Source organism: Pelobates fuscus, chromosome 11, assembly GCF_036172605.1.
Source record: "Pelobates fuscus isolate aPelFus1 chromosome 11, aPelFus1.pri, whole genome shotgun sequence".
NCBI classification, from domain to species: domain Eukaryota; kingdom Metazoa; phylum Chordata; class Amphibia; order Anura; family Pelobatidae; genus Pelobates; species Pelobates fuscus.
The window spans coordinates 4,193,948-4,482,305 of record NC_086327.1 but is presented as its reverse complement, the minus strand read 5'-3'; the positions used below and the strand labels follow the sequence as shown (position 1 = coordinate 4,482,305).

Below are 288,358 nucleotides of genomic sequence, written 5' to 3'. Positions count from 1 at the left end.
ACATATTTCTCCTGCCCTCTTCACCAGCTGTAGAGATTGAGTGCTAAATAGCCCAACATCCAGGGTTTCAGCCCCCCAAAGCCTACCTATGATAGCATTCTTCCTTTCCATTCAGATTTAGCCCCTCCCCTTAAATGAAAATATTAATCAGTTTATTGATTTTTTTTCAAACAGATTGATTCACACATTTTGATGGATTTTCAGAGGACATTCTAATACAAACTACCAAACTATGCAAGCCCCTCCCATTAGCAACTTACCAGAAAAATGCCATTAAAGGTAGCCCAGGATGCTGACAATGTGCCACACAAGGTCCACAAGCAGTTCCATGATTATTATTAGACCTGTTCAGGCACAGAACTGTTATTAGTTTTTCCTCTACCGAAGCTTAAGGTGTACTAGGTCCCTCCATCATTCAGGGAATTACAAGCTCCTACATCAGCAGGGAATGATTCTGATTCAAAAGGTGTTATTCTCTATGAGAAGGACCAATACTTTAAGCCTCTGCATGTTCTGAAAATGGCAGCCCATCTCCTGCTTCCAAACAGTAAAATAGGTTTCAATGGACCCTATTATACCTACAGTCATGGAGGCGGAGGAATTAATGGACTCTACCATTCCACTGCCAGCTTTGCATTAGCATTCCAGAGATTGATAAAGATTGCTATAGCTGTTTTAAATATATTTATTTTAGACATAATTTTTTAATTGTTTTATAAAAAACAAAATATTTTTGCATTCGGTTACCATTGTCAATAAGGTATACAGCTAGTAATATCTTTGGGTCCGTATTTGTATTTGACCGTTTTGATTTATCTATTGTTGTCACACCTACTGCAGGTGAGAAAAAAAAAATATTTCTGGTTTCATACTAACATATCTGGTGTACATATAGGGGTCGCAGGGGTCACAGCTGCGACCCTGTACCAGCCGCCATGTTTGCGGCCCCAGACCGCGCGGAAAATCTCTGGGGCCGCATTTCAAGGGGTCCATCGGGTGGCCCATGCTGTTAGGGCCAACCGATGGAGATGGATTTTAAGGGGACCCGGTTTAGCGCTGCGGTGCTTTAACAGCAGACAGAGCTGGGAGGAAGTGACTGCCCTGGTCACTTCTCCCAGCAATCACACAGAGCCCGCGTGGGAGGAAGGACAGGGAGTCAGAGTGGGAACATGGATCAGTTTCGCACCAGGGACCCATGGATTGTGTATACGCCACTGAAGATAAATGACAGTGAGTTATGTGTAAAGCTTTTAATTCCCCAAATATTTTTATAAAGGCTAAACGAATAAGTGAAAAATAAAAATTGTGTTAATGTACAAGTTTGTCAGCTTAGCACTGTAGACACAAATTCCCAGATTTTACTAGTAACATGACGTAAAGTCATGATTTTATTAAAGACACGGAGGCGAGTATTATGCATAACTCTTTCTTTATTTCCTCAGCAGCAAAGATAGAGGAATATAAATATTGTCAAAAATGAAAGAAAAACTGTATAGGCATAACGGGTAGCCGATCACATGGTAGAGGAAGTGGCTATATAAGTCCTGTGTCTCCCACAATCCCCCTCTTTCTTGCGAAAAACGAAGACCAGGTAAGAAGAACGATGTCCTACTTGATCAGCACAGGAAACAGGAACAATGCGACAACATCAAGCTAAAAAAGACAGAGAAATATGGTAATTTCCAGACTCAAAACTGTAGACTTACCAAACAACATTGTAAGGAGTCACAAACAATAAACTGGATTCTGAAATACAAAAGATAAATAATTAGTAAACATAATAAGACGTACCAAACCATCCAATCATATAAATAAACATATATAATCAATACATACCTAATTGAACAGTAAAAACCCGTAGAGTCTCAAGCATCTCGTATCCCCATTCCACACCGGGAGGGCGGGAGGGAATAATACTCGCCTCCGTGTCTTTAATAAAATCATGACTTTACGTCATGTTACTAGTAAAATCTGGGAATTTTATTAAAGACACGGAGGCTCATATTATGCAAGTTCAAAGCTGTGCAACTACTCGAGATGCGATGTGTTCAATAGGTCTGAAATAGAAGTCTCTAAAAGTCGATTCTCTGGACCAATCTGCCGCCCGCATGATATCCTCCAGACGACACCCGACTGAGGAGGCTTTAGAAGCCATCGCTCCTCGTACAGAATGGGGCGTAAACACAGAGGTGTCTATACCCGCAGAGGATAACAGTTCACGTATCCAACGTGCCAGGGTAGGTGTAGAAACCTGTCGATGAGGCGACTTGAAAGATATGAACAAATCGTGTAGATCGGCAGAGCGAAGGGAACTCGTGACATCCAGATAAACTCTGAGGCAATCCACCGGACAGAGCGCCGGACAGCCAGAAAACCTAGGATACGAAAAAGACTTGGATGCAGATTTAGTCCTCCTGGATATATCAAAAGTAACACCCTCTGGGGTGAATGCAACGGCGTCCCAATCCATGGCCCTGACGTCAGAGACCCTCTTGCAAGAGATCAAACAGAGTAACATTACCAACTTGGATGACAGTCGTTTCAAAGTCAGCTCCTGATTAGGGTACCATGAGGAGAGGAACTGCAACATCATGTTAACGTCCCAAAAGGCAGAGAAGCGAGGCCGAGGAGGACGAGCAAGGCGGATACCCTTGAGGAGACGACATACAAAAGGATGCCTGCCGACAGGGGAACCATCCAAACCCCTGTGTCCGGCCGAGATAGCCGATCGGGAGAGGTTAATCGTGCGGTATGCCTTGCCTGAGTCAAACAGGGACGTGAGGAATTCCAGGATTAAAGGTAGAGGGGCAGATACGGGATCCACTGCCCGTTCCATGCACCAACCAGACCACGATCTCCATGAAGTTCGATAGGCAGTTCGTGTGCCTGGGGCCCAGGCGTTATCGAGGAGTAGGAGAGTTGTCTGCGGAACGTCTGGGACAATCCAAGGTCCCCTGAAAGGAACCACGCAATCAGGGGTAGCTGGTGTTGTAATACTAGCCCGTGTGGGTTCCCATCCGGGTCTAGAAGGAGGTCCTGGAAGATTGGAATCAACCGAGGATAATCGAAAGACAACTCCATCAAGCGGGGAAACCATGGTCGAGATCTCCAAAGCGGGGTGATTAGCGCTACACGACAGTCGTGGCGAACCAGTTTCGAGATCGTGCGCGCTATCATGTGGAATGGAAGAAATGCGTATAGCAGACCCCGCGGCCATTCTTGAAGGAAGGCATCGGTCGCCACCGCTGCCGGATCCGGCCTCCAACTGAAGAACTTCGGCAGTTGAGTGTTCAGTCGAGATGCGAACAGATCCATCTGGAATTTCCCCCACAACATGTCCAGGCTCTGGAACACCGAAGTGTGTAGACGCCAATCTCCAGAGTCTCTTAAGTGTCTGGAATTCCAATCCGCTCCCGAATTGTCTAGTCCCGGAATGTGTTCCGCTGTTACCGAAACGTTGTTGAAGAGGCAGAATTGCCAGAAATCTTTCGCCAGAATTGCCAACATCTTGGATTTTGTACCCCCCAGGTGGTTTATGTAGCGGACCGCTGATACGTTGTCCATCTTGAGGAGAACGCAGCAATTCGCCCTTCCTGGGGTAAGGCTGCGGATCGCGAAAGCCCCAGCCAGGAGTTCCAGGCAGTTGATGTGCAACGATTTCTCCACGTCGGACCATCTGCCTCCTGTGGAAACGTCGCCACAACGAGCACCCCAGCCGTGCAAGCTGGCATCGGATTCGATCACTACGTCCGGGATGGAGCCGAAGATGGCTCTCCCATTCCACGCCTCCATGTGTGCTAACCACCACACCAACTCGTCTCTGGACTCTGCGTCCAAGCGTATCCGAGACTCGTAGGAGTGACCTGACCGAAGGTGTGACCCTTTGAGTCGTTGGAGAGCCCGGTAAAGTAGTGGGCCCGGGAAGATCGCCTGAATAGAGGCCGCGAGAAGGCCAATTATTCTCGCCAGCTGTCTGATGGACAAGTCTGCGACACACAGAGCTCTTCGAATCTCCTTCTGAATGGCCTTCACCTTGGAACTCGGTAGAAACAGGAACTGTTGGACGGAGTCCACTCTGAACCCCAGGAACTCTATGGACTGGGCGGGATCCAGGACCGATTTGTCCCAGTTGATCAGAAAACCCAACTTCTGTAGCAGGGCGGTAGTCCATTCCAGGTGTAGAAGGAGATCCTCCTTCGATTGGGACAAAATCAGAATGTCGTCCAGGTAAACAATGAGGCGAACCCCTCGGGTACGGAGGAACGCCACCACAGGCTTCATAAGCTTGGTGAAGCACCAGGGAGCCGAAGAGAGACCGAAAGGCAGGCAGGTGAAGCGCCAACGCCGCCCGTGCCATGTGAAATGGAGATAATCTCTGAATTCCAGAGCAATGGGGACCGTGAAGTAAGCGTCCTTCAGGTCTAGTTTGGCCAGCCAGTCCGACTGGCGCAGAAGGTCCCTGAGGCAGTGTATACCTTCCATCTGGAAGTGTTGGTAACGTAGGAAGGCGTTGAGGGGACGAAGATTTATTACAGGGCGAACTCCGCCTCCTTTCTTGGGCACCAGGAACAGATTGCTCGTAAAGCCCTTGGCGGCGAATGGCAGTTCCTCTATAGCGCCCTTGGAGAGCATCTCTCCGACCTCCGCGGAGATCATCTCGTCTTGTTCCCGTGGAAGGGACAGTTCTCTGGGGGAATAAAACTGGACAGGCACTGAAACAAAATCTAGGCGATACCCCTTTACACACTGCAGAACCCAAGCATCCGAGGTGAGCTTCGTCCACTCTCGGTAAAATAAGGCCAGCCTCCCTGCTACCTGAACGGGAGGGAAAGAAAGGGTACTCACCGTAAGGACGTCTGCTGGTGGAACCACTGCGGGGATATCTGGAGCCCCAAGCCCGACCTCTGGCTGGGAAGAAGGGAGGGGTCCTTTGGTCTTGAAATCCCCGGGAGGGAAAAAAGGAACCTCTGGTAGCGCGGAATGCGCCTCGGAAACCCTGGCCGGGTGGACGGTTCCTGCTACGCCCGGCCCCTCCGAAAACCTTAGGCGCGAACACGCGTTTCATGCTCGCCTGCGCCTTGTCAATCGCCGTGAAGGTCTTGACATACGACCCCATGTCTTTCACGAAGGAGGTACCAAACAGTAAACCCTCTTCTGTCGGGTCAGGTTCCCCCCACAGTCATAGTGGCCAGCTTAGGGTCTATTTTTAATAATATCGCCTTACGCCTTTCCGTAGACATCGCCGTATTGGCGTTCCCCAGCAAGCATATGGCCCGTTGGACCCAACCTATGGCCACGTCTACGTCCAAAACTGAATCCCCAGCTTTAGCAGCATCTAGAAGCTCATAGAGCTTCGAGAGGGGTCCCAGTGTATCCAGGATCTTGTCCTGGCATCCCTTCAGGGAATTGTCAAGACCCTTTTTGGGCTTCCAGCCCGACTTACCCAGGAACTGGGCAATCTGTGGGTCAATATTTGGGGTTTTGCCCGCAGCGCCCGGGAGAGAAGGGCGTGGGCATTCGGCCCGTAGTTTATTGCGGCCTTCTCTGGAAAGGGGTGTGCGGATACGTTTGGCCACATACTGGGCAATATGATCCGGGGGGACCCATTCAGCGGACCGGGGGTGACGCAGGTCGTCTGGGTCGAACAGGGGGTTACCCTGAGGATCAAGGATCGTTTTGTCATCCCCAGAGGGGCCTAATACTGGACCCCGGGCCTTGGCGGAGGACTCTGATGGGTTAACGCCCGTAAGGGGCAAATCCTCTCCAGATACATCATCATCATCAAAGGAGTCATACTCCATACAGTCGGATTCCTCCTCCACACTCCGGTCGGTATCCGACCCATCATCAAGGGCTCTAGCCCGTTTCCATAATCTAGCCTTTTTAGCCCGGCCAGGGGCTCTTTTGCGCGTGGGGTGCGCGCCATCTGTGACCGCCTCAAGCATGTCAGTCATGGCAGGTAGAACCTGCATCGAGGAGTGGGAGCCGACATGTTTGGACTTGGCCTTTGCCTTACGGGCTCCAGGCACAGTCTGAGCAGGGGAGGGGCACCCCACACCCGTAGGGGCGGGGGAGGCCAGAGCAGGCAAAACCAGGGAGTGCATGGATTGCGAAAAAGAAGTAGTAACAGCCCCCATGGCCGAGGCAATAGCCTTCTGAATGGAGGAGGCCATAGTGGCTTCCAGCATGGCCTGAAACTCTTGGGAGGCCATAGCACCCTCAGCACTGTCTGAGTGAAAATCCCCAGGGGGACCTGTAGGCCCATCCTCCCTATCCTGCATGATGAAAAGCTGTAGTGGGCAATTAAAGAAAATAAACCGCTAAATGACACTAAGGTGAATAAAGGAGAGCAAAGGGTTGAGTAACCCACAGAAATCGATACACACAGACCGTCTAGCGTTCCCAGGGGACCCGGCAAAGCAAAGGTGACCGCACGCAGCACAGGGGAAGGATCGAGGTCCGCCCAAGATGGCCGCCGCACGTGAGGGAAGGCGCACGCGACCGGGCACCCGGCGGGGGAAGGGGCTCGTGCACCCGACCCGCCGAGCCCGCCCGCGAGCGGGGAAGAATGCGTGCGCAGCCGCCGAAAACAGAGCGGTCGCGGCAAAAGCACAGAGCCGGGAGCCGTGCGGAAGCACGAGGAGGAGGGAAGGGCAGGCTACAGGAATCCCCGGGTAGGGAGAAGAGCACTAAGGGGTCCCAGGGGGAACGCTAGCGGCAACAGGAAAAACTGTACAAGCCATAAATCAGTATACAACGAAAAATCAATACAAGTAAACGATTATCAAAATTGAGTCAGAGAGAAGCAAAAACACTTATCTGTCTGAGGAAGCAGCAAAGAAAGAGGGGGATTGTGGGAGACACAGGACTTATATAGCCACTTCCTCTACCATGTGATCGGCTACCCGTTATGCCTATACAGTTTTTCTTTCATTTTTGACAATATTTATATTCCTCTATCTTTGCTGCTGAGGAAATAAAGAAAGAGTTATGCATAATATGAGCCTCCGTGTCTTTAACCCCTTAAGGACCAAACTTCTGGAATAAAAGGGAATCATGACATGTCACACATGTCATGTGTCCTTAAGGGGTTAATAAAATTGATGTTTTATTATATATTTATAAGCTAGCAAGGCATCACATATTTCAAATAATTTAGAAATGTGAATTGTTGCACTCATTCTTAAATAAATCGATTTTTCTTCCATAAAAACTCATTAGATTTGTTTTTAACGAAATGACCGTTCTAAAATCAAATCTAAAAGGTTGCTATGGCGAATGAGTGAACTCATTTAAGGAAGGATGGAAATGTTCCTAGTTTTGTTTTTTAATTATTTTTGTCATTGTTTTTTTGTTATTCTCTTTTCCCCTAAACAGTATGGTTTCCACAGGTGGCCGCACCAATCCTGGCCTCATGTGACATGCCACAACCTTGCATCCCTTACATTAATAGCCATCGTATCATAGTATAAGCAAGCTACCGCTAAGTATATCTTTACATTTGTATGTGGATCTCCAGGTCACTTTAAACGAGTATTTCTTCTCACAGTGCATATTTTCAGCAACTAACTTACCTTCACTTTCCATGTTATTTCTCTATCTATAGTCACAGAATATCCGTACACAGAGATTACCAACATTCTTGTCACTGTCACTTGTTCAGAACGTTCATTCTCCACCATAACAGAAAACACTGGCATTGGGAAGGCAGAGAGCATTGTCTTTAAAAGAGTGTATGCACACGTGCCTTGAAAATCAAAGGCAAGGCCATCAAATGAAACATAGTGAGAACTTCCATAAGTCACACATGTGCCACGTCCCACTCCATAACAGCGACGGACTCCTTTGACCACACTGCATTCTGTGTTATCTTTGCATTGTACTTCCTCACATTTCACAACCCCATTCTTGCCACATGTGCATATTCTATTGCATTTGTCTTCTGGGTAGAAAACTTTATTCTGCTGGTAATATTTTTCCTGGTAGATGCAGCCACAATCGGCAATGGAAACACAGGTCTGGCCACTCAGGATGAAGCAATTGTTGCAGTAACAGCCTTCTTTACATTGAAAGGTACAACTAACAGGGGCTGATAGGTCATAACATGTAGCAGGGCAGCCATTTCCACATAATTCATAGTGGCTGTTCCTAGGGCATGATCGAGCTATCAAGATAAGAAAGACAGAGAAGCTGATAAGTGGTGACAAAATAATAATAATGAGCATAATATTAGGGTAGATCTGTCAACTATAATAACTTGATTCTGATCACTGGAATTTTGAAATATGTCCCATTCCTGCTACAAGCAACTGGACCCTCAGAATAGTCAGAATACCTGTGGTGATGAGATACATGCCTTAGAAGGGAACAGTGCTACGTTCTATCAGTAATATTATAAAAAAAAGGAAAGAATCTCAAAGGAACTTACGACAGAAAGTAGATGATCTCCATTCTTGGACTTTGCCCCCAGCAGCCTGACAGACAGACACATAGAGGGTGATGGCTGTACAGTATGAGGATGGGTGACCCATGTATATGCAAGTATCGAACACACAGTCATCAAAATAAGGTTTTGGGTCAATGACAGAAAAACAGTCACTTAGCGGCCCCGTGGTATTGGTAATAATTCCACAGTATCTTTCAGTCCTGTAATTTTCTTTCTGAGACTCTGAACACTGTGGGCAGTTTTGAGTACATTCTGAGGTGCACCCACTGACACGACCTACCTTCCAGCTATTACTTAACTGCACGACATTGGTTGTAACAGTCCCATTTTTCATGGTGAAATCATCACTGGGATTCTGGTTAAAATTACCACACAAACCCACAACAGCATTGGAGTAAGAGCTTGGTACAGTGACTGACACATAGCTATTCCAATCATAGGTTACAGTGACATCAAAATCTGTTTTTATGACACATTGGCTCCCAATCATATATGCAGCCAATTTGTTGGTTTGATAGTAGAAGGGAATTGCAGTGAGCACCCCATCAATCTAGATAAGAAACACAAACAGCTGGGTTTACAATAGGCAGACGTTCACCCAGTATTATCAGTTGCACTGAGCTAATTTTATATCTTAATTTTAAGATAATTATGGAAAGTGCTTACATCAGGATAATCCGCCTGCATTGCATTTTTATGGATTTTGTGCTTGTAAAGGGGTGGATAATTCTCTATAAAATATCTGAAATTCCATACAAAGGATATTTAAAAACCAAAAAAATAAAAAAACAAAGCATACTAAGCATTATGTACTTTATAGACACACTTAATATCCTACAACGTTATGCTTGCTAATAGTGATGTCGCGAACATAACATTTTTGGTTCGCGAATGGCGAACGCGAATTTCCGCAAATGTTCGCAAACGGGCGAACCGGGCGAACCGCCATAGACTTCAATGGGCAGGCAAATTTTAAAACCCACAGGGACTCTTTCTGGCCACAATAGTGATGGAAAAGTTGTTTCAAGGGGACTAACACCTGGGCTGTGGCATGCCGGAGGGGGATCCATGGCAAAACTCCCATGGAAAATTACATAGTTAATGCAGAGTCTGGTTTTAATCCATAAAGGGCATAAATCACCTAACATTCCTAAATTGTTTGGAATAACGTGCTTGAAAACATCAGGTATGATGTTGTATCGATGAGGTAGTGTAAGGGTTACGCCCGCTTCATAGTGACAGACCAAACTCCCCGTTTAACGCACCGCAAACAACCGCAAACAGTCCATTTGCACAACCGCAAACTCCCCATTTGCACAAGGTTGGATACCAAACTAGCCATGTCCCGTTCCTTGTCCTCACTGATGTCATTGAAGGTCTCTCTTCCTCCACCCAGGAAGCGGGAGATGGAAAAAGATGCTTGGTCGGTCCTCCTACTACAAATTTGGGGCACTGCGCGTGCAATCTAATGTGCCACCAGATAGGAGTGGTGTGTTAAGTAGTACTATTCCTATCAGTTTAATCCCTGTTACGTCCCCTATCAGGGGACGTGTATGTAAGGCATCGATTTTAGGAAGCGGGAGATGGAAAAAGATGCTTGGTCGGTCCTCCTTCTTCAAATTTGGGGCACTGCGCGTGCAATCTAATGTGTCACCAGATAGGAGTAGTGTGTTAAGTAGTACTATTCTTATCAGTTTAATCCCTGTTACGTCCCCTATCAGGGGACGTGTATATAAGGCATCGATTTCAGGAAGCGGGAGATGGAAAAAGATGCTTGGTTAGTCCTCCTACTTCAAATTTGGGGCACTGCGCGTGCAATCTAATGTGCCACCAGATAGGAGTGGTGTGTTAAGTAGTACTATTCCTATCAGTTTAATCCCTGTTACGTCCCCTATCAGGGAACGTGTATATAAGGCATCGATTTTAGGAAGCCGGAGATGGAAAAAGATGCTTGGTCGGTCCTCCTACTTCAAATTTCGGGCACTGCGCGTGCAATCTAATGTGCCACCAGATAGGAGTGGTGTGTTAAGTAGTACTATTCCTATCAGTTTAATCCCTGTTACATCCCCTATCAGGGGACGTGTATATAAGGCATCTATTTTAGGAAGCGGGAGATGGAAAAAGATGCTTGGTCGGTCCTCCTACTTCAAATTTGGGGCACTGCGCGTGCAATCTAATGTGCCACTAGATAGGAGTGGTGTGTTAAGTAGTACTATTCCTATCAGTTTAATCCCTGTTACGTCCCCTATCAGGGGACGTGTATGTAAGGCATCGATTTTAGGAAGCGGGAGATGGAAAAAGATGCTTGGTCGGTCCTCCTACTTCAAATTTGGGGCACTGCACGTGCCATCTAATGTGCCACCAGATAGGAGTGGTGTGTTAAGTAGTCCCCCTCATCAGGCCTTTTTTAGTCGAATGTATCGCCCACTGTCAGTCCCTTCGGGATCCATCCCTCATTCATCTTTATAAAGGTGAGGTAATCTAGACTTTTTTGACCTAGGCGACTTCTCTTCTCAGTGACAATACCTCCTGCTGCTGTGGCGGCAGGCGGGCGAGTGGTAACTTGAGAGGTGCCTGAAGCTAAGCTGGAGGAGGATGGTGCGTCAAGGTTCCGAGTGGAAGCTGTAGAAGATTGGGTGTCCTGTGTTAGCCAGTCAACTATGTCCTCAGAACTTTTCAAGTTCAGGGTACGTGGCCTCTGAACACTGGGCATTATTCTAGGGACCAAGGGAATCACAGCACCACGACTACGACGGCCCCTGTGGGGTGGCCTTCCTCTGCCTGTCTTTTTTTTCGATTAGTGGTACTATGCGTGCAAGCTACTGTGACAACAGATATGAGTGGCACTGGTGTGACACTGTGCCCTGGCAGGCCCTGAAACGCAAACTCGTGAAGGAAACTGACTGCTATTATATTACAGTCCAAAAAGTTTTTTTTTTTGTTTTTTTTAAATGCAAGCTATTGGGACACCAGATGTGAATGAGTGGTGGGACTGGGCAGGCCCTGAAACGCACACTCGTGAATGAAACTGACTGCTATTATATTACAGTCCAAAAAGTTAAGTTTTTTTTAAATGCAAGCTATTGGGACACCAGATATGAGTGAGTGGTGGCACTGGACAGGCTCTGAAACGCACACTAGTGAAGGAAACTGACTGCTATTATATTACAGTCCAAAAAGTTTTTTTTGTTAAATGCAAGCTATTGTGACACCAGATATGAGTGGTGGCACTGGGCAAGTGGGCACAGTATACGCTGTGAGCCTGACACACACACTGGCAGACAACTGCTATTCAATCTATTACAGTCAATTTTTGTTTTTGTTTTTTAAATGTGCACTACTGTTACACCAGATATGAGTTGCACTGGTTTGACACTGTGCCCTGGCAGGCCCTGAAACGCACACTCGTGAAGGAAACTGACTGCTATTATATTACAGTCCAAAAAGTTTAGTTTTTTTTAAATGCAAGCTATTGTGACACCAGATATGAGTGAGTGGTGGCACTGGGCAGGCCCTGGAACGCACACTAGTGAAGGAAACTGACTGCTATTATATTACAGTCCAACAAGTTTAGTTTTTTTTAAATGCAAGCTATTGGGACACCAGATATGAGTGGTGGCACTGAGCAAGTGGGCACAGTATACGCTGTGAGTCTGACACACACGCTGGCAGACAACTAACTGCTATTCAATTTATTACAGTCAATTTTTTTATTTTTTTAAAATGTACACTACTGTTACACCAGATATGAGTTGCACTGGTGTGCCACTGTGCCCTGGCAGGCCCTGAAACACACACAGCGACACTCTTACATACACAGAATCACTCCTACTGACACAGCACAAAATGACTTTTACAGACACAGAATGACTCTTACAGACACAGAATAACTCTTACTGACACAGAATGACTCTTACTGACACAGAATGACTCTTACAGACACAGAATCACTCTTACTGACACAGAATCACTATTACTGACACAGAGTTACTCTTACAGACACAGAATCATTCTTACAGACACATAATCATTCTTACAGACACAGAATGACTCTTACTGACACTCAGAATGACTCTTTCAGACACATAATCACTCTTACTGACACAGAGTTTATCTTACAGACACCCAGAATGACTCTTACAGACACAGAATCACTCTTACTGACACAGAATGACTCTTACAGACACAGAATCACTCTTACTGACACAGAATCACTCTTACTGACACAGAATGACTCTTACAGACACAGGATCATTCTTACAGACACAGAATCACTCTTACTGACACAGAATGACTCTTATAGAAACAGAATCACTCTTACTGACACAGGATCATTCTTACAGACACAGAATCACTCTTACTGACACTCAGAATGACTCTTTCAGACACAGAATCACTCTTACTGACACAGAGTTACTCTTACAGACACAGAGTTACTCTTACAGACACCCAGAATGACTCTTACAGACACAGACTCACTCTTACAGACACAGACTCACTCTTACAGACACAGAATCACTCTTACTGACACAGAATGACTCTTACAGACACAGAATCACTCTTACAGACACAGACTCACTCTTACAGACACATAATCACTCTTACTGCCACAAAATGACTCTTACAGACACAGAATGACTCTTACAGACACAGAATCACTCTTACTGACACAGAGTTACTCTTACAGACACCCAGAATGACTCTTACAGACACAGAATGACTCTTACTGACACTCAGAACGACTCTTACAGACACATAATCACTTTAACAGCCACAGAATGACTCTTACAGACACAGTATCACTCTTACAGAGACACACACAAAGCAAGGCACATCTTTCTTGTTCAGCATCTTTGGTAATGCACTTATAGTAGAATGAGTCAGAGTTCTGAATACTTTCATCATTGGTTCTCTCTGCCCATGCACTTTGTAAAGGACCCCTATGACAGCAGGAATATTTCATCATGTATTCCAGCATACAGGGTTCATATAGAGTGGGATGGGTCAGTTAATAATAGGACAGAGAAGTGCTCATTCTCAAATTCCATCAAAATATGAGACATTTTTATTTGAATTATCTAGAAACGTTTCGCTTGTCAATACTGTTGGGCACTGGTGCACTGCATGGGCTGCCTGGAAGTAATCATAAAGACTGTTCCTGAGGAGGAAGAACTATTGTCATCCTTAATCACAATAATCTTCTCTGGCTTGCAGGACACCAGCCTTCAGTAGCACAGCGACTGATAACCAATGGTGTGAAAGAATACATTGATCTAATTATTTTCCTAGTACTTGAAAAAACAGAGGCCACCAAATACCAGGAGCCTAGTTAGGTGTTATCAGAATGCTGCATTGATTTAATACCATATAATACAGACACTATGGTCTATTCTTGACCCAAACTTCTACAGTTGCCCTCAGAATTATACATACCAGAATATGATAGGGGAATTCCCTACTAAGGGTTATAATCACACCATAGACATGTAGAGTGATGACCTTGGTGTATGATATAACCCTGTTTCCACGACTCGTCTTCCTTTCAAAGACAGCAAAAGGGATAAGAGATGAATCGCTGGAGGGGACGCCTACTAGCTGGTACATGCAGGTGCCCATGAAGTCAAATCTCATGCTATCAAATGTTGTGTAATGACGATCACCGGTACTGGAACAGGTTGAAAAGCTATTGGGCTGACATTTGCGGATTCCATGTAGCACCTTACACTCCTCATCTTCTTTACAGCGGCTTCTTGCACAAACCACAAAACCAGCATTTGGGTCACATTTGCAAAGCATAGAACATTTCTGATCAGACCAGAATTGCTGGCTAGGCCTGTAATAAGCTCCATTGTAGCTGCAACCACATTTTCCAACCGGAACACACTTATCGGCACTGAGGACAAACCCATCATCACATTGGCAAGTCTCCACGCAATACTTTGTGCATCGAGCTGGGGCAGTTTGATAAAAACAGCTGGCTGTGCAGGCATTTCCACACAATTCATAGTGGCTGTTTATAGGGCAATTCAGAGCTGAAATAAAGAGTAAATATATTATATTTATTTATATACATTACATGGTACTATCACATAAATATGTTCTTCATACACGTCATGAGTAATATTTTTCGGATGTTTTGGGTTGAGGGCAAGATATGGACATTCCATTTATTATGACTGTATTGTAATGTAATATATAAAATATAACCTCGAATTTTACAAACTACATTTGGTTGAACATTGAAGAGTCTACTGTCTGAGAAATCTCTTCTTGCCTCATGACTTACAACATTCAGAAGGTGTCCTCCAGTCGTAGATTTTAGCACCATGTCTCTGGCAGACATCAGTATAAGCTCTAAGAGCCTGGCACAGAAATTGTTTTGCACCACCATGAGTACAGACATCATGGATACAGTTGTTGAAGAATTCCTCTGGATTAACTTTAGCATGGCATTCCCTAAAGGGGCCATCTTCAGTCCCACTGATGAGACCACAGAACTGGTTGCTTTCATACAGGTTCTTTTCGCTGTCATTGCACGTTGAGCAGTTTCCAGGGCAGACATCCCAGCAGAATGGATCTCTGTCATTGACTTTCCAACTCTTGGCCCAGTCTATGATTGAAGTGACTGGTATGTTATCAATGCCAATTAGCTCATCTTCGCTATTCTGATTAAAATTACCACACAGTCCACCAGTGGCTCCATAATAGCTGCTGGGCAGTGTGACCACAACATGTCCATCATATTCATACGAGACTTGCAGACTGAAGTCCGTACTCACTACAGCATTAAGGCCACTTATGCTAATGGAGATCTTCCCATCAAGTAACATCACAGGTAGATTAGTTAGTATGTCATTTATCTAGAAGGGATGAGATATTTTAGTATTTTACATCAAATGACGTATGTCAGTTGCATAACAATGAAAAACACATCGCAATGAAGAAAACTAAACATGAGGAGTATTATTCAAGAACTCCCTACCAGAGTATGTTCCAGTCTAATGACCTGTCCACCCCAGTCGCAGACTTAAACCCCACTAAGATTTGCTTCTAAATTGTTACCTAGGCAAGGTGAGTGTCCCTGAACAATTGTGAAGTGTGTTTTGATTTATTATGTCACTGAAGTATGACATATTGGCCAACTAGCCCCAGGTGGGTCACGTTCTCATAACCACGCTGATTCAATATAGTGATAGAATTAAACATATAACACTCAATAAGCTCTTTCTCAAGGCAAGATGCACAAAAAATATAATAAGAATTTCCATATAGAAATAACTAATTCAAGAGTCTCAATGTTATTGTTTTTACCCAACTAAATTAACCTCAGGCGGATGAAAGGCTGAGTTACTGCAGCTGTAATGTGTGTGTGTGCTGGCTGTATGTAATGTATGTGTGTGTGTGTGTGTGTGTGTGTGTGTTGGCTGTATCTAATGTGTGTGTGTGCTGGCTGTACATATACCTGTCCCTTGCTCTCTCCTAAAGGGAAACACTCTACTCTCTTCTCCCGCTTTGCTTCACTCTCACCTTGTTTGATTGATATCCCCTGTCCTGTTGTGATTTATACCCTCCCTCCTCTAGACTGTAAGCTCGTTTGAGCAGGCTCCTCTTCAACCTATTATTCCTGTTAGTTTTTGCAATTGTCTCATTTATTGGTAAATATCCCCCTTGTATAATATTATAAAGCACTACGGAATATGTTGGCGCTATATATATATATATGCCGATAATAATAATAATAATAATAATAATAATAATAATAATATTTAATGTGTGTACGGTGTGTGCTGGCTGTATGTAATATATGTGTGTGTAGTGAATGCTGGCTGTATGTAATGTGTGTGGGGGGTTGTCCCTGGCTATATGTAATGTGTCTGTATGTGCTGGCTGTATGTAATATGTATTGTGTGGGCTTGCTGTCTGTAATTGAGTGTTGTGGGGGGGGGGGGGTGTTGCCTGTTTGTAATTTGTGTGGGGGTTGTCCTGTCTGTATGTAATGTGTGTGTGCTGCCTGTATGCAATGTGTGTGGTGTATGCTGGCTCTATGTAATTGTGTGTGGGGGAGTGTGCTCCCTGTATGTAATGTGTGTGTGTGTGTTTGGTGAATGCTGGCTGTGTGTAAGGTGTGTGTACCTCCATGGTAGACCATTTGATTTGCTCTCTGGCTATCCAACATTGATTGTGAGTCAGAGTGCATAATGGGAATACCAACGGCTGCATTCTGACTCACTAGAGAGTGGCATATCATGAGGGAGTGATTATTGAGTCCAATATTAGACTTGTGCACAGCAAGCAAATACGTTTCAGCCTAACAATTATTTCAGAAAATAATTTGGGAAGGCTGAATTTTGCCCACATTGTCGTTTGACTCAGCAGAATTTCGGTAATGAAAAAATAATTTAGAAAACGAATCGGAGAAATCAAGAAAACGCTGAAATGGGCCACTGCAAGATATATACACTTGATCTGTTAATAAAAATAAGCATTTATTGCCTGTCCTCTAGTCATCGATCAGCATCTCTTTTTGCCATCCTAGAATTCAGAATCAGAGATTAAAGAGACCATGATCGGCAACTGAGCAAGTTATTTAGAACGTGATTCAGTTACAATTTTGCTCGGAGTTCAGGAATTTGTCCGATCACCGGATTATCCCAAATTTGGATTAACTGCAGTTCATAACTAAACTAATCTCTATGTCTATTAGATATAGACTTAATTTCAAAGCCCTGCAAATTCTGAAGAGTTCATTCTTATTATAAACTTACCCTAACCGTGCCAAATTCACCCTTGGCAATGGACAGCTTGTATCCATATGTGTAAATAGAAACCGTTCTGACAGACGATGTAGCTTGACTCCCTCTGTTTTCATTTGTCATCTCGATTGTAAATGTCACCAGAGTGGGATCATTTCCAGTGTACTTAGATAGGACGTACGTACAGGTGCCCTGGAAGTCATAGAGGTAATCATCGAATGTGTGATAGTGGGGGTCACCCCATGCCCAGCAGGTACCAGAATAGTCGGGAACACAGACTGGTTTTCCATCTTGAATTTGGCAGGTCTCTTTGGTTCTGCATTTTAAAGATTTACAAGGATCTGAAAATATATATATATTTTTAAATGTTTTTTTTTTTCCAAGTGAAATTTAGGAAATTTTTTAGTAGCTTAAGTGAAAAGAATAAATAAATGACCTCATCCTGTTTGTTATGTTACTAGATATTTAGCTTCCTCAGATATTAACTCCCTGTGGAATACCTGTAGCATGGTTAATACCAGTGGATTCTTCGAGCTCATCGTGCATACATCTAGCATTACCGCATGAACTATTCTACTGAACGGAAATCTGACAGCTGTATTGTGAAGTGGTTTCTGTATTGAATAGGCATGCACACTCTGCTTCTATTACCAAGGACTGATTGAGTTCTATCACTCCCTCCTGGGCAGGGCCGGACTGGCCCACCGGGATACCGGGAAATTTCCCGGTGGGCCGTCGGTACCTGGGGCCGGGCAGACAGCTGGCTGACCTGCGGCTGCAGGGGGAGCTCTGATGGCGTCCACAGGGGAGGCTGGCTCTTCTGGCGGCCGCAGGTGGGAGCTGGCTCTTCTGGCGGCCGCAGGGGGGAGCTGGCTCTTCTGGCGGCCGCAGTGGGAGCTGGCTCTTCTGACAGCCGCAGGGGGAGCTGGCTGTTCTGGCGGCCGCAGGGGGGAGCTGGCTCTTCTGGCTCCCCCGCCCTCGCATGCTACTTAATGAGACCAGGGCCGGAATATGACATCATAGTACTACACGCTGGGGAGCAGAGACAGAACAGCCAGCTCCCCCCTGCGGCCGCCAGAAGACCCAGCTCACCCATGCAGCTGCCAGAAGAGCCAGCTCTCCTCCTGTGGCCGCCAGAAGAGCCAGCTCCCCCCTGCTGGTGCCAGAAGAGCCAGCTCCCCCTGCGACCGCCAGCACAGACAGATGTCTGCACACAGGTAGCAATTATGTGGGTCAGTGTGAGTGTGTCACAACACTCCTTAGCTGATTTGCCCTCGTGCAGTACTCATACTCACCACTGTTTCTGTTTGGCACTGTTCCTGATTTCTTTTCATTAAGCACTTCACCTGGTCCTTGTTTAGCACCTATTTAGTTTGGGTTCTCCCCTCACTCCTTGCCAGATCATTGCCTTTTGTTTCCTGTTTCCCTGGTTTCCTGTGTTCTTGGCTCCTGTGTCCTGTGTCCTGTGTCCTGTGTCCTGTGTCCTGTGTCCTGTGTCCTGTGTCCTGTGTCCTGTGTCCTGTGTCCTGTGTCCTGTGTCCTGTGTCCTGTGTCCTGTGTCCTGTGTCCTGTGTCCTGTGTCCTGCGTCTACTGGTCTTCATCCTGTGTCCTCCTGATCCTTCGTTGCTGTGTCCTCTAACCCTGTGTTCTGGTTCTGTGGTCCCGGCTTTACTACCAGTGATCCTGTCCCTGCAGACTTGTTAATTTATTCTACTTTTGATCTTGATGTCACTATATTAGTCTTGTGACTCTGGATTTGTGCCCTACCTGATACTCGTGGTAGCTGCACAATCCTGCCCTTACCAAAGGACTTACAGTATTTGTTACCTGCACGATTCGTGCTTATTTTTGATTTACTGTATATATTTTGTGGCCTTGTGTGTGTGTGTGTGTGTGTGTGTGTGTGTTTGTATATGTGTGTATATATATATTGTTTTGCTTTCTCCTTTGGTTCCCTGTAAATATATGTGATTCTTGCTTTCCCCTATTTATTTGTGTCTTGGCATTTATTTCTCTGCTGAATGGGTTCCCACATTTAAAGTGACAGTGCTGTTCCAGGGCAGCACCCCTTCATGTCATTACAGAGTGTGTGTGTGTATCTGTATCATGGTGTGTGTGTCTGTCTGTGTCATGGTGTGTGTGTGTGTGTCTGTCTGTGTCACGGTCTGTCTGTGTCCTGGTGTGTGTCTGTCATGCTGTGTGTCTGTCATGGTCTGTGTGTGTCTGTCATGGTGTATGTGTGTGTTTTTAAAAATAGTTGTTTTACTCAACTTTTTTTTTTTTTTCCACGTCGTGCTGGTCTCCCCTCAACTGGCCCTGCCTCTATGGCTGAGATCATCAAGCTTGATGATCTCAGCCAATCTGCACTGACACAGAAAGCACCTCTAGTGACCGTATGAGTGTCTGTCACTAGGAAGCAAGGAAAACACTACCTTTTCTCTGAAAAGTCGGTGTTTACATTGAAAAGCCTGCAGGGACAGGCTATAAACACCAGAACCACTACATTAAGCTGTGTGTGTGTGCGCCTGCTAGTGAGTGAGCTTGTGTTTTTATGTCAATGAGCTGATGTATATCAGTGAGATTGTTTGTCAATGAGCCTGTGTATCAATGAGCTTGTGTGTGTCAGTGAGATTGTCTGTGTCTGCATGTGATAATGCTTACTGTATAATTAAACGTTTTACTCTGAAAGGACCAATATTTTATATTAGAAAAAGCAATATGTATGTGTATATATATATATATATATATATATATATTACTCCATCATCTGGGGTGGCAAGACATAGCCTTACATATTACATGTGACAATATATGGCGCAGTGACTTATGGGGCTGGCGCAGATTATTTTTCCAGGGCTGCTTTGTATCCCCAGTCCGGCCCTGCTCCTGGGTCTAAGAGCATCAGGATTTACTGAAGTCAGTCATAAAAACGGGGAAAATATGTTTAATGGATTTTAAATGTAATAGTTTAACTAATTATTTAGATGATGTATTAGATATATTCTATTAATCTAATTACCTAATGTATATTACTTGTTCTGTTGCAATATTATACATCCTCTGTTACAATCGTATAAAACATATACATCATTGTTTAACCCTTCTCTCCCAGCAAAGTGGGTTCCTGGACTAACGTGTTTTTTTGTGTACAGGAATGTACCCTGTTGCATCACTCTTATTGTTTCCTTTACTTAATGTTATATTTACAAAAAGGCACTCCCAACTCATAGAGACACACTCACACACAATGACATAAAACACACAGATAATGACTCATAGATATACACATATTATACATTTATACACACTCACATACAGGCACACAATAGCACACATAAAAACTCATATTGCCACACACTCATAGGAAAACATGTGTGCACATGTAGATACATACCAGCACTCTTAAAGATGCAGTCACACACATGCATGCAAATCCAAAAGGTGCAGGTGCGCAATGTTATTTGGAAAATAACACACATGCATGCACTTACAGGAACACAAACACATTCAGACATCAAACACATTCATTTAAATAATTGAATTAATTTATTTACTGATGTAAGAATTCAAAGTGAATTTCAAATTTACGTTTAAAATAGCTAAACTGGAAAAATTCTCTAAGTCTGCTACTCTGACCATAAATTTTAAATTCAATTTGAATTCTGATTTTAGTAAATAACAATGATTGTGTATCACATTAAACAATGAAATGATAAAAAAAAAGATTTTATGGGAATATTTACATTGTACTAATATTTTGTTGTACTATTTACATTGTACTAATATTTCGTTGTACTATTTACATTGTACTATTTACATTGTACTGATATTTCATTGTACTAATATTTACATTGTACTAATATTTCGTTGTACTATTTACATTGTACTAATATTTCATTGTACTAATATTTCATTGTACTAATATTTACATTGTACTATTTACATTGTACTATTTTCGTTGTACTAATATTTCGTTGTACTATTTACATTGTACTAATATTTCATTGTAATAATATTTACTTGTACTAATATTTACATTGTACTAATATTTACATTGTACTAATATTTCGTTGTACTATTTACATTGTACTAATATTTCATTGTACTATTTACATTGTACTAATATTTACTTGTACTAATATTTCGTTGTACTATTTACATTGTTCTATTTACATTGTACTACTATTTACATTGTACTAATATTTCGTTGTACTATTTTCATTGAACTAATATTTCATTGTACTAATATTTCGTTGTACTATTTACATTGTACTAATATTTCATTGTACTATTTACTTGTACTAATATTTCGTTGTACTATTTACATTGTACTATTTACATTGTACTATTTACTTGTACTAATATTTCGTTGTACTATTTACATTGTACTATTTACATTGTACTATTTACATTGTACTATTTACATTGTACTATTTACATTGTACTATTTACATTGTACTAATATTTCGTTGTACTAATATTTACATTGTACTAATATTTTGTTGTACTATTTTCATTGTACTAATATTTACATTGTACTAATATTTACATTGTACTAATATTTTGTTGTACTATTTTCATTGTACTAATATTTACATTGTACTAATATTTACATTGTACTAATATTTACATTGTACTAATATTTAGTTGTACTAATATTTCGTTGTACTAATATTTTGTTGTACTATTTTTATTGTACTAATATTTAATTGTACTAATATTTAATTGTACTATTTGCATTGTACTAATATTTCATTGTACTAATATTTCGTTGTACTAATATTTACATTGTACTAATATTTTGTTGTACTATTTTCATTGTACTAATATTTCGTTGTACTATTTACATTGTGCTATTTACGTTGTACTAATATTTCGTTGTACTATTTACATTGTACTAATATTTTGTAGTACTAATATTTACATTGTACTAATATTTTGTTGTACTCTTTACATTGTACTTATATTTCGTTGTACTATTTACATTGTACTAATATTTACATTGTACTAATATTTCGTTGTAGTATTTACATTGTACTATTTACATTGTACTAATATTTCGTTGTACTATGCTAATTCAGTACTGCCTTTAAAATAACTGAAATATATCAATGTAAAGCATTTTATATTTTTATTTTACCTTTATTGGTACATCCCACAATTCCATCCACAATCTGACATTCCTCATCAATAACGCAGTTTGTCGCATTGCAGAAAAGGTTGGCAGAGGAGCTACAGGTACAGACTGTTGAACAGTCATTGGATAAGATAGTCTCCAGGAGCTTGGGTAATTAAAACAACACCATGGGTTAATTAAATAAAAGCCAATGCTTTATTCAGTTAGTGTAATATGCACTAAGTTTCATTAGAACCACCTCATTATACCCCTGAGTGCCTGGAACTCTTGAATTAAAGAAATTTTAAAAAAAGTATAAATAATATAAAATTCTAGTAGAATTTGTGTTAGAGTATAGTAAAACAAATTTTATAACATGACAGGAGGTTTCATATTTACTTAAGTCTCTCTTTACTAGAACTCCCCAGCAGCACATTAACATAGAGAGAAAACAACAAATCAGAAAAAAGTACAATAAAAGTCCCCTCGCAACCATCTACTTCCTCTTTCTTTGCTGCTCCACATCATGCACAGGTCAGAGTACCACTGCCTCCTGCTCTTAGTGGGTGGCTGTGAGATTTATCTGTTATTTATTAATTATTTGTTATTTATTTATATTTATTGATATTTATTTGAGTTATAGTGGTGTATATGTACTCTGCTATTGGCTGTATTCTTTAGCCTTTTGCACTATTATGTATCATTGGTTTGCCTTTGTTTCCCTTGCTTTCATCCTGTTTGTTTCCACTTCTGTGTTCCCCACTTGCGTGGACATCACGGGAGGTGGACATTTTGCCACCTCCCCGAACTCCTGACGGCCGGGGCTGCCGAGTACGTCTCTGGCAGCCCTATGTGTGGAGTTCCGCTGGCCTTGTGCCATCGCACGAGACCTGTTGTTCCGCCCCCTCTCTCGCTTGTTGCCGCTCACCTCCCTTCAACGGGCTGCGAAAAATCTACCGGAATCACGACCCACAGACGGGGGCGGAGAGGGAAGTGTGGGTCTACCACGTGGTAGTGGCAGCTCCCCGTCTCTTGGTGATTTACCCCCATGACCCAGGACCTTCCCCACAGGGAGGCTTCTACTATTTCAGGTACTGGGGGGGGGGGGGGGATTTAGGTACCTACAGTCACTGCTGTTTTACGAACTACTGTACTAAAGGAGTCTATAGCTGTACCTTGTTGAACCAAACTTACACTCACGAAGGAGGCTCCATTCGGCTTTTATATCCTGCAATCCTAACACGGAGGCCTCTCCTTGCCTGCCAGCCTGCCTTTGGTTAACCTTACTGTACCTATTACTACACCGATTTGCACCTCAGGTCTGTCCATCTAAGGGGTTTGACCTGCCCTTAACTGTGTCCATGATTGGCCTGCTTTGTCTGTGCCCACTTGATTGGCTTGCTTTGTCTGTGCCCCTTGATTTGGCCTGTGCTGTCTGTGCCATTGCCACTGGGTGATGCAAGTCTTGCTATTTACATACGTACGCTTGTACTTTGCATGCGCAACCCATCTTGCCTCTGCCACAGTATTGGGATGCCGCCCCGGTTATTCTGCTTGTGACACTTGTCCTGTGTTTTACCCTAGGTGTCGCACTGCAAGTAGTCTCCCTGCTATGGAGCCATCGACCCAAGAACAACGTTTATAGGTCATGATTAATGTGGCGGTGTCCGCCTCTGTTGAAAATGCCCTGGCCAGGGCACTCCCACAAACACCACATGATTGGGGCTCTAAAGGGATCCCCCAGTCTGCAGAAGACTCGGCTGAGTCAGACTCTGCCAGGAGAGATCAGGCAAGAGTGCACAAGTGCTATTGCAAGGATGATGGCCCTGAGCCACACTCCCATGAGGGCAAAGCTCCAGCGAAGAGACAGGGACCGTTGGTCTAACACTTGCCTACCTGGTGTAGGCACCTCTCCGACGAGGGGGCGGAGGACCCCTTACCCCCCCACCCATGACCATCTTAGACGAATGGCAGGCAGCCCAGGCTCCCTCGGATAAGGAAGACAAAGACGACATGGACAAAGATGACATGGACAACCCTATGTGGTCCCATGACTCCGGTGGATCATCTAGACAAAGGACACCTGCCTCTCTACTGGACAACCCATGGGCGAACCCCTGTTCAACCTACAGTCCATCAGGCATCCCGGATCCTCTGAATGGTCGCTGCATCACCACCTGGCACAGTTCGTACACTACTGGGTCCACAGACCTCTGGACTGGGAGGTTCGGAGGAGATTACGGGCGGAATGCCCCAGGCCCGTGTTACTAGATAATGTCACCCTGACTCCAGAATTTGACCCCATGGTCTCAACCTACATGACCCATACCGGGAGTGACCCCAAGAAAGGGGTCAAGCACATCCTCAAACTGGCACAGGATAAACTGATCATCATGCTGGCCAGGATACTCATGCTCGCTGATGGGGCCTTTTCACAGGGTGCTGCCCTGGACCCAGCTTCTATACAGAACTGGGATCTACACTTTATTTGCCTGCTGGGCAATACCAACGTAGCGCTCTTCTCCACAGAGCGTAGGAAGGTAAGTCCTCTTACGCATGGACGCCAACTTGTCAGACTTGAGGTCGAAGGAACTGGGCCCCCTAGCCAAGGGTCTACTCTATGGAGAACCCTTCATCAAGGAACTTCACAAACACGTGAACCTCTTCACCACCCCAAGCAAAGCCCAATCCTCAATGAAGAGGGTCTTCCGTCCAAAGATTACAGCGGGGTTGGGTCACCAGCCGATTCTGGCTGCCTGGCCACTGAGGATCCCATGCTCCCTCCTTCTTCCCATCCTACCACTCGCAGACCTTAAGCTCCCAAAGGTCGGACCGAGGTAGAGGGAGCGGGGCTAGAGGACGAGCAAGGATGCCTACAGGTGACACCCATTTCTGCCAGTTCTCCTCCCACTCTGTTGCATGTGGGCAGGTTGTTTCACTTCTAGATGTGTGGCAGGAGGTTTCCTCAGATGCGTGGGTGCTTCAGACGGTTTGGTACTATGTCACAGATTTTCATTCCCCACCGACGCAGGTTCACCTTCCCCCGGTTCCCGTGTCTTCGAGGGAATAACAGTCCCTGAGAGATGCAGAGATTTGAGCCCTTTTCAAAAAGGGCACAGTCCAGCGGGGGTTTCTTCAACGGGGGTTTCTTCAGCTTCATATTTCTGGTAAGGAAGAAATCCAGGGACTTGCCCCCGGTGATCAACCTGAGAAGCCTGAACGCCTTTATGGTTTACCATCATTTCAAGATGGAGAGCATACATCTCCTGCGGGACCTCCTCTGCCCAGGGGATTGGCTCACTAGACTGGACCTGAAGGACGCCTATCTCTCGGTGCCGGTGGACCCCACATGGAACGGCAAGGCAATTTTAGGACCAACCCCGGATTTTGTCCTAGAGTCGGACGCCAGTCTCTGAGGTTGGGAACCCATCTGTGTGACCAGCTCCACGGGAGGCCCCTGGTCGGAGATGGAGTATCATATAAACTGCCTGGAACTTATTGGGGGATCATTTGCAATCCGGAGCTTGGCGAGTCACCTTTCTGATTGTTGCGTTCTTCTCAGGATGGACAACATCTCGTGGTACAATACATCAACTGCCTTGTGGGGGCCTGCTCCCGGATGCTTTCGGAGGTGATGAAGGAGATCTGCAGCTTCTGCTTCCAACGCAACATCACTTTCCAGGCGGAGTATGTCCCGGGGGTGTCGAACCTGACAGTGGACTAGTTCTCCAGACATTGCCAGTGATTGGAGGCTCCTTCATTCTGTTTTCCTAGAGATCATGGACCGGAGGGGCCCGTTCACAGTGGACCTCTTCGCCTCCAGGACGAATTACCAGGTCCCAACCTACTTCAGTAGGCTTCCGGACACGGCTTGCATGGCGGTGGATGCTTTTCTTTAGGTGTGGCCAAATCCTCCATTTGCTATGCTCTCCAGAGAACTGTTACTTGTGTGACGTCAATGTGTATTCTTGGTATTGCTTTCGGCAAGTCAGCCTTGGTTCCCAGAGCTTCTGGATCTGTCCCATCAAGATCCACTCCTTCTACCATCCACACAAACACTACTATCGGACTCTCGAGGCAATCGTCTCCCAGGTGGTGGGTGGCCACCTCCGCTTAGTGGCCTGGACTCTTTCAGGGGAACCTGGAATATCGAGGTACTATTGCAGTCTGCTAGAAACCTCCTCTGGGACTCCTGGGCACCTGGAACTAGGAGATGCTACTTGGCAGCATAGGTTTCGTGGCATCGTTGGTGCCTGGAACGAGATACTGATACCTTTACGGCCCCTGTAGCCAGTGTTCTGAACTTCCTCAAGCATCTATTTGACCTGGGGCACTCGTATCGTTCCGTTAACGTGGCCAGGTCGGTGATCTCAGCAGCTCATGTACCACTCAGAGGTTTCCCCATTGGTCAGGGCCTGTTGGTTGGCAGACTTCTCCAGGGCATGAGACTATAACGGCTTCCGATGCCTAAGTACTCCCTCTAGAAAGTGCATGTGGTCTTGTCGTTCCTCCAGGACTGGCCTTTTAATCAGGACCTTTCCCTCCAACAGCTTTCAGCAAAATTCGCTCTCCTACTATGCCTCATTTCCTTTTGATGGGTCTCCAACGTCCAGGCTTTCGATGTCGACGCTTTTTCCCTTTCTCTGGACGGGGTGACTTTCTCTGTGTCTAGATGGTGTGACAAGACCAATTGTGCATTGGAGGAGCCTGGTTGCCCGCCTGCTGCCTTTAGACTATGGCACCATGTTGAAACGCTTTATTTTCCCCTGAAAAGACTCGAAAGCCGGGTCATTCGTTGCTTGCCCTGTTTGAGCGGTGATACCCCAGATAGCTATGCCATGGAGCCCATTCGTATAATGAAAGACTTTGGCTCCATGGCAATTGAACTGTATGTGCGTGATCTGAGCGCCATTCAGTAATAATGTGCACTCAGATCTGAGCTATCTGGGGATATGTTGCATGTACCTGTTTTATGCAATGGCTGCACAGTTATATATTTGTATTTATGTTACTGTCTTTTGCTGCCATGTGTTCAATGGGGTTTTGCCTCTGTCCTTGGAGATAATTGGATTACTTCCCAATTATCTCCAGGATAGAAGACTCTGTGGAACTGGTTTTGGGCAGAAAAGCCATGCTTCATTTGGTCACAAAGGACTACCATCTATCTTTTGAACCACTGGACCAAATTGTATGATTTTGACGTATGTTTGGAGTATGCTGATTCTGAAAATTATGCATACTTTTAAAGTTATGAATAATGTGGAAAAACTGTACTTCTCTGCCTGGGATAATTACATTACCCATTGCCCGGGGTGCCGTTACAGATGGACTAAGTCAGACTTGACGGCTATCTTCTACCCATATTTCTGCGGGTCAGAGTTTCTAAACTTTCCAATAATCAGGGGAGATCTGGCTTATGATCACCCTTTTGCTGTATTTCATGGTGAAGGTTACAATTGATCCTGTCTGTTAGATTAAAAAATTTCTGAAAGTTGGCAATGAAACACACCTGATAGTATTTCCCATTTTCAAAGCATCCACACTTGTCCATCGGTACGCATCCATGTCCATCAAAGAAGAACTTGTCATCACACTGACAACCTTCGGCACAGGAGGCTGGGCACTGGATCTGGTCCGTAATGCCAGCACAAAGTGAGGAGCAGGCATCAACACAAATATTGTATTGACTGTTGGGTGAACAATTCAAAGCTAATATGGAAAGATTAGTATAAAAAAATGTTTTATTAAATGGAAATTATAGACCTCTTGGAAGTGTCAGCTCGCCCACTTTCCCCACTTTCTATTTATTTTTATTGGTAATTGCAAGCAAAATTACGACATTAGACAGACTATTAATAATTGAAGAGGACACCTATGATACTTCCTTAACCTTCTGCCAATACAAATACACAAAAATAAGTCCTGCGCTCAGACTCCCACTACTCCTCGGGGAGACATTATGGAGACATAATTGTGCCTTGTGACTGGCTGGGGATGTCCATTAATTGGAGTGTTTATGAGATCATTAAACTAAAAAAAAATCTCATAAATCAATTGTGTTTTTTATTTCCAAGGGTTGTTGAGCAATCAAATTCTTCTGACAATCATGATAACTACATCCAATATTGGCCCCGATTTAACATTTTTGTATAAGCTTTTAAAATATTATTATTTTTCTAAAAAAAAAAAACCTTCAAAATAGCACAAAATATATTACACCTAAAAAAATCTATATATCAAACCTTTTTAATATTTTTCAAAATATTAAATAATTTGAAAAGCTTATCCTAAAGTAATAAATCATGGCAATTATATTGTTATTTTACAGTGAATTTGGGGTAAAAGGTTATGGAAACATAACAAGTAGAGTTGAGCGAACCCGAACTGTAAAGTTCGGGTTCATACCGAACATTACGTTTTTTTTGACCCCGGACCTGAACACGGACATATCACTGTATGTTCAGGTTGGAGTTCGGTGTTCAGCGATTTAATGGCGCATTCTGAAAGGCTGCAGGGCAGCCAATTAACAAGCGTTTGACTTGTGTGCCCTTAGAAGCCATCACACAGCCATGCCTACTAATGGCATGGCTGTGATTGGCCAGTGCAGCATGTGACCCAGCTTCTATATACAAGCTGGAGTCACGTAGCGCAGCACGCACATGCAGTCTTATTAGTGTAGGGAGAGGATGCTGCCGCTGATAGGGACAGCTTAGGAAAGAATTCTGCAAACTAGTACATTAGTGGGGTGCACTTCATATCTGAGAGTCAAATAGAAGCTTCATATACCGCGGTTACATCAGAGTTTTAAAAAGTCTTTTTTTTTTTTGGTGCTAAATAGTACATTAGTGGGTTGCACTTCATATCTGAGAATCAAATAGAATCGTCAAATACTGCTGTCACATTGCAGTTTTAAAACATAAAATTTTTTGGGTGCTAAAAAGTACATTAATGGGGTGCACTTCATATCTGAGAGTCAAATAGAAGCGTCTAATAGTGTGCTTACAGTGCACTTGTAAACATTCTAATTGTTTTGCTGTTAATCTGCTAAATAGTACATTTTGGGGCCTGTGGTGCACTTCATATCTGAGAGTCAAATCGAAGCGTCAAATAGTGCGCTTACAGTGCACTTGTAAACATTCTAATTGTTTTGCTGCTAAACTGCTAAATAGTAAATTTTGGGCGTGCTCTTCACATCTGAGAGTCAAATAGAAGCGTCTAATAGTGTGCATACAGCGCAGTTGTAAAAATTCTAATTTTCTGGGTGCTAATCTGCTAAATAGTACATTTTACGGCCTGCACTTCATATCTGAGAGTCAAATAGAAGCGTCTAATAGTGTGCTTACAGCGCAGTTGTAGACATTCTAATTGTTTTGCTGCTAATCTGCTGCTAACATTGTAGTTTTAAAAAGTAATTTATTTTTTTGGTGCTAAATAGTATATTTGGGGTGTTCACTTCATATCTGAGAGTCAAATCAAAGCGTACCTTTGATTCGAATTTACTACATCGGCCACTTGTAATATTGTTTCACACCTACAACACTTGTTAACAGATCTAAGTGATAGAAAACAGATTAATATTTTCTACACTAGAAACTACCAGATAACAAGCTGCTATATTTAACCCCTTAAGGACCAAACTTCTGGAATAAAAGGGAATGATGACATGTCACACACGTCATGTTTCCTTAAGGGGTTAAACCAGTTATCAATATCTAAGAGGTACTTTAACAATATTGTAATTCTGGGGCAATACCCTCACAAGTCAAACTGAGAGGTCAGTTTATAGGGAAAACTGTTGCCTGGAGGAAATTCTAAAACAATTTCCATATGTCCTTTGCAGACTTTGCATGCTGGAAAAACACAGTTGCTTTCTGCAGTGTGCAGGGTTGAGGAGTGGGTGGAAGATGCTGTGGCTTTCTGCAAGGAGGGCAGGGTTGAGGAGTGGGTGGAAGATGATGTGGAGCATGATGAGGTCCTAGACCCCACATGGAATCAAGGTCCTACGAGTTACGTGTGCAGTTTAGAGGAAGAGGTGCTGGTCGCACAGAGGCACCAGCATAGCATAAGAGGGAGCAGGGTGCAAAAGCGGAGCTCGTCGGCATGTATTAGCTCGAGAATTACCAGTTAGCGATCAAAGTAATACATGTAGCGATCAAAGGATCCATAATGGAGTAGAGCATACCAGAACTGCAAAGTTCGGGTTCGTACAAGATTTAACGATCCATTCGTAGTTTCACAGTCAGGTGGGCAGTCATCAGTATGCCTGATGTTGAAGTTAGGAGTCACAGTGTGGAATGGATTAGCAGGGTCTGGTGCAGGGTGTTGAACACCAGCGTTTGTGCAGCCACATACCAGGACCCTGATGCCGCTTCAGTAAAAAGAGTACTGGATACCAGAAGCCATCACCAGACTGATTCGCAACTTGGAACAGGATGTGACATTCACTGTAGCGGCTGTGCGCGCTTTTGGTGTTCTCACCCTACTGCTGCTCGCCTGTCTGTGCTGCAGCGTAAATTCGGCCTTCCCACTCACCGCCTCATGAGACTGTGCGAACAGCAGCAGGCGATAGTGGAGTTTCAGCTGCAGCACGCACGGGTCAGTGGCTCTGCACCAGAATTCCCTCCAATTGATCAAAAGGATTTCTATTGGACTCATTACAATTACAGGGCCTCTAAAGAGTCCTGTTTTTTTATTTGTCGTCACTACCTTCCCACGGCGGGAGTGGGTCATTTGCGCACCTGCTGCCTTCCTTGCATGTGGTAGCCATTTCTCAGGGTCCCTGTACGGAATGGAACCCTGGTTCCCCGTTACCTGTGGTCACCATGGTAGCCGCATAAACTGGCATCGAAAGTTGATATGGATGACATCCGCATGCAAAGTCGCCGCCATGGGGATGTGCGATTTGCCCGAGGTTCTCTAGAGTCAACAAAGTTCCTGCGCAACTATAATGTCAACAGCTACTCTGCGGAACAGAGTTGTCTTTTTTTATATGTCCCAATATTTTGGGGGCTATTACAATAAAAAACCCATAAAAAACAGTTTTGGCTATCTCATCCTCCTCCTCCACCACTGCTTTCACCTACACCGCCATGGTCACCGCCTCCTCAACCTATGGGTCACTTAGTATAAACTATGAACACATTAGCAGAGGCTTGTGAAGGCCTTTTCTCCATACATCAGGAGTTGAGCATTTTTCCATGCATCAGGACTGCAAGAAATGCACCGCAGGCCGCAAATGTAACTTTTTTTATATGTCCCAATATTTTGGGGGCTACTCCAATTAAAAAAAAAAACATATATATATATATATATATATAAAAAAACAGTGTTGGCTACCTCCTCCTCCTCCACCGTCGCTTCCACCTACACCGCCACGGTCACCGCCTCCTCAACCTTTGGGTCACTTAGTATAAACTAGGTACACAATAGCAGAGGCTTGTGAAGGCCTTTTCTCCATGCATCAGGAGTTGAGCTCAGTTTGAACAATAAAAGAGAATACCCTGCACTCCAACCCTCTCTAAAATGGATAATTCTGGTGATCCTCCTGACAGCCATGCTTTAGATTTTGATTTATGTTCTTCCAAAGCTAAAATCAAAGATCCCATCTTGTTGTATTTTATGGCTCAGCTGTATTTTTCATTTTTAGTTATTTTATGTTATTTGCAGTGATTTCCATATCCCCATTTGTTTGCAGGGCACTTGTCCTACTCTTACCCCCATTTTACTTCCTTTTGCAGCTCTATAGCTCTTTCCAGGACTTTTTTAGAGGCATTTTTGTGGCCAAAAGTTCGGGTCAACATTGACTTCAATGGGGTTCGGGTTCGGGGTCAGGTTCGGGGTGAAGTTCGATCCCGAAACTGGACTTTTTTTCAAAGTTTGGCCGAACCCGCCGGACCCAAATATCCAGGTGTCCGCTCAACTCTAATTACAAGTGGTATTTTACTGAGATTATTATGTGATTTGTTCATTTTATTTGAAAAGTGCTTGCTTTCTGGAAACACTTTAACGGTTGAGGGAGGACAGTGATCTGAGTATAGGAATAGCTTGTGGTTGAATACTCACAGATTGCTGTATGCATAGGCTAAGGACTTAATGCAATAAATATTTGGACAGGTCAAAGGACAGACAGGCAGGCAGGTAGGTAGATAGATAGATAGATAGATCACTCACGGCAGAAGGTCTCGGTTCTCCATGGCAGGATTGTGGCACCAGCTGCTTGACAGGCGGCAACATAACTTTGAATATTTTTACAAAGGATATTTATGTCTCCAGGATTGGCACACAGTTCAGAGATACAGCTGCGGAAATAGTAATCATTGCTAATAGTGCCATAACAAGCACTCAGTGGACCACGGCCCTTTTTAAGGAAGCCACAATAGTTATCTGTTTCCAATATACCTCTTTTGTTGTTGCTACAAGTAGGGCATGGATTCTCAGTTCCACCACAACCATGATCGCAGTTCACATTTGGGATATGAACTATCCAGGAAGACCCAAAAGATATGGCATCGGAGGCTAATGTTTTATCAGGTTTTTGGAACTCATCATTTCTTTCACCATTGTAGTTTCCACACAGACCTCCCAGCTGGTCTTTGTAGTTTCCTGGCACAGTGACTATTACATGATAAATCAGATCATAGCTGACTTTAACGCCAATGTCTGTGCTGATGTCAACACTTAGACCATGTTGATAGACTTGGATCATCTCACCTTCCAAGCTTAATGGGAGGTTATTTACAATTCCATTTACCTAATAATGTAAAAGTGGTCAGAGTCGGACTGTTTTGTTGATGGCCTACACATACAGAAAACTTTCTACTCAAATTTATCTTTGTTTAAATGTAACCCCTTAAGGACCAAACTTCTGGAATTAAAGGGAATCATGACATGTCACACATCTCATGTGTCCTTAAGGGGTTAAACAAGTATATAATAAAATCACTAACAGATATAAAGATCTTACCAGGATTTTACCAGGTGTGTTGTACTGAAGAACAAGTTTGTATCCATAGACTTCAAAAGAAACCATTGCTGTAACTGACACTCTGCCAGCACTCCACTTCTCATTTTTCACATTAATAGCAAAGGGTACCAGTTTGGCATTGTTTGTGACAGTCTTGGCCAGTATGTAGGTGCAGGTACTTTGGAAATCAAAGTAAAGACCATCAAAAGACACATAATGAGAGTCACCAGCTGCAGAACATTGGGCATAATCAATAGGTTGGCATTTCTGGACTCCGTCAACCACTTTGCATTCCTCATCGGCACCACAAGAGAACGCCTTGCAATCTACTACACCACTTGAGGTACAGGTACACTGTTGATTGCATAGACCACTGGGGAAAAATACTTCTCCCAAAGTGAAGTACTTGTCCATGTAATTGCATCCACATTGAGAGATGGGAACACAATCTCCACCACTGAGAACATATCCATCTTTACAGGCACAACCTTCCGAACATACAGAATTACATAACGGTGGAGGAGAAAGGTTAGGACACATCGGGCTGCATGCTGATACACACACCTCATAGTGACTGTTTTTACTGCATTCAGGACCTGACATGGACAGCAAAATAAAAGGTCACACATGTTGAATCTATTTATTTTTATGAATACCTGTCCAAACTGTTTTTATTAACCATTTGTTATAATAGAAAAAATAACTAATTATATCCTTATAATGCACAGTGAATAAATATATGTTGTCATAATGTGGTAAGAAGGCATTGTAGAAAACCTGTCTAATATTAAGAAGATTGCATAAAATGCAACTAGTTTTAGATGAATAAGTTCAAGCCAAGCTGATTAAAAATAGCACAGTCAAAGAATGTTTTGATTTTGGAGTAATTTCCACATACGAACATTTACACATTATTACATTTCTGGAAAACAGTCAGCAAGAAATTTGTTCTAAAAAGCTTCACATGGACATTATGCAGAAATACAATACAGGCGTTGAAAGTCCCCAAATTGTGAATTAGACTGTATGTGACATAAAAACATTCGCTATCCACACAAGTATCGATGGACTTGGCAAGAACTGTAAATCTATAGTCAGTTGAAAACTTACTGCAAAACGTGGCAGATCTCCATGAGTGGATTGTAACTCCAGCCTCTTGACAAGCAGCTGCATAACTGGCTATCACCCTGCAGATTACTTCTTTCAGACCATTATAGAAGCAAGCATCAAGCACACAATCCTGAAAGAAATCTTCTGGGTTGATTGTGTCTTGACATTCTTGGAAAGGTCCTCCTCTATCTAAGAGTAACCTACAGCCTTCCTTGCTTGAGCGATAGCGTGTTTCAAATTCATCTATTCTGGGGCAGTTACCTTTGTCCTCTTCTGAACATTCTTGTGTATATTGAACATTCCAGCTCTTGCCAAAGAGTGTTGGGTTGGGAGCAACCTTATTGTTATTTGTCACAAATTCATTGGCTTTGTCACCATTAAAGTTACCACAAAGACCACACACAGCTCCTGAATATTTACTGGGAATAGTGACAGCTACTCGGCTTCTCCAACTGAAAACGACTCTTAAACCAAAGTTTGTTTGGATGACGACATTAAATCCATGACTGTAGATAGACATCTTCCCTTTGTCAAAAATGTATGGGAGTCTAGTCAAAATCCCATTTAGCTAGCAGATGTATGATAAAAAGAATATAATTCATATATTAAAACAGACATAGATGTGGATTGTACACTGTATATCTAAATGGTTCTTAAAGAAATCTTCATGGACTACTAACATGTGTTAGGGACTATCACTTAAGTTAGTCGAGAGAAGGTGATCGATTTGTAATGTTAAAGATATTCTCTGAATCATGCAGAAAATTATTACATCTGTAGATAAATATATTACTAATTAAGAACTCAATTTAATAAGCTTTCCAAATAATTCAATACGGGAAGAACAACTTTCCAAATTATGTATCTGCAAAAAATCCCATATAACTTAATGATGATTTATGTATCATTAAGTATTGAATCACTTGGAAAGCTTATTAAATCAAGGCTTAAATCATCTAAAGCTTTGCAGTAAGAATATATGAATATATATGAATAACAAAACAAACTCACTTTGGAATAATCCATGGTGTTCAAATTATTTAAACTAGAGTAGAAGATATTAGGTACAGATTACTTCAACATTGGAAGAAAAATCTTGCTTTGGTATGTACTGGAACATTTTTTGAGGACTTACCAAAATTTGTTGTTTATACTGTCTGCTGATGACAATGAGAAAGCCAAAGACTTTCACCTGTATGGCACTGATGTAAGATGCCACTGTTCCCCGTTTGTTGTTGATCTGAACATTGACATTGAAGTCCACCAGGTCTTCTGATTTATTGCAGACCCCAACAAACTGATAGAGGCATGTTCCTTGAAAATCATATGTCACCCCATCAAATGTAATGTAGTGGGAGTCTCCAAACACTGAGCAACTGCCATAGGTCAAGGAGTAACAGTTTCGAACGCCATTGACCACTCCACACATCTCAGAAGTTTTACACTGAGTGGATTTACAATCGACTTTTCTGCTGGTGGAGCTGCAAGCACACCACTTTTCACACTTTTCGTCCCCCCAGAACTTTTCATTAATTAAATAATGTATCCCCTCAAAAAGGCAACCACAAGTGAACTTTGGAATACATTTACCCTCATCTAGCACGTAGCCATTTGTGCACTCACAGGTTTCTACGCAAGGATCGGGGCACTTAGTGGGTGTAGCATTATCATTGCAAGTTTTAGGGCAAGCATTGCCACAGAGCTTATATTCACTATTTTCTGGGCATTTAATTGCTGGAGAAGAGAAAGATAACATTAAGGAAAATATTTTAATTCCATATTAGGAGCATGTAGTAAAAATGAATACAAGACCAAAGATCTTATACAAAATTAACAATTTAACAAAGAACAACCTGTGATAATAGTTCAATTTAATTAAAACCAAAATGATAACTTTTCATTTTAATATAAAATTCCTTGGGTCCACCCATAAAACAGCAATAAGGAACCATAATTTACCACAAAACTGAGGTTTACAAACCATGCAATAAAAGGTATCTAAGAATAGATGAATTGTGTTTGAACCAGGACTATATATAGGAACAATGTTTGCCACCTTGGGATCACTACAATTGTTATTATTGAGCAGATGTGATCTGCAGCATTGTCCAATATGTTTAAAATTACATTATAAAGGTTTGTTCCTTCATAGAATTATCTTTAATCTGTACTTACTGCATTCTGCAAATGGTCTCCATTCTCCAATCAGAATTGTATTTCTCTGACAGGCATCAGCATATGCCTTTATGCTTTGACACAAAATATGTTGAGATCCATCATTCATACATAAATCGTACACACAGTTCTCCACATAGACTTTGGGGTCTATGATTGAATGGCACGCGCTGAAGGCTCCATCCTTTACTTTAGATATTACTCCACATGCCTCTTGACTCTCATACGTTTGTTGGGCTTTCCTGGAACAGGTCCTACACTCTCCATTACAATCATCCCAACACACCCTGTTGGAATCGTCTACTTTCCAGCTTCTCCCAAAGTTAACCAAAGTAGAAGCCAGAATGCCTGTTGGCATAGCAAGATCATCAGCGGGATTTCCATTGTAGTTACCACACAATCCGCAAACATTTTCATAGTAGCTGCTGGAGAGGTACACCGTTAGCATGGCGTTCCAATCATACTGTACTTTTAGAGAAAAGTCTGTCCAAACAACCACTGACGAACCCGAATGATAAATTTTAACTTTACCATTGTTTAAAAGGAAAGGGAGGCCTTGACGTTGATCATTCACCTAAATTTAAAGAATGAAAAGTGAATGATTGTGATGAGCAAACAAAGCATGATATTTTTACAATACAACATTTTTTGTAACATGCAACAGGTGGTGAATGGTTTCATTTATCTTAGTTAACATGTTTTGGGCATGGAGATTCTTGCCTGTTGAAGAAGTTGTGAAGACAAGAAGGAGCGACAGGACCCATAAAATGTTTATCAAACTTTTATTAAATTGAAATCACATGTTTTTAAGTTGCTGTATTAGTCACTGCCCAGATTCGAATACAGGTCAGACCACCTCAACAGTAAATGTCCTTTATGTGAGCCTACCTCAAAAACTCATTTGAGCAGGACATTCTTTACCTCTAAATAGCCTCTTTCTATGACTGTAACGCCCTGCATGAAAATGTTGGTGCTGTATATATATATATAATAGTAACAAGCTAATATGAAACAGATGACTCCAACAAGTCCCATCATCAGTCCACAAGAGGACCTCACAATTTTCTGGAGATGTCAATGTATCTCTTACTTGAAATGTTGCATCTATTAAACATTTTTCTATTTTTGTTCTTTGTGTTACTGTGATACTGCTTTTCCAATTTGTGCTGAAACAAAAAGTAACCCCTATTTATTTTATAACGTTTCATCGATTACAGCAGTATTAAGTGTGGATATTAGATGGATTATGTATGTACTGTATTAACTCTCAGATACTCAGACAGCCTTTACACTTTTTGAGAATCTTGGGAAATAGACTTTTATATCTAGTTTACTCGTCACTTAAAGGGACACTGTAGGCACCCAGACCACTTCAGTCCAATGAAGTAGTCTTGGTGCAAACTCCCATCACCCTTAACCGTGAGCATGTAATTATTGCAGTTTTTATTAACTGCAATAATTACCTGCTAGGGTTAACTCCTCCTCTAGTGACTGTCTACCAGAAAGCCACTAGAGGGACTTCCGGGCTTGAAGGCGCTATGCATGAGGACTTCCAGGGTCACCGGAATCCCCATAGGAAAGCATTGAGTAATGCACATTAGGTCTCCCCCGTCGGCGGATGTTGCTGGAGGAGGAGTGTGGGCAGAGCTGAACCCAGCTAAGTGACAGACGGTGTTATTAACTCCTTCTGCATCATGGGGGGAGGAAGAAACTTGATAAAGGGGGGAGCTATAGTTCCTGGAAAATAAGTTTGTTTTCCTGGCACTATAGTTTCCCTTTAAATAGAGAGCTATAGTAAATAAATATGATAACATTATGTATTTTTTCTGGGGGTTTTGTTGCTGGTATTTATTACAATACTTCCAGTCACCCAGGTTTCTGTGTTAGGTTTATGAGCTTGCCAGAATAACTTGATTACAGTATACCTTTATAAATCACCTATCGATATCACACATATTTATATTTACACAGATACATGAGAAATAAGGATATGATCTGATTTTTATATTTTTATTGTTGACTACCCTAATTCTTTAACTTTCATGTGAGTTTAGCATACTAGCTGTGCACTTATTCAAGTGAAAGAAAAATCAATTCTACCAGAAGAGCAAAAGCAAGGGGAATATACATGAAGATACAAGTTCAACATATCAGAAAAGTAAGTTAGTTTGTATAAAAATGTCCTTGTTTATACCTCATCTGAAGAGAGTCTAGATACAGTATTTGTCTAAGAACCTACAACTTATTCTAGGTGTACCCAGGGACGTTTTAGCCGCGAGGCAAACAAGGCATTTGCCTTGGGCGACACTTTCCAGGGAGTGGCAATAAAAGCCGCCCCAAATGCCTAGGGCAAATGTCTTGTTTGCCTGGTATCTAATTGACAAGCCAGACGGGCAGGCAGGCAGGCAGGCGGGCGGTCGGGCGACATTTGCGAGGGAGCACTTTCCGTTGAGCGCTCTGCTTAGCTCCCTCTTGCGTCGCAGAGTGATGCCGGGAGCAAGAATATGACGTCATATTCCAGCTCCCGGCATCGCTCTGCGGCGTGCGAGGGAGCTGAGCAGAGCGCTTAGGGGAAAGTGCTCCCTCGCCAGCGCCACCCGCCCACCCGACCGACTAGCAGCCCCACTAGACTCCAGGGAGAGGGAGAACCCCCTTGCCCCCCAGCATTCCCAAAGGTAAGGAGGCTGTGGGGGTTAAAAAAAAAGTGAGCGTGTATGTGTGTCTGTTAGTGTGTGTGTCTGTTAGTGAGTGAGTGTGTGTCTGTTAGTGTGTGTGTGTCTGTTAGTGAGTGTGTGTTTGTCTGTTAGTGAGTGTGTGTGTGTGTGTCTGTTAGTGAGTGAGTGTGTGTCTATTAGTGAGTGAGTGTGTGTCTGTTAGTGAGTGTGATTGTGTTTGTCTGTTAGTGTGTGTGTGTCTGTTAATGTGTGTCTGTTAGTGTGTGTGTGTGTCTGTTAGTGAGTGTGTGTGTGTGTCTGTTAGTGAGTGAGTGTGTCTGTTAGTGTGTGTGTCTTAGTGTGTGTCTGTTAGTGAGTGTGTGTTTGTCAGTTAGTGAGTGTGTGTGTCTGTTAGTGAGTGAGTGTGTGTCTGCTAGTGAGTGTGAGTGTGTTTGTCTGTTAGTGTGTGTGTCTGTTAGTGTGTGTGTGTGTGTGTGTCTGTTAGTGTGTGTGCCTGTTAGTGTGTGTGTGTGTGTCTGTTAGCAAGTGTGTGTTTCTGTTAGCTAGTGTATGCGTATCTGTCAGTGAATGTGTGTGTGTGTGTGTGTGTGTATTTAGAAAGTGGGGCAGGGGGGAAGGGTTGAGTGGGGGTGGTGCGGGGGGGCTGGAGGAAGTGGGGTGCACAAAACCAGGAGATACCACTGGGTGTACCCTCACAACTGGACTGATGTATAGTTAGAGCAATATAAACACATTTTCATAAGCTTACCCTCACAAATCCATGTTCAAACCTGAATAAGGATATTGTGAAACTGTACACCTGGACTGTTACATTGCTGACATAGGAAACCCTAGAGTTTCCTCGGTTCTCGTTTGAAGTCTTGATGTTGAATGCAGTGAGGCCACTGTCACTCCCACAAGTTTTGGCAACAGTATATGTGCAGGTTCCTTGAAAGTCATAGAAGTAACCATCAAAGGTACGGTAGTGGGGATCACCTAGTGCCCAGCAATAAGACTGAGATTCAGGTACACATGCTGGTTTTCCGTTTAACATTTGGCACTTTTCCTTAACTCTGCACCTTACAGAGCTGCACGATAGCTGTGTAGCTGTGTGAGAAGCATACAAGGGCTCATTATTTATGTATGTTGTATCTAAAACATTTTGCAGAGTCAGATACATTAAGAAAAAAACATGTTAAATGTTAGAAATAATCTAGTAGAGTAGAGTTTGAGTCTCCAGTTACAAGATTGTATTCAAATAGAAATGGAACTGTTTATCCAGTAGAAGAAAGAAAAAAAATAGAAACTAAATAATACTGATGATGACAGTAGACATGTTGTAATGAAGTCGGTATGGGATTATTAGTTCTGCAAGTTTAGATAGAATGCCCATCACTGAACCCGAATTCTGCCAAATGCTGACAATATTTCTGCAATTAATGATGTCAACTAGTGAAGCACTTTATTATACTAATCAATACCTAAACTTTTCCAATCAATGAGTTTTTAATAACAAATGCAACAGGATATATTTATATTACTGAATGAATAATTATCTACAGTTTGAAGTAAAACGTGGACATCAGTTACATGTAATTGTTGTTTAAAGTTTATTTTTCTAAGTATACTTGTTGCGTGTACACAAGCTGGCCAATATCTTCTTTGGTTACTTCATTACAGGAGACTGCTATAAAGTCAACAAAATAAAGCTTTCAAGAAAACTTCTATACAACTGTTGGGAATCCTATATATAAAACAACAAAACAAAATCTCCATTGGACTCGAAAAGATTTGTGCCTGGTGGAATGTTTAGGATATATTGCACTCAACAACAAAAAACAGCACTCCAGGGTCTACACTGCTGTACAATAAACTTGGAGAAGATCACTCAGGAGAGCGAATTAGACTAGTTTTGTGTCTGTTTTTATTTTTCACGCAGCTCACATACTTGCCATAAGAGAAGGAAACACCATTTCAGTTCTCACAGTGACTTTTATCAAGATTAATGAACATTGATTCGTTGGCTTATTGCAAGCATGTGAGATGCGAGAAAAAATATAAGCAGCCATGAAAACAGCCTAATTTAGTCTCCTGTGTGCTCTCCTTTAAGTTAATTATGGGTATAATACAACTTTAAAGATACATGGAAACACTGCACCAAGAAAAATAACATCAACAGTGCAATAACTTCAACTATATACCTATTTCAATTTTCTAATTGGATAAGCTCAAAAAAAAAAAAAGAAGTAGAACCAGTAATAGTGCAATACGGGTGAAATTTATAAAACATTAGTAAGATATTTGTTTATAGAGGATTCATTCACATTTTGCAGAGCTACCAAAGAGCTCTGTTGAATTGCGCATGGACGGTATAATCCCAATCTATAGACGGGGATCTACTTTTTTCTTATTATTATGGATATATAACTGTAACGGCACCCCCAGGCATAAAAGGGGGTTAAAAGCCGTTTAGTAGATCTTCCCTTCCAGAGACACAGGCACAGCTACTGTAGTCACCAATACACCGAACCGGAGAAGCATATAAATGCTCTCAAACATATGAATGCTGTAAACAGCCGAATAGGAAAAACCATTAGAATAGGTTTACACTCCTAGCAGTCAAACTGGAACAGCATAAAATAAATCCCCCCCAAGAACAAGACAAGGCTCGGTTTTGAGGGTCAAGCAGGAACAGCCAGAGCTGTGGGTTTCTTGTTCTTATATACACATTAGTACCACCCACAGGGTTTTGGAAAACAACCAATAAACAGGTACAATACACTCAGACACTCCCACACAAAATCCTCCCCTCTGCCTGTGATACAATTACCTTACACAATGGGTAATGTAATTATCACAGGCAGAGAAATACAGTTTTCCCACATTATTCATAACGTTAAAAGTATGCATTCACATAAAACTTACATTTTTCAGAATCAGCATACTCCAAATGCAAACATACGTCGAAATCATACAAATTGGTCCAGTGGTTCAAAAGATAGATCATAGTCCTTTGTGACCAAATGAAACATGGCTTTTCTGCCCAAAACCAGTTCCACAGAGTCTTCTATCCTGGAGATAATTGGGAAGTAATCCAATTATCTCCAAGGACAGAGGCAAAACTCCATTGAACACATGGCAGCAAAAGACAATAAAATACATAAAAATATATAACTGTGCAGCCATTGCATAAAACAGGTACATTCAACATATCCCCAGATAGCTCAGATCTGAGCGCGCATTATAACTGAATGGCGCTCAGATCACACACATACAGTTCAATTGCCATGGAGCTAAAGTCTTTTCCATAGTCTTTCATTATACGAATGGGCTCTATGGCATAGCTATCTGGGGTATCACCGCTCAAACAGGGCAAGCACCGAATGACCCGGCTTTCGTGTCTTTGCAGGGGAAAATCAAGCATTTCAACATGGGGCCATAATCTAAAGGCAGCAGGCGGGCAACTAGGTTCCTCCAATGCACAGTGGTGAGATTGGTCTCATCACAATAGCAATTCAAGCTTTTCAGTCACCTCAAAAATCAGTCTGTCTGACTGTCTATCAATCCATCCATCCATCTATCTATATCTATCTATATCTATCTATAACTTGGTTTGTGTTGATATTATTAGGATTTCAGGAACGCTATTCATAGAGAAAATATTCATTATTTATTTTGACACAAACATATGTAAAATGAACAGTTAAAAGTCTAATTTATATCCTATATATGTGCAGGATACATAGTACTATGTATATGTAAACATGAACCTGCATGTACATCAACAGAGCATTTCTTCATGACTACAAACTAAATAAATGGCATACCTGTGTTTCTGCGGATACAGGTTGCTTCAGATCCATAACTATTCTTCTTGGCAATTCCATATGACAACATCAAGAAAGGTGATAAAGGATTCTCTACGACTTGGAAACTTAAACCTATCTCTAACTTTTGAGTAGTCCAGGAATAAACTGTACCCGGGATACTTTTCCAAACTAGTCCTTTAAATAATTTTTTGTTGAAAGTAATTTTAGGATAGTCTGATGTTATTGCAACTATGGAACCATAGTTGTCAAACTCTTCTTCACCAAACACATAGAATGATGAACAGAAACTGCTGATTGGGGGAACAATAACCAGAAAAGGGTTATATGGAATTCCAGACTTGTCCTGTCCACCTGTACAATAATGAAGAACTTGGATCCCACTGGTGGCTGAGATGGAAAGGGCTGTCTGGACCTCTAAGCTCAGTTCTGACACTTTTCCTTCAATTAAAGTCTTGGTTGATATCACTGAACCACTTTGATATGTGATCGTTGTGGCTTGAAAAGCCAGGACATAAACAACATCAGGAGTATTCTGGGAGTCAATAGAAGGCACAATAAAATTAAAACCCCACATAGGAACTGGATAGAGCTGTTCATAAACATGGTTACACTTAATATTCTTCATGTTGCACGTGAGGCCACTCAGAACTGCCACTGGTTGCTGAGATACAACTCTAGTTCCAGAGAGGTTGTTCTCACTAGTGAACTGGTATGCATTGTATGGTTGCAGAGTAAAAGAGAATTTCTCCCCAGGTTCAATAACCACATCATCAATTGTCATGGCACTTGTGAAGTAAATGTCAACACTTGCTGGTTCTGGACCACTTATCACTGTAAACAGCTTAGAGCCTTCGTGGGAAGGGGTCAAGATATAGTATTCCTTACCCAATTCTTGCACTGGCAGCAAAATGCTAGTATCAGCACTTTCTGGTTTGTAATTTTTAGATAACACTGAGATATCCTTATCAGACGTTATAATGAGTACTCTACTGGACTTCTTGATGCCTTGTAGTTCTACAGTGGATGGTACCTGTGTACCCATAGTAAGTCGTTCCCCTACAGTAAAAACCCTCTTAAAGGTGCCATCATTTATTGACACAGTGACAGTGGTGTATGGGTTAAAGGCACTGACAAACACCTGAAGGTTGGCATTACTTGATCCTCGTTGATAGTTTTGCATGAAGACGGTGACAAATTCTCTACCCAGTGGTCCTGCTGAGATGATTCCTGCAAAAAGAGGCATGAATCAGTGTTCGAATCTCTTCAGGCCGCAATAAGAAAAATACAAAATAATCATAACAAGAAGTGAACAGTGAGACCTATAATAACATAACTAATATTACACTGAGCATTACCAGTCAATTAAAAACACTGTGAGGTGACTAAATTATTAGTTTACATTACCATGTGTATGAAGAGGTCTACATTAATCTTTGGACTATCACCTCATCATGTGAAAATGAAAAGAGCCTCCTCTGGTACAGCAAGAGTTGTTCTGCCACACCACAGTCTGAATGGGATGAACAATGGAATCTTTTTACCTTTCTTTTTCCTAAGTCAACATGAAGCAAGTTTATCTCTAAGGAAGTTTAGTTTATTGAGACTTGAGTAAAAGACCTTTGATTGATAGAAGTGTAAATGGTTTTCAGAATGAAAACAATAAACATATGGAATGCCATGATTTTTGAGTAAATACATTTTTTCTCGACGCTCATTTAAACAATCTGCTGGATATAAAGACAGGATGATGCCACCAGTGGGAAGAGTAGAACTGCATGCTGTGCACATCTCACCCATCAATCCTCCAGGGATTTATCATGGGATATCATTCCAAATAGAGTAGTATCTTCTGAAATAACATTACCATTTACATCTATGTCTCAAAATATGAAGCCTATTAAGCGTTTGTGTCTTTGTCCATTGCCTTCACGTGTCATGTATCATCTTCTAATGTACCTTCCATTGGAGAGACGTACCCTTGGACATACCAAGTCGATATAGGGTAAACAACTCTCCAAGCTCTCTATTTTTCCCTTTCCTTTACAGGTTTCTACTCACGTGCTAGGAATTTTTTATACTGGTCTACATCTATATGAATATGTCTAAACTTTATTAAATTAAAAATTCCATCAGCCAACAAATACATTGTTTTAGAGCAATACTTCCTAAGTTCACTTTTCTTAATCTGTAACCTTACTTAGAATACATTGTTTTTGAAGGAGGTCATATTCTTTCAAGAGAAAAAAAACAAAACAAAAACGCAATTAGGATAAGTCAGGAAAAACTTAAAAATGCATTCTCCCTGGTAAAAATAGATTTATTTTTTTTTCTTTCCCACAAAAAAAAGTAGATTGACAGCCTGCCTGTTTATGGTTATATTAGTATATATTTTATGTTTAACAAACTATTATAGTAAAATTAACAAATAAATACCAGCTCACCGCAGATGACTGATAGCGATGCACACAGTGGCAGGAATGTTAATCGACTCATACCTGTGAAGAGAGATATGTAAAAGAGAGAGAACAACAAATAGATAGATAGATATATAGATAACGAGAGAGAGAGAGAGAGAGAGAGAGAGAGAGAGAGAGAGAGAGAGAGAGAGAGAGAGAGAGAGAGAGAGAGAGAGAGAGAGAGAGAGAGAGAGAGAAATAAAAAGAATGAATGACAGGGTGAGAGAAAGAGAAAGGAAGCAGGACAAGGCATTAGAACTTGCCAATATAAGTAGTTTCCTGTGTAAATCTAACTATGTTAATTCAGATTTTTGAACTGTAACTATGTTGTATATAGTGTTCACGCAAACAACAGCTGAAATGTAATGTGTTAAAAACACCAATCTATTTATTGTGCTTGATTGTATGAGACAAGACCCTTTTTGCATTATTTCAAAAATCTAAAATGTAACTACTGCTCAGTTTCTTTTCTGAATGAGATTTTGTTTTAAGAACTTCTAAACAGCCAACACATTAGCCAGCACATTAGCATTGTATTTTCTCTGTATATCACACATTCACTTAATCTCTTTTGGTAAGTAGTTATTGAATGTAAATTCATCTGAAATGGTTACATTAAAATGTGAAGTAGATCTGTTCAGAATAATCATTAACCTATCAAACATATCAGTTATTTATGGACTGAACATACTGCACCTTCTGCCTGTCCTCACGATGTCTCTGCAGCAAGCCTCAGAGAAACATGTCCCACGTCCTACTATATATTAATGACAGGCAATGAAACGCCTCCTAAGACACAGCTTTTAAAAACAAAACACACGATAGCTGCAATTAGAAAAACAGAGGCCAGTGAGGAGATGATGTATTCTGACAAAGACAGAAATAATAATAATAATAATAATAATAATAATAATAATAAAACTAACATAAATACAAAAATATAAAATATTACAAATATAATAATACAAAACGTTAAAAAATTTGAGAGAAAAATACATTTTCTCTAACATTTATTTAAAAGTACACGTTTTAGTATTCCTTCATACATCACTTTGGATTTCTCTTTTTTGTACATTTCTCACTATTTGACACCTTGCTTGCAGACCTAGTAATTATATATATTTTGGAATGTTAAGTAATGTTATTGTTCTTCCACATTTAAAAGGTTCTGGTTCAGCAAGATCTGTAAAGGAATTGTTTGTGAAAAACAATGGCTGTTCATGTCAGACTGCGGTCACCCAATAAATGGAGTTACAATAAATTTATATTTACAATAATTCATGTGTGTGTTTTGTTCTTCTGACACCACTCATTGTCAAACTGACTTCACTACGTAAGTAAATAAAGTAATATGAAAATTCTGCCCATCCAGGTGAAACCACTAATAAGCATAGTTCTCTTTCACAAAACAAAATTAAATGCAGGATTATCTTTGTTTATTAGTTATTTTATTCCTTATTGGGAACTTAAAGAAACACTATGGCACCATAACAACTTCATCAGACAGCAGCCACTGGCCCTGTCATTACAAATACTGCTTTCAAAGCACATTTTTTTCGAGTAATCGACACATTTATTGTGTTAGGCTGCTAAAATTTCAGCTGGTGTTGAATCCAGTCAAAATGTGATGAAAATATTGTCCATATTCAGTCGCTAATTGTTAGCTGGGGTTGGCAGATTATATAAAATCAATGCAAATGTCTGTAAAATGTACTTGTATTACAGGGCTGAAATGAGACTAGACGTGGAAACATTGGACCTCATGACATAACACGACGTCAATGGCGATGTTATTTTTGTATCTCTCACCATGATAAACAGTTGCAAATATCCCAATTGAATATGATATAGGACTACCCAGCCAATTGAAGGAGCTTGCAATCAAGCACTGGTACTTGAAACACATCATTTGGACATATTCTATTGTAGAAACATAGAAACATAGAATGTGACGGCAGATAAGAACCATTCGGCCCATCTAGTCTGCCCAGTTTTCTAAATACTTTCATTAGTCCCTGGCCTTATCTTATAGTTAGGATAGCCTTATGCCTATCCCACGCATGCTTAAACTCCTTTACTGTGTTAACCTCTACCACTTCAGCTGGAAGGCTATTCCATGCATCCACTACCCTCTCAGTAAAGTAATACTTCCTGGTATTATTTTTAAACCTTTGCCCCTCTAATTTAAGACTATGTCCTCTTGTTGTGGTAGTTTTTCTTCTTTTAAATATAGTCTCCTCCTTTACTGTGTTGATTCCCTTTATGTATTTAAACACTATACAGATATGGAAATCAGGGTGGAAGATGATTCATTTTTGTTACTGAGCTGTTAGGTGTTCAGCAACGATCCAGTTAAGTATCAGCTCTTCCCTGTCATGTGCTTCAACTCAAGCTCTCTAGAGTTACCTGGATGGGCAGAATTTTCTTATTTCTTTATTTAGTTACATAGTGAAGTCATTTTGACAATGGGTGGTGTCAGAAGAATGGAACACACACATGAATTATTGTAAATATAAATTTATTGTAATGCCATTTATTGGGTGACCGCAGTCTGACATGAAAAGCTATTGTTTTCCCCAAACAATTCCTTTACAGATCTTGCTGAACCAGAACCTTTTAAAGTTGTAAAATAATCACCCCAAAGCTGAATCTAGGTCATAGCATTAACAGTAAGTGGATACTTGCTCTCTTTTACCATTTCCCCCTACATAGGGTCACTTGGCAGATATGGATTGACACCTGTCCTCAGAGACCCTGATACACACTGACACAGAGCAGAATAGGGACTGTTCCCCCTACATAGGGTCACTTGGCAGATATGGATTGACACCTGTCCTCAGAGACCCTGATACACACTGACACAGAGCAGAATAGAGACTGTTACCCCTACATAGGGTCACTTGGCAGATATGGATTGACACCTGTCCTCAGGGACCCTGATACACACTGACACAGAGCAGAATAGAGACTGTTACCCCTACATAGGGTCACTTGGCAGATATGGATTGACACCTGTCCTCAGAGACCCTGATACACACTGACACAGAGCAGAATAGGGACTGTTCCCCCTACATAGGGTCACTTGGCAGATATGGATTGACACCTGTCCTCAGAGACCCTGATACACACTGACACAGAGCAGAATAGAGACTGTTACCCCTACATAGGGTCACTTGGCAGATATGGATTGACACCTGTCCTCAGGGACCCTGATACACACTGACACAGAGCAGAATAGAGACTGTTACCCCTACATAGGGTCACTTGGCAGATATGGATTGACACCTGTCCTCAGAGACCCTGATACACACTGACACAGAGCAGAATAGGGACTGTTCCCCCTACATAGGGTCACTTGGCAGATATGTATTGACACCTGTCCTCAGAGACACTGATACACACTGACAGAGCAGAATAGGGACTGTTCCCCCTACATAGGGTCACTTGGCAGATATGGATTGACACCTGTCCTCAGAGACCCTGATACACACTGACACAGAGCAGAATAGAGACTGTTACCCCTACATAGGGTCACTTGGCAGATATGGATTGACACCTGTCCTCAGGGACCCTGATACACACTGACACAGAGCAGAATAGAGACTGTTACCCCTACATAGGGTCACTTGGCAGATATGGATTGACACCTGTCCTCAGAGACCCTGATACACACTGACACAGAGCAGAATAGGGACTGTTCCCCCTACATAGGGTCACTTGGCAGATATGTATTGACACCTGTCCTCAGAGACACTGATACACACTGACAGAGCAGAATAGGGACTGTTCCCCCTACATAGGGTCACTTGGCAGATATGGATTGACACCTGTCCTCAGAGACCCTGATACACACTGACAGAGCAGATTAGGAACTGTTCCCCCTACATAGGGTCACTTGGCAGATATGTATTGACACCTGTCCTCAGAGACCCTGATACACACTGACAGAGCAGAATAGGGACTGTTCCCCCTACATAGGGTCACTTGGCAGATATGGATTGACACCTGTCCTCAGAGACCCTGATACACACTGACACAGAGCAGAATAGGGACTGTTCCTCCTACATAGGGTCACTTGGCAGGTATGGATTGACACCTGTCCTCAGAGAAACTGATACACACTGACAGAGCAGATTAGGAACTGTTCCCCCTACATAGGGTCACTTGGCAGATATGTATTGACACCTGTCCTCAGAGACCCTGATACACACTGACAGAGCAGAATAGGGACTGTTCCCCCTACATAGGGTCACTTGGCAGATATGGATTGACACCTGTCCTCAGAGACCCTGATACACACTGACACAGAGCAGAATAGAGACTGTTCCCCCTACATATGGTCACTTGGCAGATATGGATTGACACCTGTCCTCAGAGACCCTGATACACACTGACACAGAGCAGAATATGGACTGTTCCCCCTACATAGGATCACTTGGCAGATTTGGATTGACACCTGTCCTCAGGGACCCTGATACACACTGACACAGAGCAGAATAGGGGATATTCACTAAATGCCAAACATTGTTATACAGGGGAATATTCAGTATATAAGGATAAGGGGGGGGGGGGGCTACTGTCCTTCCCCCCAGCCCCCACCCCTGCGCGGTGGGTGGGGGCCATAAATCACAATGGGGTACCGTGAGCAGTGGGTGGGGGCCATAAAAATAATGAAGGGGGACCTACTGTATGATATTGTATCGATCAGGTAGTGTAAGGGTTACGCCCGCTTCACAGTGACAGACAAAATTCCCCGTTTAACGCACCGCAAACAACCGCAAACAGTCCATTTGCACAACCGCAAACTCCCCATTTGCACAAGGTTGGATACCAAGCTAGACATGTCCCGTTCCTTGTCCTCACTGATGTCATTGAAGGTCTCTTCCTCCACCCAGCCATGTACAACACCAAGGGTCCCAGCCCCCTGGGACGCCTGCTGTGTTTGGTCTTCCACCTCCTCAAAGCCACCTTCCTCCTCTGACTCCTCTTCTTCAGACTCCGCTCTCTGCATTTCCTCTCTCTGCGTTATTATAAGGTGTGTTAAGTAGTACTATTTTTATCAGTTTAATCCCTGTTGCGTCCCCTATCAGGGGACGTGTATATGGCATCGATTTTAGGAACCGTGAGATGGAAAAAGATGCTTGGTTGGTCCTCCTAACTGGAGACTGTGTTGCTGTACGGGTGGCAGGGGGAGCCATTTATAAAGTACCCACTGCCAAGGTACATTTGAATTGTGTAGCGAGGCACGGAAACGTGGAGGTGGGGATGATGCAGGCAGGACCTACCCGCTGACGTTATTTTGGGCAACGACCTGGGGGAGCTGACTTCAGCTTTTGTTCCTCAAACCGCAGTACAAGAGGCATATCCAGTTGTGACCCAGTAGCAGGCCCGCACCACAGCTCCGCCTAACCACTCTGAGGCTCAGGTAAGCAATGTACCCCCATGCCCAATGTCACGCCCTGGACATCCCCCCTAGAATTCGGTTCTGAAGTGGCCCTAGATCCCTCCCTGCAGATCTACAAAGATTGTATTAATAAAGACCAGGCAGGATTAGAAGGGGAAATGTACACCTGGGACAAGGGGCTGCTGTACCGGCACGCAGAAAAAATAGTGTCCGTATCCATTCCCTTACCCATAAAGCAATTAATACTGCAGAGAAAATACAGACTGGAGTTATTATGCATCGCCCACGACATTCCCCTTGTCTGGGCACTTAAAGATCAGCCGTACTAAGCACAGGCTGACCCAGAACTTCTTCTGGCTAGGTATCTCACAGGACGTCAGGCGATACTGCCAGACCTGTGATACCTGCCAGACGGTAGGGAAGAGGGGAGACTGATACAAAGCCCGGCTCCGTTCTCTTCCCATAATTGAGGAACCGTTCAGTAGGGTAGCGGTAGATATTATAGGACCCCTATCCAAGCCCAGCCCCTCCGGCAAGCAATATGTACTGACCATGATGGACTATGCCCCCAGGTACCCAGAATCAATAGCTTCAGACTAATGTGCATGCAGAGACGGTAGCGGATGCCCTGATGCGAATATTTTCCCGGGTGGGCTTTCCCAAGGAAATTATTTCGGATAGGGGCACTCAGTTTACCGCTGAAGTCGCACAACAACTCTGGAAGATATGTGGGGTTCAGCAAATACTGAACTCTGCTTATCACCCCCAGTCCAATGGGTTCTGTGAATGGTTTAATGGAACACTATAAACAGATGATCCGTACATTCATAGACACTCAGACTTGGAAAGGTTCCTACCCCACTTGATGTTTGCCTATAGGGAAGTACCTCAGGAATCCACCGGGTTCTCTCCTTTCGAACTATTATTTGGGAGGAGAGTGAGGGGCCCACTAGATTTAATTAGGGAACACTGGGAGGGAGACGAGACTGTTAGCAGCACCCCCATCGTACCCTATGTGCTAGAGTTTATGGACCGCATGGAGATGCTGACCCAGAACGTACGCGACAACCTCTAGGCGGCCCAACACAGGAAGCGCAGATTTTACGATAAGGGAGCCAGCTTTAAGGTGGGGCAAAAGGTGCTAGTTTTGCGACCCGTCCACAAGGACAAGCTGCAGGCTTCCTGGCAGGGCCCATACAAGGTGGTAGAGCAGGTTTGTGATACCACCTTTGTGATCGGTCCGGTCACAGGCACGGGAGGCAAGCGCATGCTCCATGTGAACATGCTCAAGCCACACCACGAGCGCACGGAAGAGGTAACTGCGATCTGTGCACCTGCCACTGAGATTATGATAATTTGCCCCTCCCAGATCTCCTAGACCAAGAGGGCCAGAGCGGAGACCTGGGAGAAGTACAGTTAGGAGAACGGTTAGACCCCCAAGAGCGAACCCAGGTCCAAAGACTAATCCAGGACAAGGGGGCCACGTGTCCCAATCTACCTGGGTACACTCCGTTAACCACTCACAAAGTTGAAACCTTAGACCAGACCCCCCTTCGCCGGACTAGACCAGAGTAGGGAGGCCGGACTGACCCTAAAGCCCAGTAAGTGCCATATAGGAATGGCAGAAGTTCAATACTTAGGGCACAGAGTCGGGAGCCTGCTACAGAAACCAGAACCCGCTAAAATAGAGGCAGTCGCCAAGTGGCCAACCCCCCGCACTAAAACCAAGGTCCTCACATTCCTGGGTACCGCAGGGTACTACAGGAAATTCGTAGCACCCTAGCTAAACCTCTCACGGATCTAACACGTAAAAACCTCCCCAAGATAGTAGTATGGGCCCCAAAGTGTGAACAGACCTTCCAACAGCTCAAGACGGCGCTCATTAAATCACCTGTACTTTCTGATCCTGATCCAACTAAACACTTTCTCGTCCATACAGACGCTTCTATGTTTGGATTTGGAGCAGTACTGAGCCAAGTCGGAGCAGATGGCGGCGAGCAACCCGGGGCTTATCTAAGCCGGAAACTTTTACTGAGGGAAGTAGATACACTGCCATTAAAAAGGAGGGCCTGGCGGTGGTGTGGGCCCTCAAAAAGCTGCAACCTTACTTGAGTAAGGACAACCTTTTACCTTACTCACAGATCACAACCCGTTGGTGTGGCTAAACAGGGTGTCAGGAGACAATGTCAGGCTGTTGCGCTGGAGTTTGGCGCAACAGCCTTTTGACTTTACAATTCACTATCGCCCTGGGAAGCAAAATGGCAATGCTGACGGGTTATCCAGACAAACAGACCTTGAACAGTGATCTGTGAGTACTCCTCCGGACATCACCAAGCCGATCCTGGCCTGCTTCAGGACGTCCTGTAAGCCTGGGTACTTATGCACAAAGCGTTGTACGATCAGATTACACACATGTGCCATGCAAGGCACATGTGTCAACTTGCCCAAATTCAATGCCCCCAACAAATTTGTTCCGTTGTCACAAACCACTTTGCCGATCTCCAGTTGGTGCGGAGTCAGCCACTTTTCCACCTGTGCGTTCAGGGCGGACAGGAGTGCTGGTCCAGTGTAACTCTCTGCTTTCAGGCAAGTCAACGCAAAGACGGCGTGACACTGCCATATCTGGGATGTGGAATAGTACCTGGGGAGCTGGGGGGGTGCCGTTGATGTGGAGAAAGATGCAGCATCAGAAGAGGACTCAGCCGAGGAGGTTATGGAAGAGGATGGAGTAGAAGGAGTAGAGGAGGTGGCAGCAGGCCTGCCTGCAAGTCGTGGCGGTGTCATCAACTCCTCTGCAGAGCCACGCATTCCATGCTTGGAAGCCGTCAGCAGGTTTACCCAATGCGCAGTGTAGGTGGTATACCTGCCCTGACCATGCTTTGCAGACCAGGTATCAGTGGTCAGATGGACCCTTGCCCCAACACTGTGTGCCAGACATGCCATTACTTCCTTTTGCACAATCGAGTACAGGTTGGGGATTGCCTTTTGAGCAAAGAAATTTCGGCTGGTTACCTTCACCTTGCGGTGTCCCAATAGCTACACATTTTTTGAACGCCTCAGACTCCACCAGCTTGTATGGTAAAAGCTGGCGGGCTAATAGTTCAGACAAGCCAGCTGTCAGACGACGGGCAAGGGGGTGACTTTCAGACAATTGCAGACAACTAACTGCTATTCAATGTATAACAGTGAAAAAAGTTTTGGGGTTTTTAAATGCACGCTATTGTGACACCAGATAAGAGTGGCAAAGTGCAGTGGCAGAGGTTGGCAGAATACACGCTGAAGGCCTGACACACCCGCTTGAAGACAACTAACTGCTATTCAATGTATAACAGTGAAAAAAGTTTTTTGGTTTTTAAATGCACGCTATTGTGACACCAGATAAGAGTGTCAAAGTGCAGTGGCAGAGGTTGGCAGAGTACACGCTGATGGCCTGACACCCGCGTGAAGGACATTGACTGCTATTAGCTTACAGTAAATAACTTTTTTTCTTTTTAAAGGCATGCTATTGTGACACCAGATATGAGTGGCAAAGTACACTGGCAGAGCTTGGCAGAGTACACGCTGAAGGCCTGACACCCGCGTGAAGGACATTGACTGCTATTAGCTTACAGTAAATAACTTGTTTTCTTTTTAAAGGCATGCTATTGTGACACCAGATATGAGTGGCAAAGTACACTGGAAGAGGTTGGCAGAGTACACGCTGAAGGCCTGACACACCCGCTTGAAGGACACTGACTGCTATTAGCTTACAGTGAAAATCTTTTTTTCTTTTTAAAGGCACGCAATTGTGACACCAGATATGAGTGGCAAAGTACACTGGCAGAGGTTGGCAGAGTACACGCTGAAGGCCTGACACCCGCTTAAAGTACACTGACTGCTGTTAGCTTACAGTGACAAACTTTTTTTCTTTTTAAAGGCACGCTATTGTGACACCAGATATGAGTGGCAAAGTACACTGGCAGAGGTTGGCAGAGTACAAGCTGAAGGCCTGACACCCAGACGCTTGAAGACAACTAACTGCTATTCAATCTATAATAGTGAAAAAAGTTTTTTGGTTTTTAAATGCACCCTATTGTGACAACAGATATGAGTGGCAAAGTGGACTGCCAGAGGTTGGCAGGGTACACGCTGAAGGCCTGACATCCGCTTGAAGGACACTGACTGCTATTAGCTTACAGTGAAACACTTTTTTTCTTTTTAAAGGCATGCTATTGTGACACCAGATATGAGTGGCAAAGTACACTGGCAGAGGTTAGCAGAGTACACGCTGAAGGCCTGACACACCCGCTTGAAGGACACTGACTGCTATTAGCTTACAGTGAAAAACCTTTTTTTCTTTTTAAAGGCACGCTATTGTGACACCAGATATGAGTGGCAAAGTGCACTGGCAGAGGTTGGCAGAGTACACGCTGAAGGCCTGACACACCCGCTTGAAGACAACTAACTGCTATTCAATCTATAATAGTGAAAAAAGTTTTTGGGCTTTTAAATGCACCCTATTGTGACAACAGATATGAGTGGCAAAGTGGACTGGCAGAGGTTGGCAGAGTACACGCTGAAGGCCTGACACACCCGCTTGAAGGACACTGACTGTTATTAGCTTACAGTGAAAAACTTTTTTTCTTTTTAAAGGCACGCTATTGTGACACCAGATGTGAGTGGCAAAGTACACTGGCAGAGGTTGGCAGAGTACACGCTGAAGGCCTGACACACCCGCTTGAAGGACACTGACTGCTATTAGCTTACAGTGAAAAACTTTTTTTCTTTTTAAAGGCACGCTATTGTGACACCAGATATGAGTGGCAAAGTACACTGGCAGAGGTTGTCAGAGTACACGCTGAAGGCCTGACACACCCGCTTGAAGGACACTGACTGCTATTAGCTTACAGTGCAAAACGTTTTTTTCTTTTTAAAGGCATGCTATTGTGACACCAGATATGAGTGGCAAAGTACACTGGCAGAGGATGGCAGAGTACACGGTGAAGGCCTGACACCCGCTTGAAGGACACTGACTGCTATTAGCTTCCAGTGAAAAACTTTTTTCTTTTTAAAGGCACGCTATTGTGACACCAGATATAAGTGGCAAAGTACACTGGCAGAAGTTGGAAGAGTTCACGCTGAAGGCCTGACACCCGCTTGAAGGACACTGACTGCTATTAGCTTACAGTGAAAAACGTTTTTTCTTTTTAAAGGCACGCAATTGTGACACCAGATATGAGTGGCAAAGTACACTGGCAGAGGTTGGCAGAGTACACACTGAAGGCCTGACACCCAGACGCTTGCAGACAACTAACTGCTATTCAATCTATTACAGTGAAAAAAAATATTTTGTTTTTAAATGCAAGCTATTGTGACACCAGATATGAGTGGTGGCACTGGGCAAGTGGGCACAGTATCCACTGGTAGCCTGACACAGAAGCTGGCAGGCAGGCAACTGCAATTAGAATACACAGGGAAAAAAGCAGACTGATGTTGTAGCCCTAAAAAGGGCTTTTTGGTGTGCTGTCCTTACAGCAGAGATCAGATGAGTCTTTCAGGACTGTAGTGGACACTGAATACCCTAGGCTAGCTATCCATTTCCCTATCAAATCAGCAGCAGCTACACTTTCCATCCTCTCACTAAGAATGCAGCTTCAGTATGAATCTAAAATGGATGCTGTACAGGAGGTGGGATGGTCTGGGAGGGAGGGTCTGCTGCTGATTGGCTGGAATGTGTCTGCTGACCGTGAGGCACAGGGTCAAAGTTTACTCAATGATGACGAATAGGGGGCGGATCGAACCGCGCATATGTTCGCCCGCCGTGGCGAACGCGAACACGCTATGTTCGCCAGGAACTATTCGCCAGCGAACCGTTTGGTACATCACATAGGTACCTTTGGAGGTAAGTGTATCGGGTAAATGGAATAGAAAGATAAGGTACGGCTGTGGTTTGGCCATTTTCGACTTTCATCACTTTCTGTCATTGTGGATAGTTATAATATAATATAACCTGCAGAACTTGGCTACGTTTGCAACACATGAAAATGGCCTTTGAGACTGTTCAGGTCTTATAGACAGTTATAGTTGACACAATGTATGCACATACATTCTAACCTGTGTTTTATTTCTGTGACATCAGGATCAAATCTTTTTTATAATCTGGACTTCAAGGTTTCTCTTGACATTATGCTCCAATTCAATAAACTGTTATTATACATTTTTTTCTGAACATAGACACTATAGCCATCAATAATTCCAAATGCCTTTATCATAATTCAGATTTGTTTTTATCAAATATATTTGTCTTATTTCCTTTCTTTCCCTTCATTCTGTTACCTCTTACTACACCCATATTACTCTTTTTATTTTTAATGTTTGATATATTTCCAGCCTGCAATACCAGCTACACTGGGACTTCTTCTACCTGCCTTCCATTGGCTGCTAACTTACACAGGGAACTATATAAAGTGCATGAGTTCTGCAGCTCATATCCTGACCAGCCTGCAGGTACGTCCAATTCTAACATCTTATCAATATCTGTCTATATATCCCTCTGATGAAAGTGTTCAGTCTGCTTTAAGTTACTAAGAGATGTCATACAATTCCATTTAAACATTCAGTATAGCTCACAAGGAATGTCTGTTTTACAGCCAATTATTTTATTCTATGAATTTATTCTTAGTCATGAGAGAAGAGTAGCCGTTATTAGTGAACCTAGTGAGATCTAACTCAGAAAGATTTGAAGAAGAGATCGACCATCTCCTGTAGGAGAATCCACCTGTCAACATAGCTGGTCAGAGGAATATTGGAAATAATCATTTTAACAAGAAAACAATGTCTTTAAGTGAAAACCATTATCTTATTGTATCCACTATTTACCATTACTGAAATGTGTAAATACCCCAATACAGTACTGTGGGGAAATGATCTAAACTCCAAATCTGAAACTCATTTATTTTATTTGAAAATAAACTTTCTAAAAAAGCTAATCCAAGACAAAAAAAATCTGTAGCTCGTCTATGATAACAGCTTGACTATTTTAATCTAAATGATCTAATCTGAATTTTCAATTCACTAATTTGCATGATTTCATTGCACACCATTAGATATTACTGTGTGTTAATCATGAGTCATACATTCATATCACTATCTAGTTGGTATTAAAACTAAGCAGTCTTCCATCATGCACTCGATCTTCTCACAGCCAGAAAAGCCAATGGATTGCAATTGGTGGGTCAAACTTGAACCATTCATAATCTAACAAAGTTAACTTGGAAAGTTTATTTTTTACAGATTACAATACAGTACAAATCGTTGTTTATTAAGTATATCAATTTGCACAGTGATCAATAACAGCACGTCTTTGCTTGCTGAGCATCGTGATAAATATAGCTCAAACACTGGCAGTAGCAAGGTTACAGCTAAGCTATGAACTCTATTACAGTCGGCAGTATTGCTTCAGACCTGAGGAAGAGAGGAAATCTCTCAGAAGCCCATATTTGGAGTATTATGCTAGTCCAATAAAAAGGTATCATCGCATACTGCAATACTCGGGTTATTTCAACTTCAAATATAAAACAATCTATGAATGTGGCTTTAAGAACTATTAGAAAAGCAAGGATCAAACTGGATGTCTCTCTCTTTCTCTCCAGACATGGATTGGGTAACGTGCCTGCAGATGTGGGTCTCCTTAGCTTTCCTATGTGGTGAGTAAAACACCCTCATATCCTTAATATCTTGTTAATTCACCATATTCAGGAATAATACAAGGACTATAATCACTGGCACACACCCCAATATAAGTAGTTAAACCCATTTTAGAATGGCTTAAGTACTAACCTCAGGTCTGCGGGGCGTCATGCCTCCACTACATTGGACAGAGAGTTGGAAGCTTTCTGTCTGAGATTGCCCAGCAGTGGGCGCTTAGCTCATAGGCTGAGAGTGATCAGCAGACAATCTCAGCCAACAAACTAGTCCTGCTCTGCTGCGCTAAGCGCAGGAGAGAAAATGGATGCTTCTAAGCAGAAACTTTCTCTAAGACGTAATGGAGACAGGGAGCTGCACCCACTGAATAACGGTTAAGAAGAAATTCAAACTATTTTAAAATGGTTTGACTACATACAATGGGGTGACCAGGATACTTCTGGCACCATAACCACTTTAGCATGCAGTAGTGATTATAATACTATGTTCCTTTAACAGCCTATAGCAACCCAAAGTCAAAAGTAATCATCGCTACCTGTAGTATGTAATGACTTTTAATATTAAGTTGTTTAGCTAGAGTCATCACCAATGTGTAGATATTATTTAATGTTTATTTATGTGTTATTTTGTTTATTTAATTCCAGTTTCACACAATTTGGACTAATATCACTTCACCATTCAATAGACTTCTGCACAAATAATTTTCAACTGGCACGAATGAATCAAATTTATTTTATTTTACGCCTGAAGGAATCAATTCAGCTGTAATTTAATTGTGGAGTCTTATTCATTGACAGGTGAATCTCAGATTGATCATTTTGTTCAGACGTACATAAAAGACGTCTATTTGTTCATACCAACCAAGTATATTTGTTCATACCAACCGAAAATAATTTGTGCAGAATTCTAACATTCAATGCGAAAAAAACTAAGATTTAAAAAGACATACAAAAGCAGCAGGTGTTAGGTGAAGTCCAAAAAATACTGGGGGAAATTTATAAAAATGTTCTGTTCTATAATATTAAATGGTGCCAACATATATAAGGGGAGGAGTCATCAGTGGAATGTGCCTCCTGGTTCCAGTGGTTTCCATGGTGACTGACACATTTTTAATACTTTATATCACTGTATAAAACAGAAAACGTTGATAAATATCTACCCCAACATGTATTTGATCTCTTGATATGTGTATTTATATTAATATGGCAGCAACATATTCTTTTCCCTCATGTGAATGGATACAAAAAAACAATTGTTGAAGCTCTGAAGGAAACTTTATTTTCTTAAATTTCTTTATCTTCTGATTGTGAGTGCACCTCTATCTTGGCGTCAGACTACGCTGGTCCTACTCGAGCCCTTTAAAGGGACACTCCACTACACAAATACAAAATAAATAAATCAATGTTTAATAGATGTTCCCCAAATGAAAATTTGCATGCATTATATTATGTATTTTTTCATTGGTTGTATATCTAAAACAGCTTGCTAAACTTGCAGTTCTCTTGTCTGCAGCCTTTGCAAGCCCTCCCCTTCTAACCCCGCCCAGACTTTCTGTGGCTGTCCAATCACAGACACACTCCCCAATGCAGCTCAATGAGAAATCTTTGCAGGGCAGCTGCTCTGGGCAATTGCTGCCTCTCGAGTTCAATGCAAATAAGATACCCAAACCAGGAAGTTTGGAACAGTTGTCTGTTTAAAAAGCCAAGTGGGTGTAACCAGTATAATTTATAAAAAAAATATACATTTCTATAAAAAATCTGCACTTTTTGCAAAATGGAAAAAAGAGTACACACTCTTCACAAATAAACCTTTTCAGCAAGCTTTATGGGTCTAGACTAGAGTCCCTTTAATCAAATGCCTCTATTGTCTCGGTAATTCCCCTGACATAAAATTCAAGCTATTGTTTACCTTTAACTTTAAGGGCGAATGACGGAGCTGGTCCGTCACGGTGGGGAAACCGTTAATGACGAATGATGGACCAGGTCCAAAATGCGGTAACGTTAGCCTCAGATCACCGCAATCGCGTGGATCGCGGGGTTAATGCTCCTCCGGTCTTCCTCTGTATTACAGGCAGACCGGGAGCACCCGATCGCGCTGACCCTGAAGCAGTGATCGCTCTGACAGGCTGTCACCATCCGCCTACCTGCGCTTCCGGGTTCTGATCTGCTTCCCCTGTAAAAAATAAATAAAGTTAGTTTAACCCCTTAAGACCGCAGCCAAATGTACAAGTTGTGATCAAAACAAAACGTAAACAAAACCTGGCATTTGCGTTATATGTCTGTCCAACCGTAATTCACCTCTTTCATATTAAATGCACCCACAGTTATTATATATCATTTTATTTAGGGGAAACAGGGCTTTAATTTAACATCAAATATTTAGGTATGGAACATAATTTAATATGAATACAATATAAAAAAAATGGGAGAAAATAAGATTTTTTAAAATTTTCTTAGTTCTACGTGACATTTTAACTGTGAATGTCATAATACTGTTTACTTTTACTGCAATAAAATACACATATTTATATTCAGCGATGTCTCACGTGTAACACAGTACCCCCTATGTACAGGTTTTATGGTGTTTTGGGAAGTTACAGGGTCAAATATAGCGTGTTACATTTTTCAGTTTTTCACATTGAAATTCGCCAGATTGATTTGGTTGCCTTTGAGACTGTATGGTAGCCCAAGAATGAGAATTACCCGCATGATGGCATACCATTTGCAAACGTAGACAACCCAAGGTATTGCAAATGTCCAGTCTTTGCTAGAAGTCACTTAGTCAGAAACACTGGCCAAATTTAGTGTTAATATTTGTTTGTGTGTGAAAAATGCAAAAAATGAATTTGAACGCCAATTTTGGCCAGTGTTTGTGACTAAGTGGCTACTAAAAAAGACTGGACATACCATATGTGCAATACCTTGGGTTGTCTTCTATTGCAAATGGTATGCCATCATGGGGTAATTTTTATTCTTGGGCTACTATACGGTCTCAAACATGGCGAATTTTAATGTGAAAAAAATGAAACGCAAGCATTATATTTGACTCTGTAACTTTTGAAAACACCACAAAACCTGTACATGAGGGGTACTGTTATACTCAGGAGACTTCGCTGAACACAAATATTTGTGTTTCAAAACAGTAAAAAGCATCACAGCAAAAATATCGTCAGTGTAAGTGCCGTTTGTGTGTGAAAAATGCAAAAAACTTCATTCTTACTCACGATATCATTGTTGTAATACATTTGACTTTTTTGAAACACTAATATTTGTGTTCAGCGAAGTCTCCCGAGTAAAACAGTACCCCCTATGTACAGGTTTTATGGTGTCTTGGAAAAATTTATAGGGTTAAATATAGTGCTAGCATATTAAATTCCCTATACTTTCGGCATGGGTTGTCAGGCAGGTCCCGCAAATTTCTGCACAAATTGGTCATAAAATGTGATCTGATCATTATCTAAGTCACAACAATAGACAATCACAGTCTGCTTAACCCCTTAACGCCGTTACGGCGTTCCATGCCGTCGCGCTTTAAATGGGCTTTAAAGCCGTTGCGGCGGCATGGAACGCCGTAACGGTTTAAGCCCCCAGGAGCCAGCAACTACTCACCTCCGCCGCGATCCTCTTCTGGGGGGCTGCCTGAGAGCCCAGGCAGCCCCCCTCCGGCAAATGAGGCCCCCGGGGGCCATGTGATCGCTCTCAAAGAGCGATCACATGGCCCCCTATAGCTGGCTATGGATCTGCCAGCAGGGGGACTGTTTGAAATATCAGACAGTCCCCCTGCTGGTAGGAGGTGTAAAAAAAATAAAATAAACATGTTTAAAAATAAATTAAATATATTTTAATATATATATAATATGTATATATATTATATATATAATATATATACATATTATATATATGTAACGTCATGCAAAGTGTATTTTAATATTAATATAAGTATATAAATTAATATTAAAATACACTTAGAATGACGTTACATATATATAATATGTATATATATTATATATATATAATAGATGTACATATATATATTATATATAAATACGTATAATTAAAATAATAAATAAATAAAATAATAAAATAAATAAATAAAATATTGAAACCAAATTTAATATAAATTATATATGCATATGTAATTTCATTCTAACTGTATTTTGTTATTAATATATATATATCGGTAACAAAATACACTTAGAATGACATTCTATATATATCTATCTATGTATAAAATACAAATAACCGCAAATATATATATATAGATAAATACATATAATTACATAAAAGATTACATTAGTATACACGTAGAATTTAAATACCTATAAATGCATATATATTAAAATTCTACGTGTATATTTAAATAATCTTTTAACATAATTATGTGATTTGATTAATTAAAATTTGATTGACATGCCTGACAACACAGGGAGAAAGTGCAGAGAATTTAATTCGCAAGCACTATATTTGACCCTGTAACTCTCCAAGACACCATAAAACCTGTACATAGGGGGTACTGTTTTACTCGGGAGACTTCACTGAACTCAAATATTAGTGTTTCAAACTGGTAAATTGTATTACAACAATGATATTTTAAGTAAAAGTGACGTTTTTTGCATTTTTTACAAGCGAACTGCACTTTTATGGTCTATATTATTGTTGTAATATGTTTTACTGTTTTAAAACACTAATATTTGTGTTTAGTGAAGTCTCCCGAGAATAACAGTACCCCCCATGTACAGGTTTTATGGTGTTTTGGAAAGTTAGAGAGTCACATATAAGGCTTGCATTTCATTTTTTTCACATTGAAATTTGCCAGATTGGTTATGTTGCCTTTGAGAGCGTATGGTAGCCCAGGAATGAGAATTACCCCCATGATGGCATACCATTTGCAAAAGTAGACAACCCGAGGTATTGCAAGTGGGGTATGTCCAGTCTTTCTTAGTAGCCACTTAGTCACAAACACTGGCCAAATATTAGTTTTTTGCTTTTTTCACACAAAAACAAATATGAACGCTAATTTTGGCCAGTGTTTGTGACTAAGTGGCTACTAAAAAAGACTAAACATACCCCACTTTCAATACCTTGGCTTGTCTAATTTTTCAAATGGTATGCCATTATGGGGGTAATTCTCTTTCCTGGGCTACCACACCGTCTCAAAGGTAACATTACTAATCTGGAAAATTTCAATTTGAAAATGGAACGTTCTATATTTGACCCTGTAACTTTCCAAAACACCATAAAACCTGTTAATGGGGGGTACTGTTGTACTCGTGAGACATCGCTGATTACAAATATGTGCATTTTTTTGCAGTAAAACCTAACAGTATTATGACATTCACAGCTAAAATGGCAGACGGAAATACAAATTTAAAAAAAAATCTTATTTTCTCACCTTTTTTTTTATTTTATTCATAATAAATTATGTTCCATATATGAATAGTTAATGATAGATTAAAGCCCTGTTTCTCCTGAACAAAATGATATATAATAAGTGTGGGTGCATATAATTTGAAAGAGGGGAACTACGGTTGAACAGACATATAGCGCAAATTCCAGTTTTTGTTTACGTTTTGTTTTGATCAGAACGTGCACTATTGACTCCGTCCTGAAGGGGTTAAACTAATAACACACAAAGAATGAAATGTTGCCATGTTTTTATTGAACACACCATGTAAACATTCACAGTGCATTCTGTTGTTGATTTACTTCTATGCTTTGGATCTTTGTCCTGTTGCAACACCCATCTTCTGTTGAGCTTCAGCTGGTAGACAGATGGCCTTAAGTTCTCCTGCAAAATGTCTTGATAAACTTGGGAATTATTTTTTCCTTCGATGATAGCAATCCGTCCAGGCCCTGACGCAGCAAAGCAGCCCCAAACCATGATGCCCCCACCACCATACGTCACAGTTGGGATGAGGTTTTGATGTTGGTGTGCTGTGCCTCTTTTTCGCCACACATAGTGTTGTGTGTTTCTTCCAAACAACTCAACTTTGGTTTCATCTGACCACAGAATATTTTGCCAGTACTGCCGTGGAACATCCAGGTGCTCTTGTGCAAACTGTAAACATGCAGCAATGTTTTGTTTGGACAGCAGTGGCTTCCTCTGTGGTATCCTCCCATGAAATCCATTCTTGTTTAGTGTTTTACGTATTGTAGATTCGCTAACAGGGATGTTAGCATTTGCCAGTGACTTTTGTAAGTCTTTAGCTGACACTATAGGATTCTTCTTCACCTCATTGAGCAGTCTGCGCTGTGCTCTTGCAGTCATCTTTACAGGACGGCCACTCCTAGGGAGAGTAGCAGCAGTGATGAACTTTCTCCATTTATAGACAATTTGTCTTACCGTGGACTGATGAACAGCAAGGCTCTTGGAGATACTTTTATAACCCTTTCCAGCTTTATGCAAGTCAACAATTCTTAATTGTAGGTCTTCTGAGAGCTCTTTTGTGCACATCAGGCAATGCTTCTTGTGAAAAGCAAACCCAGAATTGGTGTGTGGTTTTTATAGGGCAGGGCAGCTGTAACCAACACCTCCAATCTCATCTCATTGATTGGACTCCAGTTGGCTGACATCTCACTCCAATTAGCTCTTGGAGATGTCATTAGTCTAGGGGTTCACATACTTTTCCCACCTGCACTGTGAATGTTTACATGGTGTGTTCAATAAAAACATGGCAACATTTCATTCTTTGTGTGTTATTAGTTTAAGCAGACTGTGATTGTCTATTGTTGTGACTTAGATGATGATCAGATCACATTTTATGACCAATTTGTGCAGAAATCCATATCATTCCAAAGGGTTCACATACTTTTTCTTGCAACTGTATATAGTGATAGTGACCTCCATTTATTTAAATATACATAGGGATTTAGGAGAGAGCGCAGGTAACTTTTTTGTTTTTTACTGTAGTTTTGGAGCTGATGTGTACTGTGGTCGCTGCTGCCACCCAGGATTGATGGGAGTCAGCGAAGGACTTATCTTTTTTGTTTAAATATACATAGGGATTTAGGAGAGAGCGCAGGTAACTTTTTCTTTGGTTTTTACTGTAGTATTGAGGCTGATGTGTACTGTGGTCATTGCTGCCGCCCAGGAATGATGGGAGTGAGCGCAGGACTTATCTTTTTGTATGTATATATACGTATATACTTATGTATATAGATATATATATATATTATTTTGTTCTACTTGTATTTTGATATCAATATATATATTCATTTTAAAATACAGTTAGAACGAAATTACACACATATATATATATTTATATATTTATTTTAAAAATTTTATTTTTTAGCGTACTTACATATATATATATTTTATATTATATATAAATATATAAAATAATAATTATATATTTAATCATTATCATTCTACGTGTACTTTGATATTAAAATATATATATATTAATATTAAAATACACTTAGACTATGTATGTGTATGTATATATATATATATATCAAGCTATAGACAGATAGCACTCCAAGGACTTATTAATGAGATGAAAAAAGTATCAACTTAGCTTTTATTCAGCAGTATGCCATAGTGAAACAACGTTTCAGTTCCCAGTCGGAATTTTCGTCCTGACGTTGTTTCACTAAGGCATACTGCGGCATACTGCTGAATAAAAGCTAAGTTGATACGTTTTTCATCTCATTAATAAGTCCTTGGAGTGCTATCTGTCTATAGATTGCTGTAATTTTTATATTCTTAGATCATATATATAATATCTACATATTATATATATGATCTAACTATATATAAGTTAATTTTTAACTGTTTTCACTTTTTTTTTTTTTTTTTTACAGGCAGCAGGGGGAGTACCTGTCATAACAGGCACTCTCCCTGCTGGCACTGACATGGACTATGCTGTCCATGTGATCGTGAGGTCCTCGCAAGGACCTCGCAATCACATGGACAGGAGGGCCGGATAGGAAGGAGGGGGACTCCCTGGGCTGCCAGGTGAGTCCCCACACTATGATCGCCAGGGTGAGATCACCGGCAAACAGGTAAGTAGAAAGGGTGGCGAGGACGTGCCATACCGCCCCCCTGGCGTTTAGAGCCGGGTCCCCGGCATAGCACGCCCGCCATCCTTAATGGGTTAAATAAATTGCCACAGCATCCCAGGACCTTGAGCAGAAATGTTTGAGTATATTAATTACAGATTATAAAACATTACTTTTTTATCCTCATTTCAGGACTCTGCACAGCAGGACCACAGGGCACGGAATTTGTTACCGCATTTATGCAGAATTATAAGACTACTTACAGCGTGGCCAACTTTCAGCTGATAATTACTGGGTATTCTTCTTCCACCACGGTCACAATAATGATGAACAATTCATACAGAAAAGTTGTCAATGTGGAAGAACGTTCCCTTGTCACAGTTCAAATCCCTGCCAATGCAGAGCTACCAGGAACCAGTAAGACCAACAATGTGGTCTATATCCAGGCTAACAAGGAAATCTCAGTGTTGACATTAAATGATAAATATCAAAGTTCTGATACAAGCGTTATTTTTCCAGTAAGCGACCTTGGAACAGATTACTACATTGTTACTCCTCTGGGAGGTCCTCCTGATGGTTTCAAAGAATTTGCTGTAATTAGTACTGGAACTCCTACCACTGTTGACATCTTCCTCAAAGGTTCTGTGACCTATGAAAATACAGGGTATCCATCCGGAAGCAAGCTTACGGTTCCACTTGAAGCTTATAGTGTCCTTCAGCTTCTTAGCAGTGATGATCTTTCTGGAAGCAGGGTGGTATCTCAGAAACCAGTGGCTGTTCTCAGTGGTCACACATGTACATGGCAAAATACCAAGTGCAACCATGTATATGAACAGCTTCTTCCAGTTTCAAGCTGGGGAACCACTTTCATTGTACCACCAGTTTACTTTCAAACAAAGCCGGATATTGCCATTGTGATAGCTTCTAAGGTCACAAAGATTGATTACCAAATTGCTTCAGAAAAATTCTCTGCTAACCTAGGTGAAGGACAAGTTATTCGTTTAGATATCCCTCCAAAAACACCTCTCTACATAATGGCAAATGCAGGTATCCAGGTTACTTATTATCTAACAGGCTGGCAAGACCAATCTGGAATCCAGTATGATCCTACGCTGATCAGCATCCCTTCAATTGGAAATTATTGTCCTTCTTTCTACATTTTCGGTCAACAAAATTTTGATAACTATGGCACAGTGGTTACAAAAACTACAGATGTTGTTAAAGTAACTGCTAACAAAACTACACTACCTGATCTGAAATGGCAAAATATTCCTGGCACGGAATACTCATGGACAACCAAAAACTTAAGCAGAACATTTGGTTCCCTTCTTATGGAGAACCCTTCTTCACCTTTTCTACTTCTGTCATACGGTATCACCAAACTGAATACTTACGGATCACAGGCAATATGCATTGGTGGTAAGTGTAATGCTTCTTTTAAGAAATGGAGAATGTTTTGAAATGAATATTCTTTCTAAAAGTGTTGTTTGTGTACAAATCTTTCAAATGTCAAGCTACCGTGGTAACACTTTTCTTTTTATTTGAAAATCATCTTTCATTATCTTGTCTCTTGATTAACTAATTCTGTAATTTTTAATTTTTTTTTCTCTCCTCCTTGCTGTTTCTTTATTCTTTTAACTCCATCATAATATATATTTAATAAATAATTAATATTTCATTATGCCCTCTCTGTAACTGGCTCAGGTCCATCCTGCAGCACAATAAAATGCAGAGCCAAAGAGAAGTGCAAGATGGATAATGGAAAACCAGTATGCATTCCAGAATATGAAACCTACTGCCATGGAGTTGGTGACCCCCATTACCGTACCTTTGATGGCCGCTTCTATGACTTCCAAGGCACCTGCAGCTACACCATCGCCAAGAACTGTGGTAGTGACACTGGTCTTACATCCTTCAACATTGTAGCCAAAAATGAGAACAGAGGGAACACACAAGTTTCTTATGTTAGCTACGTCACAGTTAATGTGTATGGCTTCATTATATCCATAGTGAGATACGAAAATGGATTTGTGAGGGTAGGTATCCATGGTTATTTATGTTAGTGAGATAAACATGTCATTGATTTTATTTTTTCTTAAAAGTTTTCCATCATATAAAATGGGGGAAAATATAGCGTGAGTGGCATTTACACTCTCATTAAAGACTTCATGGCTTACTTCAACCTAAAGAAAACAGTGTTTTAGGTTGAAGTATGCTTTACTAGCACAGTGCCACCCAAAAAGAAGTAAAAAAAAAAAGAAAGAAATTGAAAACTTACCTGTGCTTCCGCTCTGAGGCCATGTTCTCCTTACAGCACGATCCTCCTCCATTGATGTCATCCCCCTTACCAGAGGTGAAGGTACATCCAGGAAGACATGCAGAGGAGAGGTCATGGAAGGCATAGAGAGGAGCCATAGCGTATTGGTTGTCTATCACCAGCATGCTATGTTTGTGTTCCAAACTCTTGTTCTAGTCTGCCTAAATATACTGTAAAGTAGTATACTGTGAAGTAGTATACTGTGAAGTAGTGGTGGCCTTAAGATAATATGGCAAAATGGTGTAACTGAATGTCCATATTTGTTTGCTAACATAGGTGATATTAAGCAGTCTCATAAATATTTGACAACGAGAAAAAAAAACCAAGGGAAAAAAGCTGTGTATGTACACCACAAAGTGAAAATAATAAAAAAATTATACAAACTGAATATCGTAGATATATTCTGTCTTGGATATAAATCTATATGGAGAAATATAGAAGCATATAGTGTAATACCATTAACACATATAAACTCACAGGATTTAGATGAATTCAGGCGTATCTCCCTTAATATCAGGGAATAGTGAAATGTGAGGGACCTCCAGCGATGGAATTCTGGATAGGAAGTAACAGATCTTCTTGCTCACTCAAATAGAAGGAAAGAAATACATAGTGCAGATTGTATATACAAATAACAATTTATTATATATAAACACTCACAATGTATCAGATAAAAGACAGCATGTCTCCACATCAAAGTGTAATCCATGAATTTCAGCCAATCCAGTAGCAGCAGACAATGGCAAAAAACAGCACCAGCAATAATAAAAAGGATAAAATAAAATAAAAGTTCATATGAACCAATAAGCAGCTCCAACGCGTTTTGTCCTCTTCTGGACTTCCTCAGGGATGTATGACTCCAATTCGAGTAGATCCTGCTTTTATATCATAGAAACATAGAATGTGACGGCAGATAAGAACCATTCGGCCCATCTAGTCTGCCCAGTTTTCTAAATACTTTCATTAGTCCCTGGCCTTATCTTATAGTTAGGATAGCCTTATGCCTATCCCACGCATGCTTAAACTCCTTTACTGTGTTAACCTCTACCACTTCAGCTGGAAGGCTATTCCATGCATCCACTACCCTCTCAGTAAAGTAATACTTCCTGATATTATTTTTAAACCTTTGTCCCTCTAATTTAAGACTATGTCCTCTTGTTGTGGTAGTTTTTCTTCTTTTAAATATAGTCTCCTCCTTTACTGTGTTGATTCCCTTTATGTATTTAAATGTTTCTATCATATCCCCCCTGTCTTGTCTTTCCTCCATGCTATACATGTTAAGATCCTTTAACCTTTCCTGATAAGTTTTATCCTGCAATCCATGAACCAGTTTAGTAGCCCTTCTTTGAACTCTCTCTAAGGTATCAATATCCTTCTGAAGATAGGGTCTCCAGTACTGTGTACAGTACTCCAAGTGAGGTCTCACCAGTGTTCTGTACAATGGCATGAGCACTTCCCTCTTTCTACTGCTAATACCTCTCCCTATACAACCAAGCATTCTGCTAGCATTTCCTGCTGCTCTATTACATTGTCTGCCTACCTTTAAGTCATCAGAAATAATCACCCCTAAATCCCTTTCCTCAGATGTTGAGGTTAGGACTCTATCAAATATTCTGTACTCTGCCCTTGGGTTTTTACGTCCAAGATGCATTATCTTGCACTTATCCACATTAAATGTCAGTTGCCACAACTCTGACCATTTTTCTAGTTTACCTAAATCATTTTCCATTTGGCTTATCCCTCCTGGAACATCAACCCTGTTACATATCTTAGTATCATCCACAAAAAGACACACCTTACCATCAAGACCTTCTGCAATATCACTAATAAAAATATTAAAGAGAATGGGTCCAAGTACAGATCCCTGAGGTACCCCACTGGTGACAAGCCCAAGCTTCGAATATACTCCATTGACTACAACCCTCTGTTGCCTGTCACTCAGCCACTGCCTTACCCATTCAACAATATTGGAATCCAAACTCAAAGATTGTAGTTTGTTGATAAGCCTTCTATGTGCAACAGTGTCAAAAGCCTTACTGAAATTGAGGTAAGCAATGTCTACTGCACCACCCTGATCTATAATTTTAGTTACCCAATCAAAAAAATCAATAAGATGAGTTTGGCATGATCTCCCTGAAGTAAACCCATGTTGTCTCTGATCTTGAAATCCATGTGTTTTTAGATGTTCAACAATCCTATCCTTTAACATGGTTTCCATCACTTTCCCCACTACTGAAGTTAGGCTTACTGGCCTATAGTTGCCCGACTCCTCCCTATTACCTTTCTTGTGAATGGGCACAACATTTGCTAACTTCCAATCTTCTGGGACTACTCCTGTTATCAATGATTGGTTAAATAAATCTGTTAATGGTTTTGCTAGTACACCACTAAGCTCTTTTAATAGCTTTGGGTGTATTCCATCAGGTCCCATTGACTTATTTGTCTTTACTTTTGACAGTTGAAATAGAACCTCTTCCTCTGTAAACTCACGTGTAATAAATGACTCATTTATCCTTTTTCTTAACTGAGGTCCCTTTCCTTCATTTTCATCTGTAAATACCGAACAAAAATATTCATTGAGGCAGTCAGCTAGACCTTTATCCTCATCTACATACCTTCCTTCTTTTGTTTTTAATCTAACTAATCCTTGTTTTACTTTTCTTTTCTCATTTATGTATCTAAAAAAGGTTTTGTCCCCCTTTTTTACTGACTGTGCTATTTTCTCTTCTGTGTGTGATTTGGAAGCTCTTATAACTTGCTTAGCCTCTTTCTGCCTAATCTTATAGGTCATTCTGTCTTCCTCACTCTGGGTTTTTTTATAATTACTAAATGCTAACTTTTTGTTTTTTACTATGTTGGCTACATCTGTGGAGTTCCACAGTGGTTTCTTGAATTTTTTGCTTTTACTGACAAGCCTAATGCAATTTTCTGTTGCGTTCAGTAGTGCAACTTTTAAATAATCCCATTTCGTTTGGACTCCATTTAAATTGCTCCAGTCTGATAATGACTCCTTTACACATATTCTAATTTTGAAAAAGTCTGTTTTTCTAAAGTCTAAAACTTTTGTTTTTGTGTGGTGTGACTCGGTCACTGTTCTTATATTAAACCACACTGACTGATGATCACTGGATCCTAAACTTTCACCTACAGTAATATCTGATACCAAATCTCCATTTGTTAACACTAAATCTAGTATGGCCTCTTTACGAGTTGGCTCCTCAACGACTTGTTTTAGAGACAATCCCAGTAGGGAGTTTAGAATATGTGTGCTCCTGGCACAAGTAGCTATTTTTGTTTTCCAATTTACATCAGGAAGATTAAAGTCACCCATGATGATAACTTTCCCCTTCATTGTCCTTTTAGCTATTTCTTCAACTAGTAGATTATCTAACTCTTCAATTTGTCCTGGGGGCCTATAAATCACACCTACACGAGTTACTGTGTGATTACCAAATTCTAACGTAACCCAAACTGACTCTATGTTCGCCTCACTAACCTTTATTAGGCTAGATTTTATGCTATTCTTTACATACAGGGCCACCCCTCCCCCTTTCTTGCCTTCCCTGTCTTTTCTATATAAAGAGTACCCTGGTATTGCTATGTCCCAGTCATTTTTCTCATTATACCATGTCTCAGTAACAGCGACTAAATCTACACTATCAGTTGCCATTATTGCCACAAGTTCATGGATCTTATTCCCTAAACTGCGAGCATTTGTAGACATGACTCTAAGCTTATCATTTTTTAACACACTTGCTACAGGCACCTTCTGTCCTTGTTTTGGGGGACAATTGGATTGATGTTTTATCACCCTTTTGCCCCCCTCTCCTAGTTTAAATACATCCTAGCAAAACCTCTGAACTGCTCACTGAGAACATTTGTTCCCTTTTGAGAAAGATGCAAACCATCTTTTTTGTACAGTTTATTTCCATTCCAAACAGAGCTACCATGAGCAATAAAGCCAAATCCTTGCTCCCGACACCATACACCAAGCCACAAGTTAAAGTCCCTAATACGCATCCGCCTGTCATTCTGAGTGTTATGCACAGGCAGAACTTCAGAGAATGACAATGTGGAAGCAACCTGCCGTATATCATTGGCAAAAACACTAAAAACTTCCTTAACCTCTGAAACCTCATTGCAAGCCAAGTAATTTGTCCCTAAATGGACAAGTACATCCAATTCCCCTTCCTGCTTTGCTTGCTTAACAATATTACAGATACGTCTCCTGTCTCTGTGAGCAGTAGCTCCGGGAAGACACCTCACAAGACCACCATTGTCCATCTCCACACCTCTTATGATGGAATCCCCCACCAACAACTGCTTTCTATTAGGCCTCACCATAGTCTTCAAGCCTCTCTGCACAACACCACTAGCCTCAGTGCCTCTCTGCACAACACCACTAGCCTCAGTGCCTCTCTGCACAACACCACTAGCCTCAATGCCTCTCTTCACAACACCACTAGCCTCAATGCCTCTCTTCACAACACCACTAGCCTCAGTGCCTCTCTTCACAACACCACTAGCCTCAGTGCCTCTCTGCACAACACCACTAGCCTCAGTGCCTCTCTGCACAACACCACTAGCATCAGTGCCTCTCTGCACAACACCACTAGCCTCAGTGCCTCTCTGCACAACACCACTAGCCTCAGTGCCTCTCTGCACAACACCACTAGCCTCAGTGCCTCTCTGCACAACACCACTAGCCTCAGTGCCTCTCTGCACAACACCACTAGCCTCAGTGCCTCTCTGCACAACACCACTAGCCTCAGTGCCTCTCTGCACAACACCACTAGCCTCAGTGCCTCTCTCCACGACACCACTACACTCTGAAAGTGCACCTTTAAATGCAGAGAATGCTTGCAGGTGATGGTGTGCGTTCCAGCTTGGAATGCATTCATAACTTCCGGGTGACGTCACTTCCGGTTCCACTGTCAGGGTACCTGCGGTCTCTGTCTCTGAGAGAGACAGAGACTTAGACGTTTTTCCCTGCAGACAGCATGTTCCTCCCGTTCCTCCCGGTCCCTCCGCTTGTTTACACGCCGGCCGCGAGGGGAGGACGCCGTTTTGTGACGTGACGTTCAATAATCGACATCATGACGCAAATTCAGTCCGACATGTCAATCATACTCCGGAGACGAATCAGTACTCGGCGGAGGCGTGATTACTCACCTAAACAGGGTATTTAATGGAGCTTTCAGCATTTGCTCATTGCCCTGTCGTGGTTCTAGTCAGCCTAGTCACTCAGTGCTCTGGTATTCTCTTGTCTTTTGGTTCTGACCCGGCTTTGTTATTACTTACCTGTCTTCTCTGTTATCCTTGACCCGGCTTGTCTCTCGCTTACCTGTCTTCTCGTTCCCTCGACCTCGGCTTGTCCCTGACCATTCTATACGTAGTATTACGTTAAGTCCGGCCATTCTAAGGTCCGGTATACGTATCTGCTACTCTTTGTACCCTGCGTGTTGGATCCCTGACCCGATCCTGACATCCACGGACCGAGCAGAAACTTTTTATCACTTCTGGTTTTACAAACCGGACAAAAAAGCTCGATGTCTAATACTTGTTAGCCGAATTGTCAAGCATATTTCATTGAAAGCAGGGGGCATATCAACCATATTCATCATGCATGAGTACAATACAACATCACACCATATACCGTATTTTTCGCTCCATAAGACGCACCTCACCATAAGACGCACCTAGTTTTTAGAGGAAGAAACCCAGAAAAAAAATATTCTGAACAAACTGTCCCATAGTGTTTCTTACTATGGGACAGTTTGTACAGAATATTTTTTTTCTCCCCTGTCCCATAGTGTCCCCCCCTCCCATAGTCTTCTCCTCTCTCCCATAGTCTTCACTCACCCCCTCCCCATAGTCTTCACCCACCCCCTCCCCATAGTCTTCACCCACCCCCTCCCCATAGTCTTCATCCACCCCCTCCCCATAGACTTCATCCACCCCCCTCCCCATAGACTTCATCCACCCCCCTTCCCATAGACTTCATCCCCCCCCCCATAGACTTCATCCCCCCCTCCCCATAGACTTCATCCCCCCCTCCCCATAGACTTCATCCCCCCTCCCCATAGACTTCATCCCCCCTCCCCATAGACTTCATCCCCCCCTCCCCATAGACTTCATCCCCCCTCCCCATAGACTTCATCCCCCCCCTCCCCATAGACTTCATCCCCCCCTCCCCATAGACTTCATCCCCCCCTCCCCATAGACTTCATCCCCCCCCTCCCCATAGACTTCATCCCCCCCTCCCCATAGACTTCATCCCCCCCATAGACTTCATCCCCCCCATAGACTTCATCCCCCCCCCCTCCCCATAGACTTCATCCCCCTCCCCATATTCTTCTCTCCCATACTGTCCCCCTCCCCTTGTCCCATAATTACTTACCTGTCTTGTAGCGTTGGCCGGCAGCACAGGGCGCACCGCGGTACTGGAACTTGAATTTCATGTTCCGGTTTCCGGCGGGACTGAAAGGAAGTGCGCACTCAGCTTGTGCACACTTCCTTTCAGTCCTGCCGGAAACCGGAACATGAAATTCAAGTTCCAGTACCGCGGTGCGCCCTGTGCTGCCGGCCAACACTGCAAGACAGGTAAGTAAAGCTTCATATTCGCTCCATAAGACGCACAGACATCTCCCCTCACTTTTGAGGGGAAAAAAAGTGCGTCTTATGGAGCGAAAAATACGGTAGGTGTTGAGCATTAATGCCTTCTGAAAGAGTAATACTAATGAGAGATATTGATGAAACAATTGATTAATTATCTTGTAACTGAAATAAAAATGGTAAAATAATAAGTGGAAAACATAATAATAAATAAAATAAAAAGAAATGTATTAAAATATTGATCCATCAGATTATATATATTTGTGTAAGGGGCAAATAGCCGTATATGGAGTAAGGATCCAGCATAAGCGTAGGATAGTATAAAGGGAGCAAGTCGGTTGTGGTGTGCTGAGACCGACGATACGATAGGCCTGTAAATAAAGAGGGCCCACCAAGGAGTAAGAAAGTAAAGTAAATGGAAAGAAAAGAGAAAGTGTTGAAATGAGGAGTGGGTGGGAGGGTCATTCTGATGCTGACCTCAAGCGATATGAGTCAGGTAAGGGGTGTCCCTTATATAGGGGAGTGAATTAATTTAAGCCCCTCCCACAAATACAGGCCAAACGGCCTTAATACTTGTGTAAGGGGCAAATAGCCGTATATGGAGTAAGGATCCAGCATAAGCGTAGGATAGTATAAAGGGAGCAAGTCGGTTGTGGTGTGCCGAGACCGACGATACGATAGGCCTGTAAATAAAGAGGGCAAAAATGAATAATCAAAGATTTAATACAGTCAACAAATATATACAAATTAACCAGACATTTCCTTAAATGCATTACAGTATTTAATTCCTGGAAGAATTTTGAAGGTAGGAATCTAGGACCGAAAGTGAACACCATTTGTTGTGGGTAGGATAGTATGTTATCTCTACTGTTGGTCCATGTTGACTCGTTTTGGAATGTGGTAGAGCCAATAGGTAATGAAATATGTGTTTACGTACGTGGGATCGTTGAAGACAATGATCTGTCTGAGTGGTGGTGATGGTAGTGAATTCTCTGGCCTGAGAAAGGCATAAAAGGCAATGTGCATGGCTGGTAATGGCCGACTTGGTAGTATAATTGAATGGTTGTAGATCTAATAGGTCCGATAAGGATGAAAAGTTGGATGGCTATTGGTAATCTCTGAGAGGAACGTGGGAGAATGGATTCCTGAAAACCTCTGAGTATATTCTTGTCTGGTATGATAGCATGAAGTTATGGTAGTTTTGGCCATAGGTTATCCTGTGTTGTTGAATGCCTGTAAACTATATAATTAATGGTGTGTGAGATAGTTTAAGTTTAAGGTGGCAAAAATAAGCAAAACCTAGGAGAATGTTATGACACAGGTTGAACTATGTCGTGTTCCAATAAGATTCTTTAAGCCAGGTGAAAAGCTGTGTTATGTGTTCTACAAGTATGGGACGAAAGTGCTAGGTGGGATAGTGCATGCTATGCTGCATGAGTATGTCTAATCCATGATTTTGTCTCTAGAACGAAAGCGTGGCCGTGACTGTATGGGCGGCTGTAGGAAGCGTATGATGAACATGCCTGGAATATAAATTAGACAATTATCGGCAGGGATGTATACCCCCGTCTGGTACATGAAACTGAAATGTGATAAGTGGCCAACCAAGTGAGTTCCCCAGAAATATCATGACCTTATGGATGAGTAGTGGCGATTGTGATGATATGACCTAGTTGTGCCTAGTTGTCAGAGTAACAACGGATTGATGACCCTGACCATGATTTACCCCATGCCACAGCAGCTGCTACAATGGGGTAGATCTCCCAAAGGGGCTGAGGTGGTGCAAAAATTTCCAAACCTGGATGCCATGGCCAACAGCTCCAAAGCAATCGTTCCCGGTAGATCGCTGCCAAACCCGTGGTAGACGCTGCGTCTGACCATCTGGTTGGAGAAGTGTCAGACAATCCTGGAAGGAACATGCTTTTACCATGCCAAGTGGTTAAGAAATGCCCCCCCATGTGCAGGTCTGCTGTTGCTGAGGTGTCTAGGGACATCATCTGATCATCATGTTGGAAGTGTGGAAAAAAGGGGAAAGTACTCTGGATGTGAAAGTGTGGTCTTGTGGTATGATTGGCATGGCAAAATTAAGGAACCTGGTAGGGATTGTAGTTCCTTGCAGTTGTAAGTACTAAGCAGGAGGTAGTGATTGATGTAGATGAGAATGTTCCCTATTTGTCTTGTGGTAACTTGCGTGTATGGATGCCGACTCAAGTCATATGCCCAGTAATGTGATGATAGTGTCTGGGCCTTCTGTTTCTTATGGGGTACTGGGATGCCCAAGTGGTCAACCAGACTAAGCTGCCGTGAGGCTTCTAGTGAAAAATATGTTATCTTTGATCAACAAGAAGTCTTCTAGATAGTGTATGACTGTAAGACCTCTGGATATGTTATCATAACCAGCACAGAGTATCTGCGAATATCGATAGTAGTCTAATCTGTAGCTTGAAAGTTGAGTGGGGAAAGGATTGCCCAATTTATGCCATGTAAGTGCCAGTGTGTAGGGTAGATGGTAGCCGTTTACTGCGTTGATGATATTGGTCTTACTTAACCAAGCTTCAACCCATGCTTGAGTGATAGCTGTAAAGGTAGATCAATGGTGTTGTATAGTAAGAAAACTCCTCGGAGGGTATGAGGGAGTTGAGACTTGGGGTAGCGGAGGTGTGTGGTGCCAATAAGTCTATGGTTAGTCTTTGTTTAAGGGAAGATTCCTTGTGACAATACCAATGTGTTTGTGTTTGGTGCCATGCTGTAAATGGTGGAGATTGGAAGACCCCTCTGCAAATCTTGGCTGTGAGTGTGTTTACAGCCAATGCCTTGAAGGTGTGTTTATGATACCTGTATGGGAGCCCTTTGAAGCTCCAGAGCTTTAGCAAATCTACTACAAGTCTGGAAGGGTGATGAGTCAGTAGTGTTGAAAATGCATTGGTGTGTACAGATGGTGAGTACGTTATTTGTAAGTTGTATTGGGACACATGGTTTGTCATGTGCCCTGAACCATTTGAACATATATGCAACAGTCTATATGCAATGCAACTACTCATATCAATGGTCTCTGGTAGTTCAGAGGTGCTGGTACCTGGAGCCTGAGAGCGCTCGTCCATTTGTTTGGGACAAAATCCCTTCTGTATGGGTACCTGCAAAAATAAACATCTCTACATATTCCAATTGCCAACCCAACCAAGGGATGGTCAGTTCCCGATTTACCTGGAATCCCTGGATCTGACCACCACAGATACATCATCATACATATATATGCCTTGCTTCCCCAATGTGCTGACATCATACGTGCAGGGTTAACGTCTTGTGTGTCATAAGAATTGATTGTACCAGGTAACCAAGTTTTGGTTGGTGCTGGTTGTACAGTAGCGTGAGGCCCAGCCTTGTGAGGGCTGTGGTGACCAACTCGAGATTGCCAGTCTGTCATAAATTTTTTGGCTCATGAGTTTATGAGTGAGGCTAGTATAGCCTGGGTGTCACCTGAGTTGATGTAGCTGGGCCTTCCCCTGCCTCCGTGTTGTCCGTTGATGTATGGAGGAGTTTGAATAACTGCTTTCCTTGCTGTAGCAGGGTAGGGGATTTGTCACCTCCTTAGGTCGGTGGTAATGTGTGGGATCGTCCAGGATCTGATTGCTGCTGGACTAGCAACATCTCCTCTGCTTGAAGGTGTATCAATTCTAGCCGGGGTGCTAGGAAGAGGTGATTCTTCACCATCTTTTTGAGAAATACTTAAATAACAATAAAGACTGCAATTATTATTTGTACCCAGGGTTCTTGTACTGGCTTGCTAGCTAAGCCGTAAGGCGAAACGATTAGGCTTGGTGTTTTTTGGTGACTGGTGAGGCCCTGCTAGTTGCCAAGTGGCTTGAGAGGCTCTATCTATGCTTGGCGCGAGGGGATTTTGAGTGGCCACCGAACGTTGTGGCAGGATGTTGGCCTCTCGGTGACAGTAACCAGAAAATAGGAAGGGGAGTGACAGGTGAGGCCCTCTCTATGATACAATGCGAGGCGGCTAGCTCACGAGTGGCCCGAGGGGTGTATGCCTCCGAGTGTGAGGCGGGGTGTTGGCCTCGCGGGACCACTAACCGAAGCATAATGCAGAGAAAAAAGGGGGTAATACCTATTGGGCCCTAGAACCCTAATTGCCAGTATACTATTACTATTCCAGGGAAGGTAAGAGATGAATAACTACGTGAGCAGGTGTATGTACTTGGTAGTATGGTATTGAACCTGACAATCCCTATAGGTTTTTTAGTAGTAACTGTAACCTGAATGGATAAAACTGTATGGCATAAGGAAATATGGCATAGACCAAGCTTATCTTAATACGTACAGTATATGTGAAAAGTAAAGTGCCGTGATGTGTAAATATTAAACATCGTAGCCATACTGGTTAAATATGTATCAATCTTAACCCATTAAGTGCCGTATGTACAAGTGAAAATGTGGTCTGTCTCCACCTTGTATGTTGTATGTCCCCTTGCTAGGGGAAAGTCTGTTGCGTGAGCAGCGTGCTGTGAAAAATGTATGTGAACTATATTACCAGTTACGTATATACAGATGCGTCTGCTATTGTGTAATAATATATGTATTTATACCAGATGTTGATATAGTGCTTGCTATGTGAATTGTTGGATGTCTTATTGAATGGTATGGGTCAGTGAACATGGTGTTGCAAAATGCAAGTGCACTGGAGATCTGCCGAGTGCCCTATAGGTGGCAGTGTAGTTGGATACTGATTGGTATGTGAAATGTTGTTTGTCTGTTGACCTATAGGTGTCAGTGTTTTGGTGTTTGTAAAACCCCATGAAAATTGTCAATGTACTTGACAGACCTGTAGGTGGCAGTGTTGATAGAACCACTGTTGGTCTTGATGTGAAATTTAAATTATTGTGAATTAAACCTGAAGTTGAGCCCGTGCTGGAGTTTAATTTATGGTTATGTTTAAAACTATCTTATGTGTAATTTATATTGGCTGGTAAATTGTATATGACATGTGAAGACTGTTTTGCTGTTGACCAGTAGGGGTCAGAAATGCTGATTGTATGTTAAAATACCCTTTAACCCCTTAAGGAACAAACTTCTGGAATAAAAGGGGATCATTACATGTCACACATATCATGTGTCCTTAAGGGGTTAATCCTACCGTTTGGCAGATAGGAGTCAGTATAAAAGCGAAAATGCTGTAGTTAGTTTGTTTGCTTATGAAATGAAATAAAGTCTGAGAAGCCTATAGTATACCGATTGACCGGTAGGGGTCAGCATGTAGGCGAAAATGCTGTGGTTCGTTGGTTTGTACATGAAGTGCAATAATGTCTGAGAAGCCTGTAGTACACTGAATGACCGGTAGGGGTCAGTGTGTAGGCGCAAATGCATTGGTTCGTTGATTTGTACATGAAATGCAATAATGTCTGAGAAGCCTGTAGTACACTGAATGACTGGTAGGGGTCAGTGTGTAGGTGAAAATGCAGTGGTTTATTGTTTTGTACATGAAAAGCAAAAACGTCTAAGAAGCCTGTAGTACCCAGAATGACTGATAGGGGTCAGTGTGTAGGTGAAAAATGCAGTGTTTTGATGGTTTGTACATGAAATGCAATAATGTCTGAGAAGCCTGTAGTACACTGAATGACTGGTAGGGGTCAGTGTGTAGGTGAAAATGCAGTGGTTTATTGTTTTGTACATGAAAAGCAAAAACGTCTAAGAAGCCTGTAGTACCCAGAATGACTGATAGGGGTCAGTGTGTAGGTGAAAAATGCAGTGTTTTGATGGTTTGTACATGAAATGCAATAATGTCTAAGAAGCCTGTAGTACACCAAAAACCGGTAGGGGTCAGTGTGTAGGTGAAAATGCAGTGGTTTATTGGTTTGTATATGAAAATGCAAAAAACGTCTAAGACGCCTGTAGTACATCGAATGACCGATAGGGGTCAGTGTGTAGGTGAAAAATGCGGTGGTTGGTTGGTTTTTACATGAAATGCAATAATGTCTGAGAAGCCTGTAGTACACTGAATGACCGGTAGGGGTCAGTGTGCAGACGAAAATGCAGTGGTTTGATGGTTTGTACATGAAATGCAATAATGTCTGAGAAGCCTGTAGTACACCGAATGGCCAGTAGGGGTCAGTGTGTAGGCAAAAATGCAGTGGTTCGTTGGTTTGTACATGAAATGCGATAATGTCTAAGAAGCCTGTAGTACACTGAATGACCGATAGGGGTCAGTGTGTAGGTGAAAAATGTGGTGGTTGGTTGGTTTTTACATGAAATGCAATAATGTCTGAGAAGCCTGTAGTACACTAAATGACCGGTAGGGGTCAGTGTGCAGACGAAAATGCAGTGGTTTGATGGTTTGTACATGAAATGCAATAATGTCTGAGAAGCCTGTAGTACACCGAATGGCCGGTAGGGGTCAGTGTGTAGGCGCAAATGCAGTGGTTCGTTGGTTTGTACATGAAATGTGATAATGTCTAAGAAGCCTGTAGTACACCCAAAGACTGGTAGGGGGTTTAAACAAATGATATGCATGAACATGCAATAGTTTTAGAACAGACTTGATGCAGCCGTAAAGTGAGGACCTGACCCGTGAATTGTGCCGTGGGACTGATGCCTGGCGTAACGGGTAGGTCGACTTACGGTTTGTGAGTCACTTGGGCACCATCCACGGCGATGGATTGAAGAAAGAAGGTGGTAGGCCGGAAAAGCCTGTGGCTGGATTCCTGACACAGCTCTGCTTAGAAAACCTCATGGAGTAATCAGGTAAAATGGCGTCTGGATGACCCGGAAGTGGAAATCATTCTGATGCTGACCTCAAGCGATATGAGTCAGGTAAGGGGTGTCCCTTATATAGGGGAGTGAATTAATTTAAGCCCCTCCCACAAATACAGGCCAAACGGCCTTAATACATATGAAAAAGTGATATAGAATATGTATAAAAATTGTATAGAAAATTTATATAAGAAAATATATAGAAAAAACATCTATATACATATATAAGATATATAAAATACATATCTATACATATGTATAATGAAGATGCATATGAAGATGCATATGAAGATGCATTGCTATCATCTACCGCCCCCCCAGTTATCCTAGACTATTCATTGAGCACTTTTCTTCCTGGCTTCCCCACTTCCTCTCATCTAGCACTCCTTCCCTTATACTTGGGGATTTCAATATTCCAATCAATAACCCCAATTGCACTGATGCCTATCGTCTGCTCTCTGTAACCTCCTCCTTTGGCCTTACGCAATGGTCCAATTTAGCAACCCATACAGCAGGAAAACACTCTTGATCTTGCCTTCACCAACTTCTGTACTGCCGCTAATCTCTCCAATATTCCTTTTCCTCTATTTGACCACCATCTGCTGACTTTTGACATTGGCTTACCTAAGACCCAATTGACACCACCATCTGAACATCACTCTCACAGAAACCTCCAATGTCTTGACCTAGAGCATTTCTCCACTAATCTCCAAACTCTCCTTTTACCTATCTCAAACCTCACCTGTCCTAGTTCTGCAACCTCCTTCTACAATTCCACCCTCTCCTCTCAACTAGACATCATGGCACCTTGTACATTTAAACGCCGCAGGCCCCCCCAACAACAACCCTGGCACACCAAGCTCACTCGATACCTCCAAAAAAGCTCCAGAACCGCTGAACGCTGTTGGAGAAAGTCTCACTGTGCATCTGACTTTCTCCACTATAAATTTATGCTGAGCTCATACAGCTTGGCTCTTTCCTCTGCAAAAGTTAATTACTTCAAATCCTCATAACCACACTCTCCCGCGAATCCAAACGACTATTTCACACATTTAACTCTCTTCTTCGCCCTGCTGTACCTCCTCCACCTACTAACTTGACTGCCTCAGACTTTGCAACTCACTTCACTGACAAGATCTCTACAATCAGAGAAGAGATCTCTCATCTTTCTCCTCCCCCTTGCAATACTTCCCCTAACTTCACTCCCTCTGCTGTTCTATGTTCATTTGCACCCGCTACATTGGAAGAGGTTTCTACTCTGCTCCAGTCCTCCCGCCCCACCACCTGCTCCCTAGATCCAATTCCCTCGCATCTCATCCGTACTCTGTCTTCTTCTCTTTCTCCACCTCTCACTAAAATTCTCAATCTCTCTCTCTCCTCTGGTATATTTCCATCGACCTTCAAACATGCAACTGTAACCCCAATTCTAAAGAAGCCCAATCTTGACCCTAACTCCCCATCCAACTATCGTCCTATCTCGCTACTGCCTTTTGCATCCAAGATCCTTGAAAGAGTTGTGTATGCAAGATTGACAGACTTCCTCGAATCAAACTCTCTGCTAGACCCGCTTCAGTCTGGTTTCCACGCTAAGAACTCTGTGGAAACGGCACTGACCAAAGTATCCAATAATCTACTCGCTGCAAAATCTCGTGGTCACTACTCTATCCTAATTCTCCTTGACCTGTCTGCTTCTTCTCATCCTCAGCAATATCGGTGTACAAGATCTCTCCTGGTGCTCCTCCTACCTCTCCCAGAGCTCTTTCAGTGTTTATTTCTCTGGCTCTGCTTCATCTCCCCAACTCCTCTCTGTTGGTGTCCCCCAAGGTTCAGTCCTTGGTCCCCTACTGTTCTCCATCTATACTGCCTCCCTTGGTAAACTTATTAGCTCCTTTGGCTTCCAATATCATTTCTATGCAGATGACACGCAAATCTACCTGTCCTCTCCTGATCTCTCCCCGTCCCTCTTGACTACTGTCTCTGACTGCCTCTCTGCTATTTCTAACTGGATGGCTGCCCACTTCCTTAAACTAAACTTGACCAAAACTGAAATTCTGGTCTTTCCTCCCTCAAGAGTTGTTACTCCTGTGTCTGTCTCCCTCCAAGTCAACGGTGCTACCATCAGCTCCACCATGCAGGCTTGCTGCCTAGGTTTTCTCTTTGACTCCGACCTCTCCTTCAAGCCTCATGTTCAATCAATCGCCAAACCCTGTCATTTCCATCTCAAAAACATTGCGCGCATCCGCCCCTACTTAACGCCAGATGCGACTAAGGTGTTGGTCCATTCCACTGTCCTTTCTCGCCTTGACTACTGTAATCCGCTTCTCAGTGGTCTTACGTGCTCCCAACTTGCGCCGTTACAGTCCATAATGAATGTGGCGGCGAGGCTCATCTTCCTGTCCGCCCGCACCTCCCATGCCTCACCCTTCTGTCAGTCCCTACATTGGCTTCCTATAAAATATAGAGCTCAATTTAAAATTCTGGTTCTTGTTTTCAAATATCTACATAATGCTGCTCCCACCTATCTATCCTCCCTTATAAACAAGTATGTCCTGTCTAGGCCCTTACGATCTGCTGAAGACTTACGTCTATCTTCTGTCCGTACTCCCACCTCTGATGCTCGCCTTCAAGACTTCTCGAGGGCTGCACCGTTCCTGTGGAACTCGCTTCCCTCCTCCGTTAGATGCTCACCCAATCTCTACTCCTTCAAAAAATCGTTAAAAACCCACTTCTTCATAAAAGCGTATCAATTAAACTGTTAATAGCTCCCAACTGATTCCTCTTCTGCAACTGTCACTAGTCTAATACTATCCTTACCTTTTGTGTCATTTTACCCCACTCCCTCTAGCATGTAAGCTCATTGAGCAGGGCCCTCAACCCCTCTGTTCCTGTGTGTCCAACTTGTCTGGTTACAACTACATGTCCTTTCGTCCACCCATTGTAAAGCACTGTGGAATTTGATGGCGCTATATAAATGATATAATAATAATATGTAAAATAATATACAGGCAATAAGTTGTAATAATGCTCAACATCTTTACATAAAAATGCAAGTATACACAAGTCAGATAAGATATATGTCAAAATTATATACAGAAATTATTATTATACAGAAATTCTTATACCAATCAGAAAAGTAGGGAATTCATATAATTGTGTATAGGAATGGGCTAAGTAATCTGTCTGTGATAGAGAAATGAATATTAGTTATATCCATTATAAACATCCGGAAATATTTAAAAATAACTGAAAAAATATAAAAAATAAATAAATTAATAAATAAATAAATAAATAAATAAAATAAATTACTAAATAAATAAATAAATAAATGAAAAATAGATAAGATATAAAAATATATAATGAAAATAATATAATTGAAATAAAATGAAAAGTGAAAACATATATAAAAAATATATATAAAATATATATAATATAAAAAATAAATAAAATAAAAATGAATAAGTACCGTATATACTCGAGTATAAGCCGAGTTTTTCAGCACATTTTTTGTGCTAAAAAACCCCAACTCGGCTTATACTCGAGTCAATAGTCTGTATTATGGCAATTTGCATTGCCATAATACAGACTGGGGCTGTGGGGGCTGCAGAGATCTTACTTACCTGTCCTGCAGCTCCTGTCAGCTCTCTCCTCCTCTGCGCCTTCCGTTCAGCACCTTGGTCAGCTCCCAGTGTAAGTCTCGCGAGAGGGAGCTGACAGAGGGAGCTGCACGGACGGCGCGCAGGAGGAGAGAGCTGACAGGAGCTGCAGGACAGGTAAGTTACAGCTCTGCCAGCCCCCCTCTCCCCCACTGAACTGCCAATGCTGGATAACCAGGGAAGGAGCACCCGTGCCTGCTATGTATCAAGCAGGGAGGGGGGGGGGCGAAAAAAAAAATTAATAATAAAAATAATAATTAAATAAGAAATAATAATATACAAATAATAATAATGAAATTAAATAAAAAATAATAAATAATAATAAAAAAAATGTAAAATAATAAAAAAATGTTTTAAAAAAATTGCCCACCCCCCGCCAAGGCTCTGCAACACACACACACACACACACACACACACGCTGCACTCATACACACACGCTGCACTCATACATACGCTGCACTCATACACACGCTGCACTCATACACACGCTGCACTCATACACACACGCTGCACTCATACACACACGCTGCACTCATACACACACTGTAAATAAATATTCAATTAATTTATTTTTTTTAGGATCTAATTTTATTTAGAAATTTACCAGTAGCTGCTGCATTTCTCGCCCTAGTCTTATACTCGAGTCAATAAGTTTTCCCAGTTTTTGGGGGTAAAATTAGGGGCCTCGGCTTATATTCGGGTCGGCTTATACTCGAGTATATACGGTAAATGAAATAAAATAAAATAAAATAATCAAATAAGTCCAGCTAGATCAATTTCTTGATTCAAACCATATTTTAAAGTTTTTAGATTGAATATCCACTGGGCCTCTTTGGTATTTAATAAAGTTTCAATGTTTCCTCCTCTCCAATGCTTTTCAATCCTATCTATCCCAATTGCTAAAAACGTATTCCAATTAAAATGTGGACAATAGGTACAATGCTTAGATACACTATGGTCCCATTTAGTTTTTCTTATATTTTGAAAGTGTTCTAATAGTCTGACATGGAGTTTTCGGATAGTCCGACCAATGTATTGTGCTCCGCAGCCACATTGTAATAAATAAACTACATGGGTAGTGGAACATTGAATGAATTTTTTAATATGGTATGTTTGTTGTGTATATGTACCTATAAATGTATTAGAATTCTTTTTTTGGAATGTGCACGTAAAGCACTTTCCACAACGAAAAAAACATTTTAACATTTCCTTAGAGAAAATATGTGTAGGTTGTGTCGGGATGGTTTTAGTAGTAGGGAGTATAGTGGGGGCCAATTTATTCTTTAAATTATCTGCTTATCTTGTAAAGTATAATTGGTTTCATTTATTTAAAGAATAAGTTGGCCCCCAGTAGACTCCCTACTACTAAAACCATCCCGACCGCTGTTTTCAATGAAATATGCTTGACAATACTGCTAACAAGTATTAGACATCGAGCTTTTTTGTCCGGTTTGTAAAACCGGAAGTGATACGAAGTTTCTGCTCGGTCCGTGGAACCGGAAGTGACGTCACCCGGAAGTTATGAATGCGTTCCAAGCTGGAATGCACACCATCACCTGCAAGCATTCTCTGCATTTAAAGGTGGATATAAAAGCAGGATCTACTCGAATTGGAGTCATGCATCCCTGAGGAAGTCCAGAAGAGGACGAAACGCGTTGGAGCTGCTTATTGGTTCATATGAACTTTTATTTTATTTTATCCTTTTTATTATTGCTGGTGCTGTTTTTTGCCATTGTCTGCTGCTACTGGATTGGCTGAAATTCGTGGATTCCACTTTGATGTGGAGACATGCTGTCTTTTATCTGATACATTGTGAGTGTTTATATATAATAAATTGTTATTTGTATATACAATCTGCACTATGTATTTCTTTCCTTCTATTTGAGTGAGCAAGAAGATCTGTTACTTCCTATCCAGAATTACATCGCTGGAGGTCCCTCACATTTCACTATTCCCTGATATTAAGGGAGATACGCCTGAATTCATCTAAATCCTGTGAGTTCTCTACCATCCCCACCCTTTATATGTGTTATGGTATTACACTATATGCTTCTATATTTCTCCATATAGATTTATATCTAAGACAGAATATATCTACGATATTCAGTTTGTATATATTTTTATTATTATCACTTTGTGGTGTACATACACAGTTTTTTTCCCTTGGTTTTTTTTTCTCTTTGTCTTTACTTTTGTATTTTGAGTGTTTATAAGGGAACACTTTAAAAACCTCAGGCACTCTGTGTAAGATAGCACTTTTAGTTAACTCTCCTCTTTCTTCATCAATATTTGAAACTGTATTTTTGTTTTTGTGTGTGCGCTGTTCCTTAGTTTGAATTTTGTATATATTTTGGTCTTTGCACAGCACCACTATTTAGAAATGCATGTTCCGGATGTGCCCACAATTCCCCTTTTTTTAGCTAATTATACTTGTTGTGGATCCAAATGTTGATTTTTATTATATTCAGAGGAAGCACAAATTATGATTTCAAGTGCACTTGGAGAAGCGAGAATTAGACACCAGACACCTGTTGGTATTCAAAATAAGCCTCTGACGTTTTATTCATCAGTATTTGCTTACGTGCAAATAGTCTTAGAACAGTAATAGGAAGGGAGTACAGATAAGACATAGGGGTGAACGTCATGTACACATAACAAATAAGTTCCAAGGTAAGAAAGAACAAAAAGATTAGAGAAGAGACATCTCAGGTGTGGGCTCTCTGCTCCCGGAACTTAGGCAAATATGGTCCTAAGTGTTGTGTTAAGCATCAAGCATTTCCTTTCCTGAGTCCAAGTTAGCCAATGTTAATATAGGATATCATTATATGACACCTACAAGCTTGAGCCTTGGAATCAAGATAAACACTATCACACCTCTGGAGTGGAGTTACACCTCTGGCATCTCGCTATGTACAGCATTTGAATCTGAAATGCTGCATATACAGACTGCAATTACCGTGACAATTTCAAATCAGTGACGTGATCATGGTGCTTGATGTTAAATTTTAAGTGGAATTATATACATTATATAACTTTAAACCTTAGATTGGTCTATGAATGTAAGATTTAATTATAAATATACGGTAGTGTAATAAGATCTTTACATTGGTACTGCCATAGAGAGTCACCTCACAGTCACCTCTTCTGTACCCGGAACTTATGTTCTGTGGTTACAACTGATGATTCTCGTGCACCCCGTTTTTTGCTCTCCACAAGTTTAAAGGTTAATCCAGACGTGTATCCCTTGCTCACGGTGCCTAGGGAGATACCAGCTATGCCTCACTGATGATGCCTAACAAGGCTGAAACGATCGTCTGGGGTGTCTGTATCTCTCGTGCAGAGGGAACTTGCTGACATTTCGGATCTGGATTGCCCATATGGTGGGACCAGTCTGATACGTTTCAGAGATGTTCTCTCTGTAATGGCACAAGATGAGCTAAAGCCAGCTTGAGATCTGAGCGGGGACCCACCAAAGGACAGGTTATTTCAGCTGCTGCCCGTTATCAGTATTTTCTTGCGCCCCGTTTTTTGCTCTCTACAACTGGATGATGCCTTTGTTTTCTCCTTACAGGTAAATAACCAACGTCAGCGTCTCCCAATGAAACTTAATGATGGCCAGGTCCGCCTTTATCAGTCTGGGGGATTTGTGTTGATTGAAACGGATTTCACACTGAAAGTCTACTATGATTGGAACTCCATCTTAAAAGTGTACCTCTCCAGCAGCTACTTTGGAAGTGTTTGTGGACTGTGCGGTAATTTCAATGGAAATCCTGGTGATGACTTGATAACACCTGAAGGCACTATGGTAACTAACTTAGTGGATTTTGGTAAGAGCTGGAAAGTGGAAGATGGAGACAGGTTTTGTTGGCACAATTGTAATGGAGAGTGCAAGACCTGCCCTCTAGATACCCAAAACAAATATGAGGGTGAAGGCAACTGTGGACTTATCAACAAAGCAGATGGATCTTTCCGTCAGTGTCATGCAGTCCTTGATCCCAAAAATTACCTGGATAACTGTGTATATGACTTGTGTATGAATGGAGGGTCCAAGCAGATTTTATGCCAGAGCCTAAAAACCTATGCTGAAGCTTGTCAGAAAAACAACGTTCAAATTGGAGAATGGAGATCACTGTCTGGATGCCGTATGTATTGTCTATTTTGTTGATACGACTTTGGAATTATAACCATTTTCTATTGTGTGGAATGGTTACCCTATGAACTTTTCTCGGAAATGTTTTATGTGTTTCCCATTGAATTTATGAGCATTGAAACACATTCATATCAATGGGTCAATGTTGCCCAAAGGCCTATCTTGCATTGCATCTCTCCCAATCTAGACCTCAATAACAGTAGTTCCCAACCCATTCCTCAAGGCACACAAACAGCCCAGGATTTAGGTACTTACCAGTTCTGTTCCTACAGCGATATTAACAAAACATGAATCATTGGTGCCTTGAGGACTGGATTTGGAACTACTCAATAAAGCAAAGAAAGTACTGTGCTTAAAGATTTAAGTTGATGGATGTGGCGAAACCAACCTCGCCACTGGGCCCTGGAGAAGCCTGTTTGCTAGCCTCCTACCTGCTGACTATGGCCCCTGGGTTATTTGGGGCATATTGTACTGTATATTGCTGCTACTGGCCCTTTTAACAGCATCTATGGACATATTGGGACTTTTGGGACTACTGTCCCTTTAAGACTGTGATACATATTCTAGTGTACTGCCTGTAATATTATATGTGTATTTGTGTGTTAAGTTTATCCTGGGTGATTTGTATGCAGCATTCATCTGATTGTTCAGTAGAATCACTCCATTCAGTATATTGAGTGAAACTACCGAACAACCAGACCACCCAGGAATAAGTGTGCCTCCAATTACAGTTTGCAACAATGTTGCAAACGGGTAATTGGCAATCAGTGTAATGTATGCTTTGTCCTCTGGGTGGCCGCCATTCGGGAAACAAACACGTGGCGGCGGCCATCTTAAACTACCGAACAGCGGTGTTTTGCCGTCGAGTGTCTGGAACTAAAATCGGGCACTTGACTAGGCAAACAACGCTGAGACCTCCATACTTCCAGAAATTCGTATAGAAACTACCGAATGACCCGCCGTTCGGTAGAAAGAACCCCACAAACAAGGGAATTCATTCAAACCCTGTCCAGGCTCTATAACACAGGCAATTCGCCTGTTTTCATTCCCTTGTTTGTGACCGACCGCAGGGCCAAAATGCATGGAACTGTTTTCGGATACTTTACCCATGCGGTCGGTCAAATCTTTGGAACCCCATATCTCCCGAACCATTCATCCGAATAACTTGAATTTTGGATATGTTGTCCCCCTGAATAAGGGCTATCCAGCGATGCTGGATTTAAAGGTGTACCCCCGGGTTTTGGGGTACATCCAGAACTTGGCTGGAAAAGTGTACCGGATAATTGGGTTTAATGTTATCTGAGGGGAGGGGATGTGTGGGCTGAACCATGTATGTGATTGGTTATTTTATGCCTCCCCCTGGGTGTGACCTGTAAGGGTACAAGTGTAATAAAAGCCAGGCTGGATGAGCCAGTCCAGAGTTCCTGTTTTACCCTCAAAGTGATGTGTCGTCTCATTATTGGGGGGAAGGATTTATTGCATGCTGTTCCAGTTGACTGCTAGGAGTACAAGCCTATTCGTATGGTTCCTATTCAATGGTCTACAGCATTCATGTGCTTGGGAGAATTTTTAAAGGTTTCTCGGATTCGGTGATTGTGGTGTCTGCCAGAGTGCTTGGAGTCCTCAGGAAGCACTAGGAGCATCCATTAACGGAGGTACCCAGTCGGGGTGCCAGGTGATCCGTTACATTGGTGGCAAGCGGTGGGATGGCGTCCTAGTGCGAGGTAAAGCAGCTCGGAGACACAGGTCGTTTGGATTACAAAGGGAGAACAACGCTAGTACCCGTACAGCGTCCCTATCCACAAAAGAAGCAACTGCAGCAGAGCAAGCATGGCGCCTGGCTACACTCAGGAGCTATTGGACAGAGAGATTGCCATACGGCTGGCTTTCTATGGACCCAACCCCTCTGAGAAAATTGTGCAGTTCATAAGGGAATCAACGGCAGATTTCCTGCAGCGCCTAGCAGATTTAAACAAAAAGAGAGCTGAAGGGGTTGTCCTTCCTCCCCAGCGGCAGTCTACGGTTCAGGGAGAGGAACCTGTTATCCCCTCTCCCCAGCGGCTGAAGGTGTGTAAGGGAGAGGAGTTTGTTACCCCCTCTCCCCACCGACAACCTAACCCACCAAGGGGAGACAGTAAGCCCCACACCAGTGCAGATGGGACCGTGGTCTCTGCACCCGAGTTACAGGGGGCAGAGGTAGTGGGTCCTACCCCCCAGCAGCAGCGTGATTTATTGGGAATTGGGAGCCCAGTCTCCACTCCCCAGCGGCAGTGTGAATTGCAGGGAATTGGGAGCCCAGTCTCCATTCCCCAGCGGCAGGCTGAGTTACAGGGGGCAGAGGTAGTGGGTCCTACCCCCCAGCAGCAGAGTGATATGCCGGGAAGGCAGTGTGAAGTGCAGGGAGAGGAGAGCAGCGTCCTCCCTCCCCAGCGGAAGGCTAAGTTACAGGGGGCAGAGGTAGTTGGTCCTACCCCCCAGCAGCAGCGTGATTTTTTGGGAATAGAGAGCCCAGTCTCTATTCCCCAGCAGCAGGACACTGAATTGGGAGGAGAGACAGTCGGTCTCCCTCCACAAAGACTGAAAGTAGGCATGGGAGAGGAGATTGTTACCTCCTCTCCCCAGCGGAAGATCATCAATGGGCAGAGTGTTCTAATGGGAGAGGAGATTGTTACCACCTCTCCCCAGCGGCAGATCATCAATGGGCAGAGTGTTCTAATGGGAGAGGAGCTGGTTACCACCTCTCCCCAGCGGCAGCTTAATGTACCAGGGGGAGACTGTAAGCCCCACACCTGTGCAGATGGGACCGTGGTCTCTGCACTTCCAGCACAGGGGGTAGGGATGGTCGGTCATGCCCCCCCACGACAGGGCTGTTTAGCCAAAGGGGAGACAGTCTGTCTCCAGCAGCAGAGCTGTGTAACTAAAGGGGAGACAGTCGGTCTCCAGCAGCAGAGCTGTGTAACTCAAGGGGAGACAGTCGGTCTCCAGCAGCAGAGCAGTGTATTTAAAGGGGAGACAGTCGGTCTCCAACAACCAGGCTTCAACCCGACTACTCCCGTGGTAGTGCTGGCATCCGGGCAGAGTACCGCTGGTCTCTGCCCACTCAGCAACCCACCAAGGCAGTTTACCAGCCCCCAGCACAGCCGTGGTGAGGCACCTGGGCATGGACAAAGTTCTCCTCTACTCAGGTGTAGTAACCGTTTATTGTGGGTGGGCTGTACTGCTGTTTCTGTCTTGTGGGTGGGCTGCTGGACTAACAAGGGCACTGACCGGCAGGAGGTCAGATACCCTGTTAGTCTGTTTGGAAAAGGGGAGAAATGTGGCGAAACCAACCTCGCCACTGGGCCCTGGAGAAGCCTGTTTGCTAGCCTCCTACCTGCTGACTATGGTCCCTGGGTTATTTGGGGCATATTGTACTGTATATTGCTGCTACTGGCCCTTTTAACAGCATCTATGGACATATTGGGACTTTTGGGACTACTGTCCCTTTAAGACTGTGATACATATTCTAGTGTACTGCCTGTAATATTATATGTGTATTTGTGTGTTAAGTTTATCCTGGGTGATTTGTATGCAGCATTCATCTGATTGTTCAGTAGAATCACTCCATTCAGTATATTGAGTGAAACTACCGAACAACCAGACCACCCAGGAATAAGTGTGCCTCCAATTACAGTTTGCAACAATGTTGCAAACGGGTAATTGGCAATCAGTGTAATGTATGCTTTGTCCTCTGGGTGGCCGCCATTCGGGAAACAAACACGTGGCGGCGGCCATCTTAAACTACCGAACAGCGGTGTTTTGCCGTCGAGTGTCTGGAACTAAAATCAGGCACTTGACTAGGCAAACACCGCTGAGACCTCCATACTTCCAGAAATTCATATAGAAACTACCGAATGACCCGCCGTTCGGTAGAAAGAACCCCACAAACAAGGGAATTCATTCAAACCCTGTCCAGGCTCTATAACACAGGCAATTCGCCTGTTTTCATTCCCTTGTTTGTGACCGACCGCAGGGCCAAAATGCATGGAACTGTTTTCGGATACTTTACCCATGCGGTCGGTCAAATCTTTGGAACCCCATATCTCCCGAACCATTCATCCGAATAACTTGAATTTTGGATATGTTGTCCCCCTGAATAAGGGCTATCCAGCGATGCTGGATTTAAAGGTGTACCCCCGGGTTTTGGGGTACATCCAGAACTTGGCTGGAAAAGTGTACCGGATAATTGGGTTTAATGTTATCTGAGGGGAGGGGATGTGTGGGCTGAACCATGTATGTGATTGGTTATTTTATGCCTCCCCCTGGGTGTGACCTGTAAGGGTACAAGTGTAATAAAAGCCAGGCTGGATGAGCCAGTCCAGAGTTCCTGTTTTATCCTCAAAGTGATGTGTCGTCTCATTATTGGGGGGAAGGATTTATTGCATGCTGTTCCAGTTGACTGCTAGGAGTACAAGCCTATTCGTATGGTTCCAATTCAATGGTCTACAGCATTCATGTGCTTGGGAGAATTTTTAAAGGTTTCTCGGATTCGGTGATTGTGGTGTCTGCCAGAGTGCTTGGAGTCCTCAGGAAGTACTAGGAGCATCCATTAACGGAGGTACCCAGGCGGGGTGCCAGGTGATCCATTACAATGGACTTGAGGTTTTTTCAGCCTAGATCATGTACCTTTGTAGCCATGTACAGACAAGGAGTAGATTGTAGATTTACATACACACACAGAAAGTCTGATCTTACCAATAGCCCAAACATGTTTTTGGGCACAAGAGGAAATGCTTACTTCTAGTCTTGAAAGTTGGACTATGACAGCATATTTTCATGTGCATGTTTACATAGAAACATAGAATGTGACGGCAGATAAGAACCAGTCTGCCCAAATGTTTCTTTACTCAATGGACATATTTCTGTATGTGTTCTCGGTACGCAGAATAAAAATATTCTAACATCCTACTTAGATTAATGGAAAAAACTGAGCACTGAAAAGTATTTCAGAAAATGCTTATTTGAAAATCTGTTTGATTGCACAGTCTCCATCTTAAGAGTATTATGGTATTGACTGGGAAACTTGTCTATTTTCTCTGCTCTTTTTCCAGCACTGCAATGCCCAGCAAACAGTCAGTACAAGCTCTGTGGTGGAGCTTGCCCTAAAACCTGCAATGATGATGCTACACCAACTAAATGCTCCGATTCTTGTGTAGAAACATGTGAGTGTATGGAAGGATACGTGTTGGATGAAGGTAAATGTATTCCAAGTTCCAGCTGTGGCTGCATTTTTGAGGGTAAACTTTATGCAGCCAATGAAAAGTTCTGGGGAGACACTAAGTGTGAGAAGCAATGTGTCTGTAACCCTAGCACCAGAAAAGTTGAATGCAAGGCAACAAAATGTAAGTCTTCTGAGAAGTGCGATGTAGTCAATGGCATTCAGAACTGCTACCCTTTGACCTATGGCAGTTGCTCAGCCTCAGGAGATCCCCATTATATCACGTTTGATGGAACGAGGTATGATTTCCAGGGAACATGCATCTATCAGTTTGTGGGAGTTTGCAAGAAGTCCGATGATCTGGTGGACTTCACTGTCAATGTCCAGAATGACAACAGAGGAAGCAAAGTCGTGTCTTACGTCACTGCCGTGCAGGTGAACATTTGGGACTTTGACATTGTCATCGACAGACGGTACAAGGACAAGATTCTGGTAAGTTCTCAAAATATTCACATTTGAATGGATTTTTAAGTGGTGGTTGGATTGCCAATATTATCATGGTATTATCTCCAGGTTTCATATGAAGCCATTTAGAAATGTTTTAATATAAACTAGGGTTGCATCTTGGTGACCAGGAATTGGTCATTTTGATAAATAAGGATTTAAACCTCCAACCAACACTGATCGCTGAGAGTGCTAAATGTGTGGATTACATTTAATTTAATTGTGCCATAACTTTTAAAATGTTGAATCTCTCTTTTCAGCTGAACAGAGTGTTAACCAACCTCCCATATATAGTTGACAATGGCAAACTGTCCATCTATAAAGAGGGCTTCCACTGCATTGTCCAGACACGCTTCGGGCTGAGAATCTCATTCAATTGGGAAAGTCATATTGCTGTAAAGGTTCCTAGCACATACGCTGGGGCACTCTGTGGTCTTTGTGGCAATTTTGACGGTGACACAAACAATGACTTCACAATGAAGAATAATCAAATTACTAATAAGCCTTTACTTTTTGGCAATAGCTGGAAAGTAAAACACATAACTGGGTGTTATGAAGAAGAGAACGGTGTCTGCTCCAAACTTGCAGAATTAGAACTGCGTTACACCAGTAATAAAGAAGGCTGTGGTATCCTTTTAGACAAAAGTGGACCTTTCCGTGAATGCCAAGCTAAAGTAGACCCTCAAGGCTACTTCAAGAGTTGTGTGTACGATGCTTGTTTTTATGAAGGTCGTTTAGATATTCTGTGCAAAATCATAGCCAGCTATGCTACAGCCTGTCAACAAGCCGGGGCTGTCATATACCCATGGAGATCTGCCAGGTTTTGCAGTAAGTAGATTTAAAAAACATAGCTATATGAAATAACAGACTGGATCAAAATACTATATATTGGAATACCTTATGTGAGGCTAACATTAATTTTCTATGTTTCTTTGTCATTTTGTTACCAGGTCCAGACTGTCCTAACAACAGTCACTATGACACTTGTGTATCGGGGTGCAGTCCAACCTGCCCCACCCTTGCTCCTCCATTGGGATGCAACCCTACATGCTCGGAAGGCTGCGTCTGTGATGATGGCTTTATACTGAGTGGTGGAGACTGTGTCCCGATTGCTCAGTGTGGATGCAATTATAACAACAAATACTATAAATCTGGTGAAATCTTTTACCCCAATGGATTGTGCAATCAGCAGTGTACCTGTACTGCTAGTGGCGTAGTAGATTGCAAGAGGTTCTCTTGTGGTGCCAATGAGGAATGCAAAGTGGTTGATGGTGTCCAGAAATGCCAACCTATTGGTTCTGCCCAGTGTTCTTCAGCAGGTGACCCTCATTATGTGTCTTTTGATGATCTTTACTTTGATTTCCAAGGCACCTGCACCTATACATTGTCAAAGACTGTCACAAGCAATGCCAATCTTGTTCCTTTTGCAATTAATGTGAAAAATGAGAAGTGGGGTGATGGACGTGTGGCAGTTACCAAACTGGTGGCTTTTGAAGTCTATGGATACAACCTTGTCTTACGCTATGATAACCGTGGCAGAGTGCTGGTAAGAAGATCTTAAATTCTGTTGTCTAAAATGGCAAGTCATTTCAATAAAAGCATATGAATGAGTTAAGTAGCCGGTATAAAAAAATTACAAAAACATATGCAAGTATCTCAACTTTATAAAGGTCACTGATAAATATCTTCTGTTATGTTTTAACAATCTATAATGTGTGTGTATATACTTTTTTTTTACCTAGATCGATGGAGTGCTCAATAACCTACCATTAACCTTGAAAGGTGGCAAGATCCGAGTTTTCCAACATGGTCTGAGAGCCATCATTGACACCGATATTGGTGTCCAAGTTAGCTATGATCTAGTTTATCATGTAATTGTCACTGTTCCAGGAAACTACAAAGGACAGTTGGGAGGTCTGTGCGGTAATTACAATGGTGATCGAAGAGACGAGTTCCAACAACCTGATAAGGCATTGGCTCCTGATTCCACCTCTTTTGGAGCCACCTGGAAAGTTCAGATCCCTGGCATTAATTGTGACCATGGCTGTGGAGCAGCTGGAAATCCATGCCCCGTCTGTGATAGCAGGAAAAAAGAAATCTTCCAAACCGATAACTATTGTGGCTTCCTGAAGAAACCTGATGGTCCACTGAGTGCTTGTTATGGCACTGTTAACCCTGATAACTATTTCAACAGCTGTCTCTTTGACCTGTGTGCTGACCAGGGAGATAGCAGTATTTTATGCCACAATATTCAAAGTTATGTTGCCACCTGTCAAGCAGCTGGGGTCACTGTCCAACCATGGAGAACCAATGCCTTCTGTCGTAAGTCTTTTTATTCAATATTTTTTTAATAAAAGGCTTAGGTTATGTCTCTAGGACCTAACTTATTTTAGGTCCTAGGTTAGATTTTCATCTAATCATGTGCTCAAATTACAATTTTTGGAAATGATTTTTACATTTTTAAATTTTGCTTTTTAAATTTTTTCCTTGAAGGAATTGTGTATGTGAGATTGACAGACTTCCTCGAGTCCAACTCTCTGCTAGACCCGCTTCAGTCTGGTTTCCATGCTAAGCACTCTGTGGAAACGGCACTAAAGTATCCAATGATCTACTCGCTGCAAAATCTCGTGGTCACTACTCTATCTTAATTCTCCTTGACCTGACTGCGGCGTTTGACACTGTTGATCATCAACAGCTTCTTCTCATCCTCCACAATATCGGGCTACAAGATATTGCTCTCTCCTGGTGCTCTTCCTACCTCTCCCAGAGCTCTTTCAGTGTTTATTTCTCTGGCTCTGCTGCATCTCCCCAACTCCTCTCTGTTGGTGTCCCCCAAGGTTCAGTCCTTGGTCCCCTACTGTTCTCCATCTATACTGCCTCCCTTGGTAAACTTATTAGCTCCTTTGGCTTCCAATATCATTTCTATGCAGATGACACGCAAATCTACCTGTCCTCTCCTGATCTCTCCCCGTCCCTCTTGACTACTGTCTCTGACTGCCTCTCTGCTATTTCTAACTGGATGGCTGCCTACTTCCTTAAACTAAACTTGACCAAAACTGAAATTCTGGTCTTTCCTCCCTCAAGAGTTGTTACTCCTGTGTCTGTCTCCCTCCAAGTCAACGGTGCTACCATCAGCTCCACCATGCAGGCTTGCTGGCTAGGTTTTCTCTTTGACTCCGACCTCTCCTTCAAGCCTCATGTTCAATCTATCGCCAAATCCTGTCATTTCCATCTCAAAAACATTGCGCGCATCCACCCCTACTTAACGCCAGATGCGACTAAGGTGTTGGTCCGTTCCACTGTCCTTTCTCGCCTTGACTACTGTAATCCGCTTCTCAGTGGTCTTACGTGCTCCCAACTTGCGCTGTTAGTCCATAATGAATGTGGCGGCAAGGCTCATCTTTCTGTCCGCCCGCACCTCCCATGCCTCACGCTTCTGTCAGTCCCTACATTGGCTTCCTATAAAATATAGAGCTAAATGTAAAATTCTGGTTCTTGCTTTCAAATCTATACATAATGCTGCTCCCACCTATCTATCCTCCCTTATACACAAATATGTCCCATCTAAGCCCTTACGATCTGCTGAAGACTTACGTCTATCTTCTGTCCATGCTCCCACCTCTGATGCTCACCTTCAAGATTTATCGAGGGCTGCACCGTTCCTGTGGAACTCGCTTCCCTCCTCCGTTAGATGCTCACCCAGTCTCCACTCCTTCAAAAAATCGTTAAAAACCCACTTCTTCATAAAAGCGTATCAATTAAACTGTTAATAACTCCCAACTGATTCCTCTTCTGCAACTGTCACTAGTCTAATAATATCCTTACCTTTTGGTGTCATTTTACCCCACTCCCACTAGCATGTAAGCTCATTGAGCAGGGCCCTCAACCCCTCTGTTCCTGTGTGTCCAACTTGTCTGGTTACAACTACATGTCTGTTCGTCCACCCATTGTAAAGTGCTGCGGAATTTGACGGTGCTCTATAAATATCATAATAATAATAATAATAATAATAATAATAATAAATGATTTCATATTTTTGTTTAAACTTGTAAAATTATTTAATGATACTTACATAGTTACATAGCTGAAAAGAGACTTGCGTCCATCAAGTTCAGCCTTCCTCACATTTGTTTTTTTTGCTGTTGATCCAAAAGAAGGCAAAAAAAACCCAGTTTGAAGCACAATTTAGCAACAAACTAGGAAAAAAATTCCTTCTTGACCCCAGAATGGCAGTCAGATTTATCTTTGGATCAAGCAGTTATTACCCTACATTGAAAGATTATATCCTTGAATATTCTGTTTTTGCATGTATGCATCTAGTAGCTGTTTGAACATCTGTATGGACTCTGATAAAACCCCTTCTTCAGGCAGAGAATTCCACAACCTGATTGTTCTTATAGTAAAAAAAACCTTTCCTTTGCCTTAGACAAAATCTTCTTTCTTCCAGTCTAAACGCATGGCCTCGTGTCCTATGTAGAGTCCGGTTTGTGAATAGATTTCCACACAATGGTTTGTATTGGCCCCGAATATATTTTTATAATGTTATCATATCCCCTCTCAGGCGACGTTTTTCTAAACTAAATAGGTTTAAATGTGTTAATGTTTCTTCATAGCTGATATGTCCCATTCCTTTTATTAATTTTGTAGCCCGCCTCTGCACTTTTTCTAGTGCCGTAATATCCTTCTTTAGAACAGGTGCCCAAAATTGCACAGCATATTCAATATGTGGTCTTACCAGTGATTTATAAAGAGGCAAAATGATATTCTCGTCCCGAGAAGGAATGCCCTTTTTCATGCATGACAATACCTTACTGGCCTTGGCCACTGCTGATTGACATTGCACATTGTTGCATAGTTTGTTGTCTATAACAATTCCCAAGTCCTTTTCGTGTGTTGTTATCCCTAATTCACTTCCAATAAGGGTATACGTTGCTTGTGTATTCTTTACGCCGAAGTGCATAACTTTGCATTTTTCAACATTAAATTTCATCTGCCATTTGAGTGCCCAGTCCTCCAGTCTATCTAAATCCCTCTGCAGCAAAGTAATATCTTGCTCAAATTGTATTACTTTACAGAGTTTTGTGTTATCTGCAAACACCGAAACATGACTTTCAATGCTGTCTTCAAGATAATTTATAAACATGTTAAATAGAAGGGGTCCCAGAACAGACCCCTGAGGGACACCACTTGCCACCTCTGTCCAGCTTGAAAATTTACCATTAACGACAACTCTTTGTACTCTGTTTTTAAGCCAATGTTCTACCCAAGAACAAGCATTTTCATCTAGACCGATTTCCTTGAGTTTGAACACTAATCTATTGTGTGGAACTGTATCAAATGCCTTTGCAAAATCCAAATAGATCAAATCCACTGCAACACCCTGATCTATACTTCTACTTACTTCTTCGTAGAACGCAATCAAGTTAGTTTGACATGACCTGTGCTTCATAAAACCGTGCTGATTTTTGCTGATAACCATGTTCTTCTCAAGGAATTCTTTAATATTATCCCTTAATAACCTTTCAAATATTTTACCAGCCACAGAAGTTAAGCTCACAGGTCTATAATTTCCAGGCAAGGATTTTGAACCCTTTTTGAATATAGGAACCACATCTGCCTTCCTCCAATTCTCCGGAACACTTCCTGGAAGAAAAGAATCTGGAAAGATTAAAAACAGAGGTTCACTTATTTCTACACTTAGTTCCTTAAGTACACGTGGATGGATACCGTCAGGCCCTGGAGCTTTGTTTATATTAACTTTCTTTAGTTGCTGCAGCACCTTGTCTTGAGTTAACCAATTACAATTAAACAATACTGTTTGGTATATTAATATAGTTTTATATATCATATTTTGTAAAGTAGACAATAGATTGAAAAACAGGAGGAGGCATGGAAAAAAATCTATATTTACATTTTTATGAAGGATACAATATATGAATATAGCTTTTTAAAAAATCTTTTGACTTTATTGTTCAATTCTCATTTGATCTGTAATTAATCAACATTTAATAATTGCCACGTAGCCATCAATATGTTTTTCCCACAAATCATCTCTTTTTGTATAGAGATAGGATACAAAGAGAAACAACTATAGACACAATTCTAAGTGAAATGTGTCCTAGTATTCCCAATGCTCCTAGGCACCAAAGAGAGACTCCAGGGGTCTCTCAGGCCATGACCCTAGATAATCAAAAAAGACAAAACAAAACAGAGCATGCAGATTCACCACAAGGGAACATACAATGCTTCCTGGAGATATAGATAGTAGTATAGCTACATATAAATATAAAGTAATTAACCTGTAGCAAAGTAAATGTCCTCTGAGATTCTGCAGTTCAGTATTAAAAAAATAAATAAATACAATACACTACAATAAACACCTTGTACGGTAAACCTCCTATCTCAAAATAAGTATTGTACAAAGTCTCACGAGGCTGGTACCACAATAAAAAGGAGCTTTATTAATTATGGCTCTACAAACAATCACACGTCACACCCTGTGAGAACAATTGATTGCTGCAAGGAAAGAGAGGCTATGTAGTCAATCAGTATACAGCACCAAATGGACCTAACAGTCAAAGTAATGTCCCCTGACGAAGGTGCATGTAGTTCTGCACCGAAATGTGCCTTGGGCGTTCTTGCTTTTTGTTTTATCACTGGGCACTTTATTTTTCACTAATGGTTAGCATGTTGCTTTGAGGGTTCACTTATAGTGATGTCGTGAACATAAAATTTTCCGTTCACGAGCGGCGAACGCGAATTTCCCTAAATGTTCGCAAACATGCGAACCGGGCGAACCTCCATAGACTTTAATTGGCAGGCAAATTTTAAAACCCCCAGGGACTCTTTCTGGCCACAATAGTGATGGAAAAGTTGTTTCAAGGGGACTAACATCTGGACTGTGGCATAGTGATGTACCGAACGGTTCGCATGGCGAATAGTTCCTGGCGAACATAGAATGTTCGCATTCGCCACAGCGGGCGAACATATGCGCGGTTCGATCCGCCCCCTAGTCGTCATCATTGAGTAAACTTTGACCCTGTGCCTCACAGTCAGCAGACACATTCCAGCCAATCAGCAGCAGACCCTCCCTTCAGACCCTCCCACCTCCTGTACAGCATCCATTTTAGATTCATTCTGAAGCTGCATTCTTAGTGAGAGGAGGGAAAGTGTAGCTGCTGCTGATTTGATAGGGAAATGGATAGCTAGGCTAGTGTATTCAGTGTCCAATACAGTCCTGAAGGACTCATCTGATCTCTGCTGTAAGGACAGCACCCCAAAAAGCCCTTTTTAGGGCTAGAACATCAGTCTGCTTTTTTCCCTGTGTAATCTAATTGCATTTGCCTGCCTGTCAGCTTCTGTGTCAGGCTCACAGCGGATACTGTGCCCACTTGCCCAGTGCCCCCACTCATATCTGGTGTCACAATAGCTTTCATTTAAAAACAAAAAAATGGTTTCACTGTAATAGATCGAATAGCAGTTAGTTGTCTGCAAGCGTCTGTGTGTCAGGCCTACAGCGTGTACTCAGCCAACCTCTGCCAGTGCACATTGCCACTCATATCTGGTGTCACAATAGCGTGCATTTAAAAACAAAAAAAGTTTTTGACTGTAATAAAATAGCAGTCAGTGTCCTTCATAAGTGTGTGTCAGTCCTACAGCGTGTACCCTGCCAACCTCTGCCAGTGCACAGTGCCACTCATATATGGTGTCACAATAGCGTGCATTTAAAAACAAAAACGTTTTTGACTGTAATCTTATAGCAGTCAGTGTCCTTTAAGCTGGTGTCAGGCCTACAGCGTGTACTCTGCCAACCTCTGCCAGTGCACATTGCCACTCATATCGGGTGTCACAATAGCGTGCATTTAAAAACAAAAAAATATTTTTCACTGTAATAGATTGAATAGCAGTTAGTTGTCTGCAAGCGTCTGTGTGTCAGGCCTACAGCGTATACTCTGCCAACCTCTGCCAGTGCACAGGGCCACTCATATCTGGTGTCACAATAGCGTGCATTTAAAAACAAAAACGTTTTTGACTGTAATAAAAGAGCAGTCAGTGTCCTTCATAAGTGTGTGTCAGGCCTACAGCATGTACCCTGCCAACCTCTGCCAGTGCACAGTGCCACTCTTATCTGGTGTCACAACAGATTGCATTTTATAAACCAAAAAACTTTTTTGACTGTAATCTAATAGCAGTCAGTGTCCTTCAAGCGGGTGTCAGGCCTTCAGCGTGTACTCTGCCAACCTCTGCCACTGCACATTGCCACTCATATCTGGTCCCAAATAGCGTGCATTTAAAAACCCAAAAACTGTTTTCACTGTTATCGATTGAATAGCAGTTAGTTGTCTTCAAGCGGGTGTGTCAGGCCTACAGCGTCTACTCTGCCAACCTCTGCCAGTGCACAGTGCCACTCATATCTGGTGTCACAATAGCATGCATTTAAAAATCCAAAAACTGTTTTCACTGTTATAGATTGAATAGCAGTTAGTTGTCTTCAAGCGGGTGTGTCAGGCCTACAGCGTCTACTCTGCCAACCTCAGCCAGTGCACATTGCCACTCATATCTGGTGTCACAATAGCGTGCATTTAAAAACCCCAAAACTTTTTTCACTGTTATCGATTGAATAGCAGTTAGTTGTCTTCAAGCAGGTGTGTCAGGCCTACAGCGTCTACTCTGCCAACCTCTGCCAGTGCACAGTGCCACTCATATCTGGTGTCACAATAGCATGCATTTAAAAACCCAAAAACTGTTTTCACTGTTATAGATTGAATAGCAGTTAGTTGTCTTCAAGCGGGTGTGTCAGGCCTACAGCGTCTACTCTGCCAACCTCAGCCAGTGCACATTGCCACTCATATCTGGTGTCACAATAGCGTGCATTTAAAAACCCAAAAACTTTTTTCCCTGTTCTAGATTGAATAGCAATTAGTTGTCTTCAATTGGGTGTGTCATTCCTACAGCGTGTACTCTGCCAACCTCTGCCAATGCACATTACCACTCATATCTGATCTCACAATAGCGTGCATTTAAAAACCCAAAAACTGTTTTCACTGTTATAGATTGAATTGCAGTTAGTTGTCTTCAAGCGGGTGTGTCAGGCCTATAGCGTGTACTCTGCCAACCTCTGCCACTGCACATTGCCACTCATTTCTGGTCTCACAATAGCGTGCATTTAATAACCCAAAAACTTTTTTCACTGTTATAGATTGAATAGCAGTTAGTTGTCTTCAAGCGGGTGTGTCAGGCCTACAGCGTGTACTCTGCCAACCTCTGCCACTGCACATTACCACTCATATCTGATCTCACAATAGCGTGCATTTAAAAACCCAAAAACAGTTTTCACTGTTATAGATTGAATAGCAGTTAGTTGTCTTCAAGCGGGTGTGTCAGGCCTATAGCGTGTACTCTGCCAACCTCTGCCACTGCACATTGCCCCTCATATCTGGTCTCACAATAGCGTGCATTTAAAAACCAAAAAACTTTTTTCACTGTTATAGATTGAATAGCAGTTAGTTGTCTTCAAGGGGGTGTGTCAGGCCTACCGCGTCTACTCTGCCAACCTCTGCCAGTGCACATTGCCACTCATATCCGGTGTCACAATAGCGTGCATTTAAAAACCCCAAAACTTTTTTCAATGTTATAGATTGAATAGGAGTTAGTTGTCTTCAAGCGGGTGTGTCAGGCCTACAGCTTCTACTCTGCCAACCTCTGCCAGTGCACATTGCCATTCATATCTGGTGTCACAATAGCGTGCATTTAAAAACAAAAAAGTTTTTGACTGTAATAGATTGAATAGCAGTTAGTTGTCTGCAAGCGTCTGTGTGTCAGGCCTACAGAGTGTACTCTGCCAACCTCTGCCAGTGCACAGTGCCACTCATATCTGGTGTCACAATAGCGTGCATTTAAAAACAAAAAAGTTTTTGACTGTAATCTTATAGCAGTCAGTGTCCTTTAAGCTGGTGTCAGGCCTACAGCGTGTACTCTGCCAACCTCTGCCAGTGCACATTGACACTCATATTGGGTGTCACAATAGCGTGCATTTAAAAACAAAACATTTTTTTCACTGTAATAGATTGAATAGTAGTTAGTTGTCTGCAAGCTTCTGTGTGTCAGGCCTACAGCGTGTACTCTGCCAAGCTCTGCTAGTGCACAGTGCCACTCATATCTGGTGTCACAATAGCGTGCCTTTAAAAACAAAAACGTTTTTGACTGTAATAAAATAGCAGTCAGTGTCCTTCATAAGTGTGTGTCAGGCCTACAGCATGTACCCTGCCAACCTCTGCCAGTGCACAGTGCCACTCTTATCTAGTGTCACAACAGATTGCATTAAAAACCAAAAAACTTTTTTGACTGTAATCTAATAGCAGTCAGTGTCCTTCAAGCGGGTGTCAGGCCTTCAGCCTGTACTCTGCCAACCTCTGCCACTGCACATTGCCACTCATATCTGGTCTCAAAATAGCGTGCATTTAAAAACCCAAAAACTGTTTTCACTGTTATAGATTGAATAGCAGTTAGTTGTCTTCAAGCGGGTGTGTCAGGCCTACAGCGTCTACTCTGCCAACCTCTGCCAGTGCACAGTGCCACTCATATCTGGTGTCACAATAGCATGCATTTAAAAACCCAAAAACTGTTTTCACTGTTATAGATTGAATAGCAGTTAGTTGTCTTCAAGCGGGTGTGTCAGGCCTACAGCGTCTACTCTGCCAACCTCTGCCAGTGCACATTGCCACTCATATCTGGTGTCACAATAGCGTGCATTTAAAAACCCAAAAAGTTTTTTCCCTGTTATAGAGTGAATAGCAGTTAGTTGTCTTCAAGCGGGTGTGTCAGGCCTACAGCGTATACTCTGCCAACCTCTGCCACTGCACATTACCACTCATATCTGATCTCACAATAGTGTGCATTTAAAAACCCAAAAACTGTTTTCACTGTTATAGATTGAATAGGAGTTAGCTGTCTTCAAGCGGGTGTGACAGGCCTATAGCGTGTACTCTGCCAACCTCTGCCACTGCACATTGCCACTCATATCTGGTCTCACAATAGCGTGCATTTAAAAACCAAAAAACTTTTTTCACTGTTATAGATTGAATAGCAGTTAGTTGTCTTCAAGCGGGTGTGTTAGGCCTACAGCGTCTACTCTGCCAACCTCTGCCAGTGCACATTGCCACTCATATCCGTTGTCACAATAGCGTGCATTTAAAAACCCCAAAACTTTTTTCAATGTTATAGATTGAATAGGAGTTAGTTGTCTTTAAGCGGGTGTGTCAGGCCTACAGCGTCTACTCTGCCAACCTCTGCCAGTGCACATTGCCACTCATATCTGGTGTCACAATAGCGTGCATTTAAAAACCCAAAAACTTTTTTTACTGTTATATATTGAATAGCAGTTAGTTGTCTTCAAGCGGGTGTGTCAGGCCTACAGCATGTACTCTGCCAATCTCTGTCACTGCACATTGCCACTCATATCTGGTCTCACAATAGCGTGCATTTAAAAAATAAAACACTTTTTTCACTGTTATAGATTGAATAGCAGTTAGTTGTCTGCAAGCGAGTGTCAGGCCTATAGCGTGTACTCTGCCAACCTCTGCCACTGCATAGTGCCACTCTTATCTGGTGTCACAATAGATTGCATTTAAAAACACCAAAACCTTTTTCACTGTTATAGATTGAATAGCAGTTAGTTGTCTGCAAGCGTCAGAAAGTCACACCCTTGCCCGGCGTCTGACAGCTGGCTTGTCTGAACTATTAGCCCGCCAGCTTTTACCATACAAGCTGGTGAAGTCTGAGGCGTTCCAAAAATGTGTAGCTATTGGGACACCGCAGTGGCAGGTACCCGGCCAAAATTTCTTTGCACAAACGCAATCCCCAACCTGTACTCGATTGTGCAAAAGGAAGTAATGGCATGTCTGGCACACAGTGTTGGGGCAAGGGTCCATCTGACCACTGATACCTGGTCTACAAAGCATTGTCAGGGCCGGTATATCACCTACACTGCGCATTGGGTAAACCTGCTGATGGCTTCCAAGCATGGAATGCGTGGCTCTGCAGAGGAGTTGGTGACACCGCCACGAATTGCAGGCAGGCCTGCTGCCACCTCCTCTACTCCTCCTACTCCATCCTCTTCCATAACCTCCTCGGCTGAGTCCTCTTCTGCTGCTGCGTCTTGCTCCACATCAACGGCACCCCCCAGCTCCCCAGGTACTATTCCACATCCCGGATACGGCAGTGTCACGCCGTCTTGGGTTTGACTTGCTTGAAAGCAGAGAGTCACACCGGACCAGCACTCCTGTCCGCCCTGAACGCACAGGTGGAAAAGTGGCTGACTCCACACCAACTGGAGATCGGCAAAGTGGTTTGTGACAACGGAACAAATTTGTTGGCAGCATTGAAGTTGGGCAAGTTGACACATGTGCCGTGCATGGCACATGTGTGTAATCTGATCGTACAACGCTTTGTGCATAAGTACACAGGCTTACAGGACGTCATGAAGCAGGCCAGGAAGGTGTGTGGCCATTTCAGGCATTCCTACACGGCCATGGCGCACTTTGCAGATATCCAGCGGCGAAACAACATGCCAGTGAGGCGCTTGATTTGCGGCAGCCCCACACATTGGAATTCAACACTTCTAATGTTCGACCGCCTGCTCTAACAAGAAAAAGCCGTTAATGAATATTTGTATGACCGGGGTGCTAGGACAGCCTCTGGGGAGCTGGGAATTTTTTTGCCACGTTACTGGACACTCATGCGCAATGCCTGTAGGGTCATGCGTCCTTTTGAGGAGTTGACAAACCTAGTCAGTCGCACCGAAGGCACCATCAGCGACATCATACCATTTGTTTTCTTCCTGGAGCGTGCCCTGCGAAGAGTGCTGTATCAGTCTGTAGATGAGCGGGAAGAGGAAGAGTTGTGGTCACCATCACCACCGGAAACAGCCTTATCAGCATCGCTTTCTGGACCTGCGGCAATGCTGGAAGATGATTGTGAGGAAGAGGAGTCAGAGGAGGAATGTGGCTTTGAGGAGGAGGAGGAAGACCAACCACAACAGGCATCAAAGGGGGCTCGTTGTCACCTATCTGGTACCCGTGGTGTTGTACGTGGCTGGGGGAAAGAACATACCTTCAGTGAGATCACTGAGGAGGAGGAACGGGAAATGAGTAGCTCGGCATCCAAGCTTGTGCAAATGGGGTCTTTCATGCTGTCGTGCCTGTTGAGGTACCCTCGTATAAAAAGGCTGAAGGAGAACGACCTGTACTGGGTGTCCACGCTACTAGACCCCCGGTATAAGCTGAAAGTGGCGGAAATGTTACCAAATTACAACAAGTCGGAAAGGATGCAGCATTGGCAAAATAAATTAAAAAGTTTGCTTTACACAGCGTATAAGGGTGATGTCACAGCACAACGGGAATCTAACAGGGGAAGAGGTGAAAGTCATCCTCCTCTGGTGCTGCACTCTGGCTTAAAAAACCAAACCAAAAAAAGGGCACATAACAGGGATTAAACTGATAGGAATAGTACTACTTAACACACCACTCCTATCTGGTGGCACATTAGATTGCACACGCAGTGCCCAAAATTTGAAGTAGGAGTACCGACCAAGCATTTTTTCCATCTCCCGGTTCCTAAAATCGATGCCATATACACGTCCCCCTGATAGGGCGCCAGATCGTTATTCTCTTGGGCGCCAGCTCGTTATTCTCTTTTTCACTTCACTAGGGACACTTTAATGCACTATGGGCACTTAGACCCACTCTTTGTCTTGCAAAGTGTTATTCCTAGCCAGCATCTGTGATCAGAGGCGACCCTAGACTTTATGAGGCCTTAGGCGAAACGCAAACATGAGGCCCCACTAACAAAAAAGTGTCACATATACACATTGATGCGCTGTCTACCTGTGTATGTGCCTGAGAGTGTGTCTGACAGAGAGTATCCTTGTGTGTCTGAATGTATGTCTCTGTGAGCATGTTTGCGTTTTTGTCTGAGACCCTATGTGTATGGGGTAGCTGCTTGAAGTGTGTTGTGTGTGTATAGGGGGGGGGGTGATGGTGAGAGGGAGAAGGGGTGCGATGGTGAGAGGGAGAGGGGGTGCGATGGTGAGAGGGAGAGGGGGTGAGAGGGAGCGGGGGTGCGATGGTGAGAGGGAGCGGGGGGTGATGGTAATGTGAGAGGGAGGGGGGTGATGGTAATGTGAGAGGGGGTAATGTGAGAGTGGGTAATGTGAGAGTGAGGGGGGTAAAGTGAGAGTGAGGGGGTAAAGTGAGAGTGAGAGGGGGTAATGTGAGAGTGAGAGGGGGTAATGTGAGAGTGAGAGGGGGTAATGTGAGAGTGAGAGGGGGTGATGTGAGAAGGAGGGGGTGATGGGAGAAGGAGGGGGTGATGGTGAGTGGGGTGAGGCTGAGGGTGGTGACTGAGGGTTATGCTGAGGGTGGTGGGGGGTGATGCTGAGGGTGGTGAGGGGGTGATGCTGAGGGTGGTGGGGGGGTGATGCTGAGGGTGGCGGGGGGGTGATGCTGAGGGTGGTGGGGGTGATGCTGAGGGTGGTGGGGGGTGGTGAGGCTGAGGGGGGTGGTGAGGCTGAGGGTGGTGGGGGGTGGTGAGGCTGAGGGTGGTGGGGGGTGGTGAGGCTGAGGGTGGTGGGGGGTGAGGCTGAGGGTGGTGAGGCTGAGGGGGGTGATGCTGAGGGTGGTGGGGGGAGTGATGCTGAGGGTGGTGGGGGTGGTGAGGCTGAGGGTGGGGGGTGAGGCTGAGGGTGGTGGGGGTGATGGTGAGGGTAGGGGGGGTGAGGCTGAGGGTGGTGGGGGGTGATGGTGAGGGTGGGGGGGTGAGGCTGAGGGTGGTGGGGGGTGATGGTGAGGGGGGTGGGGGTGGTGATGCTGAGGGTGGTGAGGGGTGATGGTTGGTGATGGGGGTGGTGAGGCTGTGGGGGGTGAGGGTGAGGCTGGGGGTGGTGATGGTGGTGGGGGTGAGGCTGAGGGTGGTGGGGGTGATGTGAGGGTGGTGGGGGGTGAGGCTGAGGGTGGTGGGGGTGAGGCTGAGGGTGGTGGGGGGTGAGGCTGAGGGTGGTGGGGTGTGAGGCTGAGGGTGGTGGGGTGTGAGGCTGAGAGTGGTGGGGGGTGATGCTGAGGGTGGTGGGGGTGAGGCTGAGGGTGGTGGGGGGTGATGGTGAGGATGGGGGGGTGAGGGTGAGGGTGGGGGGTAAGGCTGAGGGTGGTGGGGGGTGATGGTGAGTGAGGCTGAGGGGGGTGGGGGGGTGAGGCTGAGGGTGGTGGGGGGTGATGGTGAGGGTAGGTGGGGTGAGGCTGAGGGTGGTGGGGGTGATGGTGAGGGTGGGGGGGTGAGGCTGAGGGTGGTGGGGGTGATGGTGAGGGTGGGGGGGTGAGGCTGAGGGTGGTGGGGGCTGATGGTGAGGGTGGTGGGGGTGATGGTGAGTGAGGCCGAGGGTGGTGATGGTGAGGGGGGGTGAGGCTGAGGGTGGTGGGGTGATGGTGAGGGTGGGGGGGTGAGGCTGAGGGTGGGGGGGTGAGGCGGAGGGTGGTGGGGGTGATGGTGAGTGAGGCTGAGGGTGGTGATGGTGGGGGGGTGAGGCTGAGGGTGGTGGGGGTGATGGTGAGGGTGGGGGAGTGAGGCTGAGGGTGGTGGGGTGTGAGGCTGAGAGTGGTGGGGGTGATGCTGAGGGTGGGGGGGTGAGGCTGAGGGTGGTGGGGTGTGAGGCTGAGAGTGGTGGGGGGTGATGCTGAGGGTGGTGGGGGTGAGGCTGAGGGTGGTGGGGGTGAGGCTGAGGGTGGTGGGGTGTGAGGCTGAGGGTGGTGGGGTGTGAGGCTGAGGGTGGTGGGGTGTGAGGCTGAGAGGGTGGGGGGTGAGGCTGAGGGTGGGGGGGTGAGGCTGAGGGTGGTGGGGGGTGAGGCTGAGGGTGGGGGGGTGACAAGCGTATGAAGCAGTGTCCTTAAGGGGTTAATAACGCTACTTTTTACTGTGGTACCAGCCTCGTGAGACTTTGTACAATACTTATTTGGAGATAGGAGGTTTACCGTACAAGGTGTTTATTGTAGTGTATTGTATTTATTTTTTCTTTTAATACTGTACTGCAGAATCCCACAGGACATTTACTTCGCTTCAGGTTAAAGGACCACTATAGGCACCCAGACCACTTCAGCTTAATGAAGTGGTCTGGGTGCCAGGTCCAGCTAGGATTAACCCTTTTTTCTATAAACATAGCAGTTTCAAAGAAACTGCCGCTAGAGGGAAAATCACAGTGAGCAGACGTCAGCGTCCACAGGAAAGCATTGTAAATGCCTTCCTATGAGACTGGCTGAATGCGCGCGCGGCTCCTGCCACCCATGCGATTTCAGCCGAGGAGTAGGAGAGGAGGCGGAGAGGAGGAGGAGAGCTCCCCGCCCGGCGCTGGAGAAATAGGTAAGTTTAACCCCTTCCTCCCCATAGAGCCCGGAGGGAGGGGGCCCCTGAGGGTGGGGGCACCCTCAGGGCACTATAGTGTCAGGAAAATGAGTATGTTTTCCTGGCACTATAGTGGTCCTTTAATTACTTTATATTTATATTTCGAAATACTACTATCTATATCTCCAGGAAGTATTGTATGTTCCCTTGTGGTGAACCTGCATGCTCTGTTTTGTTTTGTCATCTCTTTTTGGCATAACTTTAGGAGACCAGAATGACTAAATTTTTGATTGGGATTTAGGAGACCAGAATGGTACATTTTTTGGGGGGGATTTCAGCTGATCACCAGATTGGCCCAAATTTGGATGAATTGCACTTCGATCTGAAACGAATCTCCAAGTCTAATAAATATAACCTGTAATGCATGCAATTACAGCACAAATTGCACTTACTCCTAATGACCAAATGAGCTTTATCTTTCCAAATTTGATAATATAATTATTTGTTTTCCCAAATCAGCTCTGACATGCCCAGCAAACAGCAATTACAAGGTTTGCGCCGATGTCTGCTCTATTACATGTGCCGGCATCACTGATCTTGCCAAGTGCCCAGAAACCTGTGCCGAGGGCTGTGAGTGCAATGATGGATTCTTTTTCGATGGGCAAGGTTGTGTGTCTATGGACAAGTGTGGCTGCTTCGAAAACGGGAAATACTATCAGGTGTGCATGTCTTTGTGTTACATGTAGCATGAGCAAAGGTGGACACATTTGTTTTTATTCATGTTTGCATTTCTACACATATTATAGTATTCCATTAAAATGTCCATGTTTTATTTTTGTAGCCCAATGAAGAGGTGCTATCCAGCGACTGCAAAGAGATCTGCTCCTGTAGTCCAGTGGGTGGTGTGGACTGCAAACAAGCTGGGTGTGCGGCTGACGAAACATGTCAGATTCAAGATGGAATCATTAAATGTATCAGCAAAGGTAAGAAATTCTCTCTTCTAAAAAGAAATGTTCCATAGCTCTGAGCCTGGAACCAATAGGTTTTAAAAGTCTCCTCTTTTTCCTATTAAACATTTTTTTTTCATATGAAAGCAATTAAACTTATTCTAAACATTAAGTTCTTTGAAAATGAAATTGTTCATGTAAACAAAAGTTGGGTATTTCATGCTCTCACATCCAAGACAGTTTCATGTTTTTAATGATGGATACATATTTAGAGTAAGGATTAATACAGGCAAGAGGCAGATGTACACAGAGCTAAAATGTTCATAATTTTTTTAAAAATATTCCAAACGTTTAAATAAATAATTAACATTTTATTATACCCTCTCTGTAACTGGCTCAGGCCCATCCTGCACCACAGTAAAATGCCGAGCCAAGGAGAAGTGCAAGATGGATAATGGAAAACCAGTATGCATTCCAGAATATGTCACCTTCTGCCATGGAGTCGGTGACCCCCATTACCGTACCTTTGATGGCCGCTTCTATGACTTCCAAGGCACCTGCAGCTACACCATCGCCAAGAATTGTGGCATTGATATTGGTCTTACATCCTTCAACATTGTAGCCAAAAATGAGAACAGAGGGAACACACAAGTTTCCTATGTTAGCTATGTCACGGTTGAGGTGTATGGCTTCATTATATCCATAGTGAGATATGAAAATGGATTTGTGAGGGTAGGTATGCTTGGTTTTTTATGTTAGTGAAATAAAAATGTCATTGAGTTTTCTTTTTCATAAAAGTTGTCCTTCATATAAAGTGGGGGGAAATATAGGAAGCGAGTGTCATTTACTCTCTCATTAAAGACTTCAGGGGTTACAATAACCTAAAGAAAACTGTATTTTGGTTGAAGTATGCTTTACTGTGCACTGTGCACCCAAAAAGAAAAAAGGAAAAAAAAAGAAAGAAAGGAAAAACATCCCCGCAGCATGATCCTCCTTACAAGAGGAGTAGGGACATCCAGGAAGACAGGTAGAAGAGAGGACTTGGAAGGCATAGAGAGGAGCCATATCCTATTGGTTGTCTATCACCTGCATGCTATGTTTGCTGGTGATAGAGTCCCACAGTGCATTCCGAACTCTTGTTCTAGTCTGGCTAATTATACTGTGGGCTATATCCCCATATTTGTTTGTTAATATAGGTGATTTAAATTAGCCTTGAAACTGTATTTTTGTTTTTGTGTGTGCGCTTTTCCTTAGAAACATAAAAAATATTGAAACATAGAATGTGACGGCAGATAAAACCATTTGGCCCATCTAGTCTGCCCAATTTTCTAAATACTCTCATTAGTCCCTGACCTTATCTTATACCTAGGATAGCCTTTTTGTCTATCCCACGCATGCTTAAACTCCTCACTGTGTTAACCTCTACCACTCCAGCTGGAAGGCTATTCCTTGCGTCCACTAACTAAATATTATTTTTAAATCTAGGTAAGCAATGTCTACTGCTCCACCCTGATCTATTACATTAGTTACCCAATCAGAAAATTCAATAAGATTAGTTTGGCATGATCTCCCTAAAGTAAACCCATGTTGTCTCTGATCTTGTAAATCCATGTGATTTTAGATGTTCAACAATCCTATCCTTTAACATGGTTTCTATCACTTTCCCCTAGGCATGTGCATGGGGAAAACTTTCGGTTCGGTTCGGCATTCCGAAATTCGGGACTTCGCCAATTCGGCACTTTAACACTTCGGAATTTCGGCACTTCGGCACTTTAACACTTCCGCACTTCCGCACTTCAGCACTTTGGAAATTTGGCAACTTCGGCACTTCGGAATTTCGGAACTTCGGAATTTCGGGACTTCGGCACTTCGGGACCTCTTTTGCAGCCCCTTAGTAGATAACTCCCTAATTCCCACGGTATTAGGGAGTTATCTACCAAAAGGCTGAAAGACCTAAATTGGTCTTTCAGACAAATTTACTAATACTAAGTAAAACTTAGTATTGAGCTCACTGTTAAAAAAATTAAATAAAATAAAAATAGGGTCCCCCCTTTAATCTAAAGTGGGGTCCTATTGCCCCCCCCCCGGCCCCCACCCCTGAGCGACGGGTGGGGGCCCTACAGTAAAATAAGGGGGGACCTAATGTCCTCCCCCCTGGCCCCCAACCCTGAGCAGTGGGTGGGGCCTTAAATTATAAAAAGGGGGGGGACCTAATGTCCTCCCCCCTGGCCCCCACCCCTGAGCGGTCAGTGGGGGCCCTACAGTAAAGAAGGGGGGAGAACCTAACGTCCTCCCCCCTGGCCCCCACCCCTGAGCGGTGGGTGGGGGCCCTAAATACTAATTATGGGGGGGGACCTAATGTCCTCCCCCCTGGCCCCCACCCCTGAGCGGTGGGTGGGGGCCCTAAATGCTAATGGGTGGGTGGGGCCTTAAATTATAAAAAGGGGGGGGACCTAATGTCCTCCCCCCTGGCCCCCACCCCTGAGCGGTCAGTGGGGGCCCTACAGTAAAAAAGGGGGGAGAACCTAACGTCCTCCCCCCTGGCCCCCACCCCTGAGCGGTGGGTGGGGGCCCTAAATACTAATTATGGGGGGGGACCTAATGTCCTCCCCCCTGGCCCCCACCCCTGAGCGGTCAGTGGGGGCCCTACAGTAAAAAAGGGGGGAGAACCTAACGTCCTCCCCCCTGGCCCCCACCCCTGAGCGGTGGGTGGGGGCCCTAAATACTAATTATGGGGGGGGACCTAATGTCCTCCTCTGGACCCCACCCCTGAACGGTGGATGGGGGCCCTAAATAATCATAAGGGGGACCTAATGTCCTCCCCCCTGACCCCCACCCCTGAGCGGTGGGTGGGGGGCCCTACAGTAAAAAAGGGGGGGACCTAACATCCTCCCCCTGGCCCCCACCCCTGAGTGGTGGGTGGGGGCCCTAAATACTAATGGGTGGGGGGGACCTATTGTCCTCCCCCTGGCCCCCACCCCTGAGCGGTGGGTGGGGGCCCTTAAAAAAATACCCCCCCGGTGACTAGGGGTCCCCAAACCCCTAATCACCCCCTTCCCCCCTAAAAAAAAATGTCCCCCTACCTACCCCCCTCACCCTAAAAATAATGAGGGGGGCCTTTAACGAAGTACCTGTAAAAAAAATAAAACTTACCATTCGATGTTTTCTTTCTTCTAAATCTTCTTTTTTCAGCCCCAAAAAAGGGCAAATAAAAATACATTTGAACCGACGCAATAAAAAAAAAAAAAAAAAAGACTGCAAAAAAAAAAGAATCCTTCTTCACCCATGGAGGACTCCGCGCAGACTGAGCTCTGCAGGGCGGGGGAAGGCTTATAAAGCCTTGCCCCGCCCTGCAATTAGGCTCAGAGCACTCTGATTGGTGGGTTTAAGCCACCACGCTGTGTAATTTGACTCATAACATTCTGATTGGTGGATTAAGTAACCAATTGTAACGAAAATATACCCCAACTCGCAGGATTCAGGCTCGTGCAGCAGCAGGACGGCGCGTGGCTCGAAGAGAGGACCGCGGACGGCCCCAGGATAAGGTAAGTAACGCTACACCAATCAGAGAGTTATGAGTCAAATTACAAAGCGTGGGAAAATTCCAAAGAACTTTCCCACGCTGCGTAAAATGACACAGAGCACTCTGATTGGTGGATTTCAACCCAACCAATCAGAGTGCTGTGACAGGTAAATGTAGAGACTTACCTGTCAGTCTCTTCATTTACCTGTTAGAGCACGCTGATTGGATGGCTAAAACCCACCAATTAGAGTGCTCTGAGCCTAATTGCAGGGCAGGGCAAGGCTTTATAAGCCATCCCCCGCCCTGCAGAGCTCAGTCTGTGCGGAGCCCTCCATGGGTGAAGATGGATTTTTTTTTTGCGCTCGTTTTTTTTTTTTTTTTTATTGCATCGGTTCTTATGGATTTTTATTTGGGCTTTTTTGGGGCTGGAAAAAGAAGATTTAGAAGAAAGAAAACATTGAATGGTAAGTTTTATTTTTTTTACAGGTACTTAGTTAAAGGACCCCCCACCCTATTTTTAGGGTGAGGGGGGAAGGTAAGGGGGGTATTTTTTTAGGGGGGGAGGGGGTGACTACGATATTCAGTTTGTATAATTTTTTATTATTATCACTTTGTGGTGTACATACACAGTTTTTTTCCCTTGTTTTTTTTTTCTCTTTGTCTTTACTTTTGTATTTTGAGTGTTTATAAGGGAACACTTAAAAAACCTCAGGCACTCTGTGTAAGATAGCACTTATAGTTAACTCTCCTCTTTCTTCATAAATATTTGAAACTGTATTTTTGTTTTTGTGTGTGCGCTGTTCCTTAGTTTGAATTTTGTATATATTTTGGTCTTTGCACAGCACCACTATTTAGAAATGCATGTTCCGGATGTGCCCACAATTCCCCTTTTTTTTAGCTAATTATACTTGTTGTGGATCCAAATGTTGATTTTTATTATATTCAGAGGAAGCACAAATTATGATTTCAAGTGCACTTGGAGAAGCGAGAATTAGACACCAGACACCTGTTGGTATTCAAAATAAGCCTCTGACGTTTTATTCATCAGTATTTGCTTACGTGCAAATAGTCTTAGAACAGTAATAGGAAGGGAGTACAGATAAGACATAGGGATGAACGTCATGTACACATAACAAATAAGTTCCAAGGTAAGAAAGAACAAAAAGATTAGAGAAGAGACATCTCAGGTGTGGGCTCTCTGCTCCCGGAACTTAGACAAATATGGTCCTAAGTGTTGTGTTAAGCATCAAGCATTTCCTTTCCTGAGTCCAAGTTAGCCAATGTTAATATAGGATATCATTATATGACACCTACAAGCTTGAGCCTGGGAATCAAGATAAACACTATCACACCTGGAGTGGAGTTACACCTCTGGCATCTCGCTATGTACAGCATTTGAATCTGAAATGCTGCATATACAGACTGCAATTACCGTGACAATTTCAAATCCGTGAAGTGGTCATGGTGCTTGAAGTGACATTTTAAGTGGAATTATATACATTATATAACTTTAAAGAATACCTTAGATTGGTCTATGAATGTAAGATTTAATTATAAATATACGGTAGTGTAATAAGATCTTTACATTGGTACTGCCATAGAGAGTCACCTCACAGTCACCTCTTCTGTACCCGGAACTTATGTTCTGTGGTTACAACTGGATGATTCTCGTGCACCCCGTTTTTTGCTCTATACAAGTTTAAAGGTTAATCCAGACGTGGATCCCTTGCTCACGGTGCCTAGGGAGATACCAGCTATGCCTCACTGATGATGCCTAACAAGGCTGAAACGATCGTCTGGGGTGTCTGTATCTCTCGTGCAGAGGGAACTTGCTGACATTTCGGATATGGATTGCCCATATGGGTGGGACCAGTCTGATAAGTTTCAGAGATGTTCTCTCTGTAATGGCACAAGATGAGCTAAAACCAGCTTGAGATCTGAGCGGGGACCCACCAAAGGACAGGCTATTTCAGCTGCTGCCCGTTATCAGTATTCTCTTGCACCCCGTTTTTTGCTCTCTACAACTGGATGATGCCTTTGTTTTCTCCTTACAGGTAGATAACCAACGTCAGCGTCTCCCAATGAAACTTAATGATGGCCAGGTCCGCCTTTATCAGTCTGGGGGATTTGTGTTGATTGAAACGGATTTCACACTGAAAGTCTACTATGATTGGAACTCCATCTTAAAAGTGTACCTCTCCAGCAGCTACTTTGGAAGTGTTTGTGGACTGTGCGGTAATTTCAATGGAAATCCTGGTGATGACTTGATAACACCTGAAGGCACTATGGTAAGTAACTTAGTGGATTTTGGTAAGAGCTGGAAAGTGGAAGATGGAGACAGGTTTTGTTGGCACAATTGTAATGGAGAGTGCAAGACCTGCCCTCTAGATACCCAAAAAAAATATGAGGGTGAAGGCAACTGTGGACTTATCAACAAAGCAGATGGATCTTTCCGTCAGTGTCATGCAGTCCTTGATCCCAAAAATTACCTGGACAACTGTGCATATGACTTATGTATGAATGGAGGGTCCAAGCAGATTTTATGCCAGAGCCTAAAAACCTATGCTGAAGCTTGTCAGAAAAACAACGTTCAAATTGGAGAATGGAGATCCCTGTCTGGATGCCGTATGTATTGTCTATTTTGTTGATACGACTTTGGAATTATAACCATTTTCTATTGTGTGGAATGGTTACCATATGAACTTTTCTCGGAAATGTTTTATGTGTTTCCCATTGAATTTATGAGCATTGAAACACATTCATATCAATGGGTCAATGTTGCCCAAAGGCCTATCTTGCATTGCATCTCTCCCAATCTAGACCTCAATAACAGTAGTTCCCAACCCATTCCTCAAGGCACACAGCCCAGGATTTAGGTACTTACCAGTTCTGTTCCTACAGCGATATTAACAAAACATGAATCATTGGTGCCTTGAGGACTGGATTTGGAACTACTCAATAAAGCAAAGAAAGTACTGTGCTTAAAGATTTAAGTTGATGGACTTGAGGTTTTTTCAGCCTAGATCATGTACCTTTGTAGCCATGTACAGACAAGGAGTAGATTGTAGATTTACATACACACACAGAAAGTCTGATCTTACCAATAGCCCAAACATGTTTTTGGGCACAAGAGGAAATGCTTACTTCTAGTCTTGAAAGATGGACTATGACAGCATATTTTCATGTGCATGTTTACATAGAAACATAGAATGTGACGGCAGATAAGAACCAGTCTGCCCAAATGTTTCTTTACTCAATGGACATATTTCTGTATGTGTTCTCGGTACGCAGAATAAAAATATTCTAACAGCCTACTTAGATTAATGGAAAAAACTGAGCACTGAAAAGTATTTCAGAAAATGCTTATTTGAAAATCTGTTTGATTGCACAGTCTCCATCTTAAGAGTATTATGGTATTGACTGGGAACCTTGTCTATTTTCTCTGCTCTTTTTCCAGCACTGCAATGCCCAGCAAACAGTCAGTACAAGCTCTGTGGTGGAGCTTGCCCTAAAACCTGCAATGATGATGCTACACCAACTAAATGCTCCGATTCTTGTGTAGAAACATGTGAGTGTATGGAAGGATACGTGTTGGATGAAGGTAAATGTATTCCAAGTTCCAGCTGTGGCTGCATTTTTGAGGGTAAACTTTATGCAGCCAATGAAAAGTTCTGGGGAGACACTAAGTGTGAGAAGCAATGTGTCTGTAACCCTAGCACCAGAAAAGTTGAATGCAAGGCAACAAAATGTAAGTCTTCTGAGAAGTGCGATGTAGTCAATGGCATTCAGAACTGCTACCCTTTGACCTATGGCAGTTGCTCAGCCTCTGGAGATCCCCATTATATCACGTTTGATGGAACGAGGTATGATTTCCAGGGAACATGCATCTATCAGTTTGTGGGAGTTTGCAAGAAGTCCGATGATCTGGTGGACTTCACTGTCAATGTCCAGAATGACAACAGAGGAAGCAAAGTTGTGTCTTACGTCACTGCCGTGCAGGTGAGCATTTGGGACTTTGACATTGTCATCGACAGACGGTACAAGGACAAGATTCTGGTAAGTTCTCAAAATATTCACATTTGAATGGATTTTTAAGTGGTGGTTGGATTGCCAATATTATCATGGTATTATCTCCAGGTTTCATATGAAGCCATTTAGAAATGTTTTAATATAAACTAGGGTTGCATCTTGGTGACCAGGAATTGGTCATTTTGATAAATAAGGATTTAAACCTCCAACCAACACTGATCGCTGAGAGTGCTAAATGTGTGGATTACATTTGATTTAATTGTGCCATAACTTTTAAAATGTTGAATCTCTCTTTTCAGCTGAACAGAGTGTTAACCAACCTCCCATATATAGTTGACAATGGCAAACTGTCCATCTATAAAGAGGGCTTCCACTGCATTGTCCAGACACGCTTCGGGCTGAGAATCTCATTCAATTGGGAAAGTCATATTGCTGTAAAGGTTCCTAGCACATACGCTGGGGCACTCTGTGGTCTTTGTGGCAATTTTGACGGTGACACAAACAATGACTTCACAATGAAGAATAATCAAATTACTAATAAGCCTTTACTTTTTGGCAATAGCTGGAAAGTAAAACACATAACTGGGTGTTATGAAGAAGAGAACGGTGTCTGCTCCAAACTTGCAGAATTAGAACTGCGTTACACCAGTAATAAAGAAGGCTGTGGTATCCTTTTAGACAAAAGTGGACCTTTCCGTGAATGCCAAGCTAAAGTAGACCCTCAAGGCTACTTCAAGAGTTGTGTGTACGATGCTTGTTTTTATGAAGGTCGTTTAGATATTCTGTGCAAAATCATAGCCAGCTATGCTACAGCCTGTCAACAAGCCGGGGCTGTCATATACCCATGGAGATCTGCCAGGTTTTGCAGTAAGTAGATTTAAAAAACATAGCTATATGAAATAACAGACTGGATCAAAATACTATATATTGGAATACCTTATGTGAGGCTAACATTAATTTTCTATGTTTCTTTGTCATTTTGTTACCAGGTCCAGACTGTCCTAACAACAGTCACTATGACACTTGTGTATCGGGGTGCAGTCCAACCTGCCCCACCCTTGCTCCTCCATTGGGATGCAACCCTACATGCTCGGAAGGCTGCGTCTGTGATGATGGCTTTATACTGAGTGGTGGAGACTGTGTCCCGATTGCTCAGTGTGGATGCAATTATAACAACAAATACTATAAATCTGGTGAAATCTTTTACCCCAATGGATTGTGCAATCAGCAGTGTACCTGTACTGCTAGTGGCGTAGTAGATTGCAAGAGGTTCTCTTGTGGTGCCAATGAGGAATGCAAAGTGGTTGATGGTGTCCAGAAATGCCAACCTATTGGTTCTGCCCAGTGTTCTTCAGCAGGTGACCCTCATTATGTGTCTTTTGATGATCTTTACTTTGATTTCCAAGGCACCTGCACCTATACATTGTCAAAGACTGTCACAAGCAATGCCAATCTTGTTCCTTTTGCAATTAATGTGAAAAATGAGAAGTGGGGTGATGGACGAGTGGCAGTTACCAAACTGGTGGCTTTTGAAGTCTATGGATACAACCTTGTCTTACGCTATGATAACCGTGGCAGAGTGCTGGTAAGAAGATCTTAAATTCTGTTGTCTAAAATGGCAAGTCATTTCAATAAAAGCATATGAATGAGTTAAGTAGCCGGTATAAAAAAATTACAAAAACATATGCAAGTATCTCAACTTTATAAAGGTCACTGATAAATATCTTCTGTTATGTTTTAACAATCTATAATGTGTGTGTATATACTTTTTTTTTACCTAGATCAATGGAGTGCTCAATAACCTACCATTAACCTTGAAAGGTGGCAAGATCCGAGTTTTCCAACATGGTCTGAGAGCCATCATTGACACCGATATTGGTGTCCAAGTTAGCTATGATCTAGTTTATCATGTAATTGTCACTGTTCCAGGAAACTACAAAGGACAGTTGGGAGGTCTGTGCGGTAATTACAATGGTGATCGAAGAGACGAGTTCCAACAACCTGATAAGGCATTGGCTCCTGATTCCACCTCTTTTGGAGCCACCTGGAAAGTTCAGATCCCTGGCATTAATTGTGACCATGGCTGTGGAGCAGCTGGAAATCCATGCCCCGTCTGTGATAGCAGGAAAAAAGAAATCTTCCAAACCGATAACTATTGTGGCTTCCTAAAAAAACCTGATGGTCCACTGAGTGCTTGTTATGGAACTGTTAATCCTGATAACTATTTCAACAGCTGCCTCTTTGACCTGTGTGCTGGCCAGGGAGATAGCAAAATGTTATGCCACAGTATTCAGAGTTATGTTGCCGCCTGTCAAGCAGCTGGGGTCACTGTCCAACCATGGAGAACTGACGCCTTCTGTCGTAAGACTTGTTATTCTAAATCTTTTAATGAAAAGCTTAAGTTATATCTCTAGAATCTGATATATTTTTATCTAGTCATGTCCACAATTGAATATTTTTCGCAAAACTTTTAAAGTTATTTTTTCAAAATCTTAAAATATAATATATATATAATTCATTTCTATTTTTATTTTTTTAAATATCAAATCATTTAAAAAGTTTTATCCAGTAATATTTAATTATAATGTGATAGCGTATATTACAGGTATTATTTATTATTACAGCACATGATGTGCATCCTTGTAATGACCAAATTTGTTTACCTTTCAGTTCTGATAAAATGTCTCTTCATGTTCCCAAATTAGCTCTGACATGCCCAGCAAACAGCAAGTACAAGGTTTGCGCCGATGTCTGCTCTATTACTTGTGCCGGCATCACTGACCCTGCCAAGTGCCCAGAAACCTGTGCCGAGGGCTGTGAGTGCAATGATGGATTCTTTTTCGATGGGCAAGGTTGTGTGTCTATGGACAAGTGTGGCTGCTTCGAAAACGGCAAATACTATCAGGTGTGCATGTCTGTGTACCTAATGTGCATAATAGGTGGTGGACCTTTTTATATTCATGTTTGCATTTTGCACATGTTATGGTATTCCATTAAAATATAGATTTTATTTCTGTAGCCCAATGAAGAGGTGCTATCCAATGACTGCAAAGAGATCTGCTCCTGTAGTCCAGTAGGTGGTCTGGACTGCAAGCAAACTGGCTGTGCAGCTGATGAAACATGCCAGATTAAAGATGGAATTGTTAAATGTATCAACAAAGGTAAGCTGGAATAAGTAAATGCATCAACGAAGAATAGTTTACCATGAACTTTAAAATGCATGACATTTGTTTGGCTTGGTGGCATACCCTTCAACTTTAAGATAAGGGCAGCATTCTTCTTCTTGTATAATCTGTTAATATAACTATAATCAGACAATATCATCTTAGAATAGAGGCAAAACTAGAAACTACGGGGCCCCGGTGCGAAAATTACCCTGCCCCTACATCGTACCACCCCCAGTCTCCCCCATGTGTCACAAGTACGCCCCTCAACCCCTTCATGTGTCTCATTCACATCCCACAGAGTTAGTGTGTAGTGGTTAGGGGCAGGGCTGTCTTTAATATCAGTAGGACCCTGGGCAAAGCATTTTCTTGGGCCTCATGGGCAAAGCATTTTCTTGGGCCCCTTGCCTACTCCCTACTCCCTGGCATGCAATCGCACCTTTCATATACATATTTACAAAGACATATACACGGACAGACATACTGATACACACACATAACCTGACAGACACGCTGACACACACAGACACAAACACACTGTCAGACATACTGTCACACACACAGACACATACCCTGACAGGCATACTGACACACACACATAACCTGACAGACATACTGACACACACACACAAAGACATACACTGACAGACATACTGACATACCCATTACCAGGCATGCTGACACACACAGAGACTCACAAACTGACACACACATACACTGTCAGACATACTGAGACACACAGACATACACAGACATACACTGACAGACACACAGACATACTGACAGACAGAAACACAGACATACTGACACATTCACACTTTTAAATCTACTCCCCATTTCCTACCTTGAAGGATTGCTTCCCTGGTGTCCAGAGTGGTGGCTGAGGCTGTTGGGGGCAGCCCTCCTCCTCTCTGCTTCCCTGGTGTGGTCTCTCCCACGCGGCTCTCTCTGGGAGGAAGTGACTCATGGTGGTCACTTCCTCAGATGCTGCCAAAAAGCAAAGAGGTCTGTTAAAGGGCCACAGAGTGCAACCGGGCCCCTGCTTACAAACGCTGCATGGGCCACCCGGTGGGCCTCCTTATGTGCGTCCCCAAGATCCTGTGGATACTTAATATCAAGGAAGCTGCAATCCAAACTGGTTTTGGGATGCTTATGGTTGTGTGAGGGTCCCTTACAGCATGTGGCCCTTTAAGTGCAACATATAGCTCTGCATTTAATACTGGAAATGGTTAGAGAGACATTTTGTAAACCTAAGTTAACCCCTCGAGTGCCAGAGGCATGCCCAACACATTGCAAAACACTCATAGGGCTAATATTTAGTTGCCACCAGATTTCCCCTTTGCATTGCAGACCCCCATGGCAAGCCTAGGGGTGGGCAATGTGTTGTTTTGCTGTTTAATCTGCACTTTTTATTATCTGATCTGAAATCCCTGCTGCTCTTTTGCATCTTTTTATTAACCTGTTCAGTGCTGGAAGCCACTACAACTAAGTCTGCCCATTACATACCCAAAACGTTCCTGCCAGGCAATGTTTCACCAGGTCTTCTCTTAACCACTAAGTGACAAAGAAACATGTTAACTCTTTGTGCACTGCTTGTTATTGTGCAGGGAGCACACTGACACTCAAAGGGTTAAAACCACTGTCAGTAAATACTTTGTATGGAGAAACGGATATCTACTTTCAAACTGAAAAAAATAAAAAAAAATTTATGCAGAAGCTGAAAGGAAGAGCAAACACATTGTGATCTGTATCCTAAGCAGTGAATTGCAGTGAAAATGGCAATATTGTTAAAACAATAAAGGACTTGCTCTAAGAAATATATAGAAATATATCTGAATGATCACGGGATGCTTGCCAGAACTGGTAGAGAATTTTGCTTCAGTAATAAAATAGCAATTATATTTGTTTTAACTCTTAACTTGAGTGTCAGAGAGTGTGAAATGCTTTTCTCAGACACCTGGTACATACAGGGTTAATAGTGATTTGTTTATAAACTGAATATAGGAAGATCATATTAGGAATATTGGTCTTACTGCATGGTACAATAAATACATTGACATGGTCCAAATGTTCTTCTCCCAGCACTACACAATCCTTCTCCTCTCCCCTTTACATAAAATCTTTTAAAATGAAATCCTGATTACATATGGTGTACATCACTGGGTTCAAAGAGTTGTAACAGTATCCAAACCAGAAGAAAAATTATCAGGGGTGAACAGCTCGTACATATAGCATAGAGGGTGTTTGTAAAAGGATTGAAGGATTGCTTCCCTGGTTCTACAGAGTGGTGGCTGAGGCTGTTGGAGGCTGTTACTGGCAATTGGGACCAGCCCTCCTCCTCTGCTTTCCTGGTGTGGTGTCTCCCGCACGGCTCTCTCTGGGAGGAAGTGACTAACAGCAGTCACTTCCTCCCATGCTGCCAAAAAGAAAAGGGCCCCGGTTGTGCTGTTAAAGGGCCACAGAGTGCGACCGGGCCCCTGCTTATAAACGCTCACCGGGTGGCCCTTACTGCATGGGTCACCCAGTGGGCCTCCTTAGTGTGTGTCCCCAAGATCAGGATGCACCGGGGCCCATGGGTGGAGCACTGGGGGGGGAGAAAGTTGTTGAGGGCAGCGGGACCCACGAGGCAGCTGCCTTGGGCCCCCTAGAACTAAAAGGGCCCGGGGCAGCTGCCCCGTTTGCCCCGTGTTAAAAACGGCCCTGGTTGGGGGTGTTGAGTATGACAGTATTAAAAGGTTAATGAGATTGAGTGAGTGTAGAAGAGTGATGGAGAAAGAGCCTGACAGGATGTGGTGGGGATGAGTGCTAGAGAAGGTGAGTGTAATAGGGTCAATATGGCAGAGCGATGGGTGGGAGTATGGCATTGGTGAGTAGGGGATTGGAGTAGTTATTGTAAGTGTGGCAGGCTCAAGGTGTTGACAGTGTGTGGTTGGGTGACAGTTACACAGACACACAGGTGCATATACTGACAGACATGCAGATATACAAACACACACTGACATATATGCAGATACATACACTGACACACATGCTGATACAGACACACACACACACATGCAAATGCAGACACACAAATTAACATACAGATTCACAAACACATAAACACACATGCAGATATACACACACACACAGAATGACACTCCTATAGATACAAACACTGACACATAGATACAAAGACACTTAAGGACAAACATTCAAATACACATTCAAATACACAGAATGACACTCATAAAGATACATACAGATACGCATGCAGACAAACAAATACACATAGAAACACACACAGAAACACACATACATACAGAGACACACATATACAAACACACACATGCAAAATGGTTTAGTCACCCTCCTGTTTCCTACCTTTTTTAGGGGTAGGAATGGGGTCCATTGGCTCAGGCTGATGGGAGTCAGAGCTCCCACTATGACTCCCTCCTCTCCTCCTCTTCCTCGCCAGCCGTGCTCTGTGTAAGTTGGGACGAGTGACCGGGGCAGTCACTTCCTCCCAGATCTGACCTTATCACAGGGGGCCCGGTTGCTGCAGCGCTTACCGGGCCCTCTGGAAATACTGCCATCGAGTGGCCCTAACAGCATGAGCCACCCTGAACACGCAGCCTGGCAGTACTACTGCGCGGGCCGGGTCAGCAACATGGCCATGGCACCTTGGTCACAGGGGTCCACAGGGCGACCATGCTCCCTGAAGTGACTGGCCTGGTCTCAGCTACGACCCTTGCGACCACGGTAGTCCCGCCACTGTCTTGGAATGTATGTCTTGTGCTTCACTTTTTCAAATAAACTTTGTTTTCATGTTTACACATTTTTTTCATGAAATCTAGGGAATTGAACTTTATTTTGTATTGCACTAATAATAATTATACAATGTTTTCAGATCCATGCAAATCTGTAACATGTAGAGTCAAGGAAACATGCAAGATTCAAGATGGAAACCCAGTCTGTGTCCCTAACTATATTGGCACCTGTTGGGGATGGGGTGACCCCCATTATCACACATTCGACGGTTATAACTACGACTTCCAGGGTACCTGTACGTATATCTTGTCCAAGTACATTGGGAACGATCCCACTCTTGTGCCATTTACAATCGAGGAGAAGAATGATAACCGGGGAAGCCAAACCGTGTCTTTTGTCAGAACGGTTTCTATTTACACATATGGATATAAGGTTTCAATCCTGAAGGGTGAATCTGGTAAAGTCAGGGTAAGTTGAAACTGATTCTGTTTTAATGTATGGAGATCTCTGATATAATGGTATGGTTGGTTGTAGAAATGTTAAAAACCCATGCTAGAGGACTTCAGTAAAACATGACATTTGGCAATAAATGAAGACTAAAACCTTGGAAATTGTAGTTAGAAACATCCTTAAATAGGTTTTTGACCAACCCTACACCAACTCTATACCTTAAATGTAACTGCTCACTTGGGAAGTCATTTTATAGTCCTCTATTTTAGTCATAGTGTCTAAAAGATAATGCAACCAAAATTACTATAAAAAAATGCAAATCTTTTACACGTTGGAATACATCTCAAAGGAACCAAAAATATATTGACATAAGAATGTCAATGAACAAAAATATTAATGACATATTGTCTCAATTTTTCTTGTAGGTAAATGATGTCTTGACTAATCTTCCTGTGACACTGCTTAATGGAAAGATCACCATTAGCATGAGTGGATTCAATGCTGTACTACGCACAGATTTCGGTCTGCAAGTAACCTATGAATATAATTGGCATGTTGTGGTCACCCTGCCCAGCAGCTATTACGGGGCCACCGGTGGTCTGTGCGGTAACTTCAATCAGAATATCAGAGATGAATTAGTTGGCATTGATAATAAGCCAGTCACTTCAGTCATAGACTGGGCCAAGAGCTGGAAAGTCAATGACAGGGATCCATTCTGCTGGGATGTCTGCCGTGGAGTCTGCCCGACTTGTGATGACAGCAAAAAGAACCTGTATAGAAACAATGATTTCTGTGGTCTCATCAGTAAACCTGTTGATGGTCCCTTCAGGGAATGTCACGCCAAAGTTAATCCAGATAGCTTCTTCGACAACTGTCTCTATGACGTCTGCATTCAGGGTGGAGCCAAACAATTCCTGTGTCAAGCTCTTAATGCCTACGCCAACACATGCAGGAAGCAAGGGGTTCAAACCTATGACTGGAGGACACCTTCTGGTTGTGGTAAGTCAGGAATCTAAAACAATGTAACATTTAATATTAATGATCAATTGTGTCTGATTCCATCAACTGCTCTATTTCTCTACCTATTTCTGTCTCTCTATTATTAGATCATGATCAAATATAGTAAAAAAATATGCTAATATAATACAAAAAATTAGTAGTCATAGATGAAGCTTGACAAAGCTCAGTTAATGCTTAACAAAAATGTTCTTAATGGCTCATGAATCTCTTGTTTGAATTACTGTGAAAAATCAAGGCATTTCCTGTAATAGAATGTATATTTAATTTCAGCCCAGCCCTGTCCAGCAAACAGTCACTATGAATTCTGTGGAAATGCCTGTCCAGCAAGTTGTACTGATAGAACGGCCCCAGCTCGATGCACTGATGATTGCGTGGAGACTTGCCAATGTAACGATGGCTTTATCCTCAGTGCTGATAAATGTGTTCCGGTTGCAAGTTGTGGTTGTAACTACAATGGTGCCTATTACCAGCCTAACCAGGAATTCTGGTCTGATGACAACTGCCGTGTACTTTGCAAATGTGACCCAACTCTGGGAATGGTGACTTGTAAAGAAACAAGTTGTAAAGCAAGTGAGAGGTGCATGGTGGTGAATGGAGTCCGTGGATGCCAGCCCATTAGCTACTCAACATGTTCTGCTTCTGGTGATCCTCACTACACAACATTCGATGGCAAGAGATTTGACTTTATGGGTACCTGTGTATACCAACTAGTAGGAGTTACCTCTAGCGATGCATCTCTTACCCGGTTTACAGTCAACGTTCAGAATAACAACCGTGGAAACAAAGCAGTGTCTTACACTAAAGTTGTATCTGTTGATGTCTATGGTATGACATTAACCCTTAGCCTGGACTACCCACGTCGTATTTTGGTACGTACCATTACACATTCAGCTGAGAAAATATGTATAATGGGATAAGCAACATAATACATTAATATATTTACTAAACAAAGGAAGAGTTATTACGTAGAAATGTCACACGTGATCACTGGCTGGAACATAATATGTTTGTGGTTAAAGTATTACACATCTACATTATTAGTTTGAACAGTGTATGAAATTCATTCACATATTATTCAGAGATTCAAGGAGAATCTATTGATATTTACTTGTGTAAAAGTTTACAGCTAAAGTGCAATTAAATCACAACTAAAATTTACAGAACAAAATAATCCATTCATCATATTTAGTCTAAAAACACATAATTGTTCATTTTTTGTATATTAGCACAAGTTAAATCAAGGAATACTTTCTTGTTGAGTTTCCTTGTTTTGTCTTTTCCTGAAACTTATACAGAAGTCCCACTGACATGGAAATATATGCACTGGTATAAATGTATTACAAAAAAGTGTTCTTCTCACTAATTAGGGGGGAATAAGTATTGGACAATAAGGGGAAAGAGGAGAAACTGGTTGAAACAGCGGCACCATGGAAATGTGGGTACTGATTGAACGTTCATGTCACCCATATTATCATGATGCTGGCTTAGAGGATAATCCAAATTTGATAAATCACATTTTATAGAGCCCAACTCTTACTCAATATACTCATGATAAACCTGCTTGCTGAATTTTACCAGATACTATTCTAATTTGTTACATAGCTGAAAAGAGACTTGCGTCCATCAAGTTCAGCCTTGTTATTTTGCTTCATAATTCTCTTAACAATCCAATGAATCTGTTTATATTTTTTAGATTGATGGCATTGTAACTGCCTTACCATTCTATTATCAAAACAACAAAATTGCTGCTTACATCAGTGGCAGCCAAGGCATCATAAAAACTGATTTTGATGTGACCGTCACCTTTGACTGGAGCAGCTACGTCACGGTTACTGTACCAAGCACCTATTCCAATGCAGTTGGTGGTTTGTGTGGCAACAATAACAAGAATCCCAATGACGATTTCACCATGAAGACTGGAGGAGCGGCAGGCACTGCTGTACAGTTTGGTAATAGCTGGAAAGTGGCTGAAGTTCAAGGGTGCAGCCCAGAATGTACTGGAACCTGTCCACTGTGCACAGAAGCTCAGAAACAAGCATACAAGGCTGAAAAATACTGCGGGATCCTCACAAAGACCAATGGGCCTTTTAAGGAATGTCGCTCAGTCGTTGATCCAACACCTTATTTCAACGACTGTGTGTTCGACGCATGCCAATACAAAGGTCACTCGTCCTCATTCTGTACCGTTATAAGCTTCTACGTATCTGCTTGCCAAGATGCTGGCGTCAAGATCCAGGAATGGAGATCAGATGCCTTCTGTGGTAAGTTGTGTGTAACTTATTAGTCTGGGGCAAACATGTTCTCAATTTAGAATATCAAAAAGTGGTGTAAAAAATTAAAAGTGTAGTATTCACTAATGGAATGTGCCTCACGGTTCCACTGGTGTAAATGGCGATTAGGCCCATTTTTAGAACATAACTTTTAGACCACTTAGTTTAGAATAAAAAACATTGATAAATCTCTCCCAATGTATCATGGCTTATTCCAGAAAACAATAAATTGTATATTATGCATACCTTGGAAGAAATGATGGAAACTAAATACAATTATTTTACAGTGTACAAATAACAGAGCTTACTTCTAATTTAGAAAGTCTTCCCTATAGCTAATAAAAAGTGAATGTATTTTTAATCTAATTACATGTTCTATTTTTTTTCTTGCCTCCTATAGCACCATCCTGCCCAATAAACACTCACTATGAATTGTGTGGCGATAGCTGTCCCATTACCTGTCATGGTCTAGCTGCCCCTACCGGCTGTCGGTCATCTTGCAAAGAAGGCTGTTACTGCAATAATGGCTTCATGATGAGCGGTCACAAGTGTGTTCCCCTTGCCCAGTGTGGTTGTGTCTACCAGGGCAAATATTACCAGAAGAATGAAGTCTTCTTTGCTGAAGGCCAGTGCAATCAGAGATGTCAGTGTGGGGAGAATGGGATTGTCAAATGCCAGGCTGAAACATGTAAACCTGAAGAGGAATGCACAGTTGTTAATGGAGTGCGTGGCTGCCACGCAAAGGATTGTGGGCGCTGTGTTGCTAATGGAGACCCTCACTACATTTCTTTTGATGGCCTCACTTTTGACTTTCAAGGCACATGCACCTACATCCTCTCAAAGGTGGTGGCAGATGATCCCCGACTGGAGAAATTCTCTGTGGTGGTGGAGAATGAAAGCTATGGCAATGGCCAAGTTGCGGTGACAAGACTGGTTGTAGTGTATGTGTATGGCTACTCGGTGGCAATCGAAAGAGGAATGAAATGGAAAGTAAAAGTAAGTATACAGAAATATTTTATGAATGTATGTATTTGCTTATCAAATAACCTTGCTTATTCTCCTCAGTCCTATACACACTATTTTATATAATTTTGACATTTTGAAAGGAATCTACCAAAAATAAATACAAATGAATTATCAAACACCTACAACAATGCAATTTCATTTAAATGCATTTTTTTTCAATGTATTTAAACTTTTTAACCCCTTAAGGACGCAGGACGGTTCAGGACCGGCATCGGCATTTTTCCATTGCCGACTGCTGGCGGTCCTGAACCGTCCTAACTTTAAGATTTACTTACCCGATCGCCGTCGTTCCCCTCGGCGGCGATCGGTGGTGCTCCCATTGTGGGGAGACTGCCTGCAGCCCAGACAGTCTCCCCATGGCGGATTAGGACCCCTGGGGCCATGTGATCGCTCAACAGGGCGACCACATGGTCACAATAGGTGTCCATCTGTCTGCCTGCAGGGGGACTGTCTGTGCTGACAGGTTAAAGTTAATAAAAGAAAAATTATATATGTGTATATATATATGATATATAGACATATATTATACCTATATAATATATGTCTATATATCATATATATATAATGTCATACTAAGTGTATTTTTATATTAATATGTACATATATTAATATAAAAATACACTTATAATTAAATTGCACACATATATATATAATAAATATAATAACTATATATATTGTATATATATATTATTATAAAATACAAATAATAAGTTATTTAAATTAAATTAAACATGTAAAAATAATAATAAAATGTAAAAAAAATTATATATCTATACGAAATTTTATTCTAACTGTATTTTGATATTAATATATATATTTATATCAAAATACAATTAGAATGAAATTGTATATATATCTATGTATATATAAATAAATAAAAAGAATACGAACTAATCATATGTCCATATACAAAATTACACAAATAATTATATAAATATACACGTAGACTTCAAATATATAAATATGCATATATATTTAAATTCTACGTGCGTATTTATGTAATATTTTTACATAATTAAGTTATTTTATTGATTGAAATTTAAGGGACCTGCCTGCCAACCCAGGCCGAAAGTCCAGAGAATTTAATTTGCTAGCACTGTATTATACCCTGTAACGTTCTACGACACCCTAAAACCTGTACATGGGGGGTACTGTTTTACTCGGGAGACTTCGCTGAACACAAATATTAGTGATTCAAAACAGTAAAACATATCACAGCGATGATATTGTCAGTGAAAGTGACTTTTTTTGCATTTTTCACACACAAACAGCACTTTTACTGATGATATAATTGTTGTGATACATGTTCCAGTTTTGAAACACTAATATTTGTGTTCAGCAAAGTCTTCTGAGTAGAACAGGACCCCCCATGTACAGGTTTTATAGCGTTTTTGAAAGTTACAGGGTCAAATATATGGGTCAAATATTTTTACATTGAAAATGGCCAGGTTGGTTACGTTGCCTTTGAGAGCGTATGGTAGCCCAGGAATGAGAATTACCCCCATGATGGCATACCATTTGCAAAAGAAGACAACCCAAGGTATTGCAAATGGGGTATGTCCAGTCTTTTTTAGTAACCACTTAGTCACAAACACTGGCCAAAATTAGCGTTCAATTTAGTTTTTTACTTTTTTCACACACAAACAAATATGAACGCTAACTTTGGCCAGTGTTTGCGACCAGGGCCGCCACCAGAAATTTTCGGGCCCCTAACAGAACAAATGGTCTGGGCCCCCCCCCCAATTCACAAAAAGTGCAAATAAATAATAAATATAAATATCAAAACAAACAAATAACGCAGGAAACAATGAGCAAATATATACAACAATGTGCAAATAGTGCAGTGCAAACAAATGTTACACAAATTGACTTGCTCTATGTGTTTTAATACAACTTACCAATGTAGTAATCTTCAGATGTCCTAGGAAGTTACAAGCACGTACGTGGTCATGTAACAGGCAGAAATACTCACCTTTCAGGAAAATTGCAGGTGTCCATCAGTCGCAAGGTCTGAGCAACAAGAAACAAACACACACACTGATGCACAGAGAAACACACAAACAAACAAACATTCACAATGTGCATTTGGCTCTGTGTATTTCTAAATGTGTCTGAGAGTGTGTGTCAGACAGCAAGTATCCTTGTAAGTGAATGTGTGTCTCTGTGAGCATGTGTGTGTCTGGGACCATGTGAGCAAGTGGAAGCTCGTATGTATGGGGGGCTGATTGTGATCTTTGTGCATTGTGTTTATGGAGAAGCTATATTTCATGACTGTGTATGATTACTGTCTTCAGGGTGTAACTGTGAAGGGGGAATATAGGGTTAACTTGGCAGAGTAAGTGTGACAGGCAGGAGCGTATTAGCCGCGAGGCAAACAAGGCATTTGCCTTGGGCGGCATTTTCCAGGGGGCGCCTGAGTTTTGTCCTGCCTAGGGCAGCACAAAACCAGGATACACCACTGGTGACAGGGCGAGGGGCGTGAAAGAGACAGGGGTGGGGGTGAGTGTGACAGAATGAGAGAAGTAGAGTGTGACAGAATTGGGGTGAATGTGGGGCTTAACCCCTTAAGGACACATGACATGTGTGACATGTCATGATTCCCTTTTATTCCAGAAGTTTGGTCCTTAAGGGGTTAAAGTGACAGGGTGAGTGTGGCAGGGAAAGATTTGGGGATGAGTGTGACATAGTTGGAGGAGGGAGTGTAACAGGATGAGGGGTGTTAATAGAAACAGAGAACGTGACGGCAGATAAGAACCATTCGGCCCACCTAGTCTGCCCAATTTTCTAAATACTTTCATTAGTCCCTGGCCTTATCTTATAGTTAGGATAGCCTTATGCATATCCCACGCATGCTTAACCCCTTAAGGACCAAACATCTGGAATAAAAGGGAATCATGACATGTCACACATGTCATGTGTACTTAAAGGACCACTATAGTGCCAGGAAAACATACTCGTTTTCCTGGCACTAGTGCCCTGAGGGTGCCCCCACCCTCAGGGTCCCCCTCCCACCGGGCTCTGGGGAGAGGAAAGGGGTTAAAACTTACCTTTCTCCAGCGCCGGGCGGGGAGCTCTTCTCCTCCGATCCTCCTCCTCTCCTCCCATTCGGCTGAATGCGCACGCGGGGCAAGAGCTGCCACTAGAGGCTTTGAGGGCTGGATTAACCCATTTATAAACATAGCAGTTTCTCTGAAACTGCTATGTTTATAAAAAAATGGGTTAACCCTAGCTGGACCTAGCACCAAGACCACTTCATTAAGCTGAAGTGGTCTGGGTGCCTAGAGTGGTCCTTTAAGGGGTTAAAGGGACACTCCAGTGCCAGGAAAACACTGCAGGTCCCCTCTCCTTCCCACCCCCCATCCCAAGTTGCTGAGGGGGTTAAAACCCCTTCAGTGACTTACCTGTATCCAGCGTCGATGTCCCTCGGCGCTGGGTCAGGATCCACTCACGCTCCTCCCCCACCGACATCAGACGGGGAGACCTATAGAGCATGCGCAGCCGTCGGCGGGGGAGACGCACACAAACAAACGCGCATTAGACCTCCCCATAGGAAAACATTGAAAAATGCTTTCAATGCTTTCCTATGGGGATTTCAGCGACGCTGGAGGTCCTCACATAGCGTGAGGACGTCTTGTGCCGTTATAGCACACTTTTCATGTGCTATAAACACAGAAGTGTCCTCTAGTGGCTGTCTAGTCTAGAAGACCGCCATTAGAGGAGTTAACTCTGCAAGGTAAATATTGTAGTTTATGAAACTGCAATAATTACACTTGCAGGGTTAAGGGTAGTGGGAGTTGGCACCCAGACCACTCCAATGGGCAGAAGTGGTCTGGGTGCCTGGAGTGTCCCTTTAAGGAGGATTAATATTCAGGTTCAGTGTGACATGGTTGAAGTGGGAATCAGTGAGTGTGACAGCATTTTGTGCTAGTGTGGCATGGTTGGAGGATGGAGTGTGACAGGATTGAGGGATTATTATGACATGGTGAGTGTGGCAGAGCGAAAGGTGTTGAGTGTGACAGGATTGGATGTATTAATGTGAGTGTGGCAACGTTGTTGGAGGGGAGTGTGATACAGGATTAGCAGGGATAGATGTGAGTGTGGCATGGTAAAGGGGATGACTTTGTGTGGGGGTGAGGGTGACAGTGAGTGAGTGGAGGTGTGGGTAGCAGTGATTGCGGGAGGGTAGCAGTGAGTGGGGGAGGTGAGGGTGGCAGACTGGCATTGAGTGGGGGAGGGGATGGTGGCAGTGAGTGGAGGGAGATGAGGGTGGCAGTGAGTGGGGAGGGTGGCAGTGATGGGGGGAAGGGAGGATGGCAGTGATGGGGGGAAGGGATGGTGGCAGTGATGGGGGAAGGGAGGGTGGCAGTGAGTGGGGGAGGTGAGGGTGGCAGACTGGCATTGAGTGGGGGAGCGGAGTGTGGCAGTGATGGGGGGACGGGAGGTCGGAGGGGAGGGGAGGGGAGGGTGGCCGTGATGGGGGGAGGGGAGGGTGGCAGTGATGGGGGGAGGGTGGCAGTGATGGGGGGAAGGGAGGATGGCAGTGAGTGGGGGAGGTGAGGGTGGCAGTGAGACAATAAATTAACTTACCTCAAGAGTGAAGTGACTCCCTGTCCCTGGTGATCTTCTTTCCTGCAGCAGCAGGAGGGTGGCAGTGAGTGGGGGAGGTGAGAGTAGCAGTGAGTGGGGGAGGTGAGGGTGGCAGTGAATGGGGGAGGTGAGGGTGGCAGACTGGCATTGAGTGGGGGAGGGTGGCAGTGAGTGGAGGGAGGTGAGGGTGGCAGTGAGTGGGGTGGCAGTGATGGGGTAAGGGAGGATGGCAGTGAGTGGGGGAAGGGAGGATGGTAGTGAGTGGGGGAAGGGAGGGTGGCAGTGAGTGGGGATGGGAGGGTGGCAGTGAGTGGGGAGTGTGGCAGTGATGGGGGGAAGGGAGGATGGCAGTGATGGGGGGAGGTGAGGGTGGCAGTGAGTGGGGGGGGTGAGGGTGTCAGACTGGCATTGAGTGGGGGAGGGGAGGGTGGCAGTGAGTGGGGAGGGTGGCAGTGATGGGGGAAGGTGAGAGTGGCAGTGAGTGGGGGAGGTGAGAGTGAGACAATAAAATAACTTACCTCTGTCCCTGGTGATCTTCTTTCCTGCAGCAGCAGCACCCTCGTGGTCCCATGCTCTCCTTCCTGTCTGCAGCTCCGCCTCCACGGGTTCAGAGCTGCAGTCAGACCATGTGGAGATTGTCTCGCGAGCTCTGATTGGCTGAGCTCGCTGACAATCAATCATGGTCTGCAGCTCTGCACCCGTGGAGGCGGAGCTGCAGACAGGAGTCACAGGGATCCGGATTTGTGCACTGTCTGCAGTCACAGTGCACGGTGACAGGCAGCTCTCTCCCGGCGGCACACAGGGGGGCCCAGCATCCAGCGGCACAGAGGCTAAGCTGCTGGGCCCCCCTACTGTCAGGACTCGAGCCCGCCCGACAAATGAGTCCTCTTCTCAGTCCCGGCCCGCACCAGCAATCCGGCCGCGGGCCGGGCCCCCCAGGACCGCCGGGCCCGTGACAATTGTCACGGTTGTCATGCCCTGATGGCGGCCCTGTTTGCGACTAAGTGGCTACTAAAAAAGTCTGGACATACCCCATATTGAATACCCTGGGTTGTCTACTTTAAACAAAATATGTACATGTGGGGTGTTATTCAGCGATTTATGACAGATAATAGTGTTACAATGTCACTATTGATACATTTTAAAAATGTATGTTTTGAAACCGCAATATCCTACTTGTACTTATAGCCCTATAACATGCAAAAAAATAGCAAAAAGCATGTAAACACTGGGTATTTTTAAACTCAGGACAACATTTTGAATCTATTTAGCAGTTTTTTTCATTCGCTTTTCTAGATGAGTAAAAGATTTTTCACATAAAAGTCAAAAAACATGTATTTTTTTAAATTTTTCATCATATTTTTTTAATTTTTAAAAAATTTTATTACATGAGATTATATAAATATTGGTATGCAAAGAAAGCCCCCTTTGTCCTGAAAAAACAATATATAATTTGTATGGGAACAGTAAATGAGAGAGCGGAAAATTACAGCTAAACACAAACACCACAAAAGTGTAAAAAGATGCCTGGTCGCAAATGTACAACATCGCAAAAACAGTCCGGGCCTTAAGGGGTTAAAAACACTTTTCTAGATAGTACGGGTGCTGAGTCAAACGATTCTCCATACAAACGACAGTCTCCCAAGTATTTTCTCCCAGTAAAATAGACAGGTACCCAAACATCAGCCGAAACTTGCTGAAGGGTGTAACAGGAATGATTTTAATGGGTGCCACACAGACTTTTATGCAAGTCGCCCTGCAAGTGGCACTCCCCCGTGGACCTTGTGGGGAACAGGGACACAAAGCATACAGCCAATAACAATACAGTGACAAAGTGTGACACTCCCGATACAAATAGATAATTCCCTCCTATCTGCCTGTGAGATAATTGAGCCAGATAATGTAAGAACTCAATTATCTCCAGGCAGAAAAAAAGTATTTTTCACAAGACTTGGAAAGCACCCCAAAACACATAAAATCCCCACAACTGTTATATCCCCTGATAGCCCTGATCTGGGTGACCAACATATCAAAAAATCACCCAGATCATTTCAGGGGTTTTGGAATTTTATGGAAGTCCATTTTGACCGACCGCACACGAGGCTCCTGCCCAGAAACAGTTCCATGAATTTAGGTTGTGCGGCCGGTTTATTTCGACAAGTCTTAAAAACGAATAAATGTATGAACTGCACCCCCTGGCTCATAGCAGCTGTCAGGATCCCGCGGGCGGCTGCGAGGGGAGGCTGCAGTCCGCTCGCGGCACTCACCCTCCAGCCGTCCGCGGTCCCCTTCCTGCCATGTGTTCGGCGGGCGGCATCCTCCCAGCCACGGATGCCGCCCGCGTCTTCCTCCAAGTCCCCCAGCGGCAGCATGCATGACGCTGCACGCTGGGAGACCGCCCAATTTGTTACATGCCGGGGTCAGTCACCTGACCCGGCGTTAAAGGCACAGTGCCTCAATCACAGTGGGAGGTTTAGATATCTCCCACGTGTGATTGTTAATTCTGATTGGAAATTATCAAATCAGAATTAACCTTCTGGTTTAAATACTTACCTTTCCTGTTCCTCCCTGCCCTGTTGTGGTCTTTGCTTTATAGTATTGATTCTGAACGTGTGCTTTCTGGTTACGTACTCTCTGGCTTGTTATACTGACTTTGTGACTTTCTCCTACCCTTTGACCTCGGCTTGTTTCTCGTTATCCTGTCTTCTGGTTCCCCTTACTCGGCTTGTCTCCTGACTATTCTGTGTGTGCTCAACCCGGCCACTCTAAGGACCGGTACTGCACACTTTCTGTGTGTGTGTCTGTGTGTGTGTTAGCGTGTTGGATTCCCCGAATCGTGACAGCAGCATTTGTTCCCCTGGTTTGTTGGAACAAATCTACCGAACAGCGCTCTCCTGGCTGTTCGGGAAAAAGAAGCAGGCGTTCTTACAGTTTGACCAGTGTTCGGGAAGTTGGGTGTCAGATTTTAGTTCCAGACACTCCACGACCAAGTCCCGCTGCCTCCTTTCGTGCGAACAAGATGGCCGCGGTTTTCTCCTGCACGTGGCATTCGACTATACGAACTGCGGCTACACAGGGAGAGCACTTAATTGACTGTTCTCTTTGAAGATAATGAGCCAGGGGTGTGGTCGATGTTCGTCAGTTACAGCTACCAAATGTAAAAAAAGTCAAATAACCAATTACCCTGTTATTTCTTCACAGTAACATTGTAAAAAAAGATATATATATGTTCAGAAAAGGTGTTTGACGTCTTATTTTTTAACCATGCTCTGGTTTTGATTTTCTTTTGTGTTGACAGGTTGATGGAGAGAAACAGACATTGCCATTAGTTATTGGTGATGGAGACATCTCAGTGAATCAGGAAGGAAGCAATATTGTCTTACAGACTGACTTTGGAATGAAAGTTCTTTATGACACAGTTTACCATGTCATCTTAAGTATTCCTGGAACATACCGTGGCAAATTGGGAGGCCTTTGTGGCAACTTCAATGGGGACAAAACAGATGAGTACCAGCTCCCCACTTCCCAGGTTGTTAGAAATGTCAATGAATTTGGAGCAGCCTGGAAAGTGAGCATTGCTGATGCCAAGTGCAGTGATGGTTGCACAGCTCTGTGTCCTGTGTGCGATGCTGCCAAACTCCAACCATACAAGGCAATAACCTCTTGTGGCATGATCACTGACCGAGCTGGGCCTTTCAAAGCATGTCATACTAAGATCAGTCCCGTGGAATACTTTAACCACTGTACGTATGATGCCTGTGCAGTCAAAGGAAATGACGGTGTCGTTTGCAAGAGCATACAATCCTACGCAGCGGCGTGTCAAACTGCTGGTGTTTCCATTGGCACTTGGAGATCACCTACCTTCTGTCGTAAGTACAAAGCAGGAAAATATGTAATTCTAACTTCAGCTCATCAGGACTACTTGATTGCACTAAGTCATATATCTAATATACGTGCAATGTCTGTTTGTCTATTGTGAGCTAAAGAAACATTCCACATGTAATCTTTGTTAAATAGATGACTTCCAGTTATTTCTTTAGAGTCATAACTAGAACTTCACCAGGAGTGGAATAAATAGGAGGTAGTGCTTTACTCCTCGATCTTAAAACTCAGCCTTTAATAAAAGCAATTAAAATAATCAAGAAAATTATTTATTTATTTATAAAATATTTTGCCAGGAAAGATACATTGAGATTTCTCTCGTTTTCAAGTATAAATTACATTAAAACAGGATAAGAAATAATGACTATGTTACCCGTAAATTAATCCAAATTAGATAGAATATTATCAAGTTGAAAACAAACTAATAGGTCATATTAACTAAATGATGTATATCAAGGGATACACTACCTATAATAGAACGACGATATATTGGGCGATCATACTATTGCATCAGGATGGATATAGCACACTCCAAAATGAGTATACTCTGTTGCAATTTGTAGATTTTAGAGCTGAGTGTACAATGTAATAGTAATCGACAATCTAACATATAACAATTGCAGCTTAGTACATACTAGAAAAGCTGTGTTATGTCAGTTAGAGTGAAACAAAGGAAAAATAAAAGTGTGATATAAACTAAGCTGATAGCCCTAACGTACCATCAAGAGGACCCTACTCTTTTTATTCCTGGGCTGCCATATGGTCTTATAGGCAACATAGGCCCAACAACCCAAGTTGGAAAACAGAGATGGGAAACCCCTATATTTATCCCTGGAACTTACCAAAATCCCATAAAACCTGTACATGGGGGGTAATTTTTTACTCGTAAGACATCGCTGAGCACAAACATGAGTCTTTTGGAGCAGTAAAACATATAATGACAATGATATTATTAGTGAAAGGGAAGCTTTTTGAGAAAAATGCAAAGAAACAATATGAACATTAACTTTGGCCTGTATTTTATCTAAGTGGCTACCAAAAAAGACTGTGTATTCTCCATTCTGAATACCTTGGGTTGTCTACGTTTGCAAACGGTATACTATGATGTGGGTAATTCTCATCCCGGGGCTGCTATATGGTCTCAATGGCAACATAACCAATTTGGCAAATTTCAATGTGTAAAAAATGAAATGAGCAAGCCCTATATCTGAACCTGTAACTTTCAAAAAAACCATAAAACCTGTACTTAGGGGGTACTGTTTTACCCGTGAGACACCGCTGAACACAAATATGGTTGTTTTAATGCAGTAAAATTTAAGTGCTATTCTTGTGTAAAAAAAAAAAAAAAAAAAACTAATATTAACCAATCTGGCGAATTTCATTGTGAAAAAAATGAAATATGTAACATGCTAGATTTGACCCTGTAACTTCCCAAAACACCATAAAACCTGTACATAGGGGGTACTGTTTTACACATGAGACATGGCTGAATACAAATATGTGTATTTTATTGCAGTGAAAGCAAACAGTATTATGACATTCACAGTTAAAATGTCATGCAGAACTAAAAAAAATAACATTTCTTAATTTCTCAATTTTTTTATATTTTATTCATAATAAATTATGTTTCATAGCTAAATATTTGATGGTAAATGAAAACCAGATTTCTCCTGAATAAAATGGTATATAATACGTGTGGGAGCACTTAATATGAAAGAGATGAATTACGCCCGAACAGACATATAGCGCAAATTCCAGGTTTTGTTTACACTTTGTTTTGATCAAAACGTGTACATTTGTCTCAGTCCTTAAGTGGTTAAAGGGTTTAAAAAGCCATAACTAAATAATTAAAGTGTATTTTTTTTTGTATATATAAAATTTCAAGAGGTGGTCACTTTCAAAGGAGCATCTGAATTATAGGGGCGGGTTGGTGTGACCACATGAATAATTACATTTGAGCAGGTTTTGGAGATATATATATATATATTTAGATGGATATATATTTACAATGCACTTGTATTGCATAAATTGAATGCACTTCAGTTTAAGTTATATTTATTTACTATCCATTTACTATGTATGTAGTAAGTATGATATTGTCTCCCAGGCAGCCATGTATAAATTAGAAAATTGGCTAATCAGTGTATTGCAAAATATAGACATAATTATAAAATGTTGCTGTACACTGATAGGAGCATTATCATCCTATTTGGTTCACAGATCAATTGAGAGAAAACCAGGAGGAGCAGGGACACAATGTTATTTTTTTTTTTAATATTATATATTTATTAAATATATAATAGATTAATATATGTTTTTTTTTTTTTTACTGTCCCTACTTTTTTTTTCCCTCTATTGCTCACTTCTACCTTGACCTGTGAATAAAAACCGCATGTAGTGGCTGTCCCTTAACCAGAATGATCAGCAGTCCTTTTGGTGCCACAGATAGTACTTGAATTACGAATCCAACGAACATGCCCGAACTTTGCTTAATTAGTTTGTTTGATTATACTTCCATATGGCCTTCAGAGTTATGGAATTTCAGACGAACTGCAGATCGGCTTAGATTAGGACAAATTGCAGTTCTGCCAGAAATGAATGCACTTGATATAAATGTTAAACACTCTGTTACTGAGACTCATACTCTTAATGAACCCTTGCAGACCTTGTGTCTTGGTAAAATGCCTGAGACATTTAGTGTTGGCAGCTCTCTATAGATGTCCTATTTATAATCAGTGGAGACATTCCATTATGAAGTAGGAAGAGAATGAGTTTGTAATAGACAAATACCATAAATTGTCCTGAAGGATTTAATGTACGGATTAAGTACCTAAAAATACCATCACACGTCTATCTTCTCCACGTTACTATATATATAGAATGCAAATTTAATTTTATTTTATTCTGGATTTCCCAGCTTTCTCCTGCCCAGCCAATAGTCATTACGAGCTTTGCATGAATACTTGTGAAGGTACCTGCTCTGGAATCTCATCGCAGACAACCTGCACAAAACAATGCTTTGAGGGCTGTGAGTGTGACGCAGGCTACGCCTTCGATGGAGAGAACTGCGTCACTATGGACACATGTGGATGCACCTTTAATGGAAGATACCTCAGTGTAAGTCTCTATTTATATGTATATGGTTTGCATGAAACATTACAATTTAATGCAATATTTAAAAAAAATGTGTAAACAGTTAGAATTTATGTATTTTAAGTATACCAAAGCAAACCAAAGCAAATGGTATATTGTATATTTGTTTCTTTTTGTCACAACTGTTTCATTTACAACTATTTTTTTTAAAACAAACTTTTTGGGGGATCAGGAATAACATAAACAGAAATTCACCGGAATAGAAATGGGTCACTGTCCTGCAGAGGATAATGTACTGGAGAAGTGCCTTTGTAGTAGAAATGACATGATATCAGAATTTTCGATATGCCCTAAATTTTTACTTACCATAAATCCTTTTTTTCTTAATATGGTGGCAGTACCATCGGGTTTTGCGCCTTTCCTGTGGACAAGCATCTAGCAAGATTAATAACAATCAAAGAAGACCCTCCCCCTTGCCCTATATAACATCTGTATTGCAAAACCTACCCAGTAAGTAGCAAGATAAAAAAAACACAGACCAACTTATACTGCAAAAACTAATTTAATATAGAGGGAGGGAAGCCGTACTGCCACCATGTTAAGAAAAAAATAATTTACGGTAAGTACAAATTTCTGTTTTTTCTGTCATATGGTGGCAGTACCATCGGGATATAGCAAGATCCCCATCAGGGCAGGTCTTATGCAAAACAGCTTGTAACACCTTACGCCTTAATGCCGCTTCAGAGGAAGAGAATATGTCTAGCCGATAGTGCTTTATGAAGGTGTTAAAAGAGGACCAGCATGCTGCTTTACAGATGACCTCTGGACAAGCAAGTGCCCTTTTCTGCCCATGAGGTAGCCATAGCTCGGGTGGAATGGGCCTTAAGAGCAACTGGAGCCTGGAAACCTCCTGTCGAACATGCCAATTCTATAGCTTGTATGAGCCAACAGGATAAGGAGCTGCGGGAAGCCTCATTCCGTTTGAATTTACACTGAAAATTAATAAACAGGTGGTCCAAAATCCTGAACTCGTTTTTTCTGGCAAAGTATATAAGTAAAGCTCTTCTGACGTCCAACTTCTGCCATTTAAGTTCTTGGGAAGAGGAGGCCTCACTACAAAATGAAGGCAAAATAATCGGCTGATTAACTGTCTTCGAGGACAAGACCTTAGGCAAAAAGGACGGCCTTGGATGAAGAACAACCTTGTCTTTGTGAAAAACTGTAATGTCATCCTAGGAGGACAGAGCTTGAAGTTCTCTTTTGGCCGATGTGATGGCCACCAGAAATGCAACTTTAAGAAACATAATTTTTAAAGGGACCTCTTCCAAAGGTTCGAAGGGTGGAACACTGAGAGCCTGTAAGACCAGGGATAAATCCCAGGATGGAAACACGCATCTCTTAGGAGGGCGTCTAAGTCTGATGGACCTAAAAAAATCTTCTGATTAGAACATGGGAGGCCAAATCCTTGATCAGGAAAAAACTTAAGGCCGATGTCTGAACTTTAAGAGTAGATACACCCAGGCCAGCTGAAAAACCGTCTTGTAAAAAATGAAGAATGGTATCCAGAGATGGATGAACACTAAGGCAATGGTGCTACTTACACCAGTAAAGAAACTTCGGGCACCTCTCAAGTTACCACTCGCTCGCCTGCCGCCACCACCAACACTAGCACCACAGCCGCTTCACTTGATCTGTCAGAGGAGTTATTTACACATCACTTGGAAGAAATCAGTTGGAACCATTATTGCCAGAGGATGTAGATAACAGGGATATGTCTCAGTCAGGCAGCATTACACACATGGACGTACAGTGTGATGATGATGATGTTGTACCCGCTGCTGCTTTCTTTGCTGAGTTGTCAGATACAAGTGAAGCGGTTGATGATGACGATGCGTCCCTGGATATCCCGTGGGTCCCGCTCATCAAGAAGAAGAACAGAGCGAAAGTTCAGATGGGGAGACAGAGAGGAGGAGGAGACGAGTTGGAAGCAGGGGGAGGTCGTCGCAAGGAGCTAGTGGCACAGTCAGACAGCATGCATCGGCACCCGGGGTCAGCCAGACAGCACGCCAATCAACGCATGCTGTTGCCACCACCAGAATGCTGTCATTGCAGAGCTCAGCAGTGTGGCATTTTTTTTGTGTGTCTGCCTCTGACAACAGCGATGCCATTTGCAACCTGTGCCAAAAGAAACTGAGTCGTGGGAAGTCCAACACCCACCTAGGTACAACTGCTTTGTGAAGGCACATGATCGCATATCACAAACGCCTATGGGATCAACACATGAGTACAAGTAGCACACAAACTCAAAGCCGCCATCCTCCTCCTGGTCCAGCATCTTCAGCCACGTCAACCACTGCTGTCCTCCTTGCCCCCTCTCAACCATCCACCACTCCGTCTGTCGCCTTGAGCAGTTCCAGCTCATCTGCCCATAGTCAGGTGTCTGTCAAGGACATGTTTGAGCGTAAGAAGCCGATGTCACAAAGTCACCCCCTTGCCCGGCATCTGACAGCTGGCTTGTCTGAACTCTTAGCCCACCAGCTTTTACCATACAAGGTGGTGGAGTCTGAGGCGTTCCAAAAATTTGTAGCTATTGGGACACCGCAGTGGAAGGTACCCAGCCGAAATTTCTTTGCACAAAAGGCAATCCCCAACCTGTACTCGATTGTGCAAAAGGAAGTAATGGCATGTCTGGCACACAGTGTTGGGGCAAGGGTCCATCTGACCACTGATACCTGGTATGCAAAGCATGGTCAGGGCAGGTATATCACCTACACTGCGCATTGGGTAAACCTGCTGACGGCTGACAAGCATGGAATGCGTGGCTCTGCAGAGGAGTTGGTGACACTGCCATGATTTGCAGGCAGGCCTGCTGCCACCTCCTCTACTCCTCCTACTCCATCCTCTTCCATAACCTCCTTGGCTGAGTCCTCTTCTGCTGCTGCGTCTTGTTCCACATCAATGGCACCCCCCAGCTCCCCAGGTACTATTCCACATCCCGGATACGGCAGTCTCACGCCATCCTGGGGTTGACTTGCCTGAAAGCAGAGAGTCACACCGGACCAGCACTCCTGTCTGCCCTGAACGCACAGGTGGATCAGTGGCTGACTCCGCACCAACTGGAGATCAGCAAAGTGGTTTGTGACAATGGAAGAAATTTGTTGGCGGCATTGAATTTGGGCAAGTTGATACATGTGCCGTGCATGGCACATGTGTGTAATCTGATCGTACAACGCTTTGTGCATAAGTACCCAGGCTTACAGGACGTCCTGAAGCAGGCCAGGAAGGTGTGTGGCCATTTCAGGCATTCCTACACTGCCGTGGCGCACTTTTCAGATAACCAGCGGCGAAACAACATGCCAGTGAGGCGCTTGATTTGCGACAGCCCGACGCATTGGAATTCAACACTCCTAATGTTCGACCGCCTGCTCCAACAAGAAAAGGCCGTTAACGACTATTTTTATGACCGGGGTGCTAGGACAGCCTCTGCGGAGCTGGGAATTTTTTTGCCACGTTACTGGATGCTTATACGCAATGCCTGTAGGCTCATGCATCCTTTACAGGAGGTGACAAACCTAGTCAGTGGCACCGAAGGCACCATCAGCGAAATCATACCATTTGTTTTCGTCCTGGAGCGTGCCCTGCGAAGAGTGCTGGATCAGGCCGTAGATGAGCGTGAAGAGGAAGAGGAAGAGTTGTGGTCACCATCACCACCAGAAACAGCCTTATCAGCTTGCTGGACCTGCGGCAACGCTGGAAGAGGATTGTGAGGAAGAGGAGTCAGAGGAGGAATGTGGCTTTGAGGAGGAGGAGGAAGACCAACCACAACAGGCATCCCAGGGTGCTCGTTGTCACTTATCTGGTACCCGCGGTGTTGTACATGGCTGGGGGGAAGAACATACCTTCAGTGAGATCACTGAGGACGAGGAACGGGACATGAGTTGCTCGGCATCCAACCTTGTGCAAATGGGGTCTTTCATGCTGTCGTGCCTGTTGAGGGACCCTCGTATAAAAAGGCTGAAGGAGAATGACCTGTACTGGGTGTCCACACATCGCCACAGCCCTTTGGGGTCCACCCTCAGAGAACGACTCGACCGACAGGTAGCAGACTACCTCGCCTTAACTGCAGATATCGACACTCTGAGGAGCGATGAACCCCTTGACTACTGGGTGTGCAGGCAGCTTGACCTGTGGCCTGAGCCATCCCAATTTGCTATAGAACTTCTGGCCTGCCCCGCTTCAAGTGTCCTGTCAGTGCAGCAGGAGGTATTGTCACTGAGAAGAGAAGTCGCCTAGGTCAAAAAAGTCTAGATTACCTCACCTTTATTAAGATGAATGAGGGATGGAACCCGAAGGGACTGACAGTGGGCGATACCTTCGACTAAAAAAGGCCTGATGAGATGAGCTGCCTTGGGCTAAAAATGGTCCACACGCTGCTGTATTTTAGCTCTGAATGCCGGTTGACTTGTGTGACTTATCCGCCACCAACTAGGGTTCAAGCCGCAATGTTTTAGGGCACTTTCTGCCTGGGAAGCAAACATCAATTTTTCTGGCCGTTGCTACAGCAGCGGCTGCAACAATACCTAATTTTTCAGGCATGTGTACATGCCTAATTTTTCTGGCCTCTGGTGCTGCACTGTGGCTTCAAAAACCAAACCAAAAAAAGGCACATAACAGGGATCAAACTGATAGGAATAGAACTACTTAACACACCACTCCTATCTGGTGGCACATTAGATTGCACGCGCAGTGCCCCAAATTTGAAGTAGGAGGACCAACCAAGCATCTTTTTCCATCTCCCGGTTCCTAAAATCGATGCCATATACACGTCCCCTGATAGGGGAAGTAACAGGGATTAAACTGATAAGAATAGTACTACTTAACACACCACTCCTATCTGGTGGCACATTAGATTGAACGCGCAGTGCCCAAAATTTGAAGTAGGAGGACCGACCAAGCATCTTTTTCCATCTCCCGGTTCCTAAAATTGATGCCATATACACGTCCCCTGATAGGGGACGTAACAGGGATTAAACTGATAAGAATAGTACTACTTAACACACCACTCCTATCTGGTGGCACATTAGATTGCACGCGCAGTGCCCAAAATTTGAAGTAGGAGGACCGACCAAGCATCTTTTTCCATCTCCCGGTTCCTAAAATTGATGCCATATACACGTCCCCTGATAGGGGACGTAACAGGGATTAAACTGATAAGAATAGTACTACTTAACACACCACTCCAACTGTGATCCAACCGGGATCCAACCGGGATCCAACCGGGATCCAACCGTGATCCTCAGGGCCGGTGCAAGGATTTTTGCCGCCCTAGGCAAAAGAAAGATTTGCCGCCCCCCATCCCCCTCAGTGACATCACAATGCCCTACCCATATGATCTGCCATATGAACTAACGCCAGTGCTGCACACAGTGTGTGTTTACATTAAAAAGCCTGCAGGGACAAACTATAGACACCAGAACCACTTCATTAAGCTGCAGTGGTTCTGGGGACTAAATTGTCCCATTAATGTGAGGTAAATTAGAGATTAGTATCACTAATAATATACTAAATTGCCTACTTACAACCAGATGAGGATGGTGATGCACTCTGGCTGCAGTCTGGCTCCACTGGTCTGGTGTAGAACCGGATCTCTGGAGGCTGTTTGTAACTGTGGTCACAAAATTCAATGTTCTGGGAGAACGGGAAGCAGCTCCATTTTTTGGGGCTCCTTGCACAGCTCAAGGTCTGGGCCCCAGGGCCTGACGGTGAGTATGCCCATAAGGTCCACCCATAAGTCCACCTATATGTTCGCTCACAAGAAGTGGAGTGTGTAGGGGATGTGTTATGGTAGAGGATCTAATGTGTGTGCTTATGGAATGTAGTGTATAGGGATACCAGTTTGTGTAGGTGATACAGTGTGTTTGTGTGTAGTGGAAGCAGTGTGTTTTTGTGTAAGGGATAGAAAGAAGTGTGTGTTTGTGTATAAGGGATGTATTGTGTGTTTCTCGTTGTGTGTAAGGGATGCATTGTGTGAATCTGTGTTTGAATGCATAAGGGATGCAAAGTGTGTTTCTGTGTATGTAAGGGATGCAGTGTGTGTGTCCGTAAGGGGTGCATTGAGTGTGTGTAAGAGATGCATTGTGTTTCTGTGTGTGTAAGAGAAGCAATGTGTGTTTGCATGAGTGTGTAAGGGATGCAGTGTGTGTGTGTCTGTAAGGGGTGCATTGAGTGTGTGTAAGATGCATTGTGTTTCTGTGTGTGTGTAAGAGAAGCAATGTGTGTTTGCATGTGTGTGTAAAGGATGCATTGTGTGTTTCTGTGTATGTGTGCAAAGGATGCATTGTCTTTATGTGTAAGGGTTGCATTGTGTGTGTGTGTGTGTGTGTGTGAGTGTGTGTAATGGATGCATTGTGTGTTTCTCTGTGTGTAAGGGAAGCATGTTGTGTTTCTGTGTGTGTAGGGATGCATTATGTGTTTCTGAGTATGTATAGGGATGCATTGTGTGTGTGTGTGTGTGTATGTGTGTAGGGTCCCTTAGAGATCTCCCCGGCCCCTTAGTGGTCTCTCCTCTCCTCCCCTGTCCCTTATTGGTCTCTACTCTCCTCCCCCCCACCTCCCTTAGTGGTCTCCTTTTCTCATTTTCTACCACCAGGTGAGGGGAACTGCGATGGGGACGGCTTGTGCCCCCTCATACGCAAACCTTCACCTGGGTTGGTGGGAACAACAGGTTCGTCATTCAGACTCACTAAGTGAATACCTATCCAAGGTCCTATGGTGGGGTCGATATATCGACAACATCTTGATTGTCTGGCAAGGCACCCCCAAGGAATTCTCAGATATGGTTACACTTCTTAACCAAAATAATGAAAACCTTCGCTTCATGTCCGAATTTGGAGGACGCTCTATAAATTTCCTCGATGTCACTATTAGTATCAGTGAAAATGGTACCTTTCATTCTACGCTGTTTAGGAAACCCACAGCAACAAATTCTCTCCTACACTGGACTAGCTACCACCCCCGACCACTTAAAGAGGGTATACCGGTAGGTCAGTACCTCCGCCTTCGGAGAAACTGTAGTGACATCCAGGATTTTATATTACGAGCAAAACAACTTCGACAATATTTTAAAGAGAAGGGTTACCCGAATCGTTGTCTAAAAAGAGCCTACAAACGAGCGCTCCAAACAGACAGGAGTGATTTGTTGTGTGACAATCCAAAGAGGAATATTAATCAGGATGCTGGCATTATCCGTATGGTTGCAATGTTTGATTTGGGGTGGCCAGAAGTACGGAAGTCCCTTGAGAGATTCTGGCCCATCCTTTTGAATGATGCACATCTTAAGGATTCCCTAAGTCCACATGTCAATATTACGGCTAGACGTGGACGGAATATTCGTGACCTTCTGGCCCCTAGTCACTTTTCAATTAAGCCACAACCACGTGCCACTTGGTTGGGTACCCCTCCAGTAGGTTCCTATGGCTGCGGTAGATGTGTAGCCTGTAAGTTTATTCAGAAAGGCTCCAAAACCGTTAATGATAGCAAGGGACATGGCTCCTTTAAAATTAAAAGCTTCTTTAACTGCAATACAAAGGGCCTTGTATACCTACTGTCCTGTACGTGTGGACAGAAATATGTAGGGAAAACCTGTAGGGCATTTAAAGACAGGATCATGGAGCATGTCAGGTCTCCAAGAAATCGCCTCGAGACTCCTGAAGGAACATCACCAAGGGGATTCTAATAACTTGAGATTCTGTGGTCTAGAGTTGGTCAAAAGGACCCCCAGACGGGGAGATTTGACAAAATTCTAAGGCAGAGAGAGTCCAGATGGATCTACGAACTAAAGACACTTCAACCTGCAGGTTTGAATGAGGGGTTTTCTTTTGCCCCGTTTATTTAACAACCTTCAGGTCGATCCTCTGCTCCGTGTACACCTACACACTAGGTGTGTGTGTATATGTATGTATACATACACCTATATATATATATATATATATATATATATATACATCCACCCTGCCTACACACTCCCTTCATGCATATATATATATATATATATATATATATATATATATATATATATATATATATATATATGTGTGTATACATTCCCTTGTCATATATATGGATCTGTAAATAAATTTTGTCACAGTTATGTATATACACTCACCATTTATACATATACTCTAATATATGTATATATATATATACACACATTTCTTGGGGTTGCATTATTATGTCCCCTTTTTGATTTAATTTAATTCACTTTATTTATATTTTATTTATTTTCTTATGGTTTACAAGCATCGTTTATTTTCTCCTTTTTTCTTTTGATCCAGCCTTTTTGAGATAATTTATCATGAAACCATTCTTTTTAGTCTCTAAATACCATACATTTGTACTTGGATTGGACTATATATTGATTTATTATTTTTAATCCCCCCCCCTCCCTCTCCCTTGCACTACAGTGTGACTCTCTTCTTATATGGCTCTAGAGTCTTAGCCATTGGTTTGTTGCACACCGGCCAAAACTTTTTCGGCTGTCATCCAGTGGCCGATAGACGTGCTTATTAACAAGGCGCCTCTGGACATGCGCCCTTAATACTAATCTGGTTCAAATAACTAAGTTCTTGCGCATGCGCGACCGCCGATATACAGACATGCGCATTTGAATCTCCTTTTCTGACATGCGCACGAACGACACTGGTTTGCCGAATATGCGCGCAGCACGGATGACATGCGCAGTCCTCCCACTGAGAGAAACTAGTCAATTGGCCGTCAGCGACCAATCGTGTTGGATGGGAGGTACGAGGGGACATTTAAATTGACTGCTGGGGGGGAACCTAAGTGCGGTTTATTTTCACTCTACTCCTAATTACTTTGTGCCCTTGAGAAAGGCGGTTTGGACCGCCGAAACGCGCGTTGGGCTACCCATGGGTTGCCATGATGATTTACACTTTTGAACTGACCTAACCTACTAGCAGGATACTATACTTTTCTATTTAGGAGCCGTTTTGAGACTGGAAATCTATTAAAGGGAGGCTGGGCTACATTTTTTGGTTTAACTGTGGTTTGATACTACCTGTATATATTACCTCTATCAGGTTTACTTGGTTATCTCCACTTTATTTTCACTCTTATGATATGCCCTCCTCCATCCTTTCGATTTCTGCATTCTAAGTGTTAATCATGTGGGGCTTGGTGCCTGCTACATTTAAGCTACATTGCTAATTGCATCCATACTTTCATTATTGTTACAGTTTGTTACAAACACTCGAGATTGATGTTAGGATGTATAGCTGTAGCCACTTATCAGAAACCTAGCCCTATCTACTTATTTTCTTTTAGGCATTTTTTTTGCCGCTTGAGTTTTTACCCTTATTTTTCCAATAAAGTTGTTTATTATTTTGTGTGAGACTCCATTTTGGGGTGGCCTGAAGGTGATTAGCCTGTTTCTAACAGGGTGGTCATATCCTTCATTTCTTTTTCCTATTTGTGCTGTATGCAGGGTTATGCCCTTTTCTCTACCCCAATAACCCTTTTTCTCTGGGGCTCCCTATTAGGTTTTATACCTAGGAAGCACCTCTCTTTCTATATTTGGTCTCCTTTTCTCCCCGACTTTCCATTAGTGGTCTCTCATCTCCTCCTTAGTGTTCTCTGCTCTCCTCTGCCCCCCCCCCTTTCCATTAGTGGTCTCTCCTCTCCCCCCCTTTCCATTAGTGGTCTCCCCCACACCCTAAGTGGTCTCTCCTCATGCCCCCTTTCCATTAGTGGTCTCTACTCTCCTCCCACCCTCCCCTTGTGGTCTATCATCCACACACACCCTCCCTCCCTTAGTGTTCTCTGCTCCCCTCCCACCCTCCCCTAGTGGTTTCTCCACCACCCCCTCCCTCCATTAGTGGTCTCTCCCTCCCCCACATTCTTCTCAACCCCCCTCCCTGTGTTCTCATCCCCCCCGTTCTCCTCCCCTTCTCCCCCGTGTTCTCCTCCCCCTCTCCTCTTGTTCTCCTCTTCTCCCCCCTGTAATCTTCTCTTCTTCTCCCCCCCTGTAATCTCTTCTTCTCCCCCCATAATCTTCTCTTCTCCCCCCTCCCTCCCTGTAATCTCTTCTTCCCCTCCCTCCCTGTAATCTCTTCTTCCCCCCCTCCCTCCCTGTAATCTCTTCACCCCCCCCCTGTAATCTCTTCTTTCCCCCCCCCTCCCCCTCCTGCACATCCACTTTAGGTAGAGCTTCCCAAACTTCTTTGCCTGAAATTCTAAAGATTTCTTTAAAGTGTCAAGATATAAAAGCACATTTTTCAGGATTTCTCCATTCTCTTAATATTAAATCCACGAGGGTTTGCTGCACAGGAAACCCTTTTTTAGGATTCGCAGAGCCTTCTGGTATGACAGCCAGGTTGACTTCCTTTATGAACCTACGGAGCTCATCCGGAGGGAACCCCAGTGCTTCACCTGAGGAGGAGCCCGACATCTATAGTCTGAATCTATAGAGGAAGAACATACTCCGGAAGACGTGTCAGATACAGAGGATGGTCTTCTCCTTTTCTTAATCCTCTGTTGCACTTCCTGCATAGGAGATTCCACCTTTTTGGATTCTTTTATAGTCTCCAAGGTCTGGGCCAAATTTTCCTGAAACCAGGTTAGGAAAGATTGCATGTCTTTCTGCTTGGCTGTTTCCAAGGAGATTGCAGTACACTAACAGCACACCTTTTCCCTTGAGCCATCAGGAAGCGGAGTTGCACACTCACTGCAAACTAGTTGTTTAGATTTTGCTGTAGCCTTTCCAGGTATGGAGGCCGCCAATTTCTCCTTCTCCATTTCCGGATAAACCGGGCTAGACATATCTGCAGAAAGAAAATAAACGGAGCTGGTATTCAAAATTATTTTTGTAAGAAATTGCAGAGCATATTTTAAAGTAAAGATGTCATTAATCTTACCTCAAAATACCTCTGACCCGTGTGGGGGGGCTGGTGACACGGCGTACCTCTCCTGACAAGCATCCATGCTTGTCTCTTTTTGTCTCTTTAATAAAGTTTCTGGTTTGTGCATGCGCCCTAGCGCAACCTGAACTTTAGGTGGAACGTAACACCACCCGGGCGTGCGTTCCACCGCTGTGTGCAGGCTTCCTGTGCCTGATGACCGCCTCCAGGAAGTACTCGCCGGAACACTCTTGGCATAAAAAAGGCAAGGCAATGTATGCACTTGCTCCGTAACCTTACTGGAAGGAGCATGGTCTCTCAGCTTACCACCCGAGCAGCTCTCGGACCGGATCCCCCAGACCAGTAGCCTGTGTGTCTCACCATCCAGATGCCTTATCCTTCCCTCTCGGGACAAGAAAGGAAACTTGCCGTTATATAGGGCAAGGGGGGGGGGGGGGGAGGGTCTTCTTTGATTGTAATTAATCTTGCTAGATGCTTGTCCACAGGAAAGGGGCAAATCCCGATGGTACTGCCACCATATGACAGAAAAAAATAGATTCATTTAAATGGGAATTTTATCTAACCTGAAAAACAGTGTAACCTAAAAATATTTAATACATTATATCCAATGAGACAATTGGATTTCAATATATGCTCTGATATCAATATGTAGAATTGATTTTTTTCTATTAAACAGGACGGAGAATCCTTTGTAACCGCAGATTGCAACCTGAGATGTAAATGCAGCGCTGGAGGTGTGGTCTGTCAGGCTATATCATGCAACGCAAATGAACGCTGTGGTCTAAGAAATGGAATTCGAGGTTGTTTCTTGGTGGAAGGAGAATGTACTCTAAACCCACAGAAATTTGTCACATTTGATGGTGTCTCGGGAGGGCCCATAGCAACTGGTCCATTTGAAGTGGTCTCTCTGTGCAACACTGATGAAGTTCAATGGTTTAGAGTCATTGGGGTTGTTCAGAGCTGTGGAAGAGCAGGAACATTAATTACCAGGCTTCACATCTTCTATAATGGTGGTTTAGTTACAATCTCCAAAGGAAAGAAGGCTTGGGTGAGTGAGTTAATTAGAACATTGCCCCAGCTGTTCTCTTTTGCTATCCCTCCTGTGCATGTTATCTGTGTATTTTGGTGGTTAATAAACATAGATACCATCTCATTTTATTATCAGGGTTGGCGGACGTTTCTTTGGCATTCCAAACTTGGGGTCTGATCAATATTATAAGTTATTACTGTGAGTTATTGGGAGTTGGAAACTATTGACAGACACCCTCACCCCCCCCCCCCCCCCCACCCACCCACCCTCCCACCCCCACCCCCTGGTGTATTCTGTGCTCTATATACATCAAATCAAGACTGAAGATAAGGTTTGTGCTAGAGACTTTCAGCCTGTCTGTTTTATTATGAGTGATTTCATTAGGATCCAGTGCAATTGTAATATCTTTGCTAAATCTAAATAAATGTAGCTATGCAGTCTTTGTGAGATACCCTTATATTGGTTTCTCTACTTTCCCCATTCCCAACTTGGTATGATCCATAATTTGAATCTGCAGTTTAGGCTGCTGGTAGTTGATGCAAATCTGATTCTCACAAGTTGCACATTCAATATGTGTTTAAACAAAGTAGCACTCAAACATTAATACTCTTATATTGTAAAAAAATCTATATATATTTCTCTAAATGGTTCAATGTTGATTTCCCAGGTCAATCAAGTCTCTGTAAGCTTACCAGTTCAGCCTACTGACTTCCTTAGTGTGAGCAGAACGGACAACTCTGTTTTCATTGCGATTGGCTCAACCGTGAAGATTGATTTCAGCGACACTGGAAACCTGAACGTGCGCGTGTCTGACAAACTGTCTGAGCGTGTATGTGGAGCGTGCGGAAACTTCAATGGAAACAAAGCTGACGATCCAATTACTTCTGGAGTAAAGTTTGCTGCTGACATATTGCTGCAAATAACATCCTGGATTTTCAATAGCTGGTGGGTAACTCTTTATAATATTTGTTATCAGTAGATTTCTTTAAACACAAGTCCTAAAATACACCGATACAACCCATGTTGAGAATATATATATATAAAAAAAAAAGTTTTGCACCAAGGTAACTAATTTCACGTGAAGTATTTAAAAGAATGCAGTAGTCCTTTTTGTCAATATGTTGTATTTCTTGTGTAAAATGTACGTTATATGAGACCAAGCACTGTATGGAAGTGCAGGAATAGTCCCTTGTTGGAATATTGTGGTTATTTTTTGCTAAACTGCTTACATAATGAAATACAAAGGCAGTGAGGAGGGGGATGGAGAGCCAGATCCTTACTCCCAACAACCTCAGGCACCACACTGGGCCCCAGGGAAGCCACCCTCCAGCAAAGGTAGGAAACTGGTACGTGGGTTTGCAAATCTAAATTTTGCATATGTGTTTGTGTGTGTGTCAGTATGTCTGTCAGTGTGTGTGTGTGTGTGTGTGTGTCTGTCAGTTTATGTCTGTGCCAGTATGTTTGTCAGTATGTCTATCAGTATGTCTGTCAGTGTGTCTGTGTGTGTGCCAGTATGTCTGTCAGTGCTGTATGTCAGTATGTCTGTTAGTGTGTATCTGTGTGTGTGTGTGTGTGTATGTGTGTGTGCACCAGTATCTCTGCGTGTGTGTCAGTATGTCTGCCAGTTTATGTGTGTTAGTATGACTGTGTGTGCTAATGTCTGTGTATGTCTGTCAGTGTATGTGTCTGTGTGCATGTCAGTATGTATGTGTGTATGTGAGTGTCAGTATGTCTGTCTGTGTGTCAGAATGTCTGCCAGTGTATGTGTTTATGTGTCAGTATGTCTGACAGTGTATGCGTATCTGTATGTTGTGTATCTGTGTATTTGTCAGTGTGTGTATCTGTATGCAGTCAGTGTATTTGTGAATCTGCATGTGTTTGAGTTGCTGCATGTGTGTCCGTTTGTGTATCTGTCTGTTTTTGTATCTGTATCTGCATGTGTGTCAGTGTGTGTATCTGTGTTTCTGAGCATCTGCATGTGTGTCAGTGTGTGTATATGTGTTTGTATATCTGCATGTGTGTGTATCTGCATGTGTTTTACTGTGCATGTGTGTGTGTATCTGTTTGTGTTTATCACAGTGTGTGTGTAGCTGTGTATATGTGCATGTGCATACATATCAGCATTCAAACACCAACACTACACACAAATAGTCCCCTGCATTCAAACTTCAACACTACATACAAACACACAAAATAAAAAATGAGCTATTGGGTTCTTATAACAATGTTGCACAATATAAAACGTAACTTTTATTCTTTTGGTTAAAAATAACACATTAACCCTTGAATGAATAGTGCATATTCCACACAAAAAACGAATTTAATAAATTAGTGATAATAAGAAAAAGGAGAAAAATAATAAAAAAGGAAACAAATTGTAAAGTTGAATTAAAGTTTCAAAATAAGGGGAAAAGGTGGACTGTTGCCTAAATATTGCTACGAGATAAAGCAAATAATAGTAACACACATGACCCAACAGTTAGAAAGCCTTACAATAATTAATATAACTCTGCTAGTGTTACTGTGATGGACCACCTGGCACCCCGACTGGGTGCCTCTGTCAATCCATGCTCCTAGTGCTCACTGAGGGCTCCAAGCATTCCACCAGACACCATAATCACTGTAGACTCCACAAACCGCCGCAGCTTGGTTGGGGTCTCGCCGTCCTCCACCCATCCTTGACCCAGGACCAGCTTCCAGTGGGTGAACCTCTCCTCCAAGAGAGTATAGCTGTGAAGCTCTTACAAAAGCTAGTGGTTATAGCTTGTACAGCAATTCCCTACAACAAGAGACAAGACTCTGTGTTTAGGGTGAAGTAAGACTCATTTTTAATGGTGCCACACTGGCCTTTTATGACAGTCCCCATGCAAGGGGTACCCCCCACATGAACCTTGTTGGGGACTCCAACACAAAGATGCCGACCAATAAGAACAGTGATTAAATGCATGACACTCCTATAACAAACATACAATCCGTCCCCTCTCTCAGAGTGTGTGTGCTAATGTCTACCTAGATGGAAATAAAATAGTGAACATTTGAAAATGAAACTCTTTTAAATCCTCTAAAACAGTGAATTGCAGGAAATTGAAAACCAAATGGCATCATTTAAGCAGAAGGGCTGATTTGACAAATATAACTATTCGAAGCAACTGTGACTGTTTGGATATCTCAATCTAAATTTTGCAATTCAGTTATGAATTTACTAACTTAATTCAGTAATTAAAATAAAGTAAATTAATCTGCTGTTTTTCACACAGTAAAAAAAAACAAAACTCTTATGGTCTTATGCAAGTGTATGACCCTATGCTAGTCTGCAACAGATTTGAGATTAATTGAAAGTCTAAATGTATTATTATTATTATACTGTATTTACAAAGTGCCAACACATCCTGCAGTGACGTATATGGGTACGATTGGTACAAGTAAATAGACAAAGGTACAATATATCTGAGACAATATCTGAGAAAACACAAAAAGTAACAACAAATACAGAGGGAGTTGAGGGCCATAAGTGTACACATAGAATTTAAATACATATACAGTCAGGTCCATAAATATTGGAACATCGACACAATTCTAATCTTTTTGGCTCTATACACCACCACAATGGATTTGAAGTGAAATGAACAAGATGTGCTTTAACTGCAGTCTTTCAGCTTTAATTTGAGGGTATTTACATCCAAATCAGGTGAACGGTGTAGGAATGACAACAGTTTGTATATGTGCCTCACACTTTTCAAGGGACCGAAAGTAATGGGACAATTGGCTGCTCAGCTGTTCCATGGCCAGGTGTGTGTTATTCCCTCATTATCCCATTTAGAAGGAGCAGATACAAGGTCCAGAGTTCATTTCAAGTGTGCTATTTGCATTTGGAATCTGTTGCTGTCAACTCTCAATATGAGATCCAAAGAGCTGTCACTATCGGTGAAGCCAGCCATCATTAGGCTGAAAAAACAAAACAAACCCATCAGAGAGATAGCAAAAACATTAGGTGTGGCCAAATCAACTGTTTGGAACATCCTTAAAAAGAAAGAACGCACCGGTGAGCTCAGCAACACCAAAAGACCCGGAAGACCACGGAAAACAACTGTGGTGAATGACCAAATAATTATTTCCCTGGTGAAAAAAACACCATTCACAACAGTTGGCCAGGAGGTAGGTGTATGTGTGTCAAAGTTAACAATCAAGAGAAGACTTCACCAGAGTGAATACAGAGGGTTCACCACAAGATGTAAACCATTGGTGAGCCTCAAAAACAGGAAGGCCAGATTAGAGTTTGCCAAACAACATCTAAAAAAGCCTTCACAGTTCTGGAACAATATCCTTTGGACAGTTGAGACCAAGATCAACTTGTACCAGAGTGATGGGAAGAGAAGAGTATGGAGAAGGAAAGGAACTGCTCATGATCCAAAGCATACCACCTCATCAGTGAAGAATGGTGGTGGTAGTGTCATGGCGTGGGCATGTATGGCTGCCCATGGAACTGGATCTCTTGTATTTATTGATGATGTGACTGCTGACAAAAGCAGCAGGATGAATTCTGAAGTGTTTCGGGCAATATTATCTGCTCATATTCAGCCAAATGCTTTAGAACTTATTGGACGGCGCTTCACAGTGCAGATGGACAATGACCCGAAGAATACTGCAAAAGCAACCAAAGAGTTTTTTAAGGGAAAGAAGTGGAATGTTATGCAATGGCCAAGTCAATCACCTGACCTGAATCCGATGGAGCATGCATTTCACTTGATGAAGACAAAACTGAAGGGAAAATGCCCCAAGAACAAGCAGGAACTGAAGACAGTTGCAGTAGAGGCCTGGCAGAGCATCACCAGGGATGAAACCCAGCGTCTGGTGATGTCTATGCGTTCCAGGCTGTAATTGACTGCAAAGGATTTGCAAACATGTATTAAAAAGTGAAAGTTTGATTTATGACTGTTAATCTGTCCCATTACTTTTGGTCCCTTAAAAAGTGGGAGACACATATACAAACTGTTGTAATTCCTACACCGTACACCTGATTTGGATGTAAATACCCTCAAATTAAAGCTGAAAGTCTGCAGTTAAAGCACATCTTGTTTATTTCATTTGTGGTGGTGTAGAGAGCCAAAAAGATTAGAATTGTATCGATGTCCCAATATTTATGGACCTGACTGTATATGTGTATATATATTAAAATTCTACGTATATATTCTACGTGTAATCTTTTAGCATAATTATATGATTTTATTAATGAAAACTTGATTGACATGCCTGACAACACAGGCAGAACGTGCAGAGAATTTATTTCGCAAGCACCATATTTAACCCTGTAACTTTCCAAGACACCATAAAACTTGTACATAGGGAGTACTGTTTTACTCGGGAGACTTTGCTAAACACAAATATTAGTGTTTCTAACTGGTAAATTGTATTATAATGATGATATTTTCAGTAAAAGTGAATTTTGTTGCATTTTTCATACACGAATGGCACTTTTACTGACAATATTATTGTTGTAATATGTTTTACTGTTTTGAAACACTTATGTTTGTGTTCAGTGAAGTCTCCCAAGTATAACAGTTCTCCTCTATGTATAGGTTTTATGGTGTTTTGGAAAGTTAGAGAGTCAAATATAAGGCTTGCATTTCATTTTTTTCACATTGAAATTTGCCAGTTTGGCAATGTTGCCTTTGAGAGCGTATGGTAGCCCAGGAATGAGAATTACCCCCATGATGGCATACCATTTGCAAAAGAAGACAACCTAAGGTATTGCAAATGGGGTATGTCCAGTCATTTTTAGTAGCCACTTAGTCACAAACACTTGCCAAATATTAGTTTTTTGCTTTTTTTCACACAAAAACAAATATGAACGCTAACTTTGGCAAGTGTTTGTGACTAAGTGGCTACTAAAAAAGACTGGACATACCCCACTTGCAATACCTTGGGTTGTGTACTTTTGCAAATGGTATGCCATCACGGGGGTAATTCTCATTCCTGGGCTACCACATGGTCTTAAAGGTAGTATTACTAATCTGGCAAATTTTAATGTGAAAAAAAATGAAAAATGGAATGTGCTATATTTGACCCTGTAACTTTCCAAAACACCGTAAAATATGTTAATGGTGGGTACTGCTTTACTCGTGAGACATTGCTGAATAAAAATATGTGCATTTTATTGCAGTAAAAGCGAACAGTATCATGACATTTACAGCTAAAATGTCAGACGGAAATACAATTTTTTTTTAAATCTTAATTTCTCACAGTTTTTTTTATTTTATTCATAATGAGTTATGTTTCATATATGAATAGTTCATGAGCAATTAAAGCCCTGTTTCTCCTGAACAAAATGATATCTAATAAGTGTGGGTGCATTTAATATGAAAGAGGTGAATTACGGTTGAACAGACATATAGCGCAAATTCCAGGTTTTGTTTACATTTTGTTTTGATCAGAACGTGTACTATTGACTCCGTCTTGAAGGGGTTAATGAAGCAGTTTTGGTACATATACCATGATCCTGTGGTTTCACTTTGTTTATGCAGCCCTAATCACACCTCCTCTGCACGTGACTCACTCTGCCTTCCTATAAAGAGAAAACTTCCTTTATTGCAATAAGCTTAATTTAGAATTTCTTATACCCTCTATCTTAATTGCATTACAGAAGCCCACTGTGTGTGATTAAAGAAACACTATAGGGCCAGGAACACAAGCACTGACCCCTCCATAGCCCCATACGCCAGTATGCTGCTGCTGGCTCTGCCCCTGATCTGCCTGCTTGGCTGACATAATCAGAAGTGATTATCTCAGCCAATCACAATGCTTTCCCACTGGAAAGCATTGGTTTGGCTGAGCTTGTTAAAGCTCGTGTATATTATTTGATTAGTGAAGACAGGAATGGGCACGGTGCCAAAGCAAAGCCATAGAGTAATAAGTAATTTGGTACGTTAGTGGAAATCTAAAACAATGTACTTTACTCTACGGAGTATGATATAAAGAGCAATTGTGGCATATAATTTAATAAAATACCTCTTTTAGGCAGAATGTCTGAAAGGTTTAGGTTTACTAAATAAACTAATGATTTCTGTTTTGTCCCTTTCAGTAATGCGTAAAAGAAACGGCAAAGAACGCACACGATAAAAGTAAATTCAAAGACAAAACTACAAGTTACAATTTAAAGCAACAATCACTGAAACTGAAGATACTGGCTGATCGAATGGCAATAACCTCTCCAATGTCCAAAAGGAAAAGCCCATATGTTTATCACATCACTCTTTCTGTGTTCACTCATGGGTTATTGTAATGTATTCTGTATTGCCAGAGTGCCTGGCTAAAATATAATGGCCATCATCTGGTTTAATCATCTCATAACCCACAGATCTGATCACTGCCAGGAAATTGGCATTTTATTAAATAATAGGATAAATATTTCAGATGCACAGCTGAATTCCTTTACTGAGTATTCATTTTAAATGACTGGTTAGAGCCACCATTTTGTTTAACAGATAATTGTAGAATATATTAACATTAAACTGTTAAATAATTATGGAGTTCATTCTCTAAAATGGTGATGAAATAGTTCAATTTTGACAGTTTTAATCTAAATGTGGCTGCTTCTTATCTCCTCGGAGCTCACTGATAACTGTATAAACTGAATTAACCCCTTAATTAACACACAGAAACGGCTGCTTAAAGCAAAAACACAAATGATGCTGCCCATCTGAATAGAATATGTTGGCATTACAGCTATGCATCCCTTGTTTGATAATATTTTTTCAATTAAAAAGTGCTCGTTAGTAAACATCTTAAGAGGCCCTAGAATCTCAGCCTCCTATTCCTGTCTATTTCATGCAATAAAATCCATTAATAACCGCACATGTATCCGTTGTTATTCAGTGTCAGGAATCCATGCTGGATTAAGATAATAAAATCTATTTACCCACACTACACACACCCTGAAATGAATCTCTTCTGCAAGTTATCGCCATGTTCTGCAAACAATTCACTGAAGAAATGCATGACTGCTCACCCATCCCCATCCCCCTCCACAGTTGCCCCTAAATAACACACTTGACACATTCTTGTAGTGGATAAGTGCAACGGCCACAGCTTTCTTTAACCTAACCAATTTTAAACGATGTCCAACTCTGTCAGCTGTTGGGCGGGTGCCCGACAGACAGTTACCCCAAACTTTTGTTCCACGAGTCTCAACAGCCAGCAGGGGAAGTGGTGATGTCAGGGGTCTAGGCTGCTATAAACAGAACGAGACCTGCTCCTATGCATTTGTATCACATTGGAGATATGATGTACAGAAGGGAGATGCTTACGGATAAGATTATGGCATAGTCTCAGCAGGACTAAAAGAAAAGATGAATACTATTCACCCAAAAAAGTATGATGACCACAATAATAAAAATAATAATAATAAAATAGTCAAATAAATAAAATATTTTATTTTTTGTACATTTTTTACATTTTGCTAATAAATGTATTTATTTTATATGCTTTATTATCATGAGTGTCTCAGAGTACTAAGTAATGTTCTTGTCTGTCCAACTTCAAAGGGTTCAGATGCCGCAATATATTTAACGGAATTGTTTGGAAAAAACAATGGCTGTTCATGTCAGACTATGGTCACCCATAAAACATACGTTCCATTCTCCCCACGGTGCTCAGTGTCACTATGTAAGTAAATAAAGTAATATGAAAATTCTGCCCATCCAGGTGAAACCACTAATAAACAATATTTCTCTTTCATGACAAAATTAAATGCAGGATTATCTTATTGTTAAAGCGTGTGAAGCTTCAGTCATATTTATAAATATCCAACATAAAAGCCACAACTTTAGATCACAGTCTATCCTTCTTGGCTTGGTGGCCTGTCTTGCAGTAGAGGGCGATATTCTTCCACCTCCAGATCACTGTGGGAAGGAAGGTGGACATCTGCTAAGCACCCTGTGTAGTAGATCAGGGGTCGGCAAACCAAAATACTGACAAAGCGTGTAGTCCGGAGGGCTGAAGGTTTCCAACCACTGCTGGGGTTCAAGCCATAAAAGTTCAATTAAACTTCAATTTACAGTTATAAAAAGTAGAACAAAAAAACACATTGAATAATATCAAATAGGACTACCGCTCAATGTGTAGGGGGTTTCTACACAAGAACTTGTACTTTAAAGAGGAAATAGGTAAAACAAACACTAAGGGTATCTTATATTGAAACACTGTGCAGATATAGCAATCAGGGTGAAAGATGACTAATTTGTGTTACGGAGCTCTAAGGTAGTTTGCAGTGAACCCGAGAAGTGTCTGCTCTTCCCTGTAATGAGCTTAAGCACGCTCTCACCTGTCAGCCAAGGAGTTCTTCCACGCAGAGCAAATGCCATCTTTATTTTTAGGATTTTGCCCCAGACATACAATATATGTATATTTTATTGATTCATAAACCTACAATTCAGGAACTGTTTTTTGTTTTTTTTTGTTTGTTTTTTGGAACACCTTTGGTTACCTGGCTGGTTCCTTAGAAAATTCTAATTGTGAGACCACATTCAAATTGGAAACATCCTTCTAATGGCAGTTAGCATAATATGCCAATATAACATAATCTACAGAATGCGCTACAGTTTCATTTGTGATTTATTTGCTTTAAAAGTCAGAACTAATGTACACATTATTGCTTTAAAATAGTTACAGTGTTATTGCATTCCCTAAACATTGAAGAACTGACAATGGAGTTGCTGTATATCTGCACAAGCAAATGAGCTGACTAGGAGACTTTTTCCAGCTTAGCTCAGTTTTGCAATGATCCTTTTTTAATTATTCAAATTTTACAGGGTTATTCCACTCATCAATCCCCCCACCCCCCGGTGTAGTGGTTATGGTGCCAGGAGTACACTGTCCGGGTTCCCCAGTAATAAGGAAAAAATTAGCAATGTTTTGCCCTCTTACATGGGTCCATGTATGGCTCTGAGGATGGTGGTCTGATGATGTGCTTCTCAATTCTCAGATTTGAAGAACCTGGAAGCCACAGCCTTTGTCATTCAGTGGCTGAGAGCATTAGCTGACCGCTCTCAGCCCATGACTGACATACCTTCAGCATTGACATTAGCCAGATGAGAACTCTGGTTCTGTGCCGGCTAATAACACTGCAATGGCACTGCTGGAGGTGGCGTTACCCAACTGGCAGCAGAGTGATTAAACTCAATATGTGCAAAATTTCAAAGTCTGCACATACAGACTCTAGTGGGCACCATGACCACTTCAAATGAATGATGTGGTCGTGGTTCTTGGAGTAGCCATTTAATGAATTAGATGTTAATTACTCTGAAAGTGAATTGGGGAGGGGAGAGTAGGCTTGCAATGTATTGACTGCAACAGTCGAGTCTGAGTTGGCGTACTCTTTATTTTCCAGACGTACTCTTCTTTACATTATATTTAATGGTAGTTTATTTTATTCTTATGAGAAATTGCATAAATACTTGAGGGGTGTATCAACTCTATTGTACAACATACACCTTTTGTGTAATAAAGAGTTTGTTTTGAGCAGGTTTGAGCTGCTCTCTTTGTCTATTGAAACGTTTGTGTGATGTGGTTGAAGCGTGTAAGCTGGGGTTTAGCCGGTGTATTGGGGCGTATGCTCTGGATTACATTGGTGAACATACCATGAACCCATGTCTGTGAAACATTCTGTATGTGTATACTTTGAAGGTGTGTGGCTCTCTATTTATACATTGTGTCTGGAAGCCTTAACATTGGAGCATTTGTCAATCTCACCATCTCACATGTTTCCTTATTTATTATCTAGAACTTTTTGATATTTCCCAGGTTCTTCAAATATTGACCCTGCACTGAAATTCTTCAATGTGGAGAGTCAAGGTCAAATGTTAGCAGTGATACATGTGGCGATCTCAAATAAAATGATAAGTCCTATAAAACATATTACAATTAATATCTACTTTTAGATTTTCTTGTTACTAAGTTAACCACTGGCTTCGTCATTTAATACAATCTGCAAAATACTCACTAATCACTAGAATTTTCAAAACTCTAGTTAATGGAACAAAAACATTTAGCATTCGATTAATAATAATGTCCTGACACAGCAGGCTTAGCCCACCTTCTGACATTGGTCTCTATTTAATATTCTTGGATATGCTTTGTAAACAATTTAATATTTTATATAAAAATATATTTTTTTTAAAAAATCAAAAAATTATAATAACAATATACTACTATCTAAAAAAAAATTACAATTATTGAAACATTATAATATTTTATAAAATCTGAAACAATTTTAAAAGTGTATCCATACATATTAAATGATTTGAAAAGCTTATCTTAAAATATGAAGTCATGGCTGTAATGGGATGGACAGGTGACATGTATAATAATAATAATAATAATAATAATAATAATAATAATAATTAATAATAATAATATGCCCTCTGTCCCAAGCACTGCGAAAACATCCCAGAAGTCTGATGTCTTTATTGTAATTTTTTATTGTGCAATTCTAACCTGAGGGCTGGGAGAGAGGAATCAGGGACTCGCATAACAAAGGCATAAAATAGTTTCACAAAAATGTAATTTTATATTTAACTTAATTTAATATTTCACAACATCATTAACAACTTAATTTGAGAGAACGTTTGAGAGACGTTTAACCTGGAGGCTAAACCTTGGCTGTTAGTGAATCACCACATGATCTGTAAGCCTTACTAGCCACATGTAACACACAAAATAGGATGGTAAATATCTACCATAACTGTAAATGTCAAAACCTACGGTAATTGGAATTCTTCCTGAACCTGCTATTAAAGGATCACTATAGTGTCAGGAAAATAGAAACTAGTTTTCTGGCACTATATAACCCTTAGGTCCCCCCCTCTTGATGCTGAAGTGGTTAAAACCCCTTAAGCTACTTACTTTAATCCAGCACTGGGCTCCCTCGGTGCTGGTAACCTCTCCTCCCACTCCGACATCGGCTCCTGAGTGGGGCGGAATGTGCATGCGCGGCAAAAGCCGCATGCATTCAAACAGTCCATAGGAAAGCATTTCTCAATGCTTTCCTATGGACGTTCTGCACGCTGAATGCGATTTTCGCATCCAGCGTCGCAGAAGTGCCTATGGCGGGTGTCAGGAAGACAGCCACTAGAGGCTGGATTAACCCTGCTATATTTACATCTGAAGGGTTAAAACCTGGGGGACCTGGCACCTAGACCACTTAATTGAGCAAATATTAGGTAAATATTTTTATTATTATTAACTTAAACCAAAATTCTGTTTACGAATCATAACTAATAATCCTAAAAATCCTAAATAATAGAACATAACTAGAGAGCAAGTCATCTTTTCGTTTCACACTATTTTTATTGAACAGTATTTTAAAAAACATATTTCACATTAATTTGGCATATAAAGAAATCAACATTTAACAATAGAAAAAAATAGAAACAAGAAGGGAAGGTGAAACAAATAATGATCAAAATAAAAAATAAATAAAAAGGGAGGGGTTGGGTACTATAAAAATGTAAAATATTAAAATAGTGGATTTGTTCCTTTCAAAATATAATACAGAGAGTAATATAAACATTTGTATGTCTAAATATATTGTATATCAATATGCAATAGGGCGTGTGGAATTGTCTACAGGAGAAACTCTTTACTTATATCATTTTCCGAGGCGGCCAATGAAACTGCAAATTGACCTTTTGAGATGAAGGTTGCCACAAAGCCAGTTCATACCTATTGTTATCGAGCACTAAAATCAGTCCTCCCTAACCCCTTATGGACAGTGGGCGTGCTATGCCATACTTGGGGATCTGGCTCTAAACTCCGGCGGGCGGCATAGCACGTCCACACCATCCTTCCCACTTACCTGCTCGCCGGCCAGTGGCGTAGTACATACCAGGGTCGCAGAGGTCGCGGCTGCGACCGGCCCGGCCCACCAGGGGGCCCGGCCGCCCCTGCGACCCGGTATGTACTCACTGGGCCAGCCTCTTCTCCTGGGGGGCCCTGAAGCCGGCCACCTCCGGGCCCCCCGAGGCTGGCCCTGCTTTCACCCGGCTGGCCGGTCCTGCGGGCGCGCGAGGGAGCACTGTCTCCTGGGTGCTTCCTCTTCAGCTCCCTCGCGCACCGCACTGATACCGGAGCCGGAAGATGACGTCATCTTCCAGCGCCGGCATCCCTACGCGGCGTGCGAGGGAGCTGAAGAGGAAGCACTCAGGGGAGAGTGCTCCCTCGCGCACCGGCCAGCCTGACTGCCCGCCTAGGAGCCCAGCAGCACCACTAGACCCCAGGGAATCCCCTCAGCACTCCAAAAGGTAGGGAGGCTGGGGGGATTAAATTTAAAAAAAAAACGTGAGTGTGTGTGTGTGTGAGAGTGTTAGTGTGTGTGTGTGTGAGTGTTAGTGTGTGTGTGAGTGTTAGTGTGTGTGTTAGTGTGTGTGTGTGTTAGTGTGTGTGTGTGTGTGAGTGAGTGTTAGTGTGTGTGAGTGTGAGTAAGTGTGTGAGTGAGTGTGAGTGAGTGTGAGTGAGTGTTAGTGTTTGTGTGTGTGTGTGTGAGTGTTAGTGTGTGTTAGTGTGTGAGTGAGTGTTAGTGAGTGAGTGTTAGTGCGTGTGTGTGTGTGTGTTAGTGCGTGTGAGTGTTAGTGCGTGTGAGTGTTAGTGCGTGTGAGTGTTAGTGCGTGTGAGTGTTAGTGTGTGTGAGTGTTAGTGTGTGTGAGTGTTAGTGTGTGTGAGTGTTAGTGTGTGAGTGTGTGTGTCTGCTAGTGAGTGTTACTGTGTGTGTCTGTTACTGAGTGTGTTTGTGTGTGTGTGTTAGTGAGTCTGTTTGATGTCTGTTAGTGAGTGTGTGTTTGTCAGTGAGAGTGTATGTTTTGTAAGTGAGTGTGTATGTATGTCTGCCGCTGAGTGTGTCTCTGTCAGTAAATGTGTGTGTCTGTTAGCTAGTGTGTATGCATTTGTTCGTGAGAGTGTGTGTGTCTTCAGCACTTACCTTTCTCCAGCACTGGACTCCCAGCTGGGGATCCCTCCGCCTCTCAGCTCCGAATGCGCATGCACGGCAAGAGCCGTGCACGCATTCAAACCGCCCATAGGAAAGCATTACTAAATGCTTTCCTATGGACGTTCAGTGTCTTAAAATGGCGGAAGCGCCTCTAGCGGCTGTCAGTGAGACAGACACTAGAGGCTGGATTAACTCTCAGTGAAACATAACAGTTTCTCTGAAACTGCTATGCTTTCAGCTGCAGGGTTAAAACTAGAGGGAAAAAAACAGATTATGCAGACCACATAACTTGCAAGAAGCAGGTATATGGGCTGCAAGGTGTCTGGAAATCGTCAAGATTAGATGTAGATTAATTTGTATACATAGATTAATCTACATTTCGGCAATGCCGATTATGTGGTAGAAGACAGCCCAGACCGGGCTACGACTACGGAGAAAAATGGGAGGAGCCTACTTCAGGCTACATACTTTGCATACCCCACCCCTATCCGCACTTCTTGAAATGATAGGGCAGTCACTTTCGCGCCAAGAAATAGTTACGCCCCACACTGAGAGAGGACATCTATTGGATAGCGGAATACATACACAGGGTATATATTCGATACCCGGAGCAGCAGCTCATTTGCCTCTGACGAAGGTGCTTGCTACAGCACTGAAACGCGCGTCAGGCGTTTTGTCTGTCTTATTTATAGACAGCACACACTTTTTTTCACTTATTCACAGTATGACACTATAATTATGGCACTTATGTTTATTTATGTATGGTATTGATAGATAGGAGCAAACTTTTGCCACTTGAGGAGGACTGATCAAGCAGACCTCTATGTACTGGAGACTTTGTTGCCATTGAGAATATTACTTTGTATTACAAACTTAGCAACTCTAAGGTACTAAATCTGTATATATATCCTTCTTTACTACTGCTATACTACATATGGATATGCCGTGGGCATTCTAAGCATCACAATATCCATAATATCTTTTTACTTTCTCTTGGTATATACAGCGTTTACTTTGGGTCCTAGGTGGAACTCGTATAGCATACCTATGTACTCCCTAAATCGGCTTTATCCTAAAAAAATGGAGGCATATTTATGCACATACATTTGGACCCATATATAGAAGTATCCACTCTGGCAACTCAAACTAAGTGGCAAGTTTGCATTTTTACTTCCTCCTTCTAATTCATGAGTCAGCATATCTAGCAAGGACCATTTCGAGCCCGACACATTAAAGCTCAGTTCCTTGGATATATGATTTGCATATATAGACTTTAAAACGAATTTTATTTGGAAGAATTAGATTTACCCTATCTACTTTGTAGATACCAATATATTTTTGACTTAAAGGGGACTTTATCATTATATTTTTGCAGGAGAATTTGACGAGTCTGATCCCACAACTTCTTCAGATTGGCGACATGATCATCAACCGACGGTACTCCTTGGGAAGAAGAGACCGAAGGAAAAATGGAGGGATGAAAGCCATAGTTCATGAAGAAGGGGCTGGAACGAGTAGAATCACAAACAAGATTATTGTGTGCGAACTCTGCCCAAGGAATCAAACCGACCCAATCATCCTGGTGTTCGGAAACAAAGCAGCGCAGATATTGTTCAATCTTTTGATTAGTACGCTCAGCGGCTCCGTTAGACTGAGGGTGATATGCAGAGGAAAAGTTCAATTTGATACCTAATTGAGAACAGAAGGATCTCCAGAATCGTGAGACAAATTGAGAGCCTCTATCAGAAACGATTTCCGAAGGTATCCCATGTAAGCGAAAAACTTATCTCGCAAAAATCTCCGCCAATTCAGGAGACGTGGGGAGTTTAGGCAACGGCACAAAATGAGCCATCTTAGTGAATCTATCCACCACCGTGAGAATAACAGTCTGTCTCTTGGAAGCAGGTAAATCCACAATAAAGTCCATGGCCAAACAGGACCATGGTTTCTCAGGAATGTCCAAGGGGAGCAACAAACCACAAGGAGATGTGTGAGGCTGTTTAGTCCTGGTACAAGTCTCGCAAGCTCCGACGAACTCCTTAATATCCTTTCGTAAGGAAGGCCACCAGAAATACTTGGAGATCAGGGAATAAGTCTTGCGAATGCCAGGATGACCAGCCACCTTGCTTTCGTGGAAACACTGTAAGAGCTCCAGTTGGAGTTCAGGGGGGACAAATTTTCTTCCCTCGGGAGTCTGTCCAGGTGCCAGGTGCTGTAAGTTCAAGATCTGGGCAAGTAACGGAGAATGGATTTTGAGACTTGTGTTAGCAATAATATTGCATTGGGGTACTATAGAGGACAGAACCGGTTCAGAAGAAGCCAAAGGTTCATATTGGCGAGATAGAGCATCGGCTTTAGAATTCTTTGAACCAGGCCTATAAGTAAGAACGTAATTGAAATGGGTGAGGAATAACGACCAACGAGCTTGCCTGGAAGACAATCGCTTGGCCTCTCCAATATAGGACAAGTTCTTGTGATCCGTTAAAATAGTAACAGGATGTAATGTCCCTTCCAATAAATGTCTCCATTCTTTTAAAGCCTTGATAACAGCTAGTAGTTCTCTGTCACCAATGTCATATCTGCTCTCAGCACCAGACAATTTCTTAGAAAAAAATCCACATGGATGTAATGGTTTATCCACACCTAGCTTTTGGGATAGGATAGCACCTACGCCAGTCTCCGAGGCGTCTACCTCAAGTAGGAAAGGAAGAGTGGTATTAGGGTGAACTAAAATTGGGGCGGAAGCAAAAAGCTCCTTGAGAGTTTTGAAAGCAAGGAGAGCTTCCGTAGACCAATTCTTAGTATCAACCCCCTGTTTGGTCATATTGGTGATGGGCGCAATAATAGAAGAATAACCCTTAATAAAGCGCCTATAGTAATTGGAGAACCCAATAAATCTCTGAACGGTCTTGAGACCCTTGGGTAGAGGCCAATCCAGAATGGACTGGAGTTTATCCGGGTCCATCTTAAATCCCTCCCCAGAGATCACATAACCGAGGAAATTTACTTGGGATTGATCGAAGCTACATTTCTCCAATTTGCAGTACAGACCATGTTGAAGAAGTTTGTGCAAAACCCTTCTGACCTGTTCGTGGTGAGTCTCAATCTCTCTAGAATGTATGAGTATATCGTCCAGGTATACAATAACACACTCCTGCTGAAATTCCCTAAGAACCTCATTAATCAGATCCTGGAATACAGCCGGTGCATTACATAACCCAAAAGGCATAACTGTATACTCATAGTGACCGTAACGAGTATTGAACGCCGTCATCCACTCGTGTCCCTGCTGGACTCTCACCAAGTTATATGCCCCTCTGAGATCTAACTTGGTGAAAATGGTAGAACCCTTTAAACGATCAAAGAGTTCGGTAATCAAAGGAATGGGATAAGCATTCCTAATGGTTATCTTGTTCAAACCTCGATAATCAATACAAGGCCTAAGCGAACCATCCTTCTTTTTAACAAAAAAAAATCCAGCCCCGGCAGGGGAGGAGGATCTCCTAATGAATCCCTTGTCTAAATTCTCGTGAATATACTCCTCTAGAACTGAATTCTCTTTAGTAGATAACGGGTATACATGACCCCTGGGAGGCATGGTACCAGGGAGTAGGTTAATCTTGCAATCAAAGGATCTGTGTGGAGGTAAGGTATCGGCTCTCCTTTTATCAAATACTGCCTTTAAATCCAGGTACTGAGGCGGTATTTGTGTCTCTGTAGGATTAGAGGAGTTAGCCGACGTGTTCGCCAGGCAAAGGGGCGAGACCTTCCGCAAACATTTCTCTTGACAATTCTGACCCCATGAAATTATCTCCCCTAACTCCCAATTAATGATAGGGTTATGTCTCTTTAACCAGGAGTACCCCAGGACTATGGGAATAGAAGGAGAGGAAATGATCAACAGGGATAGGTCTTCCTCATGCAAGATACCAACAGTTAAATTAATAGGTATGGTCTCACGGAAAATAACAGGCTCAAGTAAAGGTCTACCATCTATGGCCTCAACGGCCAGAGGTGTCTCCCTTAACTGGGATGGGATAGTATGCTTGTTAACAAAAAGTTGATCGATAAAGCTCTCAGCAGCTCCAGAATCAATCAAAGCCATGGTTTTTACTACTCCCTTCTCCCAAGTCAAAGAAACGGGTAACAGAAGCCTGTGATCTTTATAATTGTGAACAGAGGACAAAATAGATACACCCAAGGCCTGTCCTCTAGAGAAACTTAGGTGCGAGCGTTTCCCGAACGATTGGGACAATTTAGGCGTAGATGACCTCTGTCTCCACAGTACATACATAAACCCTCCCTTCTCCTGTACTGTCTCTCCTCCTCTGTGAGGTGAGTATTACCTATCTGCATAGGCTCAGGGAAACGTGAGGTTTCGATCTCAGAATTTCGAAATGCAGGAGCTAGTTTAAAGGAGGGTCTACGAGTCCTATCTCGAGTATTCTGCCTCTCTCTTAAGCGTTCATCAATGCGAGAGATAAAAGAAATTAAATCTTCCAAATTCTCAGGGAGCTCTCTAGTAGCGACTTCGTCCAGGATTACATCTGATAACCCATTTAAAAATACATCTATATAAGCCTGTTCGTTCCACTTAACCTCTGCCGCCAAGGATCTGAACTCTAGTGCATAATCCACAAGTGTTCGATTTTCCTGTCTAAGGCGCAACAGTAATCTAGCTGCATTGACCTTCCTACCAGGGGGGTCAAAAGTTCTTTTAAAAGCAGCTACAAAGGCATTATAGTTATAGACTAACGGGTTATCATTCTCCCATAAAGGATTAGCCCATCGCAGAGCCTTCTCAATGAGTAACGTAACAATAAATCCAACCTTCGCTCTATCTGTAGGATAGGAGCGGGGTTGTAATTCGAAATGGATGCTGATCTGGTTCAAAAAGCCACGATACTTCTCAGGAGAACCGCCATAACGTACTGGTGGAGTAATACGAGAAGAAGCACCAACAGTAGCTACTTCTAGACCTGAACTTACAGGAGAGATCGAAGGAGTACGTGTCTCCTCTGGTGGGTTACTAGCACGAGACAATAGCGCCTGTAGTGCTAGGGCCATCTGATCCATCCTGTGTTCCATGGCATCAAACCTGGGGTCGGAAGAACCAAGCTGACTGTTTGTACCTGCAGGATCCATTGGCCCTGTCGTAATGTCAGGATCGGGACAGGGATCAAACACGCAGAGTACAAACAGTAGAAAGATACGTATACCGGGCCTTAGAATGGCCGGACTAACGTACAGAGAATAACAGAGAATAGTCAGAGACAAGCCGAGGTCGAGGGAACGAGAAGACAGGTAAGCGAGAGACAAGCCGGGTCAGAGGGATAACAGAGATAAGCAGAATAGTACAACAAGCCGGGTCAGAACCAAAGAGAATACTAGAATACAAGAGCACTGAGTGACTAGACAAGCAAGGGCAATGAGCGACAGGGCAATGAGCTGATGAGAGAAGCAAGCTTAAATACCCTGAGTCCGGAGAGTAGACACGCCTCAGCTGGGTGCTGATTGGATAAAGCCAATAGAGTGGCAGGTCGCTCGGGATAGCGTCAAGACGTCACGTATCGAGCGTCATGTTAGAAAAGGAAGCGGATCCCTTGCGGCCAGCGTTAGAATGACTGGATGGACCGCGAGGAACGGGAGATATGGCGTGTCTAGACGGATAAACAACTAAGTCTCTACCCTTCTCAAAGGTAGAGACCTCAGGTACCCTGACAGTATCTTTGCCAAAAAAGAGTCCGGATTTGTAGCTCGGAATTGATGGTCATGTAAATTAGTTTGGGCGACAGTGTTCCCCAATACAGGGATCCTTAGGACAGGTGTCAATCCATACCTGCCAAGTGACCCTATGTAGGGGGGAACAGTCTCTATTCTGCTCTGTGTCAGTGTGTATCATGGGCTCTGAGGACAGGTGTTAATCCATACCTGCCAAGTGACCCTATGAAGGGGGAACAGTCTCTATTCTGCTCTGTGTCAGTGTGTATCATGGGCTTTGAGGACAGGTGTCAATCCATATCTGCCAAGTGACCCTATGTAGGGGGAACAGTCCCTATTCTGCTGGAGGAGGAACGGGAAATGAGTAGCTCGGCATCCAACCTTGTGTAAATGGGGTCTTTCATGCTGTCGTGCTTGTCCTTTTTCCTAACTGAGCCAGTTTCCTTCATTTTCATCTGTAAATACTGAACAAAAATATTAATTGAGGCAGTCACTGGCGGATCCAGGGGGGGGGCAACGGGGCAATTCCCCCCCCCCAGGCTCTCCACTGCCGGCTAATGTCTAAGTGCCAGCTCTGCAATGTGCCTTCACAGACCAGAGGGGAGATCAGAGATCTCCCTCCCCGGTCTGCTTGCACCGTGCTGACAGCCGGCAGGCGAGGGAGTGAGAGAGGACCAGGGAGCTCAGTCTGCAGCTCCTCCGCGTCCTACTCTCGCGAGCATGGAGCGTTGCCGTGGTAAGCTGGAGCTGCGGGCTAGAGTTCACTCTCACCATTGGGACCACCAGGGATTCCCCACGGACCACCAGTGATGGAAAAATGTCCCCCCTCAGTAAAGGTAAGAAACCTCCTTACCCTCCTCACCACACAGTTTCACACTGCCCCATCACATACACTGCCACACACACACATACACTGCCCCCCCACACACACACATTGCTCGCCCATACACACACATACACTGCCCCCCCACACACATTGCCCCCACACACACACACACACAAACACACTGCCCCCACATACACACACTGCCCCACACACATGCACACATACACTGCCCCAGACACACACACACACGCATACACTGCCCCCACATACACACATACACTGCCCTCCACACAAACAAACACACACTGCCCCCACATACACACAAATACACACTGCCCCCCCACAAACACAAACACACACATACACTGCCCCAACATACACTGTCCCACACACACACATTGCCCCCCCACACACACACATTGCCCCCCCACACACACACAATACACATTTACACATTTACCCCACACACATACACTGCCCCCATACACACACTGCCCCCCCCCACACACACACTGCATTTAGGCCTGTGTGTGAATGCACGTGTATATTTTTGCAGAGTTATGTGCACACAGTCCCACAGTCAGATGCACACAGTTATACATATACACTGTCAAAGACACCACATGCACATGCAGATAGTCACATACATAGGATCAGGCAGAAACACACAGGTACAGGCAGTAACACACATACACAGGTACAGGTAGATAAACACACTCACATACAATTACAGGCAGACAGCCCCACACACACACAGCCACACATATAGTCTTACACACACATACTTACATGCAGACAGTCACACACACACACACACACAGTCACACACAGACAGACAGACAGACACACACACACAGACACACAGCCACACATATACACAGGCAGACATCCCCTCACACACAGACAGCCACACAGACACAGGCAGACAGTCTCACACACACACACGCACACTCACACACACACAAACACACACACACACACACAGGAAGATGGCCATACACACACAGGCAGACAGCCACACAAACACACACAGGTAGGCAGCCATGCACACACACAGAGGCAGGCAGCCATGCACACACACAGAGGCAGACCACCACACACACACACACAGGCTACCATACACACACACACACAAACACACACAGGCAGACAGCCACACACACAGGCAAGCAGTCACACACACAGGCACACAGGCAGGCAGTCATACACAGAGGCAGACAGTCACACACAAACACACAGGCAGATGGTCATACACACACACACACACACACACACACACACAGAGGCAGGCAGACACACACACACAGAGGCAGACAGCCACACACACAGGCAGGCTGCCATACACACACAGGCAGACAGCCACACAAACACACAAAGGCAGGTGACCATACACACACACAGAGGCAGGTGGCCATACACACACAGGCAGACAGCCACACAGAGGCAGACAGCCACACAGAGGCAGACAGCCACACACACACACACACACAGGCAGGAGGCCATACAAACACAGGCAGACAGCCACACAAATACACAGAGGCATACAGCCACACAGACACATGTAGACAGCCACACACACACACACACACACAGGCAGACTGTCATACAGACAAACACACACACACACACACAAACAGGCAGACAGCCACACGCACACACAGAGGCAGATGGCCATACACACACAGGAAGACATCCACACACACACAGGCAGACAGTCACACACAAACACACACAGGCAGACGGCCACACACACACACACACACACACAGGCAGTCACACACACACAGGCAGGCAGGCAGACAGCCACACACACACACACAAACACACACAGGCAGGCGGCCATACACACAGAGGCAGGAGGCCATACACACAGACAGCCACACAGAGGCAGACAGCCACACGCACACACACACAGGCAGACAGCCCCCCCCACACACACACACAGGCAGGAGGCCATACAAACACAGAGGCAGGCAGCCATACAAATACACAGAGGAAGACAGCCACACAGAGGCAGACAGCCACACACACACAGGCAGACAGCCACACACACACACAGGCAGACAGCCACACACACACACAGAGGCAAACAGCCACACACACAGAGGCAGATGGCCATACACACACAGGAAGACATCCACACACACAGGCAGACAGTCGCACACATGCACACAGGCAGACAGTCACACACAGAGGCAGACAGTCACACACAAACACACACAGGCAGACGGTCATACACACACACACGGCCATACACACACAAACACAGGCAGGCAGTCACACACACACACACACACACACACACACAGGCAGACAGCCACACACACACACACACACACAGGCAGGCGGCCATACACACACACATAGGCAGGTGGCCATATACACACACAGGCAGACAGCCACACAGAGGCAGACAGCAACACGCACACACACACACACACAGACGCAGGCAGTCACACACACACAGAGGCAGGTGGCCATACACACACAGACAGACACACAAACACACACAGGCAGGCGGCCATACACACAGAGGCAGGTGGCCGTACACACAGACAGCCACACAGAGGCAGACAGCCACACACACACACACACACACACAGGCAGACAGCCCCCCCCCCACACACACAGGCAGGAGGCCATACAAACACAGAGGCAGGCAGCTATACAAATACACAGAGGAAGACAGCCACACAGAGGCAGGCAGCCATACAAATACACAGAGGAAGACAGCCATACAAATACACAGAGGAAGACAGCCACACAGAGGCAGACAGCCACACAGAGGCAGACAGCCACACACACACACAGGTAGACAGCCACACACAGGCAGACAGCCACACACAGGCAGACAGCCACACACACACACAGAGGCAGATGGCCATACACACACATGAAGACATCCACACACACAGGCAGACTGTCGCACACATGCACACAGGCAGACAGTCATACACAGAGGCAGACAGTCACACACAAACACACACAGGCAGACGGTCATACACACACACACACACACACACGGCCATACACACACACAGAGGCAGGCAGTCACACACACACACACACACATATACAGGCAGGCAGGTAGGCATACACACACAGAGGCAGGTGGCCATACACACACAGGCAGACAGCCACACAGAGGCAGACAGCAACACGCGCACACACACACAGGCAGGCAGTCACACACACACACACAGAGGTAGGCGGCCATACACACGCAGACAGCCACACAAACACACACAGGCAGGTGGCCATACACACAGAGGCAGGTGGCCGTACACACAGACAGCCACACAGAGGCAGACAGCCACACGCACACACACACACAGGCAGGAGGCCATACAAACACAGAGCAGGCAGCCATACAAATACACAGAGGAAGACAGCCACACAGAGGCAGACAGCCACACACACACACACACAGGCAGACAGCCACACACACACACAGAGGCAAACAGCCACACACACACACAGAGGCAGATGGCCATACACACACAGGAAGACATCCACACACACAGGCAGACAGTCGCACACATGCACACAGGCAGACAGTCACACACAGAGGCAGGCAGTCACACACAAACACACACAGGCAGACGGCCATACACACACACACACACACAGAGGCAGGCAGTCACACACACACACACACACAGGCAGACAGTCACACACAGAGGCAGGCAGTCACACACAAACACACACAGGCAGACGGCCATACACACACACACACACACAGAGGCAGGCAGTCACACACACACAGAGGCAGGCAGTCACACACACACACACACACAGGCAGACAGCCACACACACACAGGCAGACAGACACACAAACACACACAGGCAGGCGGCCATACACACACATACACACGGCCATACACACACACACACACACACACAGAGGCAGGCAGGCAGTCACACACACACACACACACACAGAGGCAGGTGGCCATACACACACAGGCAGACAGCCACACAGAGGCAGACAGCCACACGCACACAAACACACAGGCAGACAGCCCCCCGCACACACACACACATGCAGGAGGCCATTCAAACACAGAGGCAGGCAGCCATACAAATACACAGAGGAAGACAGCCACACAGAGGCAGACAGCCACACACACACACAGGCAGACAGCCACACACACATGCAGACAGTCACACACACAAACATAGGCAGACTGTCATACACACACACACAGTCATGCAGTTACATCTGTTCATTCTGAGGAGTGGAGGCAGTGCAGGAACTTCCAACTTTCCCTGCAGTAGTTAATCGGCACTTTTAGTTCTGCCCTTGTCGTCAGTTTAGCTCTGCCTCCGCCGCACGGTAAGCTCCACCCCCACCGCAATTTTTTTACATTTTTTATAATAACCGTCCATTTGTGAGCTGTGCATTCATATGGCGCCCCCTGCTCCATGGCGCCCTGTGTGGCTGCACAGCTCACACACCTGTAAGGCCGGCCCTGACTACACCCCTCCATGTTGCACCACTCACACACACACACACACACACACTACTGCTCCTATGCCCTACTACATCCCCAAATCCCAGCAGACAACAGGTAAGTTTTCAAACTGTTCTTAAACGGTTTAACTACTTACTCTGGTAGGGGGTCCCGGCACTCCTGGCACCATAACCACTACACAGAGCTGTGGTGGTTATTGTGCATGGATTATTTCTTTAAATAATCTACAAGTGCCCCTCCCGAGACCAGACTCTGGATCCGCCACTGCTTCTACATTCCTTCCTTCTTTTGTTTTTAATCTAACTAATCCTTGTTTTACTTTCCTTTTCTCATTTATGTATCTAAAAAATGTTTTGTCCCCCCCTTTTTTTTTTTTTTTTACTGACTGCTATTTTCTCCTCTGTGTGTGATTTGGAAGCTCTTATAACTTGCTTAGCCTCTTTCTGCCTAATCTTATAGATCATTCAGTCTTCCTCACTCTGGTTTTTTTTTTATAATTACTAAATGCTAACTTTTTGTTTTTTACTTTTTTGGCTACATCTGTGGAGTACCACAGTGGTTTCCTTAATGTTTTGCTTTTACTGACAAGCCTAATGCAATTTTCTGTTGCCTTCAGCAGTGCAACTTCTAAATAATCCCATTTCCCTTGGACTCCATTTAAATTGCTCCAATCTGATAATGACTCCTTTACACATATTCTAATTTTAGAAAAGTCTGTTTTTCTAAAGTCTAAAACTTTTGTTTTTGTGTATTGTGACTCAGTCACAGTTCTTATATTAAACCATTTAATTATGTTGTATCAATTTGTCACTTTTGACATATCTTGAAAGATCATGGCCCCGGGCCCATGTGGTCGATGTTTTTCCTGAGAACAAGTCTGCAAGATTTTAAAAGGCGTTACCTTTCCAGTCCGACAGCATGGTATAGGTACACTTTCTTTATTCTGAGAGCTTCTGACTGTTTGTAGCACCTGCTTACTCGGGGAGAACAGGAAAGTCCAGGCTATTTGGACACATGCCTCTGTATGACTCACTGAGTTGTCACAAAACTTTCTAAACAAGATACTTACAAGATTTGCCAACTCTGCAAACCTGAAAAATAACCATCATTTTTCACATTTTGACCTTTGCTTACTCAGTTCAATATAATTCCGATGTTTTGTGTCAATTAAGAAATGAAAGAATTGTCCGTACAAACCTCAAAATTCTAACAATCATATTTTTCTGTACTTATGTTGTGACAATCACCTCTTGTAGTGACAATGTGTGAATAATGTCTCCTTTTTTTTGTTTTGTTAATTAAAGACTAATATTGGAAAAGTAAAGTGTGAAACTCAAAAAATAGACAAAATGTCATGTTAAACTTAGTATGGAAGAATGGCTGGTGTGAGACTCTGCAGAGGGGCTAATCTGTCATATACTCTAACTGTAGTATTAGTGAGTTACAAGTCTGTTAGTCATACTGCCAGGATTGATAACATGTTGATCATTCAGGAGGATAATGTTAAAAACAAGACCACAGAACGTGATGGAAAACAAACAAAAGACAAGTGTACAATTCCTGTAGAAAAGTGTCAGCGCTGTACAGTAGTCCCCTCAGAGTTCTGAGGTGGGAGGGAGATCTGGGGTGGTTTTCTGTATTATATCCCACTAAGGATTATACTTTGTATCCAGTGCCTAAAGTAACGATCATGTACTGTGACAGACGCATGTCTGTCACCCACTGTCTTTAAAATACTTTTATTCCTCCTTGGTTCATCTGTTTGCTCGTCTAATTGACTGTCTGTATAGCCCTTCTGTTTATTTACCCTTTTCCCGAATGAACTGCTGAACGGCCGGCCACCCAGCATGAAAGTGTGCTGCTGGTTAACCTCTTGGCCTCATTAGAACGTTGTGGTTAATCGCAGACACTTCCTAATTGTCGAATGTCAGCTGGGTGGTCGTCATTCGTATGCTGACCACGAGGCGGTGGCCATCTTGGACGTACAAATGCCCCAGCGGTGTTCATCGACGATTCCATGGAACTAAAAACAGACACTATTTCTCACGAACATCGCTGACCAGCCGACCCTCCTGTCTTTTGATCATCCTGCATACGAACGCCGGCCTGTTCGGTACTTTGGCTACACGAATATACTTACCCTGGATAGCTACGCCATGGAGCCCATTCGTATACTGAAAGACTTTGGCTCCATGGCGATTGCACTGTATGTATGTGATCTGAGCGCCATTCGGTAATAATGTGCGCTCAGATCTAAGCTATCTGGGAATATGTTAAATGTGTATAGTGCATTTGGTAGTTTGCAAGTTATATATTTTTATGTATTTTCACTGTCATACCTAAAATGGAGTTTTGCCTCTGTCCTTGGAGATAATTGGATTACTTCCCAATTATCTCCAGGATAGAGAGGAGGGTTCTGTACAGTAAAATGGGAGTGTTTATAGCCAAAGTGTTTCCATTGGCTACAGCATTATATTTGTCACAGTTTTCCACAAGGTCCCTTAGGGGAGTGTCCACCTGGTGGAAGACCCGCATAAATACCGGGCAGGTAGCCCCGATTAAACAGATCACTGCTTGATGAACCAAAAAAGAAGAGAAAGGAAAATCCCCTAAGGGCGTTCCTAAGCTGGCAATGAGAAAAAATGACAATTAAAATAAAAGTAAAATTGCCTACAAGTCCTAGGAAGTATGGCATAAATATTAGAGGGAAAAGAAAAAAATAATAATAATAAAGGAGCAAGAATATGCTACCTAAATAATCGTTGCTAGTGCCCTTTGTAACACTAATAATAGGGATAAATCTTTATTGAATCTTCAAAAAAGTAACAAAGAGACACTATGTCATAAAGTACCCCCAGCCCAAAAGGAAGAAATCAATCTTATGGTAAAAATGGTAGTGCAAAATACCTATTATATGTACCTATTGGGGGGGGGGGGGGGGGGTTGAAACCATCCCTATAAATATATAGCTGCAGGCAGGAGATACAGAAGACACAATGATTGATACTGAATGTATCAATAAAATGAGATGGACTGCTATCTATCCCAAAGCAACAGACAATCCTATTTGTGTCTATAGTTTAGTTGTAACCAGTGATACTGGGCTAGTAGAGGGATTAAACAGTAATGGGGAGAAAAAACCCTGCTAAAGAAACCTCTAAACTAGTCCCTAGTCTCCTGGAAACACCTTCGAGGGTGTTCTAAACTAGGTCTGAATCTAAGTAGTAGAGTCACCTGCCTAGTCAGCCTTAACCTATACTCGCTAGGAGTAGCACTGCAAGATAAGAGATGGGTCTAGAAGCCCATGGTGCAAATAGATATCCTTAGGTGCATAAATGCATAAGTGAAGTGAGGAGAAAAACGACGCGCTTTTTGCCCGACGCGTGTTTCGCCCGATTGGTTAACGGGCATTTAAAAGTCCCGGCTTTTCTCGAGGACAATTGCTCAGCCCCTGACAAAGGTGTTATTACACACTGAAGGTGTTATTACACACCATTACACAGACATACACAGTTAAGCCCTCTCACAGGTACATTACAATCCCTGCTCTCTATCCTGGAGATAATTGAGAAGTAATCCAATTATCTCCAAGGACAGAGGCAAAACTCCATTAGCCACATGGCAGACAAAGGACAATAAAATACATACTGTTACATTTATCACATAGAACATACACATTCTACCTATCCCCAGATAGCTTAGACCTGAGTGCACATTATTACCGGATGGCGCTCAGATCACATATATACAGTTCCATCACCATGGAGCCAAAGTCTTTCATACAGTCTTTCAGTATACGGCTGGGCTCCATGGCATAGCTATCTGGGGTAGCATGGCTTTAACAGTCCGCAGAAAGGCACAAATAAACCTTTCAGCAGGGAAAATAACAGGTTTGAACTGCAGGGCCATAGTCAGAAGGCAAGAGGCGGGCAAGCAGCCCCCTCCAAGGACACGTGGTGAGGTCGGTTTCGCCACATTTCTCCCCTTTACCCCCCAGTCTAACAGGGTATCTGACCTCCTGTCGGTCAGTGCCCTTTTTAGTCCAGCAACCCACCCACAGAACACAATCAGCAGTACAGCCCACCCACAATAAAGAGTTACTGCACCTGGGTAAACGTGCAGCCAGTCTTTGTCCGGGACTTCCATCACAGCTTTGTGGGTTATGGGTACTTCAGATCTGTGGGTTGCTGAGGGGGCAGAGACCTGTGGTACTCTCCCCTGATGCCAGCGCTTCAGCTGGAGTAGTCTGGTTGGAGCCCAGCTGTGAAGAGGAGTTAGTAGGCTCCTCTCTCTGGACCCAGTACTGCTGCTGGAGGGCACGACAGGCGGTCTCCCCTTTCAATATATTGTCCTGCTGCTGGGGGGCGAGACTGACTGCCTCACCTGCCCCATCTGGGAGACTAGGGTCTCCCCTTTGGGAAATAAGCTGCCGCTGGGGAGAGGTAGTCACTGACTCCTCTCCCTGGAACACTTTCCGCCGCTGGGGAGAGGGGGTAGCAGGTTCCTCTCCCTGACACTCTCTCTGCTGGTGGAGGGGGGGACCGACTGTCTCCCCTTTCAATATTTTGTCCCGTGGCTGGGGTGCAAGACCGACGGTCTCTGCTCCCTGCAGGACACTCTGCTGCTGGGGAGGAAGGACGGCACCTTCGGCTCCCTGGGATACACACTGCTGCTGGGGAGGAAGGACGACACCTTCAGCTCCCTGGGATACACACTGCCGCTGGGGAGGAAGGACGGCACCTTCAGCTCCCTGGGATACATACTGCCGCTGGGGAGGAAGGACGGCACCTTCAGCTCCCTGGGATACACACTGCCGCTGGGGAGGAAGGACGACACCTTCGGCTCCCTGGGACTCACACTGCCGCTGGGGAGGAAGGACGGCACCTTCTGCTCCCTGGGGTACACACTGCCGCTGGGGAGGAAGGACGCCACCTTCTGCTCCCTGGGCTACACACTGCTGCTGGGGAGGAAGGACGGCACATTCAGCTCCCTGGGACTCACGCTGCCGCTGGGGAGGAAAGACGGTACCTTCTGCTCCCTGGGATACACACTGCCGCTGGGGAGGAAGGACGGCACATTCAGCTCCCTGGGATACACACTGCCGCTGGGGAGGAAGGACGGCACCTTCAGCTCCCTGGGATACACACTGCCGCTGGGGAGGAAGGACGACACCTTCAGCTCCCTGGGACTCGCGCTGCCGCTGGGGAGGAAGGACGGCACCTTCTGCTCCCTGGGGTACACACTGCCGCTGGGGAGGAAGGACGGCGCATTCAGCTCCCTGGGATACACACTGCCGCTGGGGAGGAAAGACGGCACCTTCAGCTCCCTGTAACTCCTTTTTGGCCAAATCTGCTAGGAATTGCAGGTACTCTCCTACTAGTTTCCTGGCGAGCTGCACGGCTCTCTCTGGGGGGTTGGGTCCATAGACAGACAGCACCTCATTAACCTCTCTGCCAAACTCCTCTTGAGTGTAGTCAGACACCATGCTTGCTCTGCTGAAGTTGGTTCCTTTTGTAGATAGGATCGCTGTACGGGTACTAACCTTGCCCTCAATTTGTAAATCTAGGGAATGGTGTTACCTTGTAGCTGTCCTTCTGGGCTGTGGGAATGATCCCTTCGCTTGCCACCAATTGTAACGGACCCTTTTGCTCACCAGAGGTCAGGGCCGGACTGGCCCACCGGGATACCGGGAAATTTCCCGGTGGGCCGGTGCACTTGGGGCCGCACAGTGCAGCAGCCCTTCCTCTCCCCACACAGTACACACAGTGAGCAGCAGGCACTCCAAAGTGAAGTGTCAATGCTGCTCGCGAGTGAAGGATAAGGAGCAGGGAGGGAGGCAGTTCTGTGCCTGCCTGTCAGCCTTCACACACAGGAAGCATGTGACCCGGCAATCAGGCAGAGCAGGGCAGCCCACGCGGGTCCTCTGCCTTTTGCTTCCTGTGTGTAAAGGGCTGGCAGGCAGGGAGAGGAGTGGGGCCAGACAGCTGCAGGCAGGCTGCTTCTCAGCCAGGAGCTGAGCGAGCACGGAGCAAGGTAGGATTCATAGGGTGTGTGTATATTTGAGTGTGTAATTGTGTGTGGGAGGTGATTTTGAAGATATTATGTGAGTGTCAGTATGGAGTTCTGTATGTGTGAGTGTCAGTATGGGTCAATGTATGGATCAATGTATGTGTGAGTGTCAGTATGGGTCAATGTATGGATCAATGTTTGTGTGAGTGTCAGTAGGGGTCAATGTATGGATCAATGTATGTGTGAGTGTCAGTATGGGTCAATGTATGGATCAATGTTTGTGTGAGTGTCAGTATGGATCAATGTATGTGTGAGTGTCAGTATGGGTCAATGTATGGATCAATGTTTGTGTGAGTGTCAGTAGGGGTCAATGTATGTGTGAGTGTCAGTATGGGTCAATGTATGGATCAATGTTTGTGTGAGTGTCAGTATGGATCAATGTATGGATCAATGTATGTGTGAGTGTCAGTATGGGTCAATGTATGGATCAATGTTTGTGTGAGTGTCAGTATGGGTCAATGTATGGATCAATGTTTGTGTGAGTGGCAGTATGGGTCAATGTATGTGTGAGTGGCAGTATGGGTCAATGTATGGATCAATGTATGTGTGAGTGGCAGTATGGGTCAATGTATGGATCAATGTATGGATCAATGTTTGTGTGAGTGTCAGTATGGGGCAATGTATGGATCAATGTATGGATCAATGTTTGTGTGAGTGGTAGTATGGGTCAATGTATGGATCAATGTTTGTGTGAGTGGTAGTATGGGTCAATGTATGGATCAATGTTTGTGTGAGTGTCAGTATAGATCAATGTATGTGTGAGTGTCAGTATGGATTACTGTGTGTGGGTGTCAGTATGGATCACTGTATGTGTGTGAGTATGGATCATTGTGCGCCAGTGTATGTGAGTGTGTGGGCATCAGTACGTGCCAGTGAGTATCCATTAATCAACAATCTGTGTTTATGCTTGTGTTGTTTTTTTTTTTTTTAAATGACATGTTGAATTAAAAAAATAAAATATAGCTTTGCTTTATCTATATAATATTTTCATGCATAATACACTTGGAAATTACACACACACACACACATATAAATATACATATATAATGTATGAAGGGTTTGACATTTGCCAAAGGGTTATTACTAATAGTTTTAATTTTAAAAAGTGAAAATCTAAATTTCATAATTTAAACCAAAATAGCGGATTTGAAACAAAATTTTAACTTGGGTATAGTGACAGCTTGACTATTTAGCAATTTACATTTTCATTCACAAAAATATTAGTTTAGTGGATAACCCTGCCTTTCTCTCAGTCGTTCATTCCCTGGTATCAAACTACATACAACGAAGAGTGCGCTCATAGGAATGAGGACTAAACAAAATAAGATTAATTTAAATCAGACATGCAGCAGCATTCAGTCAATGTTTCATTCCCATTACTGGACCTTTCAAAATTATAAGGATGAAACGTTGAAGTAAGATGTTGCACATCTGATTAGAATAAAACAGCTCTTTTGTTTATTTTAAGTCCTGTGAGTGCGCTCCTTCTTGTTGGTTAAATAATTGTAACTGTATATCTGTCACAGCTGGCACAATTTATGATGGGGCTGGTATAAAATTTTTCCAGGGCTGCTTTTTATTCCCAGTCCGGCCCTGCCAGAGGTTAAAAACCGTTTAGGTGATAATATCCTTCCAGATAGACAAGCAGCTACTGTAAGCACCAATCTCCCGACCTGAAGACACATGAACCCTGGAAATATCTGAACAGGAAAACCATACGAAAGGGTTACACTCCTGGCAGTCAGCATACAATCCAATTCCCCCAATAACGAGAAGACATTTCGTTTTGAGGGTTAAGCAGAATCTCACTGTCCTGGCACATACAGTCTCTTTTATTCCCAATCCACAACCACAGTACAGCCCACAGGGTATTATTGAACAACCAATCAATCTGTACAATACACACAGACACTCCCACACAAAATCCTCCCCTCTGCCTGTGATATGATTACTGAACACAATGGGTAATCTCATTATCACAGGCAGAGGTATACAGTTTTTACACAATATTTATAACTTCTAAAATATACATGTCACAAACATAAAACATAAATTTTCATAAGCAGCATACTCCAAATACAAACAGGGGCGGACTGACCGGTCGGGCACTTCGGACATGCCCGACTGGGAGGGGTGCCCCCCATCAGGGGGCCCGGCCGCCCCTTTAAATGCTGCAGCCGCCTGAGCGCTCTCTTAAGAGCCTCAGGCGGCTGCAGCTTCTCACCTCCCCTCCCCTGTAGCTGTGCGGTCCGCGGTGCCCGGCCGGAGTGATAGGAAGGTGCTCAGTGTGCACCTTCCTGTCAGTCCGGCCGGGTACAGGAAACAGAAACTTTTGTTCCGCGCGGAACAGGAGTTTCTGTTTCCTGTACCCGGCCCGACTGACAGGAAGGTGCACACTCAGTGTGCACCTTCCTTTCACTCCGGCCGGGCACCGCGGACTGCACAGCAGCTCCGCCACGCTACAGGGGAGGGGGTAAAAAGAGAGTGGGAGGGGGGGTTTAAAAAGAGAGTGGGAGGGGGGGTTAAAAAGAGAGTGGGATGGGGGGTTAAAAAGAGAGTGGGATGGGGGGTTAAAAAGTGAGTGGGAGGGGGGTTAAAAAGATAGTGGGGGGGTTAAAAAGTGAGTGGGAGGGGGGTTAAAAAGATAGTGGGGGGTTAAAAAGTGAGTGGGAGAGGGGTTAAAAAGAGAGTGGGAGGGGGGGTTAAAAAGAGAGTGGGAGGGGGGTAAAAAGAGAGAGGGAAGGGGGTAAAGACGGAGGGGGTAAAAAGAGAGATGGAGGGGGGTAAAGAGGGAGGTAAAAAGAGAGATGGAGGGGGGTAAAGAGGGAGGGGGGTAAAAAGGGAGGGGGTAAAAAGAGAGAGGGGGTAAAAATAGAGAGGGGGGTAAGAAGAGAGGGAGGGGGGTAAAAAGAGAGGGAGGGGGAGTAAAAAGAGAGGGAGGGGGAGTAAAAAGAGTGGGGAGGGGGAGTAAGAAGAGTGGGGAGGGGGGTAAGAAGAGTGGGGAGGGGGGTAAGAAGAGGGGGGGAGAAGAGTAAGAAGAGAGGGAGGGGGGAATAAGAAGAGGGGGAGGGGGGCATAAGAAGAGGGGGGAGGGGGGCATAAGAAGAGGGGGGAGGGGGGTAAGAAGAGAGGGGGGAGTAAGAAGTGGGTAAGAAGAGGGGGAGGGGGGAGTAAGAAGAGGAAGGGGGGAGTAAGAAGAGTGGGGAGTGGGGTAAGAAGAGGGGGTAAGAAGAGGGGGAGGGGGGGTAAGAAGAGGGGGAGGGGGGAGTAAGAGGAGGGAGGAACAGAGGACCCGGGAGCTCAGCCTGCAGCTCCTCTGGGTCCTTCTTGCGCGAGCACAGATCGTTGCCGCGGTTACCACGGCAACGTTACGGCTCTTGCGAGAGTAAACTCTAGCCCTGGAGCTACGGGCTAAAGTTCACTCTCAACACTGTGACCACCAGGGATTCCTGGTGGTCGCAGTGGTGAGAGTGAACTCTAGCCCCATAAACACACTGCCCCCACACACCGTACACATTCACACACTGCCCCCCATACACACACACACACTGCCCCCACACACACCATACAAATTTACACACATTGCCTCACACACACACATACACTGCCCACCCATACACACACAGCCCCCCATACTAACATTGCCACACACATACACAGCCCCCTCATACACACATTCACACACTACACCCACTCACACACACTGAACCTTTCACACACACTGCACCCCTTACACATTGCACCACTGCTCCTATACCCTACTACAGCCTCATATCCCAGCAGACCCCAGGTAAGTTGTCAAACTGTTCTTAAACGGTTTGACTACTTACTCTGGGAGGGGAGCCCGGCCCTCCTGGCACCATAACGACTACACAGAGCAGTAGTGGTTATTGTGCATGGATTATTTCTTTAAATAATCTACAAGTGCCCCAGTAGCCAGCAAGCCAGCCCACAGGCCTGCCAGCCAGCCAGCCTACAGGCTGGCCAGTAGCCAGCCAGCCAGCCCACAGGCCACCAGTTAGGCTTACAGCCAGCAAGCCCACAGCCTGCCAACCGCAGCCAGCAAGCCACAGCCTGCCAGCCAGCAAGCCCACAGCCTGCCAGCCGCAGCCAGCAAGCCCACAGCCTGCCAGTCGCAGCCAGTAAGCCCACAGCCTGCCAGCAAGCCCACAGACTGCCAGCCAGCAACAGTAATTAAGGTAAGAGGAGCCAACTTGGCCTAGGTATCAGCGAGCTATGTTGTGTTGCTATATTGTGAATAGGAACCAGAGTGTGGGAGACCCCCCTCCAGCCCCCATTAGACTCCATTGTAGTCTCTAATGGGACCTGGAGGAAATTCTTTCTAACACACTCTCTAAAGGACACTGCTAGAATGCTCCCCCCCCCCCCCCCCCCCTCCATGGCCCATTAGCCCTCAATTGTAGTCTCTACTGGGGCCTGGAGGCGACTGTTTCCAGCAGGGACACTGAGATGGCCTCTGTTAGAAAGACCCCCTTCCAAGCCTATTAGACTCCATTGTAGTCTCTAATAGGGCCTGGAGGGGATTCTTTCTAACACACTCTCTAAAGGACACTGAGATAGCCTCTGCTAGAAAGACCCCCCTACATGGCCCATTAGCCCTCAATTGTAGTCTCTACTGGGGCCTTGAAGGGATTATTGCACTTTTGTTCCTTGTGTCTAAAGATTGTGTAGGGTGTGGCTGGAGGCGGTGCATGGAGGCGGGACATGGGTGGCGCTTGCTGCGGAGTATAGGTGGGGCCTGTAAGGGGGCCCTTGATTTATTTTGCCCGGGGGCCCTGAGGGTTCTCAGTCCGCCCCTGAATACAAACATATGTCAAAATCATCCAAATTGGTCCATTGGTTCAAAAGATAGATCGTAGCATGGCTTTTCTGCCCAAAACCAGTTCCACAGAGTCTTCTATCCTGGAGATAATTGAGAAGTAATCCAATTATCTCCAAGGACAGAGGCAAAACTCCATTAGCCACATGGCAGACAAAGGACAATAAAATACATAAAAATACATACTGTTACATTTATCACATAGAACATACACATTCTACCTATCCCCAGATAGCTTAGACTTGAGTGCACATTATTACTGTATGGCGCTCAGATCACATACATACAGTTCCATCACCATGGAGCCAAAGTCTTTCATACAGTCTTTCAGTATACGGTTGGGCTCCATGGCATAGCTATCTGGGGTAGCATGGCTTTAACAGTCCGCAGAAAGGCACAAATAAATCTTTCGGCAGGGAAAATAACAGGTTTGAACTGCAGGGCCATAGTCAGAAGGCAAGAGGCGGGCAAGCAGCCCCCTCCAAGGACACGTGGCGAGGTCGGTTTCGCCACAGTCTGATTGATCTGATCATCACCTAAGTCACAACAATAGACAATCACTGTCTGCTTAAACTAATAACACACAAAGAATTACATGTTGCCATGTTTTTATTGAACACACCATGTAAACATTCACAGTGCAGGTTGAAAAAGTATGTGAACCCCTAGACTAATGACATCTCCAAGAGCTAATTGGAGTGAGATTTCAGCCAACTGGAGTCCAATCAATGAGATGAGATTGGAGGTGTTGGTTACAGCTGCCCTGCCCTATAAAAAACACACACCAGTTCTGGGTTTGCTTTTCACAAGAAGCATTGCCTGATGTGAATGATGCCTCACACAAAAGAGCTCTCAGAAGACCTACGATTAAGAATTGTTGACTGACTTGCATAAAGTTGGAAAGGGTTATAAAAGTATCTCCAAAAGCCTTGCTGTTCATCAGTCCATGTTAAGACAAATTGTCTGTAAATGGAGAAAGTTCATCACTGCTGCTACTCTCCCTAGGAGTGGCCGTCCTGTAAAGATGACTGCAAGAGCACAGCGCAGACTGCTCAATGAGGTGAAGAAGAATCCTAGAGTGTCAGCTAAAGACTTACAAAAGTCACTGGCAAATGCTAACATCCCTGTTAGCGAATCTACAATACGTAAAACACTAAACAAGAATGGATTTCATGGGAGGATACCACAGAGGAAGCCACTGCTGTCCAAACAAAACATTGCTGCATGTTTACAGTTTGCACAAGAGCACCTGGATGTTCCACAGCAGTACTGGCAAAATATTCTGTGGTCAGATGAAACCAAAGTTGAGTTGTTTGGAAGAAACACACAACACTATGTGTGGCGAAAAGGGGCACAGCACACCAACCTCAAAACCTCATCCCAACTGTGACGTATGGTGGTGGGGGCATCATGGTTTGGGGCTGCTTTGCTGCATCAGGGCCTGGACGGATTGCTATCATCGAAGGAAAAATGAATTCCCAAGTTTATCAAGACATTTTGCAGGAGAACTTAAGGCCATCTGTCTACCAGCTGAAGCTCAACAGAAGATGGGTGTTGCAACAGTACAATGACCCAAAGCATAGAAGTAAATCAACAACAGAATGGCTTAAACAGAAGAAAATACACCTTCTGAAGTTGCCCAGTCAGAGTCCTGACCTCAACCCGATTGAGATGCTGTGGCATGACCTCAAGAAAGCGATTCACACCAGACATCCCAAGAAAATTGCTGAACTGAAACAGTTCTGTAAAGAGGAATGGTCAAGAATTACTCCTGACCATTGTGCACGTCTGATCTGCAACTACAGGAAACGTTTGGTTGACGTTATTGCTGCCAAAGGAGGTTCAACCTGTTATTAAATCCAAGGGTTCACATACTTTTTCCACCTGCACTGTGAATGTTTACATGGTGTGTTCAATAAAAACATGGCAACATTTCATTATTTGTGTGTTATTAGTTTAAGCAGACTGTGATTGTCTATTGTTGTGACTTAGATGATGATCAGATCACATTTTATGACCAATTTGTGCAGAAATCCATATCATTCCAAAGGGTTCACATACTTTTTCTTCCAACTGTATATCCATATATACAGCCACAAACACACACATATACCCTTACATACAACCACACACTGACGGACACACATATACCCATACATACAGTCACACACACACACACAGACACACAGACACACATATACCCATATAGACAGCCACACATGTACCCATATATACAGCCACAAACAGACTCGCACACATATACACATATATACAGCCACACAAAGACAGACACATATATACAGCCACACACCCACCCACATGTACAGCCACACACAGACAGACACACACATACCCATATTTACAGCCACACACAGACACACATATACCCATATATAATTTTACACACAGTCCCCTGCCACCTTCTTGCCTAGTATGTGAGGTGAAGGAGAGGTGAGAAGAGGAAGGTCCTGCCTCACAAGGGCACAAGTCTGTGGAGTGGGATGTAGAGCTACAAGCGGCACAGGATGGTGGCCTCAATCTGGCAAAGTGTCAGCAGAACAACTCTGTGTCCATCTGGCACCAGTCATTTCTGATATTAAATTGGGCCAGATGAGTTGCTGCCTTGGCCGACACGGAATTGTGGTAATTGTAAAAAAAGCCTAGATCCACCACTTTGTGCATGTAAAGATCAAGCTACTCCCTCCTATACGGTTACACAGAACAAATTAAATATCTATCCCGAAAGCAATAACAAATTGCGTGATAGATAGTTTCTTGTTTAGTCTCTAGTTTTTAAACACCACGGAGATGTCCCCCTAGTTATATGCTCGGTTTTCTAGAACATCCTGCGAGGCGATGAGGAGGAAAACTAAGTTAACATCCTTTCCATCCAGTATTTCTTTTTTAATGGATGCTGGGACGGAGTGAGCAGATGAGACATATAGGGTAGTGGTGGTGGGTGGGGGGGTGCAACTCGGCAGGTTAGGGATTACCAAGGGAGGACCTGAAGGGCCTGGTAGGTCACTTGGGGTGGCAATGGCTGATTCCACCTTTGACATTCTACTATTCAGAGTCTGGAGGTTGGCCAGTAAGGGTTTTCTGTCCATGATCTCAGGGACTTGGGGGTAGAGGGGGTGAGGGATACTTCTGGGGACCCAGGCCTGGCTGGCATGCTGGGTACTTCATCCAGTGGTAGGTCATCAATGGGAATGGATTCTTGTGACATTCTGAAAAAGGAATAATGAATACATATGGTAGGGAGTGTGAAGTAAGAATGAGACCTTTGCAGAACTGGCTTGCTGACTAGTGCCGAGGCGAATAACTTAACTAAAGCCATGTGACAGGTGAGGCCCTGCTAATGCCAAGTGGCGGTGAAAGGCTCTACTATGATTTGGACCAAGGGAATTCATAGCCACAATACGTGGTGGCGGGATGTCGGCCTCTTGATGACAATAAAAGATTCAAATACGTGTGGCCGTGACCTGGGCCGATGACAATAAAAGATTCAATACATGTGGCCGTGTAGCCCTAAAGGAGGGCGAGCGAGGCAGCTAACTACGATTTTGGCCGTAGGGCAGAACCGCCGTGGTGAGGTTGTCATGATCTGCTCTGCTCTGTTCTGATGTCTGGACTTGGCTTCAGGTATCCAGTACTCTTTTTGCTATTCTTGCTTAGTTTTCCTTGGTTTTTGGTTTTCTATTCTATGTCTGGTTTTCTTAATGCTGGGTTTTTCTGGGTTCATTCCTGTAATCCACCCTTGGATTTCCTAGTCTCTTGGATTCATTTAAATGTTTGTATTATTTGCCACACCCGTGTGTTTCCATCTTTCATTATGTTTCAGTGTTCCTGCAGGAGGCTGCTCACTGCTTCTGGCCTTTCTTGCAGGTAAGTGCTATATATGTGTTCTGAATCTGTGGTTGTTTTAGCATACATTAGGCAGTGTAGGACCTGCCAGATATGGGGTACATTGGCGTTGTTGGCAGGCTTATGCAATGTATGATCATATAGTGTAACTAAATCCCCATGATTTCCTTATGTAGTACTTGGTTATTTCTCCTCTTGTTTTGCCTATGTTATCTTGTCTTGTTTTAGTTTGTATACCCAGTCCATGTCCAGTCCTGTCCAGTCTTGCCCATGTTATGTTCATGTTTTCCTCATGTCTTGTGTATATGTTCTGGGTTTAGCTTACTATCTTTCTCTGGTTCTGGGTTCTATTAGTTCTGTCTTGTTTTCATGTTTGGTGCCTATCTCTAGTCTTGCCTTGTTTCTAGTACTGGATACAATCTTGCTGCAGAGCCTCCCTATTAAGCTCCTGGGAGGTCTGCTAATTTCCAAGCTCCTAGTTCCTGGTATCCGCTGAAGCTGATTCAGGGTCTTGGTATGTGGCTGCATAAACGCTGGTGCTCAACACCAGGGGGCTTACGGTTACCCTGCACCAGACCCTGCTAATCCACCTCCACGCTGAAGACTCCCACTTAACATCAGGCATATTGGGTCCCGGTCCAAGCACCGCCGCCTGGACACTGTGTCTGGGTTCCGGGCACCGGACCGCCACCCTGACAGAGGTGGGCAGTGGGCCTCACGGGACCGGTGAACTTGCTTTGGGTTGCTAAGGCCTGCACCTATCCCTATATGCCAGTTACCTAAACCTGTTGGGGTTTGTCTCAAAGCGAGGTGACTGAAAACATGTAGATATTAACCTTGAAGATTTGTCTTTCAGCTTATTTCGTTATACAATTATTCGTGGATGCAAATTGCCCCGAAAGAATAAACTGGTCTGGCCAAGGTATCCTAGGGATAAGATAGATGCTAGTGGGCCCTGAGCGTGGGAATTTATTGAAAAGTGTGTACGAAAGCTACTGTAACGTGAGAACCCGTGTAAGATGAGGGTCCTGTACGTTGGTCCATACATAGAGACAAGCCCCTGATTATCATTTTTGGAATGTAATGAAGGAAGGCTGAGTGAGGCCTTGAGGAGAAATCGTAATTGTAGTGAGTAAGATTAATAATACCTGGTACTGAAAGACCGGATACCAGGCTGGCAGTCGGTGGTTGAAAGTATAGTAACACAGGGCTAGGCAATAAACGTAGAAACAACAAGAGAAGTGATGCAGTTGTTGGTTGTTGAAGCAGAATAACAAGGGGTTTGGGTGAGTACGTAGTGATGGACCGTGCAGAAGTTTATAGAAACCCGTCTGAGGGGTTGCGGAGTGTACCCCGTGGAGGCTGAATGAGGCCTCGGGGGCAAGATAAATGTAACGAGTTTAACAACCATACCTGATACAGTAGGACAGGATACCAGGTTGACACTTCCTGAAGTCTACTTGATGAAATATCGAGGAGCCTAACCTAGAGCTAAGTACGGTACAAGGAAAAATATTGAGAGATAACGTGAGTGACCGGTCATGCCGTCGGCCAGTTATGTGCGTGATGTAAATGAACCGTGGTGGTTAGATTTGGGAAACAGACATGAGAGGTGTGCGTGCTTATACTATAGGCATACTTGTAACTGAAAATATTAAATGTATGGCCTCACATATAAAGTAAAACTATGTCAGAGCCAGTGCAGTGACCTGCTGGATAAGGAACATATCATTTATAAATAGGCATGGGTGACAAACTGTACTTACAAAAAGGCTAAGCAAGTGAATCTTGCAGCAGCATAATGCCAAGTGAAATTAATGAATGATTACCTGTGACACTATTCTAACCGAAAGGATTAAGTGAATGGTTATGTGAAAGACCCCTGAAACTGTGCGAATGTATATAGGCAGTAAAATAGTGAAAGACCACTAGATACAGTGATTAGTTTGTTCATATGAACAAACGGTATAGTAGGTTACTGCATGGTGCAAGAAAAGGGGTTTAAAAGGGAGTTATGCGGGGGGCGGAGCTTGAACTCTGAGCTGAGCGGACGCGTGCTGTATGAACTCCCGACCGATAGATGTTTTTTTTGGGGAAAAAACCCAGAAATCTCCCAGCGACTGATGCCACACTGGGCTAAATAGTCTGGGTACACGGCGACAAACCGGCAGGTACCTTTCTCAAAAGCCTACGGTACCGTTACCGGCGGCTGCAAGTTGAGGCCTGCAGACGGCTAGGAGGGGGAAGGACGGCCGACTTCCCCGCCGACTGGTGAGTCCAGCAGACAAACTCTACTCCTACCCCCCCCGCTATGGACCGGTGGGGGTCATCCCGGTCCCCGCTGGCCATCACCCCAAAGCCTCTCTGGAAATAGAGTCATCGCACGCGGAGGAGCTGCGCCCATGATGGCGGCCCGGCGGCACACCACAGCGATGGACACAAGCACCAAGCCAGCCACTTGGCCCCTGAATGCTTTCGATCGGCAGTGTCAGAGCTTCTGGGCGACACTATGCAACCAAGGTCTAACCCTCAGACAAGCAGTGTGAACGGTAGCTCCCTGGATCCGCCCGGTCACCCGGCGCCGATACTATGGGCCTCTGCCTCAAATCCCCAAAATGGCCACCCAGCAATGCAGACAACAGCGACCGACAAAACGGCCAGGGGAACCTCAAGGCACTCATGCCGACACTCAAACCCATAGCAACTGGAACATCGACCTAACTCAACAAAAGTGTACCTTACAGGAAACTAGTACCTGGGACCAACATGGCACTCCCCCCACACTCTACAGCCCGGGGGCGGGAACTGGAGGAATCAAGGAAGCTGAAAAGGCACACTCCAAGCCCCCTCCGACTACCCCACACGACCTCCATGGCCCCCTCAGCTCTGCTGTTGGACTGTCCCACGTCACAGGTGACCACAACAAAACCGGGCCTCCACACAAACCTCTCACCTGATCCGGGAACCGGTGCACAACACGGCTCCTGTCATCCCCACCACGCCACTGCTGCAAAGCGAGAAGCCGCAAAGCTGCACACTCCACAGCATGCTGAGAGAGCCGACTCCCGGTCCAGAAGATGAGATGAGCACCATAGGCAAGACACAAGTAGCAGCAATGGGCATCGGCTAAAAGGTCTAACTCGGTGCCTCATGAGCGAGCACGCCTCCATGGGGACAGCCAGCAACCACCAGTTTATCCTGCCTGACCCCATCCTGAGGGACACTACGGGACTTTCACTTACCTGATCGTGCCTTTATGCCTTTATGAGATATGCTCCAATATGAACACAGTCCTAAACACTAACTGCTAAGCAACCGGTGCAGTCCCAAGAATGCCCACTCATTTACTAGCATACCCTGCATTAGCATGTTTTTCATAGCCTAGTGTTGCGAAAGGATAGCTAGCCCTGTTAGCATGATCTACCCCTCTTCTCTTAGCTATTAGTCATAGAAGACTTAGCATGTTTTAGCACTGTTCCAGGATAGCAATGTTATGCTTAGTGACTCTCCTTTTTATCATTTAAACCACGCAAATCACATGTCAGCATATCGCATCAACACGTAGTGAATCATATTTTCTAGCACTCAGTATCTGACCTACAGCAATTGTTATACTTAACCTGCCAAACTATGCATACTTATGTTCAATCAAATATTAATCTATATAAAAATTGTGCAGAATATTCCACATGCCACCCAACTGTTAAATGTCTGTTTGTATGCTTGTGAAAACTGTTGGGGCATGTCGAGCCCACTTGTTATATTCTCCTGCACGCTAAAAATAAAGAATTTAAAAAAAAAAAAAGGGGAGTTATGCGGGCAGGCGTTCAACTAAATTATGAACAAAACGTAAAAACTGCATGAATACAAAACTGTCTGCGGTCGGTTGGTGACCGCACAAATGAATAAATGAAAACGTAAGTATAACCAGCGGCGGTCAACTGATTAGCCGCACGAACAACAGAAGTGCATAAACGGGTAAGAATGCACAAATGGGTAATGTATTAATAAAGGGAGCCTACCCCCACGTTTTTAGGCCCGAAATTGGGGGATAAGCGTGATGCTTATGTGGACATGCCGGTCTCGTGATCAGAAGCCAGGTACCGTGACCTCGGAGAAGCTGGGTGGCAGGGCCGGAGGCAGAGGATACTGCTGGCAACAGGACTCCTGCTGGCGTCAGTAACTGTTCGGCTGGAACTCGGACCGGAAGTGCTGGTTTCTAAGGTGAGTCAATCAGCTTGAATGACAGAGGTGAGTAGGGGCTAGGAGTTTAAGTAGGGGCCATAACTCCTCCCACAAATTCAGGCCTAATTGCCCTTTAACATACAGCAACACATATACCCAAATATACAATATATATATATATATATATATATATATAAATAGAGAGTAAAAAAAAGGGCTTGCACTCACGGTGAGTGCAAGACTTTTTTCACTATCTATATTATAATTTTTGGCTGTGGCTAGAATGCACCCGGCATTTGGAAGAATCTAAAAGTGTGTGTGCAAGGACAAAAAGGAATATATATATATATATATATATATATATATATATATATATATATATATATATATATATATGCATAGCCTGTAATTGAGGGAGGGGTTACCCGGCTATAAAAGCTCAGGCCCCCTCCTAATCAGTACTTGAATCACTGGGTTCATTCAGAACCTTTTACATTCCGGTTCAACTTACCTGGACCACGCTCCCACATGGTCCGCTTCCGTCCAAGTGCTACCTGCTCCTTACTCACCCTGATCGGTACAATCCCGGCGGTCTCCGTGCCCGGCATCAAGTGCTCCAGCCCGGCTTGCTACCTTTGATTCCGGCGAACTCCCATCCTCCTCAGCCACACTCGCTGCGTTTTCAGTGCCTGGATACATACTTACCTGCTCCAGAGTTCCGTTACCAGGGTCCGAGAACCGTGAGTCTCATTCACACCACTCTCAGCCAGACACCTGGCGTCCATTCATACATTTACGCCCATTCACCTAAAAACTTTCATTCATACTTACCTTACCGCTCCGTTCGGTAATTCACTCTACGCACGCACATTCACCACTCTGACACTTACCCTCCAACGCTGGTCGGTAAACCGGCCATTCGGCAAACGAACAGGTCATTCCTATACTTCCTATACACACGGCTGCTCATGACAACCCCTGGTGGCAAAATCATATTATTACATGGAAATGTTTTTTTCATTTAAATTCTGATTGTTTGCCTCCTTTCCCTCCCCCCCCTCTCTTCCTTCTGTTTTAAATTACTAAATTGTGTATAAAAATTAATCTATGTATGCTTAACCATAGGTATCGCTATATATGCATATTACGGCATAATTATACCCAAAAATGGTATAACGGCAATACGCTAACTATACAATAAACAATGTTATTCCTGTATTAACCTTAAAAACGTCCCGCATTACTAATACCTACAATACATTACCTGTCCCCTATACCAGGTTTTTTCTAAACCTTACCTCTACTCATGGCCACACCTGACTGCCTGAGCTATATACCTGTTAAAGACACATTCTGTCTCTGTTCATACGGTAAGAAAAAATAGACTCCAGCATACCCCATTCCAGAGGCTTGTCCTGTCCTTGTTATGTTCTTCATATATGAGTTATCACTAACTCCTTACGTCCAGGGGTCAAGTCCTGGGTAAAAAAGTGCAGGAACTCACCCAAGGACTGAGGAGGGGGGCAGGGACTGAGTAACGGGACAGGGCCTTAAATAGGGGGGCAGGGACTCGGGAAAGGGACTGAGTGAGGGGGGCAGGGACTGAGTGAGGGGGGCAGGGACTGAGTGAGGGGGGCAGGGACTGAGTGAGGGGGGCAGGGACTGAGTGAGGGGGGCAGGGACTGAGTGAGGGGGGCAGGGACTGAGTGAGGGGGGCAGGGACTGAGTGAGGGGGGCAGGGACTGAGTGAGGGGGGCAGGGACTGAGGAGGGGGGCAGGGCCTGAGTGAGGGGGGCAGGGCCTGAGGAGGGGGGCAGGGCCTTAAATAGGGGGACTGGGACTCGGGAAAGGGACTGAGGAGGGGGACAGGGACTGAGGAGGGGGACAGGGACTGAGGAGAGGGACAGGGACTGAGGAGAGGGACAGGGACTGAGGAGAGGGACAGGGACTGAGGAGAGGGACAGAGACTGAGGAGAGGGACAGAGACTGAGGAGAGGGACAGAGACTGAGGAGAGGGACAGAGACTGAGGAGAGGGACAGAGACTGAGGAGAGGGACAGGGACTGAGGAGAGGGACAGGGACTGAGGAGAGGGACAGGGACTGAGGAGAGGGACAGGGACTGAGGAGAGGGACAGGGACTGAGGAGAGGGACAGGGACTGAGTGAGGGGGGCAGGGCCTTAGGAGAGGGACAGGGACTGAGTGAGGGGGGCAGGGCCTGAGTGAGGGGGGCAGGGCCTGAGTGAGGGGGGCAGGGCCTTAGGAGAGGGACAGGGCCTGAGTGAGAGGGACAGGGCCTTAGGAGAGGGACAGGGCCTTAGGAGAGGGACAGGGCCTTAGGAGAGGGACAGGGCCTTAGGAGAGGGACAGGGCCTTAGGAGAGGGACAGGGACTGGGGAGGGGGTCAGGGACTGGGGAGGGGGTCAGGGACTGGGGAGGGGGTCAGGGACTGAGGAGGGAGTTCTGTATGGTATGCTTGTAACCTGTAACTGAAATATGCAGTATCCCCTAAAGGAGACAGAGAGGGGAAGGAGAGGTCTATAACCTATGGAAAGAATCCTAAGTGACAAATGGGTCGGAGGTCTGAAGAGCAAATGATGCTCCGAATTGATAACCTGTAAAAGAATATGATTTGATAAGACAAAAGGAAATGGATGTTAGCAAGACCTCGTGAGTATCACCATCTCCCCCATGTACAGGCCCCATGGCGTTCCAGAAAGCAACAGGACCAAATATCCGCAGACAGAAACTGTATTGTTAAACCATGCAATCATAATTAGGGAAATCTCAAAATATGATCAGACATGACACACAAATAGGTTTGTAAGTAAAACCGTAGACTGTGCGGCACAAGGCGTATAGTCTATCATAACTCATCTAATATGCCACATCGAAGGTAATACCTCTTTGTCGCACTGTGATAATCAGATTGTGGAAATATTACCACTACATAACTGTAAAATAATGTACTACACAGAATCTAACATAAGACATTATATTCTTAATCCAAAATCTCTAAATGTTTCCAATTAAATGTTCAAACAAGGTACCGAATTAGCCTACGGCAGGTTGCCCATTACAGGGCACATGAACACACGTTGTAAAGGCATAGTGATGTCAGGAGTAGGAAATATGCGCATACCGATTTGTATCCTGAGTTAAAGGGTGGCTGTGTGGGTTGTGTTCGGATTAATGCGGGTGAAGGTAGGATGTGAATCGGAGAATGGTTGTGGAGTTTGTGTATGTAGCTAAGACATGTTGGTAATGAGATGGTAGAGAACCCGATAGTTACGAATAATCATCTAGTTTATGAAATGGTGAAAGAACAGTCAACACTTATAATACAATACATACGCACTGAGCCCAATAAAATGAGGTGTTGGAAGACAGAATCAAAACGGTAACAGAGGCCTCTAGAATGCCACAGTGGCTGAACAGGCTAGCAGCCATGATGGCCGTACCTAATACATAGGAAAAGACAGGAGATATAAGACATATATTAAAAAGACCTACATCTGGAATGCTTAATAGGATGATAAATACTTATGCGTACACAACTGGCATGGAAGATTAGGGCTGAAAGCAACAGGAAATTCTAGAATAATGCTAGAATATCTCAGTAATATTAGCATCAGATATAAAAACTTCATTGCTCAAACTGAACACGACTGAATGATGTTCCTGAAACATGTAGACCGTACAAAGAAAGTCTGGGTGGTGTTAGAAAGTGAGGGAATGCAAAATCAGCAGACAAGAGAACTGCAGGTTTAGCTAGCTATTTTACTTTATGCCCCAAAGAAAATGACACAATTAACCCCCTAAGGACACACAACAGAAATATTCCATCATGATTCCTTTTTATTTCTGAAATGGTGTCCTTAAGGGGTTAAATGCATGCAAGCTGTCCTTTGAGGCATATCTACTAAACAGTGAATTACTGAACAATGTTGGCCCAATAAGTACCTGAATACCCAGGGGGCAGACACACATTCAAATGTAGGGTGACTTACTGAAATGCATATGACACAGTTTTATGAATTTTAGGTCAATTAGGAAGATTTTAGACATTTAGAAGATATTCCCCTTTACAGAAAATAAGGAATTTTACATTTATGTGTACAGAGAATGTATATACAAGTTTATATTTTATTTCCTTTACCACATGTATAGGCCCAAATTTGGCTAGACATAAATTTAGACAGTCAGTTGCAACACCTAAGTGCATGAATACCCAGGACAGACAAAGAAAACTTTAAAATGCAGAGTGAAACATTAAATTGCAGGGTGACAAACTAAAATGCATATGATAAAAGTTGATATGGCCCAGTGTAAGCCAAATACAGTAATTAGAATGAGGCATCACTGCCACATACAGTAATCAGAATGAGGCATCGCTGCTGAATACAGGAAGCAGAATGAGGCATCGCTGCCGAATACAGGAAGCAGAATGAGGCATCGCTGCCGAATACAGGAAGCAGAATGAGGCATCGCTGCCGAATACAGGAAGCAGAATGAGGCATTGCTGCCGAATACAGTAAGCAGAATAAGGCATCGCTGCCGAATACAGTAAGCAGAATGAGGCATTGCTGCCGAATACAGTAAGCAGAATGAGGCATTGCTGCCACATACAGTAAGCAGAATGAGGCATTGCTGCCACATACAGTAAGCAGAATGAGGCATTGCTGCCACATACAGTAAGCAGAATGAGGCATTGCTGCCACATACAGTAAGCAGAATGAGGCATTGCTGCCACATACAGTAAGCAGAATGAGGCATTGCTGCCACATACAGTAAGCAGAATGAGGCATTGCTGCCACATACAGTAAGCAGAATGAGGCATTGCTGCCACATACAGTAAGCAGAATGAGGCATTGCTGCCGAATACAGTAAGCAGAATGAGGCATTGCTGCCGAATACAGTAAGCAGAATGAGGCATTGCTGCCGAATACAGTAAGCAGAATGAGGCATTGCTGCCGAATACAGTAAGCAGAATGAGGCATTGCTGCCGAATACAGTAAGCAGAATGAGGCATTGCTGCCGAATACAGTAAGCAGAATGAGGCATTGCTGCCGAATACAGTAAGCAGAATGAGGCATGCTATGTACAATTGGAATAGGCTGAATTTGCGTTACTAGTAAAATTTGCCATATCCGAATGGCTAAACAAACAAACGCATTATTTTGTTGAAAACACAACAGTTATAGAAGCCGTGGCAAGGCTGAACACGGCAGTGCCCCACGAGCTTCTAGTGAGGCGGCTGTTGTTTACAAGAGTGAGGTAAAACAAATACTTGCATGGGCCACACTAGGCCAAGACCAACTTGTTTGGAGTTTAGGCAGTTTGTGTTGTTGACCTTTGAACTGGAAGTAGATGGTTCTGTACTGAACCAGACAGTCTCATCAGCCTGCAGCACATCAGACCAATCACAGGAGGGTAGGAAAGGGGGGAGTCCCTTTTTAAAGGTCCATAAGCCCCTCCCACAACTTCAAGCCAAACCTTTCAATATATGTTTGACAATGCTCAAAATGTCCACTCACCAATGGAAGTGGAAATTAACCTCTGGTGAATATGCCATGGACTCTCTATGATTGCAGTGGCAAGTCACTTTTAAGATCTGGCTAATAGGACAAAACTGCCTGTGTTTCAGCACTAATTTTGTGAGTGTCGCTCATTTGTAACGTGTTTTCTCATTTTAGAATTATTAAACTATTATACTATGGATGTTTTTCTCGAGTTGAACTTTGTTTAACCCCTTAAGGACCAAACTTCTTGAATAAAAGGGAATCATGACGTGTCATACATGTCATGTGTCCTTAAGGGGTTAAGATTTCCTGATCACAGAAACTGTGATTTGAGGAATAAAAGGTACTTTTTTACAATGTAATCTGCATGGAGCTTCTGAAAAGAAAGGAGATTCATTATTGTACTGTGAAGTCTGTTAAATGTATTTAAAATTATGTTTTTTTAAATATTCTGTATCTATTATAATAAGTGCATCTAGTAACTCTACAGTGATTAAACTGACTTTCTACAAATAGGAGAGGAGAATATTTCATCTGTCCAGTATTCTCTATGTTTGAATTTTGAGCTCATTTTATTCCTGGTAACTAAATGGCAAAGTTGCCATAGACCAAAAACAAAACTGTACAGATAATAAGCCCAGTTAATCATATCTAGTAAGTGGTTGTGATTTTCAAAAAGTAAGCACTTGACATCCAAGCCTTGAATTTCTGTAAAAGAACATGGTAATTGTATAACTGTGGGGCAAGATGTTTGCCAGGAGATGTATTGGAGGGTGTAGGACTGGTTCGGTAGGAACATTATTCTTGTTTAGTAGCTTTGGGGCATTGATGACATGCTGAATTTTGCAAGAACAGGTATTGCAAAGCATTACATTTTAAATAACCTAATCTCAGTAATTGACTCCAGGGTGATAATACCTCAAGAAAGGAATTAAAACTCTCACCAATCCAGTTTATGCAGTGCTTTGTTTAACTGAGCAGAACGTCTTGAGGCCTCATTAATATTAATTTTTGTTGATTTTTCCAAGGCTCCGATTAAGATGCTTTCTACGCTCACTCACAGTGTTCTATGTGTACTACTCCTGACTTCCTTAACTTGTTAACTTGATCAAAAACCACACAGAGGACTGGAAGATGTCCCTTACACCAGGTGTTAGTTGGGAACTAAGATATATATCCCTATGAAGTTTCTAGTTTAAAAGCAATGTCATCGATTCTAAGGCATACTCACCTGCTGGGTAATTTCTCATGTTATATATTTTTCATTATGTCTGAGTATCTGAGCCATGCTATGCTTCATACTGTTATATACTGCTCTAAACTATCCTTAAAATGTTTGACATGTTAAACGTAATATACTATTGCAAAAGCTATGCATGGAGGCCTGCGCGCCTTCCATTATTTCCCTTTCTCACCCCCATCTTCAATAAAAAGAGATTTACAAAAAAAAAAAAAAGAGCAAATGATGCTCCGAATTGATAACCTGTAAAAGAATATGATTTGATAAGACAAAAGGAAATGGATGTTAGCAAGACCTCGTGAGTATCACCATCTCCCCCATGTACAGGCCCCATGGCGTTCCAGAAAGCAACAGGACCAAATATCCGCAGACAGAAACTGTATTGTTAAACCATGCAATCATAATTAGGGAAATCTCAAAATATGATCAGACATGACACACAAATAGGTTTGTAAGTAAAACCGTAGACTGTGCGGCACAAGGCGTATAGTCTATCATAACTCATCTAATATGCCACATCGAAGGTAATACCTCTTTGTCGCACTGTGATAATCAGATTGTGGAAATATTACCACTACATAACTGTAAAATAATGTACTACACAGAATCTAACATAAGACATTATATTCTTAATCCAAAATCTCTAAATGTTTCCAATTAAATGTTCAAACAAGGTACCGAATTAGCCTACGGCAGGTTGCCCATTACAGGGCACATGAACACACGTTGTAAAGGCATAGTGATGTCAGGAGTAGGAAATATGCGCATACCGATTTGTATCCTGAGTTAAAGGGTGGCTGTGTGGGTTGTGTTCGGATTAATGCGGGTGAAGGTAGGATGTGAATCGGAGAATGGTTGTGGAGTTTGTGTATGTAGCTAAGACATGTTGGTAATGAGATGGTAGAGAACCCGATAGTTACGAATAATCATCTAGTTTATGAAATGGTGAAAGAACAGTCAACACTTATAATACAATACATACGCACTGAGCCCAATAAAATGAGGTGTTGGAAGACAGAATCAAAACGGTAACAGAGGCCTCTAGAATGCCACAGTGGCTGAACAGGCTAGCAGCCATGATGGCCGTACCTAATACATAGGAAAAGACAGGAGATATAAGACATATATTAAAAAGACCTACATCTGGAATGCTTAATAGGATGATAAATACTTATGCGTACACAACTGGCATGGAAGATTAGGGCTGAAAGCAACAGGAAATTCTAGAATAATGCTAGAATATCTCAGTAATATTAGCATCAGATATAAAAACTTCATTGCTCAAACTGAACACGACTGAATGATGTTCCTGAAACATGTAGACCGTACAAAGAAAGTCTGGGTGGTGTTAGAAAGTGAGGGAATGCAAAATCAGCAGACAAGAGAACTGCAGGTTTAGCTAGCTATTTTACTTTATGCCCCAAAGAAAATGACACAATTAACCCCCTAAGGACACACAACAGAAATATTCCATCATGATTCCTTTTTATTTCTGAAATGGTGTCCTTAAGGGGTTAAATGCATGCAAGCTGTCCTTTGAGGCATATCTACTAAACAGTGAATTACTGAACAATGTTGGCCCAATAAGTACCTGAATACCCAGGGGGCAGACACACATTCAAATGTAGGGTGACTTACTGAAATGCATATGACACAGTTTTATGAATTTTAGGTCAATTAGGAAGATTTTAGACATTTAGAAGATATTCCCCTTTACAGAAAATAAGGAATTTTACATTTATGTGTACAGAGAATGTATATACAAGTTTATATTTTATTTCCTTTACCACATGTATAGGCCCAAATTTGGCTAGACATAAATTTAGACAGTCAGTTGCAACACCTAAGTGCATGAATACCCAGGACAGACAAAGAAAACTTTAAAATGCAGAGTGAAACATTAAATTGCAGGGTGACAAACTAAAATGCATATGATAAAAGTTGATATGGCCTAGTGTAAGCCAAATACAGTAATTAGAATGAGGCATCACTGCCACATACAGTAATCAGAATGAGGCATCGCTGCCGAATACAGGAAGCAGAATGAGGCATCGCTGCCGAATACAGGAAGCAGAATGAGGCATCGCTGCCGAATACAGTAAGCAGAATGAGGCATTGCTGCCGAATACAGTAAGCAGAATGAGGCATTGCTGCCGAATACAGTAAGCAGAATAAGGCATCGCTGCCGAATACAGTAAGCAGAATGAGGCATTGCTGCCACATACAGTAAGCAGAATGAGGCATTGCTGCCACATACAGTAAGCAGAATGAGGCATTGCTGCCACATACAGTAAGCAGAATGAGGCATTGCTGCCGAATACAGTAAGCAGAATGAGGCATTGCTGCCACATACAGTAAGCAGAATGAGGCATTGCTGCCACATACAGTAAGCAGAATAAGGCATCGCTGCCGAATACAGTAAGCAGAATGAGGCATTGCTGCCGAATACAGTAAGCAGAATAAGGCATCGCTGCCGAATACAGTAAGCAGAATGAGGCATTGCTGCCACATACAGTAAGCAGAATGAGGCATTGCTGCCACATACAGTAAGCAGAATGAGGCATTGCTGCCACATACAGTAAGCAGAATGAGGCATTGCTGCCACATACAGTAAGCAGAATGAGGCATTGCTGCCACATACAGTAAGCAGAATGAGGCATTGCTGCCACATACAGTAAGCAGAATGAGGCATTGCTGCCACATACAGTAAGCAGAATGAGGCATTGCTGCCGAATACAGTAAGCAGAATGAGGCATTGCTGCCGAATACAGTAAGCAGAATGAGGCATTGCTGCCGAATACAGTAAGCAGAATGAGGCATTGCTGCCGAATACAGTAAGCAGAATGAGGCATTGCTGCCGAATACAGTAAGCAGAATGAGGCATTGCTGCCGAATACAGTAAGCAGAATGAGGCATTGCTGCCGAATACAGTAAGCAGAATGAGGCATGCTATGTACAATTGGAATAGGCTGAATTTGCGTTACTAGTAAAATTTGCCATATCCGAATGGCTAAACAAACAAACGCATTATTTTGTTGAAAACACAACAGTTATAGAAGCCGTGGCAAGGCTGAACACGGCAGTGCCCCACGAGCTTCTAGTGAGGCGGCTGTTGTTTACAAGAGTGAGGTAAAACAAATACTTGCATGGGCCACACTAGGCCAAGACCAACTTGTTTGGAGTTTAGGCAGTTTGTGTTGTTGACCTTTGAACTGGAAGTAGATGGTTCTGTACTGAACCAGACAGTCTCATCAGCCTGCAGCACATCAGACCAATCACAGGAGGGTAGGAAAGGGGGGAGTCCCTTTTTAAAGGTCCATAAGCCCCTCCCACAACTTCAAGCCAAACCTTTCAATATATGTTTGACAATGCTCAAAATGTCCACTCACCAATGGAAGTGGAAATTAACCTCTGGTGAATATGCCATGGACTCTCTATGATTGCAGTGGCAAGTCACTTTTAAGATCTGGCTAATAGGACAAAACTGCCTGTGTTTCAGCACTAATTTTGTGAGTGTCGCTCATTTGTAACGTGTTTTCTCATTTTAGAATTATTAAACTATTATACTATGGATGTTTTTCTCGAGTTGAACTTTGTTTAAGATTTCCTGATCACAGAAACTGTGATTTGAGGAATAAAAGGTACTTTTTTACAATGTAATCTGCATGGAGCTTCTGAAAAGAAAGGAGATTCATTATTGTACTGTGAAGTCTGTTAAATGTATTTAAAATTATGTTTTTTTAAATATTCTGTATCTATTATAATAAGTGCATCTAGTAACTCTACAGTGATTAAACTGACTTTCTACAAATAGGAGAGGAGAATATTTCATCTGTCCAGTATTCTCTATGTTTGAATTTTGAGCTCATTTTATTCCTGGTAACTAAATGGCAAAGTTGCCATAGACCAAAAACAAAACTGTACAGATAATAAGCCCAGTTAATCATATCTAGTAAGTGGTTGTGATTTTCAAAAAGTAAGCACTTGACATCCAAGCCTTGAATTTCTGTAAAAGAACATGGTAATTGTATAACTGTGGGGCAAGATGTTTGCCAGGAGATGTATTGGAGGGTGTAGGACTGGTTCGGTAGGAACATTATTCTTGTTTAGTAGCTTTGGGGCATTGATGACATGCTGAATTTTGCAAGAACAGGTATTGCAAAGCATTACATTTTAAATAACCTAATCTCAGTAATTGACTCCAGGGTGATAATACCTCAAGAAAGGAATTAAAACTCTCACCAATCCAGTTTATGCAGTGCTTTGTTTAACTGAGCAGAACGTCTTGAGGCCTCCTTAATATTAATTTTTGTTGATTTTTCCAAGGCTCCGATTAAGATGCTTAACTCTTTTTTAGAAATGTTAGAAAAATGAATGGATAGCAAGATTTCCTGATTGAAAGATACTATATTCATAGGCGTGCGCATGGGGTGTGCCGGGTGTGCCTGGGCACACCCTAATCACACCTCCGTGCTGCACTACCTTTGGGCAGACTAACATGTCGGATCCTCGGTCTATGACCGAGGATCCGACACAGGAGGGGGCCGGCGGCGTGCACACAATGCCGCCGGGTGAGAGGCCCCTCCTGTCCGTCTGCCCTGATCCTCAGTCTGCAGCTCCGCCGGGAGTGAGCTGCAGACTGAAGTATCTCGCGATCTCCAGCCTGTCAGAGCGTTGCCACGGCAACGCTCTGCCTGGAGATCGCGAGACTCACCATGTGGTCTGCAGCTCACTCCCGGCGGAGCTGCAGACTGAAGAGAGAGGGCGCCCACTGGACCACCAGGGCAGGTATTTAAACCCCCCTCTGCCCCCTGTCACTCACTGCCCCCCACCCTGCCTCTGCACCCATACCCCCCTAACCCCTGTCCCTAGCCCTCTAACCCCCTAACCCCTGTCACTCACTGCCCCCCACCCCCCCTAACCCCTCTCCCTACCCCTCTAACCCCTGTCACTACCCCTCTAACCCCTGTCACTACCCCCAACCCCTGTCACTACCCCTCTAACCCCCTAACCTCTGTCACTACCCCCTTAACCCCTGTCACTACCCCTCTAACCCCTTTCACTACCCCTAACCCCTGCCACTACCCCCCTAACCCCTGTCACTCACTGCCCCCCACCCCCCCTAACTCCTGTCCCTATCCCTCTAACCCCTGTCACTACCCCAACCCCTGTCACTACCCCTCTAACCCCCTTAACCCCTGTCACTACCCCTCTAACCCCTGTCACTACCCCCTAACCCCTGTCACTACCCCTCTAACCCCCTAACCCCTGTCAATACCCCCCTAACCCCTGTCAATACCCCCCTAACCCCTGTCACTCCCTCCCTAACCCCTGTCACTCCCTCCCTAACCCCTGTCACTACCCCCTCTAACCCCCGTCACTACCCCCTCTAACCCCCGTCACTACCCCCTCTAACCCCCGTCACTACCCCCTAACCCCTGTCACTACCCCCCTAACCCCTGTCACTACCCCCCTAACCCCTGTCACTACCCCCCTAACCCCTGTCACTACCCCCCTAACCCCTGTCACTACCCCCTAACCCCTGTCACTACCCCCAACTCCTGTCACTACCCCCAACTCCTGTCACTACCCCCTAACTCCTGTCACTACCCCCTAACTCCTGTCACTACCCCCTAACTCCTGTCACTACCCCCTAACTCCTGTCACTACCCCCTAACCCCTGTCACTTTCCCTCTACCCCCTAACCCATGTCACTGCCTCTCCACCCCCCCAACCCCTGTCACTGCCCCTCTACCCCCCTAACTCCTGTCTCTACCCCCAACCCCTGTCACTACCCCTCTACCCCCAACCCCTGTCACACCACTCTACCCCCCTAACCCCTGTCACTGCCCCTCTACCCCCCTAACCCCTGTCACTGCCCCTTTACCCCCCTAACCCATGTCACTGCCTCTCCAACCCCCTTAACCCCTGTTACTGCCCATCCACTCCCCCACCCCCTGTCACTGCCCCTCTACCCCAACCCCTGTCATTACCCCTCTATCCCCAACCCCTGTCATTACCCCTCTATCCCCCTAACCCGTCACTACCCCTCTACCACCACTAACCCCTGTTACTACCCCCTATCCCCTGTCACTGCCCCTCCACCCCCCCACCTCCTGTCCCTCTACCCCCCCAACCCCCAATCACACACACTGCACCCTTCACAATTACACCACACTGTACCCCTCGCAATCACACTCACTGCACCCCTTACACGCTGCACCGCTCACAATCACACACACTGCACAGCTCACAATCACACATACACTGCACCTACGTATACTTGTATTTGTGTGTGTGTATGTATGTGTGTATATATATATATATATATATATATATATATATATATATATATATATATATATATATATATATATGTGTGTGTGTATATATATAAAAATACATATACACGCGGCGTGTGTGTTTGTGCTTTAGGGTGCACACCCTAATGCAACAGGCTGCGCACGCCTATGACTATATTTAATTAGCACTGACCTTTCATGGATACGTAACGGCAAGATTTTACATCGAGATGGTCCTAGATTGCATCCTAGCACGTCTCTAGTCAATATTAAAGGACCACTATAGTGCCAGGAAAACATACTCTTTTTTCCTGGCACTATAGGGTCTCTAGGTTCCCCCCCACCCTCTGGGATCCCCTCCCGCCGGGCTCTAGGGGGTGGAAGGGGAATCTTACCTATTTTCCCCCACCGGACTCCCTCGGCGCGGGGAACTCTCTTCCTCTTTTTCGCCGTCATCGGCTGAATGCGCATGCGCGGCAAGAGCCACGCGTGCATTCAGCCAGTCCATAGGAAAGACTTCTCAATGCTTTTCTATGGACGCTGGATTCTTCTCACTGTGAAAAACCCGGTGAGAAGCGCCTCTAGCGGCTGTCAATGAGACAGCCACTATAGGCTGGGTTAACCCTCAGTGAAACATAGTCGTTTCTCTGAAACTGCTATGTTTACAGCAGGCAGGGTTAACCCTAGATGGACCTGGCACCCAGACCACTTCATTAAGCTGAAGTGGTCTGGGTGCCTATAGTGGTCCTTTAATTAGTATATCAGGGACATTCTAAGATCTAAATGGAGAAACATATACAAACATGTTAGTGTGTAGCTGAGATTGTCCATGTAACAATGGACCATTATTAATAATAAAGAGAATAATCAGAATTTATGGTGCCTCAGACGAAAAGATGGCTGGACGCATTTCTTTCACCTGATAAATATCGTTAATGTGTTGCTTTAGCGCATAGATTTCCATATCCAGCTTTTGGACAGTAATAGAGTTGGCTGCAGACATTCCAGTTGCGACAACTGCACCGACAGTGGCACAAACTAATGCAACAATTTTAGCGGTGAGGAACCTTTTGGGTCGGTTGCTCATCGAAATAGAACTGGATACAAATGGTTTCCGGGCTTGCTCCAAGATGTTTCGCACACGGTCCTGTGCTCTTTGGAGGTGCATCTTGTACCAAGTCTGTAACTCAGGAAGCTGCATCGATGAAATGTTGTACGCCTTCTCGATGGAAATCTTGGGGTCCAAGCTGACAAACACACGTCGGGTAAGGATCCTCTTCTCTGTCAATATGAACCCTGGTGTCTCTTGAATCAGGATGCCGGAGGATGGTCCCATCTCTGCGATCGGGTCGGTCCGTAGCTCTTGGCACAGGAGCAGTACGATTCAGAAAAACGCCACATCCTTCTTGGACATCTTTCGATAGTCACGGATCAGGAACTCGTTTCAGACTTATCTACTAATGAGTCAAGGTTTGTTAAGCATACAAACTTATAACAGTGTCAGTTTGACATCACTTGGCCTAGGACAACACATTATTACGATTCATCAATATATGTATTCTCTCTAATTCTATTTTTATAACTGCATCCCTCACTACATTTATTACTGACTCCTCAGCAATATGCCTATAGCAGTTAAACAAGCTAGTAACCTGCTTAGAAAATGTAGTTATTGGATGGCAAGGAAATGGTTAATGACATGAACGTACATGAGATCATGGCACATCACAACATTTCACATCATACGATACTGTCAGGGTACCTGTGGTCTCTACCTCCAAAAGAGGTAGAGACTTAGCTGTTCCACCATCCAGACGGTCTGATGACTCCCTTCCCCGCGGTCTATCCGGTCATGCAAGGCCGGCCGCGAGGGAGTGGCTGCCTTTTACACCATCTAGGCAGGAAGTCATCATCAGGACACTCCCCCGGATCGACCTGTCAGTCAATTGCTGCAGGACCAATCAGGACGTCTCGGAGGTGTGGTTACTGCTCTGAACAGGGTATTTAACAGAGCTTCCTTCATTAGCTCATTGCCCTGTCGTGGTTCTAGCTTGTTCTAGTCACTCAGTGCTTGTGTATTCTATTATCCCTTTTGGTTTTGACCCGGCTTGTTTACCTTACTCTGCTTATCTCTGTTACCCTTGATTCGGCTTGTCTCTCGCTTACCTGTCTTCTGTTACCCTCGACCTCGGCTTGTCTTTGACCATTCTATACGGTACTACTTACGTTAGTCCGGCCATTCTAAGGTCCGGTATACGTATCTGGCTACTGTTTGTAGTCTGCGTGTTGGATCCCTGTCCCGATCCTGACAGATACCACGTGAATCAAGCATTCATCCAGGTTAGTTGTTCAACCTTCTGCATCCGAATCCACACCTATAATCCTTAATTGAGATTTAGGATGACAAGCACGCAACTGGTTAATGTGAACCCACTTTTCAATAAAATCACCATCCTTAGGAATTTTTATCTTGTACGCTACTGGGTAAATTTTGTCAATGATGACATATGGCCCTTTCCAAGAAGGTAAAAACTGATTTTCCTTGACTTGATTTCGCGCAAAATTATACAGATAGACTTGATCTGTTATCTCATATTCCTTTTTCGTGGTTTTTAAATCGTAATAGGTATTAACCCCTGTCGCTGCTTTTTTTAGATTCTTTTGGGCAAAAGGAAACGCATGCTTCGATATACTGATGCGTAGTGGCAGCATTGATCAAATTATGATCCGAAGTACGATATAGTAAATGCTGTGGTAAAACCATCTTTCTTCCTGTCATCAATTCAAAAGGTGACAATTTGGTAGCAGTGCTAGGTGTAGCTCTAATCGCCATTAAAACTAGGGGCAATTTAATGTCCCAGTCTTTACCAGACTCCTTAACATACTTCTTCAGAATATTAACGATAGACTGGTTATATCGCTCTACCCCCCCGCTAGACGCAGCGCGGTATGCAATATGTAGCTTCCGTTTAACACCTAGAATGTTCCACATCTTAGCCATTACTTCGCTGGTAAAATGACTACCTCTGTCTGACTCAATTCTTTGAGGCAGACCGAACCTGGAAAAGACATGGTTAATCAACAAAGTGGCGCATACGGTACTTGTGTTCTCTTTTCAAGGCAAACACTCTATCCACTTTGTGTACATACATGTAACGGTTAACATGTATTTGTTACCTCTTGAAGATCTTATTACAGGACCTATAAAGTCAATTTGAATATCAGACCAGGGTAATGACACCCCCCTCTTCTGAAGTGGTAGTGGTGCATGATGGGTTGGACCATGAGGTTGATATTGCAGACAAATCAAGCATCCCTGACAGTATGTCTTAACATGTGTGGCCAATATGCATAATCACGCAATATCTCATATGTGATCTTATCCCCACGATGCCCAGATGTAGGTGCATCATGTGCGTGTTGGAGCATTAACCCTCGGTATACAGTTGGGACTACCCATTGTTGAATACCATGTTTAGAAGTTCTGACCCGCAACCCATCCATGATACTAAATTGGACTCAGTTATGATAACAAATTCTGTGATACCATATTCTATTGCCATTTGGATGGTCTTATATACTGCACAGAGTTCGGCTATCTGACTGCTTTTGGAACCAATACTGTATCCTATAGATACATTGGGATAATCACCTATCCAGGCGATTCCGATACCTGCAACTAACTTCCGTTCAGCACCAGCGGTGTGGTGATATGAACAACCATCAATGTATACCCATGGTAGTAGTCGACAGTATTCCTCGTCATAAACTTTATAAGGGGATAGCAATTGCTCTTCTAGAAAGTCATCTCCGGTGTCATTATCATCCAGAGATGGAGCAGTACAGTCATGTAATTCTGCTAAACCTTGGGCAACTGGGCTTCTCTTATTATGTTTATAACGGACTTCTAACGGCCATCCCTGTAAGGATAGAGTCCATGCAGTAATCCGACTGTTAGAGAGATTACCGTCTCTAATTCTTTCAGTCTGCAGATACTGTAGAGGTGGGTGAGCTGTTTCTACAATTATTTTCTCACCTTGGATATAGCTACGAAAATGTTGTAGTGCCCAGACAGTCGACAATAACTCCTTCTCACACGTGTTAAATTTAACTTCAACAGGTGACAAAGTCTTGCTAGCATATGCAATAACTTTGTTTAAACTGTCCTGCTTCTGATACAGAACAGCACGTATGGTTAAATCGGTATATCCTGTCTCCAGATAGAAGGGTTTACCCCCCTCTGGGTATGCTAAACAGGGTGCCTGAGCTTCCTCCTCAGTTCACTTACCGCTTGTTTCCTTTTTAAGCAGGTGTAAGAGTGGTTTCGTTATTTCTGCATAGTTATCTATAAACTTACGGGAGTAGTTAGTCATACCAAGGAACAAGCTTAATTCCCTGATGTTTGAAGGTGTTTTAGCCTTTAGTACGGCTTCAACCTTCTTCCTCTGGGGATTTAATCCTTCAGAAGTTACCTCATGTCCGAGGAAATTGACATGGGTGCGACACCATTGCGCCTTTTGTAAAGACAGTTTAATCCCTGCCTCTCTTAACTGAGTGAGAACATGTCTAATCTCTATGATATGCTTATCAAAGGAAGTGCTTTTCAGCAAGACATCGTCGACATATGATAACGTTCCTCTCTCGAGTGCGTCAGGCATAGCTTTATGCATGAACACAGCGAATTCCTGATCAGAGTTTATGTAACCAAAAGGCATACGGGTCCAGGTATACTGCTGATTTCCAAATGTGAAGGCCAATTTTTGGTCTTCATTATGGACTGGTACAGTCCAATATCCCTGTGCACAGTCAATGGCAGTGAATATTTTGGATCCCTGCATTTGTTCCAAACATTGGTCTATGTATGGCACTGGCCAACCAGACATATCAACGTGTTTATTTAGCTGTCGTAAGTCAGCGCATAAACGCCATTGTCCATTAGGTTTCAGAATCCCCAAGATCTGATTATTATACGAACTGTGCACCGGACGTATAATGCCCCTTTCATTTAAATTCTGAATGATGTCTTGTAGACCATCATATGATGCTAATGGGAGTCTATATTGTTTGATAAATACAGGTGGTAAATTTGGATCAGTTTGTATTCTGGCTACGGAGGTTAGTTAACCCACAGTCGTAGGATTCTTTGGCAAAAATATCATGGAATTCCATTAGGATTTCCTTTAGCTGTTGCCGCTCAGCATCGTTGGAGCAACCGTCAGCTAAAGATATTTGCTCTTCTAGCCTTTCCTGAAATTCTGAAAGATTTCAGGCTGACCTCTCTCATAAGCTTCTTCAAGCCTAGAAGTTAGGTCAGTTCAGTGTTGACTTACCTTTTCTCTTTGGTCGTGATACTCTTGTGATTCCTGCTCATTGAGCGGATGATCGAAGGTGATTGATGCTTCTTCGATTTTACATGAGCCTTCTTCAACATTGAAGGGATACACAGATAGGATAGTGAATAATCCTTCTGGGGAGGAATGGAATATTTGATCGACAATTTCGTCCTCAGTTAAGTATTCTTCAGGGATGAGGCCTATAATTTGGTTTTGGAAACCAAATGTATAGTATTCAGCATCCAATGCTAGACCTAATAATGTTCCTTTTGGTAAAGTAACACTATTATATAGGTGGGAGTCTTACCAATACTTACCATTGGTGTATGCGTTACCACCATCCCTAATTGTTGTATCCTGTTGGATAAACAGATTAGGGCATCAGTTTTCTAATCTCTGACCCTCCTTGACCTGTAGGGGTAAAAGAAAGTTACTTGTCCCTTGGGGAATGGTTATGTCATCAGGTACTTGGATACTTACCGCATATGGTAGTATTTGTCCTGATTTCAGGGTGTTTTCCTCGTGTAGGTATCCACAAGGATTACCTTTTAACCTTGTCCACAAGTTGGAATTAATCAGGTCAAGGTGTATGGCAAAGCGATGTATGACATCATTGCCGACGTAAACCTGATAGCGAGGTTCGTCTATCACTAGGAATAAATGTTTAACTGTCTTATTTCCGATGGAAATAGTAAACATTTTGCTATCACATTGTGACTCTCTGATTCGCCATCCAGGTTCTGGATCCACCTGTCATGTGGGGAAGCGTACCTGATCACTTTAGGATTAGCGATCTGCTTTAACAGACTTCTGCTAATATAGCTGTTCTCACTCTGTAAGATCAGCTTTGCATTCCTATTTCTTCCTAAGTCATTTATCTGAATAGGAAAGAATAAGTTGTTATTAACCCTTTCAATTCTGTCAAGGAATTGAGCATGACCTGCCAGATCTACAGATTCAACATAGTCCCTGTGGAGAGAAATGGTTAAAACATCACCTTCCAGAGAGACATTCTTGATCCTCTCTGGAGCAATTCTTACGGAATGCTCATCTACAGGTGTGATTGTATCATTCACCTGCAGGATATTCACGTCAGGTGACTGACTATTCCTAAAATGTACCTCTATCGAGTCAGGTCTTTCTTCTATTACATGGCAGTTACGATCAGATTGTACATGTGATTTCTCAGAGGTTATAGGAACCTTAGCTTGTGACCATACTATCCCATTCACACAGTCAATAATTGTGTTAAGTCTTCTGAGTATGTCTATACCCAGAATCAGTCGGTTATAGGGGAGATCTACCACTATCACCGGGTGTCTAAAGGTTTTGTTACCTATTTTAAACTTTAACCAGGTATTGCCTGTAACGGTAGTGAGAGGGTAGTAGTGAGAGGGTATCAGCCGCTGGAGCCGTCCTTTTCCCTGGCAAGTCGCTGTATGGAAGTAGAGTTGGTATAATCCCATCCAAAAGATCCAGGGGGAGAGTCGGGTTCAGCTGTAGAAAAAGGCAAGGTAATAATCCAATACAATCCCCTTCCAAGAACAAGACGAGGCTACGTTTTGAAGGGTCAAGAAGAACTGAGGTGCTGGCACAGCCAGCCTGGTTTTTATTACAGTTGTGCACATACAGAACACACCCAGGGGGAGGTATAAAATAACCAATCAAATAACCGTACAACCGACACATCCCCTCCCCTCAGATAAACAGTTAACATAATTATAATACACACAATTTTACCCAAGTTTTGGATGTACCCCAGTATCAGTATCGCCAGATAGCTCTAGTTTAGGGGAACCACATATTTAAAAATCATCCCATTCGGATAAACGGTTCGGGAGTTATGGAGTTCCAAAGTTTTTTACCGACCTCGTTCGTGCGGTAAAAAGGCACGAAAATCTTGCCATCCATTCGAATCGAGCCACATGGTCTCCCCTGGGGCTTCCCTTGTGAACTACCCATCATTAGAGGGTTACTGTCTGCATGAGCCCTATATAGCATAATCAGGCACCTAGGCCCCTAGCTCCCTGCAGCCACACTTCCCACCTTCATACTATTGACACAACAAGACACCACATCAGACCTCTAAATAATGACTGTCAACAGGCCACCTCCACCCCTCAGGACCTAGGGAAAAAGTACTGTGATCAGGACCATTACTAAAACTAGAGCACTACACCTACAACAATGGTATGTTATCGAACATATAACCTATTTACCATTAGAGATATCACACGTAGCTTACCTAATTATCCTCGTCTCCACACATGTTAGTCACACTAATGATGTTTAACTATGTTTTATTAAAATGTGCAATTGTTCATAAAGCGCTTAATGATTGTAAGACGCTGTCGCCTAGTTGTTTACTGAGTGCATGTGATCCACTTTATACCACTATGATGAAAAAAAAAAGATAACTTTATAGTGTTAATATTATCCCCTACTATTCCCAACTGTAACGGAGCTCCCCGTACTCCGACAGAGTACCCTCCGTTGATGGACGCTTCCTAGCTTGCGCCGAGGATCACAAGCACCGCACCGGACACCATAACCACCGCAGACTTTGCAACTGCCGTAGCTTGACTGGAGTCTAGCTGTCTTCCTTCCACCCTGGATCAGCTTCTGTCCTCCTCCTGGACCGTGTGGGAAACACCTCTTCCTTCCACCCTGTATGAACCTCCATCATTCAGGGATGTGTGGGGAAGATCTCTCCTCCAAGGAGAGCGCATCAGGAACAAGCTCTTAAAAGAGCTTAGTGATTCAAGCTCAGGGGAGTATGCAGTGCATAGAAATCCCCAGTGTGATTATAACAGCTCCCTCCAATAACATAGTTACATAGCTGAAAAGAGACTTGCGTCCATCAAGTTCAGCCTTCCTCACATATGTTTTTTGCTGTTGATCCAAAAGAAGGCAAAAAAACCCAGTTGAAGCACTTCCAATTTTGCAACAAGCTAGGAAAAAAATTCCTTCTTAACCCCAGAATGGCAGTCAGATTTATCCTTGGATCAAGCAGTTATTATCCTACATTGAAAGATTATATCCTTGAATATTCTGTTTTTGCAAGTATGCATCTAGTAGCTGTTTGAACAACTGTATGGACGCTGATAAAACCACTTCTTCAGGCAGAGAATTCCACATCCTGATTGTTCTTACAGTAAAAAAACCTTTCCTTTGCCTTAGACGAAATCTTCTTTCTTCTAGTCTAAACGCATGACCTCGTGTCCTATGTAAAGTCTGGTTTGTGAATAGATTTCCACACAATGGTTTGTATTGGCCTCGAATATATTTGTATAATGTTATCATATCCCCTCTCAGGCGACGTTTTTCTAAACTAAATAGGTTTAAATTTGTTAACCTTTCTTCATAGCTGATATGTTCCATTCCTTTTATTATTTTGTAGCCCGCCTCTGCACTTTTTCTAGTGCCATAATATCCTTCTTTAGAACACGTGCCCAAAATTGCACAGCATATTCAATGTATGGTCTTACCAGTGATTTATAAAGAGGCAAAATTATATTCTCGTCCCGAGAATGAATGCCCTTTTTCATGCATGACAATACCCTACTGGCCTTGGCCACTGCTGATTGACATTGCACATTGTTGCATAGTTTGTCTATAACAATTCCCAAGTCCTTTTCGTGTGTTGTTATCCCTAATTCGCTTCCATTAAGGGTATACGTTGCTTGTGTATTCTTTACGCCGAAGTGCATAACTTTGCATTTTTCAACATTAAATTTCATCTGCCATTTGAGTGCCCAGTCCTCCAGTCTATCTAAATCCCTCTGCAGCAAAGTAATATCTTGCTCACATTGTATTATTTTACAAAGTTTTGTGTCATCTGTAAACACTGAAACATGACTTTCAATGCTGTCTTCAAGATCATTTATAAACATGTTAAATAGAAGGGGTCCCAGAACAGACCCCTGAGGGACACCACTTGCCACCTCTGTCCAGCTTGAAAATTTACCATTAACGACAACTCTTTGTACTCTGTTTTTAAGCCAATGTTCTACCCAAGAACAAGCATTTTCATCTAGACCGATTTCCTTGAGTTTGAACACTAATCTATTGTGTGGAACTGTATCAAATGCCTTGGCAAAATCCAAATAGATCACATCCACTGCAACACCCTGATCTATACTTCTACTTACTTCTTCGTAGAATGCAATCAAGTTAGTTTGACACGACCTGTGCTTCATAAAACCGTGCTGATTTTTGCTGATAACCATGTTCTTCTCAAGGAATTCTTGAATATAATCCCTTAATAATCTTTCAAATATTTTACCAGCCACAGAAGTTAAGCTCACAGGTCTATAATTTCCAGGCAAGGATTTTGAACCCTTTTTGAATATAGGAACCACATCTGCCATCCTCCAATCCTCCGGAACACTTCCTGAAAGAAAGGAATCTTGAAAGATTAAAAACAAGGCTACGTTTTGAGGGATCAAGAAGAACTGTCTAAAACTTTATGGTCAAATGGTCATAACATTAACATTGCTGTGAAAACGCAGTAACATTACAAACAGTCAAATCATAGCAGACAACATACAGTGCCTTATTATAACATAATTACATATTTATAAATTGGTGGGGAAGACCATAATTAACACAAAATGTCTCTCCTGCATGCAGAATTAGCGATATGCAAATCTACCCAAATATGCAAATTACCAGTCTTGCTATTTAGGTAGTGCATATTACTGTTGCTACCAACAGAGGGCACTACACAAGCTCCATAGCCAAATCCACCTAGTTCGTAGCAATCCTCAGCAGTACAGGAGAGCAGGCAATACACATTTCACAGTACACACACACACTATAAACAATTACATTACACACACCCTGCACCTATAATGGGTACAGGGTGACTAAAACATAAGAGAAATAAAGCAACCTACATAAATAGTCTGTCTGAAGGTAGAACAGGGGCTTTAAAGCCAAATACATCAAAGAGTCATAGTCACAGGGGAGGAGGCTGGCAAGCAGGCCTCTCCAGGATCAAGTGGCGAAGGGCACTTCGTCACACCAACATATAGTTTAACCCCTTCCCAACCGTGGACGTATCAGGTATGTCCAATAAAAAATGGTCCTTAAGCACCGTGGACGTAACTGATACTTCCGCGGCTATTTTGAGTGCTGGAAGCGATCCAGATGCTCTGATAGTATTGCAGCGATACCTCGATGTCGAGGCATCGTGCAATACCTCTCTTTTCTGCCAGGTATCCGGAGAGCACCAGGTGATCGCTCCCCCGTAGCGATCCCTTCCAGGTTGCTCCACATGGTCGCCCGGCAGTACAGCAGAGCATCGGAAGCCATCAGGCAGGCTTCTGATGCTCTGCCTGTGCTGAGTGCCTCAAGGAGTCGAGGTAGTGAAGAACTATAAATATAAAAAACAAAATTATTAAAAATAAAATAATAGCTTTTAACCCCCCTCCCTTCCCCAGCCATGTGGCTCCCAAGATGGCTCTGGCTTTCCAAAGGCAGTGCATCATGGGGCTTCTGGGGATGTCCTTAGCCTGCCTCGTCATAGAGGCAGGCTAGGGACATCCAATCAGAGCTTGGAACCAGAACTTTTTTGTGAGACCCAAAAGCTCTTTTCAGATCTTGTCAGTGATCACTGTATAGCCCCACCACATATGTAGGTAATCTCCACCCTCTTTTTATTGTATTGCCAGGAATTAATGTTAGTGTTGGAAGAGAACTTTGCTGCTTTTATAAGGTCCAGATACCAAAAATGAATCACTTTATATTGGTTTTCGATAATATTCACACAATGGATATCTCTATTATACCTTCTTACAGCCTCAATTCAATCTTCTCTTTTTATATCAATATGTAAAAGCTTGGACAATTTCTCCATATTCTTGTGATTATCCTGTCGTTGCATAAGGGCTATTAGTGAATAGGCTTTGGACATGACCTAGGGATCATTTGTTCGCAAAATATCTTTCTCAGTAATCCATATATTTGTTCATCGGCCTCTAACATGGCCTTCTGTACAAAGCCCTTCACTTTTAGGAACGTAACATTTTCCTGGTAGGTAAGTTATATTCTAAATTTAACAACAAAAAAAAAAAGGTTTTCAATATCCCTTTATTATTATAAAGGTTAGCGACTTTGTCCATACCCACTCTCTTCCAATTTTCTAATGTAAAATTTCAATATTTTTTTCTATTTTACTAATACAAATGGTAATTTTATCCTGACTTAATAACCTCTTTTTTACTTGGCCCCAAATCTTGGTGAGATGTCCTATGGTAAAATTATATATCCCCACGTTCTTTCCACTTTGGAGGTTGGATCTCCTATATCAGATTAGAGAGGTCCCCTTGTTGGGTCAAATATCACTCAACATTGTACCAGCTGGTCGACAAATATATTGAGTACTATTTTTGCCCTGTAACCCCCCTCTGTACTGGTGGGGGTTATCCCAATCCCTATTGCCTTGAATCACTTAACTATGTTGCTTCCTGAGGAGCGCAACAGCATACACTTTGAAGGGAGAGGCCCCAGCAAGATGGTGGACGCGTCTCTCTCTTCGGTGAACACTCCGATACAGTTCTTGGAGCTCATCATGGCTCAGTGGAACAGTATCTCAGACATCTAGAAGAGATTTCCCAACTCTTCTGGGCAAATTTGAAGAAGTGCATGGCCCCGGTGCTGCATCAGCCTCAGATGGAGGTGAGGGGGTATCAGAGTGAGATGCTGAGCAGGCCTCTCTTGGGTGCAGCTTTTGTTCCAGTTACTTCTAATGCTTGTCTATCTAAGCCGATGGCCACCAGGGGCTTGCCCCCATACTATCGCCCACTCTGCCAGAAGACCACATGCCGCAGGCGGTGGCAAAACCCCTGGGCCTTCCATTGCTTCCGTTATGGGAAGGCCTCTTAAAGCCGAGTGCGTGGTCTGAAGATGCTGGCCTTCAACAGGCCTGGGGCTGGAGAGGGGCCTTATCTCACAATTATCATACCATTACCCTCAGCACTCTCCATATATCAGGCTGCCTACCAAGTCCAAGAATCAACTGATTCAGTGACCTGTGGCTACCTACTTATATCCGCGAGACGGAACATTGGTTGATAATGGACTCATCTAAATTTGCTAACTGTCTGCCTACCTTAAGAGTCTTCTGCTTACTAGTCAACATCTTATCACATTCATTAGCTTTTCAACAGTAACGTATGCAATGACCTTATGTCTTTATGCTATTCTTTTATTTTTGGCTATGTCGAGCTAGAACGTGCAGTATCGGTGGTTTTCTTACCTTGACCGCGTAGCCTGTTATGAAGCATTCCTACTATGCCAGTTAATCTACTAACTCTGCAGTTACCAGTACAATTTCTGATTGCTTAGTATAATGTTTCTGCTGTAGTTTTATTTTACTTAAAAAAAAAAAAAGGAAGAAGCTTGCTTAATTTTTCAGTGACTGCGTACAAACGGTTGACCTACGTTACTTTAAAGTGATATTGAGCTCGATATGATTCCTTGCCAACACACGTTATTGCCCATGTGCTGTTACATTTATGCTTGTATTGCAAATGTCACGAGTATAATACTGCAATATATGTTCAATTTATGCCTCAATAAAATCTTTAATTAAAAAAAAAAAGGTCTGCTCAGGGGTGGGGCAGTGGATATTGTGAAGCTGCATTGATCATACCAATCCAATCTTAAAAATCTTTATGTAGATGTTCGGCACCTGCATGTATTAAGAGTGTGTGTTCTCCATTGTGGAAGCTGAGATGAACTAGCCAGTGTACAATGTTTCCCATAATTTCTCTGAATGTTGTATACAATTACTCGCTTTTTGTATGTCAAAAACATTATAGACAACTTCGTAAATATATTATATATGATGCATCATAAATGAAGTGCTGCAACCATATTGTATATTATAATTAATGTATATACTGTACGTCAGAAATATTTTATGCTGTGGAAATGAAACCATTTTATTGGTGATTTTTATGGCCTTTATATTACTCCCTGTTAATAATTATTAAAATAAAAACAAAATAAAACAATTTAATTGGATGTATAGCCTTAAACCTCTTTGGACTTTTTCTGGGTAGATCTGTTTAAGACAAGGATAACTCCAGAACTTGCGGGTTATTAATGTTTTTGTAAAGAAATCATGATTTGGTTATTAAAGTCCTTTAAACGTCTTGATCAGTTTCTACCTTGGAGAGTTTGTCATGATGTCATATTTATTGCTGTGCTCTGGGACATAGAGTTTGTTACCAGCAGGGAGTAGGTTATATCTGTACAGATTAGTATGTGCAAGGCAAACAATGCTATTTTATTCATCTGTAGATGTTTAATCAGACTTGTTCGTAAGAATCCACTGTTTATGCCAAACCGGCAAAAGTAAAGTAACACACAGATATAAAACACAGTTTTAAAATACCTCAAGGGTACTTAAAAAGTTAATTTAATTGAAAAACTCACCCCAATAATGGTGGATTCTAACCAATTTTTATCAAGGAAGGAACCTCGTCACGAACATATACAGCATAGCATATTATCTCTTACGCTGAAATTTCAATACAACACCTCAATATTAGGGCATCGTTTTATATAACTGTCAGAAAATATTGATTGAATTTTTATTGATTTCATATAGAGTTATTCAATGGGACATTGTATAATCTACATCACTGTCTATTTATCTTTTGTGACTAACTTTACAATTTATAAAATTCTGTCCACTCTCCTAATGTAAGAAAGAGGTAAGAAGTAGACGTGAAAAGACACACAGCATAACGTCAGGGGTAAATCAATCTGGAGGGAGGAGGAAAAAGAAAAATAAGCAAAGAATTAATAACAGGGGAAATAGAGAGCTATTGACAAGGTAAATCATAAATGATTGAGCCTTGATTTCTGCCAATTATAATTGCTGCTAAAAGAAGGGAGAAACAAGCAGGAGAATGAAAGAGGTGGAAAATAAAATGTCCATTAGAACTGAAATGGTCTGGACCGAGCAACAAAATGGAGATTAAAAAGTCTCAAACTCAAAGAGAGAAATAAAAATGATAAATGCGAAAAAAAATGATGCGAAGTGACCGAAATAAAATGAAGGTTGTAATAACTAAAAAAATAAAATGAAGATAAAAAGAAAAAAAACACACCCCTACTGGTAATGCAAGAAATGTCAACATGAGAATAATTTATCTTCTGTAAACTATTATATCGCCTTTCACATAAATGAAAGAATGTTGCATGCTGCATTCGTGTTTGCTTTGACTCAGATATTGTTATAATAACCCAAAATGTGATTGAGAGCATTATTCTTGAAAAACAGTCACAGACTTATAATAGGGAAACGCCTATTTGACTTGATTATGCGCGCACACACACACACACACACACACACACACACACACACACACACACACACACATAAAATCTCTTATACCATGAATAAGACATCTCTGAATAATTATTTTATAGATAGACAGACAGATAAACATATTATAAAAAATGTATATTTCAATCTGAAACGGCAAACTAGTATAACCCATGATTGAGCAGTGGAAGGTTAAGGTGGTGGGCGAGTGGTTAAAGGGTGTGCTGGAGGTTGAGTGGGGGGGAGAGGATATGAGGTAAACGTGAGCAAAGAGAGAAACATAGTCACATAATCCCATATAATCCAGCTCAACCTGAGAAGGAAGATCGTTGCTGAGTATCAAGCTTGATTTAGTCAGTTTCCTGCATATCGATCTCCTGATTTGTCTACAAAGAAACAGACGTGACAGCTAACGTCATTATTTGCAGACATTGAGACCTTATGCCTAGTTACTACAATACATGCATTTAGATGACATTAAAAAAGTTTTAAAGCAGCAAGCACTCTTCGTATTCTGCATATACCAGCTCTTAGAAGTAGGGTTAGGGAATTTCAAAAGTGCCAAAGTCCTGAAGTGCCGAACTTAACCGAAGTGCTGAATTGCTGAATTTAGAGGTAGGGTTAGGGGTAGGGTTAGGGAATTCCAAAGTGGCGAAGTGCCGAAGTCCCGAATTTCAGAAGTGCCGAACCAAACAGAAGTGCTGAATTGCCGAATTCCCGAATTTAGGAGTAGGGTTAGAAGTATGGTTAGGGGTAAGGGTAGGGGAATTTTCAAAGTCCTGAAGTGCCGAAGTCCTGAAGTACTGAAATTCAGAAGTGCCAAACCGAAGTGCTGAATTGCCGAATTCCCGAAGTCCCCAATTTCATGCCAAACTGAACCAAATTTTTTGCTCATGCACATCCCTAATGCGCATCTCCACACCATGAGCATTCATGTTTGAAACGACACGCTGAGCCCCCCTTACACGCCCCTTCATTATATGTCCAGCAGAACCCTTTCTGTGGATGGCCGGCAAACTGGATGAAGATCACGCGTCGGCCACGGGCTGAAAGGGGACGCCTTCTGCGCCATCAATAGCGTCATCCATTTGGTCCCACCTCATGCCCGGATTGACCGACAGCCTCTGCCAAAACAGCTCATCGTACCGCCACCAGGCCAGGCCTCTGTAAGTTCGGTAAGCCTCCCAGATCCAATCCAAGTAGCAGAACAACTGCGAGCAGCTCTCCGGGGATTTCTCCCACACACTCTGTCAGTCCAGAAAAGACTTTAGGCCCTCTAAAATGTCCCCAGTATGTTTAACAGCAGATAACTCTCCGCCGGAACCACTGGCCACTGAAGGCCGTGAGGTCGTATCCCGTCTGTCTTTGTACAGGCCTGGGCGCAAAGGCCCCCCCCAGCCATACCTCCACCTCACCAGGCCTCACACGTACCGTGGGCGACTGTCTTGGCAACCTAGAACGAGAAAACTCTGGTTAGGCCATCCGACTGATACCTGGCCGCCCTACTCTCTCGCTGAGACCCAAGGAAATCCTTGTCCTCTCAGCGCCTCACCATCCTTCTCCCGTGGGCGTGCCCACTCCCCATCAGCAGTATCCCACAGTCCCCCCTGGAACTCCCGCTAGATGAGCCTGATCTGCTGTGCCTGCAGCCAATAGCCCTAACTGGGATCGCGGTGAGACACCCTGTGGGACCCCCCGCCGTGGTGGCCTGCTTGCTTACTATGGCCACTCCGGGATCTATAGTGTTACCCCTGCCACCCAGCCCCCCCCCCGATGGGCCTGGCGTGGTATGCCTGAGTGCAGGGCTCTGATTTAATGGGTGTGGAAGCCCACCTGTGTCCCAACTCGGGTCCTCCTCCCTAGGCTCTCTCCCAGGGTCGCCTCTACCCACGCTAGGCGACCTGCGATGCGACCCCATGGACAAACGTCATTCCTGAGACCTACTAGGAGAAGCCCGTTGATGTCCTTAGGGGACCCTGCTATTGCCAGGGTGCCTGGAGCCCACCTTCCCACCACCCGTTTGCTGCCCCTGGACCTGTGATCCCTCGGGATGGGGAACAACTCACCCAACTTGTTACCACTGGCAGTTCCGGGGGGGGGGGGGGCAACGGGGCAATTGCCCCCCCCCCCCCCGAGATTCTCCCCTGCTGGCTAATGCAGGGCTGGCACAAGAGGGTAGGCTTGTGAGTGACATCACTCTTTTATTTTATTATTTAAACTTTGTATTGCTGTATTGCACTATTTCTTGAACAATTTTGTTTTGCAGAATATCTGCTGAATTATTACCTAGGAGCTCCACCTTTTATATGTATGCTGACATGTGGTAGCCTGATCCAATCACAATGCTCCCCATAGGATTGGCTGAGACTGACAAAGAGGCAGATCTGGGGCAGAGCCAGCATGATTTATACACAGCCCTGGCCAATCAGCATCTCCTCATAGAGATGAATTAAATCAATTAATCCTCTATGAGGAAAGTTCAGTGTCTGCATGCAGAGGGAGGGGATACTGAATCACAGGATGCGCGTGCACAGCAGATCATATTATGCCTCCATCAACTCTGAAGTCCCTCTGGTTCACTCTGAGTGACTGCAACTGGAGGTGTTCCTAGCTTTCAATGTAAACACTGTATTTTCTTAGAAAATACAGTGTTTACATGAGAGAGGCTGCAGGGAGCTATAGTTCTCACCTGAACAACCTCATTAAGCTGAAGTTGTTCAGGTGACTATAGTGTCCCTTTATTAAGCTGTATACTGTACATTAAGCTATATACTACACATTAAGCAGTATATCGTACATTACACTGTATACTATACATTAAGCTGTATACTGTACATTAAGCTGCATATTATACATTAAGCTGTATACTGTACATTGAGCTGGATACAGTACATTAAACTGTATACTGCACATTAAGCTGTAAAACCTCGAAACCTCTCAACACCATAACCAACTGATAACTCCGGTTTTATTTCATTATTCCTTTTTACCTACCCCTTGCTCCTTTTCTAACTCCAAAGTCCATATCCCCCATTTTCTTCCCTTTACCAGTCCCACCACAAGCTCAGACCTTAATCCCTTAAGACGACTGAACTCCGCCACCCTGCAAAAACAGCGCCTGGCTAAGCCCTTCTTGAAACCCCAGATTCAACAAATGCCAACCCGCCTCCGAAAGGTGCACGCCGTCTTGCCGGCAATACCCAGCCAATCTATTCTCCAGTTCCCTGTGCCTGACCATAACCCCTCACCTAGCTTTTGAATAAAGCTAGAAATTAAACTGTTCACCTTACAATGACAGCGATCAATCGCTGCCGCATCCCTTGCATGCCGCCACTGAAGTCACGGTACAACCTCTGACCAGATGACCATGACCCCCGGTACCACATCACTAATCCCGTTGACATCCACCTCTGTGGAGCAAATCATTACCCCCTGCATGGAAGACAATAAAATTGTCCGTCTACCTCCCTGCACCAAACAAAAGAGTTCCCCGTTCACCGATCTCCATCCGAAGCCCTGGTAACCAAATCATTTTAACACCAACTGGTCGTCAGGAAAGCCCAGCTGCTGACCCTTAAAACAAACTGCAGCTCTCCTCTTAGTCCAGAAGATGTATGAGTGCCCAATGATCCATGCCATACGACCTAGGGAAAGAAAAATTAAAAGTCAGCACCCCCCAAGAACCAGCCCCTTCACACCAACTTACCCAGGCAAACGTAGGAGCGGAACCACACTGATTCCCACCTTCCAATCCTCTTAACCAATGTATGGGTATCGAAAGTATTAAAATCCACTGGAGAGGAGGTAATATTAATAGCTTCCTCAGAAAAGCAGAAATAAAGTGTATTTTTAACGTTGACACTATTACCCCAAGGCTTAAATGCTGACTTTGGAATAAATTCATGTATATAAAATATGGCTTTATTTATTGTGTTTATTAATTATGCTTGTTATATTTTTTTTTATCTTTATACAGGCCTTTATGTAAGTTGTTTGATCTTACAATATTAATTAGGATGCTATTGTATTATTATAAACCTTTATCAGAAATCTCTAATGCTGACTACATTTTAATATAATAGATTTAAATATAATAGATTTTAATATAATGTGTCTAATAGTCTGCTTTTATAATTCATTATGTGTTTATAACTTTGCAGTGTTATTTTCTATATAAGCGATGAACTCCAATAAAATGGCGTTAGATTGCCTTAGGAGTTAATATACTTGTTTGTAGCAAGCTCCATCTCTAATGGACTTCAATTAAATGGTGCCAGTTTGTTTCTAGAGTGTAATATTTTGTATAAAGACTCTATAACTCTGAAACCGATTCCCGAGGAATGACGTCATTATGGGATGACGTTGAGACGTTCTTGTAACAGGAGCCCTCTGTATTCTCAGTGGTTATGGTGTTTCCCCTTGCTGCATTTGTTATAGTGTGTTCTCCTTTTATTGTTTTGTTGTAACAAAGGACACTTCCCCCTGGATTATGTAGAGAACTAATTGACCATATTTTACCTTGGAACTATAATTCCTGTGATTTATATGGTTTTTGGGCATGTGTGACAGAAACCTCTGTCTCTGGATTTCGGGTTTCTCCTTAATTGCTGGGTTTTGTATTCTCGCTTGTGTATTCATTGATTGATTCGGTGAATTAAGACTCTATCACAAACAGGATAATGCTGTTCGAGTACCCGAACAAAATGGCGAACGACCGACCACCCTGTATGTGAAGGGTGCTGCTTGTTAACCTCCAAGAAGCTGTGGTTAACCGCAGCTTAATTGACGAACGGCTGGGTGGTCGGCGTTCGTATACACGAACACATGGCGGTGGCCATTTTGTTTAGCCGAACACAGCCGAACACAGTTGTGTTTTGCGTCGAATGCCTTGTACCAAAATCAGACACTCAAAAGCACAAACATCGCTGGGATTTTCACCTTCCTGTGCGTTCAGCTAAGTCCTCATGAACAGAGCGCTGTTTGGTAGAAATCATCTACCGAACGCCCTTCACCACTATTTTGGCGCACAAATGGTTCTGTTTGTCTATTCAGCCTCTATTTTAATAGTGGAAATAGACCGACCGCACAGCCCAATTCTCTGGAACTATTTTGGGCAGGAAAACATGTTTGTGGTTGGTCATAAAGATACTTCCATAAAATGTCTGAACCTCTGCTTTTTGGATATGTTGTTTACCCATATCAGGGCTATCAGGGGATGTAATATTTGTGGGGTTCCCATATGTTTTTGGCGTGTTTTCAGAAAACGGTAAAAACTGTATTTTTCGTTTGGAGATAATTGAGTTGATACAGTAAGTAACTCAATTATCTCCTAAACAGAGGGGAAGGTTTGTGTACACTGTATGGTAGTGTCTGCATGTAAGACTCTGGTTTTTATTGGTTTGTGAATTGTGTGTCCTGTGCCCCACAAGGTGCACCTGGGCGTCAACCTTGTGGGGAAAAACTGTCTAAAAACTCAAGCTGTTCAATAAACCTTCAGTTCTTCTTACCTTCAACTCGCAGCTTTGTCTCGTGTTGTAGGGAAATGCTATACCTGCTTTAATCACTAGCTCTTTTCAGAGCTCTGAGGAACTTGCTCCTCATAGCAAGTTACTAGGATGTCGTATTGGTACTCCAGTGGTGATCGTCACAGTTCTTGTGATGGAGAATGGAGACGTCTAGATGCACATCAATGACGACGAAAGCGGAAGTACTGATCGGAATCAGCAACAGATGCCTGGAAAAAGGTGCCAAGACCAATAGGTTTAACCCCTTAAAGACATAACTTCTGGAATAAAATGGAATGATGACGGCATATTTCCATCATGTGTCCTTAAGCGGTTAAAAGAGAAGTCCATGCAGGAGGACGGTAGCAACCCACTTTTGAGAAAGGCATTAGCAGAAATGCATCAAGTGGACTTATTTGTTCATGTGAGGTTATTTATTTTAGCTTAATAAATGTATTTATTCACTCACCCGAAATGCAGTACATTAGGGAAGGTAACCAATCCCCTAAGCACCTCAGCAAGATAACCCCCAGCGGGTATAGGGCCTGCTGACACCCTAACTGCACTTGCCTTGTGCACTGCACGCTGCCTCCGCTGGCCACCAGGAGTCCCAGCTCCCGCCTTCCGCCGTCTTCCGCCAGGGTGTGCACCACCGGATTGCGGCACCACCTGTCCTGCTGCTTCCGGTCCATACCGCTGCCCGTGGGGGCCTGCACTCCGGGTGCAGCTCCTGTGGAGGAAAGAGCTGTGCAGTCACTTCCAACCAAGCCCGCTGGCCTCCGAGCACGCCGCCCCCGTGTTCCGCCGTCTACTCTGGGGTGCGTGGAAAGAGATCCCCCTCCAGAGCCACGTATTCTAGCCATGCGGCCGGGCTCCATTGCCCGCTCCTGCCATTGGGGAGGCCCCTCCAGGGCTAAGGCGTCGCGGTGGCCTCCTTGCACGTGTGGGCCGGTCCCCCAGCCGACCTTTCGACACAGCTGACACTGCCAGCATTGCTCCCAGCCTCTCCCGGATCCAGTCTTCTCCACGGTCCTGTGCAGTCGCCCGAACTCCACGGATCATCTCCTCCAGGGACGCCATCCTGCAAAAGAAAAAATGGAAAAAACCCACCAAACAGAGTCTGCACACACAGAGTGTCCACAAACCCTCATTGGAGAGTACATTAAAATTGCCTATTCCTAAGATGGCTTCCCCTATATATATGCTCCCACCCCTTAGACCCAATCTACCAATCTTGGTACTACTCCACCAATGCCTGTCTCCTAGCCCTGTCAGGGCCTCTTTCTACTAACCTACGCTCGCTCCAAGGGGCTACAATATGGAGATCTTAGAAAAAGAGGGGCAGAGGGATATGGGACCAAAATAGGGACTGCCCCTCCTAAATAGGGACACTTGGGAGGTATGCATGGAATTGCTGTATTGTCCCTCTGACAGAAAGCATGGCAGCACATTGCAGTTTCATAGCTGTGAATGGTACCATAGATCATATTGTTGACTGCAGATTAACTATGAATATCTTGTAAAAAAAATTATTGAAAAACCTTATTACTTTTTTTTTTTCAAAAAATAACTTCAAAATGGACAATAACTTACAGATCGCATGCAGAGTTGGCCGTTTTATTTTATTTGAACCCACAGATGTCAAATCCATCGATAACATATTGCAATATAACATATTGTAAAACTAGGCTAGTCCACTTTCCCGGGAATTGTGGAGAAATGTCAGGAAAACAGTGACTTACATAAAGTGGCCACTTTCTCCATCTTTTAATGTTGTTTTTGTATAACATTTCCAGTTCCCTGTCTACTCTCCACATTCCGTCTTTAGAGAATGAACGGCAACACGTTCACTGGAATAACATGGAATGACTCTATTTATCAGTCTTTGTGAGCAGGATACAAAGTACCATCAGCACTAAGTTGTTATATAACCAGGATTTAGTGCTTTGTGAATGTGCTTACTGCGTCCATCTACACTCCGGCCATTTATTGGTGACATGAAACACACAAGAAGTGCAAAAGGAGATCATTTGCAGAAATCTGCATTCACTACAAAACACTGTGATCACTTTTATAACCAAAGGAAGCATTTTGCAGCATTTGTCACCTCTGCACCACATACACATACAGTGGTAATAAATAAAACATATTATGTAGGACATTATTTCTCATTAATCACAAGCAAATATAATATATATATATATATATATATATATATATATATATATATATATATATATATATATATATATATATATATATATATATATATATATATATATATCTCACAGACGGCTGGATTGACCAAACGGCGAGGTGTAATGCGATACTCACTAACTGTCAAAGTTTACTCCAAAGAAATAAACTTGGACTAAATGTTCAACTCGGGGGACCTGGCAAGGATTCCAGCTAATGTATTGATTATTCATACAGCACAGCTCACCATTTAGTCAGTAAACCCTTCAATCAATATGTAGGCCTGCTGCCAGTGTTTATGGTCCTAACGATGGGTGTTGCTATTCACAGCACGTGAGATCCTTTGGGTTGTGGTCTGTAAGTAAGCTTTGTAATCAGCTGGGGAAACTCCTCAAACAGCAGAGGGGAGCGAGGTGAGCTGTGACTCATAGTTTACTTATAGATATTGTATAGCTGTGGTCAAAGGTCAATAGACCTTGTATTACATGAAGAATGAAACTTAGAGTTTACTGAGATATGGTTTTACAGTGATCTTACTAATCGTTCAGTTTCCTTGCTAAGAATGAAAGTTTGAAGAGAACACCATTCTTCATCAAGTGATGCTGTCTGTTTCACCTTCCGTTCCAAGGCATAAATATATATTTGGGTTGGAGTTTACTTTTGCAATGAATCCTGCCCAGGTTGAGAAGCATCTCGGCCAATCATGATATTTATTTAACTTTTTATGGAATGCTAAGCTCATTGTATACATTATGCTTCATGGGCACAACAAGGCTTTACAATGCTTAATCTAAATCTGTAATTTCCCCTACAGAGTGCATCTAACGTGTGTGTGGGAGCCTGGAGTGTCCCTTTAATAATATAAACCCACCCAGTATAACTAACTATAACCTAACCTACACAGTGCATCTAACGTGTGTGGGAGCCTGGAGTGTCCCTTTAATAATCTAAACCCACCCAGTATAACTAACTATAACCTAAACTACACAGTGCATCTAACGTGTGTGGGAGCCTGGAGTGTCCCTTTAATAATATAAACCCACCCAGTATAACTAACTGTAACCTAACCTACACAGTGCATCTAATGTGTGTGGGAGCCTGGAGTGTCCCTTTAATAATATAAACCCGCCCAGTGTAATTGTAACCTAACCTACACAGTGCACCTAACGTGTGTGGGAGCCTGGAGTGTCCCTCTAATAATATAAACCCACCCAGTATAACTAACTGTAACCTAACCTACACATTGCATCTAACGTGTGTGGGAGCCTGGAGTGTCCCTTTAATAATATAAACCCACCCAGTATAACTGTAACCTAACCTACACAGTGCATCTAACGTGTGTGGGAGCCTGTAGTGTCCCTTTAATAATATAAAACCACCCAGTATAACTAACTGTAACCTAACCTACACAGTGCACCTAACGTGTGTGGGAGCCTGGAGTGTCCCTTTAATAATATAAACCCACCCAGTATAACTAACTGTAACCTAACCTACACAGTGCATCTAACGTGTGTGGGAGCCTGGAGTGTCCCTTTAATAATATAAATGCACCCGGTATAAGTAACTGTAACCTAACCTACACAGTGCATCTAACGTGTGTGAGAGCCTGGAGTGTCCCTCTAATAATATAAACCCACCCAGTATAACTAACTGTAACCTAACCTACACAGTGCACCTAACGTGTGTGGGAGCCTGGAGTGTCCCTTTAATAATATAAACCAACCCAGTATAACTGTAACCTAACCTACACAGTGCATCTAACGTGTGTGGGAGCCTGGAGTGTCCCTTTAATAATATAAACCCACCCAGTATAACTAACTGTAACCTAACCTACACAGTGCATCTAACGTGTGTGGGAGCCTGGAGTGTCCCTTTAATAATATAAACCCACCCAGTATAACTAACTGTAACCTAACCTACACAGTGCACCTAACGTGTGTGGGAGCCTGGAGTGTCCCTTTTACATAGTTACATAGTTAGATAGCTGAAAAGAGACTTGCGTCCATCAAGTTCAGCCTTCCTCACACCTGTTTTTTGCTGTTGATCCAAAAGGAAAAAAAACAAAAAAAAACAAAACCCAATAATATAAACCCACTCAGTATAACTGTAACCTAACCTACACAGTGCAGCTAACGTGTGTGTGTGTGTGTGTGGGAGCCTGGAGTGTCCCTTTAATAATATAAACCCACCCAGTATAACTAACTGTAACCTAACCTACACAGTGCACCTAACGTGTGTGGGAGCCTGGAGTTCCCTTTAATAATATAAACCCACCCAGTATAACTGTAACCTAACCTGCACAGTGCATCTAACGTGTGTGGGAGCCTGGAGTGTCCCTTTAATAATATAAACCCACCCAGTATAACTAACTGTAACCTAACCTACACAGTGCATCTAACGTGTGTGGGAGCCTGGAGTGTCCCTTTAATAATATAAACCCACCCATTACTTGCAGATCATTACTTTGACTATGTACCTAAGGATGCCATGCCGGATTCGCCTCTTCATACTGATGGGCATGGCATGAAAAGCACTTTTCTGTAGTAACTAGTATTCTGCTATAGTAAGTCAATGAAGAAAGTTGGTTGATTTGTGCCATATGGATGTTTATTTTATGGAGGAAAGTTATTTTTATTGATTGACCTAGAACAGGGGTAGGCAACCTTCGGCTCTACAGATGTTGTGGACTACATCTCCCTTGATGCTTTGCCAGCAATATGGCTGTAAAAGCATTATGGGAGATGTAGTCCAAAACATCTGTAGAGCCGAAGGTTGCCTACCCCTGACCTAGAACAGAAGGAAGAGATGCGTGACACTATATAGAACTCTGCCCAGTTCACTGGTAACTACTGAATAATAAACAAAGAGAACCTTCCAAAGAAATGGTTTGATCCACTGGAAGGCAACTTTGTCACACACCCTGCCTTCAACAGCTGAGAATCCTTCAGTAAATATGCAGAACTTCCAAGAAAAAAGAGCGTTCCATGCTCTGTGTACCTTGTTATGTACAGTAATTTGCTAAGTAAACACTGGGAACCACCAGTAGGTGATATGTTTTAATGGGTTAGTGTGCAGAAGGCCGAAGGGTGTGACCCATCTGAAATGTACAAAAGAATTGCTATTAAACTTTACTGAAAAGCTAACAAGCAACTTAGGGTTTTATTTGTTTTGTAGGCAAAAGGAAATTCTTGTCAATGCTAAGTGTTCCACCTATGTTACACAATGCGGTTATATGTTTTGTATATTAAAAGGTACTATTCGAGCTTTGAGAGGAGAGGGAATCACTAGTGGTGGGTAGCGATGGATTATTGGTTAGCTGTCTGCTTTCCTGAACAGAGATTTTATCAAACTTTATATGGGGGAATCTCTGAATCTGTTCTGCTTTCTGTCTTCTGTCACATAAAGTGTCTAGAAGATTATTCTGGATTTAGATTATACTTGTTATCTGTAAAAAGATAAATATAGTTTAGGATTATAGGGATTAATTGTTCATTAGATAAATTGCACCTAGGACCTTCATCACCTCAGCTGCATTGCACCTTGTTAACTTATTTACAATCTCATTCGGTGTCTTCCATAACCTCACATATCTTCTGCAGTGATGACTAAAATGAGTGTTTCACTAGAGGTATCTTCTCCCCATTGGATTTGTAAGTCTCTTCACACTCTAGTTTGTCAGACATAGAAACTGGTAGGGTTGTTTGCCAAGTGTGGTGTTGTAGTTAGTTAAAAGTAATATTATTGGATATACAAGTCTACCCAAAAAACCCAGAACCCATATAGGTGAATATAAGATAATGCTTTACAACAGGATCTGCAAAATCCCCAATATTGCCCTTACAAGGTTTCAGGAACTTTTAAAAACACATTTGTCCACCTGCATCTGAAGAAAAAGACCACAGTCATTTTGCAAATAACACCACAAAAATTAAATTTTTAAGACTGCTCACAATCCATTTAAAAAGTCTCATCTTTACCCTCCTCTGGTGGACATCAGATGAAGATTCCTTTCACCAGTCGGCTTCTAGTCCTTCCCTACAATCTCTCCCAACAAGTGTCAAACAAAGAAATGAAAGTCGGTTTTATACAGCTCAGCTCGTCTTGGTCTAAAACAAGACGTCCTCAGGAGAAAAAGTCTAGAGCAATTATAAGAGTATGGATGAAGTTATTATGTTTCTAGGAAAACCTTGTTGATCTGGCAGTTCTGGATGTTCCATCAAGAATGAAAATTGCTGGTCCATGCTACTGTAACAGAATAGAGGAATAGGCAAGATCTATAACCACGATTATTTCTGTAGACTATTCCTTTCTATTATCTTTGTACTAAGAATTATTACCATAGATGTTGCACTAAGCAATCCTACATCTTATCTCAGGCATCATGACATCCAGAGAACGTAGTGTGCCGTCTCATTGGATCTTGAGTGCAGCTCTGCTTCTGTCAAAGTGAATATTAAATTTAAAGCCCAACTTGATGATTTGTAAGAACAGCTAATGCAGAGAATGTTTCTAGTCCAGCTATTTGTTACTTTGAATTGGAAATTCACATTGCATTCTCTTTTTAGTTAATAGCCCCATTAATGTTCAATTGAATGGAGTTTATTTCCACAGCCCTAGATATGTCCGTCCGGTCCCCTCCCACCCCCCCACCCCCCTCACCTCCAACCGGCCATGACTCTGTCTGCAAACACATCCCCCAAAAGGATAATTTACACCACAAGAATATTATGAGTTTTTCATTTAATTTGTACAAGTTCCAGTTTAGACAAATGTTTTGAGGTAATTTCATTAAACTTCAATATGATTAAATGTCCATTGATAGTTTTATCGTACTGTGTCCACATTATTTCTTTGTAGTTATCTGTTGTGATGATGGAATAATGTATTTGTGTAGGAGGGAGACACTGTGTGTTTAGAAGGGATAATGAGCATGTGGCGTGTGTGTGTAAATAGGGACATTATGCATTAAAGGGACACTGTATACATTGTGACTACTTCCTCTCCTTGAAACGGTTATAATGACTGGAGTCCCCTGCACTGTCCTTCCCTTCACTAAATTGATTTTAACGGTTTAAAGCTACACAAGTCTCCAGCATCCCATGCTGCTCTGAGATGTTTAGAGAGCATTAGTCTGAGCAACAGTAGGTGGCTGTAAACGGTTAAGAGTGTCAGGGCTTTCAGTCTATCACAGCTCCCATTGCTGGTATGAATTGGTATAGCTAAAAGAAGGTTTGTGATCTCTGCCTTAGCCCCGCCTCTAGTGTGGGCAGGGCTATAGGAAGTCATGGACCCTCATTCAGTATTAAACTGCTCAAAAATGGTTTAACATTGAATGGAAGGACAACCCCTGTATTGAAATGAAATGGTTACAATATCTAGACTGTATCTTCAATAAAGAATTGCCTCTGGAGGGTACAGACCACTTCTATTGCTTTCTCCAGTCCTGATTTAGTCAGAACAATGGAGTTAGAACATGGACTGTGATCAGAACCCACCCAAGATCAGAGCAAGTCGGAGATCTTTAGATCACCTCAATGATGGGATTATGCAGGAGTTATATTTATATGAGAGACTGATATTGATACACACTCAGTTTCTTTTGAAGAGGGCATGATATACTGTATTAGAAAAACAAAATATCCAACACTGTGCATTTCATCGAAAACGTTCCACGGACTGGTATACAGCATTAATGTAGACTTTCTATACTAGAAGAAGGACTTCAAATTGCTAGAAAAATAATGAATTCTATTAAAAAACACGTGTCCGAAAAGATTATTTCTATGTTTGATGGAATCTACATATAGAATGTCACACTGTGAGAATGGAATTTAGATGAGATAATGGTATTAAGTTTGTATATCTTTATAGGCATTCTTTAAATTTAATCTGTAAAAGGGATTAATCAATCACAAAACCTGAACTAAGGTACTCCACTCCTTTCACAAAGTCACAAATGTAGTTCTTCCAATCCTGTGATAATGATTCTTTTCTGTCCCCTAGAAACAAGTAAATATATTTAGCACGTGTGTATAAAGGACTCCCCTTCCAATGGGCAGTTTTTGGTATCTTGATCTTGTTGTGACAATCTGCATCAGACGAAACGTTTCAGACTGGTAAAAAGGATCGATGCTGGATGAAATCTATCTGTTTTGTTTTGTTTTTTTAGAATTCTAAAGAAATGACAGATCGGATGAAAACTTAACATTTTTATGATCGTTGTAGAAATGTTATCATAAAAAAGAAAAGCACAAGGTGATTATTCTGTGAAGGGACACTGTAGGCATCCAGACCACTTCAGTTCATTGAAGTGGTCTGGGTGCTGTGTATTTTTTGCACCTAGTGCTGCAATGTTTATATTGCAGCACTAAGTCTGCCTTTAGTGGCTTCCGGAATCTTAACAGACTTTTGGTCCGTTATCTGACGCTGGACGTCCTCTCGCTCTTCATGAGGACCTCCAGCATCAGAATTTCCCCATAGGAAATCATTGATTCAATGCTTTCCATTGGGGATGTCTAATGTGCGTGAGGCATTTGCACGCATGCTCATTAGACCCCACTAACCGCAGGACAGAGGAGGTGGTGGAGATTCAACCCAACGCCGAGGGACATCGGCGCTGGGATAAGGTGAGTAAATAAAGGAGGGGAGGGGGGTGTGAGGAGGGGGGGAGTCATAGGGATCATTTTGCCAGAAATACAGCTTTGTATTCCTGGAACTACAGTATCCCTTCAACTAGAAAAAAAAACAAATATCTTAAAAAATTATATTTTTCTTCTCAAATGGGCAGGGTTAAAGGAATGTCCTTGTAGCAGATTGTATTCAGCCTGTCCTGTATAATTCATGTTAAAACTGCATTCATTTAATTGTATCGCTATGTATTGTAAAACTGTATGTATTTTCGTATGAGGGTTTGGTAGTTTTCATACGAATGAAACTACCGAACCCCCAGACCACCCCAGTGAGAAGTGTGCGCCTCGTTAGGCGTTCACACTTCTCAAAACCACAGGTTAATTGATGTGGGTTAAGTGCCTGGGTGGCCGCTGTTCGGTATGCGAACCACGCGCAGCGGCCATCTTACGCAGAGAAATCCCAGCGGTGTTTGGTCGTCGAGTGTCTGGAACTCAAATCGGACACTCAAACAACCGAACACCGCTGAGACCTCCAGAGTGCCATAACTCCCGAACGGAGGGACTAGACAGCCCCCCGTTTGGTTAAAACAAAGTACCGAACAAGGGAATCAAGGCGAAGGTATTAATAGGTATAGATGGCAAGGATTTTCATGCAATTTAACTGCCGAACGAAGACCGACCGCAGGGCCAAAACACATGGAACCTTTTTCGGATACCACCTCGTGTGCAGTCGGTAAAACTTCACCCTCCACCTAACTGTGGGCCGTGTGATAATTTGCTCCACGTCTGCTTTTCCACTGGTGTTGATTTTGTCACGCCACTTGGTCTTGTTTAGCTTTCAGTATAACATGTGGGTGAAGGCATGTTATGTTCCAGGTGTGTTGAATGTCATCATTGACTAACTCTCTCCGTTCCAATAGCAGTGTTTTGGGGAGACCGTGCAGGAGGAGGAATGAGTCAGGCTTCCCTGAATTCAGTCATTTTGTGATCTTGTTTTGAAGGCTTGAAGGTTATTTAGTGGTGGAGTCATTGTCTGAGGCATAGAGTGGTTTGGTCTAGATGGCTAGGGTTCATTGAAAGGGAGTATTGCGTCGGCAGCAGACCGCTTTGAGGTAACATTGCTGTATTTAAATAATTTGCTTGAGGATTGCAACGCTCTCAGCTTTATACTTTTTTGTTTCATTTTTTTTTTTAGATAGGAGAGATCTTACTACAGAGTCTTTGTATTCAGTGGGTCCTTCGTAGTTAGCGTTGTAGGTGCGTAACGGATAGGTGTCAGCCTGTTTCGGTCTTATTGCTCTGGGAGTTGTTGCAGTGGGTGTGCAGTTTGACTATGAGGTCTTATTGTTTTTAGGTGGCGTTTGTGTTTTGTTTCTTTGGGGCCTTTCAAATAGGTGAGTTGGTGGCCCTGAACCGGCAATCAACTTGTGAAAGATTGATGGTCTAAAGAGTTTGTGGATATTGGGATTTGTAAATCTAAAACTGATCGCACAGGTGTGAGTTCATGGGTTAGAGTTGGGGTGACTGGGAATTTTTACGGTGCGCTTATTTCAGCGCTACGTGGAGGTTAGGCCGACTGGTGAGGATTCTCTTTTGATTCATAGGGACTGGTTCCCTTAGACTCGTTAAGGATCTGACCAGATACTCGGCTTGTTTGTTACGGAATGGGGCTGTGCTGCAGGCCAGCATTTGGAGGTATCTGTTGTCCTCGGTTAAGAGATTAGGTAGATGGGATCCGGGGTGTTTTTCAATTGTACATTTATCCTCATTTATCCTCATATCCCACAATTCTTTGTTTCTTATAGGTCCTCCTCCCCACTATGTGTGGATATTAAGGCATTAGTACATATACTGGGCTGCTCGTCTTATGGTCGTAATTTGGGGGTTTTGTATAAAGTTGTTCGGGTTCATTGGAGGGGGATTCAGGGTCTCTCGTGGAACCAGGTGTATCAAAAATGCATGTCACTCAGCAGGATCATGTCGGGGGCAGTGTTGATGGTTATTCACTTGGGAGGGAATGATCTAGGGAGAATTAGGATGATTGATCTAATTCATTTATAAAGCATTATTTGTCACGATAATTTGCATTGTTTACAGAATTTACGCTGATGTGGTCCCAGGTGATTCGCAGGCCTTGTTGGCAGCTGTTGCCGTATGCGTGAGGGCTTGCGTGCAGCCGATAAAAGTTAAATATGACACTTTTGAGATTTGTGCGTTGGCTAGGGGGGCATAGTGATTACACTTAGCGTTGAAAGGGGACAATTCCAATATGATGCACAGGGACGGTGTCCACCTGCATTTCATTGGATTGGATATCTTTTATGTGGGATTGCAAGCAGGAATTGAGAAGTTGCTGGCAGCAGGGGATATAATGCCGGCGATTTAGGAAGGAGGCCGGCACTACGGTGACAGTTAAAGGCAAGTGCCAAATCTAAATGGGGAGTTGCAGCCTGCTTGGGCTGAAGGTGGAAGGTAGGCTGCCTTGGACTCTGGGGAAAGAAGGTGATATCTGTCTGGTGGGATAATCACTCCACATCATTGGCAGGTGAAATTTAATGCTGGCTTGAAAATGTTAATAAAGCTGTGGCCTTTACCCTGACCCATTATACACATTATCTGTGTGATAATTGGGTAATGGGATGGATATTCATGGCTCAGCATTGTTCTTTCTGTATTACATCTGAAAAAAAACCCCAAAAAACTGACCCTTTTACTTTGAATGATCTAAAATAAGTAAAAAGATTAGTGGACTCGGCACAAACATCTCTACCTGAGCAGGGGGTGGGTGGGTTGTATCGTCAACTAGCCCACTCTGTCCTGCCTTTTATTAAAATCTGCACGTTTTAAGATTTGAATTTTAGATACAAATTTAACATTTTCTCGACCAATAACCAAACATAAATAATGTCCCTTAATATACAGGCATGCTTTAAAAAAATATTTACATAAAATGGATTAAACCATAATCCAGATTCCGCCCTTATTCAGAGAAAAATGTGGTTTAGGATTAAAATTCCACCTAATCGCGTAGTTTTCTTTTCAGACCTCGAGTCACACAATGTATAAATATATAAGCCATTGTTGAATGATACAGGTTTTTGGTATGTGATTATGTGACAATCTCAGGGCAGAGGGTGGAAAGTTGTGAAAAAAATGATAAACAGTTTGAAGCTTTCTCAAGATATGACTGACAGTCTGACACAGAGAGAACATCATACGTGGATTAGCAATAAATTCATGCAAAGATCTTAATAATGAAACCTCTTACACCATGATTTGCATGGGAGGCAATAAAAGCAACACAGTAATAAAAGAAGGCCTTTGCAAAGAGCAATAGAACTTGAGAAATGTTTATATTAAAAAAAAAAAAACTCCAAAATATTAGGATGCAGTATTGCGATTTGCATATTAACTTTCCAAATTAGAATCGATTAACAGATCAAGAGAACACACACATCTAGTGTTACAAAAAAAACAGGATTAAATCTGATCCCTCTGGGATTATTTACAATGCTGCTCTTAATATGCAGGGATTAGTTTTAACAGGTTGTTTAAATATATTACTACTGGTGTCTGCTTTTTTTTTTGGGGGGGGGGGATTTTTTTCAGATTTGTAGTTTGAAGCATTATATTGAATAATGTATAACTTTTAATATTTATTTACAATTTGGTAACTAAAGATTTGGTGCTCATTTTTGGGTACTTTTCTAGTTCCGGCTTCACACTCCTTTTTGGTTATCTTGTAAACTCATCGAGCAGGGCCCTCAACCCCCTCTGTTCCTGTACGTCCAGTGGTCTGATCTCAATTATGTGTCTTAGTCCACCCATTGTACAGCGCTACGGAATTTGTTGGCGCTATATAAATAATAAAATAATAACAATATATACAGGGGATTAGTCTCCATCTGTAGGAAAGCAGTGTTATCACAATTCTACCATTTATACCTTATATTGTTTCTTTAGGTTTCAGTCCACTTTCAAAATGGATTCCATTTGGAGACTTCAATAAGGCAGGTCTATTGAAGAGTGACTGATGGTAATTTGAAAAGTAAATTTTCAATTAAGGGCACAATTTTCCTAATTCCACTATCCAATCAGCTAACTGCCCCACTGTGACTTTTTCAGTCTCTCTGCATAATTCAGCTTTGACGTACAGAGGTGGCATTCTAACAGCCAGACACGTGGGGATAGAAAGCATTCTGGACACACTATAGAACTCGTCATTAGATGTTTGATATTCGCTAGGAAAAAAACCCTGCAATGTGACATCCTGATGGGGTTTTTGGGAAGCTACTTTCCTACAGGATGTTCCTTCTCAATCCCCACACTTCAGATACTGACCATGGTTAATTATCGCTTCTACATGTGACATAAATGGTATCTTTGGTTCTATTCGAACACTTTGCAACCTCTCTGATATACAAGATAAGGCAAACCAAAAAGACCATTAATCTTACAATATTTTTATACAAATACATTGACGTAACGTAGCATAATTTGATTTATTTTTAGGTTTCCTTGAACGATGATTTAAATAGATATATACAAGTTGACAATCACAATCCTTAAACAGTGGAACTGTGCAGATAAAAGTAAAACCATGGACACAGACTTCCCTTATGCAGATATGACAACCCCGAAGACTTCCTCAATCTTCAAACATAAATATATAAAAACAATAGGGAAAATAAGAAGAAAGGCATAACATAGTGCTTAACTGTGTGGATTTTACATTTTGGTGTTAGATACAATTGGTGACTCACACTTTAAATGTCAAGTTGAAGCCTTCATAATATATTTGGTGATCTCAATATGTTCCTCCTGATGCTATGTAGCCTCAATAGCACTGGGCCATGGATGTTAGAAAAAGAAATTGCAATATATATATATATATATATATATATATATATATAGTGCAAATCCGAATAAAGTGCAAAGATAAATTTAATCACTTACAAAAACTGTCATTGGCAAAATCGGAGATTTGGAGAAATTCTTCAACCTTGCTATATTTTTTAACCTGACTTTTTTACTATTTCAATTTGACTCATTTGGGAGTTTGGTAAATCCCACTGTCCACTTTGTGTCCACCAATTCATGGTTCGGTGAAGAAACTCCTTGATTTTATTGACCTGTTAATAAGGCCAGGTTTGCAGGAATAAGAATGCCAGATTGCAGATTCTTTAATGCTTTGAACAGGTTTCCCCAGTTCTGTTTTTGCAGTACTTGAATGTGTGTCTTGCAAGACTTGCTCTGGGTTGTAAAGCAGGTATGCGACTTTAAAGACACTCAGTCGATGTTTTTGCTTTTTTCATTGGGTAATTGTCAGAATGTCCTGTATGTTAGAACAACTGCAGCCATGGGGTAAATTAGTCAAAAATATTTGTCTCTACCACCTCTGCTAGAGGGCTATTCCATGCGCCTATTTTATTACTAAGATAAATATATATTTGCTTCTTCATTTCACTCCTTTAAACATTCCATCATATTTTCTCACTCCTCTCTTACTTTCATGCCCCCCATCACCCACTTCTCCAAGCAGAAGCTAATGTATTGGCTTTTGGTGCAGAATTCTGCAAAACTTGTATTGGTGCACGGAGTGTCAATTTAAAGGCCTGATCGAACCGAAAATTAACAATTTTAGTGTATAAGCTGGGAACGGCAGACCTGAAAGAAAATACAAATGCAATAAATAAAAAAAAACACATTTTTATGGCATTTAATTAAAATGACTTATTAGGTTAGGCCACCCTGCCGATGAATAATTATACAATCAAAGTGATCAGGTTTGAAATTGAGGATGGGGCTTGAGGATGCTCAGGCCAGCTCAGAAGTAGGACCAGAAGATTGATTATCCCACTTATTATATTGGACTAGGGGTCTTAAAGACTGGCTAGTTGTTGTTGTTGTTGTGTTTTTTTTTTTTGGGGGGGGGGTTTAACCCCTTAAGGGCCAAACTTCTGGAATAAAGGGGAATCATGACCTGTCACACATGTCATGTGTCCTTAAGGGGTTAAACATAATCTGTGAGCCACATGGTGGGAAAATGTACTCTTTCTTAATCTAAAAGTTAATCCAAAAAAAGGTTAGGTTAGTTTGTCTAAGTAGTTTCCTTGACTGTCTGTTATGGACAATATTCAGAAGATCTGAAATAGCACATGTATGATTATCTAACTACCCAAACGAAACTTTTTATCTGACAACATGATTCGAACCAAACCAAATATTTCTGCTGTGGCAAGTCTACTCCTTCACTGCACCTTCTTACATTAGAACATTGTCTTATTGTGGTGAAGCGGAGGACCGTGTTTAGGAGTAAATGGCTAGCCCAGGCATAGATTGGCTTATGCATTTATACCTCTCCATAGGGATTTCTGGAAGGAAATCTTGACTGCCCCCAACTTTAAACCCAGCGACTACTAAGTGTCATTGAAGCAGGTGAATGCAGTTATTTCCACCGTAATTTCTTCTGATGATTTGTGGAGTTAAATGAACCCAAATGATGTCACAGGTCCCCGTAGTTTCAGTTTACCTAGTAGAGTACTTTACAGAAGCTGCCTGAACCCCAGAGGCTCACTGTAGGTCATTAATACGTCCAAATAATGGAGGAGATGAGACAGCTGGTCAAAAGATTCAGCTGTATTGTAGGCCTCCTTCTCCCAGCAGTTCTGTCTCTCTGAAGGAACTGACCATTCAAGATCTACTGTTATTGTAAGGGGAGATAGCAAGGCTTTGCAGCAATGGGCTAATTGATCTAGTTTGTCAGTTAGCAAACACTTGGGGCTTCAATAATCATTTGAAGGACAAGAATGAAACCTTACTTTATCTGCTCAGGGGATTACATAGAAACATAGAAACATAGAAACATAGACTGTGACGGCAGATAAGAACCATTCGGCCCATCTAGTCTGCCCAATCTTCTAAATACTTTCATTAGTCCCTGGCCTTATCTTATAGTAAATATATGTATAAACAGTACCTTTTAGGTATATACAGAAGTGTTGTAAGTTGGTAATCAGTACCTTAAGAAAAACAGAATATACCAAACATAGTGTAAACTGTGACAAAAATGAAAATAGATTTAAATTAAGAGGGAAAATTCCCACTCACACTTTAGAGAGCTAATAATGTATAGCTCAATTTGATCGCCTGTGGGGTCCGTAGAGGCGACCCTATCCCTTCTTTTTGCTGGATATTGTTGTCTTAAAATTCTGAAATGTTAAAACATATATATGGTGCAGTACCGTATGGTTCCAAATGTATGTGAAAAAAAGAACAGATTTGTACTCACAGACACAGAGCCATCCACATCGGCTCTGATCACGGGTATATGTGGTTCAGGACCACACACCTTCTTTAAGAGCAGGAACAATGCCACCAGTGTTTATAGAAATATAAGTATATTTATTACATAAAATTATTTATAACAATAAAAAACTATATATAGCAATATAAAAACACTGTATAGGCATAAAAAAGTCCAAATGAATAAAGACCGATATTCTCCAAAATCCTGGAACTTGGAGAATATCGGTCTTTATTCATTTGGACTTTTTTATGCCTATACAGTGTTTTTATATTGCTATATATAGTTTTTTATTGTTATAAATAATTTTATGTAATAAATATACTTATATTTCTATAAACACTGGTGGCATTGTTCCTGCTCTTAAAGAAGGTGTGTGGTCCTGAACCACATATACCCGTGATCAGAGCCGATGTGGATGGCTCTGTGTCTGTGAGTACAAATCTGTTCTTTTTTTCACATACATTTGGAACCATACGGTACTGCATCATATATATGTTTTAACATTTCAGAATTTTAAGACAACAATATCCAGCAAAAAGAAGGGATAGGGTCGCCTCTACGGACCCCACAGGCGATCAAATTGAGCTATACATTATTAGCTCTCTAAAGTGTGAGTGGGAATTTTCCCTCTTAATTTAAATCTATTTTCATTTTTGTCACAGTTTACACTATGTTTGGTATATTCTGTTTTTCTTAAGGTACTGATTACCAACTTACAACACTTCTGTATATACCTAAAAGGTACTGTTTATACATATATTCACATGTTAAAGTTTATTCACCAATTGTAAATAGGAAAAAACACTATTGTTATAATTTAATATTGTATAGCGCTTCACCAGCACACTACCACTGAACTCACTCTTAAAGATAAGAACTTGGTGTTAAAGCTGCTTATCCATTGTTCACTCTTTGCAAATTAGCGCTAGTACTACCCTGTTTTGTTTATCTTATAGTAAGGATAGCCTTATGCCTATCCCACGCATGCTTAAACTCCTTTACTGTGTTAACCTCTACCACTTCAGCTGGAAGGCTATTCCATGCATCCACTACCCTCTCAGTAAAGTAATACTTCCTGATATTATTTTTAAACCTTTGTCCCTCTAATTTAAGACTATGTCCTCTTGTTGTGGTAGTTTTTCTTATTTTAAATATAGTTTCCTCCTTTACTGTGTTGATTCCCTTTATGTATTTAAATGTTTCTATCATATCCCCCTTGTCTCGTCTTTCCTCCAAGCTATACATGTTAAGATCCTTTAACCTTTCCTGGTAAGTTTTATCCTGCAATCCATGAACCAGTTTAGTAGCCCTTCTTTGAACTCTCTCTAAGGTATCAATATCCTTCTGAAGATAGGGTCTCCAGTACTGTGTACAGTACTCCAAGTGAGGTCTCACCAGTGTTCTGTACAATGGCATGAGCACTTCCCTCTTTCTACTGCTAATACCTCTCCCTATACAACCAAGCATTCTGCTAGCATTTCCTGCTGCTCTATTACATTGTCTGCCTACCTTTAAGTCCTCAGAAATAATCACCCCTAAATCCCTTTCCTCAGATGTTGAGGTTAGGACTCTATCAAATATTCTGTACTCTGCCCTTGGGTTTTTACGTCCAAGATGCATTATCTTGCACTTATCCACATTAAATGTCAGTTGCCACAACTCTGACCATTTTTCTAGTTTACCTAAATCATTTTCCATTTGGCTTATCCCTCCTGGAACATCAACCCTGTTGCATATCTTAGTATCATCCGCAAAAAGACACACCTTACCATCAAGACCTTCTGCAATATCACTAATTAGTCTCTTCATCCTGACAATTAATCACATGGTGGGATTTGTCAGGAATTCAAAGTGAATTTCCAATTCTAGACCATAAGATCCAAATTGAAAAGCTCCTCTCAGTCCGCTATGAGTGCAGTTATCTATTTTGGCCTTACATTTGAAATTCACTTTTCAAATCGTGATTCTAAACGTTATTTATAATACTGTGATTTCTATTGTTTTCAAGTATGTCCTATTGAGTGAATGCATGTATCTGTTTGGTCATTGTGCCATTTTTGCAAAATTAAATTTATATATTCCCCCCCCCCTCCCCCCCCCCAAGAATAAAGTACAAAGGGGCAATTTAAATCAGTTTCTTTTTTAAAGATGACACTAATATATACTAATATATGTTGTTTTGTTTTTTATGATCTGTTGGCTGTCTCGTCACTGATTTGGCCAGCTTGGGAAAGTGCCCTCAAACAGAGCAAGCCGACTGCATTGCCAGCAGGGAACGCAGTTCCATTAGTCGCTCGGTTCTGGAGGGTAAAGGTAATGCACAGCACGTCTGCAGTTTCGCCACTTTCTATTTTCAGGCGCTTTCTGGCCAAATGGATAGTTATGCCATAGAAAAATCTGGAATTTCTTCTCCAATAAAAAGTATAAAGAAACGGGTCATTCTGTTACAATCACAAAACCTGAATATAATCTGTGTCTTATAAAAATGATTGGCAAAATGTGCGCGCATAAATTGTAACCTGTGTCTCATTTCTGTGACAATGTGATTGGGAAAAAAAACCTTCAGATTCACTTTCACAATTATGTTTCAATTCTATTATTTGGCACGCTCAATTTCTCCTGAACATCATTCTATTTACATTTCCCATTGCCTTTATCATAGCTTTTAAAAAAAAAAACATTTTATGAAACAGATTTTTATTTCCTTTCTTTTCCTTCATTCTGTTACCTCTTACTACACCCTTAGAACTCTTATCATTCTCAATGTTTGACTAAATATCCAGCCTGCTATACCAGTTACACTGGAACTCTTACCTGCCATCCATTGGCTGCTAACTTACACAGGGAACTATATAAAGTGCATGAGTTCTGCAGCTCATATCCTGACCAGCCTGCAGGTACGTCCAATTCTAACATCTTATCAATATCTGTCTATATATCCCTCTGATTAATGTGTTCAGTCTGCTTTAACTTACTAAGAGATGTCATACAATTCCATTTAAACATTCACTATAGCTCACAAGGAATGTCTGTTTTATTGTCAATAATTGTATTTCTATGAATTTATTCTTAGTCATGAGAGAAGAGTAGTTGTTATTAGTGAACCTAGTGAGATCTAACTCAGAAAGATTTGAAGAAGAGATCGACCATCTCCTGTAGGAGAATCCACCTGTCAGGTTAATTTACCTGAGCATAATTTGTTCTGCAGCTGCACCTTTCACATCTCCCTGAGATTTGTTTTTAATTAAGATCAAAAATACATTTAAATGTAGGCACTCGATTTCTTTTATTTTTGTGTTGACATATTGAAAAGTGTGGTTTCCCTGTCTTCCCATCAAAAATCAATTACCCTTAGTTAAATAAGTTGGATGTTTTGGGGTTAAACCCGGTGTCCCATTGATTCCGGAATACGGGAAATAATACAGTTATCATGACACATGCAGAGTCGCCTTTCCAGTGATGATAAACCCCCCCCTCCCCCCCCCCCCCAAATACTCAGACACCTGTATTTGGGAAAGTATCACAGCTTTATTAATATATAAATAATGTAAAATAATTTAAGGTCATTGTAACATTAACATAACATTTCCCCCCAACTCCTTTAACAAAACTATGCAATGACCCACAACACAATAAGTAAAACCACATTATAACATAACTAGCATGTAAACATAACCATTGCCACCGCGGCCATGGCATAACCAATTGTCACCGCGGGCATGACATAACCAATTGTCACCGCGGGCATGACATAACCAATTGTCACCGCGGGCATGACATAACCAATTGTCACCGCGGGCATGACATAACCAATTGTCACCGCGGGCATGGCATAACCAATTGTCACCGTGGGCATGGCATAACCAATTGTCACCGTGGCCATGGCATAACCAATTGTCCCCCCGGGCATGACATAACCAATTGTCACCGTGGGCATGGCATAACCAATTGTCACTGCGGGCATGGCATAACCAATTGTCACCGTGGGCATGGCATAACCAATTGTCACCGCGGCCATGGCATAACCAATTGCCACCGCGGCCATGGCATAACCAATTGTCACTGCGGGCATGGCATAACCAATTGTCACTGCGGGCATGGCATAACCAATTGTCACCGTGGGCATGGCATAACCAATTGTCACCGCGGCCATGGCATAACCAATTGCCACCGCGGCCATGGCATAACCAATTGTCACCATGGGCATGGCATAACCAATTGTCACCGCGGGCATGGCATAACCAATTGTCACCGCGGGCATGGCATAACCAATTGTCACCGCGGGCATGGCATAACCAATTGCCACCGCGGGCATGGCATAACCAATTGTCACCGCGGCCATGGCATAACCAATTGTCACCGTGGGCATGGCATAACCAATTGTCACCGTGGGCATGGCATAACCAATTGTCACCGTGGGCATGGCATAACCAATTGCCACTGCGGGCATGGCATAACCAATTGCCACTGCGGGCATGGCATAACCATTGCCACCGCGGGCATGACATAACCAATTGCCACCGTGGGCATGGTTACCAGCTTTCTTCCATGTTAGGGCATACCGAGATACACCAGGTTCAGGGCTACCTGCGAGCTCGAACCTACCAATATTCTTCCCAACCAAACTGTTCTTAGCGAACCAAACTATGTTCCCTACACCCCAACTTCTCTATCCATCCCCCGCCGCCGTGACCAAACTGGAGCTAGAGACTAAATAAGGGAAGGAGGGTGGAACAAAATAGGTAAGTGAGGATTAATTAAGATGGCCTCTGATCTACAATAGCCACTATATATACTCCTCTAACAGTAATGCTAGCCAGTCCCCATACCTTAACCCCTGTCTCCAAACCCTGGCAAGGCCCATTCCCTTTAGCTGTGCTGTTCCATGGGCTACAAGAGAACAATATTTTTAATTGGAAATCATTATCTTATTGAATCCAGCATTTACCATTGCTGAAACATGTAACGCCCCCAATACAGAACTCTGAGGAATTCTCTAAACTTCAAATTTGAAATTGCTAGTAAAATTCGGTCTAAAATAGCTGATCTGAGGGAAGAAAAGAATCTCACTCCTGTATAGTGGCACATTGGCTGCATTTTCTTAGACTTTTCTTTGAATTTTAAATTCACTCTAGCTTGTTGTTTAGTGAATATAGCCCTTTGTGAACTTTAAGTTCAATCATACCATAAAGACAAATAATGAGGTGTTTATGAATTCACATGAGGTACAAATTCTAATGAGTTCTAATTAGTAGACTATATACAAAGTAACGTGCCGTGGTCAGTTGGGATATCCCATGCAGAATAGAACCCATAACACCTGGACCAGCTCAGCAAGTGAGAGTCTCCTGTGGACCCTTTTAGCATTAAGTATTATTGTCGTATTATTAATGAATAGGCCCCATAGAATGCTCCATCACGGCTGGCCTACGGACTATATCATGCAGACAATACTTAGTGTTCCCATCAAACAATGCACATGTGACCATAATGATTTTTTAATAATAATAAATCAGGTGCATATTGATTTACTGGCTTCCATTATTCATCTGGCATTGATCTACGTGACTTCATTGTACATCTTGTGTTAATCATCAAAACGTATATCACAAGTCATAAATTATATCTTTTTGTTGACAAAGTGATAAATGGCTTTCTTTCAAAGAAGTCAATATCATTAATCCTCTCACCCTTTAAACTAATATTTAATTAACCATGTCATAACCTTATAAAGTTTGTAATAATAATAATGTTCCATCCTGCACCATGTTTTGTAGACTTTAACTCTATTGGAGCCAGGAAAGGGAATTGTGAATTCATGCAGTTGGCATTTAAACTAGAAGAATTCCGATCTTAAAGTTTAATATATTCAGTACTTGTCATAATTTGCAACTCCTCCCCAATTACTTGTTAATATATGATTTCTCCTAATGTCTTTCTCTCCAGCCATGGGTTGGGTAACGTTCCTGCAGCTGTGCGTCTCCTGGTCTCTCCTATGTGGTGAGTATAATGTTTTCTTATCTTTTTAATATTTTGTTAATTCATCACTTTTTAAGAAACGCACTCCATGCAGTATAAATTGATAGTGATGTAGTGGTTATGGTCCCAAGTGTGTCCTGGCACCCATCCAGGGCCGTCTTTAATATCGATTGGACCTTGGGCAAGAATTTACTTGTGCCCCCGGGATCCCGCCTTCCCACACCCTAGCATGCAATCACCCCCTCAACCACAGCACACACAAAAATGTGCAGTATGTGAGTATATATCAGCCAACCCACTGCTTTCACCTACGAAAGCATTGCAAGGCTATTGGGCATGCGTGGCAAAACACTGCCCTGCACCAATCAGCATCTCCTCATAGAGATGCGCTGAATCAATGCATTTCTATGAGGAGTGTTCTGCGTGAATGCCAGTGCTGCACCTTGTGCAACACTGGACTAGGAAGCATCTCTAGTCGCCGTCTGATGAGTGGCCACTAAAGGTGTTCCTAGGCAGTAATGTAAATACTGCCTTTTTCTGAAAGGGAAGTGTTTACCTTAAAAAGCTTGCAAAGACATGCTATAGACACCAGAACTACTACGTTTAGCTGTTGTGGTTCTGGTGACTATAGTGCCCGTTGAATATAGAGAAAAAAATAATCAGTACAAATGTATGAAATTAAATGTATGTATCATTATTCAAAAAATTATTAAAAAAAAAAAAAAACTATGCACATTCCTAGCTTTTAGCACAACTTCTGACACAAACATTTTGTACTTTGCCGATTACTTTGTATATGTATAAAAAAGCTATAATAAGTAATCTGTGAAATACAAAATATTTGTTTCAGAAGTTGTGCTTTTTTTTAATTTTAGAATACTGATACAGCCATTTTATTTCATATATTTGTGCTAATTTCAGTGCTGGTTGGAGGGGACGACGGGCAGTATTACACAATCTTTTTATATATATATATATATATATATATATATATATATATATATATATATATATATATATATATATATTTATTTATTTTTATACATATACAGATTGTGTAATACCGCCCCTCACCCCCTCCAACCAGCACTGAAATTAGCACAAATATATGAAATAAAATGGCTGTATCATTATTCTAAAAATAAAAAAAGCACAACTTCTCACACAAATATTTTGTATTTCACAGATTACTTATTATTTTTTTAAACAATGTGTAGATAGAGATAGTACAATACTAACCCCTCATCCCCTCCCCCCCTTCTCCAACCACCGCTCCCTAATCCTTCCCCATCCAACCACCCAGCCCCGTTACCCCCATAGAACATCCAAGTAATATATCTTCAGTGAATTACTGTAATTTAAATACTTACAGTTCTGAAGGCAGCAGGCTCAGGGATCAGTGCTCTGGGGCCTGGGCTCAGGATTCATGGTATGCGGTGCAGCTCTGCAGTTGGGAGAAACTGGGCTCACCCTAGTGTTGCCGTGACTCCGCCTCCGCGTGACTTCATGGCAACGCGTGCAAGTAAAAGGCAGGGGAGGTCGGGAGTGACGGGAGGAGATCGGGAGGAGGAGCGAGTAAGTCCTTCAACTCCTTTACAAATTGCGGCAATGTCGCTCGCATAGTGAAGGACTCGGGAGGCAAATAAAATGTAGCATATAATTGTGGACAGCGGGGCTCAAGAGGTAGCTGCCATGGGCCCCCCAGGAGCAACTGGGCCCGGGGCAGCTGCCCCTTTTGCCCCGTGTTAAAGACGGCCCTGCACCTATCCCATGGAGCCCTGCAGTGAGGCAAACATAATGTCATAAGCAGGAGTGTCTGGATCTCTGCCAGATGTCTTGGAGACATGAATCGTCGCCCGGCGGCCCCACGATAAAAAGGTCAAACCATTCTAAAATGGGGGGAAACAGGCCGCTCATGACATTGTAAATGCTACAGTGGTTATGGTGCCTGGAATGTTCCTTTAACACCATTAAAGTAATAACCATTGTCTCTCGCTGGAGTCTGTAACTAATTTTAATATTAAACTGTTTAGCTAGAATGATCATCAATTTATATTTATTTTAGCTCCACAATTTGTGTCCAGACTATTATCGCTTGAACTTGCCGTTTTAGTGTATTTAAAAAAAAAAAAAAAAAAGCACACAATAATCAGATGCCGTGTGATATTGGAGAAGATTTATCAAAATCTTTTATTCTAAAAATGATGCAAAATGTAAAAGGGGGGGATTGCCAATGCAATAATGCTATGTGCTTGCTAGTTCCAGCGGTTTCCATGGTGACAGCCCTTCTTTTAGTAATTTACATCACTTTTTATAACAGAACACTTTGATAATCCCCCCCTCCCCCCATGTGTTTTATTCTCTCCATTTGTGTAAGGATGTGTAAAGGGAACATTGTGAATCGTCTTGCCTTTATAATCAAAAAGACCAAATAAAAAAAATCCACAATACCTTGTAGTAGCTATTCCCCCAACAGGCAGATCATACCTGTCATTATCATTCACTTGTAAACAATGTCAATAGTTTACGACTGAACATACAGATTTGAATTTCAGATTTATTGATTAAATGGTGCTTTGTGAATATTCAAAATTCTATACTTTGTGTAGGGTTCGGATAGGAAAATCACTGATCTTAATCCGGACACAGAATTATTTTTTATTTTTTGGGGAGGTGGTAAGGGGGCTCTAAACCAAGCCTCGCTAAAAGGTAAATCCCCACCTGTTATACACCTCCCAAAACATTTCTTTAGCTCGGGATATACCATGTACCCTTACTAGCAGAGCTGTCTTTGTGAGCAGTGCAGTGTTGGCATTCAAATGTAGTTGTATGTTTGTTTCTATGTACTGTTGCAATTTGAAAGCAGTGGTGTAATTGTGTTTAGTGTTTGTATGTAGAGTTGGTGTTTGCTGGGATGTATTCCCATACACTCTGAAACACACATGGACACATACACACAGTGACACATAGACAAATACGCAAACACTGACACACACATACACACATGTAACACATCCATACACAAAGATACACACTTTGACACATAGACAAATATGCAAACACTGGCACACACATACACACGTAACACATGCATACACAAAGATACACACAGTGACACATAGACAAATACGCAAACACTGGCACACACATGTAACACATCCATACACAAAGATACAGACAGTGACACATAGACGAATATGCAAACACTGACACACACACACACATGTAACACATCCATACACAAAGATACACACAGTGGCACATAGACGAATATGCAAACACTGACACACACATACACACATGTAACACATCCATACACAAAGATACACACAGTGGCACATAGACAAATACGGAAACACTGACACACATACACACATGTACACATACATACATACAAAGATCACATTACGCATTTTATCCACCCCCTTGATTCCATAGATTTTTGATGACCGTCAAACCAGCTCTGCCACTGCTGACATTCTCTACATCTAACCATTTAACTACCAATTCCCACCAATATCCTGCTACAAATGCAGTTAAATAACCCCAAAAAATCTCCCAAAGCAACCGTTCATATTCCAAGAAAACTAAAATAAAGGTTAAAACCCCTTCAGCAGCTTACCTTATGCCAGCGCCTGGCTCCCTCTGCGCTGGTTACCTCTCCTCCCCCGCCGACGTCAACTCCCTCTGCCGATGTCAGCGGAGCCGCATGTGCGCGCATCACGCTTTTCAATTTACGCTTTTCAATGCTTTCCTATGGACGCTCTGCACGATGGAGGCATAATATTCCTCCAGCATCGCAGATGCACCAATAGTGGCTGTCCGGAAAGCAGCCACTAGAGGCTGGCTTAACCCCAAATGTAAACATAGCAGTTTCTCTGAAACTATGTTTGCATCTGCAGGGTTAAAACCTGAGGGACCTGGCACCCAGACCACTTCATTGAGCTGAAATGGTCTGGGTGACTATAGTGTCCCTTTAAAGGAACACGATAGGGTCAGGAACACAAACATGTATTCCTGATCCTATAGTGTTAATACCCCAATTTAGGTGGCTCGCCCCCCCTTAGCCTCCTTAAAAAGTAATAAAACTTAGCTTATTGCCAGTGCCTCGAGAGTCTGTTGGCAATGACCTAGCCCCAGATCTGCCATCTTGCTGACATCAGAATGAATGATTTAAGCCAAATCAATGCTTTCCCAAAAGGATTGCCTGAAATCAGAAAGGTGGGGGCGGGACCAAACACCAGCTTGGCCAATCAGCACCTCCTTATAGAGATGAATTGAATCAATGCATCTCTATGAGGAAAGTTCAGTGTCTGCATGCAGAGGGTGGAGACACTGAATGTCAGTCAAACTGTGCAGCATTGACCCAGGAAGCACATCTAGAAGACATCTGAAGAGTGGCCAGTGGAGGTATCCCTAGGCTGTAATGTAAACACTGCATTTTCTCTGACACCACAGTGTTTACAACAAAAAGTCTGAAGGGAGTGATTCTACTCACCAGAACAAATTCAATAAGCTGTAGTTGTTCTGGTGACTGTAGTGTCCCTTTAAGCTGTAGTTGTTCTGGTGACTGCAGTGTCCATTTAAATATACTACATACATACTTCCTGGCAATATGCTGTTGAAAGCAGTATGTTGTGCTTTCAAATTCTAGTGAAGAGGTTGGTAAAATGTCCTTTAATTAGGTCTAGGATTCAATCTGTCAAAATTCCAAGTTTGAAAACTGCAATGGGCGTGATGTTAATCAGACTCTGTAATGTCTCTGAAATTTGCCGGTTGCCGTATTAACCGGTTACTTGCTACGTTAAGCACACATCCCATCTCCTCCAGAACTCAACGCAATAGCCATATTGAGTCAGTCTTGGTGGAAAATAGCTAGCTGGAGGTTTTACAAGTCTCACAATGCCTCTCAAAATACCTACATTTCAAAAATATGTGCCTTTGTGTGCGTTTAGGTTTTAGAGCCTCAATGAGCGAACGTATTTTTGCGAATTTGGGTTTGAAACCATAATTGATGGCTTTCAATATTTTATTTTTAGAACTGTCAAAATTGGATGTAAATGCTTGATGTGCTATATATTAACCAAATCAGGACAAACCTTTGTATTACCCTAATTATGTTTCTATGTTTTTGTAAAAAAAACATTTTTTTTTTAGTTTTTCCTGATGCTTTGTTACGCTCTGTGTGACCTGAAAGCAAGTGTACATAATGCATGTGAATATACTAATATAAATATAGCAAATTGATTGTTAAACTATCGTCTATTATCCACTAAACCTAATTGGCAAGCATAGGTAATCTGAAAAATCTCCATGGATATTCTAATCACAGTTTGGTAGTTTTTAGCCTCCATGATCCAATTTGAAATTCCGTTTGTTACAATTCAAGATTAATAAATAAACCCCTGCACCTCAGTCCATCTATCTCGCATACAGCAGGGAGCTGCCATACTCGGCTTATTACTCGTAGTCTGTTTATTTATTTATTTATTTATTAATTTGAAAATCCCCATTGTGGGGCAGATTCCCAGACTTTGTCCTGGTCACACACAGCTCGGGTCACGATTCTTTGTATGTTATTACATTTCCCTATTAATTAGGCAGTTTTAAAGCATGTCTTTATATAATACAGTAACATTCTAATATATTTAAAATCCTTCTTAAGCAAATCGTGAAATACTAATAGACCTATTGGACTTGTTTTTATTAAAATTAGGAAACATTTTCAGAGATATTGTAGAATACATGATTTATTTCCCAAAGAGTTATTCCACCATTGATTGTCTCTGTATATACTTTACTGGCAGTAAAATACTGGGAGTTCACTGAATGTTGGAGAAAGGATGGAGAGCTGCAGGTAGTGTGTGTTATAGGAGGTGTGGGAGCTGCAGTGAGTGCTGCTCAGGTAGTGTGGGCTATAGGAGGTGTGGGGAGCTGCAGTGAGTATGTTGCTCAGGTAGTGTGGGCTATAGGAATTGTGGGGAGCTGCAGTGAGTGTGCTGCTCAGGTAGTGTGTGTTATAGGAGGTGTGGGGAGCTGTAGTTAATGTTCTGCTCAGGTAGTGTGGGTTATAGGAGGTGTGGGGAGCTGCAGTGAGCGTGCTGCTCAGGTAGTGTGGGTTATAGAAGGTGTGGGGAGCTGCAGAGAGCGTGCTGCTCAGGTAGTGTGGGTTATAGGAGGTGTGGGGAGCTGCAGTGAGTGTGCTGCTCAGGTAGTGTGGGTTATAGGAGGTGTGGGAGCTGCAGTGAGTGTGCTGCTCAGGTAGTGTGTGTTATAGGAGGTGTGGGAGCTGCAGTGAGTGTGCTGCTCAGGTAGTGTGAGTTATAGAAGGTGTGGGGAGCTGCAGTGAGTGTGTTGCTCAGGTAGTGTGGGTTATAGGAGGTGTGGGAGCTGCAGTGAGTGTGCTGCTCAGGTAGTGTGTGTTATAGGAGGTGTGGGGAGCTGCAGTGAGTGTGCTGCTCAGGTAGTGTGGGTTCTAGGAGGTGTGGGGAGCTGCAGTGAGCATGTTGCTCAGGTAGTGTGGGTTATAGGAGGTGTGGGGAGCTGCAGTGAGTGTGCTGCTCAGGTAGTGTGAGTTATAGAAGGTGTGGGGAGCTGCAGTGAGTGTGTTGCTCAGGTAGTGTGGGTTATAGGAGGTGTGGGAGCTGCAGTGAGTGTGCTGCTCAGGTAGTGTGTGTTATAGGAGGTGTGGGGAGCTGCAGTGAGTGTGCTGCTCAGGTAGTGTGGGTTATAGGAGGTGTGGGGAGCTGCAGTGAGCATGTTGCTCAGGTAGTGTGGGTTATAGGAGGTGTGGGAGCTGCAGTGAGTGTGCTGCTCAGGTAGTGTGAGTTATAGAAGGTGTGGGGAGCTGCAGTGAGTGTGTTGCTCAGGTAGTGTGGGTTATAGGAGGTGTGGGAGCTGCAGTGAGTGTGCTGCTCAGGTAGTGTGTGTTATAGGAGGTGTAGGAGCTGCAGTGAGTGTGCTGCTCAGGTAGTGTGTGTTATAGGAGGTGTGGGGAGCTGCAGTGAGTGTGCTGCCCATGTAGTGTGGGTTATAGTAGGTGTGGGGAGCTGCAGTGAGTTGCTGCTCAGGTAGTGTGAGTTATAGAAGGTGTGGGGAGCTGCAGTGAGTGTGTTGCTCAGGTAGTGTGGGTTATAGGAGGTGTGGGAGCTGCAGTGAGTGTGTTGCTCAGGTAGTGTGTGTTATAGGAGGTGTGGGGAGCTGCAGTGAGGGTGCTGCTCAGGTAGTGTGGGTTATAGGAGGTGTGGGGAGCTGCAGAGAGCGTGCTGCTCAGGTAGTGTGGGTTATAGGAGGTGTGGGGAGCTGCAGTGAGCATGTTGCTCAGGTAGTGTGTGTTATAGGAGATGTGGGGACCTGCAGTGAGTGTGCTGCTCAGGTAGTGTGGGTTAAAGGAGGTGTGGGGAGCTGCAGTGAGCATGTTGCTCAGGTAGTGTGTGTTATAGGAGGTGTGGGGAGCTGCAGTGAGTGTGCTGCTCAGGTAGTGTGTGTTATAGGAGGTGTGAGGAGCTGCAGTGAGTTTGCTGCTCAGGTAGTGTGGGTTATAGGAGGTGTGGGGAGCTGCAGTGAGCATGTTGCTCAGGTAGTGTGTGTTATAGGAGGTGTGGGAGCTGCAGTGAGTGTGCTGCTCAGGTAGTGTGGGTTATAGGAGGTGTGGGGAGCTGCAGTGAGCATGTTGCTCAGGTAGTGTGTGTTATAGGAGGTGTGGGGAGCGCCAGTGAGTGTGCTGCTCAGGTAGTGTGGGTTATAGGAGGTGTGGGGAGCTGCAGTGAGCATGTTGCTCAGGTAGTGTGAGTTATAGAAGGTGTGGGGAGCTGCAGTGAGTGTGCTGCTCAGGTAGTGTGAGTTATAGTAGGTGTGGGGAGCTGCAGTGAGTGTGTTGCTCAGGTAGTGTGGGTTATAGGAGGTGTGGGGAGCTGCAGTGAGTGTGCTGCTCAGGTAGTGTGAGTTATAGAAGGTGTGGGGAGCTGCAGTGAGTGTGTTGCTCAGGTAGTGTGGGTTATAGGAGGTGTGGGAGCTGCAGTGAGTGTGCTGCTCAGGTAGTGTGAGTTATAGAAGGTGTGGGGAGCTGCAGTGAGTGTGCTGCTCAGGTAGTGTGAGTTATAGAAGGTGTGGGGAGCTGCAGTGAGCATGCTGCTCAGGTAGTGTGGGTTATAGGAGATGTGGGGACCTCCAGTGAGTGTGCTGCTCAGGTAGTGTGGGTTATAGGAGGTGTGGGGAGCTGCAGTGAGCATGTTGCTCAGGTAGTGTGTGTTATAGGAGGTGTGGGAGCTGCAGTGAGTGTGCTGCTCAGGTAGTGTGGGTTATAGGAGGTGTGGGGAGCTGCAGTGAGCATGTTGCTCAGGTAGTGTGTGTTATAGGAGGTGTGGGGAGCTGCAGTGAGTGTGCTGCTCAGGTAGTGTGGGTTATAGGAGGTGTGGGGAGCTGCAGTGAGCATGTTGCTCAGGTAGTGTGTGTTATAGGAGGTGTGGGGAGCTGCAGTGAGTGTGCTGCTCAGGTAGTGTGGGTTATAGGAGGTGTGGGGAGCTGCAGTGAGCATGTTGCTCAGGTAGTGTGGGTTATAGGAGGTGTGGGAGCTGCAGTGAGTGTGCTGCTCATGTAGTGTGGGTTATAGGAGGTGTGGGGAGCTGCAGTGAGTGTGTTGCTCAGGTAGTGTGTGTTATAGGAGGTGTGGGAGCTGCAGTGAGTGTGCTGCTCATGTAGTGTGGGTTATAGGAGGTGTGGGGAGCTGCAGTGAGCATGTTGCTCAGGTAGTGTGTGTTATAGGAGGTGTGGGAGCTGCAGTGAGTGTGCTGCTCAGGTAGTGTGAGTTATAGTAGGTGTGGGGAGCTGCAGTGAGTGTGCTGCTCAGGTAGTGTGAGTTATAGAAGGTGTGGGGAGCTGCAGTGAGTGTGTTGCTCAGGTAGTGTGGGTTATAGGAGGTGTGGGAGCTGCAGTGAGTGTGTTGCTCAGGTAGTGTGTGTTATAGAAGGTGTGGGGAGCTGCAGTGAGTGTGTTGCTCAGGTAGTGTGGGTTATAGGAGATGTGGGAGCTGCAGTGAGTGTGCTGCTCAGGTAGTGTGAGTTATAGAAGGTGTGGGGAGCTGCAGTGAGTGTGTTGCTCAGGTAGTGTGGGTTATAGGAGGTGTGGGAGCTGCAGTGAGTGTGCTGCTCAGGTAGTGTGAGTTATAGAAGGTGTGGGGAGCTGCAGTGAGTGTGCTGCCCAGGTAGTGTGAGTTATAGTAGGTGTGGGGAGCTGCAGTGAGTGTGTTGCTCAGGTAGTGTGGGTTATAGGAGGTGTGGGAGCTGCAGTGAGTGTGCTGCTCAGGTAGTGTGAGTTATAGAAGGTGTGGGGAGCTGCAGTGAGTGTGCTGCTCAGGTAGTGTGAGTTATAGAAGGTGTGGGGAGCTGCAGTGAGTGTGTTGCTCAGGTAGTGTGGGTTATAGGAGGTGTGGGAGCTGCAGTGAGTGTGTTGCTCAGGTAGTGTGTGTTATAGAAGGTGTGGGGAGCTGCAGTGAGTGTGCTGCTCAGGTAGTGTGAATTAAAGGAGGTGTGGGGAGCTGCAGTGAGCATGCTGCTCAGGTAGTGTTGGTTATAGGAGATGTGGGGACCTGCAGTGAGTGTGCTGCTCAGGTAGTGTGAGTTATAGAAGGTGTGGGGAGCTGCAGTGAGTGTGCTGCTCAGGTAGTGTGAGTTATAGGAGGTTTGGGGAGCTGCAGTGAGCATGCTGCTCAGGTAGTGTGGGTTATAGGAGGTGTGAGGAGCTGCAGTGAGTGTGCTGCTCAGGTAGTGTGGGTTACAGGAGGTGTGAGGATCTGCAGTGAGTGTGCTGCTCAGGTAGTGTGAGTTATGGGAGGTGTGGGGATCGGTAGTGAGTGTGGTGCTCAGGTAGTGTGAGTTATAGGAGGTGTGGAGAGCTGCAGTGAGCATGTTTCTCAGGTAGTGTGGGTTATAGAAGGTGTGTGGATCTTAGGTGAGCATGCTGCTCAGGTAGTGTTGGTTATAGAAGGTGTGTGGAGCTGCAGTGAGTGTGCTGCTCAGGTAATGTGGGTTATAGGAGGTGTGGGGAGCTGCAGTGAGTGTGCTGCTCAGGTAGTGTGGGTAATAGAAGGTGTGGAGAGCTGCAGTGAGCGTGCTGCTCAAGAAGAGTGGGTTATCGGAGCTGTGGGGAGCTGCAGTGAGCATGCTGCTCAGGTAGTGTGGGTAATAGGAGGTGTGGGGAGCTGCAGTGAGCGTGCTGCCCACGTAGTGTGAGTTATAGGAGGCGTTGAGAGCTGCAGTCAATGTGCTGCTCAGGTAGTGTGGGTTATAGGAGGTATGGGATGCTGAAGTGAGTGTGCTGCTCAGGTAGTGTGGGTAATATAAGGTGTGGGGAGCTGCAGTGAGTGTGTTGCTCAGGTAGTGTGGGTTAAAGGAGGCGTGGAGAGCTGCAGTGAGCATGCTGCTCAGGTAGTGTAGGTTATAGGAGGTATGGGGTGCTGCAGTGAGTGTGCTGCTCAGGTAGTGTGGGTTATAGGACGTGTGGAGAGCTGCAGTTGGTGTGCTGCTCAGGTAGTGTGGGTAATAGAAGATGAGGGGAGCTGCAGTGGACATGCTGCTCAGGTACTGTTTGTTATAGGAGAGCTGCAGTGAGCATGTTTCTAAAGTAATGTGGGTTATAGGAGGTGTGGGGAGCTGCAGTGACCATGCTGCTTAGGTACTGTTTGTTATAGGAAGTGTGGAGAGCTGCAGTGAGCATGTTTCTCAGGTAGTTTGGGTTATAGGAGGTGTGGGGAGCTGCAGTGAGCATGCTGCTCAGGTAGTGTGGGTTATAGGAGGTGTGGGGATCTTAGGTGAGCATGCTGCTCAGGTAGTGTGGGTTATAGAAGGTGTGGGGATCTACATTGAGTGTGCTGCTCAGGTAGTGTGAGTTATAGGAGGTGTTGCGATCAGCAGTGGGTGTGCTACTCAGGTAGTGTGTGTTATAGGAGGTGTGAGGAGCTGCAGTGAGCGTGTTGCTCAGGTAGTGTGGGTTATAGGAGGTGTGGGGAGCTGCAGTGGGTGTGCTGCTCAGGTAGTGTGGGCTAGAGGAGGTATGAGGAGCTTCAGTGAGCATGCACCTCAGGTAGTGTGGGTTATAAATAACATGCTGAAAAGCAGGCAGAATAATTGCTGTAGCATCCCAGGAACTTGAGCCAGAAACATTTGAGTATATTAATTACAAATCCTTAAAGCATAACATTTTTTTCCCCCTCCTGCTTTAATTTCAGGACTCTGCACCGCAGGACCACAGGGCACGGAATTCGTTACCGCATTTATGCAGAACTATCAGACTACTTACAGCGTGGCCAACTTTCAGCTGATAATTACTGGGTATTCTGCTTCCACCACGGTCACAATAAAGATGAACAGTTTCCAAAAAGTTGTCAATGTGGAAGAACGTTCCACTATCACAGTTCAAATCCCTGCCAATGCAGAACTACCAGGAACCAGTAAGACCAACAATGTGGTCTATATCCAGGCTAACAAGGACATCTCAGTGTTGACACTAAATGATAAATATCAAAGTTCTGATACTAGCGTTATTTTTCCTATAAGTGACCTTGGAACAGATTACTACATTGTTACTCCTCTGGGAGGTCCTCCTGATGGTCTCAAAGAATTTGCTGTAATCAGTGCTGGAACTCCTACTACTGTGGACATTTACCTCAAAGGTTCTGTGACCTATGATAGAAAAGTGTATGCAGCCGGAAGCAAGCTTACGGTTACACTTGAAGCTTATAGTGTTCTTCAACTTCTTAGCCGTGATGATCTTTCTGGAAGCCGGGTGGTATCTCAGAAACCAGTGGCTGTTCTCAGTGGTCACACATGTACATGGCAAAATACCAAGTGCAACCATGTATATGAACATCTTCTTCCAGTTCCAAGCTGGGGAACCACTTTCATTGTACCACCTGTTTACTTTCAAACAAAGTCTGATATTGCCGTTGTGATAGCTTCTAAGGTCACAAAGATTGATTATCAAATTGCTTCAGAAAAATTCTCTACTAACTTAGCTGAAGGACAAGTTATTCGTTTAGATATCCCTCCAAAAACACCTCTCTACATAACTGCAAGTGCAGGAATTCAGGTTATTTATTATCTAACAGGCTGGCAAGACCGAACTGGAATCCAGTATGATCCTACGCTGATCAGCATCCCTTCAGTTGACAATTATTGCTCTTCCTACTACATTTTTGGTCAACAAGATTTTGATAACTATGGAACAGTAGTTGCAAAAACTGCAGATGTTGCTAAATTGACAGCCAACAAAGTCTCCCTTACTGATCTGACATGGACAAATATTCTTGGCACTGAATACTCGTGGACAACAAAAAAATTAGCCAGGACATTTGGTTTTCTTTTTATGGAGAACCCTTCTTCACCTTTTCTTCTTCTGTCATATGGTATCACCAAACTGAATACTTATGGATCACCAGCGATATGCATTGGTGGTAAGTGCAATGAAAGTTTAATATTCTTTCTAAATGTGCTGTTTGTGTGTGAGAAACTTTGCTATAACAAGCTACCTCAGTGAAAAAGATATACTTTTTGTCTCTGCCTCCTCTTTAACCTTTTCTGTTTTATCTCTCTCTCTCTTGCCCCACTCTCTCCTTTTAACCTCATTTAACCTCCTTTAACCTCCTTTTAACCATTATATTTTATATTTTGCATAAATAATAAGCATTGATATTTTTTATTTTCCTTCTTCTACAGCTAGCTCAGGTCCATCCTGCAGCACTGTAAAATGCCGAGCAAAAGAGAAGTGCAAGATGGACAATGGAAAACCAGTATGCATTCCAGAATATGAAACCTACTGCCATGCAGTCGGTGACCCCCATTACCGTACCTTTGATGGTCGCTTCTATGACTTCCAGGGCACCTGCAGCTACACCATCGCCAAGAATTGTGGTAGTGACAATAGCCTAAAATCTTTCAACGTTGTGGCCAAGAATGAGAACAGAGGAAGCACACGAGTTGCATATGTTAGCTATGTCACTGTTGAAGTGTATGGCTTTAGTATATCCTTAGTGAGATACGAAAATGGATTTGTCAGGGTAGGTATCCATGGTTCTCTTTTTTAGTTATAGATTGAAAACTCTATCATTGAGGTTTCCTTTTTCACCAAATGTATTCTTCATATAAAGTGGGGGCATGAAGGGCTGGTGCTGTGCTAAAAAATCTTAAGAAGAATTATGGTTTTAAAAAAAATCGCTTAGATAGATCTATGGATGTAACCTGTAATTATAGGTACTGTACTAAACAAATTGGATCTGAATATATATTGGCACAGTTGTAAATATAACATAACCAGGTCCTTATGCTCTGTGCTTAGAAACTGGTTGATGTATTTGTTTCCTCTCTACAGGTAAACAACCAACGTCAGCGTCTCCCAATGAGTCTTAATGATGGCCAGGTCCGCCTTTATCAGTCTGGGGGATCTGTGGTGATTGAAACAGATTTCACACTGAAAGTCTACTATGATTGGAACTCCATCTTAAAAGTGTACCTCTCCAGCAGCTACTTCGGAAGTGTTTGTGGACTGTGCGGTAATTTCAATGGAAATCCTGGTGATGACTTGACAACACCTGAAGGTACTATAGCACCTAATTTAGTGGATTTTGGTAAGAGCTGGAAAGTGGAAGATGGAGACAGATTTTGTTGGCACAATTGTAATGGAGAGTGCAAGACCTGCCCTCTGGAGACACAAAAAAAATATGAGGGTGAAGGCAACTGTGGACTTATCAACAAGGCAGATGGACCCTTCCGTCAGTGTCATGCAGTCCTTGATCCCAAAAACTACCTGGACAACTGTGTATATGACTTGTGTATGAATGGAGGGTCCAAACAGATTTTATGCCAGAGCCTAAAAACCTATGCTGAAGCTTGTCAGAAAAACAACGTTCAAATTGCAGAATGGAGATCACTGTCTGGATGCCGTAAGTAGCCCTCCTTGTCTCTTTTGTGGATTTGCATGTGTGTTTTTTGATCACGTGAGAACATTTTACACTATATCAGCATCCCTTCAGTTGACAATTATTGTCTATGGAATTATAACCATTTTTTATTTCTTACTATAGAGTGAATAGTTATCGGAGATGATTAACTGGTTTCCCATTTTATATATATGAACTTTTGTGATATGTCCATATGAATGACAATGTTGCATAAAGCAAGCATAACATCTCTCCTGATCTAAATTTCACTAGCCGCATAGCCCAACATTGTCCTCATGACAGGATTTAGGTTCTTGGTGGTGATATTGACAAAATATTGGTGGCCCGATGACTTGATTTGGAACTACTTAATAAAGCACAGCATGTACAGAGAAGGAGCACACTCACACACTGATTTTAACAGCCATACCTTTTCTTGAGCAACAAGGGGATTTGTATTTTTTTTAAATCTGGTATTACTAAATGGACTATGACAGTGCGTTTTCAAAGAAGTTAGTATCCTCCATAGACCTCTTTTCTCTATATACGGTAATTACAGTAAATTAGATTACTGTGTGAAAATATTCACTGGGAAAAATGGTTAAAAAAAAAAAAAATTAAAGTCAACACAGAATTGCTTTTATTTTATTTTTAAATGTGTTTGATTACACAGCCACCATTTGAAGAGTATTATGGTATTGACTGGGAACCTTGTCTATTTTCTCTCCTCTTTTTCCAGCACTGCAATGCCCAGCAAACAGTCAGTACAAGCTCTGTGGTGGAGCTTGCCCTAAAACCTGCAATGACGATGCTACACCAACTAAATGCTCTGATACCTGTGTGGAAACATGTGAGTGTAAGGAAGGATACGTGTTGGATGAAGGTAAATGTATTTCAAGTGTCAGCTGTGGCTGCATTTTTGAGGGTAAACTTTATGCAGCCAATGAAAAGTTCTGGGGAGACAAAAAGTGTGAGAAGCAATGTGTCTGTAACCCTAGCACCAGAAAAGTTGAATGCAAGGCAACAAAATGTAAGTCTTCTGAGAAGTGCAATGTAGTCAATGGCATTCAGAACTGCTACCCTTTGACCTATGGCAGTTGCTCAGCCTCTGGAGATCCCCATTATATCACGTTTGATGGAACGAGGTATGATTTCCAGGGAACATGCATCTATCAGTTTGTGGGAGTTTGCAAGAAGTCAGATGATCTGGTGGACTTCAGTGTCAATGTCCAGAATGACAACAGAGGAAGCAAAGTTGTGTCTTACGTCACTGCCGTGCAGGTGAATATTTGTGACTTTGACATTGTCATCGACAGACGGTACAAGGACAAGATTCTGGTAAGTTCTCAAATTATTCACATTTTAATGTTTTTTTGTTAAATCTTGATTTAACTTGATTTAATATACTTAATAGTAATACAATTATTTTTCATTTTAAATGAATATAAGCAATAGGAATTCATGCAGCTGAAACATATATATTTTTTTTAAATCAATGTTACCTACTTGTTCACTATTCTTGGCCTCTAATATTACATTATTTTCATGAAGAAAAAAAAATCCATGTATCATTTGTATGGTGTGTGTGTATGTGTGTGTGTGTGTGTTAGAATTTGCATTGCCAGCTTGAAAATGAAGAATTTAAACCTCAAACCTGCACTGACTGACTGATTCTCTCTCTCTCTCTCTCTCTCTTTTTCCAGCTAAATGGAGTGTTAACAAACCTCCCATATATAGTTGATAATGGCAAACTGTCCATCTATAAAGAGGGCTTCCACGGCATTGTCCAGACAAGCTTTGGGCTGAGAATCTCATTCAATTGGGAAAGTCATATTGCTGTAAAGGTTCCTAGCACGTACGCTGGGGCACTCTGTGGTCTTTGTGGCAATTTTGATGGTAATGCAAATAATGACTTAACAATGAAGAATAATCAAATTACGAATAAGCCTTTACTTTTTGGCAATAGCTGGAAAGTAAAAAATGTTCCTGGGTGTTATGAAGAAGACAAAGGAGACTGCTCCAAACTTGCAGAATTAGAACTACGTCACACCAACAATAAAGAAGGGTGTGGTATACTTAAAGACAGAAGTGGACCTTTCCGTGAATGCCAAGCTAAGGTAGACCCTCAAGGCTACTTCAAGAGTTGTGTATATGATGCTTGCTTTTATGAAGGTCGTCAGGATGTTCTGTGCAAAATCATAGCCAGCTATGCCACAGCCTGTCAACAAGCCGGGGCTGTCATATATCCATGGAGATCTGCCAAGTTCTGCAGTAAGTAGATTTAGAAAATATAGCTTTATTTAAAAGGCAGATGGTGAAGCAATATACTATATATTGAAATACCTTATGTGTGGCTAAAATTAATTTTCTCTGCTTCTTTGTCATTTTGCTACCAGGTCCCGTCTGCCCTAAGAACAGTCACTATGACACTTGTGCTTCAGGGTGCAGTCCAACCTGTCTCACCCTTGCTCCTCCATTGGGATGTAACCCTACATGCTCGGAAGGCTGCGTCTGTGATGATGGCTTTATACTGAGTGGTGGAGACTGTGTCCCGATCGCTCAGTGTGGATGCAATTATAACAACAGATACTATAAATCTGGTGAAATCTTTTACCCCAATGGATTGTGCAATCAGCAGTGTACCTGTACTGCTAGTGGTGTAGTAGATTGCAAGGCGTTCTCTTGTGGTGCCAATGAGGAATGCAAAGTGGTTGATGGAGTCCAGAAATGCCAACCTATAGGATCAGCCCAATGTTCTGCAGCTGGTGACCCTCATTATGTGTCTTTTGATGGTCTTTACTTTGATTTCCAAGGCACCTGCACCTATACACTGTCCAAGACTGTCACAAGCAATGCCAATCTGGTTCCCTTTGCAATTAATGTGAAAAATGAGAAGTGGGGTGATGGACGAGTGGCAGTTACCAAACTGGTGGCTTTTGAGGTCTATGGCTACAACCTTGTTCTACTCTATGATAACCGTGGCAGAGTGCTGGTAAGAAGATCTTAAATTCATTTCAAGTCATTTCAATAGGAGCAAATTAATGTGTTAAATAGCTAGTATGGAAGTTTACAAAAACATATGCAAGTATTTCAACCTTTGTACAGGTTACTTATACATATATGTGATGTTTTACCAATGTATAATGTGTGTATATATTTCTTACATAGGTCGATGGAGTGCTCAATAACCTACCATTAACCTTGGAAGGTGGCAAGATCCGAGTTTTCCAACATGGTCTGAGAGCCATCATTGAAACAGATTTTGGTGTCCAAGTTAGCTATGATCTAGTTTATCATGTAATTGTCACTGTTCCAGGAAACTACAAAGGACAATTGGGAGGTCTGTGTGGAAATTACAATGGTGATCGAAGAGACGAGTTCCAACAACCTGATAAGGCATTGGCTCCTGATGCCACCTCTTTTGGGGCCACCTGGAAAGTTCAGATCCCTGGTGTTAATTGTGACCATGGCTGTGGAGCAGCTGGAAATCCATGCCCCGTCTGTGATAGCAGGAAAAAGGAAATCTTCCAAACCGATAACTATTGTGGCTTCCTAAAAAAACCTGATGGTCCACTGAGTGCTTGTTATGGAACTGTTAATCCTGATAACTATTTCAACAGCTGCCTCTTTGACCTGTGTGCTGGCCAGGGAGATAGCAAAATTTTATGCCACAGTATTCAGAGTTATGTTGCCGCCTGTCAAGCAGCTGGGGTCACTGTCCAACCATGGAGAACTGACGCCTTCTGTCGTAAGTCTTGTTATTCTAAATCTTTTAATGAAAAGCTTAAGTTATATCTCTAGAATCTGATATATTTTTATCTAGTCATGTCCACAATTGAATATTTTTCGCAAAACTTTTAAAGTTATTTTTTCAAAATCTTAAAATATAAAATATATATATATATATATAATTCATTTCCATTTTTATTTTTTTAAATATCAAATCATTAAAGTTTTATTCAGCAATATTTAATTATGATTTGATAGCGTATATTACACGTATTATTTATTATTACAGCACATGGTGTGCATCCTTGTAATGACCAAATTTGTTTTACCTTTCAATTCTGATAAAATGTCTCTTCGTGTTCCCAAATTAGCTCTGACATGCCCAGCAAACAGCAAGTACAAGGTTTGCGCCGATGTCTGCTCTATTACATGTGCCGGCATCACTGACCCTGCCAAGTGCCCAGAAACCTGTGCCGAGGGCTGTGAGTGCAATGATGGATTCTTTTTCGATGGGCAAGGTTGTGTGTCTATGGACAAGTGTGGCTGCTTCGAAAACGGCAAATACTATCAGGTGTGCATGTCTGTGTACCTAATGTGCATAATAGGTGGTGGACCTTTTTATATTCATGTTTGCATTTTGCACATATTATAGTATTCCATTAAAATATAGATTTTATTTCTGTAGCCCAATGAAGAGGTGCTATCCAATGACTGCAAAGAGATCTGCTCCTGTAGTCCAGTAGGTGGTCTGGACTGCAAGCAAACTGGCTGTGCAGCTGATGAAACATGCCAGATTAAAGATGGAAATGTTAAATGTATCAACAAAGGTAAGCTGGAATAAGTAAATGCATCAACGAAGAATAGTTTACCATGAACTTTAAAATGCATGACATTTGTTTGGCTTGGTGGCATACCCTTCAACTTTAAGATAAGGGCAGCATTATTCTTCTTGTATAATCTGTTAATATAACTATAATCAGACAATATCATCTTAGAACAGAGGCGTAACTAGAAACTACGGGGCCCCGGTGCGAAAATTGACCTGCCCCTCCCCCTACATCTTGCCACCTCCAGTCCCCCCATGTGTCACAAGCACGTACCTCAACCCCTCCATGTGTCTCATTCACACCCAGCAGGGTTAGTGTGGAGTGGTTGGGGGGGTTGAGCATGACAGTATTGAAAGGTTAATGAGATTGAGTGAGTGTGGCTCAGTGATGGAGAAAGAGCGTGACAGGATGGGGTAGGGGTGAGTGCTAAAGAAGGTGAGTGTAATAGGGTCAATATGGCAGAGCGATGGGTGGGAGTATGGCATTGGTTAATGGGGGATTGGAGGAGTAATTGTAAGTGTGGCAGGGTGAAGGAGGTGAGTGTGTGGTGGGGTGACAGTTACACAGACACACAGGTGCATATACTGACAGACATGCAGATATACAAACACACAGATACATACACGGACACACATGCTGATACAAACACACATACACACATGCAAATGCAGACACACAAAATCATACACAGATTCACAGACACATAGACACACATGCAGATACACACACACAGACTACACATTTTGAGATACACAAAATGACACTCCTATAGATACAAACACTGACACAAATACAGACACACACTGACACACATGCAGATACAAACACTTAAGGATAAATATTCAAATACACAGAATTACACTCATACAGATACATAGATATGCATGCAGACAAACAAATACACATAGAAAGACACACATACATACATACATAAATGGACACACATACACAAACACACACACACACATACATACATACATATATATATATACATACATACATACATACATACATGGACACACATACACAAACACACACATGCAAAATGGTTTAGTCACCCTCCCGTTTCCTAACTTTTTAGGTGCAGGAGGGTGACTTCCATGGGGTCTATCGGCTCAGGCTGATGGGAGTCAGATCTCCTACTCTGACTCCCTCCTCACCTCCTCTTCCTCGCCAGCCGTGCTCTGTGTAAGCTGGGAGGTGTGAACAGGGCAGTCACTTCCTCCCAGATCTGAACTTATCACAGGGGGCCTGGTTGCTGCAGCGCAGACCGGGCCCTCTAAAAATACTTTGCCATCGGGTGGCCCTGAGATCATGGCGGTACTACTGCACATGCTGGGTCCGCAACATGGCCGGTGGGCATCTTGGTCACAGGTGTCCACAGGGTGGCCGGGCTCCCTGAGGTGACTGACCTGGTCTCAGCTACGACCCTTGCGACCACGGTAGTCCTGCTACGGTCTTGGAATGTATGTCTTGTGCTTCACTTTTTCAAATAAACTTTGTTTTCATGTTTACACAAATTTTTCATTATTTAACTTTATTTTGTGTTGCACTAATAATAATGATACAATGTTTTTAGATCCATGCAAATCTGTAACATGTAGAGTCAAGGAAACGTGCAAGATTCAAGATGGAAACCCAGTCTGTGTACCCAACTATATTGGCACATGTTGGGGATGGGGTGACCCCCATTATCACACATTCGACGGTTATAACTATGACTTCCAGGGTACCTGTACGTATGTCTTGTCCAAGTACATTGGGAATGATCCCACTCTTGTGCCATTTACAATCGAGGAGAAGAATGATAACCGGGGAAGCCAAGCTGTGTCTTTTGTCAGAACGGTTTCTATTTACACATATGGATATAAGGTTTCAATCCTGAAGGGTGAATCTGGTAAAGTCAGGGTAAGTTGAAACTGATTCTGTTTTAATGTATGGAGATCTCTGATATAATGGTATGGTTGGTTGTAGAAATGTTAAAAACCCATGCTAGAGGACTTCAGTAAAACATGACATTTGGCAATAAATGAAGACTAAAACCTTGGAAATGTATTAAATTGGGAAAGACAAGGATTTATTCCAGGTACCCTGGAAAACAAACTATCAAAGGGGTGAGTACATATTTTAGTTAGAAACATCCTGAAATAGGTTTTTGACCAACCCTACACTTTATACCTTAAATGTAACTGCTCTCTTGGGAAGTCATCTTATAGTCTTATAGTTGGTATACATCTCAAAGGAACCAAAAATATATTGAATAAAAATATTAATGACATATTGTCTCAATTTTTCTTGTAGGTAAATGATGTCTTGACTAATCTTCCTGTGACACTGCTTGATGGGAAGATCACCATTAGCATGAGTGGATTCAATGCTGTACTACGCACAGATTTCGGTCTGCAAGTAACCTATGAATATAATTGGCATGTTGTGGTCACCCTGCCCAGCAGCTATTACGGGGCCACCGGTGGTCTGTGCGGTAACTTCAATCAGAATATCGGAGATGAGTTAGTTGGCATCGATAATAAGCCAGTGACTTCAGTCATAGACTGGGCCAAGAGCTGGAAAGTCAATGACAGGGATCCATTCTGCTGGGATGTCTGTCGTGGAGTCTGCCCGACTTGTGATGACAGCAAAAAGAACCTGTATGGAAACAATGATTTCTGTGGTCTCATCAGTAAACCTGTAGATGGTCCCTTCCGGGAATGTCACGCCAAAGTTAATCCAGATAGCTTCTTCGACAACTGTCTCTATGACGTCTGCATTCAGGGTGGAGCCAAACAATTCCTGTGTCAAGCTCTTAATGCCTACGCCAACACATGCAGGAAGCAAGGGGTTAAAATCTATGACTGGAGGACACCTTCTGGTTGTGGTAGGTCAGGAATCTAAAACAATGTAACTTTTAATATTAATGATCAATTGTGTCTGATCTATTTCTCTCCCTCTTTCTCTGTCTCTCTATTATTAGATCATAAGAGTAAATATAGTAAAACAATATGCTAATATAATACAAAAATAAAATCATAGATGAAGCTTGACAAAGCTCAGCCAATGCTTAACAAAAATGTTCTTAATGGCTCATGAATCTCTCGTTTGAATCACTGTGACAAATCAAGGCATTTCCTGTAATAGAATGCATATTTAATTTCAGCCCAGCCCTGTCCAGCAAACAGCCACTATGAATTCTGTGGAAATGCCTGTCCAGCAAGTTGTACTGATAGAACGGCCCCAGCTCGATGCACTGATGATTGCGTGGAGACTTGCCAATGTAACGATGGCTTTATCCTCAGTGCTGATAAATGTGTTCCGGTTGCAAGTTGTGGTTGTAACTACAATGGTGCCTATTACCAGCCTAACCAGGAATTCTGGTCTGATGACAACTGCCGTGTACTTTGCAAATGTGACCCAACTCTGGGAATGGTGACTTGTAAAGAAACAAGTTGTAAAGCAAGTGAGAGGTGCATGGTGGTGAATGGAGTCCGTGGATGCCAGCCCATTAGCTACTCAACATGTTCTGCTTCTGGTGATCCTCACTACACAACATTCGATGGCAAGAGATTTGACTTTATGGGTACCTGTGTATACCAACTAGTAGGAGTTACGTCTAGCGATGCATCTCTTACCCGTTTTACAGTCAACGTTCAGAATAACAACCGTGGAAACAAAGCGGTGTCTTACACTAAAGTTGTATCTGTTGATGTCTATGGTATGACATTAACCCTTAGCCTGGACTACCCACGTCGTATTTTGGTACGTACCATTACACATTCAGCTGAGAAAATATGTAAAATGGGATAAGCAACATAATACATTAATATATTTACTAAACAAAGGAGGAGTTATTAAGTAGAAATGTCACACGTGAACAAAATATGTTTGTGGTTAAAGTATTACACATCTACATTATTAGTTTGAACAGCGTATGAAATTCATTCACATATTATTCAGAGATTCAAGGAGAATCTATTGATATTTACTTGTGTAAAAGTTTACAACTAAAGTGCAATTAAATCACAACTAATATTTACAGAACGAAATAATCCATTCATCATATTTAGTCTAAAAACACATAATTGTTAATTTGTTGTATATTCGCACAAGTTAAATCAAGGAATACTTTCTTGTTAAAGGAGCCCTATAGGCTCAGGAACACAAACATGTATTCCTGACCCTATGGGGTTATAACCACCATCTAGCCCCCCTGACCCCCTCATGCCTCCCTAAAAATAGAAAACTTACTTGTATTCTAGCCTGAAGCTGCTAGCTCTGGCTCTGTTTCCTTTAGACCTGCCCACTGCCTGCGGACATCATCAGAAGTGGTGGCCTGATCCAATCACAGTGCTTCCCCATAGGATTGGCTGAGACTGACAAGGAGACAGATCAGGGGCAGAGCCAGCATGATTCAAACACAGCCCTGGCCAATCAGCATCTCCTCATAGAGATACATTGAATCAATGCCTTTCTATGAGGAAAGTTCAGTGTCTGCATGCAGAGGGAGGAGATACTGAAGGTTTGGATGCATTTTAGGCAGCCATGACCCAGGAAGGATCTCTAACAGCCATCTGAGGAGTGGCCAGTGAAGTTATCACTAGGCTGTAATGTAAACACTGCATTTTCTCTGAAAAGGCAGTGTTTACAGCAAAAATCCTGAAGGTAATGATTCTACTCACCAGAACAAATTCAATAAGCTGTAGGTGTTCAGGTGACTATAATGTCCCTTTAAGTTTCCTTGTTTTCTTTTTTCCTAAAACTAATACAGAAGTCCCACTGGTATAAATGTATTACAAAAAGTTTTTTCTTCTCACTAACTAGGGGGGAGGAAGTATAAGACAATAAGGGGAAAGAGGAGAAACTGGTTGAAACAGCGGCACCATGGAAATGTGGGTACTGATTGAACGTTCATGTCACCCATATTATGATGCTGGCTTAGAGGATAATCCAAATTTGCTAAATCACATTTTATAGAGCCCAACTCTTACTCAATATACTTGTGATAAACCTGCCTGCTCAATTTTACCAGATACTATTCTAATTTGTTACATAGTTACAAAAGAGACTTGCGTCCATCAAGTTCAGCCTTGTTATTTTGCTTCATAATTCTATTAACAATCCAATGAATCTGTTTATATTTTTTAGATTGATGGCATTGTAACTGCCTTACCATTCTATTATCAAAACAACAAAATTGCTGCTTACATCAGTGGCAGCCAAGGCATCATAAAAACTGATTTTGATGTGACCGTCACCTTTGACTGGAGCAGCTACGTCACGGTTACTGTACCAAGCACCTATTCCAATGCAGTTGGTGGTTTGTGTGGCAACAATAACAAGAATCCCAGTGACGATTTCACCATGAAGACTGGAGGAGCGGCAGGCACTGCTGTACAGTTTGGTAATAGCTGGAAAGTGGCTGAAGTTCAAGGGTGCAGCCCAGAATGTACTGGGACCTGTCCGCTGTGCACAGAAGCTCAGAAACAAGCATACAAGGCTGAAAAATACTGCGGGATCCTCACCAAGACCAATGGGCCTTTTAAGGAATGTCGCTCAGTCGTTGATCCAACACCTTATTTCAACGACTGTGTGTTCGATGCATGCCAATACCAAGGTCACTCGTCCTCATTCTGTACCGCTATAGGCTTCTACGTATCTGCTTGCCAAGATGCTGGCGTCCAGATCCAAGAATGGAGATCAGATGCCTTCTGTCGTAAGTTGTGTATAACCTATTAGTCTCAATTTAGAATATTAAACCTAGTGTTCTGTTTAAAAACAAAAAACAAAAAGTGTAAACGAGGATGAGTCCCCAATGGAATATGCCTAATAGTTCCATTAGTTCCCATTTGATTGCCCCCACTTTTAAATAAAGAACTTTGTGACCACTTTTTATTGCCTAAGTTTATGAGATCGCCTTTTCTTTTTACTCTGAGAAAATAAATGGTAATTATGCATGTGGATCTGTGACGTCTACAATTGCCCTCCAGTTTTTGATTGGTAAAAAATAATGGAAAATTTAATATTTCCACAGTATATAAATCAAAGTGCGTATTTCTTTATTTAGAAAGTATTCCTTAAACCTATTAAAAAGTGATTGTCTTTTTAAATTTATTAAATGCCCTACTTTTATTTTTTTTCTTGCCTCCTATAGCACCATCCTGCCCAATTAACACTCACTATGAATTGTGTGGAGATAGCTGTCCCGTTACCTGTCATGGTCTAGCTGCCCCTACCGGCTGTCGGTCATCTTGCAAAGAAGGCTGTTACTGCAATAATGGCTTCATGATGAGCGGTCACAAGTGTGTTCCCCTTGCCCAGTGTGGTTGTGTCTACCAGGGCAAATATTACCAGAAGAATGAAGTCTTCTTTGCTGAAGGCCAGTGCAATCAGAGATGTCAGTGTGGGGAGAATGGGATTGTCAAATGCCAGGCTGAAACATGTAAACCTGAAGAGGAATGCACAGTTGTCAATGGAGTGCGTGGCTGCCATGCAAAGGATTGTGGGCGCTGTGTTGCTAATGGAGACCCTCACTACATTTCTTTTGATGGCCTCACTTTTGACTTTCAAGGCACATGCACCTACATCCTCTCAAAGGTGGTGGCAGATGATCCCCGACTGGAGAAATTCTCTGTGGTGGTGGAGAATGAAAGCTATGGCAATGGCCAAGTTGCGGTGACAAGACTGGTTGTAGTGTATGTGTATGGCTACTCGGTGGCAATCGAAAGAGGAATGAAATGGAAAGTAAAAGTAAGTATACAGAAATAATGTATGTATTTGCATGTTCTCCTCAGACATGACATTTTGAGAGGAATCCACCAAAATGAATACACGTGGATTATCAGACACCTACAACAATGCAATTTCATTGCTAATTTATTTTATTCTAATGTTTTCAAACCACTTTTCTACATAGTGTTTATTTCTAATATTGGTTTGCTGTATTAGCTCCAATATTGCATAGTAGATTTTTATGTCATAACTTAATCAAGTGATGATCATATAGACCGATTAGTACATATCGGATACACATAGTAACATTTTGAAAAAATACACAAATCAGAGAAAAAAGGTGTTTGACGTCTTGTTTTTTAACCATGCTCTGGTTTTGATTTTCTTTTGTGTTGACAGGTTGATGGAGAGATACAGACATTGCCATTAATTATTGGTGATGGAGACATCTCAGTGAATCAGGAAGGAAGCAATATTGTCTTACAGACTGACTTTGGAATAAAAGTTCTTTATGACACAGTTTACCATGTCATCTTAAGTATTCCTGGAACATACCGTGGCAAACTGGGAGGCCTTTGTGGCAACTTCAATGATGACAAAACAGATGACTACCAGCTCCCCAGTTCCCAGGTTGTGAGAAATGTCAATGAATTTGGAGCAGCCTGGAAAGTGAGCATTGCTGGTGCCAAGTGCAGTGATGGTTGCACAGATCAGTGTGCTGTGTGCGATGCAACCAAACTCCAACCATACAAGGCAACAACCTCTTGTGGCATGATCACTGACCCAGCTGGGCCTTTCAAAGCGTGTCACTCCAAGATCAGCCCCGTGGAATACTTTAACCACTGTGCTTATGATGCCTGTGCAGTCAACGGAAATGACGGTGTCGTTTGCAAGAGCATACAATCCTACGCAGCGGCATGTCACACTGTTGGCGTTGCCATTGGCACTTGGAGATCACCTACCTTCTGTCGTAAGTACAAAGCAGGAAAATATGTAATTCTAGCTTCAGCTCATCAGGACTACTTGGTTGCAATATGCTTGCAATGTCTGTTTGTCTATGGTGAGATAAAGACACATTCAACATGTACACTTTATTAAATAGATGAATACCAGTTATTTCTTTAGGGTCATAATGAGAACTTGACTAAAACCCCGGTATTAGACTTGGCATCCCATTGAACAAACACATGGCAACTATTGCCAGGGGAGAGAATTTCCCTCAAAGCAACAGTCATCTGACATTTCATTTATTTTAAAGACTTAATAGGAGTACAGAAATCGGTGGCCATCTTTGCAATTGCTTCACAGATTTGAAACCCATACATATAGTGACTGATTAATAAATATCAATTTTCCGAATATATGTTACGGTATAATGATTGATGCATATTACCACTATTTCGGTTCACAGATCAAGTGAGAGTAAGTCACCAATAGAGGGGGTAAACAAGGAGGAGCAAAATAAATAAATAAATAATAATAATAATAATAATAATAATAAAATATATATATATATATATATATATATATATATATATATATATGTTTTCCATATTATCTATTAAATACAGTATAGCCATGATAATTGTATTTCTTCTCTTTTTCCACCTCTATTGGTCACTACTAGATTGAACTGCGAGTAAAATTGGACGAATTGCAGTTTGTTTGAAACCAAATACACAAGTCTAGATGGTGACTGTTTCGCCAACGTCCGATATCTCTAGATATAAGGGTTAAACGATGACACCACATCCTTTACCCCTAAAAGACCAATGATGACCCAGTAATTGTTATCTGGCTCACATACATCTTGTGCAATGCCTGACATAGTTGGTGTCGGCAGCTCTCTCTGTATGTGTCCTGTTCATATTTGGTGGGATCATTCCATTGTGAAATAGAAATAGTACGTTTGTAATAGACTAACACCACATATCGTCCTGAGAGCAATAAACTCAATGTACAGATTAAGTATGTAACCTTTCGTTCAAACCTCTACCTGCAAATTGTTATATATAGAATTCACACTTATTCCAATTTATTCTGGATTTCCCAGCTTTCTCCTGCCAGGCCAATAGTCATTATGAGCTTTGCACACGTACATGTGAAGGTACCTGCTCTGGCATCTCATCGCAGACAACCTGCACGACTCGTTGCTTTGAGGGCTGTGAGTGCAACGCCGGCTACACCTTCGATGGAGAGAACTGCGTCACTATGGACAAATGTGGATGCACCTTTAATGGAAGATACCTCAGTGTAAGTCTCTATTTGTTGACCAATCGTGCTTTATATGTATATGGTCTGCACACGCCATAACAATTTAGGGATGATAATGATATTCTATTTGAAATATATATTGAGGTTCAGAATTCTTCTTTTTTTTCTTTTATGTATCTTTAGTATTCCAAAGCATTTCTGAACATATTTTAGATATATTTCAAGAAATGGTACATGTATGTATGTTTGGCTTTATTATAACGGTTACATTTAGAACTTTTTGGGGGGTTTGGAATTACGATGAACATAGTTTCACAGGAATAGAACCCCTTTCTGGATGAAACGATGTACTAGAGAAGTGTCTTTGTAGTCTGTAGAGATGACATGATGTCTCGTATGTCTATAACTGATACCACAGCACATTTTACATTCTTCTTGCTCCTGCATAAGTTAGGCAAGAAAGGTAAATGTCTGCATGGCATCACAAGGCGAGCAAAGAGTTATTACAAGTTTTATTACTTTACATGATGTCTAAATTTTAGATTATACCCTGAATCCTCTAGTTTTCTAAGAAATATAGATGAATTCATAGGGAAATTTTATCAGTATAAAACTAGTGAAATATAAAAATAGCTCAATACGCATTCTCCAATTGGATTTCAATATATGCTCTGATATCAATATGTAGAATTGATTTTTTTTCTATTAAACAGGACGGAGAATCCTTTGTAACTGTGGATTGCAGCCAAAGATGTAAATGCAGCGCTGGAGGTGTGGTCTGTCAGGCTATATCATGCAACGCGAATGAACGCTGTGGTCTAAGAAATGGAATTCGAGGTTGTTTCTTGGTGGAAGGAGAATGTACTCTAAACCCACAGAAGTTTGTCACGTTTGATGGTCTTTCAGGAGGACCTGTAGGAACTGGTCCATTTGAAGTGGTCTCTCTATGCAAAGCAGCTGAAGATCAGCAGATCAGGGTCATTGCTGATATTCAGAACTGTGGAAGAGCAGGGACATCCGTATCTAGGCTTCACATCTTCCATCGCGGTGGCTTAGTTACAATCTCCAAAGACAAGGAGATTTGGGTAAGTTACTTAATTAGAGAGAAAACAAGGAATCAGTTCAAATGTGTTAGTTTAGCTGAATCTAAATACATTTCAATAAAAAACAGTGGCACTCTATATACCTTTTAAAGTGCAACAAGTGTACAGATGTGTGTTAAGTTCAATACTTCAATGAGTTACTTAACTGGCTTTGATGAAAATTTGTGGTAAACCAGCAACTATACCTTAAACCAGGTTTCCCCAAACTCCGGCCCTCTAGATGTTGCTGAACTACAACTCCCATGATTCTATGAATGTAATAGGCTGAGAATCATCGGAGTTGTAGTTCAGCAACATCTGGAGGGCCGGAGTTTGGGGAAGCCTGCCTTAAACAGAAAAATTGTAGGCAATAGTGTAAAACCTTATTTATTTTAAGGCGCAAACTCTCATATGGAACACTCACATGTTTCAGAGCTAATCCACTAAGCTCTTCTGTGTATAGCTTTTAGGTCAGTTTGGGAAACCTCTCCCTTCTCCCATATTAGTTCTTATAATTGATCCCTGTATCCAGTGATGTATCTCAGAGTAAAATTATTTTTTGTAAATAGTGTAATATTGCTTTTTCAATAATATTATTACTACTTATGAGTAGTAATCGTTATACTCACAAACGTGGAGCCTAAATCCTGGCTCCGTATTGTAGCTTTGTATGAAGGACCACACCACCTTCTTTTATAAGTGCAGGAACTCAGGTAATGGTATTAAAAAAGTATTACTTTATTATATTAATAAAAACAACAAAGATATAGTGCAATATGAAAAAATATACCATTATTATAAAGTCTCTTATCCTACAGAAATGTGTTTCACCATTCGTTGGATTCCTCAGTCCGGTATGAGTGTGGTAGCAGCTACTAATTGAAGAATATTTGATTAATAAGCGTTTTTGACACACAACACCTTTTTGTACGTTAATATTAAATCTAAATAAATATTATGGAGTTACTTACGTACCCTTACACTGATTTCTGCAGTTTCCCCCATTCCCAAAATGGAAAGGGAAAAATCAGCGCTAGGTTGCCACACAAGAAAATAATAGTAAGGCTGCAATCCTGAAAGGGGAGTCCCCTATAATCCCCTAATGGTAAGAAATGATACAAAACAGAACAAAATAAGGTTGCGCCTAAAATATACAGTAAAACATATAAGAGTGTATATAAAAGGTAATATAAAATAATAAAATTTAATATCAAATATTAAATGAAATATAAATGGATAATTGGCAATAGTCCAAAACACTTATCATAAGTCCATAATAGTAGATGCCATGTATAAAAACAGGGATCCTGAGGCGTAAAATGAGGTGTGTCTTCACAATTGGGTACTTGCAATCCAGTGAAGTAATATGTGGAGAAAAAGACAAAAGGAACTCCAATGGCACAGTATATAGATGAATAAAGGGGTATATAAAATAAAATAAAAGTAGTCTTACTCACACTTTTCAGAGCTAAAACCTAGCTCTGATATAACGCATGTGAAGTGGAATAATCCCCACTCAAGGATATGCGGAGTAATGTTAGTTGGCGAATATCTGGCTCAAATTTGACGTCCAAGTTGGTATTATTCGACCCAGGGAAGAAAAATAAAGTATATAGTGCTCTCTGTATAATAGTTGAAAGGTATAAAAATAGATAAAATATACTACTCACAATATACAGAGCAGACTTGTACTGCTCAATGTAGGCGCTCGGGTGGTATCATCCCCACCTAAGGATTCTTTAGGCTTCTCGTCAGGTGGACAATATATGTATAGTCAGGGTGAAAAAGGAAAGAAAATGGCTATAAAGTGTACCCAACTTGGTATGGCCCACAGTGTGCAATGCCAGTTTTAGCTACGGATGTTTGATACAAATCTGATTTATCTTGAAAAAAATAGCTCTCAAACATTGCAATGATTATATTGTATTTATTTATTTAATTTCCCTAAATGGTTCAATGTTGATGTTCCAGGTCAATGGACGCTCTGTAAGCTTGCCGGTTCAGCTTACTGGAATCCTTAGTGCGACCAGAAAGGACAACTCTGTTTTCATTGCGATTGGCTCAACCGTGAAGATTGATTTCAGCGACACTGGAAACCTGAGCGTGCGCGTGTCTGAGGAACTGTCTGAGCGTGTATGTGGAGCGTGCGGAAACTTCAATGGAAACAAAGCTGACGACCTTCTTACTCCTGCAGGGAAGTCGGCTGCCAACATAGTGCAGCTCATAACATCATGGACTGCTCAGGATTTCTACAGCTGGTGAGTAACGCTCTATAATATTCACCAAGTGATTCACACCTATACAACCCACCTAGAATATTTTCAAATATTGTGCCTGGGTAACTAATTCCACATGAAATATAGTTGACTATAAGAGAATACAGTGGGACTTCATTTCATCGTGTTTTATTTCTTGTGTAAGATGTACATTACACGAGACCCAGCATGGTGTGCAGGAATAGCCCCTTGTTGGAATACCGTGATAATATTAAGCACTCGCATAATACAATAGAAAAATGTAAACAAAGGCAGCCTTTAGATTATCATAAGGTAACTGAATGATCTATAGTCGCCTTTAGCTCTTCCTGCTTTCACTTCACATTCTGAGATACTTTTGTTATCTGTAATTTAACTTTAAGTAGAATTGTTTAGACGTGATGCATTTAGAGCTCTGTTTGTAGGGAAATAAAACCAAAAACGTGCATTGCAATAAATCGAAAACCAAACGACATAATGGCTGGTCGGACAAATGTAACAAAATGATATTTTACTCTAAATCTTGCAATTAACAAAAATTCAGCAATAAGTAAATTAATCTGTCTGTTTTTTCACACTATTAAAAATAGACACAATATTTTTGATATCTTTTATAAAGAGCAATATCATTTAATAAAATACCTATTTTAGGCAGAATGTCTGAAAGGGCTATTTTTTACCAAATAAACTAATGATTTCTGTTTTGTCCCTTTCAGTAATGCGTAAAAGAAACGACAAAGAACGCACACGATAAAAGTAAATTTAAAGACATAACTACAAGTTACAATTTAAAGCAACAATCACTGAAACTGAAGATACTGGCTGATCGAATGGCAATAACCTCTCCAATGTCCAAAAGGAAAAGCCCATATGTTTATCACATCACTCTTTCTGTGTTCACTTATGGGTTATTGTAATGTATTCTGTATTGCCAGAGTGCCTGGCTAAAATATAATGGCCATCATCTGGTTTAATCATCTCATAACCCACAGATCTGATCACTGCCATGTTAAGGGAAATCCGCATTTTATAAAATGGGGGGGTTGCTTTGTTTGGAGTCTTACTTTTAAATGATCAGTTACAGAGCCACCATTTTGTTTATATATGCCAACTTTAACACACAATTGTGAAATATAAAACATTAACATCAAACTGCTAAATAATTAGGGGGTTCGTTCACTAAAATTGTGGCAAGTTGATTTCTGCCTTGTGATTGTATAGCAGAAAATAGTTCCACGTTCGCTAATTTAATCTAAATGTAGTTGGTTCTCAGCGCCTCAAAGCTCACTAATAACTGTATCAACCCCTTAATTAACAGACATGGTTGCTTAAAGGGATACTGTACAAAGCTGTTTCCTGGCACTACTGATACCTCTACCTCCCCCCTCCTTTGCAACCCCCCTCTCCAGTAAATAAAGGGTTAAAAATCCTTTATTTACTCAATGCTTTCCTATGGGGAAAAACCTGATGCTGGAGGTCCTCATGAAGAGCGTGAGGACCTCCAGCATCAGTTAACAGACCAAAAGTAGACAGCCACTGAGGGCAGACTTAGTGCTGCAATTAAAACATTGCAGTTTCTCTGGAACGGCAATGTTTTACATTACAGCATCAGGTTCAAAATGGACTTCAGTGCCCCTTTAAAGCATAAACACAAGTAATGTGACTGAATAAAACATATTGGTGTTTCTAGAATACATATCTTGCTATTTTGTTTTGGAACTGAGGGTTGAACACATGCTTAAGGGTTCTGGTGAAGTCTGGTTGGTGTTAGAAATGCATTTAAGAGATTTGAAAAAAATCTTTCTATTCCTGTCTATTTCATGCAATAAACTCCATCACTACTAACTGCACATGTGTGGGGGTCTTATTAAGAGTTGGGAATGAATGCTGGATTGCCATAATAAAATCTATCTACCCACACTGCACACATTAGAGGTTTGTTCAATAAACATCTGTACCCTGAAATGAATCTTTCCTGGACTGCAAAACATTCTCCACCCGAAGACCTCTCTGGATTCGCTTTCCAAATTCCACCTCTTTTAAAACATATTTCCCAAGTCCCGAAAACCATTCTCCATTCCAAACTGTATTCACATCTGGCTCCCAAATGTCTCTCCTGAAACGGACCCTCAAGTTCTATAAACACTTATGCATCCCAAAAATCTTCCCACATCTGCTCACCAAACCCTACAGAGTCCAACATATTGCAAATCATTCTACATCCAAAGAATCTCCATTGCACCTTGAACCTAATACTACCAAATGGGAGGGTCTGGCTTCAAATAAATGGGAGGGTCTGGCTTCAAATAAATGGGAGGGGCCTGGCTTCAAATAAATGGGAGGGGCCTGGCTTCCAATAAATGGGAGGGGCCTGGCTTCCAATAAATGGGAGGGGCCTGGCTTCCAATAAA

At 42.9% G+C, this 288,358-nt stretch overlaps 2 protein-coding genes across 2 annotated transcripts; both read left to right on the top strand.

Annotated features, from left to right (window-relative positions):
- The first annotated feature begins 113,513 nt into the window (after positions 1-113,513).
- On the top strand, positions 113,514-233,249 carry LOC134577691 (IgGFc-binding protein-like). The gene is made up of 18 exons (XM_063436552.1): positions 113,514-113,852; positions 118,698-119,273; positions 120,097-120,695; positions 120,968-121,535; positions 121,658-122,253; positions 122,450-123,029; positions 123,374-123,573; positions 123,688-123,829; positions 127,722-128,050; positions 128,458-129,031; positions 129,323-129,921; positions 130,746-131,313; positions 131,723-132,318; positions 140,234-140,804; positions 143,735-143,934; positions 155,521-155,892; positions 156,542-156,823; positions 233,109-233,249. The coding sequence occupies exons 1-18, from the start codon at positions 113,564-113,566 to the stop codon at positions 233,247-233,249; spliced, it is 7,782 nt and encodes a 2,593-aa protein (XP_063292622.1). The 5' UTR covers positions 113,514-113,563.
- Positions 233,250-255,153: 21,904 nt separating this feature from the next.
- On the top strand, positions 255,154-286,962 carry LOC134577470 (IgGFc-binding protein-like). Its single transcript, XM_063436231.1, has 20 exons — positions 255,154-255,208; positions 266,412-267,635; positions 267,898-268,238; positions 268,550-269,120; positions 269,857-270,455; positions 270,821-271,388; positions 271,514-272,109; positions 272,286-272,865; positions 273,218-273,417; positions 273,532-273,673; positions 275,253-275,581; positions 275,975-276,548; positions 276,828-277,426; positions 278,813-279,380; positions 279,819-280,414; positions 280,796-281,366; positions 282,450-282,649; positions 283,324-283,695; positions 285,664-285,950; positions 286,664-286,962. Exons 1-20 carry the CDS (start codon positions 255,157-255,159, stop codon positions 286,671-286,673), a joined length of 8,979 nt encoding a protein of 2,992 aa, XP_063292301.1. The 5' UTR covers positions 255,154-255,156; the 3' UTR covers positions 286,674-286,962.
- Positions 286,963-288,358: the final 1,396 nt, after the last annotated feature.

Excerpts from the sequence above, each read along its gene's own strand:
- LOC134577691 (XM_063436552.1), top strand. The coding sequence starts at position 113,564 with ATGGATAATGGAAAACCAGTATGCATTCCAGAATATGTCACCTTCTGC. Across the intron at positions 120,696-120,967 it reads GGTACAAGGACAAGATTCTG|CTGAACAGAGTGTTAACCAA; the intron begins GTAAGTTCTCAA and ends CTCTCTTTTCAG. Across the intron at positions 123,574-123,687 it reads AAAACGGCAAATACTATCAG|CCCAATGAAGAGGTGCTATC; the intron begins GTGTGCATGTCT and ends TTATTTCTGTAG.
- LOC134577470 (XM_063436231.1), top strand. The coding sequence starts at position 255,157 with ATGGGTTGGGTAACGTTCCTGCAGCTGTGCGTCTCCTGGTCTCTCCTA. Across the intron at positions 273,418-273,531 it reads AAAACGGCAAATACTATCAG|CCCAATGAAGAGGTGCTATC; the intron begins GTGTGCATGTCT and ends TTATTTCTGTAG. Across the intron at positions 283,696-285,663 it reads CCAAAGACAAGGAGATTTGG|GTCAATGGACGCTCTGTAAG; the intron begins GTAAGTTACTTA and ends TTGATGTTCCAG.